The 288,358-nt window shown below is 47.1% G+C and overlaps 1 protein-coding gene across 2 annotated transcripts; it reads right to left on the reverse strand.

Annotated features, from left to right (window-relative positions):
• Nucleotides 1–38,503: 38,503 nt before the first annotated feature.
• On the reverse strand, nucleotides 38,504–142,486 carry ELL2 (elongation factor for RNA polymerase II 2). Of its 2 annotated transcripts, XM_063964043.1 has the most exons (12): nucleotides 142,025–142,485; nucleotides 82,865–82,912; nucleotides 61,775–61,896; nucleotides 60,354–60,517; nucleotides 59,127–59,386; nucleotides 56,252–56,376; nucleotides 55,914–55,995; nucleotides 54,520–55,078; nucleotides 50,510–50,573; nucleotides 49,393–49,564; nucleotides 40,777–40,821; nucleotides 38,504–39,080 (listed from the first exon to the last, which is right to left on the reverse strand). In XM_063964043.1, the coding sequence occupies exons 1-12, from the start codon at nucleotides 142,160–142,162 to the stop codon at nucleotides 38,964–38,966; spliced, it is 1,896 nt and encodes a 631-aa protein (XP_063820113.1). In that variant the 5' UTR covers nucleotides 142,163–142,485; the 3' UTR covers nucleotides 38,504–38,963. The 2 variants fall into 2 exon arrangements, with proteins under 2 accessions (XP_063820113.1, XP_063820114.1); XM_063964044.1 differs by lacking the exon at nucleotides 82,865–82,912 and having other exon boundaries at nucleotides 142,025–142,486.
• Between the last annotated feature and the right edge of the window lie 145,872 nt (nucleotides 142,487–288,358).

The following is a 288,358-nucleotide window of genomic DNA, read 5'->3' on the forward strand; positions in this document are numbered from 1 at the left end:
AGGTTATAACATCTTCTTGCAACCAACATCAAATAACTCTCACTTATGCACTGAAATAACAATCCACAATTACAAAAAATACCTATAATACTAACAAATTAAAAAATACTTACAATTTTTTTTTTTTTTTAAACACAGTCCATACAGACTGTGGAAGATATATCATCAAGCATAGTAATTATAGATCTACTTGGAGATATTTTGTGCAATAATCCATTAGAGTCTCTAAAACTCAATTGCCTTACAAAAAAATACCCAAGGAATTACATTAATTTAGTCCCTTAGGAGACATACGGCAGGATGTAATGGAGTCTGAGATTCATGGGACGCCAGCCGATCTCTGACTTTTTTAAAAGGACAATCACTTACAAGGCATATTCCGGAAGGGTCCATGCCAGTAATCGGCCAGGTCTTTTTGGTCTTCTGCACATTCCTGGGATTTGTATCAAATCTCGTTCCCAAAATGAACCTGTTGACATTGTCCACCAAAATGGATACTTTTAGCCCTGGTGAGGCATCCCCTTACCGTTGATTGCTTATATCCATGCTCAATGAGTCTTTCCTGTAGCTGGACCTGAGCACAAGCCCTCAAAAATTGATAAACAAGTAGATTAGATTTGAATGTGTTTTGATGGTGGCTGGTGGCCCACAGGAGAGTGTTCCTATCAGTTGGTTTACAAAACAAAGTGTATTCCAAACAGGACGTTTTCTTCAATACTGTTACATTAAGAAAATTCATAGGATCACTGTCAGAATCTTATAGGACTATCCAATTGATTCAATTCATCAACCACAGAATGTAATGATTCTGCACACCCTCTCCAAATTAAAAAATAAAGTGAATCAATGAATCTTTTAGGGTATAAAATATAAATTATCATCTGCAAATTTGTTGAGAATATACTCTCTTCCATACTTATCCATAAATAGGAAAAAACATTTTGCTATCCCTAATGCACACTGAGTGAAAAATAACACTACATAATATCAAATAATACAGAGATCTTGGTTGCATACATTTGCAGATATAGGGCTAAGCCCCCCAGGCCAAACGGCAAGGCATCTCTGTGTCACTAGAGGTCCCTAACACTAGGTATGGGTCTGGAGCACAGGACCCCATCATGCTGGCACAGCCTGGCCACCCCAGGGCAGCACACAGGTGAAAATTAGTAAGGATTAATTAAGAGACTCATAGGTGCTATGCAAGTGATAGGCGTGATTAAAATAATACAAAAATAGAATTTTGATAACCTACCGGTAAATCCTTTTCTCCTAGTCCGTAGAGGATGCTGGGGATGACATCAAGACCATGGGGTATAGACGGGATCCGCAGGAGACATGGGCACTCCAAAGACTTTTCATTGGGTGCGAACTGGCTCCTCCCTCTATGCCCCTCCTCCAGACCTCAGTTGTAGGAACTGTGCCCAGGGAGACTGACATTTCGAGGAAAGGGATTACTTAACTAGTGGTGAGATATCTACCAACTCACACCCTCAACCATGCCGCACACATGGCATTCAACATAATACACGCCAACGGGCATGAACCAATTGCAGCAACATGCTGAAACCAAGAAAACACAACTTGTGTAAATCTAATAACTAAACTGCAGGTAAAGTACGCACTGGAACGGGTGCCCAGCATCCTCTACGGACTAGGAGAAAAGGATATACCGGTAGGTTATCAAAATCCTATTTTCTCATACATCCTAGAGGATGCTGTGGACGACATCAAGACCATGGGGTCTATACCAAAGCTCCAGTACGGGCGGGAGAGTGCGGATGACCCTGCAGCACCGATTGACCAAACTTGAGGTCCTCATCGGCCAAGGTGTCAAACTTATAAAATTTAGCAAATGTGTTTGACCCTGACCAAGTAGCTGCTCGGCAAAGTTGTAAAGCCGAGACGCCCCGGGCAGCCGCCCAGGATGAGCCCAGTTTCCTGGTAGAATGGGCCTTCACCGACTTCGGTACCGGCAAGCTTGCCGTAGAATGAGCATGCTGAATTGTCCCTCTGATCCAGCGCGCAATAGTCTGCTTAGAAGCAGGACACCCAATCTTGTTGGGAGCATACAGGACAAACAGAGCCTCTGTTTTCCGTAACCGAGCTGCTCTTGCGACATAAATCTTCAAAGCTCTAACCACATTTAGCGACAGTTAAAGTGTCAGTAGCTACTGGCACCACAATAAGTTGGTTTATGTGGAAGGACGAAACCACCTTTGGAAGAAATTGTTGACGAGTTCTTAACTCTGCCCTATCTTCATGGAAGATCAGGTAAGGGCTCTTGTGAGACAAGGCCCCCAACTCATGCACCCGCCTTGCGGATGCCAAGGCCAAAAGCATCATCACTTTCCAAGTAAGAAACTTCAATTCTACCTCCTGCAGAGGTTCAAACCAATCTGATTGAAGGAATGGCAACACCACATTAAGGTCCCATGGTGCCACTGGAGGCACAAATGGAGGCTGGATGTCCAGAACCCCTTTCACGAACGTCTGAACTTCTGGAAAGGAGGCCAATTGTTTTTGAAAGAAAACTGATAAGGCCGAAATCTGGACCTTGATTGACCCCAATCTAAGGCCCGCATCCATACCAGCCTGCAGAAAATGGAGAAAACATCTCAATTCAAACTCTTCCATAGGAGCCTTCCTGGATTCACACCAAGACACATATTTTCTCCAAATTTGGTGGTAATGTTTAGACGTTACTCCTTTCCTGGCCTGAATAAGAGGGGGGATGACTTCCTTAGGAATAGCCTTTCGGGCTAGGAGCCGACGCTCAACAGCCATGCCGTCAAACGTAGCCGCGGTAAGTCTTGATACACACATGGCGCCTGCAGTAGTAGGTCTTCTCGAGGAGGAAGAGGCTGAGGATCTTCTATAAGCAACTCCTGAAGATCTGGATACCAAGCCCTCCTTGGCCAGTCTGGGGCAATGAAGATTGCTCAAACTCTTGTTCTTCTTATTATTTTGAGAACTTTTGGAATCAGTGGAAGTGGAGGGAAAACATATACCGACCGAAACACTCACTGGGTCACCAGTGCATCCACTGCTATTGCTTGAGTGTCTCTCGACCTGGAACAATATCTCTGAAGCTTCTTGTCTAGACGAGATGCCATCATGTCTACTTGAGGAACTCCCCAAAGACTTGTCACCTTTGCGAAGACTTCTTGGTGGAGGCCCCACTCTCCTGGATGGAGATCGTGTCTGCTGAGGAAGTCTGCTTCCCAGTTGTCCACTTCCGGAATGAAAATTGCTGACAGAGCTCTAACATGTCTTTCTGCCCAGAGGAGAATCCTTGTCACCTCTGCCATTGCCGCTCTGCTTTTCGTTCCGCCTTGCCTGTTTATGTACGAGACTGCTGTTACATGGTCCGACTGGATCTGCACGGGATCTTGAAGATATACCGCTTGTAGAAGGCCGTTGTAAATGGCTCTCAATTCCAGAATGTTTATGTGAAGGCAGGCTTCCTGACTTGACCATTTTCCTTGGAAGCTTTCCCCCTGTGTGACAGCTCCCCAGCCTCGGAGACTTGCATCCGTGGTTATTAGGACCCAGTCGTGAATCCCAAACCTGCGTCTCTCTAGTAGGTGAGAACTGTGTAGCCACCACAAGAGCAAAATCCTGGCTTTGGGGGACAGGATTATTTTCCGGTGCATGTGTAGGTTGGATCCGGACCACTTGTCCAACAGGTCCCACTAGAATACTCTGGCATGAAAACGGCCAAACTGTATGGCCTCGTAGGCCACTACCATTTTCCCCAACAACCGAATGCATTGATGGATCGACACCCTTGTTGGTTTCAATATTTGTTTGACCATTTTCTGGATTTCCAGAGCGTTTTCCACTGGAACAAATACTCTCCGTACTTCTGTGTCCAGAATCATCCCTAAAAAGGACAATCTTGTCGTCGGTTCCAACTGCGACTTTGGAAAATTCATGATCCAACCGTGTTGTTGGAGTATTGACAGAGAGAGTGCGATGTTCTGCACCAACTGTTCCCTGGATCTCGCTTTTATCAGGAGATCGTCCAGATAAGGAATTATATTGACTCCTTTTTAACGAAGGAGGACCATCATCTCCGCCATCACCTTGGTGAATACCCTCGGTGCCGTGGAGAGTCCGAACGGCAACGTCTGGAACTGGTAATGGCAATCCTGTACTGCGAATCTCAGATAAGCTTGGTGAGGAGGATAAATGGGAACATGCAAGTAAGCATCCTTTATGTCTACTGACACCATGAAGTGCCCCTCCTCCAGACTGGAAATCACTACCCTCAGGGATTCCATCTTGAACTTGAACCTTTTCAGGTAGAGATTCAGATTTTTCAGGTTTAAAATCGGTCTGACCGAGTCGTCCGGCTTCGGAACTACGAAGAGGCTTGAATAAAAACCTTCTCCTTGCTGTGCCAAGCGTACCAGGACAATGACCTGATCCTGACATAACTTTTGAATTGCCGTTGTTACTGCCTCTCTTCCCGGAAGAGAAGCTGGCAAGGTCGATTTGAAAAATCGTCATGGGGGGACGTCTTGAAACTCTAGTTTGTACCCATGGGACACTATTTGCAAGACCCATTGGTCCAGGCCAGATTGAATCCAGATTTGGCTGAAAAGTTTCAGATGTGCTCCCACATTTGGCAGAAGCAGGGGTGGTCGGGAGATGCTGCGGATTTCTTTCCTTTTCCCCTTCCCCTACCTGCAAAAAAGTGGGGAACCTTTGGCCTTTTTGTATTTGTTGGGCCGAAAGGACTGCATGTGAGAGTGATGTGTCTTTTTCGCCGGTGTAGGAGCATAAGGCAAGAATGTCGACTTACCTGCGGTAGCCGCCAAGACTAACGCATCCAGCCCATCAGCAAACAAGGCCTCACCTTTATACGGGAAAGCCTCCATATTTCTTTTGGAATCTGCATCAGCATTTCACTGGCGAAAGCACAACGCCCTCCGAGCCGATACTGCCATGGTAGCGGTTCTTGATCCCAAGAGACCAATATATTTAATGGTTTCTATTATGTACGCAGCAGCGTCTTTGATATGACCTAACGTTAGGAGTATCTTGTCTCCATCTATTGTGTCAATGTCTAATGACAAGTTTTCTGACCACTTTTCAATAGCACTACTCACCCACGCACAGACAATGGTAGGCCTGAGTAGTGTCCCATTGGCCACATCAATAGATCACCTCACTCACTTGCAGTCTGTCGGCTCCTTAAGTGAAGCAATTCCAGGCGCAGGGAGAAACACCTTTTCTCTTTTATGACAGGGCCCTGTCTAAAATGCGGGGTAACTCCCACCTTTTTTGGAAAAAGGTAAGCTGCCTGATATCCTTTTGGGAATCAGAAATTTCTTTTCAGGTTAAATCAGACCTGAGGTGGAGGGCAAATTACATTACTTCTTTACTAAAGTAATCCCTCTCCTTGTGGTAAAAGAGGGGGCTTCGTAACTTCTAACACCTCCTTTATAGCTAAAACATGTTTTGAATGCTTTTTTGCTAACTTAGGCCCTCATTCCGAGTTGTTCGCTCGCAAGCTGCTTTTAGCAGCATTGCACACGCTAAGCCGCCGCCTACTGGGAGTGAATCTTGGCCCTCATTCCGAGTTGTTCGCTCGGTAATTTTTTTCGCATCGCAGCGATTTTCCGCTAACTGCGCATGCGCAATGTTCGCACTGCGACTGCACCAAGTAAATTTGCTATGAAGATTGGTATTTTACTCACGGCATTACGAGGTTTTTTCTTCGTACTGGAGATCGGAGTGTGATTGACGGGAAGTGGGTGTTTCTGGGCGGAAACTGGACGTTTTATGGGAGTGTGTGAAAAAACGCTACCGTTTCTGGGAAAAACGCGGGAGTGGCTGGAGAAACGGAGGAGTGTCTGGGCGAACGCTGGGTGTGTTTGTGACGTCAAACCAGGAACGACAAGCACTGAACTGATCGCACTGGAAGAGTAAGGGCGCACACAGCAGAGGCGGCATGTAATGAGTCAATTTAAATCATTACATGCCGCTGGCCGTGCGCCCTCAGGGCAACTGCGCTGTGTGCCAGGCCCACTTGGCACACACGTAGTTACGGCCCTGCTACATGATAATGGCTCCTACAACATCTGAGAGCCAGCTTACCTGGAGACAGCCTAGCTTCTCCAACGGCACTCTGGAGTCGTCATGCCTCGTCATGCCGTGAGTAAAATACCAAACTTCTTAGCAAATTTACTTGGCGCAGTCGCAGTGTGAACATTGCGCATGCGCAATTAGCGGAAAATCGCTGCGATGCGAAGAAAATTACCGAGCGAACAACTCGGAATGACCACCCTAGGACCTATTCCCCTGGAATCACTAGTGTTGACACAGGAATCAGAGTCCGTGTCGGTATCAGTTTGTACTACTTGTTCAAATTTGTATGTGACCCAGAAAGGTCCCTGTGGATGAAAGGCAGAACTATTAAAAATCACATCTTCAACAGATTATTTTCATTTTCTGTATGAGATTCAGTCCAACCTCTTACTGATATGATTCACACTATCATGTAACCTTTCACCCAGTCAGGCTCTTGGTGTCATGTTACACCTCTGTGTCCCTAACATGTCTCCACAGAGTTCCCTGCCACAGACATGTTACACACGTGCAGAACCACACCACAGACACTCCGGGATTTATAGCGGACAGACCCACAGTAAAATCTGTCAGAGGGACACAGATAGGATTTTGCCAGTTCACAGCCCAGCACCAGTAACACAATGTCTGTGAACACAAAATGCCCACTGACATTCAGCGCTTTTATAATGTTAATCACACAATTATATAGCACCAAATTCACTGTGGCCCCCCTGTTATGCACCCTGATACTTGTTCAGTAGTGGAGGAGGATCAGTGTTGTCTATACAGCCTGAGGAGAGAGAGAAAATGGCGCTGAGCAGTGTGCTGGCTGACTGAGGAGGAAGCTCCACTCTTCAATGGTGTGTTTCTCCTCAGCTTTTATGAGGTAATTTTTAATACTGGCGGGGGTAGGACTGTGCCTCAGCAACTTATGCCCCTTATTTATGCCAGTTTCCATAGGTTTCATGCTGCCCAGGGCGCCCCCCCGCGCCCTGCACCCTGCAGTGCCTGTGTATGTGTGGGCAACATGGCGTGCTGCGCTCCCGCCAGCCGCGCGGTACCTTTAGCCGTCACTTTCTTGATTGAGAATCTGTCTTCTTACACTCACCTGTCTTCTGACTTCTGGCTCTGTGAGGGGGGTGATGGCATGCTGTGGGAGTGAGCATCTAGGCACAGCTAGCGTTCAGTTCCCTTCAGGAGCTAACGGCCAGAAGCAGAGCCATGAAACTCTGAGGAAGTTGGTTCCTACTTCTGCCCCCTCAGTCCCACGAAGCAGGGAGTCTGATGCCAGCAGATCTCCCTGAAAATAAAAAACCTAACATAAGTCTTTTCAGAGAAACTCAGTAGAGCTCCTCAGAGTGCATCCAGTCGACCTGGACACATTTCTAAAACTGAGGTGTGGAGGAGGGGCATAGAGGGAGGAGCCAGTTCACACCCAATGAAAAGTCTTTAGAGTGCCCATGTCTCCTGCAGATCCCATCTATACCCCATGGTCTTGATGTCGTCCCCAGCATCCTCTAGGACGTATGAGAAAATATATAAAATGTGATTAGGAAAACATAAGTATTAATAAAGTGTTAAGGTGTCCCGACCTAAAGAAGCCCAACCACACCAGCACAGGGTGCACCGCGCCCCAAACTCACCCCATAAATAATTTCAAATATGCCTGGGTCAAATAGCCCAGTGTAAGGCTACATGACAGTGCGGTAACTAGGCATTTTAGTTCTGTGTGCAAGAAACGACATTGGTGCCCCCTCCATGTAAGATAGGGGCAGTGCGCGCCGTAGGCGCGTGAAAAATATATAGGGGCGTGGCTTCATGGGGAAGGGGCGTGTCCACAAAATAATAGCAATTCATACTACGGTGCACAGTAGTCTCCATTATTCAAATTACGCTGCACAGTAGCGCCACTACACCAGGTAGAGCCCCTTTTATACATTACAGCAGACAGCGTCCCCCTTTTTACACATTACGGCAGACAGCGTCCCCTTTTTACACATTACGGCAGACATCGTCCCCTTTTTTACACATTATGGCAGACAGCGTCCCCTTTTTTACACATTACGGCAGTCAGTGTCCCCCTTTTTTACACATTACAGCAGACAGCGTCCCCGTTTTTACACATTACGGCAGACGGTGTCCCCCTTTATACATATTGCAGCAGCCAGCGTCCCCCTTTTTACGCATTGCGGCAGCCAGTCCCCCTTTTTACACATTACAGCAGCCAGTCCCCCTTTTTACACATTGCGGCAGCCAGTCCCCCTTTTTACACATTACGGCAGCCAGTCCCCCTTTTTACACATTGCGGCAGCAAGGCCCCCTTTTTACACATTATGGCAGACGGTGTCCCACTGAGAGAGAGAAAGAGAGAAAGAGAGAGATACTGTACTTACCATCTCCCCGCTGACAGGCTCCTCGTGCTGGCAGCTCCCTCGGTGCAGGCATCGGACAAGGAGGAGGAGGGAGGGGGACTGGAGCCGCAGCAGCGCTATTTCATTGGTAGTAAGCGCCGCTGCAGCTGTCCCCTCTTCTTCCGTATTGGCTGTCCGGCGCTGCTGTGGATGCTGAGAAGAAGGAACCGCATCCCACAGCACGGCGCAGGGCGCACACAGCAGAGGCGGCATGTAATGAGTCAATTTGAATCATTACATGCCGCTGGCCGTGCGCCCTCAGGGCAACTGCGCTGTGTGCCAGGCCCACTTGGCACACACGTAGTTACGGCCCTGCTACATGATAATGGCTCCTACAACATCTGAGAGCCAGCTTACCTGGAGACAGCCTAGCTTCTCCAACGGCACTCTGGAGTCAGCAATCCCTCCTAATGCTGACCCATCCATGCCTCTCTAAACTGCAATACACATTTATTGGCAAGCTGCTCAATCAGATTGTGATGTCACTCAGGTGCCAAAAGGGAGGGGTAATTCTGAGTAAGAAGAGGAGCATAGTGACTAAATAGGAATGGAGAGGGTTAAACATCTGAGGCTGGGAATGGCATTGTGGGTATCAGGTGATAGGATTATCCAATAGTGATACAGGGATAGAAGGGGTAGTTTCATTCAATCATTCATTAGGACTAGGCTGGAGGAGGAGTCAGGCTCTTTCTACAGGTCTTAGGTGGGTGAGTGTCTAGTGTCTGCTGCTGCATGTCATTAAGATCTGGTTTTTGGCTTGTATTCTTGGCACTCACTGCACTGTAGGTTTCCTTGGTTAAAAATCAGCTAACATTGCTGTGCCTTTTGCTGTCTGGTGCTCCCATCTCCCCCTTTGTGGTTGCCAGCTGCTTCCTTCACCTCTTCCCCTTGTGCCTCTTGCCTTTGTCATGACCGCCCTACCCCGTCCTCGCCGCTCTCCCCATGCCCCGACTCGTTACCGCTCAGGGCTGGGCAGCGGCGTGGTCCTGGCTGGGCCTACTCCCCCCCTCACCTCCTTCATCATGCGCTGCCATCTCGGGGCGCGCATCCATCATGGGCGCGTGCGGTCGCAGGTGTGATGGTTCCTGCCTGCACCTCTACAGCTGGTGCAGCGGGAACCGGGACTGAGGCGGGTCAGCCTGCGGGCCGCTGCTGCAGGGCAGGTGCAGGGACCAAGTCTCGGACTGCTGCTTCCCGGTCCCTGGCAGCTCCGGCGCAGGATTGCGCATTCCCTCAGGTCAAAACAGGTGCTGGCAGACGTGAGATCCCCCTGCAGGTTGGCGGGGGTAGCTCCCATGTAACTGCCAGTGCACATAGCTTAGTTGGGAGCTCTGGTGTTTTAGAGGGCTGGGGTTCCGCAGCTGGTGGCCATTTTAGGGGGAGGGGGGATGGCGGCAGAGCCATGACAGGGCTATAGGTGCGGTTAGCCACCATGAGAGTCGGGGGTAGCCGCTCGCTTGCGGCTGGTTTGGCGGACCCTTCTCTGTTTAACCTTTCTGCTAGGCGCGATGGATGGGGCCGTAGGACTACCAGGCGTGGCATAAGTTCCCAGTATTGTGATGCTGCGTGGGGTCCAGCAGCTGTTTTTGACCCTTCGGCTTTGTCTGCTGCCCTTTCCTCCATGGCTTCGACGCTCGCTCCCTTGATGTCGCATGCTCCCTTGATGCCATAACTTGCCAGGAGTGATGCATTGCGACTATACTGTGGTGTTGGGCGAGCTTCGCGAGAGCTGTCGTAGGAAGATTCAAAAGGGGGATTATGTGGATATGTTTGTTTTGACCGATGAAGCGAAGAAGGATTTTAAGGCTGCTAGAGCGAAAGGTGGTATTGGTGTCGAGGCCTTTAAATCATATGATAATTGGTTTTCTGTTTTTTGTGTGTTTGCCACAGAAGGATCGGCCTGGCGAGCATATGAACGTAATTAGGTACATTCACATAATCCACGCATGCAGCATAGGTACAAAGGTGTGGATTGGCGTGTGTAGCTGAATCATTCACACACTGAGGAAGCCGCCGAAGCCGGAAGGTAGGCGGAGAAACGCGTTTGGTGACTCTTTGGCCGCTGGAATACCGCACTTTGCTGTCCATAGATTATTGGCTGCTGCTGCTGCATTGGAGAGAGGCTTATACCTAAAAGGGAACGCTGTGCACGTCTTTATCTGTCCACCGGACTCCATGGAATAGACTGCAATGCCCATTACCAACTAAGGAGAGGTATCAATTTGGGTACATAGTAAGTGTACCCTAGGTGGACTTTGGACTGCAGTATTCAAATATTGCCTTTCACATATGTGCTTCCGTATTAGCTGAGCTCAGATTTATCAGCTATATTAACAACTTTCTAAATTACTAACATGGATGGACTCTAATCAGTAATATCTGTTTAAAAATAACCTGCCTGATTAACATCGTGATTCATCTGCATGTGGACTGGCTCATTAATTCTATGCTGCTTGCTGGACTAACATTATGCATTTGCACATGTGGGCTTATTAGTTAATGAAGATCTGTCTATATAAGCTTGATATGTGTTATTAGATAGAGCTCGTTTATATATTATATATTCCCATATTTCTTTTTAAATAGAGTCTTGTTGGGATTGTGATATCTATATAGTGCATCCAGGGTTATATCTATGATACCAGTGTGCAATATATAGTATTTGTATGTGGTAAAACACTTTTTTAAACATTATCTGTATGTTTTAGTATTGTACTGGCCGGTGCCTTACTGTATTAATTATATATATATATATATATATATATATATATATATATATATATATATATATATATAAAGTAAAAATATTTTGATACAAAGTGAGAAGCGCTGTCTTATTGTCTGGTTAGTTTCTTTTATCTTTTGGGGAAAATTGGGATCAAGTTCCCTAAGATCAGCTGCTCTCACTTTGTAGGTGACAGCACCAGGTGTACATATTTGCACTATTCTTTTAACAAAGGGCTGGAGATAGAAATCCACAAATTGGGCTTTTGGTTGTAAAATACACCCATGGGCCAATATTATAGGCCTACCTGTTTTTTTTTTTTTTTGCTTTTTTTTTATTATTTATGCACCTTGGGCAGTGTATATATGATAGGGCATATCAGGATATTCAACCATAAGAAAATTGTAAGTTGTTTAATCAATCCAAGACTTAGAAAGTAGACTCATCTACTTCCTTCTTAATTCTTGACAAAGGGTTGAATTCCAGTTTCAAAAAAGTGTTGTTATTATTAGCCAGTTGAACTCTTATTTCCCTATCATAATTAATAAAGACTAGTACAACCACTGCCTCCCTTGTCAGAGTCAGCATTCCTAATCACAACAGAGGTATTTTCTTTAAATGCCTTCAATACACTTCTCTCAACTTTGGTTCAAACCATCCCTCATAAAACCTTCTTTAACTCCAGCATCAGTTTACCTCAAAAAAGTTTCAAACTATCGTTACAGGACACAGGATCAAATGTACTTGTTTTCTTAAATTTTGATTCAATACATAAAGGGTAAAGTTTATTATCAAAGAACTCTCTCAGCCTGACTTTACAAATCGTTTTATAGTGGTATATTGACCACAGAAATTAGTCAAATTTGTAAGAACAAAACATCAGACCCTTGGTCAAAAGAGATTGTTCAGCAGATGACAAACTGCCCCTGGGTCAACTCCTCCTCGGGTGTGGTCTCCTGTATTGCCTCTCATACCATCCCTTTTTTACCTCGTATTCGGTCTTAAAAAAGAGGAGGAAGATGGAAGGCTGTCAGTGAATATAGATTCAGAAGAGGAATCTACTAACCCTGAATTTGCACCTTGGTAACTGGCCAAGGCACAAAAATTAGGAGCGGGCGAGAGGGGAGCAGTGAGGTATTTATAGGCCTACTAGGGCAGTAAGATGGGTATGCTTATTTCAGCTAGCAGTATTGAGGTCTTGAGAAAGGTCCTACAGGGACCAAAACGTCAACAATACACCAATATTTTGTGGGTATGAATTAGTCAATTTGCACATCTTCAAGCAAGTCTGCTCTCTTTATTTATGCTTCTCCTAATGAATCTCAATGTGAGATTACAGGGTTTGACAATAGAAATAGCACAAATGAATTTTTATTTTTAATACCACACTTGGCTATGTTATCCAGATTAAGCATAAGAAAATAACCATATGTGGACGGCAATACAATAAATTAGAATCTACACATAAAATATACATTAATCAATACAATGATTTGCCTACAATATGTATATACAGTACTGTAGGGATGCTGTCAATTTACCTACAATCCAAATCCCGACGGTCAAAATACCGACAACGATTGATCAACGGTCAAAATCCCGACATTTAAAATATCGGCAGGTCGAAAAGTCAACATGAGTTTTTCATGATTTTTTTATTGAAACCGAATTGTTCATACTTTACCATCCTAGTGGATGTGGAGGGGGAATATAACAGTCTGCCGAGCACAGTGAGCGGACGCAGTACACTTATACGGTGTCCATGTCGACCTATGTCGAAAAATATACATAAAAAAAACAACGACTTTTTGACCTGTTGACATTTTAAATCTCTGTATTTTGACCTTGTTGGGATTTTGACCGTCGGTCAATTGTTGTCGGGATTTTGATTGTAGGTATTTCATACTGATCCCGTACTGTATATTAAATATACAGGTTGAGTATCCCATATCCAAATATTCCAAAATACAGAATATTCCGAAATACGGAATTTTTTGAGTGAGTGTGAGATAGTGAAACCTTTATTTTCTGATGGCTCAATGTACACAAACTTTGTTTAATACACAAAGTAATTAAAAATATTGTATTAAATGACCTTCAGCCTGTGTGTATAAGGTGTATATGAAACATAAATGAATTGTGTGAATGTAGACACACTTTGTGTAATACCCAAAGTTATTAAAAATATTGGCTAAAATGACCTTCAGGCTGTGTTTATAAGGTGTATATGAAACATAAATGCATTCTGTGCTTAGACTTGGGTCCCATCACCATTATATCTCATTATGGTATGTAATTATTCCAAAATATGGAAAAATCCGATATCCAAAATACTTCTGGTCCCAAGCATTTTGGATAAGGGATACTCAACCTGTATCAGACAAATTGGGCCTTAATACTGAGACTAAGCTTGAAAACATCACTGCAGCTTGTGTCAGGCTTAGCATAAATAGTAATTTGTTCAATCCTTAATTAGTTGGGAATCTAATATGAGGTATATCACAGACACACCGTGACATTTAATTAAAATAGTATCACTGTGAAATTAGTTGCAATATCTGTAACATATTAAAGAAATTCAACTGAGATACTGGAACTTAACCAACTTGAAACCCCCTCGGAGGACTCTGTGTAAGTAAAATTGAGATATGACAATTATTCAGTAGTTGCAATCAAATTCACATAAACTATAAATGTAATAAATTGAAGGAATCGGTTCCGGTATAAAAGATAGATAGTGTCTAGTTAGACAGTCAATAGATAGACACCATATGTTAGACAGACATTAGGTCGACAGGGTCAAAAGGTCGACAGGGTTAAAAGGTCGACATGAAAAAGGTAGACAGTACAAAAGGCCGACAGGGTCAAAAGGTCGATATGAAAATGGTCGACATGAAAAAGGTGGACACCATGTTTTTTTGCATTTTTGGGGTTTGTGTGGATAGTTTTGTCATCTGTGACCCCCAATTGTAAAAAGGCATACCCTCGCGAGGCTCGCTTCGCTCGCCACGCTTCGGGCTCGGTAGCTGGCTGCGCTCGCCACAAGGTTTATAACCAACTCTATGCCGACATGGATAGAGAAGGTATGAAATAGTCCAAAAACATGTTACATTTAAAAAAACATTTGTCTATCTTTTTTTATGTCAACCATTTTCATGTCTACCTTTTGACCCTGTCGACCTTTTGACCCTGTCGACCTAATGTATGTCTAACATATGGTGTCTATCTATTGACTGTCTAACTAGACACTGTCTATCTATCAACCGGATACCGAAGGAATCGAAATAGCTCAGCTTGCAGGAAGCAAAGATGGTACTCCATTTTAATGGTGCATGTAGCTATGTCTCCAGGAGCTCAATCAGTAAAATTATATACCATTTAATAGTAGATGGCCACAGGCAGCAGATGACAAATTGTTGTGTGCTTAAAAGTAGCGCACTAGTTGACTGACCAACAGGTTACTTGCAAGTCAGTAATGGTAAGGCACTTTGATTAACTTGTAATAGGTGCAGCACCTATAAACTATGGTTGTTTCTCTGGGTATGCTACAGTTTCCTTGGATCCATGTGATGGAGATACTTACATGTTAACAGCAATCAATGTACTGGTGACAGGTGCTGTGTTAAAGAGATGCAGAGTTGTGATAAGGAGATGCAGAGTTGTGATAAGGTGATGCAGAGTTGTGATAAGGAGATGCAGAGTTATGATAAGGAGATGCAAAGTTCTGATAAGAGATGTAGAGCTGTGATTGACATTTAGTAAAATTTTTAGTCAATTCTAACAAAAATATATATAGAGAGTTGCGTTGGCACAATATTCTTGCATCAATTTAACTGCATCCTCTACTAGCAATCTCTCACTCTGTAGCCTCCAATCTGCCTCCATTCCCCTCCTCACTGAACATCAAGACAGTGCCTTTGTCACAATCAGCCCTGTCCTTGCTTACATAATTACACACAAGGGTAACGTGAGCCAGGAACGGGGCGGAACTGCGTTCCGTCAGTTCCATTTGTAGACGGAACTAACTCCATCCCCCCTGGGCCACCTAGCCCAGGATGTCATACCGGCACCACAGGGAGATGCCGGGCACATGCTGAGATTTTGTTAACGGCGAGCGCCCAGCTCATTCCTCACAGCGGCTCCTTGCTCTCACAGTGTGCACTATGGGAGAGACGTCATCATGTCTCTCCAATAGTTCTGAGGAGCGAGCAGCCAGGCGGATGCCAGCGGTCGAATGCCGAAGCGGGGCTTAAGGTAAGTATTGTGTTTTTTGTTTTTTTGTGTAAGGGGCACAACTACAGGGGGGCATAACTACAGGGGGCACTACTACAGGTGGCATTACTACTTGGGGCACTTCTAATGGGGGCACTACTACAGGAAGTATTATTACAGGGGGCATTTTTACTGGGGGCACTACTACAGGGGCTACTACTACTGGGGGCACTACTACAAGCATACCTCCCAACTGTCCCGATTTTGGCGGGACAGTCCCGTTTTTCGCGGTCTGACCCACTGTCCCTCCCGTGGGTCGCAGTGTCCCACGAGTGGGGGGGCATTTGCGAGATCCCTCCCTGTCACTCGCTGCTCTAAGGAGAGCAGCGGTGAATAAACGCTGTGCGCATGCGCACAGCGTCTATTCCTGGCAGAGAGGGACAGGGGGCACGGCCAGCAGCTCTCACAGCGCTGTCCATGACCCCATAATGATGAAAACAGAGGCGTAGCTTGCGATCGCGCCACTTGCCGCGAGGCCACGCCCCCTAATATCGGGCGTGTGACAAATTTGCGCGCTGATGTCCCTCCTTGGATGCCAGCAAAGTTGGGAGGTATGCTACAAGGGACACTACTACTGGGGGCACCACTCCTGGGGGCACTGCATAAGGGGCACCACTACTATGGGCTCTGCATAAGAGGCACTACCACTACAGTGGGCATTTCTAAAGGGGCACTACTGCTGTGGGTATTGTATAAGGGGCACTACTGCTGTGGGCATTATGTGTATTAGGGGCACTACTACTGTGGGCATTTTGTAAAAGGGACACTATTGTGTGTCATTGCATGAATAAGGGACAATACTATGTGGTGTAATGGGAATCAAGGGCACTTTGTGCGGTATAATGTGAATAAGATTGTGCTACTGTGTGGGATAATTTGAATTGGGGATATTATTGTGTAATCACACCCCTTTATTTTTGAGACCACACCCCTTTATTGAATGAGCATGGTGTTTGAGTTCCAGCACTTCTCTAGGACCACTTTCCACACTGTTTACACCAGTGGTTCTCAAACTCGGTCCTCAGGACCCCACATAGTGCATGTTTTGCAGGTAACCCAGCAAGTGCACAGGTGTATTCATTATTCACTGACACATTTTAAAAGGTCCACAGGTGGAGCAAATTATTTCACTTGCGATTCTGTGAGGAGACCTTCAAAACATGCACTGTGTGGGGTCCTGAGGACCGAGTTTGAGAAACTGTGGTTTACACAATTGACAAGTCCTCCTACAAGGTCAGAATGCATCTACTGAATCCATTTTGCCACTGTGACACTAATGATTCAAATGGCTACAACTGTTGTAATTTCCACCTCTTAGAAACAATCTAGGCACAGACAAACAGTACATGAAGAATAACAAAACAGTCTTAGTAAAACGCATCTTAAAAAGTACCTGTATTTCAGTAGATACTTAAAGCTGTCCATAGACATTGCTATCTGGCCAATTTTATCAAAAATAATTTTATGCTTGGCCACATAACAATCATTGTCTCTGGTAAAATCAAGATGAGCTAAATCAAATTTTGTCTGGTAGATAGCGTATCTTTGTGTACAAGCGGCGGATTAGGGTCATCTCTGTACAAACCCCTGCGGCAGCAGCATTAGCATACTTTCAGAGATCCACTGTGTCTGAATATGGCCTCTACTGAGGAGATGCTTTATACCAGGGCTGGCCAAACCGGTCCTCGAGATCTACCAACAGTTCATGTTTTCCAGGCCTCCTGGAGATCTGTAGAATTGTCAGTTAGGAATGAATGCAGCACATCTTAATTAGTAATGACTACACCTGTGCACCAGCTAGGTGGTCTGGAAAATGTGTACTGTTGGTAGATCTCGAGGACTGGTTTGGCCAGCTCTGCTTTATACAATCACATAAAAAATGTCATTAATAATGTCAGTAATTATGAAATCAAAATATTTTAAACATTTGATCACTGAAGAAGAGTAGAAGATGTCCAAATAAACGAATACTGTAGGTGACTTAGGGGCCGATTCAGACCTAATCGCTGCAGTGCGATTTCGCACAGCAGGCGATCAGACACAAACCCTCATGGCTACAAAGTGGATCGCCTCTCAGCGATGGGTTTGTGCGAATGATCCATTTGCATGGGCGATCGCAAGGAGATTGACAAGAAGAGGGCGTTTGTGGGTGGCAACTGACCGTTTTCATGGAGTGTTTGGAAAAGTGCAGGTGTGTCCATGCCTTTTCAGGGAGCGAGTCTGATATCAAATCTGGTCCTGAACAGCCTGAAGTGATAGCAGCGGCTAAGTCCTGGGCTACGCAGATACTGCACAAAATCTGTTTGTACAGCTCTGCTCCCCCCGTAGGCGGCGACTATCCGATCGCAGGGCTGCAAAAATCGCTGCCCAGCGATCAGGTCTGAATTACCCCCTAAGTTCTCAAACCATAAATAAATGTACAGCCTTGTACCAATAATATAATGACGAACAGGTATAGATGTAAAGTCATTCCAGTGGCAAGTTAGAATTTGGAGCTCAAGTGGTCCTCTATGTCTGTATGTATGTGCCCCTCTTTGTCCATATGTGCCTATGGGGTCTATTTACTAAGCCATGGATGGAGATAAAGTGGACGGAGTTAAAGTACTACCCAATCCGCTCCTAACTACCATGTCACAGGCTGTGTTTGAAAAATGACAGTTAGGAGCTGGTCGGCTGGTACTTTATCTCAGTTGACTTTATCTCCACCCAAGGGTTAGTAAATAGATGTCTGTTGTGCTCCTCTATGTCTGTATGTGCCTGTGTCTGTATGTGCTCCTCTATGTCCAGGGCCGTCTTAACAGCAGTGTAGGCCCCTGGGCAAACCAATGTACTGGGGCCCTTACCCTTCCTCAAGCGGTAGGGGTGGGGTGTGCTATCAGCGGCAGGATTGATGTCCCGTGGGCAGTAGGGGGAGTTCTAACTTCTGCTTAGCGTTTAGGACCTGGAGCAGTAATTTCTGCTAATTACCCTTTTACTGCACAGATGGTGGAAACTGTAGAAGGTGGCAGGACTGAATGAAGGGGCCATGGTACATGACTTCCAGGGTGGTAAGGGGTGTTTAATATGCAGGGTAGGGGTGGGTATTGGAGTGGGCTTAATAGTCATCATTTTCAGGTGGGAGGGCAGCTTGCTTGATTGCAGATAGCTCCAGTTCCTGGAAATAGAGTTCTTAGCTTTCAGTGGGATAAAAACTATAGAGTTCCACCTTTCAGGAGGTACTGGGGACTTGGGGATCAGAGTTCAGGAGCCAGAGCAATCCACTGCAGAAAATCTAAAACTGCATACCAGATGTGTGGTGCTGGAGCAGTGACCAGCTGCTGGAAGGCTGATATCTCTGGTTCAGGGCATAGTAGAGACAAGCTGCCAGTGTCCACCGAAAGGGAAGAGTCCCAGCTTTTGGAGTATACCCTCAAAACGCGAAGTCAGACAGAACCTGAGGTATCTGGCTGGGAAGAGCAATTAACAGGCTCGGATGGGGACCACTGTTTGAAGTCGGATATATCCAGTTCAACAGGGCCGATTTTTTCTGGTACCCATGGAAAAAGTGGACCCTCTGCTATCAGACTAAGGCCCTTATACTCCTAGGGCCCTTGGGCAACTGCCCACTGAGTCCATACGAAAAAACAAGGCACTGTCTAGGTGCGAATGTGCCTATGTCTGAATGTGCCCCTTTATGTTTGTATGTGCCTATATCCGTATGTGTACCTCTATGTCCGTATGTGCCTGTAGTATGCCTGTATGTGCCCCGGTATGTCTGACTGTGCTCATATGTACCTATGTCTGTACGTGCTCTGCTATGTCCGTATGTGCCTATGTCTATATGTGCCCCTCGTTGGGATCCAACAGTGAGAATGCCGGCGGTCTGAATACCGACACTTCTTTGTAAGTAAATACAATTTACCCTCTCCCTAACCCTCTCTTCATGCAGTCTAACCCTAACCTTCCCCTTCCACAGCCTAATCCTAACCTTCCCCTCCTGCAGCCTAACACTAACCTTCACCCTAGTGCCTAACCCTAACTTCCCCTCCCACAGACTAACCCTAACCCTTCCTTCCCTACTTATATTAGTGAAAGGGGAGAGAGAGAGAAGGAGAGACAGGGAGAGAGAGAGAGAGAGAGAGAGAGAGAAAGAAGGGGAGAGACAAAGAGAGAGGAGGGGGTAGACAGATAGAGGGAGAGGGTGGTAGACAGAGAGACACAGGGGGAGGGAGGGGTGATGAGAAAAGGAAATAGAGAGAGGGGGTAGAGAGGGAAGAGAGAGGAGAAGAAAGATAGAGAGAGAGGGGGGACATACAGAGAAGTGGGTAGACACAGATAGAGAGAGAGGGGGAGACATAAAGAGAGGGAAGGCAGAGACACAAATAGAGAAAGAAAGAGAGAGAGAAAGGTGAGAGAAAGAGAGAGAAAGGAGAGACAGAGAGATAGAAGGGGTGAAACAGAGAGAGAAGTGGTGAGACAGATATAGAGGGGGAGAGACACAGAAAGGGGGTGGCAGAGAGAGTGAGAGAGAAAGGGGTAGGCAGAGGCAGAGACAGACACACACACACACACACACACACACACACACACACACACACAGTGAAGGTGGAGACACAAAAAGAGAAATAGTAGGCACAGCGAGAGAGAGAGAGAGAGAGAGAGAGAGAGAGAGAGAAGGGGGAGATACAGAGAGAGAGAGAGAAAGGGGATAAACAGAGAGAGAGAGAGAGAGAGAGAGAGAGAGAGAGAGAGAAAGGGGATAAACACAGAGAGAGAGAGAGAGAGAGAGAGAGAGAGAGAGAAAGGGGATACAGAGAGAGAGAAGAGGGAGACAGAGATGGGGAGAGGTGTGAGAGGGAGAGAAGTTGAGAGAGAGGAGAGAGAAAGGGGCGAGAGAGAAGAGGGAGACACAGAGGAGAGAGAGAGAAGCTGGAGACAGCGTGAGAAGAGGGAAAAGTGGTAGAGATAGAAAGGTGGAGAGAGCGGTGATGAAAGAGAGTGGGAAGAGAGAGAAGGGGGAAACAGAGAGAGAGAAGGGGGGATACACACACAGAGAGAGAGAGAGAAGGGGGAGACACACACAGGAAGAGAAGGGGGAGACAGAGAGAGAAGGGAGAGACATAGAGAGAAGAGGGAGAGAGAGAGGAGGGGGGAGACATAAGAAGAGAATGGGGAGACTGAGAAAGAGAGAAAGGGGAGACAGAGAGAGAGAAGGGGTAGACAGAGAAAGAGAGAGAAGGTGGAGACACAGAGAGAGAAGGGGGAGACACAGAGACTGAGGGGGGGGGCAGAGAGACTGAGGGGGGGCAGAGAGACTGAGGGGGGCAGAGGGGGGGAGTAGACAGAGAGAGAGAGAGTGATGAGGAGACACAGGGAGAGAGAAAAAAAAGGGGAAGACAGAAAAGGGTTGAGACAGGCACTTTGTTATCATGTGACCAGGCATCCCCCCCCCCCCCCTCCCCTCCCCATACAGGTGGCACTTTGTACCTTCGACAGCAGCAGATCCCCATCATTAGTGCCAGCAGCAGTGGGTCCCCGTCATTTGGATCTCACGGCGTTCAGCAGCGGCAACATCACATGGCAGCATCCGAGAGGAGGAGTAGGAAACATGAGTGGCCAGCCTCTTAGCACTGTATCTGCACAGAGGCGCAGGGAGTGCATACCACTGCGCTGCACTACTGGAGTGCATGAGGACACTAAGTGGGATGGAGGGGTGGAAGTGGGCGGGGCTTCAGACGGCCACTAATGGTGGTGACAGAAAAAATTAAAAACTTCTTGTCACCAATGTCTACCAGCACCGTCTGGGCTTATTTTCATGGGAGGCCTGGAGCCATTGTTAATCCGACTCTGTAAGGAATCAGGAAGCGGGTATCAGGAAGTCCTGAAAAGTTCTGTTGCAGTATAACTCTGAGCTGGTCACATACCAACGCAATATGTGTAGGAAGATATCCCAGTATGAAAGACGTAGTACTACAGGGCAAAGTATATTAGAAAACATTATAGTGTAAAACCATAACACACGTTTGTTAAAACACATGGAAAGTTTTAAAAAAATCCATATACCTGTATATTATTGATTAAACAGTTTATCTGGTACTTGTAGTAGATCCCTTAAAGATTAAACATCCAAACTAGATCAAATGTTATGTTAATCTCCCTTGCAAGTAAGCTACAAACTGACGAGTAAAGATTCTGAGCAGCCGGGCTGGTATGGAGCCCAGATGATCAGAGAAGGCAGGGGATCATCATGTACAATTGCCTCACTGAGATGTTTCATCCAGCTGAGGGGGGAGATTCCACATCACCTGCATTCTACAATTCTTTAGGCTCCACACCAGTGCTGCTGCTCTCAGTCTCCTTGGGAAAGAAAGTACTGTGAGATTTGTATTGGTAGATAACTGTACAAGCAGTATTAGCCTACTGATCACTGGCATCACATAGCAATGGTAATATTAATGGTGTACAATTATTACAAGTTGATGAGGACCAATGCTGAAGAAGTGAGTGTTAAAAAAAACTGTTAATTGTGACTCTGAGGCCTTAATGTGGACATAATAGAACTTCGAGAGAGATCACCACAGTGCCACATCTGGTTCAAAGAAGCTATATTGCATTACAATGGAAACTCCTTTTCAGCAACTATGTATGCCAAATGCATCGAGCACTAGTGAGTGCATTATTTTTTCACTTGAGTGGTTTGAGAGGTAACAGTGGGTAAAGGCCAGTACTGACAAGAGAGATGTGTGCTGAACGATCTTAACACAGACCGCTCAGCACACATCTCCCCCCCCCCCCGCACAGCACAGCGTGCTGTGCTGAGCAAGGGGGGACGACAACGGGGGGCCACTCACTTCACACAGTGCTGAAGTGAGCGACCCGCCAGATTGAGGCCAATCTAGCACTGGCGATAGCGATGCACGGGCATCGCTATCGCTGGGGGACATACACACGACAGATCCGTTATTAAAATCTAAGCAATCTAGTCAGATTGCTTAGATTTTATACACGGATCTCTCCGTGTGTACCCCCCTTTAGAAAGGAGTCTGGGGTATGCAGTAGATGTTATCATTTGTTATGTGGGTGAAGACAAAACAGTAGAAGAATAATCTCCTTATGGATATAAAAGGTGTCAACTACTATAAACAGGAATGAATTATTTTTTGCTAAATGGTTTGGGGTCTAAAGGGCCCTACACACATGCCGATTTTCGGAAAGATATGAACGATCTCGTTCATAAATGAACGACAACTCGTTCATATCTTTCTGTGTGGAGACTCCAGCGATGAACGATGCGCGTCCCCGCGCTCGTTCATCGCTGGTCTCCCGTCGGCTGTGCATGCAGGCCAATATGGACGATCTCGTCCATATTTGCCTGCACTTCAATGCAGCCGCGTGACGGGGGGAGTGAAGAAACTTCACTCCCCCCGTCACTGCCCCCCCGCCGGGTCGCTCGTCGGCCGTATCCGCCGTCGGGCAGCTCGGCGGCGGGTCGGCCAGTGAGTAGGGCCCTTAAGTCAGACCTGATCGTAGCAGCAAATTTGTTAGCAGATGGGCACAACCATGGGAATAATTCCAAGTTGATCGCAGCAGGATTTTTGTTAGCAATTGGGCAAAACCATGGCCCTCATTACGAGTTGATCGCTCGGTAAAAATCTTCGCATCGCAGCGATTTTCCGCTTAATGCGCATGCGCAATGTCCGCACTGCGACTGCGCCAAGTAAATTTGCTATGCATTTAGTAATTTTACTCACGGCTTTTTCATCGTTCTGGCGATCGTAATGTGATTGACAGGAAATGGGTGTTACTGGGCGGAAACAGGCCGTTTTATGGGCGTGTGGGAAAAAACGCTACCGTTTCCAGAAAAAACGCAGGAGTGGCCGGAGAAACGGAGGAGTGTCTGGGCGAACGCTGGGAGTGTTTGTGACGTCAAACCAGGAACGACAAGCACTGAACTGATCGCAGATGCCGAGTAAGTCTGAAGCTACTCAGAAACTGCTACGAGGTGTGTAATCGCAATATTGCGAATACATCGTTCGCAATTTAAAGATGCTAAGATTCACTCCCAGTAGGCGTAGGCTTAGCGTGAGCAACTCTGCTAAAATCGCCTTGCGAGCGAACAACTCGGAATGACCTCCCATGTGCACTGCAGGGGAGGCAGATATAACATGTGCAGAGAGAGTTAGATTTGGGTGGGGTGTGTTCAATCTGCAATCTACCGTAATTTGCAGTGTAAAAATAAAGCAGCCAGTATTTACCCTGCACAGAAATAAAATAACCCACCCAAATCTAACTCTTTCTGCACATGTTATATCTGCCTCCCCTGCAGTGCACATGGTTTTGCCCAATTGCTATCAAAAATCCTGCTGCGATCAACTTGGAATTACCCCCCCATGTGCACTGCAGGGGGGTCAGATATAACATGTGCAGAGAATTAGATTGAATTAGGCCATTAATCACAGGACTCACTGCTATATGCTGGCAACTGTGCAGGGACCTGGCAGTGTGATCAGCTATGTGTGTCCGATGGGGTATCCAGATGATAGGTCAACGGTTAGAAGGTCAACAAGCAATAGGTCAACACCAAGTTGTCAACATGCATATGACAATGGTCGACATATGAAAATGGACTGCAGTAGCTTCTCCTTGGTCGATGCTTTTATCAGCAGATAGTCCAGATATGGAATGATGTTCACACCTTGCTTGCGGAGGAGAATCATCATTTCCGCCATCACCTTGGTAAACACCCTCGGTGCTGTGGAGAGGCCGAATAGCAGGGCCTGGAACTGGAAATGACAGTCCAGCAATGCGAAGCGGAGATAAGCCTTATGCGGCAGACAGATCGGAATGTGGAGGTACGCATCCTTGATATCCAGTGATACCAGGAATTCCCCTTCTTCCAGACCTGATATCACCGCCCTGAGAGACTCCATCTTGAACTTGAACTCCTTTAGAAAGGGGTTCAATGATTTTAGGTCCAGAATAGGCCTGACCGAACCATCCGGCTTTGGTACCACGAAAAGGTTTGAATAGTAACCTTTGGTCAGCATGTGATGTGGCACTGGCACAATGACCTGTGCCTCCACCAGCTTTTGGACAGCGTCTTGTAGTACAGTGCTGTCTTCCAACAGAGTTGGTAAGCTTGACTTGAAAAAGCGATGAGGAGGGAGACTTTGAAATTCCAGCCTGTATCCCTGAGACACAATATCTATCACCCAGGGATCCAGGCCGGACGATACCCAGACATGACTGAAGCGTCTGAGTCTTGCTCCCACTGGCCCCACCACCGGGGCGTGTAGTCCACCGTCATGCGGAGGACTTTGGCGTACCCGAAGTAGGCTTTTGTTCCTGGGAACCTGCAGCGGCAGGTTTCTTGGACTTAACCCGACCTCCCCTAAAGAAGGTATTGGAAGGTCTGGCCTTTCTAAGCTTGTTAGGCCGAAAGGACTGCGTTGCAGATGAAGAGAAGGATTTCTTCGGAGCAGGTGCTGCTGAGGGAAGAAATGGAGACTTACCCGCTGTAGCCGTGGATATCCACACGTCTAGAGCTTCCCCAAAGAGAGACTGACCTGTATAGGGTAGGGACTCCACACTTCTTCTGGATTCCACTGGTGCAGCCATAGTCCCCGACGAGCTGAAACAGACATAGAAGATATTCCCGCAGCCATGGAACCCAGGTCTTTCATGGATTCTACCATAAAACCTGCATAATCATGTATATTGCGTAAATACAAAGCAACGTCATCCCTATCCATCGTATCCAAATCCTCAAGTAAGGTAGCAGACCACTTCAATATTGCCTTTGCAATCCATGCAGTAGCAATAGTGGGGCATAATATGGCCCCCGAAGCAGTGAACATTGATTTAAGCGTGTTATCAATTTTTCTATCTGCCGACTCCTTTAAGGCGGTAGATCCTGGAACAGGTAAAACCACCTTCTTTGAGAGTCTGGACACAGATGCGTCAACAATCGGCGGGTTTTCACATTTTTTCCTATTCTCCTCAGGGAAAGGAAATGCCACCTTTACCCTTTTAGGGACCTGGAATTTTTTCTCTGGGTTTTCCCATGCTTTTTCAAATATAGCATTCAATTCTTTGACGCAGGGAAGGTTAGCGAGGCTTTTTTATTTTCAGTGAGAAAAGCCTCCTCAACCTGCTCAGGTGTGGTATCATTAACATTTAACACATCCCTGATAGCCTCTATAAACAATTGCACCCCCTTTGCAAGAGAGGCAGACCCCCGCAACACATCCCCAGTACCGTCTGTGGTTTCAGAATCGGTATCCATGTCATCTTGCATGACATGAACAAGCGCACGTTTGTAGGGGTATATAGTGGAGCGTCCTGAGGTACCAGAATCGGGCCATACTGCCATAGAGTTCTGTAATACCTGGTTTGCGGATTCATTACTTGCAACCCTATCTGAAATCTGAGAAATCCAAGATTTGATAGAGGAAAACCACTCAGGTTCCCTTGCTGGAATCTGTACCAAACCAGTGCTATCCTGATTACATGGAATGGGATCATCCTGCGATGACATATCCTCCGCAGCATATGACACAGTGGCCCTCAATCCGAGTTGATCGCTCGCTAGCTGCTTTTAGCAGCAGTGCACACGCTAAGCCCCCGCCCTCTGGGAGTGTATCTTAGCTTAGCAGAAGTGCGATCGAAAGATTAGCAGAACTGCACAGGAAAAATGTCATGCTGTTTCTGAGTAGCTCCAGACCTACTCCTATCTTGCGATGACTGCAGTCTGTTTAGTTCCTGGTTTGACGTCACAAACACGCCCTGCGTTCGGCCAGCCACTCCACCGTTTCTCCAGCCATTCCTGCGTTTTTTCCTGGCACGCCTGCGTTTTTTTAGCACACTCCTTGAAAACGCTGAGTTGCCGCCCAGAAACACCCACTTCCTGTCAATCATACTACGTACACTCGAGCGACTGAAAAACGTCGCTTGAGCTTCTGTAAAACTGCAAACTTTTGTGTGAAAGTACTTAGCGCATGCGCGTTGCGTACCATGCGCATAAATGCAATTTTTTTTACCTGATCGCTGCGCTGCGAAAAACGGCAGCAAGCGATCAACTCGGAATGAGGGCCTGTGTCCCTGGACATAGCAAAAGGAGACCAGAAAACACTCCACACACACACACAGGGGAGGGCAGAGTTTCACCCCCAAGAATGGCAAGAGAGACAAGATATTAGAGCCAACCCACACACAGCGCTTTTAACCAAAGGTAGACCCCTTGTCATTGCTGACTGTGCACCTTAATAGGATACACAGTCGCATTGCAGCCTCCCCCCCTCCCTTCTACAATCCCCTGGTACTGTGAGAGATAGCTGGAGTTGCTGTGGAGGGACCTTCTTTCTCCTGATCAGCGCTGTGCAGGCAGGAAAATAGCGCTGAACGCTGCTGGGTCCGCTCTGAGAAGCTCCGCCCCCAAAATAGCGCTGTCTTCCCGCTCTTCATCTGATTATACTGGCTGGAGGATTGATGCTGGATGAGATCCTGGGACCTCGACAGGCTTTGTGACCAGTGTAGGGTGTAAGCACTGGCCCAGGGCGCCCCTCAACACACCACACTATGTTCCTCTGAGCCATCCCGGAGAACAGTTAATACTGCGCTCCTACCATGCTGCCGCCATCTTCACACTGGCCCCCCGCTTGCTAGGGGGGTCGGTGTCTTACTCGCGACAATCTTCAGCTCTGTAAGGGGGTGGCGGCATGCTGCTGAGGTGAGCGATCCCCTGTGGCGGGGAGCGATCTATCCCCTCAGTAGCTCAGTGTCCTGTCAGCGGAGTAAGTGGTTCAGACCCCGCAGGGCGGACACTATTCCCCCCCTTAGTCCCTCGAAGCAGGGAGGCTGTTGCCAGCAGTCTCCCTGTAAAATAAAAAACTCTAAAATAACTTTTTACTAGAAAAGCTCTGGAGAGGTCCCCTAGCTGTGACCGGCTCCTCCGGGAGGAGCCAGCCAACACTCTCAAACTCTTAAAGTGCCAATGGCTCCTGGTGGATCCGTCTATACCCCCATAGTACTAATGTGGACCCCAGCATCCTCTAGGACGTAAGAGAAATATGAGACAGGTATTGTCTGTCATTGTCAGAGATATCATGAGGCAGCTCTTCCTCTAATGCCTGAACCCATGCTTCAATTCCTTTTGCAGCCCAGGAGGCTGCTATAGTGGGTCTCTGTACAGCACCTGTAAGGGAGTAAATAGACTTCAGGTGGGTGGTCTTCAGTTTGCCGGCTGTCGGGATCCCGGCGCACAGTATACCGGCGCCGGAATCCCAACAGCCAGCATACCGACACTTGAGCCCCCAGCAAGGGACTCATTTGCGCTCGCCACACTGTCGGTATGCCGGTGGTCAGGATTCCAACACCAGTATGCTAGTCGTCGGCATACCATACTACACCCCTTCAGGCAACCCTCCACACTCTTATCTGTCGGTTCCTTCAGTGAAGTGACAGTGGTGACAGGCAGAGTAGATGACACCACGAGACGGGTGACATGGGAATCCACTGGCGATTTTTTTCCCAACTTGTTACACAACTCAGAAGGGAGAGGATAACGAGTTACCATCTTTTTAGATAGGGAGAATTTCTTTCCTGGCGAATACAGGGTTCTTGACGGATGTCTACTAAATGGTCAGAATGCAGTAATAATGATTTAGGTACCTTCTGATGTTTAAACTTATCAGGTTTCTTAGAAACCGTAGTGGAATCCTCATCATCATGTAGGATCTGCTTAATAGCAACCACTAAATCAGGGACATCAACCTGAATAGTAGATTCCTCGTCAGAAGCAGCTGTATCAGTGTCTGACGGGTCAGTATACTCCCCATCCTCATCAGAAGAATCTTTGAGAGATTAGTGGATTGTGAGGAGGAAGTGGCCCACTTAGATTTCCCCTTGACACGAGAGTGACTTGGGGTAGGTTTATGTCTAACCCAGTGGTTCCGAAACTGTGTGCCGTGGCTCGGGACACTTGCAGGGGTGCCTTGGATTGGAGGTCCAGGACCAATTCAAATTAGTTATGGTCAATATAATAGGCAAAACCAGTGCTGGTAGCTGTCAGTCATAAAATATGGGGACAAACAGAAGCAAATCTTGTCCTTCACCACACAACTGACCCTAAGGATGACATATAAACGTGATCAACTTAATTTAATATTTCTTTCTAAATTTCTCAATAAGAAATTTTTGGCCTAGGGGTGCCGTGAAAAAAATTCTGATACTCTAGGGCGCCGTGATTCAAAAAAGTTTGGAAACCACTGGTCTAACCAAAGATTGATTCAATAGCTGCAACTGGGTAGGCGGATTTACCATAGGGACAATATGTGGCTGCAATGGCACAGGAGGTCCCATAGGGGGCGTAAGGCGTGTCACAAGCGTATTGAGCATAGTTGAGAATGCCGCCCAAAGTGGCTCCTGATTGGTTACAGGAGCTCTGGACTGACTGGGAGATGTATGGCACATAGTACACAGACCGTCATACAAAGCTTCCCCCTCAGGCAAATCCCTGGCGCATGCGCTGCATGATATAGGAGCGTCCATGGATTTCCCGCCCTTTGTATTAGAGATTCTAGTGAATGTAACCGCAGAGCGTATGAGTACGATACAGCCAGAGTACAATACCAGCGAATAAATCCCCTAGTATGCGACAGCGTACACAGTACCCAACACCAGCGTCTAAATCCGGTACTATGTGACTGCATACACAGTACACAACACCAGCGAATAAATCCGGTATTATGTGACTGAGTACACAGTAGAATACATTTGACGGTAAATACTGTGAAGCACTATATATGTGAACCAGACGCACCTAATCCCTTAAGATACAGAATACAGTGATAGCTAAAGCCGAGATACACTGAAAGTGAAATCCACACAGCAGATACAGGCACACACAGTCACAGTGACAATGCAGATAATTATTTTAGTAAGACAATAAAACTGCACTGGACTAGTGTATGTGTAATATATACTGTCTGTCCCAATATTTATGGACCTTTGACACAGTTCTCATATTTTCGGCTCTATACACCACCACAATGAATTTGAAACAAAACAAGATGTGCTTTTACTGCAGACTTTCCGCTTTAATTTGAGGGTATTTACATGCAAATCAGATGAACGGTGTAGGAATTTCAAATGGTTTCTATATGTGCCTCCCACTTTAAGGGACTAAAAGTAATGGGACAAACTAAACAATCTTAAATAAAACTTTCACTTTTTAATACTTTGTTGCAAATCCTTTGCAGTCAATTACAGCCTGAAGTATGGAACACATAGACATCACCAGACGCTGGGTTTCATCCCTGGTGATGCTCTGCCAGGCCTCTACTGCAAATGTCTTCAGTTCCTGCTTGTTCTTGGGGCATTTTCCCTTCAGTTTTGTCTTCATCAAGTGAAATGCATGCTCAATCGGATTCAGGTCAGGTGATTGACTTGGCCATTGCATAACATTTCACTTAAAAACTCTTTGGTTGCTTTCGCAGTATGCTTCGCTACGCGCGCTACACTATTTTATTCTCCCTCCAGGGGGGTCGTGGACCCCCACGAGGGAGAATAAGTGTCGGTATGCCGGCTGTCGGGATTCCAGCGCCGATATACTGTGCGCCGGGATCCCGACAGCCGGCATACTGAAGACAACCCACATTATCAATACATACAAGGGAACCAGTTCCATTGGCAGCCATACATGCCCACGCCATGACACTACCACCGCCATGCTTCACTGATGAGGTAGTATGTTTTGGATCATAGCAGTTCCTTTCCTTCTCCATACTCTTCTCTTCCCATCACTCTAGTACAAGTTGATCTTTGTCTCATCTGTCCATAGGATGTTGTTCCAGAACTGTAAAGGCTTTTTTAGATGTTGTTTGGCAAACTCTAATCTGGACTTCCTGTTTTTGTGACTCACCAATGGTTTACATCTTGTGGTGAACCCTCTATATTCACTCTTGTGAAGTCTTCTCTTGATTGTTAACTTTGACACATATACACCTACCTCCTGGAGAGTGTGCTTGATCTGGGCAACTGTTGTGAAGAGGTTTTTCTTCACCAGGGAAATAATTATTTTGTCATCCACCACAGTTGTTTTCTGTGGTCTTCCGGGTCTTTTGGTGTTGCTGAGCTCTCCGGTGCGTTCTTTCTTTTTAAGAATGTTCCAAACAGTTGATTTGGCCACACCTAATGTTTTTGCTATCTCTGATGGGTTTGTTTTGATTTTTCAGCCTAATGACGGCTTGCTTCACTGATAGTGGCAGCTCTTTGGATCTCATATTGAGAGTCGACAGCAACAGATTCCAAATGCAAATGTCACACATGGAATCTACTCCAGACCTTTTACCTGCTTGAATTGATGATGAAATAATGAGGGAATAGCCCACTCCTGTCCATGAAATAGCTTTTGAGTCGATTGTCCCATTACTATTGGTCACTTAAAAAGTGGGAGTCACTCACATATAGAAACTGTTGTAATGCCTATACCGTTCACCTGATTTGGATGTAAATACCCTTAAATTAAAGCGGAAAGTTTGTAGTTAAAGCACATCTTGTTTCATTTCAAATCCATTATGGTGGTGTATAGAGATCAAAATATGAGAATTGTGTCGATGTCCCAATAATTATGGACCTGACTGTGTGTGTATGTGTATGTGTGTATATATATATATATATATATATATATATATATATACACACACACACACACACATATATATATATATATATATATATATATATATATATATACACATACATACATACATAGCTCAAAAAAATAAAGGGAACACTTAAACACAATGCAACTCCAAGTCAATCACACTTCTGTGAAATCAAAATGTCCACTTAGGAAGCAACACTGATTGACAATCAATTTCACACGCTGTTGTGCAAATGGAATAGACAACAGGTGGAAATTATAGGCAATTAGCAAGACACCCCCAATAAAGGAGTTGTTCTGCAGGTGGTGACCACAGACCACTTCTCTGCTCCTATGCTTTCTGGCTGATGTTTTGGTCACTTTTGAAAGCTGGCGGTGCTTTCACTCTAGTGGTAGCATGAGAGGGAGTCTGCAACCCACACAAGTGGCTCAGGTAGTGCAGCTCATCCAGGATGGCACATCAATGCGAGCTGTGGCAAGAAGGTTTGCTGTGTCTGTCAGCATAGTGTCCAGAGCATGGAGGCGCTACCAGGAGACAGGCCAGTACATCAGGAGACGTGGAAGAGGCCGTAGGAGGTCAACAACCCAGCAGCAGGATCGCTACCTCCGCCTTTGTGCAAGGAGGAACAGGAGGAGCACTGCCAGAGCCCTGCAAAATGACCTCCAGCAAGTCACAAATGTGCATGTGTCTGATCAAACGGTCAGAAACAGACTCCACGAGGGTGGTATGAGGGCCCGACGTCCACAGGTGGGGGTTGTGCTTACAGCCCAAGACCGTGCAAGACGTTTGGCATTTGCCAGAGAACACCAAGATTGGCAAATTCGCCACTGGCGCCCTGTGCTCTTCACAGATGAAAACGGGTTCTCACTGAGCACGTGACAGAGTCTGGAGACGCCAAGGAGAACGTTCTGCTGCCTGCAACATCCTCCAGCATGACCGGTTTGGCAGTGGGTCACTAATGGTGTGGGGTGGCATTTCTTTGGGGGGGCCGCACAGCCCTCCATGTACTCGCCAGAGGTAGCCTGACTGCCATTAGGTACCGAGATGAGATCCTCAGACCCCTTGTGAGACCATATGCTGGTGCGGTTGGCCCTGGGTTCCTCCTAATGAAAAACAATGCTAGACCTCATGTGGCTGGAGTGTGTCAGCAGTCCCTGCAAGACGAAGGCATTGATGCTATGAACTGGCCCGCCCGTTCCCTAGACCTGAATCCAATTGAGCACATCTGAGACATCATGTCTCGCTCCATCCACCAATGCCACGTTGCACCACAGACTGTCCAGAAGTTGGCGGATGCTTTAGTCCAGGTCTGGGAGATCCCTCAGGAGACCATCCGCCACCTCATCAGGAGCATGCCCAGGCATTGTAGGGATGTCATACGGCACTTGGAGGCCACACACTACTGAGCCTCACTTTGACTTGTTTTAAGGACATTACATCAATGTTGGATCAGCCTGGAGTGTGTTTTTCCACTTTAATTTTGAGTGAGACTCCAAATCCAGACCTCCATGGGTTAATAAATTTGATTTCCATTGATAATTTTTGTCTGGTTTTGTTGTCAGCACATTCAACTATGTAAAGAACAAAGTATTTAATAAGAATATTTCATTCATTCAGATCTAGGATGTGTTATTTTAGTGTTCTTTATTTTTTTTAAGCAGTGTATATAACAATGCACGGCCTGAGACTGTATGTATATATCAGAATACTCGTACAATATATTCTGGCACAGGTAGACTTGTTGTTAACTAATGCTGTCTTAATAGTGACATGTAGAATACTTAAGCATCTGTAAAATCACGGCACTGATGTACAGGCGGTATTACAGAGGAGACCTTGCCTTGCAGTCCCAGGGACCAATCGCAGCTAATCATAGAAGATGGCACCCAGCGTCTCAGTCAGGGAGTGAGGGAGAGTGTGAGGCAGCTCCAGGGCAGGAACACCAGCAGTAGATGGCGCCCGGAACTGGGGGAGGGGCTACAGGTCAAGCACCTTCTCCCCTATGCTGGTCCTCACCACCTGGTACTATGGAGTATTAATAAAGGGGATATTTATATATCCGACCTGTACTCCTATGCCCTGATGGATATAGTGGGGTCCCTGCTCTGTTACAGTGTCCACGCCAGCGTCGCAGTCAGTCTCCGTAGACTGTGACCGGAACGCGTTTTAATAGCTGGTCCCGCCTGGGGGACCCACTTACCTCCTCCCTTCAGTAGCAGCCACACGAACCAGGAGACCAGTTACCGCGTGCCTAGAGACGAAGCATCTCCACTGCAAGTACCCAGGAACAGAGCCAGTGGGCGTATGCAACGCCGCTGGGGAGGTGACGGAGCCACAGCACAGCCTGTCAACCTGACATTAAGTCCTGCGGCCCTTGAAGTCTTCTAAAAGACTTTTCAGGGCTGCCCAGTGCAGCCCCCCTGTTAAGTGACCTGCTTCTGCAGGCACCAACTCGAAACTGAGCTCACAGTGCCTGGAGGCGGGGTTATAGAGGAGGCCCCAATGCATCCTGGGACAGTCTAAAGCAGGGCTGGCCAAACCGGTCCTCGAGATCTACCAACAGTTCATGTTTTCCAGGCCTCCTGGAGATCTGTAGAATTGTCAGTTGGGAATGAATGCAGCACATCTTAATTAGTAATGACTACACCTGTGCACCAGCTAGGTGATCTGGAAAATGTGTACTGTTGGTAGATCTCGAGGACTGGTTTGGCCAGCCCTGGTCTAAAGCTTTAGCCGGTTTGTGCCTGGATCCATCTCTACACCCCAATGTTTCCCTGTGGAAACCAATGAACCCCGCTGCAGAAATTTTATTGATCAAAAAGGTTCTATGCAGTGGCAGTTGCAGTCCCGACCATATAGTGCAGGGGGGAACCACTTAACACATATAAACATACATGTTATCATGTATGTAATATGTGCTGGCTGGTTCCCCCAGGGATCAAGTGCGCTGAGTCTGGGGGTAGGCTTTGCACACATTCCTAAGCCTGTCCTCAGACTCCTGTGAATACTAGCCAATGAGAGTCTGTGGGCGGGCTTAGGAGTGTGGGAAGCCTTATGCTGATTTCTGGTACTGCACAGCTTTAGATACACAACATATACATCAGGTGTGCCGAGTGTATGTAATATATGTGCTAAGCAGTCTCCACCCCCCCTTCACTCTTTGGTCAGGGTTGTACCTACCACTGATTTCATGTATATTATTATTAAAAATGTGTGATTTATAGTGTGCGCTATAATTGTAATCTGCAAAAGCCCTTGTATTTGCACTCGTATGGGCTTCTTAATTAAGTCATGTGCATAAAATCAATTCAAGTGAAATTGACTATCCAATGGCTACAAAGTGCATACTATTCACATTGCCAGCAATGGTTTGGGTGCTATACAGCTTGAAAATGGACACCATAGTGACTGGAACACATACAGTAACTGCTACACGTTTCAGGACCCACTGAGCCCTGAATCCAGAGACTACAGGCCAAACTTGCGGCACCTTCCCACGACCGAATATCGCTGCAAGGACCCTGTGCTGGCTCACAGTACTTGCCTGTGGTCAAATATTATTGCAGAAACTTGTGTCCGTCTGTTGCACCTGCCTACGATCCCTGCACTAGCTAACCGCAAATGCTTGTGACCAAGACCGCTGGATCCTGCGTGAGCAGACAACCTGGTCGTGGGAGCCGCCGCTGGCTGTGATTGCCAGATTGAGACAAAGACAGCCTACGATACTGCAGCTTTTACATCAGGCACTGGGTATTACCTGTTTATGTGCTTTGTACTTTTACCAGCTTAGTCATATGGCACCATACCTGAAGCATTACCATCTTTAAATTTGAGACTTCTGAGTAGTTCATGGTTCAGGAATTCACGTGTTATAACGGTTATGTAACATTGGGCCAGAGAGGCGGCCAGGTAATGTGATCATTGGAGGCAGGAAAAAAAAAAAAAAAAAAAAAGAATACACAACTCAAACACTGATTCAAGATGCTCAAAGTTAACATTTTATTAAACAACTGATTCGTTTAACATAACGGGGCAACAATGGCTCATAAATTAGCTAAAAACTACCCCAAATCCATTTTATCTTCTAAATTTCTTTAATACAGCATGTATGGAACATTTGAGAGAGAGAAAAAAAAAAAAGTATATATTTTGTGCAGGGGCACAGCCAATGTAAACTTAAATTACTCTTTTGTATGGTATAACGGTGTCACTTAATATAGCCCTGGACAGACTAAATTAAGAATACACACAAGGAAATACTAGGTATGACAGCAGAATAAAGGAATCCTTCATACACTTTAACAGTTTCTCAATACCTCTCTCAGGCTGTGTTTTAAGTGGGGCAGAGAAGTACTGGGAACTGCCAAGTTTTTTTTATTTCCTTCTGTAAATGCAATCATCTGGTTCTAAACTCTGCTTTGGCAAGGCAGCCCTGAGGAATGGAATGAGAAGCTGAACATGCATCAAAATACAGCTGCCAGTAACAGGCGTGCCCGGCGTCTGTTTGCAGGAACAAGTCTGCATCTCCAAAGCCAGTTTCCTTTAGTTTGTATTGCATTCAAACAGATTTGTTGCAGCACAGGCTTCTCTAATGTAGACTTAGGTTGTAGTCTATTTGTCAGTGAGAACCTCCACATAAGCTGATCGGGTGGACACGCAATTGTAATATTGAAGGCCCTTCTTTTCACCAACACTATCACAAGCTATTGCAATTCCATTTAGAGCATTTCATAATTACACAATGACATTAACGAAAGTGATGAAGTCAATTACAAAACAGAGGACCAAAAAAAAAAAAAAAAAACATGGCAAACACCCTTTATCACAGGATGGGACATAAATGAAAGTGATGTTTAACAGTAAAACAGGTAGAAATGCTACAAGTGACTGAGAACATGGACAATAAAAACAAAAGACACAGTTCCCAGTTTATGATTTTCTTTTCACATTTTCAAAACATTCAAATTGGCATTTGGTGGTTAGGTATGCATATCTATTCACCTTCTCCACTCGAGTTGGGCCAAACACAAAAACACAGCTGAATGAAACAGTTTTTTTTAATAACTTGTCCTTTTTGTAGTTGGCCATGGTTAAAAAATAAAATATCCCCAGATATATCACCCTCATCTATTCAGTTCTTTAGTTCATAAGCCATTTATGGTATAAATACTGCAAATTTGCTTGGATTCATGTGTTAAAGAGGAATGTGAAATACAACTGCATCTACAAGAACTGTAGAATGCTCAGAGGCATGAACAGATATTTACACTTAATGTTTAGCTGCTGCTGCTGAGGGAAGCAGCCATTTAACTGATTACCTATGCAGCCTATAGATTCAATTGGAACTACAGTAGGGACCACAAGGCACTGTCCCCTTCAGTGATGTCACTGGTTCTTCATAAACAGATAAGCTGCATTCTCCCGCATACTGGTTCAACCTGCAACATGGCAAATGGACTTTGAGCTTATACAGTGAGTTCAGCCTCATGAACAAATAGATTTCAGATCAGAAATTTTTTTTCAGCATTAATACATTTGTCTTGTAAACCAGAAAGTCAGTGGCATAAGGAAAGCCATTAAGTAAAGCCAGTATTATTTCTTCCTCAACACCACAAGTTTAGAAAAATTCTACATTGAGAGCTGTACCAAAATATTGGTGTAGCGAGTAGGACATTACCCATAGGTTTTATTTTAACGGGGCACAAAAGCTAAAATGCTAGCAACATTATATAGATAATCTCAAATGTGGTCAAGTTTAGGACCTCCATTCCAAACCTGCTATAGGACTTTACAGGGAACTCCTTTGGTGGCTAAAATGGCAAAAGAGATGAGCACAATACCTTGGAGTGAGGTAGATAACAGTTATGGAGATCCATTTTGAATGCAGATACTCACTTTGAGAGTAAAACTTACACAGCTGCAAGGCAAAGTTCTAAATTATGGAAGCTGAAGGCACTGACGTCCGATAACAATGCCAAAGTATCCATCTACATTGGTGTATGGGATACTTTACAGGTACATGTTATACTGGATCAACTTGTAATTTTAGTGACACATTAAAAAGGTCCGTTTGCTTGGAAACATACTGCAAGATGGCTATTTACACAGCTAGTTAAGGCATCTCCACATTATACAGACTAGAAAGCAGCAGAAGCCCCACAGGAATGAATACAGATGTAGTCAATTTTGAAATGCAGTCAGAATTTGTAAAGATTTAGTGTGTTGCTTATAGACCTACAAGAAATGCTGGATTCCATTCACATTAATTAGACTGATGCGTTATCCACTACCAGGCAGTAGTGCTGAGGAATAACTGTACCAATGACTGATCGAAGAAAGCGGACACTTGTAGTGTTATCACAGGCTGAATTTCAGATTCCTTAATTGCACAAACATTCTGGTTTACAGAAAGACAAAAAGCAAGCATGTTTGATGCTAGAGGCCATGTTTATTACAGATACTGACAACAAGCTTTTTTTTTGGCAAACAGTCCAATAATCACATCTGTAAACATATCTGTCCCTTTTTCATTGGCAGCACTTACAGGAAGGGGAGAAAACACAAAAAGTGATTTTGGTTTATTCAGAATGCAAATAAAACCAACTGTCTGTTCCCACATGAAAATGATAAAATGTAATTAAAGTAAACTGGTACATTGCATGAAATGCAACTTTGTGCTGTCTGATGATCACAGTATCTCTTAAAGTTAAATATATCTGTACTTTCATTAACTCCTGCTTCGCAGGAGAAAAAAAAATCTTTAAATATACATGTAGGTAAATAACTTCTTTGCATATCTTAAAAAATACTTTATATATCAGTATATAAATATGTTACCTACATGGTTACATTTCTTTATGTTCACCCCAAAATATTTTGTTAAACCCCCTTCACAAGTAGACCCCCCCCCCCCCCCACCCCCCGTTCTCTACTGAAAAGGCTCTGCTGGGTTTAATACCAACTCCCTAATTCATCCTCCATTCACTCCTTGTTAATAATGCTGACAAATTCTTGAAATGAAAATGCTTGTGTTTTCCACAATAGAAATAGCAGTCATAGGAAAACGCCTACAACACCACTCATCAGTTGTTTAAAACCTGAGCATTTGGCCTGTTACATAGCAGCTTTGTGATTTCATCATGCATGCTCACCACCCACGCAAACCTTACACGCGTCCAGGCACACTCCTAGATGCTGATAGGCCACAGAGAGCTTCCCATTTGCTCTAGGAAGAGGGGAAGCAGTGTAGCTAATACTTAACTACACGAAATATAAACAGGTAAACACCTTAAGGCATCTTTTGAAGTTGGGAGTATGATTTGAAAGTTAGAGATCAAGTTAAGGACAGATTTTTTTTTTTTTTTTAAACATTTTTCTGTCCCCCCTTAACCCTCCATATATTTTTTTTCTAAGTTTTTTTTACGCTTATTTTATTTTTTAAATACATTTTGTGCAAATTTTTTCAACCTTCTACCGTTTAAGGCAAAGGGTTTGCATTAAGAAAGGTCAGAAGACAGACATTTATCCAAAAGCACATCATTATGCTACATAAAACTTAGAATGCGCAGTTTATCAGATTAGAGACCCTGGAACTCCAGCGGCTATACTGATTTCCACAGATAAATGTCCAAAAAGGACAAGGAAGAGAAAAAGCAGCTTTTATTTAAGCAGGATAAAGGAAGGTTGGGCACCAGGAGAAAGAAAGAAAAAAAAAATAATAATTTGCTGCTAATACTGAAACTCCTGTAAGTTTCTTTGCTTTATCCTTGCGTAACACATCTGGAATTTTAAATAAATAACGTTAAGTATTCACATCTTGTAAGCAGAGCGTTAGTGCCAGGACTCTGCCCGTCGTTGGTCAAATTCTCCTATTAGTCTTTTAATGTGGGCAAGTTTGTTGTGAAGATATTCACATCTGTACTTTTCTTCATAATAGTTCGGACTTGCCTGTGAAAAGAACAAGTGCTGCAATTACAAATAAGTCAGCAGAGCAATCAGTGCAGAACACATTACCATATTATAATTTATTGGTCCTTCATGTTAAAGTGAATGGTTGTGAATGGTGTACCAGCCATTGCTAGGGTGATGGATTTATCTGTCACTAGTAAGGGGGGTTGGAATGCAGCTTGAACATTGCAAGGGGGTAGGGTTTACTACAACTTTTTTTTCTGGCAGTATTTCTCAGAGCAACCAGATTTCAGTTAGTTATCTAGTACATTCTAGAAACTGATAGCTAGAATTGGACTGGTTGCTACAGGCAACTCATTTTTTCTTCTTCTTGGAATGTTTTAGTAGCTCTACCCCTAGTGTTCAGTAAATGTCTGATATTTGGGACAGCCACATTCATGCCCTGAAACTGATGCAACTAAACCTTAATATCACAAATTTCAGATTTAAGAATACTTTTAAACAGTAGAGGTAAATCTCTAACATTTTGTAAACAAAGTCTAACTGGTACACCAAGAGAAATAGAATTTTTACAAAATAACAGTAAATAAATCAATAGACCTTTAAAAACAAAGGACTGAATTAAAATGAATATAGACGTGTACAATAAATAGAAAAAAGTTTATATTTGTTCCAGCTGTGTGCCTTTATAGGCCTATGTCAATGTGTTCCATGTTTCCTGTTCCTATATTCTAGAGTAGAGTGACTAGATTTATAATAAAATCTCAATGCTCAGCTACTATATAGAGCCTCCATAATTGTCTCAATTCTAATGTACTTTATATAAATATGTCACTCCAAAATGTTAAGGAAGTTAAGTTAAATCTATTTCAAATAAGATATCAAAGCCATACAAGGCTAATCAGTCACACCCAATTAAATCTCATGATTTTAACCCTACATAATCTGTCCGTTCAATTGGAGGCAGACTGTGTTGAGACACTGGGAACAACATCTCTGTTTTTGTGGCTATAGAAAATGTTATGAGTTTGTACAACAGTTATTTTCTCTTCTCAAATGAAAGGGCCCATTTATCAACGAGTTTTATCATACACACCGAGTTTTAAAACTTGTTGCGCATGTTAAATGGTGCTCCAGCCAATCAGCTACCAAATGTTCTTTTTTAAACATGTCAGTTAGGAGCTGATTGGCTGGAGCACTATATCATATGCAACAGGTTGTAAGCCTCGTTGCATAGGATAAAACTTGTTGATAAATGGGCCCCGAAACCAGGCTGTCACATCACTGCATAGTTTATATCAGCCTTGTAATGCAAAGTACACAGAATATATTTCCTCTATAGCAGGAGTCTTTTGCAATTCAACACACAGACCATTATTGTAGACTCAAATATTCCTGACCTTAATAGGATAGTGTTTAGGAGGCGAATATATAGGCTAATGAAAGATGAATTTCTCTAGGAGCCAACTGTATAGTCCTGAATAGTCTCATTCAAATTGCTTCCAAGAATATATATCTACAGAACATATAGGCTCATAAATTGTAGTAATAAGTACCTTTTTAGCTCATGTCATGTAGCATCACTAACAAGCAAGCACAAGACTATGACTGGAGTTTCTACAGAGAGAAGTGCCATTAATATGAAAGTTACTAGTACTCATTTCCCCACCTAACATTGAGAGCACTGTAATCTTAGCTAAAGGACCTATAGAACATACATGATACATACACTTACCTCTTTAAATTTTCGATACTCTTTTATAACCTCTTCATGTACAACCTAAAAAACAGAAACATTGTTCCATATGTAGAAAAGTGGTGCAAGAAAACCAAAAAAACATAAAATACCTTAGTATACTAGTTTAGTCTAGAACACCATTAAACACAAGGAAATAAAAAGTTTGCACTTAAAGGAGAACACTACATACCAGATTTGGGGAATTCAGAGTTGTATGCTAATACAAGTGACATCGCGATTTTCTAAGCTACTTTACTGCTAATGTTAGCAAGTGAAGCCGCAGCCCAGAAATCAAAATGGACGCCCCCCCCCCCCCCCCCCCCCAGGGCGAAGGCAACTCATTTGCAATTTGCGTACACATACGCAACCTACATGCAAGAACGTTAAACATAGACTGCTAGTGTAGGTCTATGGCTACACAGACTAGACACGGCTGTAGTCACACAGGCACCATGTTTTTGCACGCAGGAGCTCGCAGCTGACATCACGCACATGCCCCATACACAGCCATGACACGCTTGCATTTTTACAACTACTCCCAGCTAACACCATGTTACCACCCCCAAAATAAACACTACCTGCTAATCCCTTTGCAACTGAATCCTTATTGCGAATACAATTGCAAAGATACCTTTGTGCATGCGCAGTCTGATCACAGAGTCTGCTGACAGTCGCTGAATTGCACAGCATACATCTCTGAATTAGGCCCTTAGTGCCAGAGTCTGAAAATGAAGGACTAGAAAATACACCATCTTTACCACCATTCATGTTTTGAGCTAATCTATACATGGATTTCCAAATAATGTATATCAGTGTTAGAATATTGCTAAGACAGAACGGAAGACCAAGCAATAAGGATTTTCCAAGAAGTTCATAACCAATAATAAAAGAAAGGAAAAAACAAGCAATTGCAAGACTGTTAAAATAAAAAGTGGAGGTTGGTGCATAGGTCACAAAATATCAGAGTTGAACTTTTAAAATAGAAAGACTAAGGGGGTAATTCCAAGTTGATTGCAGCAGGAAATTTTTTAGCAGTTGGGGAAAACCATGTGCACTGCAGGGGGGGCCAAATATAACATGTGCAGAAAGAGATAGATTTGGGTGTGGTGTGTTCAATCTGCAATCTAATTTGCAGTGTAAAAATAAAGCAGCCAGTATTTATCCTGCACAGAAATAAAATAACCCACCCAAATCTAACTCTATCTGCACATGTTTTATCTGCCTCCCCTGCAGTGCACATGGTTATGCCCAACTGCTAAAAAATTTCCTGCTGCGATCAACTTGGAATTACCCCCCATATACCGTGCCTTGCTAAAGTATTCACCCTCCTTGGCTTTTTACCTATTTTGTTACATTACAACCTGTAAAAAATGTATCTGAATTTTATGTGATGGATCTGCAGCAAAATAGTCTAAGTTGGTGAAGAGAAATTTATATAAAAAAATAATTTTTATGAATAGAATTTAAAATTGGCATGTGCATATGTATTCACCCCCTTTGCTATGAAGCTCCTCAAAAGTTCTGGTGCAACCAATAACCTTCAGAAGTCACATAATTAGTGAAATGAAGTCCACCTGTGTGCAATCTAAGTGTCACATGATTTGTCAGTATAAACAAACCTTTTCTGAAAGGCCCCAGAGGCTGCAACACCACTAAGCAAGAGGCATCACACCATAAAGACCAAGGAGCTCTCCAAACAAGGTCAGGGACAAAGTTGTTGAGAAGTACAAGTCAGGGGTGGGTTAAAATAATAATAATAATAATAATAATAATAATAATAATAATCTATATCCAAATCTTTGCTGATCCCCCGGAGCACCATCAAATCAATCATCTTCAAATGGAAAGAACATGGTACTACAACAAACCTGCCAAGAGGACCGGCCACCAAAAAACTCACAGACCGGGCAAGGAGGGCATTAATCAGAGAAGCAGCACAGAGACCAAAGGTAACCCTGAAGGAGCTGCAGAGTTCCACAGCAGAGACTGGTGTATCTGCGCATGTGACCACAATAAGCCGTACACTCCATAGAGCTGGGCTTTATGGAAGAGTGGCTAGAAAAAAGCCATTTAGTGTTAAAAAATAAGAATTTACTTACCGATAATTCTATTTCTCGGAGTCCGTAGTGGATGCTGGGGTTCCTGAAAGGACCATGGGGAATAGCGGCTCCGCAGGAGACAGGGCACAAAAAGTAAAGCTTTAGGATCAGGTGGTGTGCACTGGCTCCTCCCCCCATGACCCTCCTCCAAGCCTCAGTTAGGATACTGTGCCCGGACGAGCGTACACAATAAGGAAGGATTTATGAATCCCGGGTAAGACTCATACCAGCCACACCAATCACACTGTACAACCTGTGATCTGAACCCAGTTAACAGTATGATAACAGCGGAGCCTCTGAAAGATGGCTCACAACAATAATAACCCGATTTTTGTAACTATGTACAAGTATTGCAGATAATCCGCACTTGGGATGGGCGCCCAGCATCCACTACGGACTCCGAGAAATAGAATTATCGGTAAGTAAATTCTTATTTTCTCTATCGTCCTAGTGGATGCTGGGGTTCCTGAAAGGACCATGGGGATTATACCAAAGCTCCCAAACGGGCGGGAGAGTGCGGATGACTCTGCAGCACCGAATGAGAGAACTCCAGGTCCTCCTTAGCCAGGTTATCAAATTTGTAGGATTTTACAAACGTGTTTGCCCCTGACTAAATAGCCGCTCGGCAAAGTTGTAAAGCCGAGACCCCTCGGGCAGCCGCCCAAGATGAGCCCACCTTCCTTGTGGAATGGGCATTTACATATTTTGGCTGTGGCAGGCCTGCCACAGAATGTGCAAGCTGAATTGTATTACACATCCAACTAGCAAAAGTCTGCTTAGAAGCAAGAGCACCCAGTTTGTTGGGTGCATACAGGATAACAGCAAGTCAGTTTTCCTGACTCCAGCCGTCCTGGAACCTATATTTTCAGGGCCCTGACCACATCTAGCAACTTGGAGTCCTCCAAGTCCCTAGTAGGCGCAAGACACCACAATAAGCTGGTTCAGGTGAAACACTGACACCACCTAAGGGAGAGAACTGGGGACGAGTCCGCAGCTCTGCCCTGTCCGAATGGACAAACAGATATGGGCTTTTTTGAGAAAAAAACCACCAATTTGACACTCGCCTGGTCCAGGCCAGGTCCAAGAGCATGTTCACTTTTCATGTGAGATGCTTCAAATCCACAGATTTGACTGGTTTTAAACCAATGTGTTTTAAACCAATGTGTTTTGAGGAATCCCAGAACTACGTTGAGATCCCACAGTGCCACTGGAGGCACAAAAGGGGGTTGTATATGCAATACTCCCTTGACAAACTTCTGGACTTCAGGAATTTGAACCTTAATGGACCCCAATTTGAGGCCCATAGACACTCCTGTTTGCAGGAAATGCAGGAATCGACCGAGTTGAAATTTCTTCGTGGGGCCTTCCTGGCCTCACACCACGCAACATATTTTCGCCACATGTGGTGATAATGTTGTGCGGTCACCTCCTTTCTGGCTTTGACCAGGGTAGGAATGACCTCTTCCTGAATGCCTTTTCCCTTAGGATCCGGCGTTCCACCGCCATGCCGTCAAACGCAGCTGCGGTAAGTCTTGGAACAGACATGGTACTTGCTGAAACAAGTCCCTTCTTAGCGGCAGAGGCCATAAGTCCTCTGTGAGCATCTCTTGAAGTTCCGGGTACCAAGTCCTTCTTGGCCAATCCAGAGCCATGAGTATAGTTCTTACTCCTCTACGTCTTATAATTCTCAGTACCTTAGGTATGAAAAGCAGAGGATGGAACACATACACCGACTGGTACACCCACGGTGTTACCAGAACGTCCACAGCTATTGCCTGAGGGTCTCTTAACCTGGCGCAATACCTGTCCCGTTTTTTGTTCAGACGGGACGCCATCATGTCCACCTTTGGTAATTCCCAACGGTTTACAATCATGTGGAAAACTTCCCCATGAAGTTCCCACTCTGCCGGGTGGAGGTCGTGCCTACTGAGGAAGTCTGCTTCCCAGTTTCCATTCCCGGAATGAAACACTGCTGACAGTGCTATCACATGATTTTCCGCCCAGCGAAAAGTCCTTGCAGTTTTTGCCACTGCTCTCCTGCTTCTTGTGCCGCCCTGTCTATTTACGTGGGCGACTGCCGTGATGTTTTATCCCACTGGATCAATACCGGCTGACCTTGAAGCAGAGGTCTTGCTAAGCTTAGAGCATTATAAATTTACCCTTAGCTATATTTATGTGGAGAAAAGTCTCCAGACTTGATCACACTCCCTGGAAATTTTTTCCTTGTGTGACTGCTCCCCAGCCTCTCGGGCTGGCCTCCGTGGTCACCAACATCCAAAACTGAATGCCGAATCTGCGGCCCTCTAGAAGATGAGCACTCTGTAACCACCACAGGAGAGACACCCTTGTCCTTGGATATAGGGTTATACGCTGATGCATCTGAAGATGCGATCCGGACCATTTGTCCAGCAGATCCCACTGAAAAGTTCTTGCATGAAATCTGCCGACTGGAATTGCTTCGAAGGAAGTCACCATTTTTTTTACCATGGCCCTTGTGCAATGATGCACTGATTTTAGGAGGTTCCTGACTAGCTCGGATAACTCCCTGGCTTTCTCTTCCGGGAGAAACACCTTTTTCTGGACTGTGTCCAGAATCATCCCTAAGCACAGGAGACTTGTTGTCGGGATCAGCTGCGATTTTGGAATATTTAGAATCCACCCCTGCTGTTGTAACAGTATCCGAGATAGTGCTACTCCGACCTCCAACTGTTCCCTGGACTTTGCCCTTATCAGGAGATCGTCCAAGTAAGGGATAATTAAGACGCCTTTTCTTCGAAGAAGAACCATCATTTCGGCCATTACCTTGGTAAAGACCCGGGGTGCCGTGGACAATCCAAACGGCAGCGTCTGAAACTGATAGTGACAGTTCTGTACCACGAACCTGAGGTACCCTTAGTGATAAGGGCAAATTTGGGACATGGAGGTAAGCATCCCTGATGTCTCGGGACACCATATAGTCCCCTTCTTCCCGGTTCGTTATCACTGCTCTGAGTGACTCCATCTTGATTTGAACCTTTGTAAGTGTTCAAATTTTTTTAGATTTAGAATAGGTCTCACCTAGCCTTCTGGCTTCAGTACCACAATATAGTGTGGAATAATACCCCTTTTCTTGTTGTAGGAGGGGTAATTTAATTATCACCTGCTGGGAATACAGCTCGTGAATTGTTTCCCATACTGCCTCCCTGTCGGAGGGAGACCTTGGTAAAGCAGACTTCAGGAGCCTGCGCAGGGGAAACGTCTCGACATTCCAATCTGTACCCCTGGGATACTACTTGTAGGATCCAGGGGTCCTGTACGGTCTCAGCGTCATGCTGAGAGCTTGTCAGAAGCGGTGGAACGCTTCTGTTCCTGGGAATGGGCTGCCTGCTGCAGTCTTCTTCCCTTTCCTCTATCCCTGGGCAGATATGACTCTTATAGGGACGAAAGGACTGAAGCTGAAAAGACGGTGTCTTTTTCTGCAGAGATGTGACTTAAGGTAAAAACGGTGGATTTTCCAGCAGTTGCCGTGGCCACCAGGTCCGATGGACCGACCCCAAATAACGCCTCTTCCTTTATACGGCAATACACCTTTGTGCCGTTTGGAATCTGCATCACCTGACCACTGTCGTGTCCATAAACATCTTCTGGCAGATATGGACATCGCACTTACTCTTGATGCCAGAGTGCAAATATCCCTCTGTGCATCTCGCATATATAGAAATGCATCCTTTAAATGCTCTATAGTCAATAAAATACTGTCCCTGTCAAGGGTATCAATATTTTTAGTCCGGGAATCTGACCAAGCCACCCCAGCTCTGCACATCCAGGCTGAGGCGATCGCTGGTCGCAGTATAACACCAGTATGTGTGTATATACTTTTAATGATATTTTCCAGCCTCCTGTCAGCTGGCTCCTTGAGGACGGCCCTATCTATAGACGGTACCACCACTTGTTCTGATAAGCGTGTGAGCGCCTTATCCACCCTAAGGGGTGTTTCCCAACGCGCCCTAACTTCTGGCGGGAAAGGGTATACCGCCCATATTTTCTATCGGGGGGAACCCACGCATCATCACACACTTCATTTAATTTATCTGATTCAGGAAAAACTACGGTAGTTTTTTCACATCCCACATAATACCCTCTTTTGTGGTACTTGTAGTATCAGAAATATGTAACACCTCCTTCATTGCCCTTAACGTGTGGCCCTAATAAGGAATACGTTTGTTTATTCACCGTCGACACTGGATTCAGTGTCCCTGTCTGTGTCTGTGTCGACCGACTAAAGTAAACGGGCGTTTTAAAACCCCCGACGGTGTTTTTGAGACGTCTGGACCGGTACTAATTGTTTGTCGGCCGTCTCATGTCGTCAACCGACCTTGCCGCGTGTTGACATTATCACGTAATTCCCTAAATAAGCCATCCATTCCGGTGTCGACTCCCTAGAGAGTGACATCACCATTACAGGCAATTGCTCCGCCTCCTCACCAACATCGTCCTCATACATGTCGACACACACGTACCGACACACAGCACACACACAGGGAATGCTCTGATAGAGGACAGGACCTACTAGCCCTTTGGAGAGACAGAGGGAGAGTTTGCCAGCACACACCAAAAACGCTATAATTATATAGGGACAACCTTATATAAGTGTTTTCCCTTATAGCATCTTTTTTATATATTTTTAACGCCAAATTAGTGCCCCCCCTCTCTGTTTTAACCCTGTTTCTGTAGTGCAGTGCAGGGGAGAGCCTGGGAGCCTTCCCTCCAGCCTTTCTGTGAGGGAAAATGGCGCTGTGTGCTGAGGAGATAGGCCCCGCCCCTTTTTCGGCGGCCTCGTCTCCCGCTCTTAACGGATTCTGGCAGGGGTTAAATATCTCCATATAGCCCCCGGAGGCTATATGTGAGGTATTTTTAGCCAAAAATAGGTTTTCATTGCCTCCCAGGGCGCCCCCCTCCCAGCGCCCTGCACCCTCAGTGACTGCCGTGTGAAGTGTGCTGAGAGGAAATGGCGCACAGCTGCAGTGCTGTGCGCTACCTTAAGAAGACTGAGGAGTCTTCATGCCGCCGATTCTGGACCTTCTTCTTGTTTCAGCATCTGCAAGGGGGCCGGCGGCGAGGCTCCGGTGACCATCCAGGCTGTACCTGTGATCGTCCCTCTGGAGCTAATGTCCAGTAGCCAAAGAAGCCAATCCATCCTGCACGCAGGTGAGTTCACTTCTTCTCCCCTAAGTCCCTCGTTGCAGTGATCCTGTTGCCAGCAGGACTCACTGTAAAATAAAAAACCTAAGCTAAACTTTTCTAAGCAGCTCTTTAGGAGAGCCACCTAGATTGCACCCTTCTCGGCCGGGCCCAAAAATCTAACTGAGGCTTGGAGGAGGGTCATGGGGGGAGGAGCCAGTGCACACCACCTGATCCTAAAGCTTTACTTTTTGTGCCCTGTCTCCTGCGGAGCCGCTATTCCCCATGGTCCTTTCAGGAACCCCAGCATCCACTAGGACGATAGAGAAATAAGGCACATTTTGAGTTTGCCAAAAGGCATGTGGACAACTCCCCAAATGTATGGAGGAAGGTGCTCTGGTAAGTTGAGACTACAATTGTACTTTTTGGCCACCAAGGTAAACACTGTCTGGAGCAAACCCAACACATCCCATCACCCCAAGAACACCATCCCCACAGTGAAACATGGTGGTGGCAGCATCATGCTGTGGGGATGTTTTTCAGCAGCAGGGACTGGTAAACTGTTTCGAGTCGAGGGAAAGATGGATGGTGCTAAATACAGGGATATTCTTGAGTAAAACTTGTTTGTCTGCCTGTGATTTGAGACTTGGACGGAGGCACCTTCCAGCAGGACAATGACCCAAAGCATACTGCTAAAGCAACACTTGAGTGGTTTAAGGGGAAACATTTAAATGTGTTGGAATGGCCTAGTCAAAGCCCAGACCTCAATCCAATTGAGAATCTGTGGTCAGACTTAAAGATTGCTGTTCACAAGTGGAAATCATTTAACATGAAGGAGCTGAAGCAGTTTTGCCTTGAGGAATGGGCAAAAATCCCAGTGGCAAGATGTGACAAGCTCAGAGACTTCTCCAAAGTGACTTGCAGCTGTAATTGCCGCAAAAGGTGGCTCTACAAAGTACTGACTTCAGGTGGGTGAATACTTATGCACGCTGAAGTTTTCTGTTATCTTGTCCTATTTGTTGTTTGCTTCACAATGATAATAAATAAAAAAAAAACACGATCTTCAAAGTTGTAGGCATGTTCTGTGAATAAAATGATGCAAACCTTCAAACAATCCATTTTAATTCCAGCTTGTGAGGCAACAAAACATGAAAAATGCAAAGGGGGGTGAATACTTTAGCAAGGCATTGTACTAGATGGCATTATACAAGGCAGATAAGAGTGTAGCCTCTTGCACTCCCATCTAACCACAGAAGCCGTTAAACAGCACTTCCGACATTCGGTGTGCAAATTAGATAGATTTGAGCACAAGCAGAAGAAACTCAGAGACACCTCTGCGCATACACGCACGTACCTTGTATTCCTTAGAACCAGGGGAAAGCCGCTTCCTATGTGCATCAAGCTGCATAAATTTTCTAGTGATACTTTCTACTCTGGCATGTAAACTCCGGTATTCATCATATTCAGAGTTGAAGTCTTCCTTGTAACTTTGTCTCTGCTCATTAGATACAATAACAGTGTATTTTCTGTAAAACAGAATTGTAGACTGGATATGAGAACTCCATTACAGGCCATTTCAGTAAATGAACCTATGTAGCCAAGATGAAATGTGGTGGGACCAATATGGATTTATTTGCCGTTTTCCTTCATTTTGTTTTCTGGCTTCTGAAGTGGTTTGTGAACCTACCTGAATAACCTGCATTTACAGCAGGCACCACATGTGCTACCATAGGTGGCTACAACTTTATGTGCATTCCACTTACTTACAGGAGAAGAGGGACAATGCACTCCCTGGGCACAGGGCAGTGGTTTATTTTTACAAACATATCTACAGTATAAAGAATATATAACACTACAGTGGGATGGACACATGCTGTACTTCAGGTGCCCACATTTCTGTAGTGGCAGTTCCTTCAGCAGTTCATGTGGCCCAGTTGACTTACAATTTTCATGCTGCCTTAGTGACAACATAATGTAATATCAGCTGTACCAAGGTGAATCTTTAGCCTATTCAAATTTGTTGCTACAAATAAGAACAATGGATGTTGCCTTGACTGGTTCTTTTGTAATGAACACCTACAGGCCTCCCACCCACTGGCATATCGTCAACACCAATAGAACACATGTAACTGTGGTGATAATACAACCATTTGCTAGTAATTCCTGCTTACCCACTTTTTCTTCTTGAACTAGTATTTTTCCATGCTCAATCCATATACATTACAGTCAACGTGTTGACGAAAGCTTACACTTGGCACCAAAAATACTTGCAGCAGGTTATCACTTCCATTAAACACAAAAGCAATGCCAGCTGCTTAATCTGTGGCACACAGGTAATTGGGTAGAAACTAGTACAACCAGGAGGTGGAAACCAGCCCCAGACTAACCATGCTTCCAACTGGTGAGAGAACGCACAAAGGTGAGTGTGTAAGGTAAAAGGGAGTGCACACCTGCACCTCATAACTACTCACACTATGTAATCTGGTAATTCGGTTGTTGATGAGGGGTCTGAAGCTGTGCAGGTTACTTGAACATCTGTTGGGAGGGAAAAAAATAAAAAAAATAAATAAATAAAAATGTATATAGTTTAAAAATTGGTAACACAAAACCAGCCCACTTCTTCCAAAAAGTCTTAGCACGAGTGGCAAATTGCATCCCAAGCACAAACACAAACTGCAGGGAATGTCACATGCAGGTTATAGTATGTCAATTCTACTAGTCAGGACAAGGCTGCTATATCCTAAAACAGTGGGAAAATGCTCTAATTGTACACATAAAAGGGGCAAATTCAATTGTTTGAAAAGTCGGTTGGGTGTCTGTTTTTACCTGTCTATTAGATAGGAAAAAAACAGACACCCAACCAACTTTTCAAACAATTGAATCCCCCCCAAAGTATTTAACAGTGGTAACAGAAGATAGTGCCCCAACACACCTTAAGATTGATCAGCTAAACTTGCAGGCAGATCATTTTGATCACCTGTGTGCAAGCTGGGATATTAAAAAGTCACAACATTATTAACCCCTTTGCTGGAAGGACAAGTGGAACTGGCCCCCTGGATACACAGTGATGACCCCTACTCTACAGCAAGGGGGGGGGGGGAAATAAACATGTCCCCCATTAGTCCTAACATGTGCCATCATCCCCCATAATGACAGCTGCAACAGGGTTGGCACCCATATTTAGTAACTATTATATGGTGGCAAGTCCTTACCCTGCACTACAAAACCCGTTACCATACATGGGCAGGAGAGCACTACGTGCCCTATCAAGCCCATAATTACATCTGTAAATGTGGCCCCCTTAGCAGCTACAGATGTGTTCTCTCGCTCGGTTGCCCACGACGCGAAGACAGGTATGGCATAGCATTTTGTAGCAGGACAGAGCACGCACGCATGCTCTGCATGCAGCACATCAGTCAAGAGCCCGGAAGCTAGCATGGAGAGGATCCTGCTACCCACAATCACACAGGGGGAGCCGGCAAAGGGGGAGCAGCAGGGTGTAGCAGTAAGCTATGCTCCCAATACCCGTAGGTTTTTAAACGGCAAACAGGAGCATGCATGCTAATGCACACAGCTACCATAGGATTGAATGGAGAAGCTGGACGCTGAGGAAGGTATCAATATGCAATGATGCAGCGCTGTGGTATGCTACCTCTGCAGCAAAAAAAATAAGACATCGATTTTCTGGTGATCACCATACAATAACCTAAATAGTACAAAATAAAATTTCCACATATGGGCAGGGTGGGGGAACTAAAGCCAATATCTCCCCTTTTTGTGGTAAAGAAAAAAGGGATTCCTCATTTAATGCTTTTTTATTTCAAGTGCAGATTTTTATGGTCAAAACCTACACCTAGGGGGCTTTACCGGGCATCCAGCACAAGAACCAAAACCCCCAATAACGGGACCAGTCACCTCTGTTTTTTTTGCAAAAACATATAGGTCCAGGAACTTATCCCTGATCCTTTGTGTTTTTGGTCAAAAAGTAAAAAAAAAAAAAAAAAAAAAAAAAAGGGGGGGGGGGGGGGGGGTTGGGGAGAAATTGAGTTGTAATTAGATGGGGAGGGGAAAAGAAAAAAAAATGTAAAAAAATCCTCAGTATTTTTGCAGATAGATGAAAGAAGAAAAAAAAAAATGGAGGACAAAAGCAGGCTTTTTACCATTTTGGAAAGGTGGACTACTGGCTAAACAAGAAAGTATTTATGGTGGTTACTTGCCAGGAAAACCCCCCCCCAAAATTGATGTCATGAAAGTGAAATTATGACCACCGCAGAAGGGTGAGAAAACTCAGCAGTAAACGGGTTTAAGAGATAGCCCTCATTTGTAACATAACTACATTCCTGAAATAGTATTTTCTCCCGACCAAAGGGGGTTTTAATGGTTTTACTGGCCACACAAAGTAATGGGCGCCCATCAGAGCCAAAAAGCTCATATAGCAGCTAAATCTGAAGTCCTGATTAGGGAACCCAAACCTCTGTAGGTAGTGAGAACAAATGTGTTTACTGCGGCTACTTAGCACCTGGTCGGAGCAATCAAATTGCTCCATCTGGCACCCGGTAAAAAAACTGAAATCCCAAATATGTTATAAGTCAACCTTTTTTAAAACCAGACCCATAAGACAGACCACTATCCATTGCTTTACACGACATTTTTTTATCCGATACAGCAGACATTCATAGCATGTGCCACCTAGAATTGTAAAATGTACACTTCACTTTCCAATGCTTCTGGATCAAATAATTTTACCTAATCCAAGATATCAATTTAGCAGTAGTGCATCTGTTAACTAGTGTTCAAATAGTTCATGGTTTGTGTAATAATTTCTGACTTTGTAGCGTATTTCAAATGTCATTTACTCAAAACACTCCGGAAAAATTTCAGACCTTAGGAGCCCTTGAGGTCTATCAGAAAAATGGTGTCTTACAGATTTAAAAGAAGCCTCAGGAAACGCAGATCCATTGTATACAATTTTGACAATCAACACTCAAAAAACTGTTCTGTACAAGCCAAGCAGCAGGTATTCAAGCCTCAGCAGAGCCGTGAACAGCATAAGATTCTGCAGTGTCACGCTATATATAGACTAAACCTCCCTGTGGCAACACCCCCATATGATGCATGAAGATAAGACTGACATGACTAGGCACTTTTCTGTTGATTTGACAGTTAAGGGGAAAAAAAAAAAAAACACAACTAAGAAATTGCTGAAGTGTAACAGTAGCCTTCCCTTGTAGGTGTTAGGTCTTCATGTTACAAAACATGAAAGTACTTGTGTGGCTAAATGCTTATAGCAGGAACCAAAGCACAAATTTAGAAAGCATTTAAAGAACTGAGAACAGTTTGAGAGATAAGCACCACAGTGCCTCTACGATATACTGAAAAACAGCAGTGGGGTAGGTACCCTGCAGTAGAAATATTAATGCCAAGTTTCTTATGTTACCTAAACCCTTTTTCTATAACAGCCATTTGAAAAACAATTGTTAGTGAAAAGTTCTGTCCTTGTAATTCAATTGACAAATAACGTCCGGGAGCCCCTGGCAGAGCAAAGGCCTTAACCAACTCAACCTTCTACTCTACTGCTTCGCTAAATCATGCGACACAGGTGCTGCATTTCTGGGTCACAACATTGCTGGGGGTGGGATTGAGATCAGCGTGGAGCAGAGTCACCCCTCAATTGGTGCCCCAGTGCCATCCTGGCCAACTGATATTTACAGGCCTGGCACTTAGGGTAGGGCCACACATAGCAGCCAAGTGGTTCCCATTCAGCGAGACCCACGTGGCCTGAAGGAGACTGCACATGGGCGCCTCCGCAGACGCCCACACATGTGCGGAAGTCCTGACGCTGGATCCAACCGCAGCATGCTGCCGTTTAGCCAGATGGCAGGATAACGGAATTTCCATGTGAACACATACATTTCAATGTACGCGTTCACACAGTGCGGCTGAGCCGCTCTGTGCTCTACTGAAATCCCGTACTGCGGCATCCCGCAGAACAGGATCAGTGTGCACACAAACCCCCCTCCCCTCTTGGCCAAGCGGGTCCTGTTCAGCCGCTGTGTGGCCCTAGCCTTAGGTTACAGATATAGAAAACATTCAAATTCTATTCAGATGCATTAAAATGCCTGTTCTAAAAATACTTTAATGCATATCAATAAAGTGTGAACGATGTACATACAAGTGACCCAAGTGTACCCAGACAAGTAGCTCACTGTGCTCCTCTTGCTGTTTTTTAGTTATAGTGAAACAAGCTGGTGTTTGCAGTATACACTGAAATATGAAGGGTCACCTGTGACCACAGTAACAAGGCTCTACATACAGCAACTCATAGTATGCAAAAACTCGCAGCCTGATGCTCATCTTCTGCAGAAGTTACAAGGAAGGTTTACAAATTCTAAGCAACAATGGACATCTTTCACCTGCATAAATTCAGCTTTGTGTGTTCTTAACATTTAGTTCAGTCTAGATAAAGATAAAAAAATTGCACCTTTCTTCTCATCTGGACTTAGGCTCTCTTCCATCTTAACTATTTCTTCTTTTTTTAGGCGCACTGGATGGTCTTCCTCCATGGGTTCAGTGTCCAGTTTTTTTCTGTCTTTGTCCTTGTGTTTTTTTATTCTCTTTGCCTTTTTATGTAATGTGCCGTTTTTATCGTCCGTGGGATCAGAGCTTCCCAACTTGATTGGGGTTGGTAGAGTGTTATCCAGAGTAGTCCTAGAAGTATATTTTTCTTGCTGGTCCTCATAGGTGCTGCTGTTTTGACTAAAACTGTCCATGGGCAGATCTTGTGTCCCCCGACCCTCAGGGGTACTGGGAGAATTGGAGTTAGAGTTTATGTTTTGTGGATTTGAAACTGGAAGGCGTGTAGGCGGAAGTGGAGGAAGTGTTGGGGTGGCAGCAGAAGGCGGAGGGGGCGCAGGTGCTGGTTTTTCATTGGTTAAACCCAAGTGGCCATTTAAAGTTGGGGGCACTCTGTTCGTAAGATGAGATATCCTCGGCTTCTTAGTCATTAGGGGATCAATAAACTCCGTATCCTGAGTACGTTTCTAGAGAAGAATTGCAAAAGTATCATTAGCAGAAACTAAAACAAGAAAGGAAACAAAAATACAAAAGACACCCCAAATAGACACTACCCCCACCATTTGTAAAACAGAAAAAAAAAATATTATTAATACTAATAATGTAACAGGCACTCAATACAGGTTGAGTATCCCTTATCCAACTGTATGACTAATCAGTAGGCAGCTACAAGGTCCAGTACACATCATTTTCATGTAGCAATTATTATCATAGTTCTACCAAACACTGAACACTGGAGACCAAAATTATGGTCAGGGGCGAATAAAGAGAGGATGACTCTCGTGTGCACCCTCTGTGTGGGCCCTCTCTTTGCACAGTGCAGATGTGAGCAGATTCTGGAAGTGGGGGGTGGATATGTGGGCCCCACTGGCCCCATGTGCACCGCACTCATTGTAGATATGCCCATATGCAGTGTCTTTTCAGCATTATATACGAGAGTACTCATTTTAAATCACAAGTGGAAAATATGTTGCTTGCTTTACTACGCAAAAGTAAATTTATAATCTTCTTTGAAGGCTCAGCAATACTATAGTCACTATATCACTGTTCCTTTAATAAAACTGAACTCTACTCAGTCATCCACGAAGGACAAAAAGAAAACCCACCATGCAATTTGCTGGCATGCAGTACGCAACATAAACCAGATACTGATGAGATCTACTGACCTTGTAGCAGCACAGTACTAGTCACAACAATGTTTCTTGGATTACAAAGTTGGTTTACAATTTCTAAATAAAATAAACATACTGCAACAGATTTCAACAGTCGTATAGCTACAGGAGAATCTGTACTCCGAAATACCTGTGGAGGTGGCGATGCAGTACTTGGAGGAGGAGAGTCCGACTGACTGGAGCTGGCAGCATTCTGAGACTGATTAAGTTTTCTGTTAAAAATAATTCAGATTACATTACAGAGGAAATGCAAAGTTTTAGTCACAGCATCACATTTACTGCAACCACATTTATTCCTTAGTTACTTGTACAATAATATACAAACCCCCCCCACCCCCCAAAAAAAAAAACAAAAAAAAACACGTGATGTTTCAGCTACTTTCTTTAGCATGAGCCACTATATTTTCTTTTCAAATGCACCACACCATTAATATTTAGAAAAGGAAAAAAAAAATGTATACCACCTACCTGGAAAGAACTCTGTCTAATAACTGTTTATCTCCTTCCAGGTACCCAGGCCATTCTCTCTGTATTTCCTTGTAAACAAAATCCTTAAGCGTATACGAATTGTCCTTTGAATTTAGATTGGCAACCTTAGACAAACAAATAGAGAAATGTAAAGTAGGGAAAAAATTATAAATACATATATTATAAATATTGACAACCAACATCATTTAGCTTGGGCTGCAAGGATTATAGTAATAGGAACCAATAGCACAATGATTCTTGAAAGAAATCTGTTTGCATCTAGTACCAATACTACTACTATAGAAACAGACCTTTGTTTTTGAAAATTGTAAAAATACATCCACAAAAAAGCAGTCTGAGACCCAACATAACATCCCTTTGGTAATAAAGAAAGTCTCCTGAGAGAAATAAATGCTTTCCCAAATGGGGTTTTATCATTTGTTAGTGAAGCCAAAAAATATCTTACATGTTACAGTCAGACTGTGGGTTCAACAAACGCTCCGCCTCAGAACTTGCCACATAACACATTTGCTCATAAAGCTGAATTCTCAATATTTGTTCAGACAAAAAAAAAAAAAAAAGCCACCAGCACACACCACACTGTCTCTAGACAACGTAGGATATCTTTTATAGGTTACACAGTGTATATTAATAGGTGCATTCAGAGTAGTACTAACTGATGCCCTGAGAGCTCCACAACTGGGCAGGAGAATTCCCAGCTCATATTAGGTTACTCTGCAACATAGCCTTCTATAGTCTTCAGCTGGTCCCAGCCCTTTAAAAGGATAGGCTAAATAAACAAAACTCCACAGTGAAATAGTATAGTGCAACAGCAAGGCATAATTCACTATGGATACATTCCAAGCTAATATTCATTTACAGTATTAGAAGTCCTATTTGCAGACATTCGGTTTGCAACACACTGTTCCTGAAAGCACACATGCATGTTGATCACTCTGCAGGGATTTCTCGGCTGAGAAATAATTACAAGCAATGAGATTATTCTTTGCTTACGTCATATGGCAGGAATGAAACTAGGGACCATAATACCCATCTCATTTTGTCATCTAGTTTTGCAGCAAAAAACCTCTCATAATGGGGAGATGTACTAAGTCTTGAAGAGTTAAAAAGTGTGGAGATAAGTATCAGCCAATCAGCTTCTAAGTGCCATGTTACAAGCTGCGTTTGAAAAATTATAGTTCGGAGCAGACTGGTTGGTAGTCGCTCTCCACGGCTTAGTAAATCAGCTCACTGAGTCTTTAGTAGTTGAGGCTGTTGCAATAGTTTATTTCATTTTGTGGAATTGAAATAAATGCTCTCTCTAACCAGTTTAACAAGAGGGTGCAGTGTTACACATTAATACAGACTGGTCATTTTCATATGACAAAGATTATATAGGCCACTCAATCTGTCCATCATGTCACTTGGCCTGAACAGAGCAACAAGAACCTGTGTTTAATTCCCCAAACTATTTGGTTGACCAAAATAGCCAGAGCTACAAATTACAACGCTTACTGTCAAGCCCGATAACCCCAATACAGGGTCAAGATGGGCAGCATCGGATAACTTGGTCCTAATTGGACATTCAAATTATGGGCATCTTTGGTGAACCAATCAGAACCTTCCTATGCATATAATGAAACTACATAATTTCATCACAACTGGCAAAGTTCACGTGCTTGATAGAATAGCATAAGGATAATACGTGTTTGTTAATTGTAGCCTCAGCTAACGGTGAATAACCTATGCATGTTCTGCAAGGTACTGCTTAAGTCAGCTTAGTGCCTTAAGTAACTGGAATGTGGCTCCTCATTAAGTATGAAGGGGGGAATTAAAGTGATGTCTACCCTTGCACCTTAAACAGTTACTATGTATACAACACTGCATAAACTGGTTCATGCAGTCAGTGGAGAGGTCACAAAATATATTCAGAGTACCGTGAGTTCATATGAAGATTCTGTTTGCAGTGTATACTAGAATGTAATGCTGCATTTAGAAAGCACAGGGCTACAGATGTTTGCTCTTCTGGTTTATGAAAACCGCATTACACTGCCTTTTCCTAGTGCCATGGCTCAGCGACAGGGGAGAGTACAGGGTTGCACTGTTTCAGACACTTCAGAGCACAAAGACACTGTCTATGCTATTTAACTCCTTCTGTTCAGAACCCAGATTGCATTCGTGTCATGATACAAACCTTTCGTCTTACGATTTGTAAGTATTTCATCCAGTCTACTTAGTATGCAGCAGCCAGATTGGCATTTAATGTGATTTCAAAAAAGCTTTTCATTTTGTCAGAAGAACAAGGTAATATTACACCCATCTCTGCCAGTCCCAGCTGACGTGTAGCCTGTTCTCCACTCAAGGTGTAGCACTGCCCAATAAGGTTGTGCATGGATTCTGTAACAAATGATCAGCTTGCTGCAGCTAAATATAGACCCCAGTATGCTAGTTGCGTATGATGAGCTAGCACTGTACTAAAGCAGGAGACTTGCTGACATATGAAATGTAATGTAGCAAAGAATTCACTTTCCCCTCGTGTAAAAGGATTGTTTTTATAACCTATACGAGAAGCGTTTTCAATTTCCAAATTATGTTGAATCCTGGCGCAATCAATTTCAGATTCTTAAGAGATTTAGCCACAAGTTAAATACCAGTGAACAAGCCAGCATTTTGACACACAGACTGACTGAATATGGGTTTAGAACTTTTGATACCACATGAAGTAAAAAACACTTCTATGCATAAGTTCTTAACTAGAATAAGATAACCTATACCTTTAGCATGTACAGAATGTTAGAGCATGAAAACCTGCCATGCGCTCAGCAGGGGGACATTTAACATGTTCTCACAGCTACAGAGTCCGAGCTCTTCTCACCTGTTGCAGGATGCCACCAAGAGCGTTCTTGTCTTTGTGATTAACGCCATCTTTATGTAAACGAGCGAGTATCTCTGGTTTTTTATATGGCTTCAGTGCCAGCAGATGAATCACCCTTTCCCTATATGGCCGTTGTGCAATACTGTTGCTGATATTTGACTTGCGAAGGGTGCTGGCAGGATTAATGGGTGTCGACCTTTTCCTTTCTGGTGCTGTATCTAGAAGATTACTTGCTGGTTTCCGAATCTGGACCCTCTTTCCTACAAGGGATGATCACAATTAGAACAAATATCCAAAACCTGTTCGCAGCATAAGTGTTACAGGTTTAGCAAATAAAACACACAAAAACCGCACGAGTGTACTACGTCACTGCACATGTACTTGCTGGGCCGCTCAAACATAACAATTAAGTTTAGTAAGAATTTTGGGAACGGACCTTCCCTTCCAGTAAAGTACAGCAGCAACTATTATGCACCGCAAGTGGCTAAGGTTACCTTGTGTCATTGGCACAAATCCAGTATCAGATTAAAGAATCCTATCCAGATGCCTGAAATTTTATGTCACAGAGGAAGCAGCCATGCAGATCCCTCCATGTTACACACTGTACTACCTCCTGTCTGACGAAGAAGGTAAGCAGTGCTTATAAGGAGTACAGTACTACTCTACAGCAGGTAGAGCTGGTACAAGGAATTCCAGTACATTACAGATACCAAGACCTGTAGTCAGGGGTTGGTGCTGGGAGCCTGGCGCTGAGGCTCCTGGCAGTTGGCACGCCGACCCCAGGATCCCAACAGCAGGATACCAGCAACAAGCGGAGGGCAGGGGAGAGGGGGGGGGGGGGAGGGTTGGGAGAGCGCAATGAGGCCCTTTGCGGGATTTCTATGCTATCCACAGGTTCTATTCCCACTGTGTGTCGTGGACACCTACGAGTGGGAGTAGTGCCTATGGGTGGACATTGTGTGCAGGCATAGAGATTGTTCGGGATCCCGGCATCAGCATGGTGGCCACAGAGATCCCAAGCGCCGGATACCATAGTCAGAAGCCTTGGTACACAATAAAGGGGTGCTGTAATAATGTAGCAGTATCTTACACCAAGAACAAGTCATACTTTGAGACTATCCATTATGGATGCCAATCACCCATAAGCTACTGAAGTACCACCTATAGTCAGACTGGCTACTTGTGTAATGGATAATGAAGAGCTCCAAAAACACCCAAATTACATACCTAGAAATGGGCCACCAGGCTTTATGACTTTAGTACTACGGCTTCGAGTTTCTTCTTCTGCCTGGGTCATGCGGTCTCTTGTAAGCTGGTAGGAGTCATTAGTGGCACAGACTGTGATTTTATCTTGTATGACTCCCAGACAGTTCAGTTTAGACAAACCAGTGCTTTACAGCAAAACAAAAACAGACATGAAATGTATACATAGCCTCCTAAACCTAGAAGGCAATTACGTGACTATGTTGCTCTGCAAAGTTTCCACATTAGATATAATTAACATACAAGAATTCATCAGGCATTTGTACTTTCTACCAGTAAAAGCAAATAATGCATTCAGCCATTTTATGATGAACAGTCTACAGGGATTTACAGCGAGCGTGTGTGTACTCGAATGTACGTACATGCACCTTATGAGTGGGCTAGGGTGTGCAGAAGTGCTATTCAAGTAGATATTTCATAAGTTGCTTATACTAGGTCAATGTGGTCTAACATGTAAGAATAGCAACAATGTCACGTAAACATCTCCTATTTGTTAAAGCCCTCTACACTCCGCAACCTGCCCGACGGCAGATACTGCCGACCCGCCGCCGGTGCAAGGGGGAGAGAGTTTTTTTTTTTTTTTTACTCTCCACGTCACCCGACCCTATTCTCAAACATCGTTGGTGGCTCCACACTGAACGATTTATCGTTCAAAAAATTAACGATATCATCCATATCGCTCACTATATTGTCCAGTGTGTAGGGGGTTTTACTTTAATTCAAATTACATCAGTAATAGAAGCAACCACTTGATTGCATTGATAAATATCACAGTACAGGAGGAAAGTTCTGTTCAGTCACAAAATTACTGCCCCAGATGCTATTCACACTATACAAATCACAGCTTTTATAAAAAGGTGAGGTGTATAAACCCTTTAGGTGATAATCAATTGTTTTGCGCCCCCGATCTCCCGTCTACAGTGACGGGAGATTGTAGGACGAAATTCAATTGTTTTGGTTTATCTGCCCTGATCTTGCCCATAAAGGTCGGGTTTAGCTGCGTAAAGCAACTAAACGTGACTAAAGAGCTGGGCGTGAATGCAAAAGTGTACATTGGGTGCCATAACGGGTCACACTTTGCTGACAGCCATTTGCGCATGGACAGAGCTACAATTGAATAGCTCTGTTGGGCACCATCTGCTGGCTGTCTGAACAATTGAATTCCACCTTTAGAGAGATAAAGTGGAGAAGTTGCCCATAGCAACCAGTCGACTTCTAAATTGTTTATCTAGCAGTCTACAAAATGACAGAAGCACATTGGTTGCTTTGAATAACTTCCCCACTTTCTCTTAAAGGTTTGATACATCTCCCCCATAGTTTTTATTTGGGATACAAACACCATTTTGCAGTATATAACAATGGTTAACAGCAGAGACTTTTCTCACCTTGACACTGTTTGTTGAATACAGTCAAAGCTGCCTTGAGGGTTATCTTTTCCCACGTTCGACATATAGAAGTTAAAGTTGTGCATTTCATTGGGGCAATCTGATTTTGGAATCTTGATGCACTATAGGGATAAAGCACAGAGACAATCTACCAACCCTTAAAGCATGTTTGGACAGTACTGGTGTGCAGGTTTGTATTGGCGGAAGCACCTTAAAGATTGGAGTGCTTTATAATTACAGGGTGCACCACCAGACAACTTATAACAACGCATATTGCCTAGATTGAGCAGACCTTACAGAATGCTACATGGATTTCTAAAGTCTCTTAACTCCTGTATTATCTTACAATGGAAGATATTCACCAGCTGAGACCTTAGATTGCACAATACATGTAACCATTAACTTGTTAGGAGATTGGAGTCTGTTCTGTGACGTATGTAGGAGGAAAAAAAAAAAAAACCCACCACACCCAAGCCACATGCAATTCCCAATTAAACATTTTAAAAGCACAGTTCCTCCCCATTTCTGTATATATGATCCCATGTCTGGACAATTCCCATTATTATAGGCCCTACACACTGGCCGATTTTCTGAAAGATATGAACGATCTCGTTCATAAATGAACGAGAACTCGTTCATATCTTTCAGTGTGTAGACTCCAGCGATGAACGATGCGCGTCCCCGCGCTCGTTCATCGCTGGTCTCCCGTCGGCTGTGCATGCAGGCCAATATGGACGATCTCGTCCATATTTGCCTGCACTTCAATGCAGCCGTGTGATGGGGGGAGTGAAGAAACTTCACTCCCCCCGTCACTGCCCCCGCGCCGCCGGGTCGCTCGTCGGCCGTATCGGCACCTCGGCGGCGCATCGATATATGTGTAGGGCCCCTTAGCCTCAAAGCATGTCAAGCAACCATTACTTTGAGATTGGGCAGGTGGTTTATAGTAATCTATACTTGGCAGATTCATTTAACTGCGCTTCTCAAATCTAGTCCCGGGACACAGGAAAGCAGGCCACACACCAACTATATGGCTGCCTGGAATTAAAATCTGATAATGTATAGCAAGAAATGACAAGCCATTGCTCTCAAATGATGGACAAAAATGGGCAGACAAACTAGTAAAAAAAAAAAAAAAAAATCCCCACACATTTAACCAATTTGTCTGAATGACTTGGTTTGGTAGCAAACAGGCAATTGTCATTTACTCACTGGGTGGTTTGAAAGAATCATTAGATAAGTGGCGAATTTAACAGTGCATGTTTTCCATATCTTGTCACTGAAGCTCAGGTGTATTCATTATTGACTGACCATTTTTTTAAGACATTCATCGATGGTTCTAATTATTCCACTTGTAATGCTATGGAGAGACCTGTAAACACATGAACTGTAAGGGGAGAACTCAGGGGTGAGTCAGTTCACCTAGCCGAATATGCACACCGCAGACTCTCTTAAATGTGTTTGCTACTCCAAGGAGTAGCGAGCACTTTTGATCTAATCGGGGTGCTAAGTAGTCAGGCTGAAGGCGAGAGAAGGGCTGCCGTTGCCAGCATTTGAACGCCACAGCATTGGCAATCCGCACCATTCGCCGGCAACTGAATTCCCCCTTAGTGTGCCCCGAAGCACTGGCTTAACATTTAAGACAAACATCCAGAAATAAAATGATGCGCAATTACATTAGATCACTGTATTGGGCACAGTAAATCAAAAAGGTAGACAAAATCCTAAAAGCAAAACAAGGGCTATGAAACTCATGACGCACAGACTGATGTAAATGATCTACTGGTAGATTCTTGGCCAATGCTGGAACACAAGTCCCTGCTTACAGAGAGTTACAGCATTTGTCAATATTATCTAGGCAAAGATCAACTTGCAAACATGTCGCAAGCCAGGCACCACGGCTAGGGGAGACAATAGACAGCATGAACTGTTCATTATGGAATCAAAATTACAGTAGTCTATAGTATGGTTGCATGGAGTATGTGTTGTGTTTTAGAGGGAGTGGAATAGTAGGTCCAATACCTCACTATTTAAATTCACACAAGCAAAAAAACACTCAAATACAACCCAGCCTTAATATCCACAATACGCACCTCATGGCTGCCTCACTATAAAAATCGGTGAGCCAGATTAAATGGGCAGGCACCCACCCCAGATCGGACATATAACACAGAACCAATTGCGTTGACACCACCAACAGCCATCCCATCACAGCCGCTGGCAACACATAACTGTACTAGGCTGCCAACGGCTCAGGTGCCCAACATATAAAGTTACACCTTGTGGCACAGTGACTGACTGGTGTGCAGACCGCAGGTAAGGGAGGGCAGACCACAGCATATGGATGTTCTGAGGAGAGACTCAATGAGAGGAACATGCAGGTACAGCCAGACAGTGCATTGCTCTTGTCCTGTCCTGTGACATACATACAGATAAAGTGCTGATTATTCTAATGGAGTTTCTTAATTATACACAATGGAGAGTGGAATCAAAGCACATGAATTTAAGCTCAATGTCACTATATCCTTCTTGAATATTTAGGACTGCTGCTCCCCTTCAAACAATCTGAATTCCCACGGGCGCATGTATCGGTCAAAAGAGCATATATAGGGGGCACTCCATAGTGCATAAAAGTCTAATTGTAAAACAAGTTTAAAATGAACAAATGGTAAAATTTTACATGAACCAACAGGTTACCAGTGTGGACTGGTTACCATATAATTCCGCACATTGTCCATCTGGCAAAAGATAGAACGAGTGCTGCTAGGCTGTCCAGGAGTCCACAACCCGCCGTCAGCCACCTCTCTTGGAATGCCGCAGGTAGGATCAAACGCCGTCAGCCGCTTGATCAACATGTCTGGTGGTCCACTGTGTCAGCAGACTCCACCCTAACGCATTTCGTCAGACTTCGTAAGAGGGCTGGAGTCTGGAGCACGGATCCTTTTTTTAGAGACCCAACAGTAATGTTCTCAATAAAACTATCATTACAGCCGTTTACAATTAATTTTATATTCTCAACCTGTGTAGCGTTTCGAAAGCATCTATTAGAATATATCATTGTATAATGGATATTACATTTTAAAAAAAGGTTTCAAATTAAGAATGACATACATACATATACATATATATATATATATATATATATATATATATATATATATATATATATATATTATACACACAAACAAAGTTCAGCACTCACCAAAGCAAGCTCACTTATTTTCACAACATCAATAAACAAATGATGGGGGTTTAGTTGGTGAATTGGCCAATGCACGGTAGCCTGCAAACCGCTCGCCAAGGTACCCCATCTTCATGCAGGTCCTACACTATCACAGAGTCTCAAAAATTTAAACCTAGCAACTGTATCACATTATACACCATATTGTAGGGTTAATCTTTGGTTAACTCATTAACTGTGGCCACAAGCTTTGTTCATACACCCCTATGCAAGCCCAATTATCTTAAACCTGAGTCAGCTGTTCTTTAGTCATTTATCAGCCAGTGTCAGGTGACTAGTGTACCTTTAAAAGCCATGGAGTATTTGGCAGATACACAGTAAACCAAGTGGGCATATTTGCAGTTATACTATGTGATACAGTTGCTAGGTTTTAATTTGAGACTCTGTGATAGTGTAGGACCTGCATGAAGATGGGGTACCTTGGCGAGCGGTTTGCAGGCTTCCGTGCATTGGCCAATTCACTAACTAAACCCCCATCATTTGTTTATTGATGTTGTGAAAATAAGTGAGCTTGCTTTGGCGAGTGCTGAACTTTGTTTGTATATTTTTAAGTAGGTGGCCATGGGCTACATGCACCCCACCCTATGAGTGGTGAGTGCAGACACTGCACCCCGCTTCTGGGGTGGTGAGTGCTGTGGTTTTATATTTGTTGAATATATATATATATCTCTTCCCTTTCTTAATAGTTTTATTTAGGGCATTACTGTTGGGTCTTTAAAAAAAAGGATCCGTGCTCCAGACTCCAGCCCTCTGACTAAGTCTGACAAAACAACAAAGACAAAGGATGTAACTCAGCGCTCAGTCCTGTTCCAACATAAATGTCCAATATGTAGAGGTATCTTCTGTATATCACAAAACCACAGATGGACGGTGTGTCAATGTTCAATCGTCAGTCCATAATGTTCTCCGTGATGATAAATGAACCTCAGAATAAACCAAAATGGAAACAGCAATGTGTAGTATGTCCACAGAAAAATGAATAACACCTGTGTGAAAGTGTAAACGAGATGAGAGGGTCTGCGTACCAAAACTTACACTTTATAAAGGTGAATAACTCCCATAAAGGTATCTTTAGCCACCAGTGACCAGAGGCGTGGATGTATATACCATACACACCTTTACACAGAACTCCCAATGATAGGACGTACCGTACTCACATTACACACAGTGGATGTACTCTCATAAAGGTATCTTTTAGCCACCAGTATTTAAACGTGTAGAAAAAGCCGACCCCACCACACCTTCAAATGTTGTTCCCCTAGAGCGGGACGTACCGTACTCACATAGCACAGAATGATTATCCTCATATAACGGTTTCTTTATCCATGTCCTCCAAATTTCTAATAGGGACAGTGTGGGGTACACTGGACCCTCAATGCGCATATAGTGACCCAAAAGAAACCAAAAGGGCACTCTTAAAATCCATAAAATGTATTCCAAAATATATAAAAACAAGGGAATAACAGATGGTAGATGGAAAAATTTGTGTACCTGAAAGGCAATGCCGGCCGCGAATTGCCCAACAGGAAATGCCCAAACTGTCTGTTCCCACTGCAAAAGGTGATCAGTAGCACTCCTGGACCAACATGTTTCGACTGTTGAGTCTTTTTCAAGGTGGAGGAGCGCTACTGAGTATGGCTACTTTTATCCCTAACTATGTATGACTATTTCCGGACGCCGCAAACACGAGGCCGTCCGTTTCCTGTTTCTCTTCACTTCCGCCAACCAGCGCCGGATGCACGACGTGAAAGAGAAACCAAATGCAAAACTTGAAGTTGGAAAGTTACAACAATGGTGTACATAAATACCAGGTGGATGAACAATAAAATATTGATATGTTAAAATAGTACGAGGGTTAATGTACTTAAGGTTGAGACTCGGCTAGGTGACTTCCGCCAACCACCGGCATATTCGTTCCTGCCAACCATTGCCGGATCCATGTATCCTTATGCACATGCATTACTGGATTTGGTGGACTGGCTATAATGTGCTAAATGGAAATGACAGTGCTATTAATACGTTATATATATCCCATTACCATGTAAGAATAATAATGTATATAGTAATATAGAGAGAACTCCTCGGCCAAAACCCGATACGTCACTTCCGCCCTCCACTGTCCTTACATTTTGCCAACCACATGCATCACTCATTGGAGGAGTTGGATTATCTAAAACTCCTAGCGGACTTTAAATGAATAAGAGGGGGAAAGCAAGTGAATTAACCCTTCTAGGCACCTGATCTTAGCCCAAAAGAGCCCCAATAAACCTAAAAAGAAGTATAAATACTGTGGAACTACAAAAGAGCCCCAATGTATCTAAAAAAGAATAATGAAACTAAAAAAGAGTAATATAAAATATAGTAAGAGGCAATATAAACACTGTGGAACTACAAGAACCATTTCAATTCAAATTCATGGTTAAGTCCCTTAGGTGTCAATGTATTCAGATCATATATCCACCTCATCTCTTTTTTTGCCAAGGCTGAATCCTTGTTATGATTCCTCCAATTATCCTTTACCTGGTCAATACCCCAGAAGATTTTAATATGCTTTACTGAACAGTTGTGAACGTTCTTAAAGTGCAAAGAAAATGGGTGATTTTCGTTCCCTTTTTTTATGTTACGTATATGTTCGGACCAGCGTACCCCAAGTTTTCTGGTGGTTTTACCAACATATAACTTATCACAAGTACACCTAATGGCATATACGCAATATTTGGAATTACAGGTAATAAACGGTTTAATTTGATATACAGTGCCCTCATGATTGAAACTAGATGTTTTTTTCTCATCATTAGTACATGCTTTACACATGCTACAATCATGGCATTTATGGAAACCCTTTTGACGGGTGTGCATACCTCCCTTTTTATTGGAAAATGCACTAGTGACCACTCTATTTTTAATGTTATCCGCTTTCCTATAGATGAACTGGGGACGTTCAGGCAATAAAGTGGACAAAAGGGGATCTTTAAGTAGAATATGCCAATTCTTATGAAAGAGATTCTACTGATTTATGTTGGCTATTAAATTGTGTTAAAAGCCAATACTTACGGATTTTTTCTCTTTTCTTTTTTATTTTCATTAGTTTGTAGAACCCCCTTTCTGTCTATAATGGATAATTCATGAATTGAACTGTCAATTTTCTTGGGATCATATCCCTTATTTATAAACCGATGTTTCAAATGGTGGGCTTCTTTTTTAAAATCCTCTACCTTGCTACAATTTCTTCGTAACCTTGTGAGCTGACCCTTCGGGACATTATGAAGCCACCTTGGCAGGTGATTACTAGAAGAATGTATATACGTATTAGTCAGTCGGTTTAAAATAGGTGGTTGTTTCTATTTTTCCTTCTCTAATCATAATATTAAAGGTCTAAAAAGTTCACCGTTTCTGAACTAATGGAAAAAGTGAGTTTTATGTTTAGTTCGTTATTATTTAGAGGTTTGCAGAATTCCTCTAGAGACCTGAGGTCCCCTTTCCAAATAAACATAACGTCATCTATATACCGCCACCAGTGGGCCAGGTTCGCTCAGCAGTCATGACCATGCCAGACATGCGACTCTTCCCAATCGGTCATGAAAATGCTGGCATAACTGACAAGTCTGACAAAACGCGTTAGATGGAGTCTGCTGACGCAGTAGTCCACCGAAGCTGTTGATCATGCGGCTGACTGCATTTATGATCCCACAAGAGGTGACCGACAGCAGGTTGTGGACTCCAGGACAGCCTAGCAGCACTCGTTTTCAGCTTTTCCCAGGTGGACAATGTGAGGAATTGTGGTAACCAGCCCACACTGGTTACCTCATAATTCCTCACATTGTGTCACATACACACACATATAATACATCTCATACATAACTTTGCCCACAAGGATGTCCGTTATTGGTCCGCAAACTAATTTTAGTAGGGCCATCTAATATTGTGATGTATATTTTATATTGTGCACATTGAACACAAAATGTCTTTGTAAACAGTATTTGCAGTTTTTCATTCAGGGGTGAACACAATAAGATACTTGGAGCTACTAACTGGTGAGCAAGCCACATAAAGCTGCCCATGGGAGAAGACGCTGCTCCGAGACCTACGTCTGCAGCCCATGGCATTTGTCCCTGCGACTTGTTGATAGTCATAGGGGTCGATTCAATTCGGCAACTTATGAATAGCGCCGGAAATTAGCTCCCGACGCTATTCAATTCAGATGGCCCGTTCTCGCCGACTAAACAGGTTGAATTGTCGGGAGAACGGGCATTCTCCGACTTAGAATCAGCCTCGCGCCGGCCGCGAGGCAGCACTTTTGTCGGGTTTCTTCTCTCATCACCCGGGAATGAGAGAAGAAGTCCCGACAATTGCGGGTAACTAGCAGCTGAATTGAATAGCGTCGGGAGCTAATTCCCGGCGCTATTCATAAATTGCCGAATTGAATCGACCCCATAGTGAAGTAGATGCTTACAGGAGACCACAGGCGCTTGAATTTAAAAAAAGGAAAATTGTTGGGTATAAGGAATATACGTTGTATAAACAGTCTCACCTGCGCCACATTCCGTTCTCTGACTCAATTATGTTCCTGTGCAGAGCAAGTAATCGGGTTACGTTGCATAACTTGGGCGGAGTCAAGTTCCGCAGAAGCATGATTGGAACACCAGCTTTCAGTGCACAGAGTGTCAAGAGTCTTGTTTTTCCTTTATAGCTCCTCTCCCTGATGTCACATTGAGAAAATACATACCTCAGTTTCTTTCTAGGTCACTCAGCTACACAACAGCGGAAAATACATACACCCATACATACCCCTAGCCTCAATAGGCCATGCACACAAGATGCCTGGTATGTGTGAGCTGCCAGGTTCTGTACTCTAACGTTGTGCGGCTGAGGATTACTTTGATATGTCACCTGCATATTACGTGCGACAGTCTGCATATGAAGCAGAACAGAACTTGTATTGGAAAAATGCTGTGGTTGTTACATTGTAGAACTTTGTATACAGATGCAGAGGGCTGGATTCAAATGTTCCCTCCCCTCCCTCGATAGCACCCGCAAAGCTATCCTAGTGTTGCTGCTGATGGGTGCGACAAGTTAATTTCAGCTCGCTAGCCCCGGGGGTAGCAAGCTGAAATGCGCGTAGAGAGACCCGTATGGGTGCCCAAACGGGTCTTATCACGCTCAGGCCCATTACTTTAGTCAGGTTTAGGTACTTTGCGCACCTAAACCTGAGTGGAATGGGCACGATCCGCGCGATAAGTGGGCGCACACTTTACACAGGAGATCGAGGGGTGCAATAACATTTGATTTACCCCCAGAGACTGTTGCTCACAAATATACAGTACAAGTGTCATATCAAATTAATCAGCACAGTCTCCTCATGTGTTATAGCCACACTGTTTTCAACTAAGACGCATTTTTGGCAAAAAAATAAAAAAATAAAGTCACCTGACGCTAGAAGATTCTCTTGCGACCTGGCATGCCAAGAGGGGCTGTTTGGAGTGACTACAGCAAGTATGTAGAACGACATCCTATACTAGGTGATTCATCGCGCCCTAAGGGCGCTCTTCACACAGTCGTAAGGGGCTACACCACCTTAACCCTTGCACGCCCTTGTGGCATGCACTATTTGTAATATATGGAGTATTACCTCCAATCATAATTGTGTGAGTGGTTAAATATTGCACGGACAAAGGGCGTGTGATGGTTAAGGGGTCGTAACCCCTTGCAACGGCATGAACACCGCACGCAGGGCCTAATGAATCACCTAGTAGGTGCTGTGGTTGGGGGAGTGGCGGGTGCGGGGCAGATGGGGTCCGGGGGTGCCGCGGGTGGGGGAGGGGCTGGTGCGTGGGTGCCGAGGGAGGGGTCCAGAGCCGGTGCAGGGGTACTGCGAGAGAGGGAGGGGCTGGTGCGGTGGTGCCTTGGGAGGGGTCCGGAGCGGGGGTGCCACGGGTGGGGGATGGGGCCCGGAGCCACTGCGGTTGGTGGAGGGGTGTGTGGGGGGGTGCCACGGATGGGGCCTGGAGCCACCGCGGGAGGTGGAGGGGTGTGTTGGGGTGCAACGGATGGGGCCTGGAGGTACTGCGAGTGGGGGAGTGGCAGGTAATGCTTCTCCTCCTGGAAGCAGCTAAGCTGCTGTACTTCCTTTGGCAGTGGCTCTCCCAGAGACTCTCACTATTGTTAGCGCCAGTGTCCCAACACGCCGCATTACAGGGAAGATGCACTCAAACTACAGCTCCCAGCAGGCCTTAGCGCCGGAATGCTTTGGCACTAAGGGCTGCTGGGAGCTGTAGTTTGAGTGTGTCTACTTCCCTGTAACGCGGCGCGTTGGGTCACCAGCACTAACAATAGTGACTGGCAGGCAGAACTGACTGAATCGCTGAATCAAAGTAAAAGGTGAGAGTGCTGCGCAGTGTCAGTGACACTGTACACCAACTGCCTCTGGGGATCAGAGTGTGGCTGTGGCGGGGAGGCACTTCTGTTACATCACACAAAGAGGAGGCTCCGGGGCTCAGAGTATGCGACACAGGGAAGGCTATGAAAGCCTCCGCTGCATCACATTCATACACATCTATGCCGGTGGCCGCAGCAGCTTTTGTTCCACCTACGCCGTGGCTAGGGAGTGAGGATTGTTGATGCCGGAGGTGGCAGGCGGACTGGCAGAAGGTCATAGGGGGAAAAAAATGTTTTTTTACTGCAGCGTCCTATTTACAGCGCAGAGACTTGCTGCAGATGCAGTGGCATACCCTCCAACTGTACTTCTGGCAGGTACAGTACCCTTTCTTTTTATGGTCTGAACCAATTTTTGGCTCTCCAACCTTCCATTGCAAGTATTTGAAAAGGGGCATGGCCACGCCGCTGTACCTGTGGCCATGCCCCCTTTTCGAATGTGTACTGATTTGTGTGTGTAAATTGTTGGAGGGTATGTTGCTGCAGATGCAGTGGGCCTATTTTGGGGTGTGGACCTGGAGCTGCAGCTCCATCAGCCCCATTGTTAATCCTGCTCTGGGAACACACAGCAGCCAAAAGGCAGAGCCTCCCATTGGATGTAACCTGTGAGGGAGGGCGTTTCTTGCCCAATCAGCTGTGGACTGGGTGTGCTAGACCTGCTGCTAACCCAATGAGAGCTCCTAGCTATGTCCAGCGTTATCCACACAGTCACAGAGTGACAGATCTGGGCTATTATATAGGAGATAATAGGCTAACTCTGTTCCTCACCTCTTTTTTTTTTTTCTTTGGGTGGGGGGGAACTAAAGTGTTTTGCACACCAGCAGTCACTAGATGGAGCCATTCAGCTGCTGTTCCATGCAGCCGCCGACATTATCGTTATGTTGTTCGTCATTTTGATGGCCTGGTAACTCACATACTGTGTACATAGACACAAACTAGATCCAACATTTCAGTTTAATTACAAAACAGTCTTCATTCCTGAAGACTAAATGTCAGCCAGCAGTGGCAGTACTGCTTTATCTACAGTCTAAGTCATACAGTGTCACCCTCCTTCTGTAATATATATGTATGTACCAGATATAGGGGTCTATTTACCAAGCGTTTTAAGGAGATAAAGTCGACGGAGATAAAGTACCAGCCAATCAGCTCCAGTCATTTTTTAAACCCAGCCTGTGAAATGTCAGTTAGGAGCAGATCGGCTGGTACCAAGGCTTAGTAAATAGACCCCATAACTGTTGGGTGTGCAGTTGCGCTCTGACATACGCATGCCTTTGTGCGCATTCAATCAGCCAATGTGTTCGCATAAGAGCGTGACAGCACACCCATGACTGATCTTCTAAAATGGCTTCTTGTGTGACAATAGGGTCAAACATACAGAATAGGAGGGAACGGCATAGGCTGTTTTAATTAATTTTTAATAACCAAAACATAACAGGATCTCAGTACAAGACCTTAGGACCACCCTGTCTTTAATGCCTCAATCCAGCTCTGGTGCCACCTCCAGCAATCTCATACACCAAATAGAAACGGGATACGATCGTTAGGTCGACACAACTTAGGTCGACAGTCATTAGGTTGACCACCGAAGGTCGGCATGGGCATTACGTTGACATGAACTAGGTAGACTTGGGCATTAGGTCGACAGGTCAAAAGGCAGACATGAGTCTCACATTTTTGTACTTTCATACTTTCCACGATCCACGTAGACTACAACTGAGAACAGTAACCTGCTCCGAGACGCTCGCCATGCGAGGGGACACTGTGCACTAATTGGGGTTCCCCGTCACTTTACAAAGAAAATGACACCAAAAAATGTCCAAAAACTCATGTCGACCTTTTCACCTGTCGAACTTGTACATGTCGACCTAATGCCCATATCGTCCTTCAGTGGTCGACCTAATGACTGACAAGAAAAATAAGATTTTAAACCTATCGGTAAATCTTTTTCTCCTAGTCCGTAGAGGATGCTGGGGACTCCATAAGACCCATGGGGAATAGACGGGCTCCGCAGGAGACATGGGCACCAAAAAGAACTTTAGATATGGGTGTGCACTGGCTCCTCCCTCCATGCCCCTCCTCCAGACCTCAGTTAGAGAAACTGTGCCCAGAGGAGACGGACAGTATGAGGAAAGGATTTTTGTTAATCTATGGTCAAGATTCATACCAGCCCACACCATCCACACCGTATAACATGGAATATACGAACCAGTCAACATTATGAAACAAAACAGCATCAGCCCGAGACTGATCAAAACTGTAACATAACCCTTATGTAAGCAGAAACTATATACAAGTCTTGCAGAATTTAGTCCGCACTGGGACGGGCGCCCAGCATCCTCTAAGGACTAGGAGAAAAAGAATTAATCGGTAGGTTTAAAATCTTATTTTCTCTTACGTCCTAGAGGATGCTGGGGACTCCGTAAGGACCATGGGGATCAGGGGCGGATCAAGGAAAAAATGACAGGGGGGGCACCTTGTGCATGCCGAAGGCGTGCGGCCCCATGAAGGTCACAACAAGACCTCACAACAAGGGCATGACCTCACAACAAGGGCATGACCTAGCAACAAGGGTCATAGCCTCAAAGGAAACATCGTATTCGTAAGACGGGAAGAGGGTGACACTTTGGAGAGGCAGCGGGTGACAGGAGAGAGAGGGTGATGGGTTTAAAGTGACGCAGGGGAGAGGCAGTGGATGAAGGAAACATAGTGGGAGACGGAGAGGCAGTGGGTGACAGAGAAGGTGACAGTGAGAGGCAGAGTGGGTAACACCGGGGAAAGGGTGACGAGGAAAAAGTGGGTGATGCCAGGGGGAGGTGGCAGTGGGTAACAAGGAGAGGGGGACAGGGAGAGGCAGTGGGTACCTAAGGTCTCTGTAGGAGTAGGAGGGAGTAGTGAGACATTTGTAGTGAGGTTTACAGAGGCATGAAGAGAAAGATTCACTGGGGAAACAAACATACACGGTATGAGCCGAAATTCACATTATAGCACACGGTATGAGCCGAAATTCACATTATACCACACAGTATGAGCCTAAATTCACATTATAGCACACGGTATGAGCCGAAATTCACATTATAGCACACAGTATGAGACGAAATTCACATTATAGCACACGGTATGAGCCGAAATTTACATTATAGCACACAGTATGAGACGAAATTCACATTATACCACAAGGTATGCATACACACATACTGTTTTTCCTTAATACAAACAGTATATGTTTCCAAGCAACATATACTGTTTATACCTAAAGATGAACTGACCTCCTCTGGGAGCTTCAGATGGCGGCAATGGGGAGGCAGGGAGCGGGCCACCCACTCAGATGGGTCTCCTCTGCTCTATGCTCCACGCGGTAGTGGCGACTGGCGAGTGTCCTGCCCCAGCAGGGCCGGATTAAGGTTTGAGGGGGCCCTTGGACAACAAACTTGTAGGGGTCCCTATTAACATAATTGTGTTACAAAAAAGTGTGTGTGTATGAATATATATATATATATATATATATATATATATATATATATATATATACACACACACACACACACACACACACACACACACACACACACACACACACACACATACACTGTGGAATCTACTGTATGTATACATTTATTTTCATAGAGAGAAGGGGGATCAGAGAGAAGGGGGTTTGGGGTAGGGATCACAGTAAAGGAGGTTTGGGACAGCAAAGAGAAGGGCGTTTGGGACAGCACAGAGAAGGGGAATTAGGGTAGGGATCACAGAGAAGGGGATTTAGGACAGTACAGAGAAGGGGGTTTAGGGTAGGGATCATAGAGAAGGGGTTTTGGGACAGCACAGAGAAGGGGATTTAGGACAGTACAGAGAAGGGGGTTTAGGGTAGGGATCACAGAGAAGGGGTTTTTGGGACAGAGATCACAGACAGCCTTACTCTAAAGGACACCCATCTTGTGGCCAACAGCGCCGATTTCCCACTCCAGCAGCCTGAGAGCACCGGGAGGTGCGGTGTGCTGTGGACCAGTGTCTTCTGCATTCCTTGCCTTGATTGGCCCCAGCTGCTGGGGAGGGGGCGGGGACTGTTGGGAGAACATTAACTGGAGGCTGGATCGCAGGCAGCAAAATGCTGTCCTACCCTCCATTAATATAGGATTTGTGGGGGCCCAGCACAGTTTGTACATATTGTAATGAACGGCATGATGCTCTGCCGCTCATTACATATGCACGAACACACAAGAACGAGCCGCGACGTGTACCGCTGCAGGCAGCAGTGATACAGCGCTGCCGGCTCTATCGTGGCCAGATCACCCTATGCGACTCCGAGTGGAGGAGAGAAGGGGAAAGCCTCTCCTCGGAGTCTTCTGGCTCAACTACAGCCGGCTGCAGCGCAATGTAATGAGTCAGTCTGACTCATTAGTGCTGCTGCCGCTACGAGACCCTTCATCGCGGCGGGCGCGGTCTGCGCTGCCGCTTCTCTTTAAATGGGACTGCTGTGTTGTCGTTTGATTAAAGTGCCAGACATGACAGGGGGGGCACGGGCACGCGTGCCCCCCCCCCTGGATCCGCCACTGATGGGTATTATACCAAAGCTCCAAAACGGGCGGGAGAGTGCAGATGACTCTGCAGCACCGATTGAGCAAACATGAGGTCCTCATCAACCAGCGTATCAAACTTGTAGAACTTTGCAAAGGTGTTTCAACCCGACCAAGTCGCTGCTCGGCAAAGCTGTAATGCCTAGACACCTCGGGCAGCCGCCCAAGAAGAGCCCACCTTCCTAGTGGAATGGGCCTTTACAGAATTTGGTAACGGCAATCCAGCCGTAGAATGAGCCTGCTGAATCGTGTTACAGATCCAGCGAGCAATAGTCTGCTTAGAAGCAGGAGCGCCAACCTTGTTGGCTGCATACAGGACAAACAGTGCCTCTGTTTTCCTAATCCGAGCCATTCTGGCCACATAAATTTTAAATGCCCCGACCACATCAAGGGACTCTGAATCCTCCAAGTCCCGCGTAGCCACAGGCACCACAATAGGTTGGTTCATATGAAAAGATGAAATCACCTTGGGCAAAAATGGAGGACGAGTCCGCAACTCCGCTCTATCCACATGGAAAACCAGATAGGGGCTTTTGTGAGATAAAGCCGCCAATTCCGACACTCGCCTTGCCGATGCCAAGGCCAACAACATGACCACTTTCCAAGTGAGATACCTTAATTCCACAGTTTTAAGAGGCTCAAACCAGTGAGACTTAAGGAACCGCAACACCACGTTAAGGTCCCAGGGTGCCACTGGAGGGTACAAAAGGAGGCTGGATATGCAGCACTCCCTTCACAAAAGTCTGTACTTCTGGAAGAGAAGCCAATTCCTTCTGAAAGAAAATGGATAGGGCTGAAATCTGAACCTTAATGGAGCCTAATTTTAGGCCCAAATTCACTCCAGTCTGTAGGAAGTGAAGGAAACGGCCCAGATGGAATTCTTCCGGAGGAGCATTCCTGGACTCACACCAAGATACATACTTCCGCCATATACGGTGATAATGTTTTGCTGTCACGTCCTTCCTAGCCTTTATCAGAGTAGGAATGACCTCATCCGGAATGCCCTTTTCCGCTAGGATCCGGCGTTCAACCACCATGCCGTCAATCGCAGCCGCGGTAAGTCTTGAAACAGACAGGGCCCCTGTTGCAACAGGTCCTCTCAGAGGAAGAGGCCACGGATCCTCTGTGAGCATTTCCTGCAGATCCGGATACCAGGCCCTTCGAGGCCAATCTGGAACAATGAGAATTGTCTGTACTCCTCTTCATCTTATGATTCTCAATATCTTGGAGATGAGAGAAAGAGGCGGAAACACATAGACCGACTGGAACACCCACGGTGTCACCAGGGCGTCCACTGCTACCGCCTGAGGGTCCCTTGACCTGGCGCAATACCTCTGTAGATTCTTGTTGAGGTGTGACGCCATCATGTCTATCTGAGGCAGTCCCCACTGACTTGCAATCTCTGCGAAGACTTCCTGATGAAGTCCCCACTCTCCTGGATGTAGATCGTGTCTGCTGAGGAAGTCTGCTCCCCAGCTGTCCACTCCCAGAATGAAGACTGCTGTCAGAGCGCTTACATGATTTTCCGCCCAGCGAAGAATCCTGGTGGCTTCTGCCATTGCCACTCTGCTCTTTGTTCCGCCTTGGCGGTTTACATGAGCCACTGCGGTGATGTTGTCTGACTGAATCAGAACCGGTAGGTCGCAAAGCAAATTCTCCGCTTGACGAAGGCCGTTGTATATGGCCCTTAATTCCAGTACGTTGATGTGAAGACAAGCCTCCTGGCTTGACCAGAGACCTTGGAAGTTTCTTCCCTGTGTGACTGCTCCCCAACCTCGGAGGCTCACGTCCGTTGTCACCAGAACCCAGTCCTGAATGCCGAACCTGCGACCCTCTAGAAGGTGAGCACTCTGCAGCCACCACAGGAGAGATATTCTGGCCCTGGGGGACAGGCTGATCATCTGATGAATCTGTAGATGTGACCCGGACCACTTGTCCAGAAGGTCCCACTGAAGTCCTTGCATGGAACCCGCCGAATGGAATGGTCTCGTAAGACGCCACCATCTTTCCCAGAACTCGAGTGCAGTGATGCACCTACACTCTTTTTGGCTTTAAGAGGTCCCTGACCAAATTCATGAGTTCTTAGGCTTTTTCCATCAGGAGATAAACCCTTTTCTGGTCTGTATCCAGAATCATGCCTAAGAAAGGCAAACAGGTCGTCAGAACCAACTGCGACTTCGGGATATTGAGAATCCAGCCGTGCTACTGCAACACCCTCAGGGAAAGTGATACGCTGTTCAGCAACTGCTCTCTTGATCTCGCTTTTATTAGGAGATCGTCCAAGTACGGGATAATTGTGACACCCTGCTTGCGCAGAAGCACAATCAATTCCGCCATTACCTTGGTGAAAATCCTCGGGGCCATGGAAAGCCCAAACGGCAACGTCTGAAATTGGTAAGGACAATCCTGTACAGCAAATCTCAGGAACGCCTGATGTGGCGGACATACGGGGACATGAAGGTACGCATCCTTTATGTCCAGGGACACCATATAATCTCCCCCCTTCCAGACTGGCGATGACTGCTCTGAGCGATTCCATCTTGAACTTGAACCTTTTTAAGTATAGGATTAAGGATTTTAAATTTAAAATGGGTCTGACCGAACCGTCCGGCTTCGGGACCACAAACAGGGTTGAGTAATACCCCATCCCCTGCTGAAGCAGGGGAACTTTGACCACCACTTGTTGAAGACAATTTTTGAATTGCATTTAAAAAAACTCCCTCCCTCTCTGGGGAAGAAGCCGGTAGGGCCGATTTGAAAAACCGGCGAGGAGGCACCTCTTCGAATTTCAGCTTGTAACCCTGGGAAAAAATTTCTATTGCCCAGGGATCCACCTGTGAGTGAACCTAGACGTGGCTCAAAACTCGAAGACGTGCCCCCAATGGGGCGGACTCCCTCAGCGGAGCCCCAGCGTCATGCGGTGGATTTTGTAGATGCCGGGGAAGACTTCTGCTCCTGGGAACTAGCTGTGGTTGGCAGCTTTTTCCCCCTGCCCTTACCTCTGGCAAGAAAGGAAGATCCCCGTACTCTTGGGTTTATGCGACCGAAAGGACTGCATCTGAAAATGTGGCGTTTTCTTAGGCTGTGAGGAAACATAAGGCAAAAAAGTTGATTTACCCGCAGTAGCTGTGTAAACTAGGTCTGCAAGACCCTCCCCAAACAATTCCTCACCCTTGTAAGGCAAAACCTCCATATGCCTCTTCGAGTCGGCATCGCCCGTCCATTGTCGGGTCCATAGGGCTCGTCTAGCAGAAATCGCCATAGCGTTGGCTCTGGAACCCAGTAGGCCAACGTCTCTCTGAGCATCTAATATATAGGACAGCATCCTTAATATGACCTAGGGTCAATAAAATGGTTTCCTTATCCAGCGTATCTATATCAGCAGATAAGGTAAGGTATCTGTCCACGCTGCTACAGCGCTACAAACCCAAGCCGACGCTATCGCCGGTCTGAGTAATGTACCAGTATGTGTGTAAATTGACTTCAAGGTAGTCTCCTGCCTGCGATCAGCAGGATCCTTGAAGGTTGCAGTATCTTGAGATGGCAGCGCAATCTTTTTGGATAAGCGTGTCAACGCTTTATCCACCCTTGGGGAGGATTCCCACCGTATCCTGTCCTCAGCCGGTAAAGGATACGCCATAAGAATCCTTTTGGGAATCTGCAGTTTTTTGTCTGGAGATTCCCAAGCCTTTTCAAATAACTCGTTCAGCTCATGAGATATGGAAAGGTTACCTCAGGTTTCTTTTCCTTATACATGCGCACCCTCGTGTCAGGGACAGAGGGGTCATCTGTGATATGCAACACCTCTTTTATTGCAATAATCATATAATGAATACTTTCAGCCAATCTTGGCTGCAACTTCGCATCATCATAGTCGACACTGGAGTCAGAATCCGTGTCGGTATCCGTGTCTACAACTTCGGATAGTGGGCGCTTTTGAGACCCAGAAGGTCTCTGCGACATAGTAAAAGGCAGGGCTAGACTCCCTGTACATTCCCTGGAATCTGCTTTGTCCAACCTCTTGTGTAATAAATTTGCATTTAAAACATTCCACATATCCACCCAGTCAGATGTCGACGTTGCCGACGGAGACACACATTTGCTCCACCTCCTCCCTAGAAGAGCCTTCCGCTTCAAGATGCCGACACACGCGTACCGACACCCCACACAGGCTCCCTGAAAATAAAAAAACCTAACAAAATTCTTTCAGGAAACTCAGGAGAGCTCCCTGTAATGCACCCAGTCTCCTCTGGGCACAGTATCAAACTGAGGTCTGGAGGAGGGGCATGGAGGGAGGAGCCAGTGCACACCCATAGCTAAAAGTTTTTTGGTGCCCATGTCTCCTGCGGAGCCAGTCTATTCCCCATGGTCCTTACGGAGTCCCCAGCATCCTCTAGGACGTAAGAGAAACATTAATTATGTTTGCAAGTTAGTATTTAAATAGCTGAAATGATTTGCTCCAATTACTTTAGCTAATAAAGGCTTAGTGGACAGATTTGCCCCCAGCTGGGAGTCTGGCAGCCTTTCACTCTGCAACACCTCAATTAGGCACTCCACAAACATGGACACATCACACTTCAGCCTATGCATGGGGAAGAGGAGAAACCAGTTCATGTTACAGAAAACCTCTTGTGCCCGGAATAAAAATCCAACTGTCCTTTAACCACAGAATCATTCAAAATGGCATAGTGTCTTCTAGAAAAACCACACGGCACGTGATTGCCGCACTGTAAGGTAAGTAAAGGCAGCTATAACTGCCCCATAACAGGTGCATTTCATTCACAAAATAAAATTTTACAAAGACATACAATGAAAGACAGCTCACATTATCAAATAACTAGCAATACTATTCAGTCTCAACACCGCGGGATGTAATTACATTGCCGGTAGTTGGGATCCCGGCGGTCAGGATACAGACACCGGAATCCGACCACTGACCATGCCGCCAGCCTGAATCCCGGTTAACGGGCTATTCTCACTCGTGGGTGTCCACAACACCCATAGAGTGGGAGAAGAAACTGTGGTGAGCCTGCAAGGGACTTCGTTGCGCTTGCCCTCCTGCCAGCATTCTAGAGGCTGGGATCCTGGCCGCCGACATCCCATGCCTAACGCCACTCCAAGGGCGTGTCAAGAAGTTTATCTGCATTTCTGCCCAAAATAACAGATGATCAAAGTCTTAAGGGCCCCGTACACTTATACGACATGACAGACTGTCATGTCGTCTAAGATTTCCCTTCAACCTCCCAGCAGCCTCCCGGGCGGCAGGATCGTAAGAGATACATCGTATGCAAAAGGACCGCATAGAATGTATCTTATTCGATTCCTGCGGGACCCGACTTATCACGAGTGCAGCACTCGTGATATGTCGGATCTAGGGTGATCCGATGCTCACAGGAACGCGGATCGGATGTAAAGCACAACGAAAATGCCCGATTTCACCCAATATATCGGCCCAAATTGGGCTGAAATCAGGCATTATCATTCTAATGTACGGGGCCCTTAAACTACTGCAAAGCGAATAAATGGCCAGGCCTCTCAAACACATATGGTTACTCAGAAGCAAACAAAACAAGACTTGCTAGACTTCCACTATTAGAAACACGTTATAAATCATGTACAACATCTGTCTAGTAATAAAGTATATAAGCAATGTGACCAACATAACTTTACACATGTGGGGTGAGTACCCGACGGAGTAAGTCAATGAATGCTGCAGGCACCCACATCTCTGCTCGCAGCTTCCAGAGGCAGCAAGCAAAAATGTGCTAAGAGTCACTGTTTGGTAGTTTGGGTGCTCTGACCAGGACTTTGGACAGGTCCAGCCAATACACGCAACTAAACTGGATGTTTCCAGGCATGACGAGTGCGATAATTATTGGGTGCCAAGACTACTGAATTGCTGTCTGAGGACCATTAATTATTGCAGCACCCAAAGCAATTACGTCTCCCTCATTGATGTGTGGCTGGTAACCATGACTGTTTTGTTAAATATATATCTAAAAAAACAAAACAAAAAAAATATATATATGTTGTTTGCAACCAGCAGAATAATGTTTTGACCTTTGGTCCCATCACTTATTTGCAGTGACAAGAGTCCACTGTTTGTCTGAGATACAGGTTAAGGCAGGAGCAACATCTTACTTTTTTCCTGTTATATAATGGGATTACTAACATTTACATAGTACATGTACTTTCCGAACAGACTGTGGAAATGGGGTGCAGCATGAGACAGAGTCCCTTCCTGCCTCAGAAGGTCAGGAATTGTTCCAGCTGTTCTTGTATTGGAAAGTGTGCATGTTGCGTGTGGGGATATATATCTGGAACTCTAGCCTCAGATATACCCCCTTCTGGGTTTTATAGCCAAAAGACAGGAAGTTTGTCTTTCAGGAATGAAATAAAGAAAACAAGATATGGTGGACATAAACTAACATTAGGGGGCAAATTCAATTAGCCACTGGTTGAGTCACCCATAGCTTTTCAGTTACAGACCCACGAGCAGTGTCGAGGCAGCAATTAACACTGATTTCTGCTCCACATCCAGGGGGTGCGACCAAAAATAAGCATCAACTACTGCCTTGGGGCTGCATGATCTCCAACTGAAGAGCTTCAGACATTACCAGGAAGAACATACCAGGCGACTCCCAAGTCAACCCATGGCTAACTGAATATGCACCTTGTAGTTCAATATAATACTAATCTAAAATAAATTAAATACCATGCTGTCAAGACAAAGGGGACTCCTAAAACTGGTATGTGAGCAACCAGTTAGTAAAAGTTACAGATTTCTACATATGCTATTGCCCTAAAGAGCCCATAGAACAAGAACTGGTAAGTCATTGATGTACTTACTCCTTGGAGTCCCTGAAATTGAATGGATGGTCGCGCAGGTATTGAATTCTACAAGGAAAAAAAAAAAAAAAGAAATATACATATTATATCATAATGCAAATCTGTTTAACAAAAATCCCCACAAGTTTTTCAGTCACTCAAAATAAAGCTAATTTTTTATTTTAAAATTACATTAAATTTAAATTAAAAAAAAAAAAAAAAAAAGTCCTTTGCTCATCTGGATAAGGGAGCACACAAACTAGGAGTGGTTGGTTAGAAGCAATTTACATCGCAATATTTAAAAAGGTGGTGTAAAATGTTGCTCTCTACAAGTCTAGGGGTACACATCTGTGTACATATAATATGGAAGTAGAAGTGTGCCATGCACACTCATGCCCACTGCTGTGACTAGACACCAGGCTAAGTACTAAACAGAGTGGCTGGAACAGAAAACACAAAAGAGCAATTGTTCCCACATTAAACTAACCACACTGAAGTGAATTCAGTTTTATTAAAAGACCTGGTGGTTTACAAAGCAGTGGGGGGGGGGGTTGACTTCAAGACTGCAAAACAAAGGGGGTGGGGAAGGAAAAAAAAGAAGGAAAAAAAAAAAAAACACCAACCCCCATCACACACACACAGTGTAATTACAAGATGTACTTTCCTATTTTCAGGTTACATAAGGAGTCTAAAACCTAGGTTTATAACTGGTGCACACATGTAAGGGACCGGCATCTGAAGGGAGACTACAGACACCAGTAACTGATGGTCACTTTGCACCTACTGTACTTCATCTCCCTAGGATCTGCAATGACTAGTTTGGTCACTAATGGGTAGATGTTATACAGATTAGTTCTTAATCTGCTCATGTATGGGAATTAACAATGTGGTGTACAATGTTTACAGTGGGAAGAACAGGACAAGTGGAAGCCTTGGTAAACAAATACTCCTTTAACTGGATGAGCACACAATATATAAGAGAGACTGGGGTAACCACGTAAATGTTGCAGCTAGAGATGAAAATCCTAGCTTCACCCCCCAAAAAAAAACAAAAAAACTTTGAACATGTTGTATATATTAATATATTAGAAGAAATGGGGCATCTCCAGCACAAAAACAAACTCTGTATCTAGCCAAATATTGGTCCAGTGCGAGACAATATTTACAAGGGCAGAACTCTGAACAATATTTACCCACCAATGGAGAGCTGTAGAATATCACATTGAAAATGTTTTTAAAGTATCTCACCTCTCTAGTGCTAGAGAACAGATACTTTTAAACTTTTCCTTTATTTATTTTTGAAGTTTAAATATTTCTGGTGTCTCGTTTTTTTGTGATTTTGACAATTTTACTCAAATTGCTATTGTATATTACAAATGACTACTGTTATGACGACATCCCTAGATTGGGTAATACTGTATGTCAATCTTCAATAAAATATAGTTTGGGTGGGGGGAGCAGTGTGATCTATGCAGCTTTATACTGGTGGGTAAATATTCCCAAAGAGTGCTAATCACATCTCTCACTGGGCAGTTATTCAGTATTAACTTAGTAAATATGGGAGGTTTTCTGTTGCGCTGGAGATAGCCACTCTTTGACAAGATACAGACAGGCAAAACACCCACAATATTATAGGGATGTAGTACAGACAAGTGACATACTCAATTACCTCTAAATACAGCAAGTTAACTCATAATTGCGTTCCAACATTTTAGCAGCTGTAAAAAAAATGATTTCTAGCATACAACATCAGTTGGCAAGTCTGTACATCTTTGGGAAGTTAAGGATTTCTCTCAATTGAACCCATCAACAGAACGCCATGCGTCACATTAACTAATTACTAGTCACTTGTAAAAAACTTGATATACAAGTAGGATGAGCCTGCTAGGAGATACCTTCACTGAAAAACGTGAGGTGTGTACACATGGTGAGATTTATCTGTCCAATCTGTCTGGTGAGAACAAAAATCTGGTAATGGATGAGAGCAAATGACAATAGACCATTTGCTCCCAACCACTGGAAAATAGACAATGGTTGTTCAAACAAATAGGTTAAATCAGTTTGTTTGGAAAAATAAGAATTTACTTACCGATAATTCTATTTCTCGTAGTCCGTAGTGGATGCTGGGACTCCGTCAGGACCATGGGGAATAGCGGCTCCGCAGGAGACAGGGCACAAAAGTAAAAGCTTTAGGATCAGGTGGTGTGCACTGGCTCCTCCCCCTATGACCCTCCTCCAAGCCTCAGTTAGGATACTGTGCCCGGACGAGCGTACACAATAAGGAAGGATTTTGAATTCCGGGTAAGACTCATACCAGCCACACCAATCACACTGTACAACCTGTGATCTGAACCCAGTTAACAGCATGATAACAGCGGAGCCTCTGAAAAGATGGCTCACAACAATAATAACCCGATTTTTGTAACAATAACTATGTACAAGTATTGCAGACAATCCGCACTTGGGATGGGCGCCCAGCATCCACTACGGACTACGAGAAATAGAATTATCGGTAAGTAAATTCTTATTTTCTCTGACGTCCTAGTGGATGCTGGGACTCCGTCAGGACCATGGGGATTATACCAAAGCTCCCAAACGGGCAGGAGAGTGCGGATGACTCTGCAGCACCGAATGAGAGAACTCCAGGTCCTCCTCAGCCAGGGTATCAAATTTGTAGAATTTTGCAAACGTGTTTGCTCCTGACCAAGTAGCAGCAAAGTTGTAAAGCCGAGACCCCTCGGGCAGCCGCCCAAGATGAGCCCACCTTCCTTGTGAAATGGGCATTTACATATTTTGGCTGTGGCAGGCCTGCCACAGAATGTGCAAGCTGAATTGTACTACACATCCAACTAGCAATCGTCTGCTTAGAAGCAAGAGCACCCAGTTTGTTGGGTGCATACAGGATAACAGCAAGTCAGTTTTCCTGACTCCAGCCGTACTGGAAACCTATATTTTCAGGGCCCTGACAACATCTAGCAACTTGGAGTCCTCCAAGTCCCTAATAGCCGCAGGTACCACAATAAACTGGTTCAGGTGAAACGCTGACACCACCTTAGGGAGAAACTGGGGACGAGTCCGCAGCTCTGCCCTGTCCGAATGGACAATCAGATATGGGCTTTTGTGAGACAAAGCCACCAATTCTGACACTCGCCTGGCCGAGGCCAGGGCCACCCGCATGGTCACTTTTCATGTGAGATATTTCAAATCCACAGATTTGAGCGGTTTAAAATGTGATTTGAGGAATCCCAGAACTACGTTGAGATCCCACAGTGCCACTGGAGGCACAAAAGGGGGTTGTATATGCAGTACTCCCTTGACAAACTTCTGGACTTCAGGAAATGAAGCCAATTCTTTTTGGAAGAAAATTGACAGGGCCGAAATTTGAACCTTAATGGACCCCAATTTGAGGCCCATAGACACTCCTGTTTGCAGGAAATGCAGGAATCGACAGAGTTGAAATTTCTTCGTGGGGCCTTCCAGGCCTCACACCACGCAACATATTTTCGCCACATGTGGTGATAATGTTGTGCGGTCACCTCCTTCCTGGCTTTAACCAGGGTAGGAATGACCTCTTCCGGAATGCCTTTTTCCCTTAGGATCCGGCGTTCCACCGCCATGCCGTCAAACGCAGCCGCGGTAAGTCTTGGAACAGACATGGTACTTGCTGAAGCAAGTCCCTTCTTAGCGGCAGAGGCCATGAGTCCTCTGTGAGCATTTCTTGAAGTTCCGGGTACCAAGTCCTTCTTGGCCAATCCGGAGCCACGAGTATAGTTCTTACTCCTCTACGTCTTATAATTCTCAGTACCTTGGGTATGATAAGCAGAGGAGGGAACACATACACCGACTGGTACACCCACTGTGTTACCAGAACGTCCACAGCTATTGCCTGAGGGTCTCTTGTGTTCAGGCGGGACGCCATCATGTCCACCTTTGGTCTTTCCCAACGGTTTACAATCATGTGGAAGACTTCCCGATGAAGTCCCCACTCTCCCGGGTGGAGGTCGTGCCTGCTGAGGAAATCTGCTTCCCAGTTGTCCACTCCCGGAATGAACACTGCTGACAGTGCTATCCCATGATTTTCCGCCCAGCGAAGAATCTTTGCAGTTTCTGCCATTTCCCTCTTGCTTCTTGTGCCGCCCTGTCTGTTTACGTGGGCGACTGCCGTGGTGTTGTCCCACTGGATCAATACCGGCTGACCTTGAAGCAGAGGTCTTGCTAAGCTTAGAGCATTGTTTTATGTGGAGAGAAGTCTCCAGACTTGATCACACTCCCTGGAAATTTTTTCCCTGTGTGACTGCTCCCCGGTCTCTCTGGCTGGCATCCGTGGTCACCAGGACCCAGTCCTGAATGCCGAATCTGCGGCCCTTTAGTAGATGAGCACTCTGCAGCCACCGCAGAAGAAACACCCTTGTCCTTGGAGACAGGGTTATCCGCTGATGCATCTGAAGATGCGATCCGGACCATTTTTCCAGCAGATCCCACTGAAAAGTCTTGCGTGAAATCTGCCGAATGGAATCGCTTCGTAAGAAGCCACCATTTTTCCCAGGACCCTTGTGCAATGATGCACTGACACTTTTCCTGGTTTTAGGAGGATCCTGACTAGCTCGGATAACTCCCTTGCTTTCTTCTCCGGGAGAAACACCCTTTTCTGGACTGTGTCCAGAATCATCCCTAGGAACAGCAAATTGTCGTCGGAAACAGCTGCGGTTTTGGAATATTTAGAATCCACCCATGCTGTCGTAGAACTACTTGAGATAGTGCTACTCCGACCTCCAACTGTTCTCTGGACCTTGCCCTTATCAGGATATCGTCCATTTTCTTTGAAGAAGAATCATTTCGGCCATTACCTTGGTAAAGACCCGGGGTGCCGTGGACAATCCAACCGGCATCGTCTGAAACTGATAGTGACAGTTCTGTACTACGAACCTGAGGTACCCTTAGTGAGAAGGGCAAATTGGGACATGGAGGAAGCATCCCTGATGTCCCGGGACACCATATAGTCCCTTTTTCCTGGTTCGCTATCACTGCTCTGAGTGACTCCATCTTGATTTGAACCTTTGTATGCAAGTGTTCAAATATTTCAGATTTAGAATAGGTCTCACCGAGCCGTCTGGCTTCAGTACCACAATATAGTGTGGAATAATACCCCTTTCCTTGTTGTAGGAGGAGTACTTTGATTATCACCTGCTGGGAATACAGCTTGGGAATTGTTTCCAATACTGCCTCCCTGTCGGAGGGAGACGTTGGTAAAGCAGACTTCAGGAACCTGCGAGGGGGAGACGTCTCGAATTTCCAATCTTTACCCCTGGGATACTACTTGTAGGATCCAGGGGTCCTGTACGGCCCCAGCGTCATGCTGAGGACTTGGCAGAAGCGGTGGAAGGCTTCTGTTCCTGGGAATGGGCTGCCTGCTGCAGTCTTCTTCCCTTTCCTCTATCCCTGGGCAGATATGACTGGCCTTTTGCCCGCCTGCCCTTATGGGGACGAAAGGACTGAGGCTGAAAAGACGGTGTCTTTTTCTGCTGAGATGTGACTTAGGGTAAAAAAGGTGGATTTTCCAGCTGTTGCCGTGGCCACCGGGTCCGATGGACCGACCCCAAATAACTCCTTTATACGGCAATACTTCCATGTGCCGTTTGGAATATGCATCACCTGACCACTGTCGTGTCCATAAACATCTTCTGGCAGATATGGACATCGCACTTACTCTTGATGCCAGAGTGCAAATATCTCTCTGTGCTCTATAGTCAATAAAATACTGTCCCTGTCAAGGGTATCAATATTTTCAGTCAGGGAATCCGACCAAGCCACCCCAGCGCTGCACATCCAGGCTGAGGCGATAGCTGGTCGCAGTATAACACCAGTATGTGTGTATATACTTTTTAGGATATTTTCCAGCCTCCTATCAGCTGGCTCCTTGAGGGCGGCCGTATCTGGAGACTGTAACGCCACTTGTTTTGATAAGCGTGTGAGCGCCTTATCCACCCTAAGGGGTGTTTCCCAACGCGCCCTAACTTCTGGCGGGAAAGGGTATACCGCCAATAATTTTCTATCGGGGGAAACCCACGCATCATCACACACTTCATTTAATTTATCTGATTCAGGAAAACTACATGTAGTTTTTTCACACCCACATAATACCCTTTTTTGTGGTACTTGTAGTATCAGAAATATGTAACACCTCCTTCATTGCCCTTAACATGTAACGTGTGGCCCTAAAGGAAAATACGTTTGTTTCTTCACCGTCGACACTGGAGTCAGTGTCTGTGTCTATGTCGACCGACTGAGGTAAATGGGCGTTTTAAAGCCCCTGACGGTGTTTGAGACGCCTGGACAGGTACTAATTTGTTTGCCGGCCGTCTCATGTCGTCAACCGACCTTGAAGCGTGTTGACATTATCACGTAATTCCTTAAATAAGCCATCCATTCCGGTGTCGACTCCCTAGAGAGTGACATCACCATTACAGGCAATTGCTCCGCCTCCTCACCAACATCGTCCTCATACATGTCGACACACACGTACCGACACACAGCACACACACAGGGAATGCTCTGATAGAGGACAGGACCCCACTAGCCCTTTGGGGAGACAGAGGGAGAGTTTGCCAGCACACACCAAAACGCTATAATTATACAGGGACAACCTTTATATAAGTGTTTTCCCTTATAGCATCTTAATATATAATCATATCGCCAAATAAGTGCCCCCCCTCTCTGTTTTAACCCTGTTTCTGTAGTGCAGTGCAGGGGAGAGCCTGGGAGCCTTCCCACCAGCAGTTCTGTGAGGGAAAATGGCGCTGTGTGCCGAGGAGATAGGCCCCGCCCCCTATTCCGGCGGGCTCTTCTCCCGGTTTTTCTGAGACCTGGCAGGGGTGAAATACATCCATATAGCCTCAGGGACTATATGTGATGTATTCTTTAGCCAGAAAAGGTATTAACATTGCTGCCCAGGGCGCCCCCCCCAGCGCCCTGCACCCTCAGTGACCGTTGGTGTGAAGTGTGCTGAGAGCAATGGCGCACAGCTGCAGTGCTGTGCGCTACCTCATGAAGACTGAAAAGCCTTCAGCCGCCGGTTTCTGGACCTCTTCTTACTTCGGCATCTGCAAGGGGGTCGGCGGCGCGGCTCCGGTGACCCATCCAGGCTGTACCTGTGATCGTCCCTCTGGAGCTAGTGTCCAGTAGCCTAAGAAGCAAATCCATCCTGCACGCAGGTGAGTTCACTTCTTCTCCCCTAGGTCCCTCGTTGCAGTGAGCCTGTTGCCAGCAGGACTCACTGAAAATAAGAAACCTATCAAAACTTTTACTCTAAGCAGCTCTTTATGAGAGCCACCTAGATTGCACCCTGCTCGGACGGGCACAAAAACCTAACTGAGGCTTGGAGGAGGGTCATAGGGGGAGGAGCCAGTGCACACCACCTGATCCTAAAGCTTTTACTTTTGTGCCCCGTCTCCTGCGGAGCCGCTATTCCACATGGTCCTGACGGAGTCCCAGCATCCACTAGGACGTCAGAGAAAATGTGTTAAATCAATAGTTTTAATCCATTTTACAGTGTTTGGGAGAAAATGGTTGATTGTCATTTGCTCTCATCCATTGCCAGATTTTTGTTATCACCAGACAGATTGGACAGATAAATCTCACCATGTGTACACGCCTGCATATATCCAGACTATTTTAAAGACAGGAAGTGGTCAATATGGCCGCCTGGTATAGAATAGCCAATCTACAATCAATTGGATCACAAACAGCACGCAGTCAGATAATAACCCCTCCCCTCCTCCCTCAAAAGGGTAATCATTGCCTTCACATGCATGTCCAAGGCAGGGAACCACACCACCCTGAAGGTTAACAAGTGATCAAATGTGTTCAGGTATTTCCTTCTATGGCTCTACCTCTTCTGTAATATAGAACCAGCAAATTCAGCTCAGCAACTTAATGGGCATCAGGGGCAGATTTCAGTTGGAGATCCAATCACAACCAGTAGTCAGTCTATTGATAGTAACTTAGATTGGCTATGGCTCACATTGAGATTCTCACCCAGGTCTCAGGAAAGTAGCCACTCTGGGAAAAATGATAGCACATAGGCCCACATGTATGCAGCCTTAAAAAGGTGATAAGGTGGAGTGATAAAATATCAGCCAAACCGCTTCCTAACTGTCATGTTACAGGATACGTTTTAAAAAGGACAGATAGGAGCTGGTTGGTTGGTAGGTACTTCATCACTCACCACTTTAATAAATTTGGGCCATAGTTCCCAAGGCTCTGGATAGGGGGAGGGACAGGTTAATAGATTTATTTCAGTAGATGGTAGCACAGCTTTAAAGTAACAATTAACTCCCCATTCCATTACCGGTATAGGCTACTTATGCTTTTTTTTGTGCACAAAGCACACATACAGCAACAAGCAGAAAAGGAAACATTTAAAGGTGGGTACACACGGAGAGATGTGTGCTGAGCGAGAGGGTAAGGGGAAACGTTCACTTCACCCAGCGGTGAAGTGCGCAATTAGATTGTCCTGCAGGGCAATCTAGAACCGGCGATAGTGACACGCGAGGCCACGCATCGCAATGGGGCATACACTCGGAGAGATCCGTGCTTAATTTCTAAGCAGTCTAGTCAGATTGTTTAGAAATTAAGCAGGGGTCTCTCAGTGTGAACCCCCTTAAGACTCAGGGATGGATTTACTAAAGCTTCAATAAAAAAAAAAATAAATAAAAAAAGTGTGCTGATGTTGCCTATAGCAACCAGATTCAATATATCATTTTCTCACATGTCATGGAGAAAGGATCAGTTTGTTTTGTTTTAGAAACTTTACTAAATCTACCCCTCAGTGTAATGGTGCCCATACACTTATGAGATAATCAGTGCTATTCTTCGATTTCGACCACATCTGTGGGAGAAATCGAAGGATTGTATGCACATTTTAGGTACCTTGAGACGCGATGCGCGGGCACGCCGGTCAAATATCGCGTCTCAAGATATTATGTGCTGCACATAATATTTCTCGCGTCGCAGTGCGATAACATGTGGTTTTAAACCCACGAGATATATCGCACTGCGATGTGCGATAGGCACCCGCCAGGAGCAGCCTCTCCGCTCCCACTCGGCAGTGACATGCCCATCACGTGATTACCATGCGATCGCATGGTAACCACTTTGCCAGTTCAGGTGCAATTTGCTCGCACCTGAACTGCCGGTGCGATGCCCCGCAATGTCGCGTCGCGGGGCATCGCACAAGTGTATGGACAGCATAAAGCGAGATTCGGGCTAACCACGATTCTCACTGAGATAGGGACTAGGTCGGTATCACAAGCACATAATGACTGCTTGCGATACTGACTTTGTGCACTTTTGGTTAAGTGTCAATTTTGACTCTTTTCTACAAGAGTCAAAATTGACTTGCCTGCACAGTCTATCTAGGCTTGCGATGCAGACCGCGCATCGGCATCGCAAGGTGACTTTTCACCTTGCGATCTGCACTAACTTTTCTTTAGATTTTGACTGTGTAGTCAAAATCATAAGAAAATATCTCACCGTGTGTACACACCTTAAGGTAAAATAAAAGGAAACATTTTCTAAACGTCTTAGTTTTGATTCCCTATTTCAGCAGCATGTTTGATATTTTCATTAAAGACGCTAAATAATCAGGTATGCACACTTAAGCCAAATATTTTATAGCTCATCCAATGCAGTTATACTTTAGAAAAGCTTCAGCAAGGTGGTAAAAAAAAAAAAAACACAAACAACCCACAGCTGTTATTTCCTGTTGGAGGCCATAAATACTTATCACTGAACAATTAGGAGGACCAGCCTTCCTGCTTTCTGGAACAATTGAATGTCAATAGCTGCTAAAACCTTATAATATGCATGAAGAAGTTGATTGCTTAAGAACAGGTACCAAACTCTATAAAGGACTGGCAGACAGACTGCCCATTAATAAGTTTTCAAGACCAGTTCAGGCAGCATACTCAGATGGCTGGCTTGCTTGTCTGAGAAGACAGGACAGCAGGAACAGTGACAATGGCATGTTTCTATCTTGACAATTTTTGGTTGAGACCATTTCAAAATCGTACAGGATAACCAAACAGCAAGGGACTTGTTTATTTATTAACAGTTTCATATAGCGCGGCATATTCCGTTGCGCTTTATAATTAGAACAGTAACAGAACAAAACTGGGTAAAAAACAGACTAATACCGCTTTTACACCAATATAGCGGGTCGCAGCCAGGAGCACAGACACAGGTGCTACCCGGCTGCAACCCGCGTCAGCCCCCTTTTAGACCGGTGTCACCAGCCCGGCATATTGCCGGGTTGGTGACGTTGCCAGCGCTTGGCGATCACATGATCGCCAAGCGCCCGCACATAGGGGTCGATTCTATTCGGCAACTAATGAATAGCGCCGGGAATTAGCTCCCGACGCTATTCAATTCAGCAACTAGTTACGTCGGCGATGGCCCGTTCTCGCCGACAAAACAGGTTGAATTGTCGGGAGAACGGGCATTCTCCGACTTAACTCCCCGGCGCGAGGCTGATTCCCGACAGAATCAGCCTCGCGCCGGCCGCGAGGCAGCACTTTTGTCGGGTTTCTCTTCTCATCCCCCGGGGATGATAGAAGAATTCCCGACAATTGCAGGTAATTAGTTGCTGAATTGAATAGCGTCGGGAGCTAATTCCCGGCGCTATTCATTAGTTGCCGAATAGAATCGACCCCATAGAGTGTAAACGGAAAGCCAGGTCACGCGGTCCGGCTTCCGTTTACACTGAACAGTTTGCCGGGTTGAACCAGTGTTCAACCCTGCAAACTACCCGAGTTGGAATACCAGGTCACTCGACCCGGATTATTCCAACTCTGCCCGTTTACACAGAGCAGCAACACGGGTTATGCACGTTCATGTGCAATAACCAGTGTTATATGCTGCAGGTGCAAAAGGGGTAAGAGGTAGGAAGGACCTGCTCGCAAGCTTACAATCTTTGGGGTTTGCCAACGAGTTTACAAACTACTCACGAAACACTACACCAAAACCATTTAAGTATCATGCACAGAGCACCACAGGGTTGGCCGAGTTAAACCACAATATATTATACACACACACACACTAGGCAATTCAGTGCACCCTACGGCGCTCTTCACACCGTCGCAAGGGGCTACGCCCCTTTAACCCTTGCACATCCTTGGGGCGTGCAATATTTTTATTATATGGAGTATTACCTACAATCATAATTTTGTAAGTGGTTAAATATTACACGGACAAAGGGTTTGCAATGGTTAAGGGACCGTAGCCCCTTGCGACAGCGTGAACATCGCACAATGAATCACCTAGTAGGTGCTGTGGCTGGGGAGGGGGTATGTAGATGCTGCTGTTGGAGGAGGGGCGGGTGCAAGGGGCCGCAGATGTAGGAGGGGGTGTGGAGGTGCTGTCCCTGGGGGAGGGGTTCTAGAGGTGCTGTAGGTGGGGGAAGGGGTGGTTGCGGGGTGCCACGGATGCAGTCTGTAGATACTGCGGATGGGGGAGTGGCGGAGAAGTGGGGGCCATGAATGGGGGATGGGTTCCGGAGGCGCTGCGGGTGGTAGAGGGGCGGGTGCGTGGCTGTTATGGATGGGGGAAGGGTTACGGAGGTGCTGCAGGTGAGTAAGGAACGGGTGCTGCAAGTGGGGTAGGGGGTTGGGAGGCGCAGCGGGTGGGGGAGGAGCGGGGGGTTGACACGGGTGGGGTCCATAGGCGCTGCGGGTGGTAGAGTGGCGGGTGCTGCAGATTGGGTAGGGGAGGGGCGGTTGCGGGGGTCCTATTGAGATGTAGCGACTAAGATGTAACCTTCAGTCCTATTGAGATGTAGTGTACTAAGTGTATATTTTTATATGTTTAGTCCCTCTACATATATTCAGATGTAATAGGAATAAGCAGAAAATATAGGTTTTATTGAAAGATGCAGAAGAAATCATATCAAAGCCTAATAACCTTTGGATAGTTAATGGTAGAAATCACTAAAACATGGTTGATCTAGGTTTCCAACAAATAGCCATGTTTCACAGTACAGTATTAATATAATAAGCGGATTCATTTTTTCTCATTAAACTTAGTGCATAAACTGGTTTAAACTTTTTTTTTTAAGCCCCCCCCCCCCCCCCCCCCCATTCCTAGCACCCAGTTAATGATCCACTATGTTAATCTCCGCTGCATATAGAAGTCTTATGTGTTTTGGTCCATTTCTGCATCAGGTAACACTACTTTGTAATGGAAAACTATTGCACAAACCTGTTTAAATGTGCGCCAATGGTTAATGCATAAGGACTGGTTCTCACACAGGTGCTAGGAAACTGGCTAAATGTGGGAACAATGCAATAGATAAAACTGTTATAGCTGTGGTTCCCAAACTCGGTCCTCAAGGACCCCTAGAGGTCCAGGTTTTTAAGTACATCCATGTTTGGCCACAGGTGACTTCATTGATACTAGTCAATTTGATTAACCATCTGTGCTTAGCAATGGATACATTTAAAACATGGACTGTTAGGGGTCCGTGAGGACAGAGTTTAGGAACCACTGGCTTAGAGCCTTCTCATTCATTCCATTTTTAGTACAAGTTTCATATTGTGGTTAAGATACACAACAGTGGTCTGTTAATGAGATCTAGGAGAAAAAAAAATTCTAAATTCAAAGTACCAACACATGCACCACTTTTTGCTCAAGTTAATAAAAATTTCAAGAATAAAATTAAAGGGAAACCATAGCTGTTTACTTAGTACAAGAGAACAGAACTTCCATCTAGATTTTAAAATAATTTACACTTGTATTAAAATAAGATTTTACTCACCGGTAAATCTATTTCTCGTAGTCCGTAGTGGATGCTGGGAACTCCGAAAGGACCATGGGGAATAGCGGCTCCGCAGGAGTCTGGGCACAACTAAAAGAAAGCTTTTAGATTACCTGGTGTGCACTGGCCCCTCCCACCATGACCCTCCTCCAAGCCTCAGTTAGGATACTGTGCCCGGAAGAGCTGACAATAAGGAAGGATTTTGAATCCCTGGTAAGACTCATACCAGCCACACCAATCACACCGTATAACTCGTGATACCATATCCAGTTAACAGTATGAAACATAACTGAGCCTCTCAACAGATGGCTCATAACAATAACCCTTTAGTGAACAATAACTATGTACAAGTATTGCAGACAATCCGCACTTGGGATGGGCGCCCAGCATCCACTACGGACTACGAGAAATAGATTTACCGGTGAGTAAAATCTTATTTTCTCTAACGTCCTAGTGGATGCTGGGAACTCCGAAAGGACCATGAGGATTATACCAAAGCTCCCAAACGGGCGGGAGAGTGCGGATGACTCTGCAGCACCGAATGAGAGAACTCAAGGTCCTCCTCAGCCAGGGTATCAAATTTGTAGAATTTTGCAAACGTGTTTGCCCCTGACCAAGTAGCAGCTCGGCAAAGTTGTAAAGCCGAGACCCCTCGGGCAGCCGCCCAAGATGAGCCCACCTTCCTTGTAGAATGGGCTTTAACCGATTTAGGATGCGGCAGTCCCGCCGCAGAATGCGCCAGCTGAATTGTGCTACAAATCCAGCGAGCAATAGTTTGCTTAGAAGCAGGAGCACCCAGTTTGTTGGGTGCATACAGGATAAATAGCGAGTCAGTTTTCCTGACTCCAGCCGTCCTGGAAACATAAATTTTCAAGGCCCTGACTACGTCCAGTAACTTGGAATCCTCCAAGTCGCTAGTAGCCGCAGGCACTACAATAGGTTGGTTCAAGTGAAAAGCAGATACCACCTTAGGGAGAAACTGGGGACGAGTCCTCAATTCAGCCCTATCCATATGGAAAATCAGATAAGGGCTTTTAAATGACAAAGCCGCCAATTCTGATACACGCCTGGCCGAAGCCAAGGCCAATAACATGACCACTTTCCACGTGAGATATTTTAGATCCACGGTCTTTAGTGGCTCAAACCAATGTGATTTTAGGAAACTCAACACCACGTTGAGATCCCAGGGTGCCACAAAAGGGGGCTGAATATGCAGCACTCCTTTTACAAATGTCTGAACTTCCGGTAGTGAAGCTAGTTCTTTTTGGAAGAAAATCGACAGAGCCGATATCTGTACCTTAATGGAGCCTAATTTTAGGCCCATAGTCACCCCTGACTGTAGGAAGTGCAGAAATCGACCCAGCTGAAATTCCTCTGTTGGGGCCTTATTGGCCTCACACAAAGCAACATATTTCCGCAATATGCGGTGATAATGTTTTACAGTTACATCTTTCCTGGCTTTAATCAGCGTAGGAATGACATCCTCCGGAATGCCCTTTTCCTTTAGGATCCGGCGTCCAACCGCCATGCCGTCAAACGCAGCCGCGGTAAGTCTTGGAACAGACAGGGCCCCTGCTGCAGCCGGTCCTGTCTGAGCGGCAGAGGCCATGGGTCCTCTGAGATCATCTCTTGAAGTTCCGGGTACCACGCTCTTCTTGGCCAATCCGGAACCACGAGTATTGTCCTTACTCCTCGTTTTCTTATTATTCTCAGTACCTTTGGTATGAGAGGCAGAGGAGGGAACACAAACTGACTGGTACACCCACGGTGTCACTAGAGCATCCACCGCTATCGCCTGAGGGTCCCTTGACCTGGCGCAATATCTCTCTAGTTTTTTGTTTAGGCGGGACGCCATCATGTCCACCTGTGGCCGTTCCCAGCGATTTACAATCAGTGTGAAGACTTCTGGATGAAGTCCCCACTCTCCCGGGTGGAGGTCGTGCCTGCTGAGGAAGTCTGCTTCCCAGTTGTCCACTCCCGGAATGAACACTGCCGACAGTGCTAGTACGTGATTTTCCGCCCATCGGAGAATCCTTGTGGCTTCTGCCATTGCCATCCTGCTTCTTGTGCCGCCCTGTTGGTTTACATGGGCGACCGCCGTGATGTTGTCTGACTGGATCAGTACCGGCTGGTGTAGAAGCAGGGGTTTTGCCTGACTTAGGGCATTGTAAATGGCCCTTAGTTCTAGAATGTTTATGTGTAGGGAAGTCTCCTGACTCGACCATAGTCCTTGGAAGTTTCTTCCCTGTGTGACTGCCCCCCAGCCTCGAAGGCTGGCATCCGTGGTCACCAGGACCCAGTCCTGTATGCCGAATCTGCGGCCCTCTAGAAGATGAGCACTCTGCAGCCACCACAGCAGAGACACCCTGGTGCTTGGAGACAGGGTTATTAGCCGATGTTCCAAGGCGCACCACGGGAAGCTGAGGCCGGCCTGTAAGATTAGTCCAAAGCCTCCCTATCATACCTTCCATGTGTAATTGCCCCATACCCACACCGTGAAGATTCCAAGTGTGGCACATACAGAATAAGCGCTATTTGTGAGACTGAAAAACTAGAGTGCACTCTAACAGAGACAGTAATAAATGCATGCGGGACGCCGCTAGTTTGAAACTATTTGCTGACCAAGAGTGACATTACGTATCCGTGCCATCCAGCACTCCTCTTCACATTATTTAGTTAAATACAATAAATTGTTACATTGTTACCTAATTTTTATGATCATTGATTTCAATACATTTCAATCTGAAACATAGGACCACCAAGCACCCAATTGATACATCATTTATTTGATTTTTATTTTATATTCGTTTCTCATTCAAATCTATATGCATTGATCATTTTATCATATACGCACCAGTATTTGCTGAATTTAAGGGTAATTCTGTACCGCAAATCTGAGGTACTCCTGGTGAGGATGATAAATGGGGACATGCAGGTAAGCATCCTTGATGTCCAGGGATACCATGTAATCCCCCTCGTCCAGGCTTGCAATAACTGCCCTGAGCGATTCCATCTTGAACTTGAATTTTTTTATGTATGTGTTCAAGGATTTCAAATTTAAAATGGGTCTCACCGAACCGTCCGGTTTCGGTACCAGAAACAGTGTGGAATAGTAACCCCGTCCTTGTTGAAGTAGGGGCACCTTGACTATCACCTGCTGGGAATACAGCTTGTGAATTGCCTCTAGCACAGCCTCCCTGCCCGAGGGAGTTGTTGGCAAGGCAGATTTGAGGAAACGGCGGGGGGGGGGAAGACGCCTCGAATTCCAGCTTGTACCCCTGAGATACTACTTGAAAGATCCAGGGATCCACCTGTGAGCGAGCCCACTGATCGCTGAAATTTTTGAGGCGGCCCCCCACCGTACCTGGCTCCGCCTGTGGAGCCCCACCGTCATGCAGCGGACTTGGAAGAAGCGGGGGAGGACTTTTGCTCCTGGGAACCTGCTGTTTGTTGCAGCCTTTTCCCCCTACCTCTGGACAGAAAAAACCCGCCTTTTCCTCGCCTGTTTTTCTGGGTCCGAAAGGACTGTACCTGATAACACGGCGCTTTCTTAGGCTGTGAGGGAACATGGGGTAAAAATGCTGACTTCCCAGCTGTTGCTGTGGAAACTAGGTCCGAGAGACCATCCCCGAATAACTCCTCACCCTTATAAGGCAAAACTTCCATGTGCCTTTTGGAATCTGCATCCCCTGTCCACTGCCGGGTCCATAAGCCTCTCCTAGCAGAAATGGACAATGCACTTATTTTAGATGCCAGCCGGCAGGTCTCCCTCTGTGCATCTCTCATGTATAAGACTGAGTCTTTTATATGCTCTATGGTTAGCAGAATAGTGTCCCTGTCTAGGGTGTCAATATTTTTCTGACAGGAAATCTGACCATGCAGCGGCAGCACTGCACATCCATGCTGACGCAATAGCTGGTCTAAGTATAATGCCTGAGTGTGTATATACAGACTTCAGGATCGCCTCCTGCTTTCTATCCGCAGGCTCCTTCAGGGCGGCCGTATCCGGAGACGGAAGTGCCACCTTTTTAGACAAACGTGTGAGCGCTTTATCCACCCTAGGAGGTGTTTCCAAACATACCCTATCCTCTGGCGGGAAAGGGAACGCCATTAGTAATTTTTTAGAGATTACCAATCTTTTATCGGGGAAAGCCCACGCTTCTTCACACACTTCATTTAATTCTTCAGATGGGGGAAAAACTACGGGTAGTTTTCTCCCCAAACATAATACCCTTTTTAGTGGTACCTGGGTTTATATCCGAAATGTGTAACACCTCTTTCATTGCCTCAATCATGCAACGAATGGCCCTAGTGGACATTAGATTAGACTCATCGTCGTCGACACTGGTATCAATATCCGTGTCGACATCTGCGTCTGCCATCTGAGGTAGCGGGCGTTTTAGAGCCCCTGATGGCCTTTGAGACACCTGGGCAGGCACGGGCATGAGAAGCCGGCTGTCCCGCATTTGGCATGTCGTCAAATTTTTTGTGTAAGGAGTCGACACTTGCACGTAATTCCTTCCATAAAACCATCCACTCAGTTGTCTGCCCCGCAGGGGGTGACATCACTTCTATAGGCATCTGCTCCGCCTCCACATAATTTTCCTCATCAAACATGTCGACACAGCCGTACCGACACACCGCACACACCGGGAATGCTCTAACAGAGGACAGGACCCCACAGAAGCCCTTTGGGGAGACAGAGAGAGTATGCCAGCACACACCAGAGCGCTATATAATACAGGGACTAACTGAATTATGTCCCCTATAGCTGCTATAATATTTACTGCGCCTAAATTTAGTGCCCCCCCTCTCTTTTTTACCCTTTCTGTAGTGTAGACTGCAGGGGAGAGCCAGGGAGCTTCCTTCCAGCGGAGCTGTGAGGGAGAAATGGCGCCAGTGTGCTGAGGGAGATAACTCCGCCCCTTTTTCGCAGACTTTTCTCCCGCTTTAAGGATTCTGGCAGGGGTAATTATCACATATATAGCCTCTGGGGCTATATATTGTGATTGTTTTGCCAGCCAAGGTGTTTTTATTGCTGCTCAGGGCGCCCCCCAGCGCCCTGCACCCTCAGTGACCGGAGTGTGAAGTGTGTATGAGGAGCAATGGCACACAGCTGCAGTGCTGTGCGCTACCTTGGTGAAGACAGAAGTCTTCATGCCGCCGATTTTCCGGACTTCTTCTTGCTTCTGGCTCTGTAAGGGGGACGGCGGCGCGGCTCCGGGAACGAACACCAAGGCCAGTTCCATGCGGTCGATCCCTCTGGAGCTAATGGTGTCCAGTAGCCTAAGAAGCCCAAGCTAGCTGCAAGCAGGTAGGTTCGCTTCTTCTCCCCTTAGTCCCTCGTTGCAGTGAGCCAGCAGGTCTCACTGTAAAATAAAAAACCTAAAATATACTCTTTTTCTAAGAGCTCAGGAGAGCCCCTAGTGTGCATCCAGCTCGGCCGGGCACAAAAATCTAACAGAGGCTTGGAGGAGGGTCATGGTGGGAGGGGCCAGTGCACACCGGGTAGTCTAAAAGCTTTCTTTTAGTTGTGCCCAGACTCCTGCGGAGCCGCTATTCCCCATGGTCCTTTCGGAGTTCCCAGCATCCACTAGGACGTTAGAGAAAATACTATAGATGAACTTCAATTACTGGTGATGTGCCGCCAAGCATCACTGCAATTCTCAGATGTACTATATTGGTCAGTTACTGCACCACAGAATCACAAGTTATCATGTGCAGCTCTCTGGGACGTGAGGCAAAGGTTGCAATGTGCATTTGTAATACATGCGGTTTACTGGTAAACAGGATGCTGGCTGTCCGTATACGGCAGCGCCATCCTGGCTGCCGGATTCCCAGCAGCAAGTCCCTTTGTGGGCTCGCTGCGCTCACCACAGGTTATATTCCAACCAAGTGGGAATACTTGGAGGTGGTAGGGATTTTCAGGAGTCTGTATTTTAACTGCATCCTGTGCACTGCATGCAGATTAGAAGACGCGATGAACGAGGCACGGGAGCGTACAATAGTGCCTACACACTGGCCGATGTGAACGACATATCGTCTAGTGCAGTGGTTGTCAACCCGTAGCTTGCGAGCTACCAGTAGCTCACCTAGCTACTGTACTGCTGAGTCAACTAGGAGTAAGTAACCTCTGATGAAGTGTCTCTAATCAAGACCCAACTCCAGGAGCCACCACAAGGCAGGAAGCTAGAATCAGGAAGTAGCTGGCAGCTGCAGGGGGATCCAGCGTCAGTGTCCCAAAGCAAGCAGGAGGCTGCGGTGGGAACACACAAAGAAGCACAGCATTGGGAGACAACAGCGGAACAGCTGACACTCCCACAGCAGAAGTGGGAAGGTAGATGGGAGTCACTGCAGGATGGAGAGGGGATCCACAGGAGAGCCCCCACCATGTTACAGGTAGTGGTCAGATTGGCATGGTGAGCTAAGGGCTGGAATTCGGCCAGACAAGTATGCAGACCACTTCAGAAAGTACAAGATTTTTTTTTTTTTCCCACTTTTTCCCACTGCGATTAATGCCTAGGGCAGTGGTTCTCAAACTGTGTGCCGTGACACCCTGGGGTGCCGTGGATTGGTGGGTCCTGGACCAATTCAAATTACTTATGATGATCAATGTTACAGGCAAAACTAGTGCTAGTGGCTGTCAATCACAAAATATGTGAACAAACAGAAGCAAGCCTTGTCCCTCACCACACAACTGAAGGATGACAAACAATTTGATTTTTGTTTCTAAATGTCCACAAAAAACTTTTGGCATAGGGGTGCCGTGAAAAAGAAAATCTGATACTCTAGGGCAGCCGTGGCTAGCCTGTGGCTCTTGAGCCGCATGCGGCTCTTTATTTAAATGTGGCTCCCGACACTTGAAGTCAAGTGACCACAACAGATCCGGAAACTGCTGCACTCTAGCCAGACAGGCAGCAGCACTATGGGGACTGAGAACTGAGGAAGCCAGATACTAGAGGTGAGACACCCACTGGCAAACATAGGACACATAAGGGACTGCTGCAATGGCACAAGATGTGTGTGTGGGGGGAGGAAGGGGGTTGGAGTGACACAACAGGGTACTGGCTGGACAGACACATGGGTAGCTGAAGTGTATTATGTGAATCTGACCTTCAATATATTTTACAGTATGTGGATCCATCTCAATTTTATGTGGAAGTAGCTTTTTACAATGAAATTTTTAAAGCCAGATCCAACACAAAATAATTTTATACCAGGGGAGTGGCCTAGCAGGCACAAGGCCACACCCCATTTTTGCATACGTGCCTTCGGCTCAATGTCGGCTCTTTGATTTACCTAACAAGATTTTTGTCTCTCCCCGACTGGTTGGCCACCCCTGCTCTAGAGCACAGTGGTTTAAAAAAGTTTGGGAACCACTGGCCTAGGGCTTAGTCGTGGTAAACGCCATTTTTCGAATTAAGTGCGGTGCACACTATAGTTAACCGATTAGCTCTGGGAACTCATTCAATGTGCTGCAGTAAGGAACCTTTCCTAGTAATTTCAACATTCAAGGCATGATGGTTCAACATTAAGGCATGATTTCTAGTACCTCAATCATTTTGATTAACCATCTGTGCTAAAGCATGGTTATCCCAAAGATACGGCACACATGTAATCCGGTCCCATGTGGGAGACATGCTGGGACAAAGTTTTTATTGACTTGGCTGGTTTAGAACATTTATTTTTTTAAATTTTACTATGCTGTTACTGGCGTGGCGACGCAAACCCCCCCCCCCCCCCCCCCCCCCCCCCCCCAAAAAAAAGACAAAAAAAAAAAACCACACAACTAAAATAACTAGTGTATTTAAAGGGGCAGATTCAATTGTTTTCCCTGCTGCTAACAGGAGCAATTCAATTGTTGCTTCGTTTAGACACTCGCTAGCCGCGAAGAGGTGTGAGAAGGAATGTGCGCAATTTGGGCATCCAAACAGGAGTTTGGATGCCCAAACCTGGACTTTAGACTGGTATAGCCGTTTTATGTGGCTAAACCTAGTCTATTTGGGCACGAAATGCATGTGCACCCAAACAATTGAATTGTAACAGATCTTTAGATTTTCAAACACTCCTGTTTAAACAGGAACAGTAGACGCCCCAAACAACTGAACCTGCCCTAAAATGTTTAATGCCAGTGGCATGCCCAGTGCTATTGCTTAACACGTGTGTGTGTGTGTGTGTGTGTGTGTGTGTGTGTGTGTGTGTGTGTGTGTCTGAAAAGCGTATTTGCACTTTCCAGTTTGTATTACTATTCAGATTTATTTAATAAGTAGGACTAATGTGTAACATTAACTTGTTCTTATTTTCAATTTCATCCAAGTGTACTTTGTACATAGTGTTCAAAAAAATTGTTTTATTGAATGTAAAATACAATCAAAGCCTTATTAATGTAAGAAAACATTAAAACATGGTTGATCAAGGTCTCTAATACATGATTCAATCTTTTTTTCATTAAAACATTAATACAAAAAAAATACAAAAAAAAAAAAAACCACACCTTTTTAAAACCCTGGTTTTCACCAAAGCTTGAGGGATACAGGTGCTTAGCAAGCAGAGTACATGACTTCTAGTTGTAAAAGGGCCACTGCAGAGTCAGAACAAACGGGTAGGACTGCACTTGAATGGTGCTGTATATGCTGAAGAATAATAAAGAACCAATGATTCATGGGAAATGGCCTTGTTCATATTTGTACATGACCGTCTGAACGGAAACCAGCCCAAATTAAGTCCTCATACATAGCTATGCATACAGCAATTCATAGCAGCCGACCAAGATACATGCATACGATTGCTCAGGATAATCTATCAACCCGCTGACATTTAGTATTGCTTAATATTTATAAAAACACACACACACACTGGAGCAAAAACCATCTGGATTTCCTGAACGGATCCACTGGAGGCCGAGGTGGGGGTGGAGAGCATGAACAAAAGCAGCATTGCTGACAGCTAGTGACGCAAGATCTTAAAGAGAAGATAAATAAGCTTTAGCCTGTGTGTATAAACTAAACAGAGGTTTATTAGAGAAATATATATATATATATATATATATATATATATATATATATATATATATATATATATATATATATATATATATATATATATATATATATATATTGCGTGTATGGGCGGCACTCGTGAGGCTTTCAACGAGCAAATAAAGAGACGATCTTTTTCTCATATGGACAGGTCCCGAATACAGTTTTAGACAGATGACAGAGCTCAACGAGATCCATCCACACATTAAGTTCACGTATGAGTGTAATCACCAACAAATTCATTATCTTGATGTAAATGTACATTGGGATGGAGTTGAACTGAGCACATCTGTATACATCAAACCGACAGACGTAAATAATGCACTACATGCGCAAAGCCATCATCCCGTAGCTCTAAAACTGGGGCTACCGTACTCAGTTTTTACGCATCCGCAGAATAACAATAGATGCTGGACAGGCATCATCGGAGATTGACAAGATGATCCTGAAATTCCATTCCAGGGGGTATGACAAGACGGCTCTAGTCAACGCCAAAACAAAAGTGATGCAACTGGACAGGACACAGCTGAACAAACGAGAACAGAGGGGTAAGAGGGCCACTAAGACGACCATCTTTGTCAATAATTATATTACTGGATCAAGCACAATCAATTCAGTGGTCAAAAAATATTGGCCCATTGTCAACACTGACCAGACTTTGCCATCTCTTACAGGTTCCAGACTCATGATGGGCTATAAGAGAAATAAAAATCTGAAGGATTGGCTGGTCCATAATAATGTTTTAACTCCAACTGAAGGTAGCACCCCTCACTTCCTTACAAAAAAAGCAGGCTGTTACCGCTGTATCGGTTGTACAACGTGTAGATATTTGGAGACAGGACATTATGTCTCACACCCATATTCTGGGAAGAAAATTGCCATTAAATATATGTTCTCACGTGTACTACCAGATACGTTTTATACATGATCCGGTGTCCTTGCAGCCTGGTGTATATTGGGAAGACCTCTTGCACCCTAAGAGAAAGGATGAACCAACATCGCTCTGCCATACGGCTGGCACTGGAGGGCAAGCCTGTAGATCAGCCGGTGGCACAGCATTTTAAGGAAAGGAAGCATCCCTTATCATCTCTGGTGTATAAACTGATTGATCATGTACCAGCGTCCATTCGTGGTGGAGACCGAGATAAAAAATTACTTCAATTAGAGGCGAGATGGATCCACAGAATGAACTCAATCACATCTTTTGGTCTAAATGAGTCGCTATCATTCTCTTGTTTCTTGTAATATCACATAGTTCATGAGTTCTTTACAAATCTGCGCATTGCAGCACATCGGTCACATACAACATGCAGCAATTAGCGGCATAGTTAGCGCTTCAGGATAGGGGTCCAATGAGACTCCTCTCTATATCATGTTTTTCCCTGAAGACGATATTTCAGCATATCACAAGACCAGCATTAGAGTTACAGTAAAGAGAAGGTCCGTTAGAGATTTTATCTGTAATATATTTAATTTTTTTCTGTAATTTTTTCTGTAAGTTTTTTCTGTAAGAATACTGTTTACCAGTATACTTCACAATATCGAGTGTCTCCAGATTGGTTACACTTATACAGTAGTTATACCCTCAAGTTTGGCATAGCCAACAGAGGTTGCACACATAGATTTATGTATCAGTTATCAGCACACATGATTCGAGTATCTTTACCCGAATCTCCTCCTATGAGGATTTTAAATTTTTCCAAAAATTTTTCTTCATCACCTATCAGGCTGCCTATCGATCTTCACATAAATTTTTACACGTTTACCTTTACAGGGGCACTTAAGTGTGTTTAGCCCGCTGTATCTTATTTAGCTCGGTTAGTAGATTTTTAAACAGCACATTCATATATTCTCTTGATCTTTTTATTTTTATTTTACATTCATGTTTTCTCTATGTGATTTTGATGTACAAGTATTGTGTTTCAATAGAAGTTTTCACGTGTTGTTGTTGCTGTTTACAGGTCACCATGGCGACCACCAGTCTCTTCTATCCCCTCAGCTGACGGGTCACGTGTCTGCGTTCCAGGCAGCCGGCGCCGGAAGTTGTCATGAGCAGGGAGGAAGTGAGATGACTGACCGACGGCGGCAGCAAGCCATTGGAACCAGCGCAATGTCGTCATCGGAAGGGGCCACGCGGCGACTGAGAGGCGGGCATGGCGGCCAGGACGGCTTTTCACTATTTAAGGTAAGATTTCACTTGTTGCATGTTGTTCTTGAAAAAAGTCAAATAGACTGAAACGTTGACACGCAGACGCTGTTCGTCTCTTTATTTGCTCGTTGAAAGCCTCACGAGTGCCGCCCATACACGCACTATACGAGGGTCCAGGAGGCTCAGGGAGGGCACCGGAGCAGCATCTTTTGACAGTATGCGAGTGCCGACTCAATTTCTGCGCATATGTATGTATGTATGTATGTATGTATATATATATATATATATATATATATATATATATATATATACACATATACATACATACATACATACATATACACACATACATACATATATTTTTTTTTTAAAGAATTTACTTACCGATAATTCTATTTCTCATAGTCCGTAGTGGATGGTGGGGACTCCGTAAGGACCATGGGGAATAGCGGCTCCGCAGGAGACTGGGCACATCTAAAGAAAGCTTTAGGACTAACTGGTGTGCACTAGCTCCTCCCCCTATGACCCTCCTCCAAGCCTCAGTTAGGATACTGTGCCCGGACGAGCGTACACAATAAGGAAGGATTTTGAATCCCGGGTAAGACTCATACCAGCCACACCAATCACACCGTATAACCTGTGATCTGAACCCAGTTAACAGTATGATAACAGAGGAGCCTCTGAAAGATGGCTCACAACAATAACCCGATTTTTGTAACAATAACTATGTACAAGTATTGCAGACAATCCGCACTTGGGATGGGCGCCCAGCATCCACTACGGACTATGAGAAATAGAATTATCGGTAAGTAAATTCTTATTTTCTCTAACGTCCTAAGTGGATGCTGGGGACTCCGTAAGGACCATGGGGATTATACCAAAGCTCCCAAACGGGCGGGAGAGTGCGGATGACTCTGCAGCACCAAATGAGAGAACTCCAGGTCCTCCTCAGCCAGGATATTAATTTTGTAGAATTTTACAAACGTATTTGCTCCTGACCAAGTAGCTGCTCGGCAAAGTTGTAAAGCCGAGACCCCTCGGGCAGCCGCCCAAGATGAGCCCACCTTCCTTGTGGAGTGGGCATTTACAGATTTTTGGTTGTGGCAGGCCTGCCACAGAATGTGCAAGCTGAATTGTACTACAAATCCAACGAGCAATAGTCTGCTTAGAAGCAGGAGCACCCAGCTTGTTGGGTGCACACAGGATAAACAGCGAGTCAGATTTCCTGACTCCAGCCGTCCTGGAAACATATTTTCAGGGCACTGACAACGTCTAGCAACTTGGAGGCCTCCAAGTCCCTAGTAGCCGCAGGCACCACCAATAGGTTGGTTCAGGTGAGACGCTGAAACCACCTTGGGGAGAAACTGAGGACGAGTCCTCAATTCCGCCCTGTCCGAATGGAAAATCAGATAAGGGCTTTTTCAGGATAAAGCCGCCAATTCTGACACGCGCCTGGCCCAGGCCAGGGCCAACAGCATGACCACTTTCCATGTGAGATATTTTAACTCCACAGATTTAAGTGGTTCAAACCAATGTGACTTTTGGAACCCAAAACTACATTGAGATCCCAAAGTGCCACTGGAGGCACAAAAGGAGGCTGTATATGCAGTACTCCTTTTACAAACGTCTGAACTTCAGGGACTGAAGCTAGTTCTTTTTGGAAGAAAATTGACAGGGCCGCAAATTTGAACCTTAATGGACCCCAATTTCAGGCCCATAGACACTCCTGTTTGCAGGAAATGTAGGAATCGACCCAGTTGAATTTCCTCCGTCGGGCCTTACTGGCCTCGCACCACGCAACATATTTTCGCCAATTGCGGTGATAATGTTTTTGCGGTTACATCCTTCCTGGCTTTGATCAGGATAGGGATGACTTCATCCGGAAAGCCTTTTTTCCTTCAGGATCCGGCGTTCAACCGCCATGCCGTCAAACGCAGCCGCGGTAAGTCTTGGAACAGACAGGGTCCTTGCTGGAGCAGGTCCCTTCTTAGAGGTAGAGGCCACGGATCCTCCGTGAGCATCTCTTGAAGTTCCGGTTACCAAGTCCTTCTTGGCCAATCCGGAGCCACGAATATAGTGCTTTCTCCTCTCCATCTTATCAATCTCAGAACCTTGGGTATGAGAGGCAGAGGAGGGAACACATACACTGACTGGTACACCCACGGTGTTACCAGAGCGTCTACAACTATTGCCTGAGGGTCTCTTGACCTGGCGCAATACCTGTCGAGTTTTTTAATCATGTGGACGACTTCTGGGTGAAGTCCCCACTCTCCCGGGTGGAGGTCGTGCTGAGGAAGTCTGCTTCCCAGTTGTCCACTCCCGGAATGAATACTGTTGACAGTGCTATCACATGATTTTCCGCCCAGCGAAGAATCCCTGCAGCTTCTGCCATTGCCCTCCTGCTTCTTGTGCCACCCTGTCTGTTTACGTGGGTGACTGCCATGATGTTGTCCGACTGGATCAACACCGGCTGACCTTGAAGCAGAGGTCTTGCTAAGCTTAGAGCATTGTAAATGGCCCTTAGCTTCAGGATATTTATGTGAAGTGATGTATCCAGGCTTGACCCTAAGCCCTGGATATTCCTTCCCTGTGTGACTGCTCCCCAGCCTCGCAGGCTGGCATCCGTGGTCACCCGGACCCAGTCCTGAATGCCGAATCTGCGGCCCTCTAGAAGATGAGCACTCTGCAACCACCACATGATGGATACCCTTGTCCTTGGTGACAGGGTTATCCGCTGATGCATCTGAAAATGCGACACGGACCATTTGTCCAGTAGGTTCCACTGGAAAGTTCTTGCGTGGAATCTAACGAATGGGATTGCTTCGTAGGAAGCCACCAATTTTACCCAGAACCCTTGTGCATTGATGCACTGAGACTTGGTTCGGTTTTTTAGGAGGTTCCTGACTAGCTCGGATAACTCCCTGGTTTTCTCTTCCGGGAGAAACACCTTTTTTTTTTTGGACTGTGTCCAGGAACATCCCTAGGAAACAGAAGACAAGTCGTCGGAACCAGCTGCGATTTTGGAATATTGAGAATCCAATCGTGCTGCCGCAACACTACCTGAGATAGTGCTACACCGACTTCCAACTGTTTCCTGGATCTTACCCTTATCAGGGAATCGTCCAAGTAAGGGATAACTAAAATTCCCTTCCTTCGAAGGGATATCATTTCGGCCATTACCTTGGTAAAGACCCGGGGTGCCGTGGACCATCCCTACGGCAGCGTCTGAACTGATAGTGACAGTTCTGTACCATAACCTGAGGTACCCTTGGTGAGAAGGGTAAACTTTGACATGAAGGTAAGCATCCTTGATGTCCCAAGACATCATGTAGTCCCCTTCTTCCAGGTTCGCAATCACTGCTCTGAGTGACTCAATCTTGAATTTGAACCTCTGTATGTAAGTGTTCAAAGATTTTAGATTTTAGATTTAGAATCGGTTTCACCGGGCCGTCTGGCTTCGGTACCACAATAGTGTGGAATAATACCCCGTTCCCTGTTACAGGAGGGGTACCTTGATTATCACCTGCTGGGTGAATGGCTTCCAAAACTGCCTCCCTGTCAGAGGGAGACGTCGGTAAAGCCGACTTTTGGAAACGGCGAGGGGGAGACGTCTCGAATTTCAATATGTACCCTTGAGATATTACCTGAAGGATCCAGGGGTCTACTTGCAAGTGAGCCCACTGCGCACTGAAATTCATTGAGAACGGGCCCCCACCGTGCCTGAGTTTGTAAGGCCCTAGCGTCATACTGAGGGCTTTTGCAGAGGCGGGAAAGGATTTCTGTTCCTGGGAACTGGGTAATCTCTTCAGCCTTTTTCCTCTCCCTCTGTCACGAGCAGAAAAGAGGAACCTTTTGTCCGCTTGCCAACAAAGGACTGCGCCTGATAATACGGCATCTTATTTTGAGAGGCGACCTGGGGTACAAACGTGGATTTCCCAGTTGTTGCCGTGGCCACCAGGTCTAAAAGACCGACCCCAAATGTCCCCTTTTAAAAGCAATACTTCCAAATGCCGTTTGGAATCCGCATCACCTGGCCATTTTACTGGTAGAATTGGACAACGCACTTATACTTGATGCCAGTCGGCAAATATTCCGCTGTGCATCATGCATATATAGAAATGCATCTTTTAAATGCTCTATAGGCAATAATATACTATCCTTATCTAGGATATCAATATTTCCAGTCAAGGAATCAGACCATGCCAACCCAGCACTGCACCTCCAGGCTGAGGCGATTGCTGGTCGCAGTATAACACCAGTATGTGTGTGAATACATTTTTGGATACCCTCCTGCTTTCTATCAGCAGGATCCTTAAGGGCGGCCATCTCATGAGAAGGTAGAGCCCTTGTTCTTACAAGCGTGTGAGCGCCTTATCCCCCCTAGGGGGTGTTTCCCAACGCACCCTAACCTCTGGCGGGAAAGGGTATACAGCCAATACTTTAAGAAATTATCAATTGTTATCGGGGGGAAACCCACGTATCATCACACACCTCATTTTATTTTTCAGATTCAGGAAAACTACAGGTAGTTTTTCCCTCACCAAACATAATACCCCTTTTTGGTGGTACTCGTATTATCAGAAATGTATAAAACATTTTCCATTGTCTCAATCATGTAACGTGTGGCCCTACTGGAAATCACGGTTGTCTCTTCACCGTCGACACAGGAGTCAGTATCCGTGTCGGCGTCTGTATCTGCCATCTGAGGTAACGGGCGCTTTAGAGCCCCTGACGGCCTATGAGACGTCTGGACAGGCACAAGCTGAGTAGCCGGCTGTCTCATGTCAACCACTGTTTTTTTATACAGAGCTGACACTGTCACGTAATTTTCAACAGTACATCCACTCAGGTGTCGACCCCCTAGGTGGTGACATCACTGTTACAGACACTCTGCTCCGTCTCCACATCATTTTTCTCCTCATACATGTCGACACAAACGTACCAACACACAGCACACACACAGGGAATGCTCTGATAGAGGACAGGACCCCACTAGCCCTTTGGGGAGACAGAGGGAGAGTATGCCAGCACACACCAGAGCGCTATAGCTATATTATATAAAAATTATATATATATATATATATATATATATGGATAACCTTATATAAGTGTTTTTCCCCTTATAGCTGCTGTATGTTTTAATACTGTGCCTAATTAGTGCCCCCCTCTCTTTTTTTTAACCCTTTCTGTAGTGCAGGGAAGAGCCAGGGAGCTTCCCTCCAACTGAGCTGTGAGGGAAAATGGCGCCAGTGTGCTGAGGAGATAGGCTCCGCCCCCTTTTCGGCGGCCTTATCACCCGTTTTCTGTATATTCTGGCAGGGGTTAAATGCATACATATAGCCCAGGAGCTATATGTGATGCATTTTTTGCCATGTAAGGTATTTTTATCGTGTTTTATTGCGTCTCAGGGCGCCCCCCCCAGCGCCCTGCACCCTCAATGACCGGAGTATGAAGTGTGCTGAGAGCAATGGCGCACAGCTGCAGTGCTGTGCGCTACCTTATTGAAGACAGGAACGTCTTCTGCCGCCGATTTTTCCGGACCTCTTCGCTCTTCTGGCTCTGTAAGGGGGCCGGCGGCGCGGCTCCGGGACCCATCCAGGCTGAACCTGTGATCGTCCCTCTGGAGCTAAATGTCCAGTAGCCAAGAAGCCCAATCCACTCTGCACGCAGGTGAGTTCGCTTCTTCTCCCCTTAGTCCCTCGATGCAGTGAGCCTGTTGCCAGCAGGTCTCACTGAAAATAACAAACCTAAACTAAAACTTTCACTAAGAAGCTCAGGAGAGCCCCTAGTGTGCACCCTTCTCGTCGGGCACAGAAATCTAACTGAGGCTTGGAGGAGGGTCATAGGGGGAGGAGCCAGTGCACACCAGTTAGTCCTAAAGCTTTCTTTAGATGTGCCCAGTCTCCTGCGGAGCCGCTATTCCCCATGGTCCTTACGGAGTCCCCAGCATCCACTTAGGACGTTAGAGAAATAAATAAATATATATATATATATATAAATATATATATATATATATATATATATATATATATATATATATATATATATATATATATATATATATATATATATTATTTATTTGAGGACCTGCCACTATGTACAACAATTACATTAAGTATACTACCCCTGCATATAGTACATATTTCTTTCCATCCATATTACCCGCCTGGCACCTTTCATGTAATTTTTTGGCAAAAATAGCAAGTGATAAACATTCAAAACTATAAAGCATGAAAAAGCTACAACAGGGTATGCCAAACCATGGCAAAATCTTCATTGGAATAAAACTGTGGTTCAAAACCATCACCACCACTACAGTATTTTTGTTAACAAAACATTTCTTGTAGGAGCTAACAAAAAAAAAAAAAAAAAAAAAAACACCTTCTGAACACTTCCAATCTAGGGGCAGAAGTATTAAGCCTGGAGAAGGTATAAGGAAGTGATAAACCAGTGATAAGTGCAAGGTGATAAACGCACCAGCTCCTGTTAATTTACATATTGGAGCCGATTGGCCGATATGTTTAACACCTTGCACATATCACTGGTTTATCACTTGCTTATGCCTTCTCCAGGTAAAAACATCTGCCCCCTAGTGTGGTGACAAATATGTCCCAATACTAATTGGGAATCACTGCTTTAATACCATTAAAGGATCAACAAAACCTGAAATACAAGTTGAGTCACCATGAAAACAGTGACTTGCCACTTTCCGAGTTTGTTAGTATTCAATCTCAGTTTTTTGTGGTGAGAAAAAAGTACCAACCAGCTCCTGTCATTTTTCAAACAACCTGCAACAACTGAATAGCCCCTATGGGGTCGATTCTATTCGGCAACTAATGAATAGCGCCGGGAATTAGCTCCCGACGCTATTCAATACAGCAACTAATTACCTGCAATTGTCGGGAATTCTTCTCTCATCCCCGGGGGATGAGAAGAGAAACCCGACAAAAGTGCTGCCTCGCGGCCGGCGCGAGGCTGATTCTGTCGGGAATCAGCCTCGCGCCGGGGAGTTAAGTCGGAGAATGTCCGTTCTCCCGACAATTCAACCTGTTTTGTCGGCGAGAACGGGCCATCGCCGACGTAACTAGTTGCTGAATTGAATAGCGTCGGGAGCTAATTCCCGGCGCTATTCATTAGTTGCCGAATAGAATCGACCCCTATATTCCTTATCGCCCAATGGATACGTAAGAAGCCAACTAACCTACCAATATGTATTTGTAATGTGGGAGTATCATAGCATTTGAATGAAGCCCACACAAACATAGGGCAGATGTATTAAGCCTGGAGAAGGCATAAAGAAGTGATAAAGCAGTGATAAGTGCAAGGCGATAAAGCACCAGCCAATCAGCTCCAATATGTAAATTGAGCATTATGAGCTGACTGGCTGGTGCGTTATCACCTTGCACTTACTTCTTTATGCCTTCTCCAGGCTTAATAAATCTGCCCCATGGGAAGAACATAAGAAGTTCAAACTCCATAGAAATTGAGCCTGGGTCAGGAATTAAACTTACATCAGTAACGCTAACCACTATAATATGGTGCTGCCCACACAAGTTGATAAGCATCTTAAAAAGAAAGAAATAATGCTGTTTGATACAGTTGCATCATGTTTAATCTGCAAATTCCATGCAATATTCTCTGGATTTCATGGACACCTTGGACAATCATGTGAACATGTAAAACTGACATCTGGAGACGGACCACCACTCTTAACTGAGCCAGACACAAACAAGCACCGCCCCCAGACTACTACATGAGGATGGAGCTGCTGCCGATATTGCTGCACGGTGCCTGGACAACTTAGGAGTAGTTTACCATATTGTTGCCGCCGGATAAGTCACTTACGGTTCTGGCTACTTCCGTTTTTTTTTAAATTAAAAGTTTTATCAATAAAAGAAGCTGAACAGACAACCACAATCATTCCCTGAGAAAGAATCCAACAGGATTCGAAATGCGTTGGTACAGTGTGGGAGCAGACACAAGAGAAGGAGAAAGCACTGCCACCACCACTGCCTGACGTCACCGGAAGCCAAAGACCCGAACTTCCAGCCAGAGCGCATAGCGCACACAGTGGGACCTGTCTTAGGGTAAGCCAGGGACAGCGCTTAAAGCGGAACTATCGTTTCTCCAACCAGCTCCACACCAAACACCCAGAAGGAGCTGTAAACATTGGGTCACTAGACCATTGTCTTTTATGTTATACATGTTTTTAAAAATGTAACTATTCCCAGTGTCCTCTCAAACCCTTTCTCTAATTTCTTTTGCTGCACCCACTGCACTTCCTTGTTTCTCCTTTTTCTACTATATTTCCTCCCTTTTCTTATCACTGCATACATTAACATAGCGCTCAGTTATACCCCTTTCACATCGCACAAATAACCCGGTATCGACACGGCATATTGCCGTGTCGAAACAGGTCAGTGTGCGATGTGAAAGCTCCTTTGCTGAATTAGCGGGTCGCCTGACCCGGTAATTCGACCCGGTAAAAAAGAAGGGTTATTACCGGGTTGAATACCGGGTCAGGTGCAGTGTGAATGGGAGCCGTTCCGATGCGACACGGCTCCCATTCACAGCATAGGGAGAGGCGGCGCAGGAGATGAGCTCATCTCCCAGCGCCACCTCCACCCCTGCTGCACCCCCCGCTGCTATGGCAACCGACCCGGTATATTGCCGGGTCGGAAAGCCAGCAAAGGAGCGCAAATGCCGGATCCCACCCGGTAAGGACACGTTTCTCTTACCGGGTGGGATCCGGCATTTGCGATCTGAAAGCAGCATTACACTTTCAAACATTGAACTCTCGATCCATAAACTGAGCAGCTCATCACAAGCGCAGAAAACTATCATTTTCTTTCAAATTTGTGGATAAAGCAGATTTTGATTGTAAAGGTGTATACACACGGAGAGATTTTGACAGAGATTTTGACCGAGCGATTTCCCTTGAACTGGCTGTAGGAGATTTTGACTAACTTTTCCAGCGATTTTGGCTATGGGCGATTTTGGCTAACTCATTCAAGCAAGGGGATGCTTTTTCTTTTCCAGCGACCTGGCCAAAATGGACTTGCCTGCAGAGTCTATTTTTTAGCAGCGATAGCGACCTGTCAGGGACGCGCATCGCTATCGCTGGCTGTGTACACACAGAGCGATATGCACTAACTGTGAGCGAGTCAAAATCGCTCAGTTATATCGCTCCGTGTGTATGCACCTTAAGTGTTAACTGCCCTCAATTTCCTTTGCTTTTTTGAGTCTAGTTTGACAAAGTTTCCGCAATCACTGTCTGGAGGAATGAACAATTAGAGCAGGGAAGAAGGCATGGTGTAAGTAGGAACGATAGGACACAGTCAAGGAAAATCCTGCAAGAAATGTTTAGATCCCAAAAAAAGTTGCAAGTAGCTTAAGATGAGACGTTCATAGCAGTTCTGTTTACAAATGCCTAGCACACACACTGAGATTACATAATCCATAGATTCCAATGGCCAATAAAATCTGTCTCAAATTATAATCTTGTCACCCATAGTAGAAACTCTGGAATTAACAACTGTTGCATCATTAGAAAAATAAACATTTTAAAATGGCAATAACACTGCAAAAACTTGGTTGCCAGAAACAAAACCAGAGTGCCACCAGTTATAGTAGTCATAGGAAGGATACATCCACAATTTCACACAGTTTATGGGCTAAAACACACTACCCGGCTTTTGCCGGCCGGGAAAAAGCCGGACGGCTTTTTCCGGCGCCGGCATTGTAGTTAACAGTGTGAGGGCTAGGGCCCCTTCACACTGCACGGCCCCGGCCCGGCTGCCGGGTTGCAGCCGGGTCTCACCACTGGAAGGTCCGGCTGCCGGGCGGCCGCCGGGCCGTCTTTGCAGCCAGTAAACCATGTGTGTGAAGGGGAGCTTTCACACACACACACAACGGTTTTTTCTGAAGCCGTGTCCGATGCTGCGCATGCGCACAGCATCACACACGGCTCAAAGCCGTCCTGTGTGACAGACACTGCCGGTTTCTCCCGGATGGCAAAAAGCCGGACAAAGTTTGTCCGGCTTTTTGCCATCCGGGAAAAACCGGAGTGTGTGTTACAGCCCTATGTCTCTACAATGCAGCAGGCTATACACTGGACAATATAAGCTTATAGTAGTTCTGGTAAGACCCTGGATGCAGATACAAGAAAAAAATGCATGCAGCTCCTGGCAGCAAAAGAGAACAGGCTCTAACCTGCTTAAATGATATCCCTTTCACACCAACCTAGATTCCCGGGTCTAGTGCTGGTGTGAACGAGTCCCGGGTTACTGGTCGGTGTAAACGGTACAGGGACATGTCTCTCCTTCCCAGGTTGCCTCTGCTCATGCTGATTGGATATGCTGGGGAGCTTCCTGGTGTCATTTTTCAGAGCCACACCCTCCCTCTAATGACCTCATCTCTGTGGGTTAAAAAGGCCATTTCTAATGACATTGTCATAAATGTAGGGCCATCCCGGGATCAGTATAAAAAGGTGCAGACCTGGGACGAAAGCCTGGTGTAAACGGGCCAACCCAGGAATGCCCTAGCATGATCCCGGGACCGTATTCCTGGGTAAGTCCCTGCATTTCTGGTGTGAAAGGGGTATTAGTAAGGGAAATATTTTAATTAGCTAGCCTCATGTTATAAGGCATAGTTTACATATAAAACAGGATTGTGTCAGACTAAAGCAGGGAGTAAGGTCTTAATCATAAGAAATACAAGAATACATTGTGTATCCATCAGAAGCCAGGCCTTGGCAAGTTTGTTGTACAGCTTTGGCAAACATTGCTACATTACATATAAATATTCGGTAATAAGGGTTATTGCTGAGGCTGTTCAGTAAAACATGGCTAAGGAAAGAGACCCTCTCCAGTGAGATACAAAGATTGCAATGATACAATGGGGTCGATTCAATTCGGCAACTTATGAATAGCGCTGGGAATTAGCTCCCGACGCTATTCAATTCAGCTGCTAGTTACCCACAATTGTCGGGAATTATTCTCTCATCCCCGGGGGGTGAGAGAAGAAAACCGACAAAAGTGCTGCCGCACGGCCAGCGTGAGGCTGATTGACAAAACTACCTGTTAAGTCGGCGAGAAAGGGCATTCGCTGACTTAACTTTAGCTGAATTGAATAGCGTCGGGAGCCAATTCCCGGCGCTATTCATAAATTGCCGAATTGAATCGACCCCAGTATTTGTAGTGCAAATGTTTTACTATGTATGGCGCAATCTCTAGGAGCTACATGTTACCAATAAGGACACAAATAATCAACAATCGCCCAGAAGTACGATTCTTGGTAACACTAAGTGGGAGTTCTACAGTAGGAAAAAGCTCACTCAGCTTGGAGAATAGGCTTCTCAAACTCCTAAAAGTAATGGCTACAGTATGAGATTTCATATTTCAACAACCATGGTCCAAAGTCTTGGCCTAACAGTGGAAAGAGGTTGAATTTTTACATTCACATAAAACCAAGTTAACCAGATTAACATGCGAGCATTAGGAGCATCCTTCTTAGATATGGATGTTATGGTATACAGCACATTGGTATGACCAACCCTAAACATGAGCTGGAGCGAAAGACATTTTTAGGACCATATTCTGGTGTGATAACAAGTCAAAGATGATAATTCAGTCATCTGAGCCACTACAACGTCACCCACAATGCCAAGTGCATAGCTATAGTGGGTGGCCCCTTAGGGAACTGACTTTTGGGGCCTGATTCTGCACGAATACCATAAAGTTGTTTACAGGGTTCACAAAATTACCCACTATGCACTGTGTGGTATAATGTGAACTGGGAGCACTATGACAAAATACGAACTTGGGGCACCTCTAATATGGCATAAGATGAAAAGGGTGCACTGTATAGTAGAATGTGAACTAGGGTCCTGCTGCTGTAGAGAGTGCTCTAGAATGGGGTACAGGTCCATTGAAAGTGTTGCTGTGGGGTCCACAAAGTTCTGGCTATGCCCTATAGCACCCTGTCCTCCATGTATGATTCAAACAATCCACACAGTGCATTGCTGCACAGCACTCCTGCAAAACAGACCAACTCCTTAGAAAAGTTCCCCCTTCACACGAAGCAACCTGCTGTAGAAAGGTAGAGCAGTATGGTGGACACGCATAAAATACATTATACATACACACACTCAGCGGTCACTTAGTTCCACCTTTTAGTACTGGGTATGACTCCCCTTTGAGCAAAATTGAATTATTTGTGGCATGGATTTAACATCTAGAACCCTTCTTTAGAGTGCAGATTTGTCAGCAATGAATTTGTGTTGCAGGTCTCTCATTTCATTACAGCCCAAAGGTGCTTTATTGGATCTTGTAACTGAAGGTCATTGGTGTACACTGAACTCTGGTTCGTAGAACCAGCATAAAATGACAGGTTTATGACAAATTCTGACCCTATCAACTGCATGCTGCAGATAGAAATTGAAGTGTCAGGTGGGTGAGCCTGTTGTGCAGTCCACTGTAATCTGTTCTTGGCTGACAGAAGCCCATCCACTTCAAGGTTCCAGCTGCACACATCAGAAATGCTCTTCTGCATACCATTGCTGCAACTCATGGTTATTGGAGTTTGCAGCACCACACAGAAGGCAAAATAAGACAGTACAATATAGTAGACAACACTACAACTCAGTCACTGACACAAACTTACAATCTAAAGGGAAGGAATAAGACAGATGGAAGACATAAGGAATAGGCCAGTGTGAGGGGAGCTAAGGGCAGAAGACAGGAGTGGGAGAGTTGGAGGGTGCAAGAGGGGGGAGGTAGACTACGTGGTGACATGGCTAAGTGGTGGATGGATATGCTTTTATAATCAGATTGATTTCAACGTGGCAGTGCATGCTTCAAGCAAAGCAATGCACGTCTGACAACTTAAAGCAGTCTGGCAATTCTCCTCAGTACCCTTATTAACAGTGTTTTTTGCCGCAGAACCGATGGTCACTTGACGTTATTTCTCCTGCATTGTACGCTATGGACAGTTGTGTGAAAACCCCCAAAAGTTTAAGGAACTAGACCACCCAATCTACCAATAAATCAATCACATTTCTTTCCTATTCTGTTGTTTAAATAACAACCTCTTTACCACTCAATATCTGCATGCTTTTATAGATAGAGTTGGTGCAACATGATTGGCCAATCACATATTTACATTTATGAACAGATATACCTAAAAGTGCCAGTGAGAATACAGTGTGGTGTGAGAAAGGTTTTGCCCTCTTCCCGATATTTTCCTTATTTGTCACACTTAATGGTTTCAGATATTTCTAGGGGATTCAAAACGGAACAATACCATTGTTGCTTCATTCAAACACCCATTAGCCACAGGAGAGACATTCCTTATCACTGCCTCCAGAGGCAGTGAGAAGAAAGGTGGATAAAAATAAAATAAAAAAAAAAGTCTGGTTTGGCCTTAGCCGCTATTCAAGGCTATACTCTGTCCAATTGGATGCTTAACAAGTAATAGGCATCTGATCAAACTAACTAAATTGATCTGATGGGCACCAAAACCATTGTAATCCACCATAATCTGAGTAAATACAAAATACAGTTTTTAAATTATTTCCCTTATTGAAAAGAATTATCCAATACAAACTGGCTTCAAGTGAAATATTATTTATTACCAGTTATTTATATAGCGCGCACATATTCCGCAGCGCTTTACAGAGACTATTTGCCCATTCACATCAGTCCCTGCCCCAGTGGAGCTTACAATCTATATTCCCAATCACATGTACACGAGCACACATTCATGCTAGGGTTAATTTGTGTTGGGATCCAATTGACTTACCAATACATTTTTGGATTGTGGGAGGAAACCGGAATACCCGGAGGAAACCCACGCAAGTACAGGGAGAATATACAAACTCCGCACAGGTAGAGCCATGGTGGGAATCGAACCCATGACCTCAGTGCTGTGAGGCAGTAATGCTAACCAATACAGCATCCGTACTGCCCAATAGGAATTGGCCCCTTAGTTACTCATTCAACCAATGAATCAAAACTTTTCCTAGGAATTAATGGAGGAGCGATCACCGGCTGCGAATAGTAGCAGCCTGGCACGCCATGTCACATCGCAGTAAGATAAGCATGGCTACATCTGTAAAGCAAAAAAACCTCCACAATAATGTGAAATACTTGTCTTCAGTTATATGAAGAGTTTGGTTGCAGTTGTTGCTAAAAAAAAAAAAAAAAGCACAACCAGTTATTAGGTTTCACATAAGCGACATAAGTGGATACATTTTCTTTCATTAAATGAAATGAACAATTAAAACCTGTATTGTGTTTACTCAGTATGTCTACCTTATTGCCAGTTTTGTTTAAAGATCTGAAATAAGTGACATACGCAAAAGTAGAAGGAATCAGGAAGGGGGCTGCTGTAGTACTGTACGAGTTATGTATTGATAACCGCTAACCACCATTTTCAGATGATTGCTGCAAGTATGGGGGCTTTGAAAGTTCCTATTTATCAAACGCCAAAACCCATGGCCCAGATAGCTCACACTATCTTTAGATGCATATGCCCATTGTAGCCTAATGCTGGGCACACACCTCAACGACATGTCCCGACTGCCCGCTGCGCCGACAGAGCAGCCAGGAAAGCATATACACTTAAGGGGGGTACACACGGAGCGATAATCTAAGCAATCTGACTAGATTGCTTAGATTTTCAGCAAGGTCGCTCCGTGTGTAGCCCTAACAGCGATAGCGCTGGTGCTAGATTGGCCTGCCGTGCAGGCCAATCTAGCAGTTCGCTCACTTCACCCGCTGGGTGAAATGAGTGCCCCCCGCCCCCCCCCCGTCTCACCCCGCACGCTCAGCACAGATCGCGCTGTGCTGAGCGGTTCGCTCAGCACACATCTCTCACGCATCGGGCCGTGAGTACTGGCCTTTACTGATCAGCATTTCAATAGGTCTGTCCTCACATCACAGCTGGGCGAGCATTTGACTTCATCCACCCAGATGCAAAGTCAGTCCATACAGCAAGTGTTTGCCCGCCCATACAAAGTCAAATATACCAGTATAAATTGCGCATCGGCTGTGCTGTAGGGCCGACGTGATATGTCTGAACGACGTTGACAGACAGTTTGTACACACCCGTTGATCCGCTCACAATATATTGGCTGTACGATCGAATGGCCAATATTACCCAGCATCTCTCCAGATACACACTGTAGGTCTGAAGCTGGCACTTTTTTTTTTTTTTAACTTTTCACCAGGACAGGCTCTTTACAGAGTCACCGGCCAGCAATAGAATTTTGATAAATCTAAAATGATTTGCTACAATTAGAAAGGACCGGCAAACAGGGGAACATTGTGAATGTTGATCAATTAGCCCCTAAGTGTTTGCTATAACCAAGGAGTACAAGACCGTAATATGCATATTTTATAGGAATACCTGCACAAGACACTGCAGCTGACAAAAATAAGAATTTACTTACCGATAATTCTATTTCTCGGAGTCCGTAGTGGATGCTGGGGTTCCTGAAAGGACCATGGGGAATAGCGGCTCCGCAGGAGACAGGGCACAAAAAGTAAAGCTTTAGGATCAGGTGGTGTGCACTGGCTCCTCCCCCTATGACCCTCCTCCAAGCCAGTTAGGTACTGTGCCCGGACGAGCGTACACAATAAGGGAGGAATTTTGAATCCCGGGTAAGACTCATACCAGCCACACCAATCACACCGTACAACTTGTGATCTAAACCCAGTTAACAGTATGATAACAGCGGAGCCTCCGAAAAGATGGCTCACAACAATAATAACCCGATTTTTGTAACTATGTACAAGTATTGCAGATAATCCGCACTTGGGATGGGCGCCCAGCATCCACTACGGACTCCGAGAAATAGAATTATCGGTAAGTAAATTCTTATTTTCTCTATCGTCCTAGTGGATGCTGGGGTTCCTGAAAGGACCATGGGGATTATACCAAAGCTCCCAAACGGGCGGGAGAGTGCGGATGACTCTGCAGCACCGAATGAGAGAACTCCAGGTCCTCTTTTGCCAGGATATCAAATTTGTAGAATTTTACAAACGTGTTCTCCCCTGACCACGTAGCTGCTCGGCAGAGTTGTAATGCCGAGACCTCTCGGGCAGCCGCCCAAGATGAGCCCACCTTCCTTGTGGAATGGGCCTTAACCGATTTAGACTGTGGCAGGCCTGCCTCAGAATGTGCAAGTTGAATTGTGTTACAAATCCAACGAGCAATCGCCTGCTTAGAAGCAGGCGCACCCAACTTGTTGGGTGCATACAGTATAAACAGCGAGTCAGATTTTCTGACTCCAGCTGTCCTGGAACATATTTTCAGGGCCCTGACAACTCCTAGCAACTTGGAGTCCTCCAAGTCCCTAGTAGGTGCAAGGCACCACAATAAGCTGGTTCAGGTGAAACACTGACACCACCTTAGGGAGAGAACTGGGGACGAGTCCGCAGCTCTGCCCTGTCCGAATGGACAAACAGATATGGGCTTTTTTGAGAAAAAACCACCAATTTGACACTCGCCTGGTCCAGGCCAGGGCCAAGAGCATGGTCACTTTTTATGTGAGATGCTTCAAATCCACATATTTGACTGGTTTTAAACCAATGTGATTTGAGGAATCCCAGAACTACGTTGAGATCCCACAGTGCCACTGGAGGCACAAAAAAGGGGTTTGTATATGCAATACTCCCTTGACAAACTTCTGGACTTCAGGAACTGAAGCCAATTCTTTCTGGAAGAAAATTTACAGGGCCGAATTTGAACCTTAATGGACCCCAATTTGAGGCCCATAGACACTCCTGTTTTCAGGAAATGCAGGAAACGACCGAGTTGAAATTTCTTTGTGGGCCTTCCTGGCCTCACACCACGCAACATATTTTCGCCACACGTGGTGATAATGTTGTGCGGTCACCTCCTTTCTGGCTTTGACCAGGGTAGGAATGACCTCTTCCGGAATGCCTTTTTTCCCTTAGGATCCGGCTTTCCATCGCCATGCCGACAAACGCAGCTGCGGTAAGTCTTGGAACAGACATGGTACTTGCTGAAGCAAGTCCCTTCTTAGCGGCAGAGGCCATAAGACCTCTGTAAGCATCTCTTGAAGTTCCGGGTACCAAGTCCTTCTTGGCCAATCCGGAGCCATGAGTATAGTTCTTACTCCTCTACGTCTTATAATTCTCAGCACCTTAGGTATGAGAAGCAGAGGAGGGAACACATACACCGACTGGTACACCCACGGTGTTACCAGAACGTCCACATCTATTGCCTGAGGGTCTCTTGACCTGGCGCAATACCTGTCCCGTTTTTTGTTCAGACGGGACGCCATCATGTCCACCTTTGGTATTTCCCAACGGTTTACAATCATGTGGAAAAAACTTCTCAATGAAGTTTCCACTCTCCCGGGTGGAGGTCGTGCTGAGGAAGTCTGCTTCCCAGTTTCCATTCCCGGGATGAAAAAACTGCTGACAGTGTTATCACATGATTTTCCGCCCAGCGAAAAGTCCTTGCAGTTTCTGCCATTGCCCTCCTGCTTCTTGTGTCGCCCTGTCTGTTTACGTGGGCGACTGCCGTGATGTTTTTCCCACTGGATCAATACCGGCTGACCTTGAAGCAGAGGTCTTGCTAAGCTTAGAGCATTATAAATTTACCCTTAGCTCCAGTATATTTATGTGGAGAAAAGTCTCCATACTTGATCACACTCCCTGGAAATTTTTTCCTTGTGTGACTGCTCCCCAGCCTCTCAGGCTGGGCTCCGTGGTTACCAGCATCCAATCCTGAATGCCGAATCTGCTGCCCTCTAGAAGATGAGCACTCTATAACCACCACAGGAGAGACACCCTTGGATATTGGGTTATCCGCTGATGCATCTGAAGATGCGATCCGGACCATTTGTCCAGCAGATCCCACTGAAAAGTTCTTACGTGAAATCTGCCGAATGGAATTGCTTCGTAGGAAGCCACCATTTTTACCAGGACCCTTGTGCAATGATGCACTGTTTTTAGGAGGTTCCTGACTTGCTCGGATAACTCCCTGGCTTTCTCTTCCGGGAGAAACACCTTTTTCTGGACTGTGTCCAGAATCATCCCTAGGCACAGCAGACGTGTCGTCGGGATCAGCTGCGATTTTGGAATATTTAGAATCCACCCGTGCTGATTGTAGCAGTATCCGAGATAGTGCTACTCCGACCTCCAACTGTTCCCTGGACTATGCCCCTATCAGGAGATCGTCCAAGTAAGGGATAATTAAGACGCCTTTTCTTCGAAGAAGAATCATCAATTCGGCCATTACCTTGGTAAAGACCCCAGGGTGCCGTGGACAATCCAAACGGCAGCGTCTGAAACTGATAGTGACAGTTCTGCACCACGAACCTGAGGTACCCTTAGTGAGAAGGGCAAATTTTGGGACATAGAGGTAAGCATCCCTGATGTCCCGGGACACTATATAGTCCCCTTATTCCTGGTTCGTTATCACTGCTCTGAGTGACTTCATCTTAATTTGAACCTTTGTAAGTGTTCAAAAAATTTTTTTAGAATAAGTCTCACCTAGCCTTCTGGCTTCAGTACCACAATATAGTGTGGAATAATACCCCTTTTCTGTAGTAGGAGGGGTAATTTAATTATCACCTGCTGGGAATACAGCTTGTGAATTTTTTCCCATACTACCTCCTTGTCGGAGGGAGACTTGGTAAAGCAGACTTCAGGAGCCTGCGAAGGGGAAACGTCTCGACATTCCCATCTGTACCCCCGGGATACTACTTGTAGGATCCAGGGGTCCTGTACGGTCTCAGCGCCATGCTGAGAACTTGTCAGACGCGGTGGAACGCTTCTGTTCCTGGGAATGGGCTGCCTGCTGCAGTCTTCTTCCCTTTCCTCTATCCCTGGGCAGATATGATCTTATAGGGACGAGAGGACTGAGGCTGAAAAGACGGAGTCTTTTTCTGCAATGATGTGACTTAGGGTAAAAAACGGTGGATTTTCCAGCAGTTGCCGTGACCACCAGGTCCGATGGACCGACCCCAAACAAGTCCTCTTCCTGTATACGGCCATACTGTGCCGTTTGGAATCTGCATCACCTGACCACTGTCGTGTCCATAACATCTTCTGGCAGTTATGGACATCGCGTTTATTCATGATGCCAGAGTGCAAATATCCCTCTGTGCATCTCGCATATATAGAAATGCTCTATTTTCCAGCTGTTGCCGTGGCCACCGGGTCCGATGGACCGACCCCAAATAACTCCTTTATACGGCAATACTTCCATGTGCCGTTTGGAATATGCATCACCTGACCACTGTCGTGTCCATAAACATCTTCTGGCAGATATGGACATCGCACTTACTCTTGATGCCAGAGTGCAAATATCTCTCTGTGCTCTATAGTCAATAAAATACTGTCCCTGTCAAGGGTATCAATATTTTTAGTCAGGGAATCCGACCAAGCCACCCTAGCTCTGCACATCCAGGCTGAGGCGATCGCTGGCCGCAGTATAACACCAGTATGTGTGTATATACTTTTTATTATATTTTCCAGCCTTGTCAGCTGGTCCTTGAGGACGGCCCTATCTATAGACGGTACCGCCACTTGTTTTGATAAGCGTGTGAGCGCCTTATCCACCTTAAAGGGTGTTTCCCAACGCGCCCTAACTTCTGGCGGGAAAGGGTATACCGCCCATAATTTTCTATCGGGGGGGAACCCACGCATCATCACACACTTTATTTAATTTATCTGATTCAGGAAAAACTATGGTAGTTTTTTCACATCCCACATAATACCCTCTTTTGTGGTACTTGTAGTATCAGAAATACGTAACACCTCCTTCATTGCCTTTAACGTGTGGCCCTAATAAGGAATACGTTTGTTTATTCACCGTCGACACTGGATTCAGTGTCCCTGTCTGTGTCTGTGTCGACCGACTCAAGTAAACGGGCGTTTTAAAACCCTTGACGGTGTTTTTGAGACGTCTGGACCGTACTAATTGTTTGTCGGCCGTCTCATGTCGTCAACCGACCTTGCAGTGTGTTGACATTATCACGTAATTTCCTAAATAAGCCATCCATTCCGGTGTCGACTCCCTAGAGAGTGACATCACCATTACAGGCAATTGCTCCGCCTCCTCACCAACATCGTCCTCCTACCTGTCGACACACACGTACCGACACACAGCACACACACAGGGAATGCTCTGATAGAGGACAGGACCCACTAGCCCTTTGGAGAGACAGAGGGAGAGTTTGCCAGCACACACCAAAACGCTATAATTATATAGGGACAACCTTATATAAGTGTTTTCCCTTATAGCATCTTAATATATATATAAGCATATCGCCAAATTAGTGCCCCCCCTCTCTGTTTTAACCCTGTTTCTGTAGTGCAGTGCAGGGGAGAGCCTGGGAGCCTTCCCTCCAGCCTTTCTGTGAGGGAAAATGGCGCTGTGTGCTGAGGAGATAGGCCCCGCCCCTTTTTCGGCGGCCTCGTCTCCCGCTCTTAACGGATTCTGGCAGGGGTTAAATATCTCCATATAGCCTCCGGAGGCTATATGTGAGGTATTTTTAGCCAAATTAGGTATTCATTTGCCTCCCAGGGCGCCCCCCTCCCAGCGCCCTGCACCCTCAGTGACTGCCGTGTGAAGTGTGCTGAGAGGAAAATGGCGCACAGCTGCAGTGCTGTGCGCTACCTTTAGAAGACTGAGGAGTCTTCTGCCGCCGATTCTGGACCTCTTCTTACTTCAGCATCTGCAAGGGGGCCGGCGGCAAGGCTCCGGTGACCATCCAGGCTGTACCTGTGATCGTCCCTCTGGAGCTGATGTCCAGTAGCCAAGAAGCCAATCCATCCTGCACGCAGGTGAGTTCACTTCTTCTCCCCTAAGTCCCTCGTTGCAGTGATCCTGTTGCCAGCAGGACTCACTGTAAAATAAAAAACCTAAGCTAAACTTTCCTAAGCAGCTCTTTAGGAGAGCCACCTAGATTGCACCCTTCTCGGCCGGGCACAAAAATCTAACTGGCTTGGAGGAGGGTCATAGGGGGAGGAGCCAGTGCACACCACCTGATCCTAAAGCTTTACTTTTTGTGCCCTGTCTCCTGCGGAGCCGCTATTCCCCATGGTCCTTTCAGGAACCCCAGCATCCACTAGGACGATAGAGAAAGCATATTTATCTGAAGAAGATTTTATTGGTTATTTGATGGCAATCACTGAGAGGTTCAGCTGGGTTCTTATTCAAGGTGAGAAAACTAAAACAAACAAAAAAACAAAAAGAAAAGCCCCAATGCAGCAAGATGTAGAATATAATTTAGGGAAGGCTTCTGGCCTGTAGCAACACATCAAACCAAAACGTTGATACATGGAAGAATAGTGATTCAGTAAGGAGCGGGGTGGATAGGAGTGGTACTATTCTGAAAACTCATTACCAAGTCTTTATGAGAACAAGAATGAAGTATCCAAGGTGGATGGAGAAAAGTGTCATACTTGCTCAATTTCAAATATTCAGAAACGCTATACATAAAACTAGCTCAGGGCTTACAATTATTTCTAAAATCTAGGAGCCAGGATGAAAGTGAGTGTAGGAGCTAGAGTAATCCATCCCCCCCCCCCCAAAAAAAAAAATAAGATTTTACTCACCGGTAAATCTATTTCTCGTAGTCCGTAGTGGATGCTGGGGACTCCGTAAGGACCATGGGGAATAGACGGCTCCGCAGGAGACTGGGCACATCTAAAGAAAGATTTAGGACTATCTGGTGTGCACTGGCTCCTCCCCCTATGACCCTCCCCCAAGCCTCAGTTAGGAACTGTGCCCGGAAGAGCTGACACAATAAGGAAGGATTTTGAATCCCGGGAAAGACTCATACCAGCCACACCAATCACACTATATAACACGTGATAGGAACCCCGGTTAACAGTATGATAACAATTGGAGCCTCTGAAGAGATGGCTCACAACAAAACCCGATTTTTGTAACAATAACTATGTACAAGTATTGCAGACAATCCGCACTTGGGATGGGCGCCCAGCATCCACTACGGACTACGAGAAATAGATTTACCGGTAAGTAAAATCTTATTTTCTCTGACGTCCTAGTGGATGCTGGGGACTCCGTAAGGACCATGGGGATTATACCAAAGCTCCCAAACGGGCGGGAGAGTGCGGATGACTCTGCAGCACCGAATGAGAGAACTCCAGGTCCTCCTCAGCCAGGCAATCAAATTTGTAGAATTTAGCAAACGTGTTTGCCCCTGACCAAGTAGCTGCTCGGCAAAGTTGTAAAGCCGAGACCCCTCGGGCAGCCGCCCAAGATGAGCCCACCTTCCTTGTGGAATGGGCTTTTATTGATTTAGGCTGCGGTAATCCTACCGCAGAATGCGCCAGCTGAATAGTGCTACAAATCCAGCGCGCAATAGACTGCTTAGAAGCAGGAGCACCCAGCTTGTTGGGTGCATACAAGATAAACAGCGAGTCAGTTTTTCTGACTCCAGCCGTCCTGGAAACATAATTTTTCAGGACCCTGACTACGTCCAGCAACTTGGAATCCTCCAAGTCCCTAGTAGCCGCAAGCACCACAATAGGTTGGTTCAAGTGAAAAGCTGAGACCACCTTCGGGAGAAACTGAGGACTAGTCCTCAATTCTGCCCTATCCATCTTATGACCACTTTCCACGTGAGATATTTTAATTCCACAGTCTTAAGTGGTTCGAACCAATGTGATTTCAGGAATGCCAAAACCACATTGAGATCCCAAGGTGCCACTGGGGGCACAAAAGGAGGCTGAATATGCAGAACTCCTTTGACAAAAGTCTGAACTTCAGGCAGTGAAGCCAGTTCTTTCTGGAAGAAAATCGACAGAGCCGAAATCTGGACCTTGATGGACCCCAATTTGAGGCCCAACGTCACCCCTGCTTGCAGGAAGTGTTGGAATCGACCCAGTTGAAATTCCTCCTTCGGGGCCTTCATGGCCTCACACCAAGCAACATATTTCCGCCAAATGCGGTAATAATGTCTTGCGGTGACATCCTTCCTGGCTTTGATCAGGGTAGGGATGACTTCCTCTGGAATACCCTTTTCCTTTAGGATCCGGTGTTCAACCGCCATGCCGTCAAACGCAGCCGCGGTAAGTCTTGGAACAGACAGGGTCCCTACTGCAGCAGGTCTTGTCTGAGCGGCAGAGGCCAAAGGTCCTCTGCCCGCATCTATTGAAGTTCCGGGTACCAAGCTCTTCTTGGCCAATCCGGAACCACGAGTATGGTTTTCACTCCTCGCATTCTTATTATTCTCAGTACCCTGGGTATGAGAGGTAGAGGAGGAAACACATAAACCGACTGGTACACCCACGGTGTCACTAGAGCGTCCACAGTGATCGCCTGAGGGTCCCTTGACCTGGCGCAATATCTTTTCAACTTTTTGTTGAGGCGGGACGCCATCATGTCCACCCGTGGTCATTCCCAACGGTTTACCCGCATTTGGAAAACTTCTGGAAGAAGTCCCCATTCTCCCGGGTGTAGGTCGCCCATCGGAGAATCCTTGTGGCTTCTGCCATCGCCATCCTGCTTCTTGTGCCGCCCTGTCTGTTTACATGGGCGACCGCCGTGATGTTGTCTGATTGGATCAGTACCGGTTGGTTCTGAAGCAGGGGCCTTGCTTGGCTTAGGGCATTGTAAATGGCCCTTAGCTCCAGAATAATTATGTGAAGCGAAATCTCCTTGGAAATTTCTTCCCTGTGTGACTGCACTCCAGCCGCGAAGGCTGGCCTCAGTGGTCACCAGGACCCAGTCCTGTATTCCGAATCTGCGGCCCTCTAGTAGATGAGCCCTCTGCAGCCACCACAGCAGCGACACCCTGTTTCTTGCTGACAGGGTTATCCGCTGTTGTATCTGTAGATGGGACACGGACCATTTGTCCCACAGGTCCCACTGGAACGTCCTTGCGTGGAACCTTCCGAATGGAATTATGCTTCGTACGAAGCTTCCAATTTTTTTTCCAGGACTCGTGTGCTTCCACTGGAAGAAGCACTCTTTTCTGGTCTGTGTCCAGAATCATTCCCAGGAACAGAAGACGTGTCGTCGGGACCAGCTGTGACTTTGGAATATTGAGAATCCAGTCGTGCTGTTGTAGCACTTCCCGAGAGAGTGCTACCCCCACTACCAACTGTTCTTTGGACCTCGCCTTTATCAGGAGATCGTCCAAGTACGGGATAATAAAAACTTCCTTCTTGCGAAGGAGTATCATCATTTCGGCCATTACCTTGGTAAAGACCTTCGGTGCCGTGGACAACTCCAACGGCAGCGTCTGGAACTGATAGTGACAGTCCTGTACCACACATCTGAGGTACTCCTGGTGAGGAGGGTAAATGGGGACATGCAGGTACGCATCCTTGATGTCCAGGGAGACCCTGTAATCCCCCTCGTCCAGGCTCGTAATAACCGCCCTGAGCGATTCCATCTCTAACTTGAATCTTCTGATATAAAAGTTCAAGTATTTTAATTTTAAGATGGGTCTCACCGAACCGTTCCGTTTCGGTACCACAACCATTGTGGAATAGTAACCCCTTCCTTGCTGAAGGAGGGGCACCTTGACAATCACTTGTTGTGATTATAGTGTTGAATAGCCACCAACACCGCCTCCCTGGCAGAGGGAGGTGCCGGTAAGGCAGATTTTAGGAAACGGCGGGGGGAAGAACGTCTCGAACTCCAGCCTGTACCCCTGAGATACTACTTGAAGGACCCAGGGATCCATGTGAGAGAGCACACTGGGCGCTGAAATTTCTGAGATGGGCCCCCACCGTACCCGGGTCCGCCTGAGCAGCCCCAGCGTTATGCTGTGGACTTACCGGACGCAGGGAGGACTTCTGCTCTTGGGAACTAGCTGTGTGCTGCAGCTTTTTCCTCTACCTTTGCCTCTCGGCAGAAAGGATGAGCCTCTAGCCCTCTTGCTTTTCTGGGGCCGAAAGGACTGTACTTGATGATACGGTGCTTTCTTTTGTTGTGGGGTAGCCTGTGGCAAAAAAGTCGATTTCCCAGCAGTAGCTGTGGAAACGAGGTCTGAAAGACCATCCCCAAACAGTTTTACCCCCTTATAGGGCAAAACTTCCATGTGCCGATTCGAGTCGGCATCGCCTGACCATTGCCGAGTCCATAACCCCCGTCTGGCGGCAATGGACCTAGCGCTTATTTTTGATGCCAGCCGGCAAATATCCCTCTGTGCATCACGCATGTATAAGACCACGTCTTTTATATGCTCTATTGTCAGCAAAATATTGTCCCTATCCATAGTAATTTTCCGACAGGGAATCTGACCACGCAGCGGGAGCACTGCACATCCATGCCGAAGCAATGGCTGGTCGCAATATAATGCCCAAGTGTGTGACTATATCTTGTAGGGTAACCCCCTGCTTTTTATCAGCAGGTTCCTTCATGGCGGCCGTATCCGGAGACGGTAGTGCCACCTTTTCTGATAAGCGTGTAAGCGCTGTATCTACCCTATGGGGTGTTTCCCAACGTGACCTATCCTCTGGCGGGAAAGGGTACGCTGCCAATTACCGTTTAGAAATTATCAATTTCTTACCGGGGGAAGTCCACGCTTCCTCACACACCTCATTTAATTTCTCAGATGCAGGAAAAACTACTGGTAGTTTTCTCTCACCAAACATAATACCCTTTTATGTGGTACCTGGGGTATTATCATAAATGTGTAATACATTTTTCATTGCCTCAATCATGTAACGGGTGGACCTATTTGGAGGGTACACTAGTCTCATCGTCGTCGACACTGGAGTCGGTATCCGTGTCGACATCTGTTTCTGCCATCTGAGGTAGCGGGCGTTTTTAGAGCCCCCCATGACATTTGAGACGCTGGAACAGGCACAAGCTGAGTAGCCGGCTGTTCTGTGTCGTCGACCTTTTGTGTAAGGAGTTGACACTTTCACGTAATCCTTCCATAAGTCCAACCACACCGGTGTCGATCCCGCAGGGGGTGACATCACATTTACAGGCATTCGCTCCGCCTCCACATCATTATCCTCCTCATACATGTCGACACAGCCGTACCGACACACAGCACACACACAGGGAATGCTCTGACAGAGGACAGGACCCCACAAAGTCCTTTGGGGAGACAGAGGGAGAGTATGCCATCACACACCAGGGCGCTATATATCACATATAAGAGTGTTTTCCCTTATAGCTGCCTATATATATTATATACTGCGCCTAAATTGTGCCCCCCATCTCTTTTTAACCCTTTCTGTAGTGTATTGACTGCAGGGGAGAGCCAGGGAGCATCCCTCCAACGGAGCTGTGAGGGAAAAATGGCGCCAGTGTGCTGAAGGAGATAGCTCCGCCCCTTTTTTGCTGACTTTCTCCCGCATTTTTATGGATTCTGGCAGGGGTTAAAAAGCACCTATATAGCCTCTGGGGCTATATATGGTGCCAGTTTGCCAGCCAAGGTGTCAGTATTGCTGCTCAGGGCGCCCCCCCCCCAGCGCCCTGCACCCATCAGTGACCGAAGTGTGTGGTGTGCATGAGGAGCAATGGCGCACAGCTGCAGTGCTGTGCGCTACCTTGGAGAAGACCGAAGTCTTCAGCCGCCGATTTTCCGGACCACCTTCTTTGCTTCTGGCTCTGTAAGGGGGACGGCGGCGCGGCTCCGGGAACGGACGACGAGGTCGGGTCCTGTGTTCGATCCCTCTGGAGCTAATGGTGTCCAGTAGCCTAAGAAGCCCAAGCTACCACCACTTAGGTAGGTTCGCTTCTTCTCCCCTTAGTCCCTCGATGCAGTGAGCCTGTTGCCAGCAGGTCTCACTGAAAATAGAAAAACCTAACAAACACTTTCTTCCTAGGAGCTCAGGAGAGCCCCTAGTGTGCATCCAGCTCAGCCGGGCACAGAAATCTAACCGAGGCTTGGGGGAGGGTCATAGGGGGAGGAGCCAGTGCACACCAGATAGTCCTAAATCTTTCTTTAGATGTGCCCAGTCTCCTGCGGAGCCGTCTATTCCCCATGGTCCTTACGGAGTCCCCAGCATCCACTAGGACGTCAGAGAAAAAAAAAATAATAAAAAAAAATACTGAGACTCCCCCCCCCACCACAGCCACATTACTGAGCAGCTTCCGCCCCAACCCCCAGGAAAACCAACCCCCACACAATCAAAAGGGGTACCCCCTGGCACGCCAGCCCTCTGCATCCAAACTGCAGTGCAGCTGCCCCCAAGGCCAACAACAATCTCTCCCCTGCGGCCACATTAATGAGCAGCTATCCCCCACAGGCTACCAACCACTCCACAGCCTCCCCCAGGCAAACCGAACCTCCTACCATGTGGCCACATCACTACCCCTCTGAAGCCGCAATGCCTGGCCACGCATAGACCCTCTTATTGGAGATCTCTGTGCAGCCGGCGTTTGGAGATAGCAGACAGAGCAGGATGGGATAGACAGGCAGAGCAGGCCAGGACAGACACTCAGCACATGCACTCCTGTGCAAGAAATGGCCGTCGCAATACAGACATGCCTCTCAAAATCATAGCTGGGGCTGTAGAGGATCTGCTTCCTCCCTCCAAAATCTGATAGCCAGGCAGCAAAATCTAGGGGCATGTTTACCTGGCCCCTGGGATTTGTCAAGCCCTGATGTAGCTTTCAGATAACAGCTGTCCTGTACCATTTTCTATTCCCTAATACACCACTTAGAACAAAACCGTTCATATGCTAGCAACTTAGATTTGTAAAAACACAGCCACTACATTATGGGGTCAACCCTATTAGCTGCAAGTCAGCTTACAGTGCAAGTGTAGCTATACAAGACACTTGCAGTACCCTCTTAACTCGCTACTTGTCAGCAGACCCATGGAGCAGTGTAGAGAAATATGCAATACTGAACCATGAGGAGAGAGTTGCAGTGCTGTTGTAACCCGCAACTAGAAGGATTGAACTCTTAAAGGTGCATACACAGAGAGATTTTGACTAAGATTTTTACTGAGCGATTTCCCTTGAACTGGCTGTAGGAGATTTTGACTAACTTTACCTTTACCTTTTTTTTTTTTTTACCTTTACCTTTTTTTTTTGACTAACTAACTTTACCTTTAGAATCAAGACAGAAAAATGTTGCAGCCTTCTTAAATAAAAATAAAATAAAAAAAAACAGCACAAGAGGGCGGGGAATTTTTTTTTATAATCTCTCTCTCTCTGGGGTAAATTTACTAAGATGGGAGTTCTATCTAAGATGGGATGTTGCCTGTAGCAACCAATCAGATTCCAGGTATTATAACCTAGAAAGTGCCAGATAAATGAGAAGTAGAACATGATTGGTTGCTATGGGCAACATCCCATCTTAAATAGAACTCCCATTTTAGTAAATTTACCCCTCTATATATATATTTTTTTTTACCTTACAAATACATTTAAATTTTTCTTTCCCACTCACCATCCAGCAGTACTTTGGTGATGGGCCCAGAACACTTGCTATATTTACCAGTGTCCCAGCACTCGCAAACAGCCAGGGATTCTCTAATGATCCCTTTTGTTGCTGGTCCGATATCTCCATAACAGAGTGGATCCAAGAAAGCAGCTCTAATCCTTTTGATTAGAGACGCAGTGTTTAAATCTCTCTTGTTACAGACAACCAAGCAGTGCCATAGGTGATGTACACCTGTGGTGAGAAGTAGAAAGCTCCTTTAGATTTTTTCTTTCAAATTAAGCTCTAGGTAATACACCGCTATAAACCGTTCCTTAAGGCAATGGTCAAACAGATTTGAGACATTTGAGTCTACACAGCAGACGCCCTCGTATTTCCTGTTTATGTCCCATTTTGAAGTGTTTCCAAACAGTTAAATTATGTCCTCCGTAGTGATGAGGCTGATTTGGCATTGATCGGGATGCCAGTGGTCAGTATACCGACAGCGGCAATCCAATGGTCAGAATCCTGACAGGAAAAAGCAAGTATAGAAGCCCAATACACAAGGGGAGAGATGTGTGCTGAGGGATCTCTCTCACCCCACTCAGCACAGCACGCCGTGTGCTGAGCGAGGGGGGCAAACGGGGAGGCCACTCATTTCACCCAGCAGTGAAATGAGCAGCATGCTAGATTGTGCCTGCATGCAGGCCAATCTCACACCTGCGATAGCGACGTGCTGGGCCACGCATCGCAATGGGGCATACACACGGAGAGATCCGTGCTTAAATTCTATGCAATCTAGTCAGATTGCTTAAGGGCCCTACACACAAAGATTTCCCTTAACGATATGAACGTTATCATTCATTAATGAACGAGAACTCATTCATATCGTTCATTGTGTAGGCACTAACGATGAACGATGCGCGGCCCCACGCTCGTTCATCGTTAGTGCCCCGTCGCTTATGCATGCTGGCCAATATAAACAATCTTATCCATATTAGCACGCCCTGCTATGGAGCCAGGTAACAGGGGGAGTGAAGAAACTTCACTCCTCCCCCCGCCCCCTCCCCCCACCATGTCGCCCGTATTCACTGTCTGGCAGCTCGGCGGCAGATTGCAGAGTCTGTAGGAGGCATTAGAATTTAAGAACTGATCTCTGTGTGTACCCCCTTTAACTTTGTTAACGTAGCAGATTAGGTGATCTGGACAACACTTAAGAAAACTGCAAGGCCAGGTATCCACTGGCTGATTTGCATTTAAATGCCAGTAAAACTAGATGTCACATGTGTGACATGCAGTTGTTTTACTTGCATGTAAGAGGTCATTGTAGGTCACCGACTATAGTAGGTAGTATTTAGAAAACTGCAACATGGCCAAGTGAGTGTTTGAGAGTACAATGATGGGTGAATATTGGATCACTGGAGACAATTCCATTTTCAGACACGTTTTCATGCATCGGGATGGAAACTGACAGCCTGTACGAGTGTTTTGTTTTTTGTTCTAAATGGTCTAATTTAGGTTCTAAACATTTACCCTGCAACTTCTTATGAAAGCTGCTTCTTAGAAAAAAACATCTAACACCACCCTACAAGTGTATATACTGAGAAACATGCAGAGCTGTTCTCAAAACTGCACCTTTGGCAGACTCTGTATTTTCTTAATCTGTCTTTCCGGAGAAGCAGAGGACAATTTGCCTATTCTTTAAACGTAATCTGAGCTGCCTGCATTAAGTGGGAAAATGTGAGCTGTTAACATCTCTTTAGAAGCACGCTGGCAATAGAGACCTGCAGAAACTTTGTGACTGCCTGAATACATGCTGTTTATGTGAAGTGATTCACTTCGAATTCTCCAAGTCCCAGCTGACTGCATGTAAGAGCCAAGAAGAACAAAAGTGATCAGCACAAGAGGTCACTAGGCCAGGCAGAAAGTCTGACAGTATGTACTGTGTAAAGTACACAATCTGTTGCTTTACGTATGAAGATTTCCCTTCTAGGCAAGTAAAGCATACGTCACTGATCGTACATCCCACTTAAAAAGCTTCTATAGCAGGGATGGGGAACCTTTGGCCCTCCAGCATGCCCTGCTACAGATTTAGCAAGGCCAAACAGCAAAACTGTAGCAGGGCATGCTGGGATGTGTAGTTCAACAGCTGGAGGGCTGCAGGTTCTATAGCAATCAATTACCAACACTGTCTGCGATAAAAATGCAAGGAAAATTATATATTATTTTATACCCCAATAAAAAAAAATAAAAAAAAAAAAAATGATAATATATAAATATATATATATATATATATATATATATATATATATATATATATATATATATATATATATATATATATATTATATATATACATACATACATATACACACACACACACATACATATACACACACACACACACACACACACACACATACATATACACATACATACTGCTCAAAAAATAATAAAGGGAACAGTAAAATAACACATCCTAGATCTGAATGAATTAAATATTCTGATTAAATACTTTGTTCTTTACATAGTTGAATGTACAGACAACAGAATCGCATAAAAATTATCAATGGAAATCAAATTTATTAACCCATGGAGGTCTGGATTTGGAGTCACACTCAAAATTAAAGTGGAAAAACACACTACAGGCTGATCCAACTTTGATGTAATGTCCTTAAAACAAGTCAAAATGAGGATCAGTAGTGTGTGTGGCCTCCACGTGCCTGTATGACCTCCCTACAATGCCTGGGCATGCTCCTGATGAGGTGGCAGATGGTCTCCTGAGGGATCTCCTCCCAGACCTGGACTAAAGCATCCGCCAACTCCTGGACAGTCTGTGGTGCAACGCGGCATTGATGGATGGAGCGAGACATGATGTCCCAGATGTGCTCAATTGGATTCAGGTCTGGGGAACGGGCGGGCCAGTCCATAGCATCAAAGCCTTCATCTTGCAGGAACTGCTGACACACTCCAGCCCGATGAGGTCTAGCATTGTCTTGCATTAGGAGGAACCAAAGGCCAACCGCACCAGCATATGGTCTCACAAGGGGTCTGAGGATCTCATCTCGGTACCTAATGGCAGTCAGACTACCTCTGGCGAGCACATGGAGGGCTGTGCGACCCCCCAAAGAAATGCCACCCCACACCATTACTGACCCACTGCCAAACCGGTCATGCTGGAGGATGTTGCAGGCAGCAGAACGTTCTCTTTGGCGTCTCCAGACTCTGTCACATGCTCAGTGAGAACCTGCTTTCATCTGTGAAGAGCACAGGGCTCCAGTGGCGAATTTGCCAATCTTGGTGTCCTCTGGCAAATGCCAAACGTCCTGCACGGTGTTGGGCTTTAAGCACAAACCCGACCTGTGGACGTCGGACCCTCATACCACCCTCATGGAGTCTGTTTCTGATCGTTTGAATAGACACATGCACATTTGTAGCATGCTGGAGGTCATTTTGCAGGGCTCTGGCAGTGCTCCTCCTGTTCCTCCTTGCACAAAGGCGGAGGTAGCGGTCCTGCTGCTGGGTTGTTGGCCTCCTCCACGTCTCCTGATGTACTGGCCTGTCTCCTGGTAGCGCCTCCATGCTCTGGATACTACGCTGACAGACACAGCAAACCTTCTTGCCACAGCTCGCATTGATGTGCCATCAAGGATGAGCTGCACTACCTGAGACACTTGTGTGGGTTGTAGGGAGGTCATACAGACACGAGGCCACACACACTACTGAGCCTCATTTTTACTTGTTTTAAGGACATTACATCAAAGTTGGATCAGCCTGTAGTGTGTTTTTCCACTTTAATTTTGAGTGCGACTCCAAATCCAGACCTCCATGGGTTAATAAATTTGTTTTCCAATGATAATTTTTGTGTGATTTTGTTGTCAGCACATTCAACTATGTAAAGAACAAAGTATTTAATAAGAATATTTCATTCATTCAGATCTAGGATGTGTTATTTTAGTGTTCCCTTTTTTTTTTTTTTGAGTATATATATATATATATATATATATATATATATATATATATATATATATATATATATATATATATATATATATATGAATATATATATATATATATATATATATATATATATGATTCGCAGGTCCGGCACTCCATGCTTAGATCAGCAGCTGCGGCGGTGCCCTCACAGGGGGAACAAATAGAGTTTGCAAAGGTGCGGCACTCGTACCAAATGAACAGACTTCAAAAGCAAAGTAGCTATTGCATCAACGTTTCAATATTTATATATTGTCTTCAGGATCTGAAGACAATATATAAATATTGAAACGTTGATGCAATAGCTACTTTGCTTTTGAAGTCTGTTCATTTGGTACGAGTGCCGCACCTTTGCAAATATATAAATATATATATATATATATATATATATATAGTGTACCTTATTGCCCCGGCACTCCAAATATCCACTCAGGGATATGTCTCGCTCCGGTGCCTTCCTCCGTGGAGAGCTTTGGTGAGGCCCCCCAGGATATGGCGGTCACAAACGAGGCGGCACTCAGAGGCTGTCACAAATTCTTGTAATAGTGCAAACAGAGAAATCAACGTTTCGGGGACCAGAAGGGGAACTGGTCCCCGAAACGTTGATTTCTCTGTTTGCACTATTACAAGAATTTGTGACAGCCTCTGAGTGCCGCCTCGTTTGTGACCGCTATATATATATATTATATATATATATATATATATATATATATATATATATATATATATATATATATATACATACACACACACGCATGTGTTGTCACAATAAGGCCATGTAAGGCAAAAAGTATACACCAACATAAATACAGGGATGTCTTGTTCACCATTGTGAATATTGCCTACTAACTGAAGGATAAAAACCTTCAGGCATTTCAGCCCGCAGTTTAGACTGACACCTCATACCAGGAACAGTAGATCCCTTTTATAGAAAACAAGAATTGCATAGTAAGCAGTTTCCTGTGTGGGATTTTGGGGGTATTAGGTCTCCTTTCTATCCAATAAAGCCTCCCTAATCAAGGAAAGCAGCAATGATTAAGCCCGTCAAGCGAGCGCCTGAGCACGTACTTAGCTTTTATATGCAAACCACATGATCAGAAAAAAAAAAAAAAAAAAGTCAATTAAAAATCAGAAATGCACTAAAGTGACAGCAAAATATTAGCTGAAATAATTTAAAAACCCTACATAAGGGTGTTCTATGCATTAAAGCGCATTCATGCTTAGTAGGAGGACTGCAGAACTACAAGTGACTAATACAACAGTAAACTATTTAACAATGGAGTCAAAATGTACCAGAGATTTCCTGGTATGGTTTATTACCATTTTACAGTGTACTTTCCAGAGTACTAATCAGCTACACAGCAAGTACAGCCTGCCATTGAATGGAAATTTCACTGACTGCATTAATACAGGGGGTGGGGGGCATAGATGTGCAACTGTTTAAACAAACCTTACCCATAGGCTGTAAAATATACAATCAAGTGATCTATATGAAGAACAACATGTATTATTTTAGTGCATTTTATATAAAACTAATTTAGAACAAGGGAAAGCCTCCAAACAGCTGTCCCATCGAATCAGACAGCACAGCAAATGGTAACGCAAAACCGTATCATACAAATCAGCACAGGGCAAGAAATGTTTTACAGGCCCAAGGCTAGAGACCTGAAGTGACAGCTCAGCAAAATTCCCCTATTTCCAGAGCTGGGACTTTGGCTGAGTTTACTGAATGAATCGGAGACCAGCTGGCACCGCTGAGGAAGTAAAGCTGTATGTATGCTTGTAGCTGTACAGCTAGTTAAAAGCTATCCATCTAAAAGGAGTACCAAATAAAGCCATTTAAGATTTGATTAAAGAAAAGCAAACATGATCATAAAAGTAAATGTCATACTTTTGCTGCTAGATCTGAATGTTAAACTAACCCAAAGACACCAGAGAGTTACCTTATGGAAATAGACCCCAACCACTGGAACACCATTAGGCCAGAAAGCATTTCTTAAGACACAATTATAATAGTTCTGTAACTTACGTAGTTCTAAGCAGATATGTCACCAATTGTTTTATAACAAGACGACGTTCCACTACACTGGGGAAGAGAGAAACTCCAGCAGCTATGTGGCCAGTGAATGGGAGGTGGGAAGAAAATTAAAAACCGTTTAACCAGCTGTCCCCACAAACCTAGACAGGGGGGGGGGGGGGGGGGGGGGGATGGTATCTGTAGGACTGACAACACAGCACTGAGCTACTGCTGGGATTCATATAGAGGATTACTCCAGCTTCCCTATCCAGCAGGTACAACGCACAGGCGCCCCTGGGACCCTACTTACTCTGGCAGAGACCCTAATCAAGAGGACACCCCAACCGGATAACAGGGGAAAAGACCCCAAAATGAGCAAAATACACAAAAACAAGTACATAAAGTGGGTGTAGAGCAAACTAGCCCAGCTGTAAGGAAGAGTGATGACACTACAGTAAAGGATCTGGGGGCTGTCAGGGAAATTCCATCCAGTGTCAGCTCTGGGGATGAAGTCAGGGTCTCCCCACAGAGGGCACCCAGCTGATGGGAGCAGGAGCACACTCAGGGGCACAGGGCAATAAGTAGCAGGGGGCAGCAGTACCCCTTCCCCCTATGCCTGCACTGGCTGGTGCACCTGGGAGACAAGGGACCAGCTGGTTCACATAACATGGAGGAGGCAGCCCTCAGCACCCTGGCCACCAGCAACCCCGTATCACCCCCACCAGCACACAGCTGCCCACCTTCCTCACTCCCCCACCCTGTACAACAGCACTCAGGGGCACTTTCTAGACACCCCATTTGCCATCTGCCGGCTCTGCCCCTTACCTTAGTGTTCTGGTGGCTCTCCAGGGCTCTGAAGGCGGTCTCAGTGAGTTTGACGTGAAGTACGGTGACCTGGTCCTGTGTCCCCCTCCCGCAGGACAGCCCGTACCTCCCCTCCTCACTAAGAGCCGCCGCCGCCATCTTCCTCGCTCACTCCCTCTTCCCCTCCCGATTCTCCGGGAGCAGCGGGTTTTGTATGTCGCAGCCTAACTTGCTGCTGTGTACACGAAACGGAACAGGCGACAGTGATTGGACAGCCGCTAAGCCCCGCCCCGCACGTACAGGCCAGCTCTTTATAGCCAGCGACCAGGGCTCTTTTTCCTCTCGATATTATTTCGTTCCTTGCGCGACGTCACAGTGTTAATGAGTGGGCGTGGCCAGCAGTGACGTGCGGCAGACCCTGAGCTGCTGGGCACGGTGTGACATAACCATGACGTCTCCTCCCCGCTGAGAGGGGGGCTCCAGTGAGTCTGCTGTCAGACGGTGTGCGCGCACTGTGCGTGAACCTGGCTGCTGCTGTGTCAATAGCCGTTGTACTGGCCGCAGCTCCCCCTTATATGAGAGAGCTTCATTCTTCCCCCATTTCAATTACATAGCTGCTGCTGTTCGCATTATTATATTATAATTTTCCCCCAAACCAGTGACCTGCTGAAAGTTTGTATGTTTCACAGGAGCACGATAGTTACTGTGGGAACTGCTAAAGGTTACTTACATTATGCTTGAGGAAATACTTTGTGCTGGATTATCTTATGTGTAATAGCAAGGCTTTCTCACAATATGAAATATGCTTTATTGATAATTTCATAAAAATAAATACATGTGGAAAAACTACCAGACAATGGAGGCAGTTGCCTTAGGCGCCAACAGCTGGAGGGAAACCTCCATTTCTCTTACGTCCTAAAGGATGCTGGGGACTCCGTAAGGACCATGGGGATAGACGGGCTCCCCAGGAGACATGGGCACTAAAAAGAACTTTAGATATGGGTGTGCACTGGCTCCTCCCTCAGACCCTCCAACATGACCCGCCCCACTAGGTACAAAATGCTCTGTTCCTGGACTTCCCTCTTAATTTATGATTTCTATCACCTGTGTTGAACTAGTTAAATGATAAGAAAGCTGTTTCTTCACAGGTGATGGCAATAATAAATTAAGAGGGAAGTCCAGAAACAGAGCATTTTGTACCTAGTGGGGCGGGTCATGTTGGAGGGTATGCTCCCTCTATGCCCCTCCTCCAGACCTCAGTTTGATGCTGTGCCCAGAGGAAACTGGGTGCATTACAGGGAGCTCTCCTGAATTTCCTGAAAGAAAGAAATTTTGTTAGATTTTTTTATTTTCATGGAGCCTATTGGCAACAGGCTCCCTGCATCGAGGGACTGAGGAGAGAGAAGCAGACCTACTTAACTGCTAGGCTCTGCTTCTTAGGCTACTGGACACCATTAGCTCCAGAGGGAGTCGGAACGCAGGTCTCTCCTAGCTGTTCGTCCTGGAGCCGCGCCGCCGTCCTTCTCACAGAGCCGGAAGATAGAAGCCGGATGAGTATGAGAAGAAAGAAGACTTCAGAGGCGGCAGAAGACTTCGGATCTTCACTGAGGTAAAGAGCAGCGGTAACGCTGCGCGCCATTGCTCCCACACATCACACACACGGCAGGCACTGTAATGGTGCAGGGCGCAGGGGGGGGGGGGGGTGCCCTGGGCAGCAATTTAAACCTCTGGTCTGGCAAATCAGGACATATATGGGCTCTGCACTGTATATTTGAGATCCCCCGCCAGTTTTTAAAAGAAATCAAGCGGGACCGAAGCCCGCCACTGAGGGGGCGGAGCTTGATCCTCAGCACTCACCAGCGCCATTTTCTCCACAGCACACCGCTGAGAAGCTGGCTCCCCGGACTCTCCCCTGCTGAACACGGTGACAGAGGGTTTGAAAGAAGGGGGGGGGGGCACATAATTTGGCGCAGTGTTATATATATTTCTCTGACGTCCTAAGTGGATGCTGGGGACTCCGTCAGGACCATGGGGAATAGCGGCTCCGCAGGAGACAGGGCACAAAAGTAAAAGCTTTAGGATCAGGTGGTGTGCACTGGCTCCTCCCCCTATGACCCTCCTCCAAGCCTCAGTTAGGTTTTTGTGCCCGGCCGAGAAGGGTGCAATCTAGGTGGCTCTCCTAAAGAGCTGCTTAGAGTAAAAGTTTTGTTAGGTTTTTTATTTTCAGTGAGTCCTGCTGGCAACAGGCTCACTGCAACGAGGGACTTAGGGGAGAAGAAGTGAACTCACCTGCGTGCAGGATGGATTGGCTTCTTAGGCTACTGGACACTAGCTCCAGAGGGACGATCACAGGTACAGCCTGGATGGGTCACCGGAGCCGCGCCGCCGACCCCCTTGCAGATGCTGAAGAGAGAAGAGGTCCAGAAATCGGCGGCTGAAGACTTCCCAGTCTTCTTAAGGTAGCGCACAGCACGGCAGCTGTGCGCCATTGCTCTCAGCACACTTCACACCAACGGTCACTGAGGGTGCAGGGCGCTGGGGGGGGCGCCCTGGGCAGCAATGAAAATACCTATGCTGGCTAAAAATACATCACATATAGCCTCTGGGGCTATATGGATGTATTTAACCCCTGCCAGGTTGTCAGAAAAACGGGAGAAGAAGCCCGCCGAAAAGGGGGCGGGGCCTATTCTCCTCAGCACACAGCGCCATTTTCCTACACAGCTCCGCTGCTAGGAAGGCTCCCAGGCTCTCCCCTGCACTGCACTACAGAAACAGGGTTAAAACAGAGAGGGGGGGCACTTATTTGGCGATATTATTATATATTAAGATGCTATAAGGGAAAACACTTATATAAGGTTGTCCCTGTATAATTATAGCGTTTTGGTGTGTGCTGGCAAACTCTCCCTCTGTCTCCCCAAAGGGCTAGTGGGGTCCTGTCCTCTATCAGAGCATTCCCTGTGTGTGTGCTGTGTGTCGGTACGTGTGTGTCGACATGTATGAGGACGATGTTGGTGAGGAGGCGGAGCAATTGCCTGTAATGGTGATGTCACTCTCTAGGGAGTCGACACCGGAATGGATGGCTTATTTAGGGAATTACGTGATAATGTCAACACGCTGCAAGGTCGGTTGACGACATGAGACGGCCGGCAAACCAATTAGTACCTGTCCAGGCGTCTCAAACACCGTCAGGGGCTTTAAAACGCCCATTTACCTCAGTCGGTCGACACAGACACTGACTCCAGTGTCGACGGTGAAGAAACAAACGTATTTTCCATTAGGGCCACACGTTACATGTTAAGGGCAATGAAGGAGGTGTTACATATTTCTGATACTACAAGTACCACAAAAAAGGGTATTATGTGGGGTGTGAAAAAACTACCTGTAGTTTTTCCTGAATCAGATAAATTAAATGAAGTGTGTGATGATGCGTGGGTTTCCCCCGATAGAAAATTATTGGCGTTATACCCTTTCCCGCCAGAAGTTAGGGCGCGTTGGGAAACACCCCTTAGGGTGGATAAGGCGCTCACACGCTTATCAAAACAAGTGGCGTTACCGTCTCCAGATACGGCCGCCCTCAAGGAGCCAGCTGATAGGAGGCTGGAAAATATCCTAAAAAGTATATACACACATACTGGTGTTATACTGCGACCAGCGATCGCCTCAGCCTGGATGTGCAGCGCTGGGGTGGCTTGGTCGGATTCCCTGACTGAAAATATTGATACCCTTGACAGGGACAGTATTTTATTGACTATAGAGCATTTAAAGGATGCATTTCTATATATGCGAGATGCACAGAGGGATATTTGCACTCTGGCATCAAGAGTAAGTGCGATGTCCATATCTGCCAGAAGATGTTTATGGACACGACAGTGGTCAGGTGATGCAGATTCCAAACGGCACATGGAAGTATTGCCGTATAAAGGGGAGGAGTTATTTGGGGTCGGTCCATCGGACCTGGTGGCCACGGCAACAGCTGGAAAATCCACCTTTTTTACCCCAAGTCACATCTCAGCAGAAAAAGACACCGTCTTTTCAGCCTCAGTCCTTTCGTCCCCATAAGGGCAAGCGGGCAAAAGGCCAGTCATATCTGCCCAGGGGTAGAGGAAAGGGAAGAAGACTGCAGCAGGCAGCCCCTTCCCAGGAACAGAAGCCCTCCACCGCTTCTGCCAAGTCCTCAGCATGACGCTGGGGCCGTACAAGCGGACTCAGGTGCGGTGGGGGGTCGTCTCAAGAGTTTCAGCGCGCAGTGGGCTCACTCGCAAGTGGACCCCTGGATCCTACAAGTAGTATCCCAGGGGTACAGATTGGAAATTCGAGACGTCTCCCCCTCGCAGGTTCCTGAAGTCTGCTTTACCAACGTCTCCCTCCGACAGGGAGGCAGTATTGGAAACAATTCACAAGCTGTATTCCCAGCAGGTGATAATCAAAGTACCCCTCCTACAACAAGGAAAGGGGTATTATTCCACACTATATTGTGGTACTGAAGCCAGACGGCTCTGTGAGACCTATTCTAAATCTGAAATCTTTGAACACTTACATACAAAGGTTCAAATCAAGATGGAGTCACTCAGAGCAGTGATAGCGAACCAGGACCAAGGGTACCTCAGGTTCGTGGTACAGAACTGTCACTATCAGTTTCAGATGCTGCCGTTTGGATTGTCCACGGCACCCCGGGTCTTTACCAAGGTAATGGCCGAAATGATGATTCTTCTTCAAAGAAAAGGCGTCTTAATTATCCCTTACTTGGACGATCTCCTGATAAGGGCAAGGTCCAGAGAACAGTTGGAGGTCGGAGTAGCACTATCTCAAGTAGTTCTACGACAACACGGGTGGATTCTAAATATTCCAAAATCGCAGCTGTTTCCGACGACACGTCTGCTGTTCCTAGGGATGATTCTGGACACAGTCCAGAAAAAGGTGTTTCTCCCGGAGGAGAAAGCCAGGGAGTTATCCGAGCTAGTCAGAAACCTCCTAAAACCAGGCCAAGTGTCAGTGCATCAATGCACAAGAGTCCTGGGAAAAATGGTGGCTTCTTACGAAGCGATTCCATTCGGCAGATTTCACACAAGAATTTTTCAGTGGGATCTGCTGGACGAATGGTCCGGATCGCATCTTCAGATGCATCAGCGGATAATCCTGTCTCCAAGGACAAGGGTGTCTCTTCTGTGGTGGCTGCAGAGTGCTCATCTACTAGAGGGCAGCACATTCGGCATTCAGGACTGGGTTCTGGTGACCACGGATGCCAGCCTGAGAGGCTGGGGAGCAGTCACACAGGGAAGAAATTTCCAAGGAGTGTGGTCAAGTCTGGAGACTTCTCTCCACATAAATATACTGGAGCTAAGGGCAATTTACAATGCTCTGAGCCTAGGAAGACCTCTGCTTCAAAAACAACCGGTGCTGATCCAGTCGGACAACATCACGGCAGTCGCCCACGTAAACAGACAGGGCGGCACAAGAAGCAGGAGGGCAATGGCAGCAAGGATTCTTCGCTGGGCGAAAAATCATGTGATAACACTGTCAGCGGTGTTCATTCCGGGAGTGGACAACTGGGAAGCAGACTTCCTCAGCAGGAACGACCTCCACCCGGGAGAGTGGGGACTTCATCTGGAAGTCTTCCACATGATTGTGAACCGTTGGGAAAGACCAAAGGTGGACATGATGGCGTCCCGTCTGAACAAAAAACTGGACACGTATTGCGCCAGGTCGAGACCCTCAGGCAATAGCTGGGACGCTCTGGTAACACCGTGGGCGTACCAGTCGGTGTATGTGTTCCCTCCTCTGCCTCTCATACCCAAGGTACTGAGAATTATAAGACGGAGAGGAGTAAGAACTATACTCGTGGCTCCGGATTGGCCAAGAAGGACTTGGTACCCGGAACTTCAAGAGATACTAAGAAGGGACTTGCTTCAGCAAGGATCATGTCTGTTCCAAGACTTACCGCGGCTGCGTTTGACGGCATGGCGGTTGAACGCCGGATCCTAAGGGAAAAAGGCATTCCGGAAGAGGTCATCCCTACCCTGGTCAGAGCCAGGAAGGAGGTGACCGCACAACATTATCACCGCATTTGGCGAAAATATGTTGCATGGTGTGAGGCCAGGAAGGCCCCACGGAGGAATTTCAACTCGGTCGATTCCTGCATTTCATACAAACAGGAGTGTCTATGGGCCTCAAATTGGGGTCCATTAAGGTTCAAATTTCGGCCCTGTCGATTTTCTTCCAGAAAGAATTGGCTTCAGTTCCTGAAGTCCAGAAGTTTGTCAAGGGAGTACTGCATATACAACCCCCTTTTGTGCCTCCAGTGGCACTGTGGGATCTCAACGTAGTTCTGGGATTCCTCAAATCACATTGGTTTAAACCGCTCAAATCTGTGGATTTGAAATATCTCACATGGAAAGTGACCATGCTGTTGGCCCTGGCCTCGGCCAGGCGAGTGTCAGAATTGGCGGCTTTGTCTCACAAAAGCCCATATCTGATTGTCCATTCGGACAGGGCAGAGCTGCGGACTCGTCCCCAGTTTCTCCCTAAGGTGGTGTCAGCGTTTCACCTGAACCAGCTTATTGTGGTACCTGCGGCTACTAGGGACTTGGAGGACTCCAAGTTGCTAGATGTTGTCAGGGCCCTAAAAATATAGGTTTCCAGGACGGCTGGAGTCAGGAAAACTGACTTGCTGTTATCCTGTATGCACCCAACAAACTGGGTGCTCTTGCTTCTAAGCAGACGATTGCTAGTTGGATGTGTAGTACAATTCAGCTTGCACATTCTGTGGCAGGCCTGCCACAGCCAAAATATGTAAATGCCCATTCCACAAGGAAGGTGGGCTCATCTTGGGCGGCTGCCCGAGGGGTCTCGGCTTTACAACTTTGCCGAGCTGCTACTTGGTCAGGGGCAAACACGTTTGCAAAATTCTACAAATTTGATACCCTGGCTGAGGAGGACCTGGAGTTCTCTCATTCGGTGCTGCAGAGTCATCCGCACTCTCCCGCCCGTTTGGGAGCTTTGGTATAATCCCCATGGTCCTGACGGAGTCCCCAGCATCCACTTAGGACGTCAGAGAAAATAAGAATTTACTTACCGATAATTCTATTTCTCGTAGTCCGTAGTGGATGCTGGGCGCCCATCCCAAGTGCGGATTGTCTGCAATACTTGTACATAGTTATTGTTACAAAAATCGGGTTATTATTGTTGTGAGCCATCTTTTCAGAGGCTCCGCTGTTATCATGCTGTTAACTGGGTTCAGATCACAGGTTGTACAGTGTGATTGGTGTGGCTGGTATGAGTCTTACCCGGGATTCAAAATCCTTCCTTATTGTGTACGCTCGTCCGGGCACAGTATCCTAACTGAGGCTTGGAGGAGGGTCATAGGGGGAGGAGCCAGTGCACACCACCTGATCCTAAAGCTTTTACTTTTGTGCCCTGTCTCCTGCGGAGCCGCTATTCCCCATGGTCCTGACGGAGTCCCCAGCATCCACTACGGACTACGAGAAATAGAATTATCGGTAAGTAAATTCTTATTATATGTATTAAGGCCCTCATTCCGAGTCGTTCGCTCGGTATTTTTCATCGCATCGCAGTGAAATTCCGCTTAGTGCGCATGCGCAATATTCGCACTGCGACTGCGCCAAGTATCTTTGCTATGAAGATAGTATTTTTACGCACGGCTTTTTCATCGCTCCGGCGATCGTAATGTGATTGACAGGAAATGGGTGTTACTGGGCGGAAACAGGCCGTTTTATGGGAGTGTGGCTGAAAACGCTACCGTTTCCAGAAAAAACGCAGAAGTGGCCGGAGAAACGGGGGAGTGGTTGGGCGAACGCTGGGTGTGTTTGTGACGTCAAACCAGGAACGACAAGCACTGAACTGATCGCACAGGCAGAGTAAGTCTGGAGCTACTCTAAAACTGCTAAGTAGTTTGTGAGCGCAATATTGCGAATACATCGGTCGCAATTTTAAGATGCTAAGATACACTCCCAGTAGGCGGCGGCTTAGCGTGTGTAACTCTGCTAAATTCGCCTTGCGACCGATCAACTCGGAATGAGGGCCTAAAAGCGCTATCTGGGTAATTTTTTTCCCTGGGTCATTGGCGCTGGGTGTGTGCTGGCATACTCTCTCTCTGTCTCTCCAAAGGGCCTTGTGGGGGAACTGTCTCCAGATAGAGAATTCCCTGAGTGTGTGGTGTGTCGGTACGTGTGTGTCGGCATGTCTGAAGCGGAAGGCTCTTCTAGGGAGGAGGTGGAGCAAATGAGTGTGGTGTCTTCGTCAGCAACGCCGACACCTGACTGGTTGGATATGTGGAATGTTTTAAATGCAAATGTGAATTTATTGCACAAAAGGTTGGACAAAGCTGAGTCCGGGGAATGTTTAGCCCTGCCGTTCACTATGACGCAGGGGCCTTCTGGGTCTCAAAAGCACCCACTATCCCAAATAGTAGACACTGATACCGACACGGATTCTGACTCCAGTGTCGACTACGATGATGCAAAGTTGCAGCCAAAATTGGCTAAAGGTATTCATTATATGATCATTGCAATAAAAGAGGTGTTGCATATCACAGATGACCCCTCTGTCCCTGACACGAGGGTGCGCATGTATAAGGAAAAGAAACCTGAGGTTACTTTCCCCCATCTCACGAGCTGAACGAATTATTTGAAAAGGCTTGGGAATCTCCAGACAAAAAACGGCAGATTCCCAAAAGGATTCTTATGGCGTATCCTTTCCCGACTAAGGACAGGATACGATGGGAATCCTCCCCGAGGGTGGATAAAGCGTTGACAAACTTATCCAAAAATGTAGCGCTGCCATCTCAAGATACGGCAACCCTCAAGGATCCTGCTGATCGCAGGCAGGAGACTACCTTGAAGTCTATTTACACACATACTGGTACCTTACTCAGACCGGCGATAGCGTCGGCTTGGGTTTGTAGCACGGTAGCAGCGTGGACAGATACCTTATCTGCTGATATAGATACGCTGGATAAGGAAAACATTTTATTGACCCTGGGTCATATTAAAGATGCTGTCCTATATATGAGAGATGCTCAGAGAGACATTGGCCTACTGGGTTCCAGAGCCAACGCTATGGCGATTTCGGCTAGACGAGCCATATGGACCCGACAATGGACGGGCGATGCCGTCTCGAAGAGGCATATGGAGGTTTTACCTTACAAGGGTGAGGAATTGTTTGGGGAAGATCTCACAGACCTTGTTTCCACGGCTACGGCAGGTAAATCAACTTTTTTGCCTTATGTTTCCTCACAGGCTAAGAAAACACCACATTATCAGATGCAGTCCTTTCGGTCGCATAAACCCAAGAGAGTACAGGGATCTTTCTTTCTTGCCAGAGGTAAGGGCAAGGGGAAAAAGCTGCCAACCACAGCTAGTTCCCAGGAGCAGAAGTCCTCCCCGGCCTCTACAAAATCCACCGCATGACACTGGGGCTCCACTGAGGGAGTCCGCCCCAGTGGGGGCACGTCTTCGACTTTTCAGCCACGTCTGGGTTCACTCACAGGTGGATCCCTGGGCAATAGAAATTGTTTCCCAGGGTTACAAGCTGGAATTCAAAGAGGTGCCTCCTCGCCGGTTTTTCAAATCGGCCCTACCGGCTTCTCCCCCAGAGAGGGAGGTAGTGTTAAATGCAATTAAAAAATTGTGTCTTCAGCAAGTGGTGGTCAAAGTCCCCCTGCTGCAGCAGGGGATGGGGTATTACTCAACCCTGTTTGTAGTCCCGAAACCGGACGGTTCGGTCAGGCCCATTTTAATTTAAAATCCTTAAACCTATACTTAAAAAGGTTCAAGTTCAAGATGGAGTCGCACAGAGCGGTCATCGCCAGCCTGGAAGGGGGGGATTATATGGTGTCCCTGGACATAAAGGATGCATACCTTCATGTCCCCATATATCCGCCTCATCAGGCGTTCCTGAGGTTTGCTGTACAGGATTGTCATTACCAATTTCAGACGTTGCCGTTTGGGCTTTCCACGGCCCCGAGAATTTTCACAAAGGTAATGGCGGAAATGATGGTGCTCCTGCGCAAGCAGGGTGTCACAATTATCCCGTACTTGGAAGATCTCCTAATAAAAGCGAGATCGAGAGAACAGTTACTGAACAGCGTATCACTCTCCCTGAGGGTGTTGCAACAGCACGGCTGGATTCTCAATATCCCGAAGTCACAGTTGGTTCCAACGACTCGTTTGCCTTTCTTAGGCATGGTTCTGGATACAGACCAGAAAAGGGTTTATCTTCCGACGGAAAAGGCCCAAGAACTCGTGTCTATGGTCAAGGACCTATTGAAGCCAAACAAGGGTGTCGGTGCATCACTGCACTCGAGTTCTGGGAAAGATGGTGGCGACATACGAGGCCATTCCATTCGGCAGGTTCCATGCGAGAACTTTTCAAAGGGACCTTCTGGACAAGTGGTCCGGGTCTCATTTACAGATTCATCAGATGATCACCCTGTCCCCCAGGGCCAGGATATCTCTCCTGTTGTGGCTGCAGAGTGCTCACCTTCTGGAGGGTCGCAGGTTCGGCATTCAGGACTGGGTTCTGGTAACCACGGACGCGAGCCTCCGAGGTTGGGGAGCAGTCACACAGGGGAGAAACTTCCAGGGTCTCTGGTCAAGCCAGGAGGCTTGTCTTCACATCAACGTACTGGAGTTGAGGGCCATATACAACGCCCTTCAACAAGCGGAAAATTTGCTTCTAGACCTACCGGTTCTGATCCAGTCAGACAACATCACCGCAGTGGCGCATGTAAACCGCCGAGGCAGCACAAAGAGCAGAGTGGCAATGGCGGAAGCACCCAGGATTCTTCGCTGGGCGGAAAATCATGTAAGCGCTCTGACAGCAGTCTTCATTCCGGGAGTGGACAACTGGGAAGCAGACTTCCTCAGCAGACACGATCTGCATCCAGGAGAGTGGGGACTTCATCAGGAAGTCTTCGCAGAGATTGCAAGTCGGTGGGGACTGCCTCAGTTAGACATGATGGCGTCACGCCTCAACAAGAAACTATCGAAGTATTGCGCCAGGTCGAGAGACCCTCAGGCAGTGGCGGTGGACGCCCTGGTGACACCATGGGCGTTTCAGTCGGTCTATGTTTTCCCTCCTTTTCCGCTCATCTCAAAGATATTGAGAATCATAAGACGAAGAGGAGTACAAACAATTCTCATTGTTCCAGATTGGCCGCGAAGGGCCTGGTATCCGGATCTGGAGGAAATGCTCACAGAAGATCCGTGGCCTCTTCCTCTCATAGAGGACCTGTTACAACAGGGGCCCTGTCTGTTCCAAGACTTACCGCGGCTGCGTTTGACGGCATGGCGGTTGAACGCCGGATCCTAGCAGAAAAGGGCATTCCGGTTGAGGTCATTCCTACTCTAATAAAGGCTAGGAAAGACGTGACAGCGAAACATTATCACCGTATATGGCAAAAAGTATGTATCTTGGTGTGAGTCCAGGAATGCTCCTCCGGAAGAATTCCATTTGGGCCTTTTCCTTCACTTCCTACAGATGGAGGTGAATTTGGGCCTAAAATTAGGTTCCATTAAGGTTCAGATTTCGGCCCTATCCATTTTCTTTCAGAAGGAATTGGCTTCTCTCCCAGAAGTCCAGATTTTTGTGAAGGGAGTGCTGCATATCCAGCCTCCTTTTGTGCCTCCAGTGGCACCCTGAGACCTTAACGTGGTGTTGTGGTTCCTTAAGTCTCACTGGTTTGATGAATTAAAATATCTCACTTGGAAAGTGGTCATGTTGTTGGCCTTGGCATCGGCAAGGCGAGTGTCGGAGTTGGCGGCTTTATCTCACAAGAGCCCCTATCTGATTTTCCATGTGGATAGAGCAGAGTTGCGGACTTGTCCTCAATTTTTGCCCAAGGTGGTTTCTTCTTTTCATATGAACCAACCTATTGTGGTGCCTGTGGCTACACGGGACTTGGAGGATTCCGAGTCCCTTGATGTGGTCAGGGCATTGAAAATTTATGTGGCCAGAACGGCTCGAGTTACGAAAACAGAGGCACTGTTTGTCCTGTATGCAGCCGACAAGGTCGGCGCTCCTGCTTCAAAGCAGACTATTGCTCGCTGGATCTGTAACACGATTCAGCAGGCTCATTCTACGGTGGATTGCCGTTACAGAATTCTGTAAAGGCCCATAAAGGTGTAAAGGTGGGCTCTTCTTGGGCGGCTGCCCGGTGTCTCGGCATTACAGCTGTGCCGAGCTGCTACTTGGTCGGGTTCAAACACCTTTGCGAAGTTCTACAAGTTTGATACCCTGGCTGATGAGGACCTCATGTTTGCTCAATCGGTGCTGCAGAGTCATCCGCACTCTCCCGCCCATTTGGGAGCTTTGGTATAATCCCCATGGTCCTTACGGAGTCCCCAGCATCCTCTATGACGTAAGAGAAAATAAGATTTTAAACCTACCGGTAAATCTTTTTCTCCTAGTCCGTAGAGGATGCTGGGCGCCCGTCCCAGTGCGGACTACATCTGCAAGACTTGTATATAGTTTTTGCTTACTTAAGGGTTATGTTACAGTTTTGATCAGTCCGTGGGGTGATGCTGTTTTGTTTCATGCTGTTAACTGGTTCGTATATTCCATGTTATACGGTGTGGATGGTGTGGGCTGGTATGAATCTTGCCCTTAGATTAACAAAAATCCTTTCCTCGTACTGTCCGTCTCCTCTGGTCACAGTTTCTCTAACTGAGGTCTGGAGGAGGGGCATAGAGGAAGGAGCCAGTGCACACCCATTTCTCTATCGTCCTAAGTGGATGCTGGGGTTCCTGAAAGGACCATGGGGAATAGCGGCTCCGCAGGAGACAGGGCACAAAAGTAAAGCTTTTACAGGTCAGGTGGTGTGTACTGGCCCCTCCCCCTATGACCCTCCTCCAGACTCCAGTTAGATTTTTGTGCCCGGCCGAGAAGGGTGCAATTCTAGGTGGCTCTCATAAAGAGCTGCTTAGAGAGTTTAGCTTAGGTTTTTTTATTTTACAGTGATTCCTGCTGGCAACAGGATCACTGCAACGAGGGACAGAGGGGAGAAGAAGTGAACTCACCTGCGTGCAGGATGGATTGGCTTCTTGGCTACTGGACATGAAGCTCCAGAGGGACGATCACAGGTACAGCCTGGATGGTCACCGGAGCCACGCCGCCGGCCCCCTCACAGATGCTGAAGCAAGAAGAGGTCCAGAATCGGCGGCTGAAGACTCCTGCAGTCTTCTTAAGGTAGCGCACAGCACTGCAGCTGTGCGCCATTTTCCTCTCAGCACACTTCACACGGCAGTCACTGAGGGTGCAGGGCGCTGGGAGGGGGGCGCCCTGGGAGGCAAATGAAAACCTTTAAAAAGGCTAAAAATACCTCACATATAGCCCCAGAGGCTATATGGAGATATTTACCCCTGCCTAAATGTACTAAATAGCGGGAGACGAGCCCGCCGGAAAAGGGGCGGGGCCTATCTCCTCAGCACACGGCGCCATTTTCTGTCACAGCTCCGCTGGTCAGGAAGGCTCCCACGTCTCTCCCCTGCACTGCACTACAGAAACAGGGTATAACAGAGAGGGGGGGCAAAATAAATGGCAATATATCAATATAAAAGCAGCTATAAGGGAGCACTTAATCATAAGGCTATCCCTGTCATATATAGCGCTTTTTGGTGTGTGCTGGCAGACTCTCCCTCTGTCTCCCCAAAGGGCTAGTGGGTCCTGTCTTCGTATAGAGCATTCCCTGTGTGTCTGCTGTGTGTCGGTACGTGTGTGTCGACATGTATGAGGACGTTATTGGTGTGGAGGCGGAGCAATTGCCAAATATGAGGATGTCACCTCCTAGGGGGTCGACACCAGAATGGATGCCTTTATTTGTGGAATTACGGGATAGCGTCAACTCGCTTAAGCAGTCGTTTGCCGACATGAGGCGGCCGGACACTCAATTAGTGCCTGTCCAGGCGCCTCAAACACCGTCAGGGGCTGTAAAACGCCACTTGCCTCAGTCGGTCGACACAGACCCAGACACAGGCACTGATTCCGGTGGTGAAGGTGACGAATCAACCGTATTTTCCAGTAGGGCCACACGTTATATGATTTTGGCAATAAAGGAGATGTTACATTTAGCTGATACTACAGGTACCACTAAACAGGGTATTATGTGGGGTGTGAAAAAACTACCAGTAGTTTTTACCGAATCAGAAGAATTAAATGACGTGTGTGATGAAGCGTGGGGTGCCCCGATAAAAAACTGCTAATTTCAAAGAAGTTATTGGCTTTATACCCTTTCCCGCCAGAGGTTAGGGAGCGCTGGGAAACACCTCCTAGGGTGGACAAAGCGCTAACACGCTTATCAAAACAAGTGGCGTTACCCTCTCCTGAGACGGCCGCACTTAAAGATCCATCAGATAGGAGGATGGAAAATATCCAAAAAGGTATATACACACATGCAGGTGTTATACTACGACCAGCTATTGCGACTGCCTGGATGTGCAGTGCTGGGGTAGTTTGGTCAGAGTCCCTGATCGAAAATATTGATACCCTGGACGGGGAAAATATTTTACTGTCGTTAGAACAAATAAAGGATGCATTTCTTTATATGCGTGATGCACAGAGAGATATCTGCACACTGGCATCACGGGTAAGTGCTATGTCCATTTCGGCCAGAAGAGCTTTATGGACACGACAGTGGACAGGCGATGCGTAGAGGAGTTATTTGGGGTCGGTCTATCGGATTTGGTGGCCACGGCTACGGCCGGGAAATCCACCTTTCTACCTCAAGTCACTCCCCAACAGAAAAAGGCACCGACTTTTCAACCGCAGCCTTTTCGTTCCTTTAAAAATAAGAGAGCAAAGGGCTATTCATATCTGCCACGAGGCAGAGGACGAGGGAAGAGACAGCAACAGGCAGCTCCTTCCCAGGAACAGAAGCCCTCCCCGGCTTCTACAAAAGCCTCAGCATGACGCTGGGGCTTCGCAAGCGGACTTGGGGGCGGTAGGCGGTCGTCTCAAAAATTACAGCGCGCAGTGGGCTCACTCGCAGGTAAATCCCTGGATCCTGCAGATAATATCTCAGGGGTACAGGTTGAAATTAGAGACAGAGCCACCTCGCCGTTTCCTGAAGTCGGCTTTACCAACGTCCCCCTCAGAAAGGGAGACGGTTTTGGAAGCCATTCACAAGCTGTATTCTCAGCAGGTGATAGTCAAGGTACCTCTTCTACAACAAGGGAAGGGGTATTATTCCACTCTTTTTGTGGTACCGAAGCCGGATGGCTCGGTAAGGCCTATTCTAAATCTGAAGTCCTTGAACCTGTACATAAAGAAGTTCAAGTTCAAGATGGAGTCACTCAGAGCAGTGATAGCGAACCTGGAAGAAGGGGACTTTATGGTATCCTTGGACATCAAGGATGCGTATCTCCACGTTCCAATTACCCCTCACACCAGGGGTACCTCAGGTTCGTTGTACAAAACTGTCACTATCAGTTTCAGACGCTGCCGTTTGGTTTGTCCACGGCACCTCGGGTCTTTACAAAGGTAATGGCCGAGATAATATTTCTTCTTCGAAGAAAAGGCGTATTAATTATCCCATACTTGGACGATCTCCTAATAAGGGCAAGGTCCAGAGAACAGCTAGAGATGGGTTTAGCACTATCTCAAGAGGTGCTAAAGCAGCACGGATGGATTCTGAATATTCCAAAATCCCAATTAATGCCGACAACTCGTCTGCTGTTCCGGGGGATGATTCTGGACACAGTTCAGAAAAAGGTTTTTCTTCCCGAAGAAAAAGCCAAGGAGTTATCTGACCTGGTCAGGAACCTCCTAAAACCAGGAAAGGTGTCTGTACATCAATGCACAAGAGTCCTGGGAAAAAATGGTAGCTTCTTACGAAGCAATCCCTTTCGGCAGATTCCATGCAAAGGGATCTGTTGGACAAATGGTCAGGGTCGCATCTTCGGATGCACCTGCGGATAACCCTGTCGCCGAGGACAAGGGTATCCCTTCTGTGGTGGTTGCAGGAGGCTCATCTATTGGAGGGCCGCAGATTCGGCATGCAGGATTGGATCCTGGTGACCACGGATGCCAGCCTGAGAGGCTGGGGAGCAGTCACACAGGGAAGAAATTTCCAGGGAGTGTGGTCGAGCCTGAAAAAGTCTCTTCACATAAGCATTCTGGAACTAAGAGCAATCTACAATGCTCTAAGCCAGGCGGAACCTCTGCTTCAAGGAAGACCGGTGTTGATCCAGTCGGACAACATCACGGCAGTCGCCCATGTAAACAGACAGGGCGGCACAAGAAACAGAATGGCAGAAGCTGCCAGGATCCTTCGCTGGGCGGAGAATCACGTGATAGCACTGTCAGCAGTATTCATCCCGGGCGTGGACAACTGGGAAGCAGACTTCCTCAGCAGACACGACCTTCACCCGGGAGAGTGGGTACTTCATCCAGAAGTTTTCCACATGCTATTAAACCGTTGGGTAAAACCAATGGTGGACATGATGGCGTCTCGCCTCAACAAGACACTGGACAGTTATTGCGCCAGGTCAAGAGATCCGCAGGCAATAGCTGTGGACGCGTTGGTAACACCTTGGGTGTACCAGTCCGTATATGTGTTTCCTCCTCTGCCTCTCATACCAAAGGTATTGAGGATTATACGGCAAAGAGGAGTAAGACTAGTGGCTCCGGATTGGCCAAGAAGGACTTGGTACCCGGAACTTCAAGAGATGGTCACGGACGATCCGTGGCCTCTACTTCTGAGAAGGGACCTGCTTCAGCAGGGTCCTTGTCTTTTTCAAGACTTACCGCGGCTGCGTTTGACGGCATGGCGTTTGAATGCCAGATCCTAAAAGGAAAAGGCATTCCAGAAGAAGTCATTCCTACCTTGATAAAGGCAAGGAAGGAAGTCACCGCGAAGCATTATCGCCGTATTTGGCGAAAATATGTTGCGTGGTGCGAGCAGCGGAGTGCTCCGATGGAGGAATTTCAACTGGGTCGTTTTCCTACATTTCCTGCAATCAGGATTGTCTATGGGTCTCAAATTGGGATCTATTAAGGTTCAAATTTCGGCCCTATCAATATTCGTCCAAAAAGAATTGGCCTCAGTCCCTGAGGTCCAGATTTTTATCAAAGGAGTACTGCATATACAGCCTCCTGTGGTGCCTAAGGTGGCACTGTGGGATCTAAATGTAGTTTTAGATTTCCTCAAATCCAATTGGTTTGAACCACTAAAGAATGTGGATTTGAAATATCTCACATGGAAAGTGACTATGTTACTGGCCCTGGCTTCGGCCGGGAGAGTATCTGAACTGGCGGCTTTGTTTTATAAAAGCCCTTATTTAATTTTCCATTCGACATAGGGCAGAGCTGCGGACGCGTCCGCATTTTCTCCCTAAGGTGGTATCAGCGTTTCACCTGAACCAGCCTATTGTAGTGCCTGCGGCTACAGACGACTTGAAGGACTCCAAGTTGTTGGACGTTGTCAGAGCCTTAAAAATATACATTTAAAGGACGGCTGGAGTCAGAAAATCTGAATCGCTGTTTATACTGTATGCACCCAACAAGTTGGGTGCACCTGCTTCTAAGCAGTCGATTGCTCGTTGGATTTGTAACAAAATTCAACTTGTACATTCTGTGGCAGGCCTGCCACAGCCTAAATCTGTTAAGGCCCATTCCGCAAGGAAGGTGGGCTCATCTTGGGCGGCTGCCCGAGGGGTCTCGGCATTACAACTCTGCCGAGCAGCTACGTGGTCAGGGGAGAACACGTTTGTAAATTTTTACAAATTTGATACCCTGGCAAAGGAGGACCTGGAGTTCTCTCATTCGGTGCTGCAGAGTCATCCGCACTCTCCCGCCCGTTTGGGAGCTTTGGTATAATCCCCATGGTCCTTTCAGGAACCCCAGCATCCACTTAGGACGATAGAGAAAATAAGAATTTACTTACCGATAATTCTATTTCTCGGAGTCCGTAGTGGATGCTGGGCGCCCATCCCAAGTGCGGATTATCTGCAATACTTGTACATAGTTATTGTTAACTAATTCGGGTTATTGTTTAGGAAGCCATCTTTCAGAGGCTCCTCTGTTATCATACTGTTAACTGGGTTTAGATCACAAGTTGTACGGTGTGATTGGTGTGGCTGGTATGAGTCTTACCCGGGATTCAAAATCCTCCCTTATTGTGTACGCTCGTCCGGGCACAGTACCTAACTGGAGTCTGGAGGAGGGTCATAGGGGGAGGGGCCAGTACACACCACCTGACCTGTAAAAGCTTTACTTTTGTGCCCTGTCTCCTGCGGAGCCGCTATTCCCCATGGTCCTTTCAGGAACCCCAGCATCCACTACGGACTCCGAGAAATAGAATTATCGGTAAGTAAATTCTTATTATCTAAAGTTCTTTTTAGTGCCCATGTCTCCTGCGGAGCCCGTCTATCCCCATGGTCCTTACGGAGTCCCCAGCATCCTCTACGGACTAGGAGAAAAAGATTTACCGGTAGGTTTAAAATCTTATTTTCTCTTACGTCCTAGTGGATGCTGGGGTCCACATTAGTACCATGGGGTATTGACTGGTCCACCAGGAGCCATTGGCACTTTAAGAGTTTGATAGTGTGGGCTGGCTCCTCCCTCTATGCCCCTCCTACCAGACTCAGTTTAGAAAATGTGTCCGGAGGAGCCGGTCAAAGCTAGGGGAGCTCTCCTGAGCTTTTCTATTAAAAGTTGTTTTTAGAGTTTATTTTTTTACAGGAGGCTGTTGGCAACAGCCTGCCTGCTGCGAGGGACTAAGAGGGGGAGCAGTGTCCGCCCTGCGGGGTCTGAGCCACTGTCTCCACTGACTGGACACTGAGCTCCAGAGGGGTCGGATCGTTCTCCGCCACAGGGGACCGCTCGCCCCAGCAGCATGGCGCCACCCCCTTACATAGCTGAAGAGTGGTGAGTGAGACACCGCCCCCCCTAGCAAGCGGGGGGGGGGGGGGGGCGGTGTGAAGATGGCGGCAACGGGGAGGGAGGGCAATATTAACTGCGCTCCTGTGAAGGTTCAGAGGCACATGGTGCGGCGCTGTGAGGGGCGCCCTGTGCCAGCGCTTGCCCCCACCCTGGTCCACAAGTCTGTCGTTGTCCGCGGATCTCAGCCAGCACGTTTTACCTCAGGCCAGTATAATTCTTGAAGATCGGGAAGACAGCGCCATTAAGGGGGCGGAGTGTCTCCTCAGTGCGGACCCAGCAGCGTTCCAGCGTCATTTTCCTGCCTGAACAGGTCCCTCCACAGCAACTCCAGCTATCAGTACACGGTACCAGGGGGTTGTAGAAGGGAGGGGAGGCTGTAAAACGACTGTGTCTCCTATTAAGGGACACAGTCTGCGCTGACAAGGGGTTTCCCTTTGCTGTATGTGTAAGCGCTGTGTGTGGGTTGGCTCCGATCTCTGTGTCTCTCTTGCCATTCTTGGGGGAGAAACTCTGTCTGACTCTGCCCCCACCTGTGTGTGTGTGGAGTGTTTGGTGGACTCCTTCAGCTATGTCCAGGGACACTGTGTCATATGCTGCAGAGGATTTATCCTCCCAGGATGATTCCATTCCATGTAATCAGGATAGCACTGCTTTAGCACAGATACCAGGAAGGAAACCAGAGTGGTTTTCCTCTATCAAATCTTGGATTTCTCAGATTTCTGACAGGGTTGCAAGTAATGAATCTGCAACCCAGGTATTGCAGAGCTCTATGGCAGTATGGCCCGGTTCTGGTATCTCAGGACGCCCCGCTATATACCCTCACAAATGTGCGCTTGTGCATGTCACACAAGACGACACGGATACCGATTCTGACACTACAGATGGTGATTGGGGATGTGTTGCGGGGGTCCGCATCTTTTGCAAAGGGGGTGCAATTGTTTATAGAGGCTATCAGGGATGTGTTAAATGTTAATGATACCACACCTGAGCAGGTTGAGGAGGCTTTTTTCACTGAAAATAAAAAAGCCTCGCTAACCTTCCCTGCGTCAAAGAATTGAATGCTATATTTGAAAAAGCATGGGAAAACCCAGAGAAAAAATTCCAGGTCCCTAAAAGGGTAAAGGTGGCATTTCCTTTCCCTGAGGAGAATAGGAAAAAATGTGAAAACCCGCCGATTGTTGACGCATCTGTGTCCAGACTCTCAAAGAAGGTGGTTTTACCTGTTCCAGGATCTACCGCCTTAAAGGAGTCGGCAGATAGAAAAATTGATAACACGCTTAAATCAATGTGCACTGCTTTGGGGGCCATATTATGCCCCACTATTGCTACTGCATGGATTGCAAAGGCAATATTGAAGTGGTCTGATACCTTACTTGAGGATTTGGATACGATAGATAGGGATGACGTTGCTTTGTATATACGCAACATACATGATTATGCAGGTTTTATGGTAGAATCCATGAAAGATCTGGGTTCCATGGCTGCGGGAATATCTTCCATGTCTGTTTCAGCTCGTCGGGGACTGTGGCTGCGCCAGTGGTCGGCCGACGCGGAATCCAGAAGAAGTGTGGCGTCCCTACCCTATACAGGTCAGTCTCTCTTTGGGGAAGCTCTAGACGTGTGGATATCCACGGCTACAGCGGGTAAGTCTCCGTTTCTTCCCTCAGCAGCACCTGCTCCGAAGAAATCCTTCTCTTCATCTGCAACGCAGTCCTTTCGGCCTAATAAGCTTAGAAAGGCCAGACCTTCCAATACCTTCTTTAGGGGAAGTCGGGTTAAGTCCAAGAAACCTGCCGCTGCAGGTTCCCAGGAACAAAAGCCTACTTCGGGTACGCCAAAGTCCTCCGCATGACGGTGGACTGCACGCCCCGGTGGTGGGGCCAGTGGGAGCGAGACTCAGACGCTTCAGTCATGTCTGGGTATCGTCCGGCCTGGATCCCTGGGTGATAGATATTGTGTCTCAGGGATACAGGCTGGAATTTCAAAGTCTCCCTCCTCATCGCTTTTTCAAGTCAGGCTTACCAACTCCGTTGGAAGACAGCACTGTACCACAAGACGCTGTCCAAAAGCTGGTGGAGGCACAGGTCATTGTGCCAGTGCCACATCACATGCTGACCAAAGGTTACTATTCAAACCTTTTCGTGGTACCAAAGCCGGATGGTTCGGTCAGGCCCATTCTGAACCTAAAATCATTGAACCCCTTTCTAAAGGAGTTCAAGTTCAAGATGGAGTCTCTCAGGGCGGTGATATCAGGTCTGGAAGAAGGGGAATTCCTGGTATCACTGGATATCAAGGATGCGTACCTCCACATTCCAATCTGGCTGCCGCATAAGGCTTATCTCCGCTTCGCATTGCTGGACTGTCATTTCCAGTTCCAGGCCCTGCTATTCGGCCTCTCCACAGCACCGAGGGTGTTTACCAAGGTGATGGCGGAAATGATGATTCTCCTCCGCAAGCAAGGTGTGAACATCATTCCATATCTGGACGATCTGCTGATAAAGGCATCGACCAAGGAGAAGCTACTGCAGTCCATTGTTCTCACAACACGACTACTCCAGAGTCACAGTTGGATTCTGAACCTTCCAAAGTCACATTTGGAACCAACCCAGAGGTTGGCATTTCTGGGAATGATCCTGGATACGGAAGTGCAGACGGTATTTTTTCCGCAGGAAAAGGCGTTGGTGATACAAACTATGGTCCGGGATGTCCTGAAGCCAGCCCGGGTGTCGGTTCATCAATGCATTCGCCTATTGGGAAAGATGGTGGCCTCTTACGAGGCTCTCCAGTATGGGAGGTTCCACGCTCGGACCTTCCAACTGGATCTCCTGGACAAGTGGTCGGGATCTCACGTCCACATGCACCAGAGAATTTGTCTGTCGCCAAAGGCCAGGATTTCACTCCTCTGGTGGCTCCAATTGCCTCACCTTCGGGATTCAGGATTGGGTCCTTCCACAGATGTGAGCCTTCGGCTCAAGGAGTAACCTTCCAAGGATGGTGGTCAAGCCTGGAGGCCGGCCTGCCCATCAACATCCTGGAACTAAGAGCAGTCAGGCGGCCCCTCTTCTGAGAAATCGGGCCATTCAAGTGCAGTCGGACAACGTAACAACAGTGGCTTACATAAACCGACAAGGTGGAACGAAGAGCAGAGCGGCAATGTCAGAGGTGACAAGAATAACTCCTCTGGACAGAAAAAATAAGAATTTACTTACCGATAATTCTATTTCTCGGAGTCCGTAGTGGATGCTGGGGTTCCTGAAAGGACTGTCAAAGTCAGAAAAATGTCTCAATGCACGTTGCCATATTTGCACCGCACACTGGTCCGCGCTGCGCGTGCATGCGCTCTCCCGTGGATTCGCATACCCGCAATAACGTGCACTCGCAGGCGCGGTATGCGTATTTACGGTAGAGTTTATGTAGTCGTAGCGTGCGACTCATTCGTTACAAATGTTCACAATTAATGTAGTTTATGGATCATGGTCCCTTTGATAGATTCTGAAAGTTTGGTTAAAATACAATGTCCCAGAGCTGAGGAATCCCTCTTTATATCGTACAAAGGGTCTAACAGGAATCATACAGCAGTGTTTGGTACCCATCGGAAGAGTATTTAATTAGCAATATTCCGGTGTTGGTTTGGAGCGTATTAATCGCTCGTGCGAATAGTTATGGACATAAGAAGTTTATGTCCATTTCTATTAATTACACATACTCAGGTATGCGGCGGGAAACCCAGTTTCCCACCCACCTGAGCTGTTGGAAATCGTCACAGCCCACCTGTATGAATCACCCTATGACCTTTTGTTATGATACAGGGCCGAATTCCTTCGGCCAATGGACAATGGGATTGTAGGACCAGGAGATTGCATTGTGTGTGGGGCATAAATAGGCAGGCCGACCACATCCAGCTCTCACTCTCTCATCAACGGTTATCTGCTGATAGCCGGGAGCTGGATATCGAGGCGCAGGCGATCATACCCTTTGTGCGTAAGTTTCTCTCCGTTATCATTGTCTTTCTGTGAGCCAATTTCTCTCATCTCATCTCTCTCTCTCTCTCTCTCTCTCTCTCTCTCTCTCTCTGTTCTGTTCTCTCATATCTCCCCTAGACTAGGCTAGTATTGTATTGTATTAGATAGTATTGTATTGTATTGCATTTAGGTCAGTGTAGTATTGTCTTTTTGTATTTATTGTTTAGTTCTGTGGTTAGGAAGTCTCTGTTATATTGTAGTGTATCATTTGTACTGTTATCCCCTTTTTACAAGTATATTAGATATAATACAGTTAATAGGCCTTGGAACCTAAACCAGCATCTGTGTATTTTCTATAGTGTTAAGTGTTCACTTGAGCGTCGGTGACGCTCAAGCAGCTTTGTAGTTAGTCAGGTTACACAAGGTTGCACTTACACCCTGTACTCACATTAAGGTATTCAGTGTATTTCATTGGTATAAGGTTTTATCATAAAGGTATAGTGTTGTGAGCGTCTGCATCGCTGGTGACCTCCTCGTGGTCTCGAGCGTAAGCTACGCCATAGCGAATCATTACCCTAGACATAACCAATAACGTGTCCTGTGATCGCTGGGCCGTGAGCGAACGTGACGCTTGAGCGTCTCGCCTACGGCTGAGCGATCGTTACGCAACTAGCGTACCATTACGGTACTTCTTAAGTAAACAGCGTACAGTGTTCTTAGCTTCATAAAGGGTTGTTATAAGGCAAAGGAATTTAGCATTGTCAATTGCGGGCTCGTCCTATACTTCTCACATCTGCACTAGGTAGATCAGCAGACATTATCCCCCAGCAAAGGGTGGGAGGTTGTCTCACAGTGCTGGCGGGATAAGCGTCTGCTTCGCTTAGATAAAGAGTGCTGAAGGAACCCGGTAACCGGAAGTAAGAACAAAACGCTTGTGTCTTTTTAAAACTGTTTATTTTTCTTTTGTCTTGCGTACGCATACATACCTGCATTTCTTTTCACTTGTGTATTTCATTTTTCGTATATCACTATTCCTGTTTGCCAAATTTTATAGTTGATAGAAAGTGCTAAAAAGAGATTTGCTGTTATTTAATAGTAGAGGTGATAGTTAAAGTATAGAACAAACACACGGTTTGTCTGAGATACAAGGCAGTCAGTGTGGATTGCGGTAGATGATCAGGGATCATTTACATTGATAAAAATATATTGTGTTACGGTGGATCCTTTGCATTGCATACACGTGTCGCTAACAAAGACTAGCGTACGCAATCCAAAAGGCAGACGCACGCAGCGTTCATTACGCAACGTAGCGTCCGGTTACGCTCACGTAGCTCAAGTCACGAAAAAGTTGAATTAGCGCAAAGCGATAATTAGCGCAAGGCGATAAGTAACGCACAGCGGTAAATAACGCGAAGCAGTAAATAACGCAAATCTATTTTTGGAAAATCGGAAATTTAGTTTAACAGATCCTGCTCCTAATTGGTAACACTTTTGGCCTAAAGACAATTTCTGCGCAGAAATAGATATAGAAACAAAAGTGTACATGTGTTGAGTGAGTGTGTTTTGTATACAAAAGTTTATATAACTTTAAGGTGGAACCAAAAGGAAAGCCGGGTACTCGTCAAGGGACATACGTGTAAGTGACATATACGGTGGCCAGGGAGGCATCCCTGGTTAAATAATATTTGAGCATTAGAGTATAGCGGATCATAAGGTAACAAGACCAGGAGGTCATAAGGTAACAAGACCAGGAGGTCATAAGGTAACAAGACCAGGAGGTCGTAAGGTAAAAGGTCCGCTATAAAAGTCCAGTGGCACAACGCCTGGGGTGTTGGTGCAGAACCCATATAGGCCATACAAGCTCTGGCTGAAGGAATCGCAGCCGGAAACATAGATTCCATTGATCTTTCAGTACATGACAAGTAGTGCTCGTATACTGAACGATTGGACCGCACGTTATTGTGTGCAGTAGTTAGTAATCTGACCTAATACCATTAGAGTAAAGTGGTCACAAACGCTATCTGTACATTCTGACGTGATTTGTGTAATTTTTTATTTTTGGAAGGGAAGTTCGCTGGTCACTCAGGAACTATCTAACAACCCCAACTTTACTGGAAAGAGTAAGTGTCCTGCGGGTAACCCTCATATGTTCCAGTAAACTAAAGGTTCACAGGGGCCCTAGGTTGGGTCCAGCAGCTCTGGCTACAGTGATTGCAGCACAGGCCAACGTGGGCGAGAAGTAAGTGGGGTACTTGATAAACCACCACCGCCGGCCTGCCCAAGGACATCTTGGTTTGTTTGTAAGGGTTCGCTGAAAGCCTTGATATTCAAGGAGGAATAAGCAACGCCTGCAGATTATGGGGGCCATTTGTTCAGGTAGGGGGCGATCAACCCTGGTTCAGGTTGATTCTGTGAACCGACCAGTTGGGTCGGCACGATATGTAATGTGTGAAAAATATGGAATTCACACCGAATCTTTATGTGATGAATGGGAGAGAATGACTGTACAAGACAGGGACAAGTTCCCAAGAATAGGTAGCTTTAGTCCAGAAGTGTTACAAAATTTAAGGAGGAGGATATGTCTCGTAAAATCAACAAAGAGACGAATTCAACATCATGATTGTTTACAGTTATGGCACCAGGAAGGTGAGATACAGAGAGGTTTGGCTCTGGCGGCAGGATCTGGGGCAGTCAGGAAGTTGATTGCCACAGCTCCTCCTCCACCATACATTGCAGGAGAGAAGTTGATTGCGGAGAGAAACGCACTGGGTTGTAAAACACAAACTCTTAGTAACCCTGTAAATGTTAATGATGTTAACCAAATAACTCATGCAAGTATTAACCCGTGCAAGATGTACCCTGTTTTGAACCTTCCTCAGGAGTGTGATCAAGAAGACGATTCAGCAACAATTTCAGCTCTCTCTCTTGCAGCCACCATAGCAGAGACCACAGTAGGCACAGCGACACCCACGAGATTAGTGAAAGCCCCTAGCGGAGGGATAGGTGAGGTCGTGTCAACGGGTAAGTACGGCACCATGCACTACACTGAAACAATTGTACCACAACAAGCAGTAGAATCTACACAGGAAGAGGCTGTTAGAATTGCTCCTGTAAGGGTAATAGCAGTTCCCAATGGAAAAACAGATGTGTCTGGAGCCACTCCCATAAGGAACATTGCCATGTACACTCCATTTTCCAGAATGGAATTAAGAACAATAGTGTCCGAATTTCCTGACCCCAGGAAGGATTTAGTTGCTAGCCAAAAATACATCAGGGATCTAGGTAACACTGTAGAACCCAACAACAAGGATTGGCAGATACTGCTAAGAGCTTGTTTACCTTCCAATGTTGATGCAACTCAGTTTTTAGCTGATTGTGCATTGGATAAAGATGTACCGCTTACAGACGTGTACAACAAGGATAATGTAAAGAGGATAAATTTACAGCTAAAGGAGTATTTCCCAGCCGTTGTTAAATGGAATAAAATATTTTCCATTAAGCAAAAGGAGTCCGAAACGGCAACAGAATATTTTCACCGGGCACTATTAGAAATGGCAAAGTACACTGGTATAGAAGACATTAAGACCAACCCAAACCATCGGGAAGTAGCAGTATCTGTACTGATGGATGGTTTAAAGGAAACATTAAAGACTAGGGTTCAGACCACGCAACCGTGCTGGCGAGGTCTGTCAGTGTCCGGCTTGAGAGAGGCTGCTATTGATCACGACAGAAACATCACTAGGCACAGGGAATCGCAAAGTGATAAGTTGATGTCCGTAAGTATACAGGCGCTGACCACAAGGCAGCCTGCGTATGTACCACCGAATCCTGTGGGTAAGGCAAGTGTAATAACATGTTTTTCTTGTAACAGACCGGGACACTTTGCACGAGAATGTAGAACAAAGAATGTACAAAGATCTTTTCAACCCCCTAGACAACAACACAACACACGACATTGGGAGCAGGGTCCACAGAGGCGGAGTTTTGAGCCACATACAGGGGAAACAAAAAGATATCCCCCAAACAGAGATTGGCATGCCTCTGGTAGTTCCCAGCTAACTCCCTCACAAGTAGTTGCTGCCAGCGGGATTCTGGGAGGTCAGCATACCCAATAGGGGTGTGGCCATACCTGTAATCTGCAGCCAGTTAAGTTGATTGCTAGTCTTGGAAACGAACCAGAAATTGCAATCAATGTAGCTGGTAAAACTTTAAACTTTCTTGTAGACACAGGGGCGGCCAAGTCAGTGATAAATTCGACAGTGGGCATGAGAACCACTGGTAGGACAATTCCAGCCATGGGAGTAACAGGAGTAGTCCAGCACTACCCTGTTAGCAAACCAGCCGAGATTACAATAGGGCCTTTGCATACCAAGCATTCCTTTTTGCTGGCTGCATCTGCACCAACTAATCTCCTGGGAAGAGACTTACTATGTAAAATGGGTTGCGTCATTTATTGTACCCCTGAAGGTGTATTCTTGGACATTCCTGAGAATCACGCTCAGGAAGTACGAGACATGTTAGACTCCCCATCAAAATTAATGTCACATTCCATTATGACAAATAGGAATCCATCCCAAGTAGAAGAGATGATATCTCAGATACCAGAGTCACTTTGGACAAAAGATGGACAGGACACTGGATTAATGGCAAACGTAGCTCCAGTAGTTGTGCAAGTAAAAGATGGTAGGATAGCTCCAAAAATCCCACAGTATCCTCTGAAGCCAGAGGTGGAGTTAGGAGTTTTTCCCGTAATAGAGCGCTTGCTACAACAGGGCATTCTAGTAAGAACGTCCAGCACCGCAAATAGTCCCATCTTCCCTGTTAAAAAGAGTGGGGGGAGGGGTTACAGGCTAGTGCAGGATCTAAGGGGGATTAACAAAATAGTTGAGAGTCAGTTCCCCGTAGTGCCTAATCCAGCTGTCATCCTAATGCAAATTCCTCCCACTGCCAAATTTTTCACTGTTATTGACCTCTGCTCCGCTTTCTTTTCGGTACCTCTGCACCCTGACAGCCAATATTTGTTTGCATTCACATACAGAGGAGTCCAATACACGTGGACTCGGTTACCCCAAGGTTTCATAGATAGTCCAAGTATATTTTCTCAGGCTTTGCATGATTGTTTACAGTCTTTCCAACCAGACAGTGGATCAGTATTGATACAGTATGTGGACGATTTATTACTGTGTTCAGATTCACTGGAAGCATCTCTGAAGGATACGAAACAGCTCCTGTTTCATCTTTCAGACACAGGTCACAAGGTTTCCAAAGACAAGTTACAATTATGCCAAACTAAGGTAAAATATTTGGGACACTGTCTAACACAAGGACTGAGACACCTGACCGCTGATAGAATCCAAGCCATTAGAGACATGACACTGCCACAAACCCAGCAACAGATCAGGACGTTTTTAGGAATGTGTGGGTATTGCCGTAATTGGATCCCAGGGTTTTCCATATTGGCGCTACCTTTGCAGGAAATGGTCTCTTCAAACAAACCTGATCGGATTTCGCATACAGACGAATCTGAAACAGCATTTGAGAGACTCAAACAGTGCCTAACGCAGGCACCAGCACTAGGTATGCCAGACTATGGGAAACCCTTTGAACTATACGGAACAGAAAGTGCTGGGTGCGCAGCAGGTGTACTAACACAAAAACACGGTGATGCCAGCAGGCCAATTGCATACTACAGCGCCCAGCTAGATACGGTAGCGCGATCCCTCCCCACATGCTTGCGTAGCGTTGCGGCGATAGCATTGCTAGTAACAAAAAGCGAAGATGTCGTGCTAGGCCACAACCTCACAATCCATACACCGCATGCGGTATCTGCCTTATTGAATTCTGCCCAAACCAGACACGTCTCATCTGCAAGGTTTACAAGATGGGAATTGGCATTAATGGCCCCCGTAAACATCACCATAAGGAGATGCAGCGCATTAAATCCTGCAACATTTCTCCCAGGTGTGCCTGGTCAGACACAAAGGGTGGAAGGTGAGAGTGATGGGGAAGGAGGATTTAATGCAAAGGAAGATACACATGATTGTATGGAATATTTGACCCAAAATTTTACCGCAAGGCCTGACATCAGTGACAATCCACTGAAAGATGCAGAACTCACGTTCTACACGGACGGTAGTTGTCACAGACAGTCAGACTCGGGAGACTTGTGTACTGGATACGCAGTCGTAGATGACCAAGACACCATAGAAGCGGAACCGCTAGGCCCACCTCACTCAGCCCAGGTTGCTGAACTGGTCGCCCTAACCAGAGCATGTGAATTGGCTAAGGGTAAGTCAGCCAATATCTACACCGATTCCAGATACGCGTTTGGGGTAGTCCATGATTTCGGAGCGCTATGGCGGCTCAGAAATTTCATGACGGCGGCTGGTACACCGATAGCGCATGCAGCTCATATAAAAAGGCTTCTAACAGCAATACAGGAACCCGACAGAGTGGCTGTTATCAAATGTAAAGCACATACATATAGCCAAGACCCAGTATCCCTTGGTAACAGCCGAGCAGACGAAGCTGCAAAGCTTGCAGCTGCTACCCCCACACGGACAGACACCACACAGTTGATGGTATTTAATACCATCAACACACAGAAGTTGTGTGAGATGCAGAATCTGTGTTCCACACAGGAAAGAGCAGTCTGGAGGGCAAAGGGATATGGCCAGGAGTCCTCAGGGCTCTGGACGGATGGACATGGTAAACCAGTGGCCCCCAGGGCATACCTTCCATGTCTGGCTGAAGCAGCTCACGGGCTGACTCATCTAGGCAAGGAGGGGATGTGCAAATTGGTAAGAGCATACTGGTGCGCCCCAGGATTCTCCTCTCATGCGAGTAAAAGAGCAATGTCATGCCTTACCTGTCTGAGAAAGAATATTGGAAAAGCAATACCTACAGAACCATCCCATATCCCACCTGCCGGCGGCCCTTTCCAGGTAATACAAATTGACTTCATTCAATTACCCCCATGTCGAAATTTGAAATATGTACTTGTCTGTATAGATGTTTTCTCGAATTGGGTCGAGGCTTTTCCAGCAGCTACAAATACCGCTATGTTTACAGCTAAGAAAATTGTGCAGGAATTTGTATGTAGATATGGTATCCCTAGAATCATTGAAAGTGATAGGGGTACCCATTTTACAGGTGATGTCTTTCAAGGAATGTGTAAATTGATGGGTATTGATAGCAAGCTGCACACTCCGTACCGTCCACAGGCGAGTGCGAAGGTCGAAAGAGTGAACAGCACTATTAAAAATAAATTGAGTAAAGTAATGGCAGAGACAGGATTGACGTGGCCAGAAGCTTTACCCATTGTTTTGTATAGCATCAGAACCACTCCCAGGTCCCCTCTTAATCTGTCTCCTTTTGAAATCTTGTTTGGTCGACAACCGCATGTCATGATTAACCCTCAGGATGATTTGAAATGTAACAATGAAGTAACTGTAAAATACTTAATTAACATGAGTAAACAGTTGAGGAACCAAAATGATAATCTGAAGTTGGTGATTCCTGATTTACCAGATAGTAATTGTCATGACATTGAACCTGGGGATTATGTAATGATACGAAATTTTCTACGCTCAGGTTGTCTTATTGATAGATGGGAAGGACCATACCAGGTCTTATTGACTAGCACCACAGCATTGAAGGTTGCTGAGAGAGAGACTTGGGTCCATTCATCCCACTGCAAAAAGGTTGCTGATCCAGAGAAGTCCCGCGATAAGGAACAGACGGTAGAGGTTGTATCACTGGAGTGTCTGTTCCAGGAGGATTGAGGCGGCACCTGAGCCTTGAAGACCGAAAGCAGCTGTCGACTCCCTTCTCCCTTTTATTGTTTTTCTCCACTTCCCAGCCCCTCTCCCTTAAAATTTCTTTTTCCCCTCCTCATTCTTCTCTATTTCCTCCTCAAAGATGGACTTGCCCCAAGAGACTGTGATCCGGATTTTGATGTTAACCATGATGTTGACCAGAGCAGTCTGTTCCGGCGAGAGTACCATAGAGGTCGAAAGAGGTTCTGGAATGGGTTCCGATTATGATGATGGAGGCGTAGTTTTCCAAGATCAACCAAACCAACAAGCAAAGGCGAGTATCAGAAAACGATCCGATAGAAGAAATTGTGATGGATTGTTAGCTGAAGAAAATTGTATCTGTAGGCTCTGTGATAATCTGGTTGAAGATGGATGCATAAAGAAATGCCAATCTAGTTTTAATATCCATATAGACCGGCATCCATTGAGTGACTATCACTCCTTAGTGGGTAACGTGTTAAATAAAACAGATTGTTGGGTATGCTCTCAAGTACCTCAGGGTCATAGTAAATCAGGGCTAGTACCATTTCCTTTAACGTTAGGGGAGGTACTTGAGCTAAGTGGTGGGAGACCGGTGGACCGGAGGTTTAACATCTCCAGCCCTCCTAGTTTGAAGCTCCACCAATACCATGTGGATAGGTCCCTCATATGTTTTAACATCTCCAATCCCAGAAAACCGGGAAATTGGGAAGTGTCATGGAGCAACCTTACCATGACCTTTTCACACAGAGCAGATAGAATGCCTACAGATACAGAGCTCGTACGCCATATAGCCAGTAGAGGAAAATCTTTCCGGTATCGATATACCTTAGGAAATAGGATTACTAGAGTTGGAGAGGTATCACCAGGATACTGTGCTCATATCGTACAAACCGATACGTGCATTAAGCAGTTGGAAGAATTAGGGTCAGGAGATTTCACCTGGAAGGTTTGTAACATGGTCATGTCCTTCTCCGTCCCTTATGTTCTCCCCGATGATGCATATTTCATATGCGGGAGAAAGGCGTACAAATGGCTTGCCCCAAACTCTGAAGGATTGTGTTATATTGGAAAAGTATTGCCTGAAGTGATGACTGTTACACATGACAAAATGAAGGACATACACCGTGGTGCCCAAGCTCCTTATACTCACACTCACTACGAGCACCGGGTTAAAAGACAACTGTCAGAAAGGTTAGAGCATCCGGCCTCTGATCTTATCCATGAATCCACCGGGATTCAGGTTCTGGTAGCGTTAGATTTCACTCGTACCGCTCGGGGAGTGATGAATTATAGATACATTTCCGCACTCGCCAATTTGTTAGATAATATCACTGAAATGTATGATGACACGTTTAGATACACTGGAAGAGAACTTCAAGCTTATAAAACAGAACTAGTTCAGCATAGGATGGTTCTTAATTATCTTACAGCAGTAACAGGCGGATATTGTGTTACATTGGCAACACAGTACGGCATAAAGTGTTGCACGTATATCACAAATAGCACCGAGGATCCGGTAGAGGTCATAGACCAAAAGATGGACGATATTCTCCAATTGAAGTGGGAATTTCGTCGAAAACACAATCTCACCCTTGCTGCTGTAGGTAATGAGCTGACTGGTTGGGTGTCATGGTTGAACCCGCGAAATTGGTTCTCCGGTTTAGGAGACTGGGCTCAAGGAGTCATAATGGATGTTGGAAAGTTTCTACTATGTATCTTGGGTGTCGTTATATCGATTGGATTGATATTTAGATGCGGGCAGGCTTTAATGAGGTGCAAACAAAGTACAAAAGTGATGAGCTTGAGGAGTGAGGAAACTGTAATTAACCTGGATTTGATTTATGACCCAATGATAGAAACCAGAATGTGATGAAAATGCGATTATACGGTCCGTTTCTTTCACCTGTTTTTCTGCTTTTCTCCAAGATACAAAGACCCCCTTGGACGAGGAAGCTGACGAGACGAGATGTATACAGACAACGGATTGACCAAAGAAGAAGATTTGACAACTTTAAATATGGACACTTGATGAACTTTGCCATGGATCCCCAGTTTCCCTAGTATTTTTAAACTCACGCTAGCCCAACATTTTTGTAAATCTGATGGCACTGACAAAGCTTGTTGCTCATGCCTAAGGAGCAAAACAGCGCAAAGAAGACGACTCTCAACAGATACCGAAAACAACTTCGACGACAGATGTACATTTCCCTGACATAGAATATCATTGCATTTTTCGTAAGTGTTCTTTATCTTCATCTCTACAACCCTCAGGTAACGACACACATAGACGATAGGGAATACAGGCACAGATATCAGCAACCACATACCTCCCCCATTCATGTATCATCAACTAAAATGTGCATCCCCATTTTGTTACAACCACAGCCGAAAAGAGCTCGGTAAAGTTTGACAGCCCATCCACAGACCTGTACCTCAGGATAAGAAGGAATTCAAATGTATACTTCGCAATACCTCGAAGCTTGATTTACAACACGTACGGCACGATGATACATGACCCCCCCCAAACATGGATTCATACACACATGCTTCTGCTATCTCACTAGGTCATACCCTCTTCACACCTTCTCCTCTCTCCTCCCCTACCCAACCATGGAAATCAATTAACCCCTGACTTACATTTTTCTCCTTAAATGTTTTGTGGCAGTTATTATTGACTGCCAAAGGGTGGACTGTCAAAGTCAGAAAAATGTCTCAATGCACGTTGCCATATTTGCACCGCACACTGGTCCGCGCTGCGCGTGCATGCGCTCTCCCGTGGATTCGCATACCCGCAATAACGTGCACTCGCAGGCGCGGTATGCGTATTTACGGTAGAGTTTATGTAGTCGTAGCGTGCGACTCATTCGTTACAAATGTTCACAATTAATGTAGTTTATGGATCATGGTCCCTTTGATAGATTCTGAAAGTTTGGTTAAAATACAATGTCCCAGAGCTGAGGAATCCCTCTTTATATCGTACAAAGGGTCTAACAGGAATCATACAGCAGTGTTTGGTACCCATCGGAAGAGTATTTAATTAGCAATATTCCGGTGTTGGTTTGGAGCGTATTAATCGCTCGTGCGAATAGTTATGGACATAAGAAGTTTATGTCCATTTCTATTAATTACACATACTCAGGTATGCGGCGGGAAACCCAGTTTCCCACCCACCTGAGCTGTTGGAAATCGTCACAGCCCACCTGTATGAATCACCCTATGACCTTTTGTTATGATACAGGGCCGAATTCCTTCGGCCAATGGACAATGGGATTGTAGGACCAGGAGATTGCATTGTGTGTGGGGCATAAATAGGCAGGCCGACCACATCCAGCTCTCACTCTCTCATCAACGGTTATCTGCTGATAGCCGGGAGCTGGATATCGAGGCGCAGGCGATCATACCCTTTGTGCGTAAGTTTCTCTCCGTTATCATTGTCTTTCTGTGAGCCAATTTCTCTCATCTCATCTCTCTCTCTCTCTCTCTCTCTCTCTCTCTCTGTTCTGTTCTCTCATATCTCCCCTAGACTAGGCTAGTATTGTATTGTATTAGATAGTATTGTATTGTATTGCATTTAGGTCAGTGTAGTATTGTCTTTTTGTATTTATTGTTTAGTTCTGTGGTTAGGAAGTCTCTGTTATATTGTAGTGTATCATTTGTACTGTTATCCCCTTTTTACAAGTATATTAGATATAATACAGTTAATAGGCCTTGGAACCTAAACCAGCATCTGTGTATTTTCTATAGTGTTAAGTGTTCACTTGAGCGTCGGTGACGCTCAAGCAGCTTTGTAGTTAGTCAGGTTACACAAGGTTGCACTTACACCCTGTACTCACATTAAGGTATTCAGTGTATTTCATTGGTATAAGGTTTTATCATAAAGGTATAGTGTTGTGAGCGTCTGCATCGCTGGTGACCTCCTCGTGGTCTCGAGCGTAAGCTACGCCATAGCGAATCATTACCCTAGACATAACCAATAACGTGTCCTGTGATCGCTGGGCCGTGAGCGAACGTGACGCTTGAGCGTCTCGCCTACGGCTGAGCGATCGTTACGCAACTAGCGTACCATTACGGTACTTCTTAAGTAAACAGCGTACAGTGTTCTTAGCTTCATAAAGGGTTGTTATAAGGCAAAGGAATTTAGCATTGTCAGGACCATGGGGAATAGCGGCTCCGCAGGAGACAGGGCACAAAAAGTAAAGCTTTACGATCAGGTGGTGTGTACTGGCTCCTCCCCCTATGACCCTCCTCCAAGCCTCAGTTAGGTACTGTGCCCGGACGAGCGTACACAATAAGGAAGGATTTATGAATCCCGGGTAAGACTCATACCAGCCACACCAATCACACCGTACAACCTGTGATCTAAACCCAGTTAACAGTATGATAACAGCGGAGCCTCTGAAAAGATGGCTCACAACAATAATAACCCGATTTTTGTAACTATGTACAAGTAATGCAGATAATCCGCACTTGGGATGGGCGCCCAGCATCCACTACGGACTCCGAGAAATAGAATTATCAGTAAGTAAATTCTTATTTTCTCTATCGTCCTAGTGGATGCTGGGGTTCCTGAAAGGACCATGGGGATTATACCAAAGCTCCCAAACGGGCGGGAGAGTGCGGATGACTCTGCAGCACCGAATGAGAGAACTCCAGGTCCTCCTTAGCCAGGGTATCAAATTTGTAGAATTTTACAAACGTGTTCTCCCCCGACCACGTAGCCGCTCGGCAGAGTTGTAATGCCGAGACCCCTCGGGCAGCCGCCCAAGAAGAAACCACCTTCCTTGTGGAGTGGGCTTTTACCGATTTTGGCTGTGGCAGGCCTGCCACAGAATGTGCAAGCTGAATCGTACTACAAATCCAGCGAGCAATAGTCTGCTTAGACGCAGGAGCGCCCAACTTGTTGGGAGCATATAGTATAAACAGCGAGTCAGATTTCCTGACTCCAGCTGTCCTTGAAATGTATATTTTTAAAGCTCTGACAACGTCCAACAACTTGGAGTCCTCCAAGTCGCTTGTAGCCGCAGGCACTACAATAGGTTGGTTCAGATGAAATGCTGACACCACCTTAGGGAGAAAATGCGGACGAGTCCGCAGTTCTGCCCTGTCCGAATGGAAAATCAGATATGGGCTTTTGTAAGATAAAGCTGCCAGTTCTGACACTCTCCTGGCCGAAGCCAGGGCTAGTAGCATGGTCACTTTCCATGTGAGATATTTCAAATCCACAGTTTTTAGTGGTTCAAACCAATGAGATTTGAGAAAGTCCAAAACAACATTGAGATCCCACGGTGCCACTGGAGGCACCATAGGGGGCTGTATATGCAGCACTCCCTTAACAAAAGTCTGGACTTCAGGAACTGAAGCCAATTCTTTTTGGAAGAAAATCGACAGGGCCGAAATTTGAACCTTAATAGATCCCAATTTGAGACCCATAGACAATCCTGATTGCAGGAAATGTAGGAATCGACCCAGTTGAAATTCCTCCGTCGGAGCACTCCGATCCTCGCACCACGCAACATATTTTCGCCAAATGCGGTGATAATGTTGCGCGGTTACTTCCTTCCTTGCTTTAATCAAAGTAGGAATGACTTCTTCCGGCATGCCTTTTTCCTTTAGGATCCGGCGTTCAACCGCCATGCCGTCAAACGCAGCCGCGGTAAGTCTTGAAACAGACAGGGACCCTGCTGAAGCAAGTCCCTTCTCAGAGGTAGAGGCCACGGATCTTCCGTGATCATCTCTTGAAGTTCCGGGTACCAAGTCCTTCTTGGCCAATCCGGAACCACTAGTATCGTTCTTACGCCTCTTTGCCGTATAATTCTCAATACTTTTGGTATGAGAGGCAGAGGAGGAAACACATACACCGACTGGTACACCCAAGGCGTTACCAGCGCGTCCACAGCTATTGCCTGCGGATCTCTTGACCTGGCGCAATACCTGTCCAGTTTTTTGTTGAGGCGAGACGCCATCATGTCCACCATTGGTCTTTCCCAACGGGTTACCAGCATGTGGAAAACTTCTGGATGAAGTCCCCACTCTCCCGGGTGAAGGTCGTGTCTGCTGAGGAAGTCTGCTTCCCAGTTGTCCACTCCCGGGATGAACACTGCTGACAGTACTATCACATGATTCTCTGCCCAGCGAAGAATCCTTGCAGCTTCTGCCATTGCACTCCTGCTTCTTGTGCCGCCCTGTCTGTTCACATGGGCGACTGCCGTGATGTTGTCCGACTGGATCAACACCGGTTTTCCTTGAAGCAGAGGTTCTGCCTGGCTTAGAGCATTGTAGATTGCTCTTAGTTCCAGAATGTTTATGTGAAGAGACGTTTCCAGGCTCGACCACACGCCCTGGAAGTTTCTTCCTTGTGTGACTGCTCCCCAGCCTCTCAGGCTGGCGTCCGTGGTCACCAGGATCCAATCCTGTATGCCGAATCTGCGGCCCTCCAATAGATGAGCACTCTGCAACCACCACAGAAGAGATACCCTTGTCCTTGGAGACAGGGTTATCCGCTGGTGCATCTGAAGATGCGACCCTGACCATTTGTCCAACAGATCCCTCTGGAAAATTCTTGCGTGGAATCTGCCGAATGGAATTGCTTCGTAAGAAGCCACCATTTTTCCCAGGACTCTTGTGCATTGATGTACAGACACCTTTCCTGGTTTTAGGAGGTTCCTGACAAGCTCGGATAACTCCTTGGCTTTTTCCTCCGGGAGAAAAACCTTTTTCTGAACCGTGTCCAGAATCATCCCTAGGAACAGCAGACGTGTTGTCGGAATTAACTGGGATTTTGGAATATTCAGAATCCACCCGTGCTGTTTTAGCACTTCTTGAGACAGTGCTAATCCCATCTCTAGCTGTTCTCTGGACCTTGCCCTTATTAGGAGATCGTCCAAGTATGGGATAATTAATACGCCTTTTCTTCGAAGAAGAATCATCATCTCGGCCATTACCTTGGTAAAGACCCGAGGTGCCGTGGACAATCCGAACGGCAGCGTCTGAAACTGATAGTGACAGTTCTGTACGACGAACCTGAGGTACCCCTGGTGTGAGGGGTAAATTGGAACGTGGAGATACGCATCCTTGATGTCCAAGGATACCATAAAGTCCCCTTCTTCCAGGTTCGCTATCACTGCTCTGAGTGACTCCATCTTGAACTTGAACTTCTTTATGTACAGGTTCAAGGATTTCAGATTTAGAATAGGTCTTACCGAGCCATCCGGCTTCGGTACCACAAATAGAGTGGAATAATACCCCTTTCCTTGTTGTAAAAGGGGTACCTTGACTATCACCTGCTGAGAGTACAGCTTGTGAATGGCTTCCAAGACCGTCACCCTGTCGGAGGGGGACGTTGGTAAAGCAGACTTCAGGAAACGGCGAGGTGGATCCGTCTCTAGTTCCAACCTGTACCCCTGAGATATTATCTGCAGGATCCAGGGATCTACCTGCGAGTGAGCCCACTGCGCGCTGAAATTCTTGAGACGACCCCCCACCGCCCCCGAGTCCGCTTGAGAAGCCCCAGCGTCATGCTGAGGCTTTTGTAGAAGCGGGGGAGGGCTTCTGTTCCTGGGAAGGAGCTGCCTGTTGCTGTCTCTTCCCCCTTCCTCTGCCTCGTGGCAGATATGAATATCCCTTTGCTCTCTTGTTTTTAAAGGAACGAAAGGGCTGCGGTTGAAAAGTCGGTGTCTTTTTCTGTTGGGGAGTGACTTGAGGTAAAAAGGTGGATTTCCCGGCTGTAGCCGTGGCCACCAAATCCAATAGACCGACACCAAATAACTCCTCCCCTTTATACGGCAAAACTTCCATATGCCGTTTTGAGTCCGCATCGCCTGACCACTGTCGCGTCCATAAACTTCTTCTGGCCGAAATGGACATAGCACTTACCCGTGATGCCAGTGTGCAGATATCCCTCTGTGCATCACGCATATAAAGAAATGCATCCTAGACAGTAAAACATTGTCCCTATCCAGGGTATCAATATTTTCAATCAGGGACTCTGACCAAGCTACCCCAGCACTGCACATCCAGGCTGTCGCTATAGCTGGTCGTAGTATAACACCTGTATGTGTGTATATACTTTTTTGGATATTTTCCATCCTCCTATCTGCTGGATCTTTAAGTGCGGCCGTCTCAGGAGAGGGTAACGCCACTTGTTTTGATAAGCGTGTGAGCGCCTTGTCCACCCTAGGAGGTGTTTCCCAGCGCGCCCTAACCTCTGGCGGGAAAGGGTATAAAGCCAATAACTTCTTTGAAATTAGCATTTTTTTATCGGGGGCAACCCACGCTTCATCACACACCTCATTTAATTCATCTGATTCAGGAAAAACTATAGGTAGTTTTTTCACACCCCACATGATACCCTGTTTTGTGGTACCTGTAGTATCAGCAATATGTAACGCCTCCTTCATTGCCAAAATCATATAACGTGTGGCCCTACTAGAAAATACGGTTGATTCGTCACCGTCGCCACTGGAATCAGTGCCTGTGTCTGGGTCTGTGTCGACCGACTGAGGCAAAGGGCGTTTTACAGCCCCTGACGGTGTTTGAGGCGCCTGGACAGGCACTAATTGATTGTCCGGCCGTCTCATGTCGTCAAACGACTGCTTTAGCGTGTTGACACTATCCCGTAATTCCATAAATAAAGGCATCCATTCTGGTGTCGACCCCCTAGGAGGTGACATCCCCATATTTGGCAATTGCTCCGCCTCCACACCAATATCGTCCTCATACATGTCGACACACACGTACCGACACACAGCAGACACACAGGGAATGCTCTTAACGAAGACAGGACCCCACTAGCCCTTTGGGGAGACAGAGGGAGAGTTTGCCAGCACACACCAAAAGCGCTATATATGACAGGGATAGCCTTATAATAAGTGCTCCCTGTATAGCTGCTTTAATAATATAGTTTCTCTATCGTCCTAAGTGGATGCTGGGGTTCCTGAAAGGACCATGGGGAATAGCGGCTCCGCAGGAGACAGGGCACAAAAAAGTAAAGCTTTACTAGGTCAGGTGGTGTGCACTGGCTCCTCCCCCTATGACCCTCCTCCAGACTCCAGTTAGATTTTGTGCCCGAACGAGAAGGGTGCAATCTAGGTGGCTCTCCTAAAGAGCTGCTTAGAGAAAGTTTAGTTTAGGTTTTTTTCTTTACAGTGAGTCCTGCTGGCAACAGGATCACTGCAACGTGGGACTTAGGGGGAAAGTAGTAAACTCACCTGCATGCAGAGTGGATTTGCTGCTTGGCTACTGGACACCATTAGCTCCAGAGGGATCGAACACAGGCCCAGCCGTGGAGTCCGGTCCCGGAGCCGCGCCGCCGACCCCCTTGCAGATGCTGAAGCGTGAAGAGGTCCGGAAACCGGCGGCTGAAGACTCCTCAGTCTTCATAAGGTAGCGCACAGCACTGCAGCTGTGCGCCATTTTCCTCTCAGCACACTTCACTGGGCAGTCACTGAGGGTGCAGAGCGCTGGGGGGGGGCGCTCTGAGAGGCAAATATAAACCTTATACAAGGCTAAAAATACCTCACATATAGCCCATAGGGGCTATATGGAGATATTTAACCCCTGCCTGACTGGAAAAATAGCGGGAGAAGAACCCGCCGAAAAAGGGGCGGGGCCTATCTCCTCAGCACACGGCGCCATTTTCTGTCACAGCTCCGCTGGTCAGAACGGCTCCCAGGTCTCTCCCCTGCACTGCACTACAGAAACAGGGTAAAACAGAGAGGGGGGGCACATTAATGGCTATATATATATATATATTAAAGCAGCTATAAGGGAGCACTTAATATAAGGATATCCCTTGTATATATAGCGCTTTGTGGTGTGTGCTGGCAGACTCTCCCTCTGTCTCCCCAAAAGGGCTAGTGGGTCCTGTCTTCATTAGAGCATTCCCTGTGAGTTTGCGGTGTGTGTCGGTACGTGGTGTCGACATGTATGAGGACGATATTGGTGTGGAGGCGGAGCAATTGCCAAATATACAGATGTCACCCCCCAGGGGGTCGACACCAGAATGGATGCCTTTATTTGTGGAATTACGTGATGATTTATCTTCCCTTAAACAGTCAGTTGAGGACATGAGGCGGCCGGACAATCAATTAATGCCTGTCCAGGCGCCTCAAACACCGTCAGGGGCTGTAAAACGCCCTTTGCCTCAGTCGGTCGACACAGACCCAGACACGGGCACTGATTCCAGTGACGACGGTAGAAATTCAAACGTATTTTCCAGTAGGGCCACACGTTATATGATTTTGGCAATGAAGGAGACGTTACATTTAGCTGATACTACAGATACCGTAAAACAGGGTATTATGTATGGTGTGAAAAAACTACAAACAGTTTTTCCTGAATCAGAAGAATTAAATGACGTGTGTGATGAAGCGTGGGTTGCTCCTGATAAAAAGTTGATAATTTCAAAAAAGTTATTGGCATTATACCCTTTCCCGCCAGAGGTTAGGGCGCGCTGGGAAACACCCCCTAAGGTGGACAAGGCGCTCACACGCTTATCCAAACAAGTGGCGTTACCCTCTCCTGAGACGGCCGCACTTAAGGATCCATCAGATAGAAAGATGGAAGTTATTCAAAAGAATATATACACACATGCAGGTGTTATACTACGACCAGCTATAGCAACTGCCTGGATGTGCAGTGCTGGAGTAGTTTGGTCAGAATCCCTGATTGAAAATATTGATACCCTAGATAGGGACAATGTTTTACTGTCGTTAGAACAAATAAAGGATGCATTTATCTATATGCGTGATGCACAGAGGGATATTTGCACACTGGCATCTCGGGTGAGTGCTATGTCCATTTCAGCCAGAAGAGCCTTATGGACACGACAGTGGACAGGCGATGCGGATTCAAAACGTCACATGGAGGTTTTGCCGTATAAAGGGGAGGAGTTATTTGGAGTTGGTCTATCAGACTTGGTGGCCACGGCTACTGCCGGGAAATCCACTTTTTTACCTCAAGTCACTCCCCAACAGAGAAAGGCACCGACCTTTCAACCGCAGCCTTTTCGCTCCTACAAAAATAAGAGAGCAAAGGGCTTGTCGTACCTGCCACGAGGCAGAGGAAGAGGGAAGAGACACCAACAGGCAGCTCCTTCCCAGGAACAGAAGCCCTCCCCGGCTCCTGCAAAAACCTCAGCATGACGCTGGGGCCTCTCAAGCGGACTCGGGGACAGTGGGGGGCCGTCTCAAAAATTACAGCGCGCAGTGGGCTCACTCGCAGGTAGACCCCTGGATCCTGCAGATAATATCTCAGGGGTACAGGTTGGAATTAGAGACGGATCCTCCTCATCGTTTCCTGAAGTCTGCCTTACCAACCGTCTCTTCCGAAAGGGAGAGGGTGTTGGAAGCCATTCACAAGCTGTACGCTCAGCAGGTGATAGTCAAAGTACCCCTATTACAACAAGGAAAGGGGTATTATTCCACTCTATTTGTGGTACCGAAGCCGGATGGCTCGGTAAGGCCTATTCTAAATCTGAAGTCCTTGAACCTCTACATAAAAAAGTTCAAGTTCAAGATGGAGTCACTCAGAGCAGTGATAGCGAACCTGGAAGAAGGGGACTTTATGGTATCCTTGGACATCAAGGATGCGTATCTACACGTTCCGATTTACCCCGCACACCAGGGGTACCTCAGGTTCATTGTTCAAAACTGTCACTATCAGTTTCAGACGCTGCCGTTTGGATTGTCCACGGCGCCTCGGGTCTTTACCAAGGTAATGGCCGAGATGATGATTCTTCTTCGAAGAAAAGGCGTATTAGTTATCCCATACTTGGACGATCTCCTAATAAGGGCAAGGTCCAGAGAACAGCTGGAGACAGCTTTAGCACTATCTCAAGAGGTGCTAAGACAACACGGGTGGATTCTGAATATTCCAAAATCCCATTTAATCCCGACAACTCGTCTGCTGTTCCTAGGAATGATTCTGGACACGGTTCAGAAAAAGGTTTTCCTTCCAGAGGAAAAAGCCAAGGAGTTATCCGATCTGGTCAGGAACCTCCTAAAACCAGGAAAAGTGTCAGTACATCAATGCACAAGAGTCCTGGGAAAAATGGTGGCTTCTTACGAAGCAATTCCATTCGGCAGATTCCATGCAAGAATATTCCAAAGGGATCTGTTGGACAAATGGTCAGGGTCGCATCTGCAGATGCACCTGCGAATAACCCTGTCACCAAAGACAAGGGTGTCACTTCTGTGGTGGTTGCAGAAGGCTCACCTATTAGAAGGCCGCAGATTCGGCATTCAGGATTGGATCCTGGTGACCACGGACGCCAGCCTGAGAGGCTGGGGAGCAGTCACACAAGGAAGAAACTTCCAGGGAGTATGGACGAGTCTGGAAAAGTCTCTTCACATAAACATTCTGGAACTAAGAGCAATCTACAATGCTCTAAGCCAGGCGGAACTTCTCCTGCAAGGAAAGCCGGTGTTGATTCAGTCGGACAACATCACGGCGGTCGCCCATGTAAACAGGCAGGGCGGCACAAGAAGCAGGAGTGCAATGGCAGAAGCTGCCAAGATTCTTCGCTGGGCGGAGAATCACGTGATAGCACTGTCAGCAGTGTTCATCCCGGGCGTGGACAACTGGGAAGCAGACTTCCTCAGCAGACACGATCTTCATCCGGGAGAGTGGGGTCTACATCCAGAAGTCTTCAACATGTTAATAGACCGTTGGGAAAGACCAATTGTAGACATGATGGCGTCTCGCCTCAACAAGAAACTGGACAAATATTGCGCCAGGTCAAGAGATCCACAGGCAATAGCTGTGGACGCACTGGTAACTCCTTGGGTGTACCAGTCAGTGTATGTGTTTCCTCCTCTGCCGCTCATACCAAAGGTATTGAAGATCATACGGCAAAGAAGAGTAAGAACAATACTAGTGGTTCCGGATTGGCCGAGAAGGACTTGGTATCCGGAACTTCAAGAGATGCTCACGGACGAACCGTGGCCTCTACCTCTGAGAAGGGACCTGCTACAGCAGGGTCCCTGTCTTTTTCAAGACTTACCGCGGCTGCGTTTGACGGCATGGCGGTTGAACGCCAGATCCTAAAAGGGAAAGGCATTCCAGAAGAAGTCATTCCTACCTTGATTAAGGCACGGAAGGAAGTCACCGTGAAACATTATCACCGCATTTGGCGAAAATATGTAGCGTGGTGCGAGGATCGGAGGGTTCCGACGGAGGAATTCCAACTGGGTCGTTTCCTACATTTCCTGCAATCAGGATTATCTATGGGTCTCAAATTGGGATCCATTAAGGTTCAAATTTCGGCCCTGTCAATATTCTTCCAAAAAGAATTGGCCTCTGTCCCTGAGGTCCAGACTTTTGTCAAGGGAGTACTGCATATACAGCCTCCTGTGGTGCCTCCGGTGGCACCGTGGGATCTAAATGTAGTTTTAGATTTCCTCAAATCCCATTGGTTTGAACCATTGAAAAAGGTGGATTTGAAATATCTCACATTGAAAGTGACTATGTTACTAGCCCTGGCCTCTGCCAGGAGAGTATCTGAATTGGCGGCTTTATCTTATAAAAGTCCTTATCTAATCTTCCATTCGGATAGGGCAGAACTGCGGACTCGTCCGCATTTTCTCCCTAAAGTGGTATCAGCATTTCATCTGAACCAACCTATTGTGGTGCCTGCGGCCACTAGCGACTTGGAGGACTCCAAGTTGTTGGACGTTGTCAGAGCCTTAAAAATATACATTGCAAGGACGGCTGGAGTCAGAAAATCTGACTCGCTGTTTATATTGTATGCACCCAACAAGTTGGGCGCACCTGCTTCTAAGCAGTCGATTGCTCGTTGGATTTGTAACACAATTCAACTTGCACATTCTGTGGCAGGCCTGCCACGGCCTAAAACTGTAAAAGCCCACTCCACAAGGAAGGTGGGCTCATCTTGGGCGGCTGCCCGAGGGGTCTCGGCATTACAACTCTGCCGAGCAGCTACGTGGTCGGGGGAGAACACGTTTGTAAAATTTTACAAATTTGATACCCTGGCAAAGGAGGACCTGGAGTTCTCTCATTCGGTGCTGCAGAGTCATCCGCACTCTCCCGCCCGTTTGGGAGCTTTGGTATAATCCCCATGGTCCTTTCAGGAACCCCAGCATCCACTTAGGACGATAGAGAAAATAAGAATTTACTTACCGATAATTCTATTTCTCGGAGTCCGTAGTGGATGCTGGGCGCCCATCCCAAGTGCGGATTATCTGCAATACTTGTACATAGTTATTGTTAACTAATTCGGGTTATTGTTAAGGAGCCATCTTTAAGAGGCCCTTTCTGTTGTCATACTGTTAACTGGGTTTAGATCACAAGTTGTACGGTGTGATTGGTGTGGCTGGTATGAGTCTTACCCGGGATTCAAAATGCCTCCCTTATTGTGTATGCTCGTCCGGGCACAGTACCTAACTGGAGTCTGGAGGAGGGTCATAGGGGGAGGAGCCAGTGCACACCACCTGACCTAGTAAAGCTTTACTTTTTTGTGCCCTGTCTCCTGCGGAGCCGCTATTCCCCATGGTCCTTTCAGGAACCCCAGCATCCACTACGGACTCCGAGAAATAGAATTATCGGTAAGTAAATTCTTATTTTTGCCACAATTTTGCCCCCCCTCTCTTGTTTTACCCTGTTTCTGTAGTGCAGTGCAGGGGAGAGCCTGGGAGCCTTCCTGACCAGCGGAGCTGTGTGAGGAAAATGGCGCTGTGTGCTGAGGAGATAGGCCCCGCCCCTTTTTCGGCGGGCTCGTCTCCCGCTCTTTAGTGGATTCTGGCAGGGGTTAAATATCTCCATATAGCCCCCGGAGGCTATATGTGAGGTATTTTTAGCCAAAAAAGGTTTTCATTTGCCTCCCAGGGCGCCCCCCTCCCAGCGCCCTGCACCCTCAGTGACTGCCGTGTGAAGTGTGCTGAGAGGAAAATGGCGCACAGCTGCAGTGCTGTGCGCTACCTTAGGAAGACTGAGGAGTCTTCTGCCGCCGATTCTGGACCTCTTCTCGTTTCAGCATCTGCAAGGGGGCCGGCGGCGAGGCTCCGGTGACCATCCAGGCTGTACCTGTGATCGTCCCTCTGGAGCTAATGTCCAGTAGCCAAGAAGCCAATCCATCCTGCACGCAGGTGAGTTCACTTCTTCTCCCCTAAGTCCCTCGTTGGAGTGATCCTGTTGCCAGCAGGACTCACTGTAAAATAAAAAACCTAAGCTAAACTTTTCTAAGCAGCTCTTTAGGAGAGCCACCTAGATTGCACCCTTCTCGGCCGGGCACAAAAATCTAACTGAGGCTTGGAGGAGGGTCATAGGGGGAGGAGCCAGTACACACCACCTGATCGTAAAGCTTTACTTTTTGTGCCCTGTCTCCTGCGGAGCCGCTATTCCCCATGGTCCTTTCAGGAACCCCAGCATCCACTAGGACGATAGAGAAACATGCGTTAGCGCTGTCGGCTATCTTCATACCTGGAGTAGACATCTGGGAAGCAGACTTCCTCAGCAGACACGATCTCCATCCTGGAGAGTGGGGACTCCATCCGGAGGTGTTCATGGAAATAACAGATCTTTGGAGCTTACCCCAAATAGACAGAATGGCCTCTCGTCTCAACAAGAAGTTTGGCGTTATTGTTCCAGGTCGAGGGACCCACAGGCAGTGGCAGTGGACGCCCTGGTGTCCCCGTGGGTGTTCCAGTCAGTGTGCTTGTTTCCACCACTCTCACTCATCCCAAGAATCCTAAAGCTCCCCAGACTGGCCAAGAAGGGCTTGGTATGCGGACCTTCTGAAACTACTGCAAGAAGAGCCGAGGCCTCTTCCTCTTTGGGAGGACCTGCTGCAGCAGGGGCCATTCGCCTATCAAGACTTACCGTGGCTACGTTTGATGGCATGGAAGTTGAGCGCCTGATTCTTGCTCGGAAGGGCATTCTGAACAAGGTTATTCCTACCCTCATACAGGCTAGGAAAGGGGTAACGTCTAAACATTACCATCATATTTGGAAGAAATATGTCTCTTGGTGTGAGTCCAAGAAGTTTCCTACAGTGGAGTTTCAACTGGGATGTTTCCTTCTCTTCCTGCAAGCAGAAGTGGATATGGGTCTGAGGTTGGGATCTGTGAAGGTCCAGATTTCAGCCCTATCCATTTTCTTTCATAAACAATTGGCTGCATTCCCTGAGGTTCAGACCTTTTTGAAGGGAGTTCTGCATATCCAACCTCCCTTTGTACCGCCTAAGGCGCCTTGGGAGCTTAATGTGGTGTTGCAGTTCCTCCAGTCAGATTGGTTTGAGCCTCTACAGGATGTAGAGGTTAAATTTCTTACATGGAAGGCGGTCACTTTGTTGGCCTTAACTTCTGCTAGACGTGTGTCCGAACTGGGGGCTTTATCCTGTAAAAGCCCTTACTTGATCTTCCACGAAGATAGAGCTGAGCTTCGGACTCGTCAGCAGTTTCTGTCACGATCCGGGTATCTGGACGCCATTACTTACCCTTCAGATGCCTCCTAAGGCTGGCTCAGCGTTCCAGGACCGGATCCCATCTGTTATACTGATGTCCACATTCCTGCCTCCTCTCCTGTCACTCTGAGACGCGGTCACCGCAACGCCTGTTACATCCGGAATGGCGTCTCCCGCGGCCTCCGCCGCTGTTCCTGAGTTTCTACATGCAGAATGTCAGAGTGGTGATTACGTCAGCCGCGGCCTCCGCTGTGCCCGCGTGGTTAAATGTGCACTTATCAGTCTGGCGTCTCCTGTGGCCGGCGCCGCCATTACTGTTTTAATTCCCACATGGATTACAAACCAAACTTCCCTCCAAGTGTCTGCATGGGCGCAGCCATCTTGGATTCTGTCATCTGTTCATTTCCACCAATCTGTTGTTTGCAATGTTAATCTGCATAATTGCCTAGCCAATCCCTTCCTTGCTGCAGGTATAAGTAATCTGTGCCTGAGCAAGGAAGGCGTCAGTGCTTTGGTTGTCAAACTTAGTTCCAGTTTGTCTCTCTCCTGTGGTTGTTTTCCAGGTTCCAGCTCCTATCTCCACACTTCCACTAAAGAGACCCGCACCAGCATTCCACCTGCGGTGTAGCCTGACTCTCCTATCCATTTGGATTCATCTGCTTCCAGCTACAGATCCACCTGCTTTCAGCATCCAGCTTCCAGCAGAGGTCAGCTCTTCTTAAAGTGCCGGTACCCTTTTCTGCAGATTATCATTTATCACCGGTATTATTATTTCACCGCTCTCAAGCTCCAAACATCACTTCATATTTCTTCGCTCTCAAGCTACATTTATCATTTAACTGGTTCCAGCCAGTATCCACTCCGTGCCAACATCAGTCTGGTTCCAGCCAGTACCCACAGCAGCCGTTTTATCCACAGCAGCCCAGCTTTTCCTGGAACACCAGCTGGTACGATCCTGGGCTATCTCCATTGCTACAGTCGGGCCTGGTAAGGACTTTCCAACTAGAAGATTATAAGAACTATCTCACACTACCAGAGCCCTGTGGCCCTTGCCACCCTGTAGTACCCAGGAACTGTATTTATCTTCTGCTGATTTTTATGTTTTCTTTTACTGCTGCTGCTGTGTTACGGAGTTTGTCATAAATAAACATCATTGACTTTTACCCTGGTTGTCGTGGTCACGCCTTCGGGCAGTTCTTCTACATGTTACTTACATGTCTAGGGGTCTGATACAACCTCCCAGGTTCCGTTACATCTCAGCCCCTACAACTGAGGCTGCCTCCCGTCAGCTCAGGCCCTCAGTTGTGACAGTAAGCACTGACCATATGAATCCAGCCGGAGACCAGGATCAAGCGGCCAGGCCGATGCAAGAACTGGCAGCCCGACTTGAACATCAGGAGGCTGCACAGGGCCACATCATCCGCTGTCTCCAGGATCTCTCTACTCGGCTGGATGGGATTCAGACAACCCTCCGTGGATCAGACGCGTCTGGTGCGTCAACCACAGTGACTCCAGCTATAACCCCACCCACCTTACCCATTTCTGCTCCACGTCTTCATCTTCCAACGCCAGCAAAATTTGACGGATCTCCAAGATTCTGCAGGGGATTTCTCAACCAGTGTGAGATTCAGTTTGAGCTACAACCTGGCAATTTTCCCAGTGACCGTACAAAAATTGCCTACATTATCTCTCTTCTCAGTGGCTCAGCCCTTGATTGGGCATCACCGTTATGGGAGAGGTCCGACACCCTGCTATCCTCCTACACTGCATTTGTGTCAACATTCAGGCGTATCTTCGACGAGCCCGGCCGGGTAACTTCAGCCTCATCTGAGATTCTCCGTTTACGCCAGGGATCACATACTGTAGGACAATATCTTATACAGTTCCAGATCCTGGCATCCGAACTGGCATGGAACGACGAGGCCCTGTATGCTGCATTCTGGCATGGCTTATCTGAGCGTATTAAAGATGAGTTAGCTACCAGAGACTTTCCTTCCAAGTTAGATGAGCTAATCTCACTCTGCACGAAAGTTGATTTACGTTTCAGAGAAAGAGCAACTGAGCGTGGAAGATCATCTGCTCCAAAATCGTCTGCTCCTCCTCCTCGCCAACTGTCACCATCTAAAGATGAGCCCATGCAACTTGGCCGTTCTCGTCTAACTCCTGCTGAGCGCCGAAGACGTCTCTCTGAGTCTCTTTGTCTTTATTGTGCAGCTCCGTCTCACACCATCAATGCCTGTCCCAACCGTCTGGGAAAACTCCAAATCCTAGCTCGCCAAGGAGAGGGCCGGCTAGGAGTAATGATCTCCTCTCCATCTCCTCATGATTGTAATCTCCCAGTCTCGCTTCAAGTTGCTCAACGTTATCGGAACGTCATTGCCCTCCTTGATTCCGGAGCAGCTGGGAACTTTATTACCGAAGCCTATGTTAAACGGTGGTCCCTACCCACCGAGAGACTTCCTTCGTCCATCTCCTTAACTGCCGTGGATGGCAGCAAGATTTTTGATGCAGTTATTTCTCTAAGAACTCTACCAGTTCGTCTGAGAGTGGGAGTTCTTCATTCCGAATTTATTTCTTTTTTAGTGATTCCAAGAGCCACACATCCTGTGGTCCTGGGCCTTCCATGGCTCCGTCTTCACAATCCATCTATTGATTGGACGACTACGCAGATTCTGGCATGGGGTCCCTCCTGTGCTGAGACATGTTTGTTTAAAGTTTTGCCTGTCTGTTCTTCCTCCCCCAGGTCGTCTGATGTTCCACCTCCTCCATATCAAGATTTCACGGATGTGTTCAGTAAAGCTTCTGCTGATATCCTTCCTCCTCATAGAGAATGGGACTGCCTGATTGATCTCGTTCCAGGGAAGGTTCCACCTCGAGGCCGAACTTACCCGTTGTCTCTGCCTGAGACGCATTCTATGGAGGAATACATTAAAGAGAACCTAGCAAAGGGGTTCATTCGACCTTCCTCTTCTCCAGCCGGCGCAGGCTTCTTTTTCGTAAAGAAAAAAGATGGTGGTCTGCGGCCGTGCATCGACTACAGAGGTCTGAACGACATTACCATCAAGAACCGCTATCCACTACCCCTGATTACTGAGCTCTTTGATAGAGTTAGCGGAGCTACCATCTTCACAAAGCTGGACTTGAGAGGTGCATACAATCTCATCCGGATCCGTGAGGGTGACGAGTGGAAGACCGCCTTTAACACCCGTGACGGACATTATGAGTACCTCGTCATGCCCTTCGGATTGAGCAATGCTACAGCTGTCTTCCAGCATTTTGTCAATGAGATCTTCAGAGACATTTTATACCGTCATGTCGTGGTCTATCTAGATGATATCCTCATTTTTGCCAACAATTTAGAGGAACATCGTTTTTGGGTAAAAGAGGTTCTGTCCCGTCTCCGTGTCAATCATCTCTATTGCAAATTAGAGAAATGCATCTTTGAAGTCAAGTCCATTCCGTTTCTAGGTTACATTGTGTCCGGTTCCGGACTAGAGATGGATCCTGAGAAACTACAAGCAATCCAGAATTGGCCGATACCCTTAACCCTCAAAGGGGTCCAGAGGTTCTTAGGTTTCGCCAATTATTACAGAAAGTTTATACGAGACTTTTCCACCATTGTGGCGCCTATTACTGCTTTAACTAAGAAGGGTGCTAACCCGTCCAAGTGGTCTGAAGAAGCTACGCAAGCTTTTCATCTCTTAAAACAACGGTTCATCTCTGCACCAGTTCTGAAACAGCCCGACATCGACTCTCCTTTCATCTTAGAGGTGGATGCCTCCTCCGTTGGAGTAGGAGCGGTGTTATCTCAGAGGGCTAAAGATGGCCATTTACATCCTTGCAGTTTCTTCTCCCGGAAGTTCTCCCCAGCGGAGCGCAACTATGCCATTGGCGACCAGGAGTTGCTAGCCATCAAGCTCGCTCTAGAGGAGTGGAGATATCTGTTGGAGGGAGCTTCTCATTCAATCACCATACTTACAGACCACAAGAACCTTTTATATCTGAAAGGCGCACAATGTCTCAACCCTCGTCAGGCCAGATGGGCACTTTTCTTTTCCAGGTTCGACTTTAAACTCCAGTTCTGTCCGGGCTCTCAGAATCGCAAGGCCGATGCCCTTTCCCGCTCATGGGAGCAAGAAAATGAGTCAGAGTCTTCAGACAAGCATCCTATTATCAATCCGTTGGCATTCTCCACGGTAGGGATGGACTCTACGCCCCCACCAGGGAAAAGTTTTGTGAAGCCGGTGCTAAGGAAGAAGCTCATGCATTGGGCCCATGCTTCCCGTTTTGCCGGACATACAGGTATCCAAAAAACCCTGGAGTTTATCTCTAGGTCCTATTGGTGGCCAACTCTGAAAAAGGACGTCATGGAGTTTATTGCATCTTGCCCAAAGTGTGCCCAACATAAAGTATCCCGCCAGTCGCCTGCGGGGCAACTGGTTCCACTATCCATTCCCCGTCGACCATGGACCCATTTGTGGATGGATTTCATTACAGACTTACCCATGTGCAACAAGTTCAATACCATCTGGGTGGTAGTTGACCGGTTCACCAAGATGGCACACTTCATTCCTCTCACCGGTCTTCCGTCAGCTTCCAAGTTGGCTCAAGTGTTCATACAAGAGATCTTCCGACTTCACGGTCTTCCTGAAGAAATTATCTCAGATCGAGGAGTCCAATTCACAGCCAAATTCTGGCGAAGTTTATGTCAAGTCCTCCAAGTCAAACTAAAGTTTTCCACGGCTTACCATCCTCAGACCAATGGTCAAACTGAGAGGGTGAATCAGGACTTGGAGGCCTTCCTCCGCATCTATGTGTCTTCCTCTCAAGATGTCTGGGTTCAATTACTTCCCTGGGCCGAGTTCTGTCATAACAATCAGTATCATTCCTCATCTTCTTCAACACCATTCTTCACCAACTTTGGATTCCACCCTAAAGTCCCTGAATTCCAACCGCTCCCAGCAACTTCTGTTCCAGCAGTGGATATCACCTTGCATCAGTTTGCAAACAACTGGAAGAGTGTACGAGCAGCTCTGCTCAAGGCATCGTTCAGGTATAAGAAGTTTGCGGACAAGAAGCGTAGAGCGGTTCCTGCTCTCAAGGTGGGTGATCGGGTATGGTTATCCACGAAGAATTTGAGGTTAAGAGTTCCCAGTATGAAGTTTGCACCTCGCTACATTGGTCCTTTCAAAATTGAGCAAGTCATCAATCCTGTTGCTTACAGACTTCAGTTACCTCCCTTCTTAAAAATACCCAGGACATTCCATGTTTCCCTGTTGAAACCGCTGATCCTGAATCGGTTTCATTCCTCACTTCCTCCAACTCCGAAAGTCCAAACTCAACGAGGCGTTGAGTATGAAGTGGCCAAGATCCTGGACTCACGTCACCGTCACGGTCAACTACAGTATCTTATTGACTGGAAGGGTTACGGCCCTGAGGAACGCTCATGGACCAATGCTTCTGATGTCCATGCTCCTGCCTTGGTCCGGAGATTCCATTCCAAGTTTCCTCAAAAGCCAAAGAAGTGTCCTGGGGCCACTCCTAAAGGGGGGGGTGCTGTCATGATCCGGGTATCTGGACGCCATTACTTACCCTTCAGATGCCTCCTAAGGCTGGCTCAGCGTTCCAGGACCGGATCCCATCTGTTATACTGATGTCCACATTCCTGCCTCCTCTCCTGTCACTCTGAGACGCGGTCACCGCAACGCCTGTTACATCCGGAATGGCGTCTCCCGCGGCCTCCGCCGCTGTTCCTGAGTTTCTACATGCAGAATGTCAGAGTGGTGATTACGTCAGCCGCGGCCTCCGCTGTGCCCGCGTGGTTAAATGTGCACTTATCAGTCTGGCGTCTCCTGTCTCCTGTGGCCGGCGCCGCCATTACTGTTTTAATTCCCACATGGATTACAAACCAAACTTCCCTCCAAGTGTCTGCATGGGCGCAGCCATCTTGGATTCTGTCATCTGTTCATTTCCACCAATCTGTTGTTTGCAATGTTAATCTGCATAATTGCCTAGCCAATCCCTTCCTTGCTGCAGGTATAAGTAATCTGTGCCTGAGCAAGGAAGGCGTCAGTGCTTTGGTTGTCAAACTTAGTTCCAGTTTGTCTCTCTCCTGTGGTTGTTTTCCAGGTTCCAGCTCCTATCTCCACACTTCCACTAAAGAGACCCGCACCAGCATTCCACCTGCGGTGTAGCCTGACTCTCCTATCCATTTGGATTCATCTGCTCCAGCTACAGATCCACCTGCTTTCAGCATCCAGCTTCCAGCAGAGGTCAGCTCTTCTTAAAGTGCCGGTACCCTTTTCTGCAGATTATCATTTATCACCGGTATTATTATTTCACCGCTCTCAAGCTCCAAACATCACTTCATATTTCATCGCTCTCAAGCTACATTTATCATTTAACTGGTTCCAGCCAGTATCCACTCCGTGCCAACATCAGTCTGGTTCCAGCCAGTACCCACAGCAGCCGTTTTATCCACAGCAGCCCAGCTTTTCCTGGAACACCAGCTGGTACGATCCTGGGCTATCTCCATTGCTACAGTCGGGCCTGGTAAGGACTTTCCAACTAGAAGATTATAAGAACTATCTCACACTACCAGAGCCCTGTGGCCCTTGCCACCCTGTAGTACCCAGGAACTGTATTTATCTTCTGCTGATTTTTATGTTTTCTTTTACTGCTGCTGTGTTACGGAGTTTGTCATGAATAAACATCATTGACTTTTACCCTGGTAGTCGCGGTCACGCCTTTGGGCAGTTCTTCTACATGTTACTTACATGTCTAGGGGTCTGATACAACCTCCCAGGTTCCGTTACATCTCAGCCCCTACAACTGAGGCTGCCTCCCATCAGCTCAGGCCCTCAGTTGTGACGGTTTCTTCCGAAGGTTGTGTCGGCATTTCATATCAACCAACCTATTGTGGTGCCAGTGGCTAGTGACTCCTCAATTACATTAAAGTCCTTGGATGTCGTATGGGCTCTGAAGATATATGTGAAGAGGACTTCTCGTCACAGAAAGTCGGACTCTTTGTTTGTCCTATATGATCCCAAGAAAATTGGGTGTCCTGCTTCTAAGCAGACAATCTCTCGCTGGATCAGGTTCACTATCCAGCACGCTTATTCTACGGCAGGACTGCCATGTCCAAAATCTGTTAAGGCCCACTCTACTCGTAAGGTAGGGTCTTCCTGGGCGGCTGCTTGGGGTGTCTCGGCAGTGCAACTTTGCTGAGCTGCAACTTGGTCTGGGTCGAACACGTTTGCAAAGTTTTACAAATTCGATACTTTAGCTTCTGATGACCTGAAGTTCAGTCAATCAGTTCTGCAGGAGCCTCAGTGCTCTCCCTCCCATTCTGGGAGCTTTGGTACATCCCCATGGTACTAATGTGGACCCCAGCATCCTCTAGGACATAAGAGAAAATAGGATTTTGGTACCTACCGGTAAATCCTTTTCTCGTAGTCCGTAGAGGATGCTGTGCGCCCGCCCAGCTCTTCGTTTTCCTGCAAATGTTATTTGGTTCAGTACAACTTTGTTTTAGTTGAGTACTGCATTGTTACTTGGTAAGTAATGTTTCAGCTGTTGCTGAGCAGTTCAAGCTGGTTGGCTTGTCGTGCCTTGTATGTGTGAGCTGGTATGAATCTTACCACTATCTGTGTATAATCCTTTTCTCGAAGTATGTCGTCTCCTCGGGCACAGTTTCTAGACTGAGTCTGGTAGGAGGGGCATAGAGGGAGGAGCCAGCCCACACTCTCAAACTCTTAAAGTGCCAATGGCTCCTGGTGGACCCGTCTATACCCCATGGTACTAATGTGGACCCCAGCATCCTCTACGGACTATGAGAAAAGAATTTACCGGTAGGTACCAAAATCCTATTTTCCCCAGCTTCCATATTATGGGCCTAATTCAGACCTGATCGCTGTGCTGCAAATTTGCAGAGGTCTGCGATCAGATAGTCGTCACCCAAGGAGAGTGAAAACCCGCCCTGTGCAAGTGTACGAATGCATGTGTACGGCGTGCGAAAATTCCGCCAAACAGCGGACAGATGCAAATCCATTCGCAACTCACCATCAAATGATTTTTCCTGCCTGCGCGTAGCCCAAGACTTACTCTTACAGTGCGATACAAACAGGCTGATCGTGTCCGGAGCAGATCTTACACACCCACCCTGAAAACGCTTGAGAACGCCTGCGTTTTTCCTGACACTCCCAGAAAACGCCCAGTTACCACTCCCAAATGCAGGCTTCCTGTCAATCACCTTGCGAACCCTGTGTGATTGACATTTTCACACCATCTTGTTGCTGTTTGGCGACGCGCCTGCGCATTGCGGTGCATACGCATGTGCAGTCATTCGATAATCGGGCGCTGTGCAATTGCGCACAACAGCGATCAGGTCTGAATCGGGCCCAATGCTCCCTGCTCATGGGGGGTAATTCAGACTTGATCGCTCGCTACCGTTTTTTGCAGAGCTGCGATCAGGTCAGAACTGCGTATGCACCGCAACGCACAGGTGCGTCGCACAGGTACAAAGCTGTTTGTTGCTCTGTGATGGATTTGTGCGAAGAATCCATTCGCATGGCAATCGCAAGGTAATTGACAGAAAGAAGGCATTTGTGGGTGTCAACTGACCGTTTTCTGGGAGCAGTTTGAAAAACGCAGGTGTTCCCAAGCGTTTGCAGGGCGGGTGTCTGACGTCAATTCCGGTCCTGGACAGGCTGAAGTGATCGCAGTTGCTGATTAAGTCCTGGGCTATTCAGATACTGCACAAAATCTTTTTGTACTGCTCAGCTGCACATGTGATTGCACACTTACACAGCTAAAATACACTCCCCGGTGGGCGGCAACTATGGGGGTCATTCCGACCCGTTCGAACGCTGCTTTTTTTCACAGCCAAGCGAATGGGTCTGAACTGCGCAGACGCGAGGGAGGCAGTGCGCAAGCGCGTCGTTGCGCAGGGCAGCAACAAGAACATAGAAGGAAGTGATCACTGCGGCGATCGCAAGAAGATTGACAGCAGGGAAGCAGATCAGGGTGGCAACTGACCATTTTCTGGGAGTGATGAGTAAAACGCAGGCGTGTCCAGGCGTTTACAGGGCGAGTGTGTGACGTCAATTCCGGGACCTGACAGGCTGAAGAGAACGCAGTGGCTGAGTAAGTACAGAGCTACTCAGAAACTGCACAAAACTTTTTGGCCCAGCTTCCCTGCACATGCCTTCGCACACTTGCTAAAAAACACTCCCCCATATGCGATGACTATCTGATTGCATGGGCTGCAAAAAGTTGCACCATGTGATCAACTCGGAATGACCCCCAATGTGAACGCAGGACTGCAAAAAACAGCTAGCGAGCGATCAGGTCGGAATTACCCCCATGGTACACAATATGTGCTCTCAGGGGCGTAGCAACGTTTTGAAGGGGCCCCTGTCCCAATGCATCTATAGAAACTCCTCTCCACAGCAGTTGTTCATTTTATGCTCCATAATAGTGCCCTAGTTCATTTGCGGATCAGAGTAGTGCCTTAGTTAATGTCATGCCCCATAGCAGTGCCCTAGTTCACATTATATCACACTGTACCTCCAATTCACATTGTGACATATTGGGGCCCATTCAGTTGTGGCACGCTTGGCATCTATTGTAGCTATTAAAGTGTTGCTCTGATCAGATGCCCAATAGCATTTAGAGTGAATGGATAAAGCGGCTAAATCTGTATAAAGTTCAACTTCTCATGTGGGGCGGGATGTACTGAAGGGAAAATGTGGTAAAACACCCGTTTTGGGGGTTTTTATCGCATTTTCATATGAATTAAGACCCGCCTGCCGGGTTTCCGCCGCTGAGACCCTATAGAAGCCTATGGGTTTCTTATCGCAACCCACCGCAGATGCTGACTCCCCTCCCCCGGGCATACCTTCCTCCAGGTAGCCCTGGACCCAGAAGGTAAACTCCTCCTCCCCCTAGCGACGCATCCGAAGGTTTTTTCGGCTGCAGGCGGGAGGAGGAGGTGCCCAGGACAGCCTGCTGCCTGCTTCCCAGCAGCTGAGGAGAGGAAGAGCCCATGGAGGTGATGAAGACCCCCCACACACCACTTCACAGGTATTGCGGAGGGCCCCACGTCACTGCATTGCGATGTTGATCGCATATGTTAGTACATATGCAATCAACATAGCTGCGATGGGTGGCGAGGGGCGGTGATGTATGTTAATACATCCCGCCCATGGACATCTAAAATCCGGATTGGGCGCCCAAACGACATACTTTTCACATATTTATTCTCACACCTCTAGAGGCAATGAGAAAAAATATGTGTGTCACAGCTAATAGTAGTCTGATCGGAGCAACAACTGAATAGCTCCAATAGGTACCCATTCGTTTAGACGACCACAATTGAATCGCACCCAGTTCATATTGTGTCCTGTTACAGAACCCCAAGTTCATATTATGCTACACGCTAGTGCCTCCACTTCATATTATGCCAAATCACAGTACCACAGTTCATATAATGTAACATAATAATTCCCTTCAGTTCGTTTTATACCTCATTACAATGAGCAGGTCCAGGGGCATAACTATATTTCTGCAGCGGCGTATATTGGTTTCCACAGGGAAACATCGGGGTGTAGAGATGGATCTTGATCCAGGCACCAACAGGCTAAAGCTTTAGACCAGGCATGTCAAACTCGTGGCTCTCTAGCTGTTGTGAAACTACTAGTTCCAGCATGTTTTGCCACCATACCTTCCACTGATCAGCTGGTAAAGCATGCTGAGACTTGTAGTTTCACAACAGCTGGATGACCATGGGTTTGACATGCCTGCTTTAGACTGTCCCAGGATGCATTGGGGCCTCCTCTATAACCCCGTCTCCAGGCACTGTGAGCTCCGTTTCGAGTTGGTGCCTGCAGAAACAGGTCACTTAACAGGGGGGCTGCACTGGGCAGCCCTGAAAAAGCTTTTAGAAGACTTCAAGTGCTGCAGCACCTACATGTCAGGGTGACATTCTGTGCTGCGGCTACTTCACCTCCCCAGCGGCGTCGCATACTCCCGCTGGCTCTGTTCCCGGGTACTTGCGGCGGGGACACTCTGGCATTGGGTACACTGTCGCAGCGTTCTCCTGGTTGGCGTGGCTGCTACAGAAGGGAGGAGGTAAGAGGGTCCCCCAGGTGGGACCCGCCATTAAATTGCGTTGCGATCACAGTCTTAAGAGACGGACTGTGATGTTGGCATGGACACTGTAACCGAGCCGGGACCCCACTATATCCACCTGGGCATAGGAGTACAGGTTGAGTGTACTAATGCCCACTTTACTAAGACTCCGTAGTACCAGGTGGTGAGGACCAGCATAGGGGAGAAGGCGCTTGACCTGTAGCCCCTCCCTCACCTCCGGGCACCATCTACTGCTGGTGTTCCCGCCTTGGAGCTGCCTCATACTCTTCCTCACTCCCTGACTGAGATGCTGGGTGCCATCTTCTGTACCCTACTGTGTACTCTGTCACCTAATACCGTATTTATTCGCTAGTGTTGTGTGCTGGGCACTCAGTCGCATAATACCGGACTAATTCGCTGGTGTTGTGTACTGTGTCTGTAGTCACATACTAGGGGATTTATTCGCAGGTATTGTACTCTGTCTGGCTGTATCGTACTAATATGCTCTGCGGTTGCATTCACTAATAATGTCTGACACAAAGGGCGGGAAATCTGAGGACGGTCCTGCATCCTGCAGCGCATGCGCCAAGGATTTGCCTGAGGGGGAAGTTTTGCATGACGGTCTGTGTACTATAGGGGTAATTCTGAGTTGATCGCAGCAGGATTTTTGTTAGCAGTTGGGCAAAACCATGTGCACTGCAGGGGAGGCAGATATAACATTTGCAGAGAGAGTTAGATTTGGGTGGGTTATTTTGTTTCTGTGCAGGGTAAATACTGGCTGCTTTATTTTTACACTGCAATTTAGATTGAAGATTGAACACACCACACCCAAATCTAACTCTCTCTACACGTGTTATATCTGCCTCCCCTGCAGTGCACATGGTTTTGCCCAACTGCTAACAAAAATCCTGCTGCGATCAACTCAGAATTACCCCCTATGTGCCATACATCTCCCAGTCAGTCCGTGGCTCCTGTAACCAATCAGGAGCCACCGTGGGCGGCATTCTCAACTATGCTCAATATGCTTGTGACACGCCTTACGCCCCCTATGGGACCTCCTGTGCCATTGCAGCCACATATTGTCCCTATGGTAAATCTGCCTTGTGCGCATAATTTGTCTACCCAGTTGCAGCAATTGAATCAATCCTTGGTTAGATGTAAAACTGCTCCAAGTCACTCTCGTGTCACGGGGTCATCTAAGCGGGCTGCTTCCTCCTCACAATCCACTGCCCCGTCAGACACTGACACAGCTGCTTCTGACGAGGAATCTACTAAGGTTGATGTCCCTGACTTAGTGGTTGCTATTAAGCAGATCCTACAAATCACTGATGATGACGAGGATTCCACTACGGTTTCTAAGAAACCTGATAAGTTTAAATGTCAGAAGGTAACTAAAATGTTATTACCGCATTCTGACCATCTAGTGGACATACGACAAGAACCCTGGTCTTCTCCAGGAAAGAAATTCTCCTTGTCTAAAAGGATGGTAGCTCTCTATCCTCTCCCTACAGAGTTGTGTAACAAGTAGGAAAATTCACCACTGGTGGATTCCCATGTCACCCGTCTAGTGGTGTCGTCTACTCTGCCTGTCACCACTGTCACCTCACTGAAGGAACCGACAGATAAGCGTGTGGAGGGATGCCTGAAGGCTATTTACTCCCTTGCAGGTGCTGTACATAGACCCACTATAGGGGCCTCTTGGGCTGCAAAAGGAATTGAAGCATAGGTTCAGGCATTAGAGGATGAGCTGCCCCAGGAGATATCTGACATTGCCAGACAGTACCTGTCTCACATTACCACCGCCGCCTATTACATTCAGGAGGCGTCCTCTGAGGCGAGTGTGTTGGCGGCCAAGGCATCGACTGCGTCCATCCTGGCTCGCTGTATTCTGTGGTTGAGGTAATGGAAGGTGGACCTAGACTCCAAAAAGACCTTGGAGGTACTCCTTTTTAAGGGAGACATCCTGTTTGTGGAAGACCTCAATAAAATTGTGGGCGATTTGGCAGCTGCTAAGACTGCCTTTCTCCCTAACACTACTCCTTCTGCACAGAAGGCAAAAGGTACCACTTTTCGCTCCTTTCAGCCTCAAGGGAAAGCAAAAGGTGAGGCATACCCGAGACAATCGCGTGCTTCCAAAACCACAAAGCCCAAGGCTAAACAATCCTGGGCAGCCCGTCTGCCTGCTTCTAAACACAACAAGCCTGCTGTATGACCGGACAGGTCTCCCCCTGGGGGATCCCAGGTGGGAGGCAGACTTCTGCGATTCACCCAGGTTTGGTTAAAGACCACTTCAGACGCATGGGTGCGAGAAGTTGTCTCTCACGGGTACGCAGTCTCTTTCAAGAGGAATCCCTCTCACCAGTTCTGCACAACGGTTATCCCTTCAGATCCGTTAAAGGCGCAAGCTCTTCAAATGGTTGTGAGTTCCTTCCTGGATACAGGATTGGTGGTGCCGGTACCTCTGTCCCAGAGGGGCAGAGGTTTACTACTCAACCCTGTTTCTAGTACCGAAACCCAATGGGTCTTTCTGGCCTATACTCAACCTCAATTCACTGAACAAGTTTGTAAGAGTATCCAGGTTCCATATGGAAACTCTGCGCTTGATTGTACTAGCCATGGAACCCGGAGATTAAATGGTATCCCTGGATATACAAGATGCTTACCTGCTTATACCTATTGCCATATCGCATCAGCAATATCTGCGGTTTGCTATTGACAACCTTCACTATCAATTCCAGGCTCTGCCGTTTGGACTGGCCACGGCCCCTCGGATCTTCACCAAGGTTATAGCCGTGATGACGGCTCCTTTTCGTCGCCAGGGAGCAACTGATGGTAAACTTTCTACAAGTGTTATGTTTACACTAAGTTCTGTAGGTGATGCCTTGTGACGCTAACGCAATTACCATCTGCCCAGCAGTCTTTCTCTATAATCCATAAGGGATACTGGGGACAACTTAGTACGATGGGTATAGATGGGTCCAAAGGAGCCGGTGCACTTTAAATTTCTTCAACAGGGTGTGCTGGCTCTTCCCCTCTATGCCTTCCCTCACAGCTCTGTCTAGGAAAACTGTGACCGAAGGAGAAGACATACTTGAGAGGAGGAAACATAACAAGACACAAGTGGTGAGAGCAATGAACTAGCACACAGCAACAACAAAATTAGCAACCGCTAGTGAACTAGAAAAAAACAGCAACAGCTATAACGTAACAACTTCACAGAAGAACCATAACTTGCAGGAAGTGTAACACAGAGGCGGGCAACCAGTATCCCTTATGGACTACGAGAAAAGGATTTACCGATAGGTAATTAAAATCCTCTTTTCTCTATCATCCATAAGGGATACTGGGGACAACTTAGTACAATGGGGACGTCACAAAGCTCCCAGAACAGGCAGGAATGTGCTGAGATGCCTGCAACACCGTATGTCCAAACTGGACATCCTCTGTGGCCAGGGTTTCAAACCTGTAGAACTTGACAAACGTGTTTGTCCCTGACCAGGTAGCAGCTTGGCACAGTTGCAGAGCCGAGACACCACGGGCAGCCGCCCAGGAAGAACCCACAGACCTGGTAGAGTGGGCCTTGACAGACCTAGGAACAGGCAAGGCTGCAGAAGCATAGGCCTGTTGAATAGTAAACCTAATCCAACGGGCAATGGATTGTTTGGAAGCAGGAAGACCGTTCTTGCGAGCATCATAGAGGACAAACAAGGAATCCGATTTTCGGACTGTCGCAGTCCTCTTGACGTAAATCCTCAGGGCTCGCACCACATCCAAAGACTCAGGCAGAGAAGCCGTGGCTGAAGCCGCCGAAACCACAATAGGCTGATTCAGGTGGAATGCAGAGACCACCTTCGGCAGGAACTGTTGACGAGTCCGGAGCTCTGCGCTGTCCGCATGAAAGACCAGGTAGGGACTCCTACAGGACAAAGCACCCAGCTCTGAAACCCGCCTGACTGAAGCCAAGTCTAAGAGCATCACCGTCTTCCTCGTGAGGAATTTGCCTTCCACTGACATCAGAGGCTCAAACCAAGAGGATTTGAGGAATGTCAGAACCACGTTGAGATCCCAAGGAGCCATAGGCGGCACAAAGGGAAATTGAATATGCAGGACACCCTGCAGGAATGTCTGTACCTTAGACAGAGCAGCTAATTTCTGGAAGAAGATGGACAAGGCCGAGATCTGAGCCTTGATGGAGCCCAACCATAGGCCCATATCCACGCTAGCTTGTAGGAAACTCAAAAAGCGCCCCAGACTGAATTCCGCAGCCGGACATCCTCGGCCCTCACACCAGGAGACGTAACATTTCCAGATATAGTGGTAATGTTTAGACGTGACAGGCTTCCGTTCCTGGCCTGTACCATGTTGGTAATGATCTTATCCAGAATACCCTTCTTAACTAAAATGTTCCACTCAACCGCCATGCCGTCAAACAAAGCCGCCGTAAATCCAGGTAGACGAACGGCCCTTGCTGAAGAAGATACTCCTGAAATGGGAGGGCCCAGGGTTCTTCTACTGCCATGGCCAGAAGATCCGCGTACCAGGCCCTTTGAGGCCAGTCGGGAGCAATGAGGATTGCCTCAATTTCTTCTCTTCAAATTTTTTTTAGGATCCGAGGAAGTAAGGGAATCGGAGGAAATAGGTACACCAGCTTGTAATCCCACGGTGCCGTCAGCGCGTCTACTGCCACTGCTAGATGTCCCTTCATCCTGGAACAATAGCACGGAAGCTTGTTGTTGAGCTGAGAGGCCATCAGATTGATCTGGGGACTTCCCCACAGATCTGTTATTATCCAGAACACCTGTGGATGCAGACCCCACTATCCTGGGTGGAGGTTGTAGTGGCTTAGGAAGTCCGCCTCCCAGTTGTCCACTCCTGGAATGAAAATGGCAGACACTGCCCTTGGATTCCTTTCTACCCAAAGGAGAATCTTGGATACTTCCTGCATGCAGGCCCTGCTCTTCGTTCCTCCCTGTCGATTGACGTATGCCACGGCCGTGGCATTGTTCGACTGAACTTGAATGGCTTGACCTTGGAGTAGATGAGCTCCGTGCAGCAGAGCATTGTATATCGCTCTGAGTTCCGGGATCTTTATCGGTAAGCAGGCCTCGAGTTCCGACCACCTGCCCTGGAACTGTGCCCCTTGGGTAACAGCGCCCCAGCCCCGAAGGCTGTCATCCGTGGTCATGAGAATCCAATCCTGGATCCCAAAGCTCCTCTCCGTCAAGAGGTTGGCGAGCTGCAACCACCACAGAAGAGAGATCCTGACCTGTGGGGACAGACGAATGACTTGGTGCATCTGCAGATGCGAACTCGGCCACTTCTTCGGGAGGTCCAGTTGGAAGGTCCGTGCATGAAACCTGCCAAACGTAATGGCCTCGATGGACGGCAGACGGGTACAGAGATGTACCGAGACCTTGCGTGGTTGTAGAACCACTCAAACTAACTCCTGAAGAGCTTCCGCCTTGTCTGCAGGGAGGAAAACTATTCGAGCCACCATGTCCAGGATCATTCCGAGGAACTAGAGGTGTCAGGTTGGCTCCAGGTGGGTTTTCTGAAAGTTCAGAATTCAACCATGGTGTGACAACAGGGATGTCGTGCAGCAGATGCTGTCCAGTAGGATTACCCTTGATCTTGCTTTTATTAGCAGATCGTCCAGGTAGGGAACAATGGGGGTCATTCCTAGTTAATCGCACGCTGCTGATTTTCGCAGCGCAGCGATCAGGTAAAAAAATGGCAAAACTGTGCATGCGTATGCACCGCAATGCACACGCGCGTCGTACGGGTACAAACAGCGTCGTTGCTGTGCAATGCTTCTAGCGATGAATCCATTTACACAGCCAATCGCAAGGAGATTGACAGGAAGAGGGCGTTTGTGGGTGTCAACTGACCGTTTTATGGGAGTGCTAGGGAAAAAGCAGGCGTGACCAGGCGTTTGCAGGGCGGGTATCTGACGTCAGTTCCGGGACCTCCGACGCTAGAACCATCGCACAGGATAAGTAACTACAGGGCTGGTCTTGTTTTGCACAAAATGTTTTTGTACCGCTCGGCTGCACATGCGATCGCACACTTGCAAAGCTAAAAATACACTCCCCCGTGGGCGGCGACTATGCGTGTGCACTGCTGCTAAAAGTAGCTAGCGAGCGATCAACTCGGAATGAGGGCCAATGTTCACCACCTGAATCCTGAGTTGAAACATCATTTCCGCCATAACCTTGGTGAAAACCCTTGCGGCTGTGGATAAGCCGAAGGGCAGCGCCTGGAACTGGTAGTGTGCCTCCATCAGAGCAAACCTGAGGTACATCTCATTAGGCGGCCATATTGGGACATGGAAGTAGTTGTCCTTTATGTCCAGCGAGACCAAGAATTCCCCATCTTCCAGACCTGAGATCACCAGTCTCAGAGACTCCATTTTGAACTGAAAAACCCGCAGATATGGGTTTAACGACTTGAGGTTCAAAATGGGTCTAACTGAACCGTCCAGTTTTGGTACCACAAAAAGGCTGGCGTAATATCCCTCGCCTTGTTGTTGAGGTGGCACAGGAATGATGACCTGGGTCAGGGTTAACTTTTGATTGGTCTCCTGCAACGTGGAGTGCATGGTTTCTGAATCTGGTAAACCTGACTTGAAAAACCTGAGAGGTGGAAGACTTTTGAATTCCAGCTTGTAGCCATGGGAGATCAGATCTTTAACCGAGGCGTCCTGGCAGGAGCTGTTCCAGATGGAGCTGAAGAATCTCAGACAAGCTCCCACCCTGAGGTCCCTCTAGAGTGGAGGGACACTGTCATGCTGAGGGTTTGGAGGAGCCAGAGCTGACACTCTGGTTCTGAGATCCTGTGGTAGCCGGCTTGCGAGACTTTCCTCTGGAACCTCATGCCGCAATGGAGTCTAGGAGGCAGAGCAGCAGAGGGAAGGAACGTGGACTTTCCAGTGGTCGCCTTTGAAATCCAAGTATCCAATTCATCTCCGAACAGCCAATCACCTGTGAAGGGTAGGGCTTCCACACTCTTCTTAGACTCAGTGCCAGCTACCCATCAGCGTAACCAAAATGCTCTGCGTGCAGAGACTGCCATGGTAGAGGTACGTGCATTAATAACACCTATTCTTTAATTGTGTCGCAGAGGAAGCTTGCAGACTCCTGAATATGCTGAACCAGCAGTACTAAGTCGGCCAGGGACTTATCCCCTTCTAGGCCCTCCTGAATGTTACCAGCCCAAGTGTGTATTGTATGCATCACCCAATATCCTGCAATAACAGGCCTTTGGGATGCCCCCGCTGCAACATAAATAGATTTTAAATTTGCTTCTATTTTCCTATCTGCAAGTTCCTTTAAGGCCATAGCCCCTGGAACCGACTGAACTAGCTTTTTAGACAGGTGTGACACAGATGCGTCCACCGCCAGGGGAGTGTCCCATACCTTACACCCCTCCTGGGCAAAAGGAAGGTGGCTAACCACCTTTTGGACACTTGTAATTTTTTATCAGGAGAGGCCCATGGCTCCCTGAAAAGGTCATCCAGTTCCTTTGAGTCAGGAAATGTGACCTGTACCTTTTTCTGTGCAGAGGAAAAGGATTGCTGCATCTCAGATTCAGTACTAGGAATATTTAAAACATCTCTTATTGCAATAATAAGTGAGTCTCCGGAATCATCTAACTCAGCATTTGATTCCAGCTCCTCCCCTCTTCCACCTCCGGCACCTCCTCCTTGGATTCCGAGAGGATATCGGGTAACCCCCTTTTTTGGAGTAAAGGATTAGAGAGAAGGGAAACACATCTGCTATCTGCCCTGTCCTTTGTCAGAGCAGCCATAGACTGTTGTAACTGCTGCCTTTCTTGTCTTGCAGTAGTTAACTCATTAGACATGTCAGCCATCATAGCTTTAATTGAACTGACCCAAAAAGGCTCTTGCAATTTGCTCCCAGAAGCCCCACTAGTTTGTGAGGGCTGACTGCATTGTTCACACATGATAGAATCTGCAGGGAAAATCTGGCGTGACATACAGCACACACAACCTTTTTAACCATGCTAACAGAGGAAATTTACATACACACACATACACAGAGACACAGGGTGCAAACAAGCCTGCCCAGCCTAGTATGTGTGGAGATACACAGAGATGAGGAACCAGCACACAGCCTGATACTAACAATTGTAGTGCTAGGATAAGGCAATTTGGTGTACAGTGCGTGAGGAGCCTAATATAAGGGTCCCACCGCTGGCTCTCCCCCCTAACTACACCCTTGTACCAGTGTCTGGCCGTGGAGTATCCTGTGGAGGAGCTGGAAGCCTGCAGCAGTGCTGTGTGTGCAGGAAATGGCACCAGGAAGCCGCTGGTCCCGCTCTGATGAAGCTCCGCCCCCTGCAGTGGAGCCGGAGCTTAACTTATTTATATTGGCAAAAGTCCCCATACAGTGTAAAAATGAATGTACATGTGCCCCATTCCACTATCACTGGCCAGTCTGTGTGGTAGTGCAATGGGATCACCCCAAGGGGAGTCCGTATGCCCGCCCCGCGGTCGAGCTGCAAGTGGGGTTCCCGGTTGTCACTCACCACTCTGACGACCTTCAGGCTCTGTACTGAGGGGGTGTGCGGCATGCTGCGGGTGTGTGCGCGAGAGCGCAATGCTTGTAGTACACTGACCCTCAGGACGGTGGTCTTGTCAGCGGGATCCAACTCAGCACCTCCAGGAGGCCGGTGTCGGTCCCCCTCCATTGTCCCTCGGTGCAGGTAAGCTGTTGCCCAACAGCTTACCTAAAAATAACAAACAGAAATTAAACTGAAAAAAGAAACCTGTCTCTGGAGCTCCAGAGTGTGCATCCTCCCCTGAGGGCACATTTTTCTAAACTGAGCTGTGAGGGAGGGCATAGAGGGTAGGAGACAGCACACCCTGTTGAAGGAATTTAAATTGCACCAGCTCCTTTGGACCCCATCTATACCCATCGTACTAAGTTGCCCAGTATCCCTTATGGACTAAGAGAAAAGGATTTCCCGGTAGGTAATTATAATCATCTTTTTAGCCTCCTGCAATGCTAGGCTTCTCCTAGAGCAGCCGCCTTTCCAGGGTGAATTAGGTCCACCTCGTACTCAGATGCCCCCAGCTTTTATGTATGGAGAAGGCAACTATCGGAGGCTGGTCAGGGGTAAATGCCGTATGGTGAGACATTCACCAGACACAACCTTACTATTATGCTAAGGCACAGACTGAGAATTATATAACGAGTGCACATCAGTGCAACAATGCACAGGTTGGAATATAATATTAACACAATCAAAATGTGTACATGCAACAATGCACAGGGTGTTATTAGCAACGAGACTGTATATACAAATGCTTTGTAAATGCAACAATGCACAGGATGTAAAAAGCAACTTAATGTAACAATGCACAAGGTGGATACAATAAAGAAATATACTGTAGGCAAAGACAGTGCCTGTGTGGAAACCTCACACTTAAACCTGAATACAAGGCTAGCTGGATCCGATCAGGAAAGCAGTTAGACAGGGTCTCAGAATCACAGATATTCACAGGTTGACAGGTTCTCACTGAGAGCCTGAACTATCACCAGCGTTTTGGGAGTGACCAGGAATCAGAGAGGAGATAATCAAGGAAAGGACGTGCAGCTGCGCTGCTGCATGTCCACAAAGTCACTGCCAGACTAGTTGCCTAGCAACCGGGAACGCTGCCTGCGTCTAGCGTCCCGGTTGCTAGGCACTCGGCATCTCCTAGTACCAACTGTGGTAGCATTGCAGACTGACGGAGGAAGTGCAGCGTCCCGGTCGCTTGGCAACTGCCAAGACCTGCCTCCTCCACAATCCGCACCGCGGCTGATAACACTGAGTAGTGCCAGGTCAGGAAAAGAAATAAGAAGTTTCAGTGACACCACTACTGCACCAGCTAATTACAGTAGGCTGTTATGGCTTATCTCACACCTTGCTGTTCATGACTAGACCGCTGTTATTAGCTTTGTTTGGACTAAATGATTCTTGAAAGTTGATTACAGGTGGCTAAATTTAAATTTCTTTTTTGGGTCTTTTTACTGAACTTTGGCTTTTTGGATTTTGCATGCCCTCTACTATCACATTGGGCATCGGCCTTGGCAGACGACGTTGATGGCATTTCATCGTCTATGTCTGGCTAGTGGCTGCAGCTTCAGCACTAGGAGGAAGTGGTTCTTGATCTTTCCCTATTTTATCCTCCAAATTTTTGTTCTCCATTATTTTTTTAGAGTTATATAACACAATATGCAGCACAGGAATGACTGATGGCTGATGGCCAGTACACTACCACTGGTCTTATGCAGCACAACACAGCAACACTGTAAGGGACTTGTTGTTGTTGTTATTATTATTATTATTATTATTATTATTATTATACGGCAGCAGTGGAAATATAGCAGCATCGTATACCACTATGACTGCCTGCTCACTGGAATGACTGATGGCCAGGACACTACCACTGGTCTGATGCAGCACAACACAGCAAAACTGTAAGGGACTTATTGTTGTTATTATTATTATTATACAGTAGCAGTGGACATATAGTAGCAGCGTATACGACTGTGACTGCCTGGTCACTGGAATGACTGATGCCCAGGACACTACCACTGGTCTGATGCAGCACAACACAGCAACACCGTAAGGGGCTTGTTGTTGTTGTTATTATTATTATTATTATACGTCAGCAGTGGACATATAGCAGCAGCGTATACAACTGTGACTGCCTGTTCACTGGAATGACTGATGTCCAGGACACTACCACTGGTCTGATACAGCACAACACAGCAACACTTTAAAAGACTTGTTGTTGTTATTATTATTATTATTATTATACGGCAGCAGTGGACACAAAGCAGCAGAGTTTACCAATGTGACTGCCTGGTCACTGGAATGACTGATGGCCAGGACACTACCACTGGTCTGATGCAGCACAGTACAGCAACACTGTAAGGGACTTGTTGTTATTATTATTATTTTCTCTGACGTCCTAGTGGATGCTGGGGACTCCGTCAGGACCATGGGGATATAGCGGCTCCGCAGGAGACAGGGCACAATAATAAAAGCTTTAGGATCAGGTGGTGTGCACTGGCTCCTCCCCCTATGACCCTCCTCCAAGCCTCAGTTAGATTTTTGTGCCCGACGAGAAGGGTGCAATCTAGGTGGCTCTCCTGAGCTGCTTAGAATAAAAGTTTAAGTTAGGTTTTTTATTTTCAGTGAGTCCTGCTGGCAACAGGCTCACTGCTACGAGGGACTTAGGGGAGAGAAGAAAACTCACCTGCGTGCAGGATGGATTTGCTTCTTAGGCTACTGGACACCATTAGCTCCAGAGGGAGTCGGAACACAGGTCTCACCCTGGGGTTCGTCCCGGAGCCGTGCCGCCGACCCCCCTTACAGATGCCGAAGTTGAAGAGGTCCAGAGGTCCAGAAACAGGCGGCAGAAGACTTTCAGTCTTCATAAGGTAGCGCACAGCACTGCAGCTGTGCGCCATTGTTGTCAGCACATTTCACCAACAGTCACCAACTGTCACTGAGGGTGCAGGGCGCTGGGGGGGGCGCCCTGGGCAGCAATGTATAATACCTTTTTATGGCTAAAATACATCACATATAGCCCTTGAGGCTATATGGATGTATTTAACCCCTGCCAGATCTCACAAACTCCGGGAGAAGAGCCCGCCGAAAAGGGGGCGGGGCCTATTCTCCTCAGCACACGGCGCCATTTTCCTGCTCAGCTCTGCTGTGAGGAAGGCTCCCAGGCTCTCCCCTGCACTGCACTACAGAAACAGGGTTAAAACAGAGAGGGGGGGCACTTATTTGGCGATATGATTACATATATAAAAATGCTATAAGGGAAAACACTTGTATAAGGGGTTGTCCCTGTATAATTATAGCGTTTTTGGTGTGTGCTGGCAAACTCTCCCTCTGTCTCCCCAAAGGGCTAGTGGGGTCCTGTCCTCTGTCAGAGCATTCCCTGTGTGTGTGCTGTGTGTCGGTACGTGTGTGTCGACATGTAGGAGGACGATGTTGGTGAGGAGGCGGAGCAAATTGCCTGTATTGGTGATGTCACTCTCTAGGGAGTCGACACTGGAATGGATGGCTTATTTAGGAATTACGTGATAATGTCAACACGCTGCAAGGTCGGTTGACGACATGAGACGGCCGGCAAACAAATTAGTACCTGTCCAGGCGTCTCAGACACCGTCAGGGGCTTGTAAAAACGCCCATTTACCTCAGTCGGTCGACACAGACACAGACACGGACACTGACTCCAGTGTCGACGGTGAAGAAACAAACGTATTTTCCTTTAGGGCCACACGTTTCATGTTAAGGGCAATGAAGGAGGTGTTACATATTTCTGATACTGCAAGTACCACAAATAAGGGTATTATGTAGGGTGTGAATAAACTACTTGTAGTTTTTCCTGAATCAGATAAATTAAATGAAGTGTGTGATGATACGTGGGTTTCCTCCGATAGAAAATTATTGGCGGTATACCCTTTCCCGCCAGAAGTTAGGGCGAGTTGGGAAACACACCTTAGGGTGAATAAGGCGCTCACACGCTTATAAAAACAAGTGGCGTTACCGTCTCCAGATACGGCAGCCCTCAAGGAGCCAGCTGATAGGAAGCTGAAAAATATCCTAAAAGTATATACACATATACTGGTGTTATACTACGACCAGCAATCGCCTCAGCCTGGATGTGCAGCGCTGAGGGGGCTTGGTTGGATTTCCTGACTGAAAATATTGATACCCTTGACAGGGACAAGATTTTATTGACTATAGAGCATTTTAAGGATGCATTTCTATATATGCGAGATGCGCAGAGGGATATTTGCATTCTGGCATCAAGAGTAAATGTGATGTCCATATCTGCCAGACGACAGTGGTCAGGTGATGCAGATTCCAGACGGCACATGGAAGTATTGCCGTATAAAGGGGCGGTCCATCGGACCTGGTGGCCATGGCAACAGCTGAAAAATCCACCTTTTGTTACCCCAAGTCACATCTCAGCAGAAAAGGACACAGTCTTTTCAGTCTCAGTCCTTTCGTACCCATAAGGGCAGGCGGGCAAAAGGGCCAGTCATATCTGCCCAGGGGTAGAGGAAAGGGAAGAAGACTGCAGCAGGCAGCCCATTCCCAGGAACAGAAGCCCTCCACAGCTTCTGCCAAGTCCGCAGCATGACGCTGGGGCCGTACAAGCGGACTCAGGTGCGGTAGGGGATCATCTCAAGAGTTTCAGCACGCAGTGGGCTCACTCACAAGTGGACTCCTGGATCCTACACGTAGTATCCCAGGTGTACATTGGAAATTCGAGACGTCTCCCCCTCACAAGTTCCTGAAGTCTGCTTTACCAACGTCTCCCTCCGACAGGGAGGCAGTATTGGGAACAATTCACAGGCTGTATTCCCAGCAGGTGATAATCAAAGTACCCCTTCTACAACAAGGGAAGGGGTATTATTCCACACTATATTGTGGTACTGAAGCCAGACGGCTAGGTGAGATCTGAAATATTTGAACACTTACATACAAGCGTTCAAATCAAGATGGAGTCACTCAGAGCAGTGATAGCGAACCAGGAAGAAGGGGACGATATGGTGTCACTGGATATCAGGGACGCTTACCTACATGTCCAAATTTGCCCTTCTCACCAAGGGTACCTCAGGTTCGTGGTACAGAACTGTCACTATCAGTTCAGACGCTGCCGTTTGGATTGTCCACGGCACCCCGGGTCTTTACCAAGGTAATGGCCGAAATGATGATTCTTCTTAAAAGAAATATGGACGCTTTCCTGATAAGGGCAAGGTCCAGAGAACAGTTGGAGGTCGGAGTAGCACTATCTTAAGTAGTTCTACGACAGCACGAGTGGATTCTAAATATTCCAAAATCGCAGTTTTTTCCGACGACACGTCTACTGTTCCTAGGGATGATTCTGGACACAGTCCAGAAAAGGATGTTTTCTCCCGGAGAAGAAAGCCAGGGAGTTATCCGAGCTAGTCAGGAACCTCCTAAAACCAGGAAAAGTATCAGTGCATCATTGCACAAGGATCCTGTGAAAAATGGTGGTTTCTTACAAAGCGATCCCATTCGGTAGATTTCACGCAAGAACCTTTACGTGGGATCTGCTGGAAAAATGGTCCGGATCGCATCTTCAGATGCATCAGCGGATAACCCTGTCTCCAAGGACAAGGGTGTTTCTTCTGCGGTGGCTGCAGAGTGCTCATCTATGAAAGGGCCGCAGATTCGGCATTCAGGACTGGGTCCTGGTGACCACGGATGCCAGCCTGAGTGGCTGGGGAGCAGTCACACAAGGAAAAAATTTCCAGAGAGTGTGATCGAGTCTGGAGACTTCTCTCCACATAAATATACTGGAGCTAAGGGCAATTTACAATGCTCTAAGCTTAGCAAGACCTCTGCTTCAAGGTCAGCCGGTATTGATCCAGTGGGACAACATCACGGCAGTCGCCCACGTAAACAGACAGGGCGGCACAAGAAGCAGGAGGGAAATGGCAGAAACTGCAAGGATTCTTCGCTGGGCGAAAAATCATGTGATAACACTCTCAGCAGTGTTCATTCCGGGAGTGGAAAACTGGGAAGCAGACTTCCTCAGCAGGCATGACCTCCACCCGGGAGAGTGGGGACTTCATCGGGAAGTCTTCCACATGATTGTAAACCGTTGTGAAAAACCAAAGGTGGACATGATGGCGTCCCGCCTGAACAAAAAACTAGATATTGCGCCAGGTCAAGGGACCCTCAGGCAATAGCGGTGGACGCTCTGGTAACACTGTGGATGTACCAGTCAGAGTATGTGTTCCCTCCTATGCCTCTCATACAAAAAGTACTGAGAATCATAAGAGGGAGATGAGTAAGAATGATACTCGTGGTTCCGGATTGGCCAAGAAGGACTTGGTACCCGAAACTTCAAGAGATGTTCACGGAAGACCCGTGGCCTCTACCTTTAAGAAAGGACCTGCTCCAGCAGGGGCCTTGTCTGTTCCAAGACTTACCGCGGCCGCGTTTGACGGCATGGCGGTTGAACGCCGGATCCTGAAAGGGCATTCCAGATGAAGTCATCCCTACCCTGGTCGAAGACAGGAAGGATGTAACCGCAAAACATTTTCACCGCATTTGGCGAAGATATGTTGCGTGGTGTGAGGCCAAGAAGGCCCCTACAGAGGAATTCCAACTGGGTCGTTTCCTACATTTCCTGAAAACAGGACTGTCTATGGGCCTAAAATTAGGGTCCATTAAGGTTCAAATTTCGGCCCTGTCGAATTTCTTCCAGAAAGAACTGGCTTTAGTGCCTGACGTTCAGATGTTTGTAAAAGGGGTACTGCATATACAGCCTCCTTTTGTGCCCCAGTGGCACCTTGGGATCTCAATGTTGTTTTGAGTTTCCTAAAGTCACATTGGTTTGAACCACTCACCACTGTGGACTTAAAATATCTCACATGGAAGGTGACGATGCTATTAGCCCTGGCTTCAGCCAGGCGTGTGTCAGAATTGGCGGCTTTATCATATATAAAGCCCTTACTTAATTTTTCATTCTGACAGGGCAGAATTGAGGACTCGTCCTCAATTTCTCCTTAAGGTGTTTTCTGTTTTTCACATGAACCAACCTATTGTGGTACCTGCGGGTACTAGGGACTTGGAGGACTCCAAGTTACTTGACGTTGTCAGGGCCCTGAAAAATATGTTTCCAGGAAGGCTGGAGTCAGAAAATCTGACTCGCTGTTTAGCCTGTATGCACCCAACAAGATGGGTGCTCCTGCTTCTAAGCAGACGATTGCTCGCTGGATTTGTAATACAATTCAGTTTACACATTCTGTGGCAGGCCTGCCGCAGCCAAAATCGGTAAAAGCCCATTCCAAAAGGAAGGGGGCTCATCTTGGGCGACTGCCCGAGGGGTCTCGGCTTTACAACTTTGCCGAGCAGTTACTTGGTCAGGGGAAAACACGTTTGCTAAATTCTACAAATTTGATACCCTGGCTGAGGAGGACATGGAGTTCTCTCATTCGGTGCTGCAGGGTCATCCGCACTCTCCCGCCCGTTTGGGAGCTTTGGTATAATCCCCATGGTCCTGACGGAGTCCCCAGCATCCACTAGGACGTCAGAGAAAATAAGATTTTACTTACCGATAAATCTATTTCTCGTAGTCCGTAGTGGATGCTGGGCGCCCATCCCAAGTGCGGATTGTCTGCAATACTTGTACATAGTTATTGTTACAAAAATCGGGTTATTCTTGTTGTGAGCCATCTTTTCAGAGGCTCCTTCGTTGTTATCATACTGTTAACTGGGTTCAGATCACAGGTTGTACGGTGTGATTGGTGTGGCTGGTATGAGTCTTACCCGGGATTCAATATCCTTCCTTATTATGCACGCTCGTCCGGGCACAGTATCCTAACTGAGGCTTGGAGGAGGGTCATAGGGGGAGGAGCCAGTGCACACCACCTGATCCTAAAGCTTTTATTATTGTGCCCTGTCTCCTGCGGAGCCGCTATATCCCCATGGTCCTGACGGAGTCCCCAGCATCCACTACGGACTACGAGAAATAGATTTATCGGTAAGTAAAATCTTATTATTATTATTATTATACGACAGCAGTGGACATATAGCAGCAGCGTATACCATTGTGACAGCCTGGTCACTGGAATGACTGATGGCCACGACACTACCACTGGTCTGATGCAGCACAACACAGCAACACTGTAAGGGACTTGTTGTTGTTGTGATTATTATTATTATACAGCAGCAGTGGACATATAGCAGCAGCGTATACCACTGTGATTGCCTGATCACTGGAATGACTGATGGCCAGGACACTACCACTGGTCTGATGCAGCACAACACATAAACACTGTAAGGGACATGTTGTTGTTGTTGTTGTTATTTTCTCCTACGTCCTAGACGATGCTGGGGTTCCAAAAGGACCATGGGCTATAGAAGGGATCCGCAGGAGACATGGGCACACTATAAGACTTTGAATGGGTGTGAACTGGCTCCTCCCTCTATGCCCCTCCTCCAGACTTCAGTTAGACTCTGTGCCCAGAGGAGACTGGACACACACTAGGGGAGCTCTCCTGAGTTTCTCTGAAAAGACTTTATGTTAGGTTTCTTATTTTCAGGAAGACCTGCTGGCTACAGGCTCCTTGCATCGTGGGAGTGAGGGGAGAGAAGCAGACCTACTTCTTCTGAGTTCAAGGGCTCTGCTTCTTAGGCTACTGGACACCATTAGCTCCAGAGGGTCTGATCACTTGGTTCGCCTAGCTGCTCGTCCCCGGAGCCGTGCCGTCACCCCCCTCACATAGCCAGAAGAAAGAAGCCGGGTGAGTATTAGAAGAACAGAAGACTTCAGTGACGGCAGAAGACTTCAGAGTCTCGAAGGTAACGCGCAGCGGTCGCACTGCGCGCCATTGCTCCCACATACCAGCGGCACTACAAGGGTGCAGGGCGCAGGGGGGGCGCCCTGGGCAGCAATATACCTCACAGTTTAACCCTGGCAAAGATATATACAGTGCATAGGCACTGTATACGGACCCCCGCCAGTATAAAACCGTAGAAAGATAGCGGGGCTGAAGCGCGCCGAGAAGGGGCGTGGCTTAGCCCTCACAACTCTATACAGCTCCATTTTCTCCTCACAGAGATGCTGGGCCCACCAAAACACTGTTAAACACTAACAGTGTAAAATGAGGGGGAGGGGCACAGTTATGTAGTGCAATATAGGTTGACCCATGAAGCACTATAGATATATGTATATAATGTGCGTGTGTACACAGAGTTCGTTAGAGTTTCTGTGGTTTCCCTGTCAGAAATCTGCCCATGTTAGCAATGCTAGTGGGTGTTTAGTACATGTGTGTCGACATGTGTGAGTGATCTACCGCAAACAGATATGGGTATCCCCTTTCGGCAGTGCCGACTCCAGATGGTACTTGATTCATGAGATTAAGTGTCAGCATGTCAGTAGTGGTAAGCTTTGCCAAAGTAAGCACTGTTTGGGGAACACAGAAGTATGTGGGTGTCCCTGTTGGCACCAACTATGATGACTGGGTGTAAAAATATATAAAAGACCTATACTTGTAGGTGTATATATGTATGGTACGTTTGCAGTGAGCTGTAACTCGAGCACAGACATGATAATATTTTGTGGGGGCGTCCTAGTGAAATTAGGTCTATGTTTCCCTAAGATCCCTCGGGGTCACATGAATGTTATTTTGCTCAGTCACTACTCCCTGTCGTCGACACGAATACTATGTTCTACGTCGGCCATAATGTTTCCTGATTAGATCCACAACATTGGCATTCAGTACATGTTCATACACATTCAGAACACATAAATGTCACTAGGGACCCTGATGTTCCTGACAGATTATATATATATATATATATATATATATATATGAGATGTATATATAGCTATATGTGTATATATGTGTATTTAAATGTGTACAGTTATATTACAATTTATTATGAATGCTGAAGTAAAGTATTCCTTCTCATGTGCTGGTCGCTCTATTGATGAAGCTCTAGGTCATCCGTGACAAGATGGTCTCGAATCCTCGAGGAGTCCGAGTGTTTATTCTTCTCCCGCCGTGGATAGAATAAAGTGAATGTCTACCCCTGGTCTACACGGGGCCCTGTCACCAAGGATCGTATACAGGAAGATAAGTTATCATTTTAATTATATGCTTTGATGATATTTGCATTACATGCGCATGGAGGTGTACTTGTATTCAAAGATGGTCGGTTACCTTGTTATCAGATATAAAAACCCTGGGGAGAAATGGGATATTCCTTGGGTCTTTTCTAGAACATTGCAGCATGCTGCCGTGCGACTACAAGAGGTATGCACTGACTCCGAGAAATACTGGAGCATCTTCCCTATGAAGGGATAATCTGGTTTGGGGATGGCTTGGTTAAGTGGATCTCGGCAGATACCACTGGTAAGTCTACTGTCCTGAGCTATGTTGCTGCGCAACGGTTGGTGACGCATTTTTTGTGGGATGCAGTCATTTTGACCGATTGAATACCGTTTTGTTTTCCCCTTCTTTGCAGGTGGAGGAAGGTGAAAAGGTAAGAGGTCTGCGGCCTTTTCAAGTTCGCACAGCAAGATATCGTCCTCTGGCCCTCATTCCGAGTTGTTCGCTCGTTCTTTTTCATCGCATCGCAGTGAAAATCCGCTTAGTACGCATGCGCAAAGTTCGCACTGCGACTGCGCCAAGTAACTTTACTATGAAGAAAGTATTTTTACTCACGGCTTTTTCTTCGCTCCGGCGATCGTAATGTGATTGACAGGAAATGGGTGTTACTGGGCGGAAACACGGCGTTTCAGGGGCGTGTGGCTGAAAACGCTACCGTTTCCGGAAAAAACGCAGGAGTGGCCGGGGAAACGGTGGGAGTGCCTGGGCGAACGCTGGGTGTGTTTGTGACGTCAACCAGGAACGACAAGCACTGAACTGATCGCACAGGCAGAGTAAGTCTGGAGCTACTCTGAAACTGCTAAGTAGTTAGTAATCGCAATATTGCGAATACATCGGTCGCAATTTTAAGAAGCTAAGATTCACTCCCAGTAGGCGGCGGCTTAGCGTGAGCAACTCTGCTAAATTCGCCTTGCGACCGACCAACTCGGAATGAGGGCCTCTGTTTCTACCACGTCCACCGCAAATCGCTGGGTCTATCTTGCTGGGGCCCACGCCGGTGGGAACTCGTCTAATACTCCTCAGTCAGTCCTGGAATGGACTTGACACAGTGAGTTAAGAATACAGTCCATAGGGGGACATACTCGAGTTTCCAGATGATTCCCCTCGCTGATTTTTAAAATAAATCTTATCGCTTCTCCTATGGACGGGGAGGTAGTAGGCGACGCCATACAAGGCTTGGTTCAGGATCAGGACATTGTCCTGCTATCCCTGTCATTAAAAAAAAAAGGGAATAAGCTGTTATTCAGGCGTTTTGCGTGCGTCTGAGACCGGACAGCTCGGTCAGAACAATCCCAAAAAGATTTCTTCTTAAGAAGTTGAACTACACGTTGGAATCTCTCAGGGCAGGGATTTCCGACCTGTAACAGAAGAAAGGGGTTTTAAGTGCGGTGTCATCCGCATTAAACGTACCTATTTGTGCTATTCAGGATTGTCATTGCCATTTAACCAGAGTGAAGGTGGTATGATGGTTTCCTTCTATAGTAAGAGCCATTATTTTTCTGTACCGGGATGCTCTCCTGACTGCGGCGAGGTCAAGAAACAAATGGTACAATTCGTTGTTTCTCTCTGACAGTTCTTCGTCACAAAGAATCGCTGTTGATCCCAACGACGCTGAGGTCGGAGTTGGGAATAAGCTTAGATACTGATCGGTTAAGAGCTTGTTTTTTCGTGTGGAAAGAGATCTGATGATCCAGAGTCGGATCAGGTTTGCAACAGTGTAAACCCGTCGATACCTTCAGTTGATGCTGAAGGTGGTTGCGCCCTACAAGGCCATTCGGTGAGCAGGTCAAATGCCAGAGTTGTTTTGTGGGACCAGTTGGACATATGGTCCGGGTCTTACCTGCACATGCACCGGTAAATATTCCTGTTTTACAGGACCAGAATATCTCTCCTGTGGTGGCTTCACAGTTCTCACCTCCTACAGGGACGATGGTTCGGGATCCAGGATTAGATCCTGGTGTCCATGGATACAAGTCTCCGAGGCTGGGGAGCTGTTTTTCCAAGGGAAGAATTTCCAAGGGGAAAGGTCAAGCCAAAAAGCTTGCCTGCAATAAGAGCTATTTACAACGGAACATCTTCTTTGTGTTCTGTCCGTCTTAATTCTGTCGGAAGACTAAACAGCAGTGGCGTAGGTAAGCCACTGGGGCGGAATGAGTGGCAGAGCAGAAATGGTGGAAGCCACAAAAGTTTCCGATGAGCGGAAAGGCAGGTAAACGCTCTAGTAGAGGTCGTCGTTCCGGGTGAAGACAACGGAGAAATAGACTTCCTCAGCAGACACGATCTTCATCCAGGAGAGTGGGGTCTTCATCAAGAAGTTCACAGAAATGACAAGTCTTTGGGGAATTCCTCGATTAGATGTGAGGGCGTTTCGCCTCAACAGGAAATTTCGGGGATGTTGTTCCAGGTCAAGGGACACTCAAGCTATAGCAGTGGACCCCCTCGTGACACTTTGGGGGTTTTCAGTCGGTCTTTGTGTTCCCTCCACTTTCACTCTTTCCGAAGGTGATAACCATAAGAAAAACAAAGATTCAGGCGATCCTCATTGTTCCGGTCTAGCCAAGGAGGGCTTGGTATCCAGATCTTCAAGACTTACTCATAGAAGATCCCTGGCCTCTTCCTCTAAGGGTAGTCCTGTTACAGCAAGGACAGGGCGTGTACCAAGATTTACCGGGGCTGCTTTTGACGGCTTGGCTGTTGAACGCCATATCCTAGCCCGAAAGGGTATTACCAGTGAAGTCATTTCCACATTGCTTCAGGCTGGGAAAGGAGTAACAGCAAAGATTTACCACTGTATTTGGAGGAAGTATGTGTCTTGGTGTGAATCCAAGAAGGCGCCTACGGAAGTATTTCGGCTGGGTCGTTTTCTCCATTTTTTGCATGCAGGTGTGGATGCAGACCTAAGGTTAGGCTCCATTAACGTGCAGTTTTCAGGCTTATCAATTTTCTTTTCTCTGACGTCCTAGTGGATGCTGGGGACTCCGTAAGGACCATGGGGATATAGCGGCTCCGCAGGAGACAGGGCACAATAATAAAAGCTTTAGGATCAGGTGGTGTGCACTGGCTCCTCCCCCTATGACCCTCCTCCAAGCCTCAGTTAGATTTTTGTGCCCGGCCGAGAAGGGTGCAATCTAGGTGGCTCTCCTGAGCTGCTTAGAATAAAAGTTTAAGTTAGGTTTTTTTCTTTCAGTGAGACCTGCTGGCAACAGGCTCACTGCTACGAGGGACTTAGGGGAGAGAAGTAAACTCACCTGCGTGCAGGATGGATTTGCTTCTTAGGCTACTGGACACCATTAGCTCCAGAGGGAGTCGGAACACAGGTCTCACCCTGGGGTTCGTCCCGGAGCCGTGCCGCCGACCCCCCTTGCAGATGCCGAAGTTGAAGAGGTCCAGAGGTCCAGAAACAGGCGGCAGAAGACTTTCAGTCTTCATAAGGTAGCGCACAGCACTCCAGCTGTGCGCCATTGTTGTCAGCACACTTCACCAACAGTCACCAACTGTCACTGAGGGTGCAGGGCGCTGGGGGGGGCGCCCTGGGCAGCAATGTATAATACCTTTTTATGGCTAAAATACATCACATATAGCCCTTGAGGCTATATGGATGTATTTAACCCCTGCCAGATCTCACAAACTCCGGGAGAAGAGCCCGCCGAAAAGGGGGCGGGGCCTATTCTCCTCAGCACACGGCGCCATTTTCCTGCTCAGCTCTGCTGTGAGGAAGGCTCCCAGGCTCTCCCCTGCACTGCACTACAGAAACAGGGTTAAAACAGAGAGGGGGGGCACTTATTTGGCGATATGATTACATATATAAAAATGCTATAAGGGAAAACACTTGTATAAGGGGTTGTCCCTGTATAATTATAGCGTTTTTGGTGTGTGCTGGCAAACTCTCCCTCTGTCTCCCCAAAGGGCTAGTGGGGTCCTGTCCTCTATCAGAGCATTCCCTGTGTGTGTGCTGTGTGTCGGTACGTGTGTGTCGACATGTAGGAGGACGATGTTGGTGAGGAGGCGGAGCAAATTGCCTGTATTGGTGATGTCACTCTCTAGGGAGTCGACACTGGAATGGATGGCTTATTTAGGAATTACGTGATAATGTCAACACGCTGCAAGGTCGGTTGACGACATGAGACGGCCGGCAAACAAATTAGTACCTGTCCAGGCGTCTCAGACACCGTCAGGGGCTTGTAAAAACGCCCATTTACCTCAGTCGGTCGACACAGACACAGACACTGACTCCAGTGTCGACGGTGAATAAACAAACGTATTTTCCTTTAGGGCCACACGTTTCATGTTAAGGGCAATGAAGGAGGTGTTACATATTTCTGATACTACAAGTACCACAAATAAGGGTATTATGTAGGGTGTGAATAAACTACTTGTAGTTTTTCCTGAATCAGATAAATTAAATGAAGTGTGTGATGATACGTGGGTTTCCTCCGATAGAAAATTATTGGCGGTATACCCTTTCCCGCCAGAAGTTAGGGCGAGTTGGGAAACACACCTTAGGGTGGATAAGGCGCTCACACGCTTATAAAAACAAGGGGCGTTACCGTCTCCAGATACGGCAGCCCTCAAGGAGCCAGCTGATAGGAAGCTGAAAAATATCCTAAAAGTATATACACACATACTGGTGTTATACTACGACCAGCAATCGCCTCAGCCTGGATGTGCAGCGCTGAGGGGGCTTGGTCGGATTTCCTGACTGAAAATATTGATACCCTTGACAGGGACAAGATTTTATTGACTATAGATGCAATTCTATATATGCGAGATGCGCAGAGGGATATTTGCATTCTGGCATCAAGAGTAAATGTGATGTCCATATCTGCCAGACGAAGACACGACAGTGGTCAGGTGATGCAGATTCCAGACGGCACATGGAAGTATTGCCGTATAAAGGGGCGGTCCATCGGACCTGGTGGCCATGGCAACAGCTGAAAAATCCACCTTTTGTTACCCCAAGTCACATCTCAGCAGAAAAGGACACAGTCTTTTCAGTCTCAGTCCTTTCGTCCCCATAAGGGCAGGCGGGCAAAAGGGCCAGTCATATCTGCCCAGGGGTAGAGGAAAGGGAAGAAGACTGCAGCAGGCAGCCCATTCCCAGGAACAGAAGCCCTCCACAGCTTCTGCCAAGTCCGCAGCATGACGCTGGGGCAGTACAAGCGGACTCAGGTGCGGTAGGGGGTCATCTCAAGAGTTTCAGCACGCAGGGGGCTCACTCACAAGTGGACTCCTGGATCCTACACGTAGTATCCCAGGTGTACATTGGAAATTCGAGACGTCTCCCCCTCACAAGTTCCTGAAGTCTGCTTTACCAACGTCTCCCTCCGACAGGGAGGCAGTATTGGGAACAATTCACAGGCTGTATTCCCAGCAGGTGATAATCAAAGTACCCCTTCTACAACAAGGGAAGGGGTATTATTCCACACTATATTGTGGTACTGAAGCCAGACGGCTCGGTGAGATCTGAAATATTTGAACACTTACATACAAGCGTTCAAATCAAGATGGAGTCACTCAGAGTAGTGATAGCGAACCAGGAAGAAGGGGACGATATGGTGTCACTGGATATCAGGGACGCTTACCTACATGTCCAAATTTGCCTTCTCACCAAGGGTACCTCAGGTTCGTGGTACAGAACTGTCACTATCAGTTCAGACGCTGCCGTTTGGATTGTCCACGGCATCCCGGGTCTTTACCAAGGTAATGGCCGAAATGATGATTCTTCTTAAAAGAAATATGGACGCTTTCCTGATAAAGGCAAGGTCCAGAGAACAGTTGGAGGTCGGAGTAGCACTATCTTAAGTAGTTCTACGACAGCACGAGTGGATTCTAAATATTCCAAAATCGCAGTTTTTTCCGACGACACGTCTACTGTTCCTAGGGATGATTCTGGACACAGTCCAGAAAAGGTTGTTTTCTCCCGGAGAAGAAAGCCAGGGAGTTATCCGAGCTAGTCAGGAACCTCCTAAAACCAGGAAAAGTATCAGTGCATCATTGCACAAGGATCCTGTGAAAAATGGTGGTTTCTTACAAAGCGATCCCATTCGGTAGATTTCACGCAAGAACCTTTCCGTGGGATCTGCTGGAAAAATGGTCCGGATCGCATCTTCAGATGCATCAGCGGATAACCCTGTCTCCAAGGACAAGGGTGTTTCTTCTGCGGTGGCTGCAGAGTGCTCATCTATGAAAGGGCCGCAGATTCGGCATTCAGGACTGGGTCCTGGTGACCACGGATGCCAGCCTGAGTGGCTGGGGAGCAGTCACACAAGGAAAAAAAAAATTTCCAGAGAGTGTGATCAAGTCTGGAGACTTCTCTCCACATAAATATACTGGAGCTAAGGGCAATTTACAATGCTCTAAGCTTAGCAAGACCTCTGCTTCAAGGTCAGCCGGTATTGATCCAGTGGGACAACATCACGGCAGTCGCCCACGTAAACAGGGCGGCACAAGAAGCAGGAGGGAAATGGCAGAAACTACAAGGATTCTTCGCTGGGCGAAAAATCATGTGATAACACTCTCAGCAGTGTTCATTCCGGGAGTGGAAAACTGGGAAGCAGACTTCCTCAGCAGGCATGACCTCTACCCGGGAGAGTGGGGACTTCATCGGGAAGTCTTCCACATGATTGTAAACCGTTGGGAAAAACCAAAGGTGGACATGATGGCGTCCCGCCTGAACAAAAAACTAGACAGATATTGCGCCAGGTCAAGGGACCCTCAGGCAATAGCGGTGGACGCTCTGGTAACACTGTGGGTGTACCAGTCAGAGTATGTGTTCCCTCCTATGCCTCTCATACCAAAAGTACTGAGAATCATAAGAGGGAGATGAGTAAGAACGATACTCGTGGTTCCGGATTGGCCAAGAAGGACTTGGTACCCGAAACTTCAAGAGATGTTCACGGAAGACCCGTGGCCTCTACCTTTAAGAAAGGACCTGCTCCAGCAGGGGCCTTGTCTGTTCCAAGACTTACCACGGCCGCGTTTGACGGCATGGCGGTTGAACGCCGGATCCTGAAAGGGCATTCCAGATGAAGTCATCCCTACCCTGGTCGAAGACAGGAAGGATGTAACCGCAAAACATTTTCACCGCATTTGGTGAAGATATGTTGCGTGGTGTGAGGCCAAGAAGGCCCCTACAGAGGAATTCCAACTGGGTCGTTTCCTACATTTCCTGAAAACAGGACTGTCTATGGGCCTAAAATTAGGGTCCATTAAGGTTCAAATTTCGGCCCTGTCGAATTTCTTCCAGAAAGAACTGGCTTTAGTGCCTGACGTTCAGATGTTTGTAAAAGGGGTACTGCATATACAGCCTCATTTTGTGCCCCAGTGGCACCTTGGGATCTCAATGTTGTTTTGAGTTTCCTAAAGTCACATTGGTTTGAACCACTCACCACTGTGGAATTAAAATATCTCACATGGAAGGTGACGATGCTATTAGCCCTGGCTTCAGCCAGGCGTGTGTCAGAATTGGCGGCTTTATCATATATAAAGCCCTTACTTAATTTTTAATTCTGACAGGGCAGAATTGAGGACTCGTCCTCAATTTCTCCTTAAGGTGTTTTCTGTTTTTCACATGAACCAACCTATTGTGGTACCTGCGGGTACTAGGGACTTGGAGGACTCCAAGTTACTTGACGTTGTCAGGGCCCTGAAAAATATGTTTCCAGGACGGCTGGAGTCAGAAAATCTGACTCGCTGTTTAGCCTGTATGCACCCAACAAGATGGGTGCTCCTGCTTCTAAGCAGACGATTGCTCGCTGGATTTGTAATACAATTCAGTTTACACATTCTGTGGCAGGCCTGCCACAGCCAAAATCTGTAAAAGCCCATTCCAAAAGGAAGGGGGCTCATCTTGGGCGACTGCCCGAGGGGTCTCGGCTTTACAACTTTGCCGAGCAGTTACTTGGTCAGGGGCAAACACGTTTGCTAAATTCTACAAATTTGATACCCTGGCTGAGGAGGACATGGAGTCTCTCATTCGGTGCTGCAGGGTCATCCGCACTCTCCCGCCCGTTTGGGAGCTTTGGTATAATCCCCATGGTCCTTACGGAGTCCCCAGCATCCACTAGGACGTCAGAGAAAATAAGATTTTACTTACCGATAAATCTATTTCTCGTAGTCCGTAGTGGATGCTGGGCGCCCATCCCAAGTGCGGATTGTCTGCAATACTTGTACATAGTTATTGTTACAAAAATCGGGTTATTCTTGTTGTGAGCCATCTTGTCAGAGGCTCCTTCGTTGTTATCATACTGTTAACTGGGTTCAGATCACAGGTTGTACGGTGTAATTGGTGTGGCTGGTATGAGTCTTACCCGGGATTCAATATCCTTCCTTATTATGCACGCTCGTCCGGGCACAGTATCCTAACTGAGGCTTGGAGGAGGGTCATAGGGGGAGGAGCCAGTGCACACCACCTGATCCTAAAGCTTTTATTATTGTGCCCTGTCTCCTGCGGAGCCGCTATATCCCCATGGTCCTTACGGAGTCCCCAGCATCCACTACGGACTACGAGAAATAGATTTATCGGTAAGTAAAATCTTATTTTAAAACAAGAATGGGCCACCTTTCCAGACTTTCGGACTTTCGTGAAAGGAGTGCTGCATTTCCAACCTCCGTTTGTGCCCCCAGTGGCACCATGGGACCTTAATGTGGTGTTGCAGTTTCTTATGTCACACTGGTTGGAACCTTTACGTAAGGTAAAACTTTCTCGCTTGAAAAGTGGTCATGCTATTGGCATTGGCGTCCGCAAGGCGGGGGTCGGAATTGGCGGCTTTGCTTCACAAGAGCCCTATTTGATCTTCCTTGTGGATAGAGCGGAATTGAGAAATTGGCAACAATTTCTGCCTAAAGTGGTTTCTGCGTTTTCACAGGAATCAACCTATTGTGGTGCCTGGGGATACTTATGCCTTGGCTGATTCGAAGTCTCTTGTGGTTGTCAGAGATTTGAATATTTGAGTCGCCAGAACGGCTTAAATTGGGGAAACAGACGCTCTGTTTATCCTGTATGCTCCCAACAATAGTGGGGCCCCTGCTTCTAAGCAGACTGTTACACGCTGGATCTGTGATACGATTCGGCATGCTCATTCTACAGCTGGCTGGCCGGTACCGAAGTCAGGGAAGGCCCATTCTACCAGGAAGGTGGGCTCTTCTTGGGGCAGATGCCCGGGAATCTTGGCATTTCAACATTGCCGAGCAGCTACTTGGTCGGGTTCAAACACTTTTCCTAAGTTCTGCAGGTTTGATACCCTGGCTGAGGAGGACCTCAGGTTTGCTCAATCGGTGCTGCAGAGTTGTCCGCACTCTCCCACCCGATCTGGAGCTTTGGTATAAACCCCATGGTCCTTTTGGAACCCCAGCATCCTCTAGGACGTAGGAGAAAATAGGATTTTTATACCTACCGGTAAATCCTTTTCTTTTAGTCCATAGAGGATGTTAGGCGCCCGTCCCTGTGCGTACTGTATCTGCAGCTATTGGTTGTCGTTACACTCATGTGGTGTTTCTTTGCAGTCAAGTCTGTTGCTGCGGTTATTCGTGCCATGACATGCAATATGTGATTATCGGTCATGATACACACAGGTTGTGTTACGTTTTCGGTCAGCATTTTGCTGTATGGTTTTTCTATGCCGTCAGCTGGTGTTCTATTTAATGCCACGTTCTGCGGCATGTTCGAGGTGTGAGCTGGTATGACACTCACCGTGTTTAAACAATAAATTCTTTCCTCGAAATGTCCGTCTCTCTGGGCACAGTTTTCTAACTGAAGTCTGGAGGAGGGGCATAGAGGGAGGAGCCAGTTCACACCCATTCAAAGTCTTATAATGTGCCCATGTCTCCTGCGTATCCCGTCTATACCCCATGGTCCTTTTGGAACCCCAGCATCCTCTACGGACTAAGAGAAAATGATTTACCGGTAGGTATTAAAATCCTATTATTATTATTATACGGCAGCAGTGGACATATAGCAGCAGCGTATACCACTGTGACTGCCTGGTCACTGGAATGACTGATGGCCAGGACACTACCGCTGGTCTGATGCAGCACAACACAGCAACACTGTAAGGGACTTGTTGTTGTTGTTATAATTATACGGCAGCAGTGGACATATAGCAGCAGCGTATACCACTGTGACTGCCTGGTCACTGGAATGACTGATGTCCAGGACACTACCACTGGTCTGATGCAGCACAACACAGCAACACTGTAAGGGACGACTTGTTGTTGTTTTTATTATTATACGGCAGCAGTGGACATATAGCAGCAGCGTATACCACTGTGACTGCCTGGTCACTGGAATGACTGATGGCCAGGACACTACCATTGGTCTGATGCAGCACAACACTGCAACACTGTAAGGGACTTGTTGTTGTTGTTATAATTATACGGCAGCAGTGGACATATAGCAGCAGCGTATACCACTGTGACTGCCTGGTCACTGGAATGACTGATGTCCAGGACACTACCACTGGTCTGATGCAGCACAACACAGCAACACTGTAAGGGACGACTTGTTGTTGTTTTTATTATTATACGGCAGCAGTGGACATATAGCAGCAGCGTATACCACTGTGACTGCCTGGTCACTGGAATGACTGATGGCCAGGACACTACCATTGGTCTGATGCAGCACAACACTGCAACACTGTAAGGGGCTTTTTGTTATTATTATTATTATTATTATTATTATACAGCAGCAGTGGACATATAGCAGCAGTGTATGTATACCACTGTGACTGCGTGGTCACTGGAATGACTGATGTCCAGGACACTACCACTGGTCTGATGCAGCACAACACAGCAACACTGTAAGGGACGACTTGTTGTTGTTGTTATAATTATACGGCAGCAGTGGACATATAGCAGCAGCGTATACCACTGTGACTGCCTGGTCACTGGAATGACTGATGTCCAGGACACTACCACTGGTCTGATGCAGCACAACACAGCAACACTGTAAGGGACGACTTGTTGTTGTTTTTATTATTATACGGCAGCAGTGGACATATAGCAGCAGCGTATACCACTGTGACTGCCTGGTCACTGGAATGACTGATGGCCAGGACACTACCATTGGTCTGATGCAGCACAACACTGCAACACTGTAAGGGGCTTTTTGTTATTATTATTATTATTATTATTATTATACAGCAGCAGTGGACATATAGCAGCAGTGTATGTATACCACTGTGACTGCGTGGTCACTGGAATGACTGATGGCCAGGACACTACCACTGGTCTGATACAGCACAACACAGCAACACTGTAAGGGCCTTGTTGTTATTATTATTATTATTATTATTATTATACAGCAGCAGTGGACATATAGCAGCAGCGTATACCACTGTGACTGCCTGGTCACTGGAATGACTTATGGCCAGGACACTACCATTGGTCTGATGCAGCACAACACAGCAACAATGTAAGGGGCTTGTTGTTATTATTATTATTATACAGCAGCAGTGGACATATAGCAGCAGTGTATACCACTGTGACTGCGTAATCACTGGAATGACTGATGGCCAGGACACTACCACTGGTCTGATGCAGCACAACACAGCAACACTGTAAGGGACTTGTTGTTGTTGTATTATTATTATACGGCAGCAGTGGAAATATATCAGCAGCATATACCACTGTGACTGCCTGGTCACTGGAATGACTGATGGCCACAACACTACCACTGGTCTGATGCAGCACAACACAGCAACACTGTAAGGGACTTGTTGTTGTTGTTATTATTGCTATTATTATTATACGGCAGCAGTGGAAATATAGCAGCAGCGTATACCACTGTGACTGCCTGGTCACTGGAATGACTGATGGCCAGGACACTACCGCTGGTCTGATGCAGCACAACACAGCAACACTGTAAGGGACTTGTTGTTGTTGTTATAATTATACGGCAGCAGTGGACATATAGCAGCAGCGTATACCACTGTGACTGCCTGGTCACTGGAATGACTGATGTCCAGGACACTACCACTGGTCTGATGCAGCACAACACAGCAACACTGTAAGGGACGACTTGTTGTTGTTTTTATTATTATACGGCAGCAGTGGACATATAGCAACAGCGTATACCACTGTGACTGCCTGGTCACTGGAATGACTGATGGCCAGGACACTACCATTGGTCTGATGCAGCACAACACAGCAACACTGTAAGGGCCTTGTTGTTATTATTATTATTATTATTATTATTATACAGCAGCAGTGGACATATAGCAGCAGCGTATACCACTGTGACTGCCTGGTCACTGGAATGACTAATGGCCAGGACACTACCATCGGTCTGATGCAGCACAACACAGCAACACTGTAAGGGACTTGTTGTTATTATTATTATTATACAGCAGCAGTGGACATATAGCAGCAGTGTATACCACTGTGACTGCGTGGTCACTGGAATGACTGATGGCCAGGACACTACCACTGGTCTGATGCAGCACAACACAGCAACACTGTAAGGGACTTGTTGTTGTTGTTGTTATTATTATTATTATTATTATTATTATTATACGGCAGCAGTGGACATATAGCAGCAGCATATGCCACTGTAATTGCCTGGTCACTGGAATGACTGATGGCCAGGACACTACCACTGGTCTGATGCAGCACAACACAGCAACACTGTAAGGGACTTGTTGTTATTATTATTATTATTATTATTATACGGCAGCAGTGGACATATAGCAGCAGCATATGCCACTGTAATTGCCTGGTAACTGGAATGACTGATGGCCAGGACACAACCACTGGTCTGATGCAGCACAACACAGCAACACTGTGAGGGACTTTTTATACAGCAGCACTGGACGGGTGGTCTTCTGTTTGCCGGCGGTCGGGCTCCCGGCGCTCAGTATACCGGCGCCGGGAGCCCGACAGCCGGCATACCGACAATTATTTTCCCTCGTGGGGGTCCACGACCCCCATAGAGGGAGAATAAAATAGTGTGTCGCGCGTAGCGCGCCACCGTGCCCGTAGCGTGGCGAGCGCAGCGAGCCCGCAAGGGGCTCATTTGCGCTCGCCAAGCTGTCGGTAAGCCGGCGGTCGGGCTCCCGGCGCCGGGATGCTGGTCGCCGGGAGCCCGACCGCCGGCCAGCCGTAGTGAACCCGCACTGGACATATGGCAGCAGAGGACACCACCACTGTGAATGGTCACTGGACTGACTGATGCCCAGGACACTACCACTGGTCTGATGCAGGACAACACAGCAACACTGTAAAGGACTTATTATACAGCAGCACTGGACATCTGGAAGCAGAGGACACCACCACTGTGAATGGTCACTGGATTGACTGATGCCCAGGACACTACCACTGGTCTGATGCAGGACAACACAGCAACACTGTTTGGGACTTATTATACAGCAGCACTGGACATATGGCAGCAGAGGACACCACCACTGTGACTGACGCAGCACAACACACCACCACTGAACTGATGCAGCACAACACAGCACAACTGGACAGCACTGGACATATGGCAGCAGAGGACACAAGCACTGTGACTGGACAGATTCAGCACAAGACACGGACACTGAGAGAACGGAGACACGTCTTCTCTCTACACTCTCCAATGCCGGAGTGAAAATGGCTGGGACGCGCGACTCCTTATATGGAATCCAAACCCTGCGAGAATCCGACAGCGGGATGATGACGTTTTGCCTCATTCTGGTTTCCGAGTCAGGCTGGAAAATTCGAGCCTGGTTCGGATCCGGATTTGAATGGTGAAGTTCAGTACGGTTCGGTTCTCTGAGAACCGAACCCGCTCATCTCTAGTAATTAGTGTCATCTTCCATTGTCCGTACCATAATTGTTTTTGACCCTGGACCCTAAGTGTGTTAACTGTTCTAAAATGAACCTGGGCGCACACAAGAAGTCAGCCCAATCCTAGCCACTAAATATCTGTCCAATCAGATATAGAATGGAGGTAAATGAGAAGGAAAGTGAAGGATCAAAGCCGACAACAACAATCACACGATGGAAATATACAGTCCAGATTATACAATAAATTATATAATAGAAATTATACAACCCGTATGGTCCTTATCATCCGTACTGGAGCCAAATTTCTTCCTCACAGCTATTTGGATAATCCAAAGGAACCATGGCCCTCATTCCGAGTTTTTGCTCGTTGCTGAATTTCACTATATTGCGATTAGTCGCTTACTGCGCATGCGCAATGTTCGCAGAGCGCATGCGCTTAGTTATTTTACTCAAAAGTTAGGAATTTTACTCACGGCATTACAAGGATTTTTCTTCGTTCTGGTGATCGGAGTGTGATTGACAGGAAGTGGATGTTTCTGGGCGGAAACTGGCCGTTTTATGGGTGGGTGTGAAAAAACGCTGCCGTTTCTGGGAAAAACGCGGGAGTGGCTGGAGAAACGGGGGAGTGTCTGGGCGAACGCTGTGTGTGGTTGTGACGTCAAACCAGGAACGAAACTGACTGAACTGATCGCAGTGGCAGAGTAAGTGTCGAGCTACTCAGAAACTGCTAAGAAATTTCTATTCGCAATTTTGCGAATCTTTCGTTCGCAATTCTGCTATGCTAAGATACATTCCCAGAGGGCGGCGGCTTAGCGTGTGCAATGCTGCTAAAAGCAGCTAGCGAGCGAACAACTCGGAATGAGGGCCCTCATTCCGAGTTGTTCGCTCGCTAGCTGCTTTTACCTGAAAGGACTATTTACATGAGATAAGTGATGGAGAAGTGATGACTTGCAGGCACAGTCCTTGCTTTGCGGGAGGACACGTAGGCCCAAATGTAATAGCCTGCTATATGATAGGGACTGCACTTGTAAATAGTTGGAAGCTCCCACCGTCAGCTAACAGGCAGACAACTATGATTAACTGCAACATGATATTACTCAAAATTTGCTATCACCTGAGCACGCTAAGGGGGTAATTCCAAGTTGATCGCAGCAGGATTTGTTTTAGCAATTGGGCAAAACCATGTGCACTCATGCAGGGGAGGCAGATATAACATGTGCAGAAAGAGTTAGATTTGGGTGGGTTATTTTGTTTCTGTGCAGGGTAAATACTGGCTGCTTTATTTTTACACTGCAAATTAGATTGCAGATTGAACACACCCCACCCAAATCTAACTCTCTCTGCACATGTTATATCTGCCTCCCCTGCAGTGCACATGGTTTTGCCCAATTGCTAACAAAAATCCTGCTGCAATCAACTTGGAATTACCCCCTAAGTGAGAAAAACATATTCTGTAGGTGTCATTTCTTCTCTAGAATTTTATACACACCTTTTATGCAGCCTGCCACCTACTGTGTTTGAACAGAAACTTGAATTCCAGTAACCTTAATGCTATTAAGTAAATCCTAAAAGCACACCTGAGTTAGCATTCATTGATCACAGCATGATCTATGACTGTCTAGTAACGCAATCAGGTCTAGTTTAGCAGATTGCATAGCACAGCACTAATTGTACATAGGCAAAGGCAGGGGGAAGTTCCCGGTTGCCCGGAAAGTTTCGGAAACCCCTCTCTGCTTGGCCAATGGCTCAAATTATGACCATAATAACACTAGTATATAGGACCTTATTCAGCTTCAGTCGCAAAAATTGCAAAATTGCAAATGGAGGATTATCGGATGACTGCGCGTGTACTGCGAATGTATTGTGTGTGCTCGACACAGTGGCGGAACTAACAAGCGGTGGGCCCAGGTGCGACAAAATGCTTTGCCCCCCCCCCCCCTGTCCCATCCAAGTCCACCCCCTCACCCCTTGAGAGGATCTGGTGAGGGGGACCTGCTCAGGGCCAGAGAAATGGATACCTAGCAACAGTGCCGTAACTAGACATTTTAGCACTGTGTGCAAGAAACGGCATCGGAGCCCCACCCCTGCATGCAAAACAGGGGCAGTGCGCGCCGTAGGCGCGCGCAAAATACATAGTGGCGTGGCTTCGCGGGGAAGGGGTGTGGCCACAAAATAATACCAATTCCTAAAACGGTGCACAGTAGTCTCCATTCTTCAAATTACGCCGCACAGTAGCACCACTACACCAGGTAGAGACCCTTTTACACCTTACAGCGAACAGATTCCTCTTTTTACACATTACGGCAGACAGCGTCCCCCTTTTTATACATTATGGCAGACAGCGTCCCCCTTTTTACACATAGCGGCAGACAGCGTGCCCTTGTTACACATAGCGGCAGAGAGCGTGCACTTTTTACACATTACGGCAGACAGCGTACACTTTTTACACATAACGGCAGACAGCGTGCCCTTGTTAAACATAGCGGCAGACAGCGTACACTTTTTACACATAACGGCAGACAGCGTCCCCCTTTTTACACATTACGGCAGACAGCGTTCCCTTTTTACACATTACGGCAGACAGCGTACACTTTTTACACATAACGGCAGACAACGTACACTTTTTACACATAGCGGCAGACAGCGTGCCCTTGTTACACATTACGGCAGACAGCGTGCCCTTGTTACACATTACGGCAGACAGCGTGCCCTTGTTACACATTACGGCAGACAGCGCGCCCTTGTTACACATTACGGCAGGCAGATTCCCCCTTTTTACACGTTGCGGCAGGCAGTCCCCCGTTTTTACACATTGCGGCAGGCAGATTCCCCATTTTTACACATTATGGCAGGCAGATTCTCCCTTTTTACACATAGCGGCAGGCAGATTCTCCCTTTTTACACATAGCGGCAGGCAGATTCCCCATTTTTACACATTGCGGCAGGCAGATTCCCCATTTTTACACATTGCGGCAGGCAGTCCCCCCTTTTTACACATTGCGGCAGGCAGTCCCCCATTTTTATACATAGCGGCAGGCAGTCCCAACAAATAAAGAAAGAAAGACACAGAAAGAAATAAAGAAAGAAAGAGACAGAAAGAAAGAAAGAAAGAAAGAAAGAGAGAAAGAAAGTAGAATCATACTTACCCTCTCCGCTGGCTCTGGCTCCTCGTGCAGCTTGACGATTCCCGGGCAGTAGACGAGGTGGAGGAGGGAGCCGCAGCAGCGCTGTGTTATTGGTGGAGGCGCTGCTGCTGCTGCCCCCCTGCTTCACTATAGGCTGTTCTCGGAAGACAGCCTATAGTGAAGCAGAGGGGCAGCAGCAGCAGCGCCTCCACCAGTAACAAAGCGCTGCTGCGGCTCCCTCCTTCACCTCCGTCCTCCTCCTTCCCCCGTCCGTGCCGCTGCTCTTCTCCTCTGTGGGCGACTGTGCGCTGCGGGCAGCGGTTGCCCGCAGCGCACAGCGGCATGTAATGAGTCAGTTTAACTCATTACATGCTTGGGCCCCTGGACAGAGGCGGGCCCCAGTGCGAAGCACTGCTTGCCCTGCCGGTAGTTCCGCCTCTGGCTCGACACCTGATTTGCAAGTTTTATGCCATCGCATCTTGCATGGATGCGACTGCAGTTAGATTGAGAGGTGGCGAGAGTTCGTGGGCATACACATAGTGCTTGCGGTGAATGGTTTAGGAAATACAGGCGTGTCGTGGCCGTTTTCGGGACGTGCATCTGACATCAGCTGCGATTCCTGAGATTGAAAACATGGCGCCCGGTGCATCTGCATTCCAGGGACGTGCAGTCAGGGGAGGCAGGGGAGGCACTGATTAATGATTAAAATAATATAAAGAAGATACTTATGACACATATTATGTGTCATAAGTATCTCCTTTATATTAATGTAATCATTATCCCTGTCTAAATGGGGTTGGGAGGCACCGATCGTGGTGCCTCCCGGTCAGATAGAGAAAGGTATGGGGAGCGGGGGGCGGGAGCGGGCAGGGCCTAGCAATGGGCATTAAAAGCCCATTAAAATAGCATAGGAAAGCGGCACCATTAGTGGTGCCGCTTTCACACAGGGACGTGCTTTCAACCTATGAAAGCACGTCCCCTGTCAGTCAGGCCACAGTGATTGGCCAGCGGATCCGTCACTGGATCCGCTGTCATTTACTGTTGTGGGCGCGGTGGAGGTGCGGGTGTCGGCGGAGGTGCGGGTGTCGGCGGAGGTCCTGGCGGCGGCGGTGTAGGCGGCGGAGGGCGGGTGACGACGGAGGTGCGGGCGGCGGCGATGCAGAGTTTGGCAGCAGAGCGGTAACCCATTTCAAAAATGGCGCCTCAGCGTAATTTTTTAAATTGAAGATGGCCGCGTCATCGCTCCGCCCCCTCTGGCTGACTTATATAAGTCAGCGCGAGGGAGCGGCTGTCAGTCCGATGGCGGAGGAGGAGTGGAGAAGAGCGCCGGAAGTCCTAGATGGGCGGCGGCTATGCAAAAGAGCTTAGCAGCCGCCGCCCGCCAGGTGAAGACGCTAGAAGTCCTGGGGAAGGCGGCGGCCATGCAAAAGAGCTTAATGGCCGCCACCTCCCAGGTGAAGACGCCGGAGGAAGACGCTGGAAGCCCTTGGGAGGTGGCGCCCCCCAGGTGAAGACGCCGGAAGGCCTGGGGAGGCGGCGGCCATGCAAAAGAGCTTAAAAGCCACCGCCCCCAGGTGAAGACCCTGTCAAATAAACTATTTTTTTTTAAAGAGACTGGTGTTTTTATTTTAATATTTTCTTTACAGGTGGAGAACAGGAGCCAGCAGGCCATTTATGTCCGGGCATGCTGGCACTTGTGGTTCTCCATGTGCCAGCATGCTGGGGCAGGCTTGCTGGGACCTGTTGGCCACCTGTAAAGAACAATATTACTGTTCTTTACAGGTGGACCACAAGTGCCAGCGGGCCATTTATGTCCAGGCATGCTGGCACTTGTGGTTCTCCAAGTGCCAGCATGCTGGGGCAGGCTTGCTGGGACCTGTAGGCCACCTGTCAAGAACAATATTATCAATGAACCCCGCACCCACCGCCACCAGGGGTGCTATCAGCCCAGTGCTGGTTATTGCTCGGGAGGGGGAACCCCATTTTCATTTTTTGGGGTCCCCACTTCCGAGGAATTCCAGCCCTGGGCTGACTGGTTTTGGGGGGACAGATTAATGTTATGGCAGGGGGACCCCATACCGAGTGTCTCCCCTGCTATGGCATTAGACCCCCTGGCTGGTTCTGCCCGGTGCTGGTTTCACGAATGTGGGGGGGGGGGGGGGGCTACACTTTTTTTCTCTCTGACGTCCTAGTGGATGCTGGGTACTCCGTAAGGACCCTGGGGTATAGACGGGCTCCGCAGGAGACTGGGCACTCTTAAAAGAAAGATTAGGTACTATATCTGGTGTGCACTGGCTCCTCCCTCTATGCCCCTCCTCCAGACCTCAGTTAGCATCTGTGCCCGGCCAGAGCTGGATGCACCCTAGGGGCTCTCCTGAGCTTCCTAGAAAAGAAAGTATTTGTTAGGTTTTTTATTTTCAGTGAGATCTGCTGGCAACAGACTCACTGCTACGTGGGACTGAGGGGAGAGAAGCGAACCTACCTGCTTGCAGCTAGCTTGGGCTTCTAAGGCTACTGGACACCATTAGCTCCAGAGGGATCGAACACTGGCCCAGTCCTCGGTCGTCCGGTCCCAGAGCCGCGCCGCCGTCCCCCTTGCAGAGCCAGAAGAACGAAGAGAAGTTGAAAATCGGCGGCTGAAGACTCCGGTCTTCATTAAGGTAGTGCACAGCACTGCAGCTGTGCGCCATTGCTCCCTTAGCACACCACACACTCCGGTCACTGATGGGTGCAGGGCGCTGGGGGGGGGGGGCGCCCTGGGCAGCAATTAGATTACCTTACTTGGCGAAAAGCACATAATACAGTCTGATAAACTGTATATGTGCATTAACCTCCGCCATTAAAGTTCATAAAAGGACAGAAGCCCGCCGCTGAGGGGGCCGGGCCTTCTTCCTCAGCACACCGGCGCCATTTTCTCTTCACAGCTCAGCTGGAAGGAAGCTCCCCAGGCTCTCCCCTGCAGTATCCTGGTACACAAAGGGTAAAAAAGAGAGGGGGGGCACATAAATTTAGGCGCAAAACTGTGTATATAAGCTGCTATAGGGGAAAAATCACTCAGTATAGTGTACATCCCTGTATTATATAGCGCTGTGGTGTGTGCTGGCATACTCTCTCTCTGTCTCTCCAAAGGGCCTGGTGGGGGAACTGTCTTCAAATAGAGCATCCCCTGTGTGTGTGGTGTGTCGGTACGCGTGTGTCGACATGTCTGAGGTAAAAGGCTCCTCTAAGGAGGTGATATAGCGGATAAGTGTGTGGGAGGGTGTCTCCGTCAACAACGCCGACACCTGTTTGGATATGTGTAAGTGCTGAGGTAAAATTATTGCACAAAAGGTTAGGGAACAGAAAGGAAATCTACCCTGGTCTGTCCCTATGTCACAGAGTCCTTCAGAGTCTCTCTATGTTCACTATCCAAAATAACAAAGTATCGACACGGAGTTTAACTCCACTGTCGACTACGATAATGCAAAGTTACAGCCAAGAGGGCTAAAAGATATTCAATATATGATTATTGGAATAAAAGATGATTTGCATATCACTGATGACTCATCTGTCCCTGACACGAGAGTACACATGTTAAGGGGAAGAATGCTGAGGTAAATTTCCCTCCTCTCATGAGGAAAAAGAGCGAGAATCTCCAGACAAGAGACGGCTGTATCCTTTCCCCACTAGGGCCAGGATGTGTTGAGAATCTTCCCCTTGGGTGTCCTGTTTGCAATAGCTATTCTCAGGGATCCTGCAGATAGCGTGCACATTCTAGTATACTACCCAGACCGGCGATTCTGTCGGCAGGGGTTTATAGCGCTGTGGCAGCGTGGACAGGTACCTTATCAGCAGAGATTGAGACCCTAGTATGCATATAAATATTTTAAGATGCTGTCTTAAGTGATAGATATATAATTATAAAGCATGCCCAAAGGGACATGAGTATACTGGGGCCTAGAGACAAAAGCTATGTCGATTTCTGCTTGACGTGTCCTGTAGAATATACATTGGACAGATGATGCCGACTTAAGAGGCATATGGAAGGCTGAGGATTGTGTGGAGAAAGGTTCTCGGGCCTGGTCTCCACAGTTATAGCTGGTAATTCTGATATTTTGCCTTATATTCCTGCACAGCCTAGGAAAGCACGACATTATTAAATGCAGCTTTTCGAATAAAGAAACAAGAAAGTCTGAGGTGCGTCCTTTCTTGTCAGAGCCGGGGGCAGAGGAAAGAAGCTGTACAACACAGCTAGTCCCCAGGTACAGAAGTCCTCCCCGGCCTCTACAAAACTCCACCGCATGTCGCTGGGGTTCCACAGGCGGAGCTAGGCCCGGTGGGGACACGCCTTTGTAAGTTCAGCCACAAGTGGGTTCACTCCCTGTTAGATCCCTGGGCAATAGAAATTGTATCGCAGGGATACAGGCTGGACTGTGAGAAGATGCCCCCTCACCGAGGACCCGGCGGGCTTCCCCCCAAGAGAGGGAGCCAGTGTTAACTGCAATTCGTAAATTGTATCTTCATCAGGTGGTGGTCAAGGGTCCCCTCCTTCAACAAGAGGGTGTTATTATTCGACCATGTTATAATCCCGAAACCAGACGGTTCGGTTAGACCCATATTGAATTAAAATCCCTGAACATATACCTGAAAAGGTTCAGGTTCAAGATGGAATCGCTAAGAGCGGTCATTGCATGCCTGAAATGAATCGGGACATAAGGGATGCATACCTTCGTGTCCCGATTTATCCACCTCATCAGGCGTACCTCAGAATTGCGGTACGGGATTGTCATTACCAATTTCACCAAGGTAATGGCGGATATGATGGTGCTCCTGCGGAAGCAAGGTGTCACTATTATCACATACTTGGATGATCTCCTCATAAAAGCGAGATCAAGAGAGCAGTTGCTGGACAGCGTATCACCTTCTCTGGAAGTGAAACGGCAACACGACTGGATTCTATATATTCCAAAGTCGCAGTTGGTTCCTACAGCTCATCTGCCTCGCCTAGGCATGATCCTAGACACAGACCAGAAGAGGGTTTATCTCCCGATAGAGAGAGCTCAGGAGCTCATGACACTGGTCAGGAATCCTTTGAAAACCAAAACAGGTGTCAGTGCATCACTGCACTCGAGTCCTGGGAAGGATGATGGCATCATACGAGGCCATCCCCTTCGGCTGGTTCCATGCAAGGACAATGGAACTTACTGGACAAGTGGTCCGGATCACATCTTCAGATGCATCGGTTAATCACCCTATCCCCCAGGGCCAGGGTGTCTCTCCTGTGGTGGCTGCGGTGTGCTCACCTTCTCGAGGGCCGCAGATTCGGCATTCAGGACTGGGTCCTGGTGACCACGGATGCAAGCCTCCGAGGGTGGGGGGCAGTTACACAGGGAAGAAAATTCCAAGGTTTGTGGTAAAGCCAACAGACTTGCCTTCACATCAATATCCTGGAACTAAGGGCCATATACAACGCCCTAAGTCAAGCGGAGTTCCTGCTTCGCGACCAACCGGTTCTGATCCAGTCAGACCGCAGGGGCTCATGTAAACCGCCAGGGCGGCACAAGGAGCAGGGTGGCGAGGGTAGAAGCCACCAGAATTCTTCGCTGGGCGGAGAATCAAGTAAGCGCACTGTCAGCAGTGTTTATTCCGGGAGTGGACACGACCTCCACCCGGGAAAGTGGTGACTTCATCAGGAAGTCTTCACGCAGTTTTGCAAATTGATGGAAACTGCCTCAGGTGGACTACATGGCGTCCCACCTCAATAAAAAGATAAAAAAGGTTTTACGCTGGGTCAAGGGACTCTCAGGCGATAGCTGTGGTCGCACTAGTAACACCGTGGGTGTTCCAGTCGGTCTATATATTCCCTCCTCTTCCTCTCAGACCCAAGGGCTGAGAATTGTAATAAACGGAGGAGTGTGAACAATATTCTTTGCTCCGGATTGGCCAAGAAGGACTCGGTACCCGGAACTGCAAGAAATGCTCTCAGAGGACCCATGGCCTCTGCCTCTCAGTCAGGACATGTTGCAACAGGGACCCTGTCTGATCCAAGACTTACCGCGGCTGCGTTGGACAGCATGGCGGTTGAACGCCGGATCCTAGCGGAAAAGGGCATTCCGGATGCAGTTATTCCTACGCTAATAAAGGCTAGGAAAGACGTGACAGCAAGACTTTTTCACTGTATATGGCGAAAATAGGTTGCTTGGTGTGTGGCCGGGAAGGCCCTACAGAGGAATTCCAGGGGGGTCGATTCCTGCACTTCCTACAGTCAGGAGTGACTATGGGCCTAAAATTAGGATCCATAAAGGCCAAGATTTCGGCCCTATCCCTTTTTCTCTCAAAAAGAGCTGGCTTCACTGCCTGAAGTTCGGACGTTGTTACAGGGGTGCTGCATATTCAGCCCCTTTTGTGCCTCCAGTGGCACCTTGGGATCTTAACGTGTGTCGGATTCCTAAAATCCCACTGGTTTGAGCCACTTAAGACCGTGGAGCTAAAATATCTCACGTGGAAAGTGGTTATGCTTTTGGCCTTAGCTTGGACTAGGCGTGTGTCAGAATTGGCGGCTTTGTCATGTAAAAGCCCATATCTGATCTTCCATATGGATAGGGCAGAATGGAGGACTCGTCCCCAATTTCTCCCTAAGGTGGTATCATCGTTTCATTTGAACCAACCTATTGTGGTGCCTGCGGCTACTAGGGACTTGGAGGATTCCAAGTTGCTGGACGTAGTCCGGGCCCTGAAACTTTATGTTTCCAGGACGGCTAGAGTCAGAAAAACTGACTCGCTATTTATCCTGCATGCACCCAACAAGCTGGGTGCTCCTGCTTAAAAGCAGACTATTGCTCGCTGGATCTGTAGCACCATTCAGCTTGCACATTCTGCGGCTGGACTGCCGCATCCTAAATCAGTAAAAGCCCATTCCACGAGGAAGGTGGGCTCTTCTTGGGCGGCTGCCCGAGGGGTCTCGGCTTTACAACTTTGCCGAGCTGCTACTTGGTCGGGTTCAAACACTTTTGCAAAATTCTACAAGTTTGATACCCTGGCTGAGGAGGACCTTGAGTTTGCTCATTCGGTGCTGCAGAGTCATCCGCACTCTCCCGCCCATTTGGGAGCTTTGGTATAATCCCCATGGTCCTTACGGAGTACCCAGCATCCACTAGGACGTCAGAGAAAAGAAGAATTTACTCACCGGTAATTCTATTTCTCGTAGTCCGTAGTGGATGCTGGGAGCCCGTCCCAAGTGCGGACTCTCTGCAATACATGTATATAGTTATTGCTTAACTAAAGGGTTATTGTATGAGCCATCTGTTGAGAGAGGCTCAGTTATTGTTCATACTGTTAACTGGGTATAGTTATCACGAGTTGTACAGTGTGATTGGTGTGGCTGGTATGAGTCTTACCCTGGATTCCAAATCCTTTCCTAGTAATGTCAGCTCTTCCGGGCACAGTTTCCCTAACTGAGGTCTGGAGGAGGGGCATAGAGGGAGGAGCCAGTGCACACCAGATATAGTACCTAATCTTTCTTTTAAGAGTGCCCAGTCTCCTGCGGAGCCCGTCTATACCCCATGGTCCTTACGGAGTACCCAGCATCCACTACGGACTACGAGAAATAGAATTACCGGTGAGTAAATTCTTATTTTTTTTTACCCCACTCTATGGGGGGGGGAGGGGTTTGGCTGCTTGTGCCTCCCCAGCCACCGACCTCACCGCACGCCACTGCTGCATTCTCATTATTCTGAGTAGCCCAGGGCCTTCCGCAACTGTCGATGGTACTCTATGTCTGTGTATCCATCACAATTTTTGCAATTGCATCGTTGGGCGTCTTTTTCCTTTCTGGGCGGCTCTTCACATGCAATTTTTAGCAGAAGCTGAATAAGGTCCATAATACGATTGCTAGCGCTGCCACCACTACATGCAGTTTAAGGGACGAGATGGTATTGGGAAGTAAGTATAAACCTAACCTTCTCTCCCCTGCAGCCTGATTCTAACCCTCCCCAGGGGTGCCTAACTCTAAATCCCCCTCCCTGCAGCCTAACCATAACTATCCCCACCACCGCAGCCTAACCCTCCCTTCCCACAACCTAAACCTAACTTTCCCTCCCCCGTAGCCTTACCCTAACATTCCCAAGGGAGTGCCTGACCCTAAGTCCCTTCCCCGCTGCCTAAACACCCCCTCCCCCCTTCCCTGCGGCTTACCTATCCCTCTCCGCTGCCCCGACAAACCCTCAGTCGGGATGCCGGCAGTCGGGATCCCAGCGCCAGGATAGGGATCAATGTTGGGATCCCAGCGCCGGCATTCCGAATGGTGTTGGGATTCTGGCGTCGGTATTTCATCAGCTGGGACACCGACCGCTGTGATCCTGACTGGATCCCTAAGGGACAGAGTAGAGCTACTAAACATGCCCAGTGGTTGCAGTTTCTTCTACCAAGTTTGCTGTGCGTGTGGATATGGGTGCTGGACCAGAGAGAAGCCGCTAGGAAGAAAATACCGGCACCTTACCATGAGGTGGGAGAATTTGTGCTTAGAAAGTGCAGTTCTGTCTTTAACTGTTTCTTTTATGTTTGTGTATTTATTTATCATAGGATGTTTAACCTTATCCTGACCACTTATGTTATTTATACTATTTAAATATGTTTTATACAGTCTGTACTATACACTGTCTATAGAGTTAATTATTAATACTGTAATGTGTATATACTGTATCCGTTCAAGTATGTATAGGTTCTTCTACCACTCCAGCAGACTCCTGCACTTGCTCCAATGTTCCACAGAGCAGAAGATTGTGGATTTCATTTGGAAACCCCCCTGTGTTTGCCCCTGTTGCAGTGTTGTATTCAATGATATGGACACTATGGGGGTCATTCCGAGTTGATCGCTCGATGCCGATTTTTGCAGCACAGCGATCAGGTGAAAAAACTGCATTTCTGCGCATGCGTATGCCCCACAATGCGTACGCGCGACGTACGGGTACAAAGCTCTTTGTGGTTGTGCTCAGGTTCTAGCAAAGTTTTCCTTCGCACTGGCGGCCGCAAGAAGATTGACAGGAAGGGGGCGTTACTGGGTGTCATCTGACCGTTTTCAGGGAGTGTTTGCAAAAATGAAGGCGTGTCTGAAAAAAACAGGCGTAGCTGGGCGTTCACTGGGCGTTCACTGGGCAGGTGTATGATGTCAAATCTGGACACTAATAGGCTGAAGTGAGTCTCTTGGCTGGTCTGTAATTTAATGTGGTAGCTACAGAGGATTACAAATATATTGTATGTTGTATTGCTGAGCACAAGGTTAGCAATAATACACAGCAAGTTTAGTAGATTGAGGGTCATTCCGACCCGATCGCTGGCTGCAGTTTGTCGCAGCACAGCGATCGGGTCGGAACTGCGCATGCGCCGGCGCCGCAGTGCGCCGGCGCATGGCAGCTTTCGTTACCTAGGGATCGCCTCTGAGACAGAGGCGGTCGCTAGGCAGGAGGGGGCAGAACGGCGGCGTTAAGCCGCCATTTAGTGGGAGCGGTCCGGCCAATGCAGGCGTGGCCGGACCGTTCGGGGGCGGGCCGCGACGGCTGTGTGACGTCTCACGCAGCCGCTGCGGCCAGCGGGAGCGACGAGCAACTCCCGGCCAGCCGCAGGAGCTGCGCTGGCCGGGAGTTACTCCACAAATACAAAGGCATCGCCTCTGTGTGATGCTTTTGTATTTGTGCGGGGGGGCCGGCACTGACATGCGGGGTGGATTAGCCCTGTGCTGGGCGTCCCCCCCGCATGTCTGAGTTAACGATCGTAGCTGTGCTAAATTTAGCACAGCTACGATCAACTCGGAATGACCCCCTTTGATCCTCCTTCAGTCCATCCAGTACATAAAACAAATTTCAATGGATACAGATAGTGTGGCTGCTTCTTTTTGAGCAGCATAAACACATGAACATATAGGGCCCATTGTTTTTCCATCCGCAGTTGCCATGGTCATCATTGGTATTGGCATTGGGTGCAGAGGATCAGTCTGGAACAGGCATCCTCTCGCAAACACAAGCGACACCATAGTGCGGATCTCTGGTTACATGCACATGACGCGCCAATGAAACATGCCTTGTGTGTACTTGCTACATAGCCACCCAGTTGACAACCACAAATGCCTATTTCAAGACAGGGAGAACTGGTCACAACGTAGTTTGTGCCATGTGTGTTAGCATGTATGTGAGTTTGTGTACAATTCATGCATGGATTAGCACATGCAAAGTTTTCCTAAAAATCGCTAGTTCTGTCCACTTTTGGACTCATGCAATTGAAAATCAAGCCCAGAATATACTACAATTGCACATCAGTAAAAAACTTTATAGTGAATTGTTTGGCTGTATAATACTACCATGTATGGAAAGGTATTATAACACAAAAGTAGTGTTTTCATGAGAGATTACCTTAATTATCCTTTAGTAACGTTATGCAAGATAGATTGACTGATCAATCACAATATTCCATGTAGCTCAAAACTCAGTGGCCCTCATTCCGAGTTGTTCGCTCGCTAGCTGCTTTTAGCAGCATTGCACACGCTAAGCCGCCGCCCTCTGGGAGTGTATCTTAGCTTAGCAGAATTACGAACGAAAGATTAGCAGAATTGCGAATAGAAATTTCTTAGCAGTTTCTGAGTAGCTCCAGACTTACTCAGCCATTGCGATCAGTTCAGTCAGTTTCGTTCCTGGTTTGACGTCACAAACACACCCAGCGTTCGCCCAGACACTCCCCCGTTTCTTCAGACACTCCCGCGTTTTTCCCAGAAACGCCAGCGTTTTTCGCACACGCCCAGAAAACGGCAAGTTTCCGCCCAGAAACACCCACTTCCTGTCAATCACAGTACGATCACCAGAACGATGAAAAATCCTCGTTATGCCGTGAGTAAAATACCTAACTTTTGTGTAAAATAACTAAGCGCATGCGCTCTGCGAACCTTGCGCATGCACAGTAAGCGACTAATCGCAATATAGTGAAAATTGGCAACGAGCGAACAACTCGGAATGACCCCCAGTATGCAGACATGTCCAAGAATGCAGGAGCGTGTCAGTAATTCAGCAGTAATGGACAAGCTGTGCTGATTGCTGACATAAAATAATAAACAAGAATTTTTCTGTTGTGATAGTAAGAATGGATAGTAGTTTGTAGGTATTTCTGTTTCATTGCATTTCCTAGTTCATATATTTATGGTATGGGAGTTTTGTTGTGTATATTTCTTTATCAAAAACTGGCATTGTAGTAAAGATGGCATTATAAAGACCCCTAATACATTTTAATGTACATTTGGACAGAAAATATACCTGGTGGTAGGCAACAGTTGTGTTTTAAAGTAGAGATGAGCGGGTTCGGTTCGCCGAGAACCGAACCCCCCCGAACTCCACGTGTCAAACACGGTTCCGAGCCCGGCTCGGTTATTCCCGCCTGACTCGGAAAACCCGAACGAGGCAAAATGTCATCATCCCGCTGTCGGATTCTCGCGAGATTCGGATCCATATAAAGAGCTGCGCGTCGCCGCCATTTTCACTCGGGCATTGTAGAGAGTACAGAGAGGATGTGGCTACGTTCTCTCAGTGTCAGTTCTCAGTATCAGTGCTCAGTATCAGTGCTTATTGTCTTGTGCTGCATCGTGCTGCTCAGTAATACTAGTACAGTGTCTCTCTTGTGCTGCATCTTGGTGCTGTGGTAGTAGTGTCCTGTGACTGTTCACCGGTCATCATCATTCCAGTCACAGTGGTATCTGGGGGGTGACAATTCCAGAGTTCTTTTGTGCTGCTCACTAATACTAGTACAGTGTCTTGTGCTGCATCGTGCTGCTCAGTGTCAGTTCTCAGTAGTATCATCAGTGCTCAGTATCACTGCTCATTGTCTTGTGCTGCATCGTGCTGCTCAGTAATACATTACTAATACTAGTACAGTGTCTTGTGCTGCATCGTGCTGCTCAGTCTCAGTTCTCAGTAGTATCATCATTGCTCAGAATCACTGCTCATTGTCTTGTGCTGCTCAGTAATACTACATTACTAATATTAGTACAGTGTCTTGTGCTGCATCGTGCTGCTCAGTGTCAGTTCTCAGTAGTATCATCAGTGCTCGGTATCACTGCTCATTGTCTTGTGCTGCTCAGTAGTAGTGTCCTGTGACTGTGCATCGGTCATCATCATTCCAGTCACAGTGGTATCTGGGGGGTGACAATTCCAGAGTGCTTTTGTGCTGCGCACTAATACTAGTACAGTGTCTTGTGCTGCATCGTGCTGCTCAGTGTCAATTCTCAGTAGTATCATCAGTGCTCAGTATCACTGCTCATTGTCTTGTGCTGCATCGTGCTGCTCAGTAATACTACATTACTAATACTAGTATAGTGTCTTGTGCTGCTCAGTTTCAGTTCTCAGTAGTATCATCAGTGCTCAGTATCACTGCTCATTGTCTTGTGCTGCATCGTGCTGCTCAGTAATACATTACTAATACTAGTACAGTGTCTTGTGCTGCATCGTGCTGCTCAGTCTCAGTTCTCAGTAGTATCATCATTGCTCAGAATCACTGCTCATTGTCTTGCGCTGCTCAGTAATACTACATTACTAATACTAGTACAGTGTCTTGTGCTGCATCGTGCTGCTCAGTGTCAGTTCTCAGCAGTATCATCAGTGCTCAGTATCACTGCTCATTGTCTTGTGCTGCATCTTGCTGCTCAGTAATACATTACTGATACTAGTACAGTGTCTTGTGCTGCATCGTGCTGCTCAGTGTCAGTTCTCAGTAGTATCATCAGTGCTCAGTATCACTGCTCATTGTCTTGTGCTGCATCATGCTGCTCAGTAATACATTACTAATACTAGTACAGTGTCTTGTGCTGCATCGTGCTGCTCAGTCTCAGTTCTCAGTAGTATCATCATTGCTCAGAATCACTGCTCATTGTCTTGTGCTGCTCAGTAATACTACATTACTAATATTAGTACAGTGTCTTGTGCTGCATCGTGCTGCTCAGTGTCAGTTCTCAGTAGTATCATCAGTGCTCGGTATCACTGCTCATTGTCTTGTGCTGCTCAGTAGTAGTGTCCTGTGACTGTGCATCGGTCATCATCATTCCAGTCACAGTGGTATCTGGGGGGTGACAATTCCAGAGTGCTTTTGTGCTGCGCACTAATACTAGTACAGTGTCTTGTGCTGCATCGTGCTGCTCAGTGTCAATTCTCAGTAGTATCATCAGTGCTCAGTATCACTGCTCATTGTCTTGTGCTGCATCGTGTTTCTCAGTAATACTACATTACTAATACTAGTATAGTGTCTTGTGCTGCATCGTGCTGCTCAGTTTCAGTTCTCAGTAGTATCATCAGTGCTCAGTATCACTGCTCATTGTCTTGTGCTGCATCGTGCTGCTCAGTAATACATTACTAATACTAGTACAGTGTCTTGTGCTGCATCGTGCTGCTCAGTCTCAGTTCTCAGTAGTATCATCATTGCTCAGAATCACTGCTCATTGTCTTGTGCTGCTCAGTAATACTACATTACTAATACTAGTACAGTGTCTTGTGCTGCATCGTGCTGCTCAGTGTCAGTTCTCCGTAGTATCATCAGTGCTCCGTATCACTGCTCATTGTCTTGTGCCGCTCAGTAGTAGTGTATTGTGACTGTGCATCGGTCATCATCATTCCAGTCAGAGTGGTCCCTGGGGGGTGACAATTCCAGAGTGCTATTGTGCTGCTCACTAATACTGGTACTGTGTCTTGTGCTGCATCGTGCTGCTCAGTGTCAGTTCTCAGTAGTATCATCATTGCTCAGTATCACTGCTCATTGTCTTGTGCTTCTCAGTAATACTACATTACTAATACTAGTACAGTGTCTTGTGCTGCATCGTGCTGCTCAGTGTCAGTTCTCAGCAGTATCATCAGTGCTCAGTATCACTGCTCATTGTCTTGTGCTGCATCTTGCTGCTCAGTAATACATTACTGATACTAGTACAGTGTCTTGTGCTGCATCGTTCTGCTCAGTGTCAGTTCTCAGTAGTATCATCATTGCTCAGAATCACTGCTCATTGTCTTGTGCTGCTCAGTAATACGACATTACTAATACTAGTACAGTGTCTTGTGCTGCATCGTGCTGCTCAGTGTCACTTCTCAGTAGTATCATCAGTGCTCAGTATCACTGCTCATTGTCTTGTGCTGCTCAGTAGTAGTGTACTGTGACTGTGCATCGGTCATCATCATTCCAGTCACAGTGGTATCTGGGGGGTGACAATTCCAGAGTGCTTTTGTGCTGCTCACTAATACTAGTACTGTGTCTTGTGCTGCATCGTGCTGCTCAGTGTCAGTTCTCAGTAGTACCATCATTGCTCAGTATCACTGCTCATTGTCTTGTGCTGCTCAGTAATACTACATTACTAATACTAGTACAGTGTCTTGTGCTGCATCGTGCTGCTCAGTTCTCAGTAGTATCATCATTGCTCAGTATCACTGCTCATTGTCTCGTGCTGCTCAGTAATGCTACATTACTAATACTAGTACAGTGTCTTGTGCTGCATCGTGCTGCTCAGTGTCAGTTCTCAGTAGTATCATCAGTGCTCAGTATCTCTGCTCATTGTCTTGTGCTGCTCAGTAATACTACATTACTGATACTAGTACAGTGTCTTGTGCTGCATCGTGCTGCTCAGTGTCAGTTCTCAGTAGTATCATCAGTGCTCATATCACTGCTCATTGTCTTGTGCTGCTCAGTAATACTACATTACTAATACTAGTACAGTGTCTTGTGCTGCATCGTGCTGCTCAGTGTCAGTTCTCAGTAGTATCATCAGTGCTCAGTATCACTGCTCATTGTCTTGTGCTGCTCAGTAATACTACATTACTAATACTAGTACAGTGTCTTGTGCTGCATCGTGATGCTCAGTGTCAGTAGTATCATCAGTGCTCAGTATCACTGCTTATTGTCTTGTGCTGCTGAGTAATACTACATTACTAATACTAGTACAGTGTCTTGTGCTGCATCGTGCTGCTCAGTGTTAGTTCTCAGTAGTATCATCAGTGCTCAGTATCACTGGTCAGTGCTCAGTGTTTTGTGCTGCATCTTGCTGCTGTAGGGTGCTGTGGTAGTGTCCTGTCACTGTGCATAGGTCACCATCATTCCAGTCACAGTGGTATCTGGTATCTATCTAGTGGTATCTAATTCCAGACATTACTGCCGTCTAATTCCAGATATATTACTGGCATATAATTCCGCACATTAAAAAATGGAGAACAAAAATTTGGAGGGTAAAATAGAGAAAGATCAAGATCCACTTCCACCTAGTGCTGAAGCTGCTGCCACTAGTTATGGCCAAGAAAATGAAATGCCATCAACGTCATCTGCCAAGGCCGATGCCCAATGTGATAGTAGAGAGCATGTAAAATCCAAAAATCAAAAGTTCAGTAAAATTACCCAAAAATCTAAATTAAAATCGTCTGAGGAGAAGCGTAAACTTGCCAATATGCCATTTACGACACAGAGTGGCAAGTAACGGCTAAGGCCCTCTCCTATGTTCCTCATGACTAGTGGTTCAGCTTCACATGACGATGGAAGCACTCATCCTCCCGCTAGAAAAATGAAAAGAGTTAAACTGGCAAAAGCACAGCAAATAATTGTGTGTTTTAAATCACAAATCCCCAAGGAGAGTCCAAATGTGTCAGCGGGTGCGATGCCTGACCTTCCCAACACCGAAAGAAGTGGCTCCTTCCACCATTTGCACGCCCCCTGCAAGTGCTGGAAGGAGCACCCACAGTCCAGTTCCTGATATTCAAATTCAAGATGTCACTGTTGAAGTACACCAGGAAGTTGACGATGAGGATGAGGCGATGTGGTTTGTTTAAATCAGGCACCCGGAAGACAGTTGTTGTCCGTGGGATGAATAAGGCCATTGACATGCCTGATCAAAATACTAAAAAAAAATCACATCTTCGGTGTGGAATTATTTCAACAGAAATGCGGACAACAGGTGTCAGGCAGTGTGTTGCCTTTGTCAAGCCGTAATAAGTAGGGGTAAGGATGTTAACCACCTAGGAACATCCTCCCTTATACGTCACCTGGAGCGCATTCATCAGAAGTCATTGACAAGTTCAAAAACTTTGGGTAACAGCGGAAGCAGTCCACTGACAACTAAATCCCTTCTTCCTCTTGTACCCAAGCTCCTGCAAACCACACCACCAACTCCCTCAATGTCCATTTCCTCCTTAGACAGGAATGCCAATAGTCGTGCAGGCCATATCACTGGCAAGCCTGATGAGTCCTCTCCTAACTGGGATTCCTCCGATGGATCCTTGAGTGGAACGCCTACTGCTGCTGGTGCTGCTGTTGTTGTTGCTACTGGGAGTCGATCGTCATCCCAGAGGGGAAGTCGGAAGACCACTTGTTCTAATTCCATTAAGCAATTGACTGTCCAACAGTCCTTTGCGAGGAAGATGAAATATGACAGCAGTTATCCTGTTGCAAAGCGGATAACTCAGGCCCTGATAACTATGTTGGTGTTAGACGTGCGTCCAGTATCCACCGTTAGTTCACAGGGACTTAGAGAATTGCTTGAGGTAGTGTGTCCCCGGTGTCAGCGTCCGGAGGCTTACCGGTACGCTGGGGCCGCGGGGCTGGCTTCCTTGGCGATGTGCGGGCAGCGGTGGAGGTGGGCTGCTGCGCCAGATCCGTGGGCAGCAGTAGCGGCGGTGAGGGGGTCCGCTCGTGGCGGCGGGACGTCGCTACAGTGGGTCGCTCTTGCTGAGCCATTGCTAGGAGACCAGGGGCAGTGAGCAATGTGGCTTTGCAAAAAGGTCTGCATTACTGGCCGCCGCCATGTTGGAGACCAAGTTTTGAGCATAGTTCCTGTTTTCTGTCTCTTCCAGCCAATCCAGGGGAAGCTCTCCCTATAAAAGGGGGCTGGTTTAGGACAGGGATGCCAGTGCTTCGAGTTACAACCCTGTTATAGGTGCTTTAGCCTGTGCTCCCAGGATTCCTGCTGTATTCTGGTTCCTCCTGATCCTGCTTGGTCGGTTCTCTGTTGCTGCTGCAGCCCTGCCGTTCCTACCCTGCTACTGCCTGTGGAAGCGCCCCTGGAAAACCCGGTCCAGTAAGACTCTTTGGGCGCAGTCGGCCCCGGGTCTTCTGCCTCGTCTTTCAAGCCACACTCCACAGATCTCCTTCACCAGCCACGCCTTTGTACCACCGACCACCGCCTGCAGATTATTATCTTCAGCCTCGTTTTCCAAACCACAGTCCACAGTCCTTGTCTCCAGCCACGTCTTCAACCATCATCCACAGTTCCACAGTTCATCATCTACAGTCTCGTCTTTCAAATCACAGTCCACAGTTCTTTGCCTCCAGCCACGTCTTAACCATCGTGCTCCAGCCTCGGTTCTCTACCTCAGCCCTGTACATAATAAATACTTTCCATTGACTCTCAAACCCCGCCTACGTTCTTCATTGCTCCATGTACCATGCGAAGGAACTATATCCAGCCCCCTCATCTGGTTCATTCACAGCCTGCTACCTCCTCGGGCAAATCTCAGCTGCCAGATCCTCAAACTCTGCTAGACGTGACGGTAAGCACTGGCCCAATGGATTCGACGGGTGATCAGGCCTCAGGAGGGGATTCAACTACAGATATCTGGTCTCGCTTAAGTATGCAGGAGGCCACACAATCTCAAATCGTGCAGTTCATGCAGAGTATGTCCGAACGTCTCGATTCTCTCTGTGTTGCCATGACGGCCTCTCAAGTATCTACAGCTGCTCCCACATTAGCACCTCCGGTCCCGCTTCCTCCTGTACCAATACCACTTCCACGGTTGCATTTGCCACCTCCCAATAAATTCGATGGGAATCCAAAACAATGCCGCGGGTTTCTTAACCAGTGCGAAATCCAGTTCGAACTACAGTCGGCCAACTTCCCATCGGCACGAACCAAAGTAGCCTATATAATTTCTTTACTTACCGGGCAAGCGTTGGAATGGGCTTCACCTTTGTGGAAGAGGATGGATCCCATCTTCTCTAACTATCCAGAATTCGTGGCCACCTTCCGAAAAATCTTCGACGAACCGGGCAGGACTTCAGCTGCCTCGTTGGAGATCCTGCGTCTGCGTCAGGGCACGCGTACGGTCGGTCAGTATGTGATCCAGTTTCGCACCCTTTCCTCGGAACCGAACTGGAACGAGGAGGCTCTCATTGCAGCTTTCTGGAGCGGTCTCTCTGAAAAAGATCAAAGATGACCTCGCAACTCAGGACGTACCTGATAAGTTGGATACACTAATTTCTTTATGCAATAAGTTAGACCTGAGGTACAGAGAACGCTGTATGGAGAGGTTGCGGTCAGATAGCTCTAAGCCTAGAGTTGTTCTTCCACCAACACCATCATCACCAACTGCGGAAGAACCCATGCAGATTAATCGTTCCCGCCTCTCCAATGAAGAACGTCAGAGACGGCGACAAGGGAACCTCTGCCTGTATTGTGGTGCATCTGATAACTTTGTTAAAACTTGCAATCTACGTCCGGGAAACGCCCGCTCCTAGTTTGTGCTGGAGAGGTCAAGCTAGGAGAATTCTCAGAATTACATACCAAGAAAGAGTCTGTCCTGTTAACCCAATTGGAGCTCCCTTCTTCTTCTCTTCTCATCCCTGCACTACTCGACTCCGGAGCCGCCGAAAGCTTCATTACGTCAGCTCTGGTCAAACGATCTGGAATACAAACAGTTCCTTTGGATCGTACCATTTCTGTTACCGCAGTGGATGGAAGTTATATCCCTGAGGGTATTATATCCTTTCGTACTATTCCTCTCAAGATGAAAGTCGGAGTTCTCCATTCAGAAGAAATCTCTTTCCTTGTAATTCCTAAAGCCTCTCATGAACTAATCCTAGGGTTTCCATGGTTAATCAGATACAATCCCCACATAGATTGGCAAACTATGGATGTTCGCTTTAGGGAAAAGACTGTTTTTAGAAGTGTTTACCTTCAGTTAGACCTCTCTGTTCTTCCAGCCCTTCCAGCCTTCCTGTGGAGTACCAAGCTTTTCAAGATGTTTTCAGTAAGCAAGGGGCGGACACCTTGCCTCCGCATCGTACTTGGGATTGTCCCATTGAGCTAGTACCGGGTAAGACTCTTACCCGAGGTCGAATTTACCCTCTCTCACTTCCCGAGACACAGGCCATGTCGGAGTATATCCGGGAGAACTTGGAGAAAGGGTTCATCAGGTCTTCTACATCTCTGGCTGGAGCGGGGTTTTTCTTTGTCAAAAAGAAAGATGGGGGGTTGCGGCCCTGTATTGACTATAGAGGTCTCAATGACATAACAGTTAAGAATAGATATCCGTTACCTCTGATTCCAGAACTGTTCGACCGTGTTAAAGGAGCTACTGTATTAACTAAGTTGGACTTACGGGGGGCCTACAATCTTATACGTATTTGCCCAGGGGACGAATGGAAGACGGCATTTAATACCCGCGACGGCTATTACGAATACCTGGTAATGCCTTTTGGCCTATGTAATGCCCCAGCCGTCTTTCAAGAGTTCGTTAACGAAATCTTCAGAGATCTTCTCTATGACTGCTTGGTAGTATATCTGGATGACATCTTAATTTTTTCTAAGGATCTGAAGACCCATCGGGAACAAGTCAAAGAAGTGTTAACTCGTTTACGAAGGAATCAGTTATTCTGTAAGTTAGAGAAGTGTACCTTTGAAGTACCCACAATTCCATTCCTCGGTTACATTCTTTCAGGGCAGAAGTTACAGATGGACCCCGCTAAAGTCCAGGCGATTCAGGATTGGGCACTTCCAGCTACCCTTAAAGGAATTCAACGTTTCCTGGGGTTTGCTAACTTCTACCGAAGATTCATTCAAAATTATTCTTCTGTTATAGCTCCTATAACCGCATTAACTAGGAAGGGAGCCGATCCTGCCAAGTGGTCTCCTGAGGCTTTGGAAGATTTTTCATCTTTAAAGGAGGCCTTCACGACTGCTCCAGTTCTTCGACAACCCGATCTCAGCCGTCCATTCTTGGTGGAGGTTGATGCCTCTACTGTGGGAGTGGGAGCAGTATTATCCCAGCTTTTCGAGGACAAGAAGGTCATCCCTGTGCGTTCTTCTCGCGAAGATTCTCCCCCGCTGAACAGAATTATGCTATTGGGGAACAGGAATTACTGGCAATTAAGTTGGCCTTTGAGGAGTGGAGGTATTTGTTAGAGGGAGCTCAGCATCCAATTTCGGTGACCACGGATCACAAGAACATTCTGTATCTACAGTCAGCCCGATGTCTGAACCCACGCCAAGCAAGATGGGCACTCTTCTTTACCCGTTTTAATTTTAAAATCAGTTACCGACCAGGTTCCCTCAACAAAAAGGCAGATGCCTTATCTCGCTCCCTAAGTTCAGAAGAACCCTCTGACCGTTCAAAAGAGCAATTTATCCTGGAATCCACCTCTTTTTCTGCAACTAATACCTCTTCACTTCCTCCTCCAGGGAAGATCTTCGTTGCACCAAATCTGCACAAAAAACTTCTCACATGGGCTCACTCCTCCTCCTTCATGGGTCATGCGGGCGGTCATAAGACACTTAAATTCATTCAGCGCTCCTACTGGTGGCCTCATCTCAGGACTGACGTTCAGGAATTCGTGGCTGCCTGTCCAAAATGTGCTCAGCATAAAAGTCCCAAAGGTCCACCAGCCGGGTTACTCCATCCTTTACCGGTACCACTAAGACCATGGACGCATATTTCTATGGACTTTATTACAGATTTACCTATGTCTGGTTGGCGGAACACCGTATGGGTCATAGTTGACGATTCTCTAAAATGGCACACTTTGTTCCTCTGGCTAACCTTCCATCTGCATCCCAGTTGGCAAAATTGTTTATAGCAGAGATCTTTCGACTCCATGGTCTACCACAGGAAATCGTGTCTGATAGAGGTCCTTAATTTGTGGCCAAGTTTTGGAGATCCCTATGTTCTGCTCTTGACGTGAAATTAAACTTCTCCTCAGGCTATCATCCCCAAACGGATGGTCAAACAGAGAGAGTGAACCAGGATCTGGAGACTTTTCTGCGTTTATTCATGTCCTCCTCACAGGACAACTGGCTGGACTTCCTCCCATTCGCAGAATTTGCCCATAACAATCTTTATCACTCTGCCACAAAATCTTCTCCATTCTCCATTAATTATGGTTACCATCCAAGAGTTCCTGACTTCCAACTTCTGCCTACGCTCAGGTTCCTGCCGCAGAGTCAATGCTTCGACAACTTACTGAAGACTGCAAGCAAGTTCACAAGACTTTGCTCAAGACTTCCAAGAGATATAAGACCTATGCAGATCTGAAACGAAAAGCTGTACCAAGCCTTAAGGTAGGAGATCGTGTTTGGGTTTCCACACATAACCTAAGATTAAAGGTCCCTACAAAAAAGTTTGCTCCCAGATTTATTGGGCCTTACCCAATCGAAAAAGTGTTGAATCCTGTGGCTTACAAAGTGAAATTACCTCCACAGCTAAGAATTCCTAATGCATTTCATATTTCTCTCTTAAAACCATTGGTACTTAATCGGTTCAGAGCCGCTCTGCCTAAATCACCCAAGATCCAATCAGCACATGGAGACGAATGTGAGATTCACAAGATCCTTGATTCTCGCAGACGTTATGGTCGCATCCAGTACCTTGTTGATTGGAAGGGGTATGGGCCAGAGGAGAGATCTTGGGTAGATGCAGAGGATGTCCATGCTCCAAGACTTCTTCGAACATTTCATGCCAAGTTTCCAACTAAACCACATAGGTGTCCGGAGTCCACCCGCAAAGGGGGGGGGGTACTGTCAGCGTCCGGAGGCTTACCGGAACGCTGGGGCCGCTGGGCTGGCTTCCTTGGCGATGTGCGGGCAGCGGCGGAGGTGGGCTGCTGCACCAGATCCATGGGCAGCAGTAGCGGCGGTGAGGGGGTCCGCTCGTGGCGGCGGGACATAGCTACAGTGGGTCGCTCTTGCTGAGCCATTGCTAGGAGACCAGGGGCAGTGAGCAATGTGGCTTTGCAAAAAGGTCTGCTTTACTGGGCGCCGCCATGTTGGAGACCAAGTTTTGAGCATAGTTCCTGTTTTCTGTCTCTTCCAGCCAATCCAGGGGAAGCTCTCCCTATAAAAGGGGACTGGTTTAGGACAGGGATGCCAGTGCTTCGAGTTACAACCCTGTTGTAGGTGCTTTAGCCTGTGCTCCCAGGATTTCTGCTGTATCCTGGTTCCTCCTGATCCTGCTTGGTCGGTTCTCTGTTGCTGCTGCAGCCCTGCCGTTCCTACCCTGCTACTGCCTGTGGAAGCGCCCCTGGAAAACCCGGTCCAGTAAGACTCTTTGGGCGCAGTCGGCCCCGGGTCTTCTGCCTCGTCTTTCAAGCCACACTCCACAGATCTCCTTCACCAGCCACGCCTTTGTACCACCAACCACCGCCTGCAGATTATTATCTTCAGCCTCGTTTTCCAAACCACAGTCCACAGTCCTTGTCTCCAGCCACGTCTTTAACTATCATCCACAGTTCCACAGTTCATCATCTACAGTCTCGTCTTTCAAATCACAGTCCACAGTTCTTTGCCTCCAGCCACGTCTTAACCATCGTGCTCCAGCCTCGGTTCTCTACATCAGCCCTGTACATAATAAATACTTTCCATTGACTCTCAAACCCCGCCTACGTTCTTCATTGCTCCGTGTACCATGCGAAGGAACTATATCCAGCCCCCTCATCTGGTTCATTCACAGCCTGCTACCTCCTCGGGCAAATCTCAGCTGCCGGATCCTCAAACTCTGCTAGACGTGACACCCGGTACCAAATCCCATCTAGGTTCCACTTCTCTAGGCAGGCGATACCGAGAATGTACACAGGCATCAGAAAAAGTGTCCTCAGTGTCCTAAAAAATGCAGTTGTACCCACTGTCCACTTAACCACGGACATGTGGACAAGTGGAGCTCGGCAGACTAAGGACTATATGACTGTGACAGCCCACTGGGTAGATGTATTGCCTCCCGCAACAACAACAGCGGCGGCACCAGTAGCAGCATCTTGCAAACGCCAACTCGTTCCTAGGCAGGCTACACTTTGTATCACCGCTTTCCATAAGAGGCACACAGCTGACAACCTCTTACAGAAACTGAGGAACATCATCGCAGAATGGCTTACCCCAATTGGACTTTCCTGGGGATTTTTGATATCGGACAACGCCACCAATATTGTGTGTGCATTACATGTGGGCAAATTCCAGCACGTCCCATGTTTTGCACATACAATTAATTTGGTGGTGTAGAATTATTTGAAAAATGACAGGGACGTACAGGAGATGCTGTCGGTGGCCCGAAAAATTGCAGGCCACTTTCGGCATTCAGCCACCGCAAGCCGAAGACTGGAGCTCCAGCAAACGCTCCTGAACATACCCTGCCATCAGCTGAAGCAAGAGGTGGTAACGAGGTGGAATTCAACCCTCTATATGCTTCAGAGGATGGAGGAGCAGCAAAAGGCCATTCAAGCCTATACATCTGCCTATGATATAGGCAAAGGAGGGGAAATGCACCTGACTCAAGTGCAGTGGAGAATGATTTCCATTTTGTGCAAGGTTCTCCAACCCTTTGAACTTGCCACACGTGAAGTTAGTTCAGACACTGCCAGCCTAACTCAGGTCATTCCCCTCATCAGGCTTTTGCAGAAGCAGCTGGAGAGATTGAAGGAGGAGCTAAAACTGAGCGATTCCGCTAGGCATGTGGGACTTGTGGATGGAGCACTTCATTTGCTTAACCAGGTTTCACGGGTGTTCAATCTGTTGAAATCAGAGCACTATATTTTGGCCACCGTGCTCGATCCTAGGTTTAAAGCCTACGTTGTATCTCTCTTTCCGGCAGACACAAGTCTGCAGATGTTCAAAGACCTGCTGGTGAGACAATTGTCAAGTCAAGCGGAACGTGACCCGCCAACAGCCCCTCCTCCATTTTCTACCGCCACTGGAGCTTACAGGAAAAGGATAACATTTCCAAACCCACCCGCTGGCGGTGATGCAGGGCAGTCAGGAGCAAGTGCTGACATCTGGTCCGGACTGAAGGACCTGCCAACGATTACTGACATGTCTTCTGTCACTGCATATGATTCTGTCACCATTGAAAGAATGTTGGAGGATTATATGAGTGACAGCATCCAAGTAGGCATTTATTTATTTATTTATTAACAGTTTCTTATATAGCGCAGCATATTCCGTTGCGCTTTACAATTAGAACAACAGTAATAGAACAAAATTGGGTAAAAACAGACAGACAGAGGTAGGAAGGCCCTGCTCGCAAGCTTACAATCTATAGGGAAATAGGCATAGATACACAAGGATAGATGCTACCTATTGCATAATGGTCCACCAGATTGCTAGGTTCTTAATGGGTTGTATGATGATACCCCACAAAGTTATCCAAGTGTCAGGAGGGTGTGAGACTAAAGAAAGTCAAGATATGTGATGTTATGAATATTCTACAGAGGATGTAATTAGATAGGGAAGCACTGAAGGTTATGTGGGTGGGTCTGGAATTTGATAGGCTTGTCTGAAGAGGTGAGTTTTCAGGGAACATTTAAAGGTTTGGAGACTAGAGGCGAGTCTTACTGTGCGTGGGAGGGCATTCCACAGAGTGGGTGAAGCCCGGATAAAGTCCTGTAATTTTGAGTGTGAACAAGTAATGCGTGTGGATGAGAGACGTAGATCTTGTGCAGAGCGGAGAGGTCGGGTAGGGAGATATTTTGAGATGAGTGAAGAGATGTATGTTGGTGCAGTTTGGTTAATAGCCTTGTATGTGAGTAAAAGTATTTTATATTTAATACGGTAGAATACCGGTAACCAATGGAGGGACTGACAGAGCGGATCTGCAGACGATGAACGTCTGGCAAGGAAGATTAGCCTTGCAGCTGCATTCAAAATGGATTGTAGTGGTGAGAGCCTATGTTTGGGAAGACCGGTCAGGAGACTATTACAATAATCAATGCGGGAGATAATGAGAGCATGGATTAGAGTTTTTGCTGTGTCTTGTGTAAGATAAGGGCGTATTTTGGATATGTTTCTTAGATGTATGTAACATGATCTTGAGACAGATTGAATGTGGGTAACAAAGGACAGTTCAGAGTCAAGAATGACACCTAGGCAGCGAGCTTGTGGGGTAGGGGTGATTGCAGAGTTCTCAACAGTGATAGAGATATCAGGTTGGAAACTACTATTGGCCGGTGGAAATATAATTTATTCTGTTTTGGAAATATTAAGTTTGAGGTGGCGAGATGTCATCCAAGATGAAATGGCAGAAAGGCATTCAGTGACACGGCCCAATACAGATGGTGACAAATCAGGGGAGGATAGGTAGATTTGAGTATCATCCGCATACAGATGGTACTGAAATCCGAAAGAGTTGATTAGTTTGCCAAGAGATGTGGTATAGATAGAGAAAAGCAGAGGACCTAGGACTGAGCCTTGCGGTACTCCAACTGAGAGAGGTAGCGAAGTAGAGGTGGAATCAGAGAAACGAACACTGAAGGAGCGATTAGATAGGTAGGATGAGAACCAAGAAAGGGCTGTGTCCTGAATACCTAGGGATTGTAGTGTTTGTATGAGAAGAGAGTGGTCAACAGTGTCAAAAGCAGCAGAGAGATCAAGGAGAATAAGTAGAGAGTAATGTCCTTTAGATTTAGCAGTGACCAAATCATTCACTACCTTAGTCAGTGCCGTCTCTGTGGAGTGTTGGGCACGAAATCCTGACTGAAGTGGGTCCAGTAGGCTGTGTGAGTTAAGAAAGTGTGTGAGGCGAGTGTAGGCAAGTCTCTCCAGTAGCTTGGAGGGGCATGGGAGCTGAGAGATGGGACGGTAGTTAGAGAGAGAGTTCGGGTCAGAGTTTTGTTTTTTCAGAATGGGAGTAATCACTGCATGCTTGTATAGAGAAGGAAAGATACCAGTAGACAGGGAGAGATTACAGATTTTCGTTAAGGTTGGGATGAGCACAGTAGACAGAGCTTTACTAATTTGTGAGGGTATAGAGTCAAGGGGAGAGGTATTAGAGTAGGCAGATGAAAAGAGTGCAGATACTTCATCTTCATTTGTAGGATCAAAGGAAGAGAAGGTGTTAGAGGGTTCAGGCAGGGAATTGAGCAGGTCACTTGCTGTGGAAGAGCATACCATTTCATTTCGGATCTTGTCAATCTTGTCCTTGAAATAGGAAGCAAGATCTTGCGCACTGACAGTGGCTGGTGGGTTAGGTGAGGGAGGGACAAGAAGTGATTTAAATGTATTAAAAAGTCGCTTTGGATGTCAGACAGTTCGTACGTATACTGGCAGGAAAAAGGCAATTTGGAGGCCCTTGCACATACTGGCTTTATTTTACCTAAGTTGCCCCCCCTCCAGTGTGTACTCCGAAAGAGTGTTTAGTTCAGCCAGTCACCTTGTCGGCGATTGGCGTAGGAGGTTACTTCCAGAAAATGTGGAGAAGATGATGTTCATCAAAATTAATTATAAATTCCTCTGTGTGAAATTATGGTTATTGAGCTTAATAATACTATAGGATCAAAATTACCCCCAAATTCTATGAGTTTAGCTGTTTTTGAGGTTTTTAAAAAATCACTCGAATCCAAAACTCATCCGAATCCAAAACCCGAAAGGGTGGTTTTGCCAAAACGCGTCCGAATCCAAAACACGACCGCGGACCCGAATCCAAAACCAAAACACAAAACACGAAAAATGCCCGCTGCACATCTCTATTTTAAAGTTGGTTGTTATAAAGAGAGAGCACTCTCAAAAAGACTGAGGGCATACCACCAAACTGTCCCGATTTTTGCTGGGGATACGGTCGTTAGGTCAACACAGCTTAGGTCGACAGTCATTAGGTCGACGACTGAAGGTCGACATGCATTAGGTCGACATGGTCAATAGGTCAACATGGTCAAAAGGTCGACATGTACTTGGTCGACAGGTCAAAAGGTCGAAATGAGTTTTTCAAATTTTTTTCACTTAACGATCCACGTGGACTACGATTGGAACGCTAACCTATGCCGAGCGAAGCGGCAGCGGAGTGAGGCACCTTGCCCAAAGCATGGTCAGCGAACTGTCGACCTAAGTTGTGTCTATCCAACGACCCATACCCTTTCGCGGGACAGTCCCGTTTTTGCGAGACTGTGCCGCTGTCCCACCTGCGAGCCTCAGTATCCTATGGAGGGGGGGGGGGGGCAGTTGGGAGCTTCCTGTCACTTACTGCTCTGGTTAGCAGAGCAGCGGTGAATACATGCTGTGCGCATGCGCACAGCGTCTATTCACAGGAGACAGAGGGACTGGAGGCATGGCCAGCAGCTCACAGAGCATTGGCCATGCCTCCAAAATTATGGAGAACGTGGATGTGACTCGCGATCGCGACACTCCCATGAAGCCACCCCCCTTTTCTATAGGTCACGCCCCCTTTATGGTTGCACGGGGCTTCGCCGCACAAGGGAGACCTACTTTGTTATCTCCCGATGTTGTGAGGTATGACTGAGGGCCCGAAACAGGAGTGGATGTTCACAGTAGTGGCCACTGTCAGAACCAGAGGGACAATATGCAAATGGTAATGTCAGCTTTCCCCTTGTGCACCAGCGTGCGACGGAGAGTACAAGCACTGAGACACCCACTTTCAGTGTCCATGGACAGTGCAGCTGCATTGGTGGTTCTGAACTCTCCATCATCGGCGCACCATCAACACATTTGCTGCAGCCTATGGCTTGTTCAGTGTTACCTTCTGAAATTCCTCTAAACATGGCCCCTGTGGCTGTGGATCTTTGTTTGGGAACGCAGCCACATCCTTTGAGACTCCCATGGCAATCCGTCCATAACATGCCCGTAGGACAGCCTGTTTGCAAACACTTCAGGCCACCTCCCAGTAATGCGCACGGTTGTGCTCCACTGGCACTACTGCAAGCAACTCCGTATGCAACAGCAGTCTCTGCATATAGGGGGTCATTCCGAGTTGTTCGCTCGTTGCCGATTTTCGATATACTGCGATTAGTCGCTTACTGCGCATGCGCAAGGTTCGCAGAGCGCATGCGCTTAGTTATTATACACAAAAGTTAGGTATTTTACTCACGGCCTAACAAGGATTTTTCATCGTTCTGGTGATCGTACTGTGATTGACAGGAAGTGGGTGTTTCTGGGCGGAAACTGGCCGTTTTCTGGGAGTGTGCGAAAAAACGCTGGCGTTTCTGGGAAAAACGCGGGAGTGTCTGAAGAAATGGGGGAGTGTCTGGGCGAACGCTGGGTGTGTTTGTGACATCAAACCAGGAACGAAACTGACTGAACTGATCGCTATTTGTGAATAAGTCTCGAGCTACTCAGAAATTGCTAAGAAATTTCTATTCGCAATTCTGCTTCTTTCGTTTGCAATTCTGCTAAGCTAAGATACACTCCCAGACGGCAGCGGCTTAGCATGTGCAATGCTGCTAAAAGCAGCTAGCGAGCGAACAACTCGGAATGAGGGCCATAGTCAAGAAAACGTGTCGTAGGAGTTTGGGGATTTTTTGTGCATGCGGAATAGAAAAGAAATCACTCAACTGTGCAAGCAATGGCATTGCATCCACCTCTGAATTTGGCTTGAGATATTAGGCCAGTGGTTCTCATTCTGTGAGCCTAAGCACCCGGGGGTGCCTCAGGATACTTGCAGTGGTGCCCTGGAGTGGTGGTCCAGAACCAATTATATTTATTTATGGATAATGTAATAGGCAAAACAAGTGCTTATGGCTTCCAATCATAAAATAGGTGGACAAACAGAAGCAAATCCTGTCCCTCATCAGATTACTGGACCCAAGGATGGCATATAAACACAATTTACTTTCTCATACGTCCTAGAGGATGCTGGGGTCATCATAGAACCATGGAGTATAGACGGGATCCGCAGGAGACAAGGGCACTTTAAGACTTTGAAAGGGTGTGAACAGGCTCCTCCCTCTATGCCCCTCCTCCAGACTCCAGTTTTAGAATTGTGCACAGTGAGACTGGACGCACTAGAGGGAGCTCTACTGAGTTTCTCTGAAAAATACTTTTTGTTGGGTTTTTTATGTTCGGGGAGGCTGCTGGCAACAGTCTCCCTGCTTCGTGGGACTTAGGGGAGAGGAGTATGAGAGGAGTATGACCCACTTCCAGTGAGTTCAAGGGCTCTGCTTCTGGCTACAGGACACCATTAGCTCCTGAGGGTGCTGATCTCTGGGTACGCCTAGATGCTCACTCCCGCAGCCTGCCGTCACCCCCTTACCTAGCCAGAAGTCAGGTGAGTAGCTGAAGAAAAGAAGACTTCAGTGACGGCATTCTCTGAGGCACCGCACAGCGTGCGGATGCTGCGCGCCAAGCTCCCACATATACACAGCACTACAGGGTGCAGGGCGCGGGGAGGGGGGGGGGGCCCTGGGCAGCTAATATATCCTCAGTGGACACTGGCAAAATAGGGACATTAGTGCCGAGGCACTGTCCAAAACCCCCGCCAGTATAATCATAGAAGAAGCGGGACGGAAGCGTGCCATTAAGGGGGCGGAGCTTCGTCCTCACAGCTCACTCGGCGCCATTTTCTCTCCATCAGGCTGCAGAGACGCTGGTCCTTCCTTCACACTGACAAGTATCAGGGTGCAAAACGGGGGGGGGGGGGGGGGACTGGCTAATTTGGTGCAATATACCTTATATTAAATGCGCTACAGGTCTGAGGCATTTATTGGGCGCTTCACAACTGCTGATTGGGCACTGGGATGTGAGCTGGCAAATCTCCTCTGTGTCTCTCTGACAGACTTTACTGTGGGTCTGTCCCCTATAGGCCTGGTGTGTCTGTGGGTGTTTGGTGCACATGTGTCGACATGTCTGAGGCTGAAGGCTCTTCCCAGGAGGAGGCTGTATTAGGGACACAAACGGCTGTGGGTGTGACCATGCCGGCACCGCCGACGCCGGATTGGATAAATGTGTTGAACGCCTTGAATGCTTATGTGGCTCTTATTAGTAAGAGGCTAGATAAGTCTGAGTCTCAGACCCAGGCATGGAAGAAATCTGTAGAAGATATGTTATTGCAAAGTCAGGTCCCCTCAGGGTCACAGAAACGTACGCTGGCCGAGTTGGCAGACACTGATACCGACATGGACTCTGATTCCAGTGTTGACTATAGCAATTCCAGATTATATCCAAAATTGGCAAAGAGCATTCAGTACATGATTGTGGCGGTTAAAGAGGTGCTACATATCACTGAGGACTCAACTGTCCCTGATAAAAGGGTCTGTATGTATAAGGAAAGGAAACCTGCGGAAACCCTCTCATGAATTGAACTGAACACGCTATTTGAAAAACTCTGGGAAGCTTCTGACAAAAAGTTTCAGATTCCCAAAAGAATTAAGGTAGCTTATCCATTTCCCTCGGCGGATAGGGAAAAGTGGGAGTCACCCCCCACCGTGGACAAGGCCCTGTCACGTTTGTCTAAAAAGGTGGCTCTCCCGTCACCTGACACGGCGGCCCTTAAGGATCCTGCTGATTGTAAACAAGAAACTACGTTAAAGTCCATTTATGAGACCACAGGTACGCTACTCAGACCTGTCATTGCATCTGCGTGGGTAAGTAGTGCTATCGAAAAGTGGGCAGACAACTTGTCTTCTGAAATAGATACCCTAGATAGGGATAGCGTCCTCTTGACGCTGGGTTATATCAAGGACGCTGCAGCATACCTTAAGGAAGCTGCAAGAGATATTGGTTTTTTAGGCTCAAAGGCCAATGCCATGGCAGTCTCAGCTAGACGAGCGTTGTGGATTCACCAATGGAATGCTGATGCTGATTCCAAGAAAAGTATGGAATCTCTACCATATAAAGGTAAGGCTTTATTTGGTGACGGCCTTGATGATTTGGTATCTACAGCTACCGCGGGTAAGTCTTCCTTTTTGCCTTATGTTCCTCCACAACAAAAGAAAACGCATCACTATCAGCTGCAGTCCTTTCGGCCCAATAAATACAGAAAGGGCCGAGGTTCTTCCTTCCTTGCTACTAGAGGAAGGGGAATAGATAAATAATCACCAGCCTTGTCAGGCTCCCAGGAGCAGAAGTCCTCCCAGGCTTTTGCCACTTCCACCGCATGACGTTGGGGCTCCTATGCGGGAGTCCGCACCGGTGGGGGCACGTCTCAAACTCTTCAGTCAGTTTCGGTTTCGTTCGGACCTAGACCCATGGGTTTTACAAATAGTATCCCAAGGGTACAAGCTGGAGTTTCAAGACGTTCCCCCTCACCGTTTTTTCAAATCAGCCTTACCAGCTTCTCTTCCGGACAGGGAGGTAGTTTGTGACACAATACAAAAGTTGTGTCAAAATGAAGTTATCATCGGGGTTCCCCAGTCACAACAGTGAGAAGGCTTTTATTCAAGCCTGTTTGTGGTCCCAAAGCCGGACGGCTCGGTCAGACCAATCCTAAACCTGAAATCCCTAAATTTCTACCTAAAGAAATTCAAATACAAGATGGAGTCTCTCCGCGCAGTGATCTCCAGTCTGGAGGAAGGGGATTTTATGGTGTCGGTGGACATAAAGGATGCCTACTTACATGTTCTCATTTATCCTCCGCATCAGGCTTACCTGAGGTTTGCAATTCAGGATTGTCATTACCAATTTCAAACGTTGCCGTTTGGTCTGTCCACGGCTCCGAGGATTTTCACCAAAGTGATGGCGGAGATGATGGTTCTCCTTCGCAAGCAAGGAGTCATGATTATCCCATACTTGGACGATCTCCTGATAAAGGCGAGATCCAGGGACCAATTGTTGAAAAAAGTTGCACTCTCCCTGACAGTCCTTCAGCAACATGGTTGGCTCCTAAACTTGCCAAAATCACAGTTGATTCCGACGACGCGGTTGTCGTTTTTGGGAATGATATTGGGCACAGAACTACAGAGAGTCTTTCTTCCGTCTGAAAAGGCTCTGGAACTTCAGAGTCTGGTCAAACAAATTCTGAAACCAGCAAGAGTGTCAATCCATCAATGCATTCGGTTGCTGGGGAAGATAGTTGCGGCCTACGAGGCCATTCAGTTTGGCAGGTTCCATGCCAGAGTGTTCCAGTGGGACCTGCTGGACAAGTTGTACGGGTCCCGCCTACACATGCACCAGAGGATAATCCTGTCTTCCAAGACCAGGGTATCACTCCTGTGGTGGCTGCACAGCTCTCACCTCCTAAAGGGGCACAGGTTCGGGATTCAGGACTGGATCCTAGTGACCACGGATGCAAGCCTCCGAGGCTGGGGGGCAGTCACAATGGGAGAAAACTTCCAAGGAAGATGGTCAAGTCAGGAAACTTGTCTCCACATAAATGTTCTGGAGTTAAGGGCCATTTACAACGGCTTTCTGCAAGCGGAACATCTTCTCCGAGATCTGCCTGTACTGATCCAGTCGGACAATGTAACAGCAGTAGCGTACATAGGGGGTCATTGCAAGTTGTTCGCTCGCTAGCAGATTTTAGCAGCATTACACACGCTAGGCCACCGCCCTCTGGGAGTGTATCTTAGCATAGCAGAATTGCGAACGAAAGATTAGCAGAATTGCGAATAGAAAATTCTTAGCAGTTTCTGAGTAGCTCAAGACTTACTCCTACACTGCGATCAGCTCAGCCCGTTTCGTTCCTGTTTTGACATCACAAACACGCCCTGCGTTCGGCCAGCCACTCCCCTGTTTCTCCAGACACTCCTGCGTTTTATCCTGGCACGCCTGCGTTTTTCCGCACACTCCCAGAAAACGGTCAGTTTCCACCCAGAAACACCCACTTCCTGTCAATCACACTCCGATCACTTCAACGATGAAAATTCTTCGTTCGGCCGTGAGTAAATCTACTAAGTTTTGTGCTAAAATACTTAGCGCATGCGCACTGCGTACCATGCGCATGTGCATTTTTGCCTTAATCGCTCCGTTGCGAAAATCGACAATGAGCGAACAACTCGGAATGACCCCCATAAACCGCCAGGGCGGAATGAAAAGTAGAGCGGCAATGGCAGAAGCCACAAGGATTTTCCGCTGGGCGGAAAAGCGTACAAGCACTCTGTCAGCGATCTTCATTCCAGGAGTGGACAACTGGGAAGCAGACTTCCTCAGCAGACACGAGCTCCATCCAGGAGAGTGGGGCCTCCACCAAGAAGTCTTAGCAGAGGTGACAAGTCGTTAGGGAGTTCCTCAAGTAGACACGGTGGCATCTCGTCTCAACAAGAAGCTTCAGAGATATTGTTCCAGGTCAAGGGACCCTCAAGCAATTGCAGTGGATGCACTGGTGACACCGTGGGTGTTTTAGTCGGTGTATGTATTCCGTCCACTTCCTCTCATTCCAAAAGTTCTAAAGATCATAAGAAGAACAAAGATCCAGGTGATCCTCATTGTCCCAGACTGGCCAAGGAGGGCTTGGTATCCAGATCTTCAGGAATTCCTCATAGGAGATCCCTGGCCTCTTCCTCTGCGCGAGGACCTGTTACAACAGGGGCCGTGCGTGTATCAGGACTTACCGCAGCTACGTTTGACGGCATGGCTGTTGAGCGCAAAATCCTAGCCCGTAAGGGTATTCCCAGTGAAGTCATTCCCACACTTATTCAGGCCAGAAAAGGGGTAACATCTAAACATTACCACCGTATTTGGAGAAAATATGTTTCTTGGTGTGAATCCAAGGGGGCTCCTATGGAGGAGTTTCGGCTAGGACGTTTTCTACATTTTCTACAAGCATGTGTGGATGCGGGCCTAAAATTGGGCTCAATTAAGGTACAGATTTCGGCCTTATCGGTTTTCTTTCAGAAACAATTGGCCTCCCTTCCAGAAGTTCAGACTTTCGTGAAAGGCGTGTTGCACTTCCAACCTCCATTTGTGCCCCCAGTGGCACCATGGGATCTTAATGTGGTGTTGCAGTTCCTTCAATCACATTGGTTTGAACCTTTACGGAAGGTGGTGTTGAAATTCCTCATTTGGAAAGTGGTTATCCTGTTAGCCTTGGCTTCTGCAAGGCGGGTCTCTGAATTAGCGGCCTTGTCTCACAAGAGCCCTTATTTGATCTTCCATGAAGATAGAGCTGAATTGAGGACACGTCAACAATTTCTGCCGAAGGTGGTTTCCTCTTTCCACATGAACCAACATATTGTGGTGCCTGTGGCTACTGACGCTTTCGCTGAGTAAAAATTTCTGAATGTGGTCAGAGCTTTGAAGATTTATGTCGCCAGAATGGCTCAGATTAGGAAAACAGAAGCTCTGTTGTCCTGTATGCTCCCAACAAGGTTGGGTGTCCTGCTTGCAAGCAGACCATTGCACGCTGAATCTGTAACACGATTCAGCAGGCTCATTCCACGGCTGGATTGCCGTTACCAGAATCGGTAAAAGCCCATTCAACTAGAAAGGTGGGTTCATCCTGGGTGACTGCCCGGGGGGCCTTGGCATTGCAACTTTGCCGAGCAGCTACTTGGTCGGGGTCAAACACTTTTGCAAAGTTCTACAAGTTTGACACCTTGGCCGATGAAGACCTTAAGTTTGGTCAATCGGTGCTGCAGAGTCTTCCGCCCGTTCTAGAGCTTTGGTATAACCCCATGGTTCTATGATGACCCCAGCATCCTCTAGGACGTATGAGAAAATAGGATTTTAATACCTACCGGTAAATCCTTTTCTCTTAGTCTGTAGAGGATGCTGGACGCCAGTCTCAGTGCGTACTGTCTCTGCAGTTATTAGTTGTGGTTACACACATGTTGTGTTACGTTGTTGTCAGCGTGTTGCTGCAAGTGTTCATGCCATTGGCTTGTGTTCTGTTGAATGCCACGTTGTGCGGCATGCTTGAGATGTGAGCTGGTATGAATCTCACCTTAGTTTAACAATAAATCCTTTCCTCGAAATGTCCATCTCCCTGGGCATAGTTCCTATAACTGGAGTCAGGAGGAGGGGCATAGAGGGAGGAGCCAGTTCACACCCTTTCAAAGTCTTAAAGTGCCCATGTCTCCTGCGGATCCCGTCTATACCCCATGGTTCTATGATGACCCCAGCATCCTCTACAGACTAAGAGAAAAGGATTTACCGGTAGGTATTAAAATCCTATTTTTCCTGAATTTCTTAGTAAGAAACTGTTAGCCTAAGGGCGCCGTGACTCAAAAAAGTTTGGGAACCACTGTGTTAGGCCAAGTATAATAGCCCATGAGCTGCGGCAAGTGCAGAGACTTTGTCTATTTAGCCATTAGATTTAAATCACTTGCTAGAACTTGCAGGCTATTACATTTGGCTCATTGCCTTTATTTAAGTGCCTATTCTACTTGCGATGAGTAACTACAAAGTGTCTTAACTACGATCCCCCAACTAGTAGAACCACAGGAGCCCAATGCCCTAGTAAACATTGCAATTTGCTATTGCTGCATCAATATCATACCCACAGAACCACTGTAAGACTTTAATGGGCTCAGGACGAAGATCACCATAATGAGTTCTCAATACCATTTACAAAACACATTGGGAAAAGGTCTCAAATTGGTGATTTCCATTTTATGTCTGGGGGCACACATATTTGCCTATTCTCCCAGAATGCTCAGGAGCCCACCTGGATTCCCCAGTAGACAAGTCTCCTGCCTCTGGCCACTTCTTTGGGGAAGTCTGGGGGCTCAATGAGGTGATTTGCAGTAGATTATGTAGTTGTGAATGCAGATTCTTACAGCAGGTTCTTGCACGTAAACCTAAACAGTGCTACTCCTCCATGCCAGTATTACGCTAGGACTGTGGTGACAACAAAATCCCTCCCAAGTAGTGTGTGTAAGGAAGGGGGGGGGGGGGGGGAGACAGTGCTTCTGAGTGAGTGCGTTTTGGCACCACCAGTATGTTAGGAGTAATGTCACCCTAAATGACAAGAACAACAGTCTAAGGGTTCTATTTACTAAGCCTTGGATGGAGATAAAGTCGACGGTGACAAAGTACCAGCAAATCGGTCATTTTTCAAACACAGCCTGTGGTATGGGCGCTAGGAGCCAATTGGCTGGTACTTTATCTCAATCGACTTTATCTCCATCCAAGGCTTACTAAATAGACCCCTAAGTACTATCACTACTTCTCAGACCTTATCATCATGTGTTTATTTACTGATACATCTGTATGCTTCTCGTGGTGGGTCTGACTGAGGTGCTGTGATCAGTGTTGGACTGGGGCATGAAGGGCCCGCCAGGATAATGCATTTGTAGGGGCCCATGTTTACGGGTGTGGCCAGTCTGCAGAGTATTGGCTAACCATTAGAGACATCATTGTCTGGGCGAGATGAGTTTGAAATGCCAGTGGTTGGGATGTCAGCGGTTGGGATGCTGGTGGTCAGAATACCGACCGCAGCATCCCGATGATCAGAATACCGACAGGGGAAGGTAAATATATTTACCTTCCCCCACTGGCCCCCTAACCCTCTCTTGTAGCAGCCTAAACCTAACACTCCCAACCCTTCAGCCTAAACCTAGCCCTCCCCGGTGATGCCTAAACCCACCCCCCTTCCCTGCAGCCTAAACCTAACCCTCCCTACCTCCGCAACCTAACCCTAACCCTCCCTGGGGGTACTTATCTATTCACCGCTGCTCTACTAAGAACAGCTTGTATTACTTTGTTGATAGCCACCTGTCTAAACTCTGCTTCTTTAATAACTATACATTATTCTGTTGTTTAATATCGCTGTTCACAATTCTACGTTAGCAAGTTCCTCTTTAACTGCATGTGAAGATGCCTTATTATATTGCTAACTGGTCTCCTATGTACTAGAGATGAACGGGTTCGGTTCTACAGCTGTCGGATTCATGCGGGTTTTGGATTCTATATAAGGCCCCTGGTGAGCGTGCCATTTTACTCCAGCTGTGGAGGTTGTAGTAAACAGCCATGTCACTGCAGTATCCATCCAGGGGTGCATCAGGGGTTCTCTGTTTTGTCCATCAGGGGCTGGGGCTGCTAAAGTGTTACCTGGGTCCTCCAGGAGTGCTGTGTTCCATCAAGGGGCTCCTGTGTTCAGGGGTACTCTCTCCATGGCTGCTGTATAATCATCAGTGTACAGACAGTGTACTATAATACATGTATTGTGAGTGACGCTATAGGTGGTCCCTGCTTTGTTGTACATAAAGGGGTCCTCTGCCAATCTAGGGGTGCTCTGCATCAGTTAAAGAATATACAGTTTAAGAAAATATGTATATATTTCTGCTGCGGGGTACACTGGGCTCCACAAGGATTGGACAATGGGGTGTAGAGTAGGATCTTGATCCGAGGCACCAACAGTCTCAAAGCTTTGACTGTTCCCAGAATGCATAGCGCCGCCTCCTATATCACCCCGCCTCCCAGCACAGAAGCTCAGTTTTGTAAGTTGGTGCTGCAGTAAGCAGGCACTTAACAGAGGGGCTGCTCCAAGCAGCCCTAAGAAAAGCTTTTAATGAGGTAAAAAGTGAAGACTTCAAGGGCAGCAGCGGTGGTAAATGTCTTGTGACATTCAGTGCTGCAGCTCCAGCTCTCCCCAGCAGCGCTGTACACTCCCGAGCCCTGGTTGCCGGGTACCTACAGCGGAGGCTCCGGTTTTCTTCACGTTAGACACACATGGCTGGGGCTCTCCAGGATCACGCTTCGGGAGGTGGTAAGTGGGTCCCGCTTGCGGGATACAGTCTTTATCTCGATCCGGCGCGGTCAGTGGGAGGCGGGATGCACGCGCTGGCGGTGGACACTGTGGCAGTACAGGCGATCCCACTAGATCACCAGGGCATGGGTGCAGGTCAGGTTTTCTCTCTAAACCAATTCTTATATCGCCCACAGTACCCGGTGGTTTTGCCAGCAGAGGGGATAAGGCTTAGACCTGAAACCCCTCCCCCAGCCCCAGGGCGCCATTTCTAGCAAGTGTTCTCGCCCTGCAGCTGCATATCTGTCTTTTCCTCACTCCCTGTCAGTGTCTGCGGCGTATTATCCCTCAGCTCACTGTTCCTGGGACTGCTTGGGCAAATCCTCCTATGTAAAGTCGCCTGGTTGTCAGTGCTGTGACTTTACATGACACTTAAGTATTGTACCTGCCTTTTTAGACAGTGATAGTTAAGAAAGAGTGCACTTAGTTAGGGTTTTATAGTACAATTACCCTGTGATATACATCCAGTTCTTACTATGTACTGTTATATCTATTGTTATATAGCTGTGTAAGCTAGTCCAGTGCAGTATTATTGTTAGTAATAACCTCTGCTTTGTACAAACTGTGACTATCTGTGTGTGCATTTGATAGCTGAGTGGTGTCCATTTTGTGTCTTTCACTCAACCTGCTATCCCTATATTCCATAACCTGAGGGGGCTTGGTGCATCAGGTGTTATCTAATATAGGATTTTCACAAAGATATACTGTATTACGCATTTTTCTCTGTGATTTAGTCACCATATCTCTCCTTTATCTCTGCTAGTGCTGACTACACTGCTCAGGGGTTTGGGTTCAGAGGTATTGTGCTGCTGATAATTGTACTGTGTTACCTGATATATCATGTCTGCTTCTGAGGGTAACGGTTCTGGGGCTGAACACACTGCCGGTGTTGCTGACGCCACGGGGCCATATGAGGAGGGGATCAGTACGTAATCCCGCTGGACGGGATCCCGGCGGTCGAAATACCGACGCCGGAATCCCAACCACACAATCCCGACAGGGGGGGCGAGCGGAACGCAGCCCCTTGCGGGCTCGCTTCGCTCGCCGCGCTGCGGGCACGGTGCCTCGCTACGCTCGGCACACTATTATATTCTCCCTCTATGGGTGTCGTGGACACCCATGGAGGGAGAATATGTCGGGATTGTGGCGGTCGGGATTGTGGCGGTCGGGATTCCGGCGTCGGTATTTCGACCACCGGGATCCCGTCCAGTGGGATGTTGACCACATCCCATGAGGAGAATATAGCAGCTGTGGGCTCTGGTTCTGGGGGCTCCTTGCCCCCCAGTGGGACTATGGCAACGGAGGCACATACTGACCCACCGTGGACCGCTTTTTCCACGCTTCTGCATACGCTAGTTCATAAACTAACACCCCCTATGGGACCCCCGATGCCGGTACAACCGTATGTGGTCCCTGCAGCTAACCCGCCGTGGGTGGACGATTTATCTGCTCAATTAAAGAAGTTGAACCAGTCCTTGACTACTAAAAAGTCTGACCAACGCTCGCCTAAGTCCAAGAGGTCCTCTAAGCGAGCGCTTATCTCCTCACAATCCAGTGCTGTCACTGACACCTCATCTGATGAAGACGGCACATATACTGACCCCTCAGGTTCTGACTCAGATACGGCTGATGGGGAGGGTAGTTCACATGTGGATGTTCCTGATCTTTTGGAGGCTATTAAGTTAATTCTGCAGATTACGGATGATCCCGAGCCATCCGTCCCTCCTAAGAAACCAGATAGGTTCAAGCGTCAGAAGGTGGTTAAGCAAGTTTTACCTCACTCTGACCACCTAGTGTATATACGTCAGGAACCCTGGGAAAACCCGGGTACGAAGTTTGTGCCTCAAAAGAAGATGCTGGCTCGCTATCCCCTCGCGCCGGAGCTGTCTAAAAATTGGGAAACTCCTCCTCCAGTAGACTCACATGTGGCTAGGATGGTGGTTTCCTCAGCTCTACCTGTCACTACCGTCACGTCTCTAAAAGAGCCTACGGATAAACGTGTGGAGGGTTGTCTGAAAGCGATTTACACCCTCACGGGTGCTGGGCAAAGGCCCACCATTGCAGCTACATGGGCTGCAGAGGCTATTGAAGCATGGGCCTTGGAGTTAGAAGCTGAAATCTTTTCTGACCATGCTAGACAATGCTTGTCATATATTGTCACAGCTTCTCGATATATTAAAGAGGCGGCTTCTGATGCCGGTATCCTAGCAGCCAAGGCCTCTATTACGTCAGTCCTGGCTCGCCGGATATTGTGGCTGAGATCCTGGTCTGTGGATCTGGACTCTAGAAAAACCCTGGAGGCACTCCCTTTCAAGGGAGATATTCTGTTTGGGGAGGACTTAAATAAGATAGTGGCTGACTTGGCTACTGCCAAAACTGCCTGTCTGCCTAATTCCGCTCCTTCTGTGTCGAAGGCTAAAGGTACGTCCTTTCGCCCCTTTCGTCCTTCAGGTAAAGCAAAAGGTCAGGCGTACCATAAGCAGGCCTGCCCTTCCAAACCTGGTAAGCCGAAGCCCAAAAGAGCCTGGGCTGCCCGTCAGCCAGCTGCCAAGACCGATAAGCCTTCTGTATGACGGGGCAGGCCTCCCCCTTGGGGATCCCAGGGTGGGGGGGCCAGCTTTTAGGGTATACCCAGGAATGGTTGAAGATCACTTCAGATGCCTGTGTACGGGAAGTCGTCACTCGAGGTTACACCATAGCCTTCAAATACCAACCTCTCATCGATTTTGCCAGACAGACGTCCCTTTGGACCAGACAAAGGCAAAAACTCTACACTCGGTGGTACAGACCCTCCTGGATACAGGAGTCATAGTATAGGTGCCTCTTGCTCAGAGGGGCCGGGGGTACTATTCTCCGCTGTTTCTAGTCCCGAAACCGAATGGGTCCTCCCGGCCCATTCTCAACCTCAAGGCATTGAACAGGTTTGTGAAGGTTTCCAAGTTCCGTATGGAAAACCCTTCACTCTATAGTTCTGGCATTGGAACCTGGGGACCACATGGTCTCCCTGGACATACAGGATGCTTACCTGCATATTCCTATAGCAGTGTCACATCAACAACACCTGAGGTTCGCTATTGGCAACCTACATTACCAGTGGGGGGGCGTTACCTTTTAGTTTAACAACGGCTCCGTGAGTTTTCACCAAAGTTATGGCAGTGATGACGGTGGTAGTCCGCCGTCAAGGGGTCAGGATACTGCCGTATCTGGACGACTTGTTAATCCTGGCAAATTCCCCAGATCTTCTCCTGTGTCATCTGGATATGACGGTCCAGTTTCTACAAGCCCACGGGTGGCTCATCAACTGGAAGAAATCCTCCCTGGTCCCTGCTCAGAGCATGGTGCACCTGGTAGCGTTGTTGGACACTCACAACCTGAGGTTGTTCTTGTCTCAGGAGAAAGTCCTGAAGATTCAGGACAGGATTCGTTGCTTCCTTTCTCGTCCGCAAGTGTTGATACATTCGGCAATGCAGGTGCTGGGCCTAATGGTATCAGCATTCGACATGGTGGAGTATGCTCAATTCCATTCTCGCCCCCTCCAGAGGCTGATTCTAGCTAAGTGGGATGGCCTGCCTCACCGGATCAGATCTCAAATGATCTTCTTGACTCCGGAGGTCCGTCTGTCGCTACACTGGTGGCTCCGGGATCAACAATTGTGCAGGGGTCGTCCATTCTGGATATCCAACTGGGTTCTGTTGACGACAGATGCCAGTCTAAGAGGTTGGGGCGCGGTGCTGGAGCAACACTCCCTTCAGGGTCGGTGGACCAAGGAGGAATCTCTCCTCTCGATCAACATTCTGGAATTGCGGGCGGTCTTCAATGCGTTGAACATTGCGTTGAACCCAGCATTTAATTCAGAACCGTCCTGTTCAAGTACAGTTGAACAACGCCACCACAGTGGCTTACATAAATCATTAAGGCGGCACTCGAAGCCGTTTGGCTATGAAGGAAGTCTCACGGATTCTACGTTGGGCGGAACGCCATCTACCGGCCATATCGGCAATATTTATTCCAGGAGTCCTGAATTGGGAAGCGGACTTTCTCAGTCGTCAGGACGTGCATGCAGGCGAGTGGGGCCGCCATCCAGAAGTGTTTCAACTCCTCGTGGAAAAGTGGGATCTTCCAGACGTGGATCTGATGGCGTCTCAACACAATCACAAGGTTCCGGTCTTCGGAGCAAGGACAAGGGATCCTCAAGCAGCATTTGTGGATGCACTGGCGGTGTCGTGGAGGTTTCGGCTGCCGTATGTGTTCCCTATGGTGTCACTCCTGCCCAGGGTAATTCGGAAGTTCAAGCAAGAAAGAGGAAATCTGCTTCTCATAGCTCCTGCGTGGCCCAGACGGCACTGGTTCTCAGACCTGCAGGGCCTATCGTCATAGCGTCCAATTCTACTTCCACAACGCCAGACCTCCTAGTTCAGGGCCCCTGTGTCTACCAGGACCTAGCCCGGCTATCTTTGACGGCGTGGCTCTTGCAGCTTCAGTCTTGAGGGCTAACGGGTTTTCTGAAGGGGTCATTAAAACTATGTTGCGGGCCCGGAAACCGGCTTCTGCTCGGATTTATCATAGGGTCTGGCATTTCTACTTTGTTTAGTGCGCCTCTAACAATTATGATGCTTCCAAGTTTAGTACAGCCAAACTTTTGGTTTATCTGCAGTAAGGCCTAGGACTAGGACGTTTTCTCCATTTTCTACAAGCATGTGTGGATGCGGGCCTAAAATTGGGCTCAATTAAGGTACAGATTTCGGCCTTATCGGTTTTCTTTCAGAAACAATTGGCCTCCCTTCCAGAAGTTCAGACTTTCGTGAAAGGCGTGTTGCACTTCCAACCTCCATTTGTGCCCCCAGTGGCACCATGGGATCTTAATGTGGTGTTGCAGTTCCTTCAATCACATTGGTTTGAACCTTTACGGAAGGTGGAGTTGAAATTCCTCACTTGGAAAGTGGTCATCCTGTTAGCCTTGGCTTCTGCAAGGCGGGTCTCTGAATTAGCGGCCTTGTCTCACAAGAGCCCTTATTTGATCTTCCATGAAGATAGAGCTGAATTGAGGACACGCCAACAATTTCTGCCGAAGGTGGTTTCCTCTTTCCACATGAACCAACCTATTGTGGTGCCTGTGGCTACTGACGCTTTCGCTGAGTAAAAATTTCTGAATGTGGTCAAAGCTTTGAAGATTTATGTCGCCAGAATGGCACAGATTAGGAAAACAGAAGCTCTGTTGTCCTGTATGCTCCCAACAAGGTTGGGTGTCCTGCTTGATGCACGCTGAATCTGTAACACGATTCAGCAGGCTCATTCCACGGCTGGATTGCCGTTACCGGAATCGGTAAAAGCCCATTATACTAGAAAGGTGGGTTCATCCTGGGTGATTGCCCGGGGGGCCTTGGCATTGCAACTTTGCCGAGCAGCTACTTGGTCGGGGTCAAACACTTTTGCAAAGTTCTACAAGTTTGACACCTTGGCCGATGAAGACCTTAAGTTTGGTCAATCGGTGCTGCAGAGTCTTCCGCCCGTTCTAGAGCTTTGGTATAACCCCATGGTTCTATGATGACCCCAGCATCCTCTAGGACGTATGAGAAAATAGGATTTTAATACCTACCGGTAAATCCTTTTCTCTTAGTCTGTAGAGGATGCTGGACGCCAGTCCCAGTGCGTACTGTCTCTGCAGTTATTAGTTGTGGTTACACACATGTTGTGTTACGTTGTTGTCAGCGTGTTGCTGCAAGTGTTCATGCCATTGGCTTGTGTTCTGTTGAATGCCACGTTGTGCGGCATGCTTGAGGTGTGAGCTGGTATGAATCTCACCTTAGTTTAACAATAAATCCTTTCCTCGAAATGTCCATCTCCCTGGGCACAGTTCCTATAACTGGAGTCTGGAGGAGGGGCATAGAGGGAGGAGCCAGTTCACACCCTTTCAAAGTCTTAAAGTGCCCATGTCTCCTGCGGATCCCGTCTATACCCCATGGTTCTATGATGACCCCAGCATCCTCTACAGACTAGGAGAAAAGGATTTACCGGTAGGTATTAAAATCCTATTTTTCCTGAATTTCTTAGTAAGAAACTGTTAGCCTAAGGGCGCCGTGACTCAAAAAAGTTTGGGAACCACTGTGTTAGGCCAAGTATAATAGCCCATGAGCTGCGGCAAGTGCAGAGACTTTGTCTATTTAGCCATTAGATTTAAATCACTTGCTAGAACTTGCAGGCTATTACATTTGGCTCATTGCATTTATTTAAGTGCCTATTCTACTTGCGATGAGTAACTACAAAGTGTCTTAACTACGATCCCCCAACTAGTAGAACCACAGGAGCCCAATGCCCTAGTAAACATTGCAATTTGCTATTGCTGCATCAATATCATACCCACAGAACCACTGTAAGACTTTAATGGGCTCAGGACGAAGATCACCACAATGAGTTCTCAATACCATTTACAAAACACATTGGGAAAAGGTCTCAAATTGGTGATTTCCATTTTATGTCTGGGGGCACACATATTTGCCTATTCTCCCAGAATGCTCAGGAGCCCACCTGGATTCCCCAGTAGACAAGTCTCCTGCCTCTGGCCACTTCTTTGGGGAAGTCTGGGGGCTCAATGAGGTGATTTGCAGTAGATTACGTAGTTGTGAATGCAGATTCTTACAGCAGGTTCTTGCACGTAAACCTAAACAGTGCTAGTCCTCCATGCCAGTATTACGCTAGGACTGTGGTGACAAAATCCCTCCCAAGTAGTGTGTGTAAGGAAGGGGGGGGGGGGGGGGAGACAGTGCTTCTGAGTGAGTGCGTTTTGGCACCACCAGTATGTCAGGAGTAATGTCACCCTAAATGACAAGAACAACAGTCTAAGGGTTCTATTTACTAAGCCTTGGATGGAGATAAAGTCGACGGTGACAAAGTACCAGCAAATCGGTCATTTTTCAAACACAGCCTGTGGTATGGGCGCTAGGAGCCAATTGGCTGGTACTTTATCTCAATCGACTTCATCTCCATCCAAGGCTTACTAAATAGACTCCTAAGTACTATCACTACTTCTCAGACCTTATCATCATGTGTTCATTTACTGATACATCTGTATGCTTCTCGTGGTGGGTCTGACTGAGGTGCTGTGATCAGTGTTGGACTGGGGCATGAAGGGCCCGCCATGATAATGCATTTGTAGGGGCCCATGTTTACGGGTGTGGCCAGTCTGCAGAGTATTGGCTAACCATTAGAGACATCATTGTCTGGGCGAGATGAGTTTGAAATGCCAGTGGTTGGGATGTCAGCGGTTGGGATGCTGGTGGTCAGAATACCGACCGCAGCATCCCGATGATCAGAATACCGACAGGGGAAGGTAAATATATTTACCTTCCCCCACTGGCCCCTTAACCCTCTCTTGTAGCAGCCTAAACCTAACACTCCCAACCCTTCAGCCTAAACCTAGCCCTCCCCGGTGATGCCTAAACCCACCCCCCTTCCCTGCAGCCTAAACCTAACCCTCCCTACCTCCGCAACCTAACCCTCCCTGGGGGTACTTATCTATTCACCGCTGCTCTACTTAGAACAGCTTGTATTACTTTGTTGATAGCCACCTGTCTAAACTCTGCTTCTTTAATAACTATACATTATTCTGTTGTTTAATATTGCTGTTCACAATTCTACGTTAGCAAGTTCCTCTTTAACTGCATGTGAAGATGCCTTATTATATTGCTAACTGGTCTCCTATGTACTAGAGATGAGCGGGTTCGGTTCTACAGCTGTCGGATTCATGCGGGTTTTGGATTCTATATAAGGCCCCTGGTGAGCGTGCCATTTTACTCCAGCTGTGGAGGTTGTAGTAAACAGCCATGTCACTGCAGTATCCATCCAGGGGTGCATCAGGGGTTCTCTGTTTTGTCCATCAGGGGCTGGGGCTGCTAAAGTGTTACCTGGGTCCTCCAGGAGTGCTGTGTTCCATCAAGGGGCTCCTGTGTTCAGGGGTACTCTCTCCATGGCTGCTGTATAATCATCAGTGTACAGACAGTGTACTATAATACATGTATTGTGAGTGACGCTATAGGTGGTCCCTGCTTTGTTGTACATAAAGGGGTCCTCTGCCAATCTAGGGGTGCTCTGCATCAGTTAAAGAATATACAGTTTAAGAAAATATGTATATATTTCTGCTGCGGGGAACACTGGGCTCCACAAGGATTGGACAATGGGGTGTAGAGTAGGATCTTGATCCGAGGCACCAACAGACTCAAAGCTTTGACTGTTCCCAGAATGCATAGCTTCGCCTCCTATATCACCCGGCCTCCCAGCACAGGAGCTCAGTTTTGTAAGTTGGTGCTGCAGTAAGCAGGCACTTAACAGAGGAGCTGCTCCAAGCAGCCCTAAGAAAAGCTTTTAATGAGGTAAAAAGTGAAGACTTCAAGGGCAGCAGCGGTGGTAAATGTCTTGTGACATTCAATGCTGCAGCTCCAGCTCTCCCCAGCGGCGCTGTACACTCCCGAGCCCTGGTTGCCGGGTACCTACAGCGGAGGCTCCGGTTTTCTTCACGTTAGACACACACGGCTGGGGCTCTCCAGGATCGCGCTTCGGGAGGTGGTAAGTGGGTCCCGCTTGCGGGATACGGTCTTTATCACGATCCGGCGCGGTCAGTGGGAGGCGGGCCGCACGCGCTGGCGGTGGACACTGTGGCAGTACAGGCAATCCCACTAGATCACCAGGGCATGGGTGCAGGTCAGGTTTTCTCTCTAAACCAATTCTTATATCGCCCACAGTACCCGGTGGTTTTGCCAGCAGAGGGGATAAGGCTTAGACCTGAAGCCCCTCCCCCAGCCCCAGGGCGCCATTTCTAGCAAGTGTTCTCGCCCTGCAGCTGCATATCTGTCTTTTCCTCACTCCCTGTCAGTGTCTGCGGCGTATTATCCCTCAGCTCACTGTTCCTGGGACTGCTTGGGCAAATCCTCCTATGTAAAGTCGCCTGGTTGTCAGCGCTGTGCCTTTACATGACACTTAACTATCACTGTCTAAAAAGGCAGGTAGAATACTTAAGAAAGAGTGCACTTAGTTAGGGTTTTATAGTACAATTACCCTGTGATATACATCCAGTTCTTACTATGTACTGCTATATCTATTGTTATATAGCTGTGTAAGCTAGTCCAGTGCAGTATTATTGTTAGTAATAACCTCTGCTTTGTACAAACTGCGACTATCTGTGTGTGCATTTGATAGCTGAGTGGTGTCCATTTTGTGTCTTTCACTCAACCTGCTATCCCTATATTCCATAACCGGAGGGGGCTTGGTGCATCAGGTGTTATCTAATATAGGATTTTCACAAAGATATACTGTATTACGTATTTTTCTCTGTGATTTAGTCACCATACCTCTCCTTTATCTCTGCTAGTGCTGACTACACTGCTCAGGGGTTTGGGTTCAGAGGTATTGTGCTGCTGATAATTGTACTGTGTTACCTGATATATCATGTCTGCTTCTGAGGGTAACGATTCTGGGGCTGAACACACTGCCGGTGTTGCTGACGCCACGGGGCCATATGAGGAGGGGATCAGTACGTAATCCCGCTGGACGGGATCCTGGCGGTCGAAATACCGACGCTGGAATCCCGACCACACAATCCTGACAGGGGGGGCGAGCGGAACGCAGCCCCTTGCGGGCTCACTTCGCTCGCCGCGCTGCGGGCACGGTACCTCGCTACGCTCGGCACACTATTATGTTCTCCCTCTATGGGTGTCGTGGACACCCATGGAGGGAGAATATGTCGGGATTGTGGCGTCGGGATTCCGGCGTCGGTATTTCAACCGCCGGGATCCCGTCCAGCGGGATGTTGACCGCATCCCATGAGGAGAATATAGCAGCTGTGGGCTCTGGTTCTGGGGGCTCCTTGCCCCCCAGTGGGACTGTGGCAACGGAGGCACATACTGACCCACCGTGGGCCGCTTTTTCCACGCTTCTGCATACGCTAGTTCATAAACTAACACCCCCTATGGGACCCCCAATACCGGTACAACCGTATGTGGTCCCTGCAGCTAACCCGCCGTGGGTGGACGATTTATCTGCTCAATTAAAGAAGTTGAACCAGTCCTTGACTACTAAAAAGTCTGACCAACGCTCGCCTAAGTCCAAGAGGTCCTCTAAGCGAGCGCTTATCTCCTCACAATCCACTGCTGTCACTGACACCTCATCTGATGAAGACGGCACATATACTGACCCCTCAGGTTCTGACTCCGATACGGCTGATGGGGAGGGTAGTTCACATGTGGATGTTCCTGATCTTTTGGAGGCTATTAAGTTAATTCTGCAGATTACGGATGATCCCGAGCCATCCGTCCCTCCTAAGAAACCAGATAGGTTCAAGCGTCAGAAGGTGGTTAAGCAAGTTTTACCTCACTTTGACCACCTAGTGTATATACGTCAGGAACCCTGGGAAAACCCGGGTACGAAGTTTGTGCCTCAAAAGAAGATGCTGGCTCGCTATCCCCTCGCGCCGGAGCTGTCTAAAAATTGGGAAACTCCTCCTCCAGTAGACTCACATGTGGCTAGGATGGTGGTTTCCTCAGCTCTACCTGTCACTACCGTCACGTCTCTAAAAGAGCCTACGGATAAACGTGTGGAGGGTTGTCTGAAAGCGATTTACACCCTCACGGGTGCTGCACAAAGGCCCACCATTGCAGCTACATGGGCTGCAGAGGCTATTGAAGCATGGGCCTTGGAGTTAGAAGCTGAAATCTCTTCTGACCATGCTAGACAATGCTTGTCATATATTGTCACAACTTCTCGATATATTAAAGAGGCGGCTTCTGATGCCGGTATCCTAGCAGCCAAGGCCTCTATTACGTCAGTCCTGGCTCGCCGGATATTGTGGCTGAGATCCTGGTCTGTGGATCTGGACTCTAGAAAAACCCTGGAGGTACTCCCTTTCAAGGGAGATATTCTGTTTGGGGAGGACTTAAATAAGATTGTGGCTGACTTGGCTACTGCCAAAACTGCCTGTCTGCCTAATTCCGCTCCTTCTGTGTCGAAGGCTAAAGGTACGTCCTTTCGCCCCTTTCGTCCTTCAGGTAAAGCAAAAGGTCAGGCGTACCATAAGCAGGCCTGCACTTCCAAACCTGGTAAGCCGAAGCCCAAAAGAGCCTGGGCTGCCCGTCAGCCAGCTGCCAAGACCGATAAGCCTGCCGCATGACGGGGCGGGCCTCCCCCTTGGGGATCCCAGGGTGGGGGGCCAGCTTTTAGGGTATACCCAGGAATGGTTGAAGATCACTTCAGATGCTTGGGTACGGGAAGTCGTCACTCGAGGTTACACCATAGCCTTCAAATACCAACCCCCTCATCGATTTTGCCAGACAGACGTCCCTTTGGACCAGACAAAGGCAAAAACTCTACACTCGGTGGTACAGACCCTCCTGGATACAGGAGTCATAGTACAGGTGCCTCTTGCTCAGAGGGGCCGGGGGTACTATTCTCCGCTGTTTCTAGTCCCGAAACCGAATGGGTCCTCCCGGCCCATTCTCAACCTCAAGGCATTGAACAGGTTTGTGAAGGTTTCCAAGTTCCGTATGGAAAACCCTTCACTCTATAGTTCTGGCATTGGAACCTGGGGACTACATGGTCTCCCTGGACATACAGGATTCCTATAGCAGTGTCACATCAACAACACCTGAGGTTCGCTATTGGCAACCTACATTACCAGTGGGGGGGTGTTACCTTTTAGTTTAACAATGGCTCCGCGAGTTTTCACCAAAGTTATCGCGGTGATGACGGTGGTACTCCGCCGTCAAGGGGTCAGGATACTGCCGTATCTGGACGACTTGTTAATCCTGGCAAATTCCCCATATCTTCTCCTGTGTCATCTGGATATGACGGTCCAGTTTCTACAAGCCCACGGGTGGCTCATCAACTGGAAGAAATCCTCCCTGGTCCCTGCTCAGAGCATGGTGCACCTGGGAGCGTTGTTGGACACTCACAACCTGAGGTTGTTCTTGTCTCAGGAGAAAGTCCTGAAGATTCAGGACAGGATTCGTTGCTTCCTTTCTCGTCCGCAAGTGTTGATACATTCGGCAATGCAGGTGCTGGGCCTAATGGTATCAGCATTCGACATGGTGGAGTATGCTCAATTCCATTCTCGCCCCCTCCAGAGGCTGATTCTAGCCAAGTGGGATGGCCTGCCTCACCGGATCAGATCTCAAATGATCTTCTTGACTCCGGAGGTCCGTCTGTCGCTACACTGGTGGCTCCGGGATCAACAATTGTGCAGGGGTCATCCATTCTGGATATCCAACTGGGTTCTGTTGACGACAGATGTCAGTCTAAGAGGTTGGGGCGCGGTGCTGGAGCAACACTCCCTTCAGGGTCGGTGGACAAAGGAGGAATCTCTCCTCTTAATCAACATTCTGGAATTGCGGGCGGTCTTCAATGCGTTGAACCTGGCCCAGCATTTAATTCAGAACCGTCCTGTTCAAGTACAGTTGGACAACGCCACCACAGTGGCTTACATAAATCATCAAGGCGGCACTCGAAGCCGTTTGGCAATGAAGGAAGTCTCACGGATTCTACGTTGGGCGGAACGCCATCTACCGGCCATATCGGCAATATTTATTCCAGGAGTCCTGAATTGGTGTTACGCACACCAGTGCTAACAGGAGTATACCGGTGTATGAACAGAGAGGGAAGCAAAGCAAACGAACTCACAGACAGTATAACATAACATACACAGGAGGTGATGAAATAACTAATAAACACAAAGTGAACGGGGAAGCCCAAAGGCTCAGGAATTGGGTGTCTTCCTAGTGTCAGGAATGCTCTCAGATGGAATAGAGCGGACAATGAAGCGATGTGTAGTGATTTCACATGTGGAGCACCTGAAATGATGTTGCTAAGAGCAACAGAAAAAAACCCAAAGGGTTACCAACGGGTGTGGGAATAAACTCCTTGGTCAGAGATAGAAATATAGACACAAGGGGGTAAATTTACTAAGATTCGTGTTTTCCCGTTTGAGGTCAAAGTTCAATCACGAATGACATCGAAAGTGTAAATATGCAACTTTTTGAATTGATTACGACTAATTTACTAAGCTGCCGTATTCTGCATTTTCGGGTTTTCCGATGTCGATGTCATTCGTTTTTTTAGCAGTGTTTTACGTGAGTGACTTATAAAACACTGCCGACTTTAATACAATGAATCTCGGCCGGATCTGAGAGATCCGTGCTGGGCTTCATTGTGCACTTTGTTTAAAAAATAAATAAAGTTTAAATGTAAAAATAAATTGCGTGGGGTCCCCCCTCCTAAGGCAAACCAGCCTCGGGCTCTTTGAGCCGATCCTGGTTGCAGAAATATGGGAAAAAAATGGACAGGGGTTCCCCCATATTTAAGCAACCAGCATCGGGCTCTGCGCCTGGTCCTGGTTCCAAAAATACGGGGGACAAAAAGCGTAGGGGTCCCCCGTATTTTTAAAACCAGCACCGGGCTCCACTAGCTGGACAGATAATGCCACAGCCGGGGGTCACTTTTATACCGTGCCCTGCGGCCGTGGCATCAAATATCCAACTAGTCATCCCTGGCCGGGGTACCCTGGGGGAGTGGGAACCCCTTCAATCAAGGGGTCCCCCCCCCAGCCACCCAAGGGCCAGGGGTGAAGCCCGAGGCTGTCCCCCCCATCCAATGGGCTGCGGATGGGGGGCTGATAGCCTTTGTTGATAGTTATGAATATTGTTTTTAGTAGCAGTACTACAAGTCCCAGCAAGCCTCCCCCGCAAGCTGGTACTTGGAAAACCACAAGTACCAGCATGCGGCGGAAAAACTTGGCCGCTGGTACCTGTAGAACTACTACTAAAAAAATACCCCAAAAATGACAAGACACACACACCTTGAAAGTAAAGTTTTAATACATCCATCCACACAAACATATACACATACTTACCTTATGTTCACACGCAGGTCGGTCCTCTTGTCCAGTAGAATCCATGGGGTACCTGTTGAAAAAATTATACTCACAAAATCCAGTGTAGATCGGTCCTCTTCAAATCCATTTGTAATCCACGTACTTGAGAAAATAAAAAAACGGAGTCCCGACCACGAACTGAAAGGGGCCCCATGTTTTCACATGGGACCCCTTTCCCCGAATGCCAGAAACCCACTCTGACTGATGTCTAAGTGGGTTTCTTCAGCCAATCAGGGAGCGCCACGTTGTAGCACCCTCCTGATCGGCTGTGTGCTCCTGTACTGACTGACAGGCGGCACACGGCAGTGTTACAATGTAGCGCCTATGCGCTCCATTGTAACCAATGGTGGGAACTTTCTGCTCAGCGGTTGACCGAAAGTGACCTCACCGCTGAGCAGAAAGTTCCCACCATTGGTTACAATGGAGCGCATATGCGCTACATTGTAACACTGCCGTGTGCCGCCTGTCAGTCAGTACAGGAGCACACAGCCGATCAGGAGGGTGCTACAACGTGGCGCTCCCTGATTGGCTGAAGAAACCCACTTAGACATCAGTCAGAGTGGGTTTCTGGCATTCGGGGAAAGGGGTCCCATGTGAAAACATGGGGCCCCTTTCAGTTCGTGGTCGGGACTCCATTTTTTTGTTTTCTCAAGTACGTGGATTACAAATGGATTTGAAGAGGACCGATCTACACTGGATTTTGTGAGTATAATTTTTTCAACAAGTACCCCATGGATTCTACTGGACAAGAGGACCGACCTGCGTGTGAACATAAGGTAAGTATGTGTATATGTTTGTGTGGATGGATGTATTAAAACTTTACTTTCAAGGTGTGTGTCTTGTCATTTTTGGGGTATTTTTTTAGTAGTAGTTCTACAGGTACCAGCGGCCAAGTTTTTCCGCCGCATGCTGGTACTTGTGGTTCTCCAAGTACCAGCTTGCGGGGGAGGCTTGCTGGGACTTGTAGTACTGCTACTAAAAGCAATATTCATAACTATCAACAAAGGCTATCAGCCCCCCATCCGCAGCCCATTGGATGGGGGGGACAGCCTCGGGCTTCACCCCTGGCCCTTGGGTGGCTGGGGGGGGGGCTTGATTGAA

This window comes from Pseudophryne corroboree, chromosome 1 (assembly GCF_028390025.1).
Source record: "Pseudophryne corroboree isolate aPseCor3 chromosome 1, aPseCor3.hap2, whole genome shotgun sequence".
NCBI lineage: Eukaryota > Metazoa > Chordata > Amphibia > Anura > Myobatrachidae > Pseudophryne > Pseudophryne corroboree.

Excerpts from the sequence above, each read along its gene's own strand:
- ELL2 (XM_063964043.1), bottom strand. The coding sequence starts at position 142,162 with ATGGCGGCGGCGGCTCTTAGTGAGGAGGGGAGGTACGGGCTGTCCTGC. Across the intron at positions 82,913-142,024 it reads AGAGCCACCAGAACACTAAG|AATTCAATACCTGCGCGACC; the intron begins GTAAGGGGCAGA and ends TTTTCCTTGTAG. Across the intron at positions 55,996-56,251 it reads TTAGACAGAGTTCTTTCCAG|AAAACTTAATCAGTCTCAGA; the intron begins GTAGGTGGTATA and ends TATTTTTAACAG.